This window comes from Schistocerca gregaria, chromosome 1 (assembly GCF_023897955.1).
Source record: "Schistocerca gregaria isolate iqSchGreg1 chromosome 1, iqSchGreg1.2, whole genome shotgun sequence".
Lineage (NCBI taxonomy): Eukaryota > Metazoa > Arthropoda > Insecta > Orthoptera > Acrididae > Schistocerca > Schistocerca gregaria.
In genome coordinates, this window is record NC_064920.1 from 987,801,441 (window position 1) to 988,021,727 (window position 220,287).

The 220,287-nt window shown below is 40.8% G+C and overlaps 1 protein-coding gene across 1 annotated transcript; it reads left to right on the forward strand.

The window, feature by feature from the left end:
• Window positions 1-64,128: 64,128 nt before the first annotated feature.
• LOC126277935 (UPF0602 protein C4orf47 homolog) lies at window positions 64,129-202,989 on the forward strand. Its single transcript, XM_049977520.1, has 8 exons — window positions 64,129-64,214; window positions 88,241-88,414; window positions 111,177-111,330; window positions 111,449-111,558; window positions 138,470-138,596; window positions 162,938-163,169; window positions 190,933-191,210; window positions 202,812-202,989. Exons 2-7 carry the CDS (start codon window positions 88,282-88,284, stop codon window positions 191,155-191,157), a joined length of 981 nt encoding a protein of 326 aa, XP_049833477.1. The 5' UTR covers window positions 64,129-64,214; window positions 88,241-88,281; the 3' UTR covers window positions 191,158-191,210; window positions 202,812-202,989.
• The last annotated feature ends 17,298 nt before the right edge of the window (window positions 202,990-220,287 follow it).

Sequence of the window (220,287 nt, forward strand, 5' to 3'; positions counted from 1 at the left end):
TCGGCAGTCTGCGTCCCTGCCGACTCAGGGCCCCTCTGTGTGAGCTGCTGGCGCACAGCTGCAGCTTCTTCTCGCCGGCATGGCTGAGATCGCGGCGTCCAAACCTGCGGGCCTCAGCTCAGGTTGCCTCTGGCGTGTGTTGGAAGCCAGGATGGCTGCCCGTGGTAGCGAGCCCTGGAGTGGCGCGCCCCTGGCTGGCTGCAGACCCTTTGTCGACCTCAGAGGGTCGAACCAATGACCACCATGGACTGGGATGCTGGCGCCCCATCTGTTGGTGCATGTAGTCCATTGATGTGACACGTCCCGCCGTCCAGTAGAGCTGCCACACTTGAATGAATCTCGTTAGAAAATGGCATCTATTTACACTCAGCTGTGCATTTCTGTTTTGCCAAATGTACCGCTTCGCGTCACGTACCCATAACACGCTAGGTTGGCCAGTGGCCCCCTTCTGCCTGTGGCTTGTGCTGTGAAAACTGCTGCGTGTGCCCCATCAGGCAGTTCTACATCCTTGTTTGCCTTTGCAACTGCTGGTATGCATAACCCAATGCAATTCAGCCTGCACCTGGCTTTAACTTGTGCTCAGAATATCGCACAAAATTAATTTTCTCTATTCTAAATGGTGGTGCTGCTACACTTCACTATGGTCCTAACGGTTACTTCTTCTTTCTCTGCTGTTTTCAGTACCTTACGCACATTGAGATACGCCTCTTTGCACATGGTGACATGGCGTGGCGACTGTTTGGAATCCCATGTAAGTGGTTTGGTACCTTCAGCAAGAAGTTGCTTGATGGACTTCGGCACCTTCACTGTAGAATAGGTCTGTAGTTTGTAACGTTCCCTCTTTCTGTTTATTTAGGTTTGATTTGTTTGATTGTTATTCTTTATTCGGAATCTTTTTTTTTTTATTAAATTGAGCCTGAAACTTACGTAATAAATACTTCGCGTGAAGTACGATTTGCAGCATAAACAAAAATTAATTGCGGAAATGTAATCCACTGAATATTAAAAGTAAAGCTTTTGAACAACGCGCGTGACTGACTAGATACATTCAGAGGGTACGTACATTCGCGTGCGAGTGGTTGCGGTCTGATGAGAAATTTTCATTGTGAAATAATTTCGTCGTAACACACTCGGAGATTGCGAACGTACATTCAGAGTAGAGGCACGTACGTTCTATCATTCCCCGTGGCCTGGGTAAAAGAATGGCAATTATTTAAATCTAAGAGTATTTCTTTTGCATCGGACTAGTATTTTTATAAGAAAAAGAAGATTGCAGGTTCTGAATGTCTCGGCAAAACGAATCGGAAGTAATTTTAGCGGCCACGAAAGGAAAGTAGAGAGCACAATCACGTACCTCTATTGTTGAGCAGCGCCGTTTTGAAGATCTTCGGTTCCATCTAAAACTCGCCTTCTCTGCTTAACATAAATACTCCATAGGCATGGGAATAAGGCTTGTTGTGCGATGAAAATAATAAAACACATCTTGCGTCTTTTAACTCATTCATTTACCACACACACACACACTAGTAATTAGACAGTACAACATCCCACCAGCCCATCAGAACAAAAAGTAGTCGTTCATACAAGAAATAAAAAACGAAGGGCGAAATTGTTCCTATGTCTCTCAAAGATAAAAAGTTTACCAGATATTTCTCTGGTGTGTCACTGGAACAATTTTTCAGCACCTCTACGATTAAATCACAATATTTACAGTTCCTTTACAAGTTGACACACCCGCACCATCTTCTTTTGCTGTTGCCAGCCATCTGCGTCAAGAGTCGTGCTGTTACAGTTCTTCCTCATCTTGCATTTTAATGACATCTTGGAATTGGTGATGTAAGCGACAATCTTTGCTTCAGGAGGGAAGCTGCTGCAATCGCGCTGATTCTGATGCTGATTGGCCCAGTAGTGGTGGCAGTGCTATTGCTGGAAGGTCCTGTAGATGCAGAGACAGTGGCAATATTTACCTCTGTAATGGGGGCATTATGTGTTGCTGGTAGGTTACCTGTCACGATTTCTGCCTCAGTAACAAGGATATTCAGGCTGGTGTAGAGGCCTTGCTAGTATCTCACTTCGTTTGGTGTCAGGGACGCCTCATTAGCTTCAGTAAGAGCGTTATGTATTTCTCTGATATGATGTATAATGCAATACAAGAGAAAGCAGTGTGACTTGATGAGACGTTGCTAAAGAGAGAGGCAAAGATATTCTTTATTACTGTGTGGCGGTTAGCGCTCAGATAATTATTCTTAGTGTAGGAAGTCTTTTTTGTTGTTGTTAAGAAGTAATTCGTAAGGAGCTTTCATTCTTGTGAAGCAGAAATCGACGCCATTGCACGATTTTGAAGGAAATTGTATTACATATCTGTGTATAAGCCAGTGAACAGATAATTCATGTTACAAGAAGAATTTCATTGTCACAAAAGTCAATAAACGATTGTTCATTTCAAGAAGGTAAGTGTTTATTCCACAATTGACATAAATGTCAATTATGATCTATTAATTAATACCAGCTTTAGAACATTTCCGATGGGAGCATTCAGTTCTAATTAAATAGTTTGATGCTTTCTTCAGAAGAGGAGTAGTTTCATGGATTAGTTATATCCACCAATGTTGAGCATTTCTAAGACCTGATAGCAAATCTGATTGCTATGCAACAGAGCCCAGACGAATATTTCTCCACAACATTGATTAACACTTTCAGCTTCAATACAGCGACTGCAGCAGCTGTAGCAGATCGCTACAACAATGGAAGCGTGTAGTGTGAAAGGCAGTTTCACACGTCGCCCTGGACTGATGACCTCAGATGTTAAGTCCCACAGAGTTCAGAGCCATTTGAACATCGCCCTGTGTCAAACCAACGGTGTAGGTATTCAACACAACAGAGCACACACAGTTACTCAAGACAAACACAAGGTGGTGTGGGAAACATATATAGAGAGAGACACTCGCTCAATGTAAGTGCTCATCAGAGAAACTTCATAAATGGCGACCATGACAAGACTCGATCCTGCTGTAACAACACTTTAAGAGCACTTTAATGGTGACAGACACGACACTAACACTCAAACATATTTGTGATTACGGATATCTGTAACATACTTTGTGACAGACATAGTTATAATTTTTATCTGAAATTCGTTATCTTAATAATTAAGTAATTAATGTTTCATTTTTGTGCATGTATGTATAGCCAGAAGGTACAACTACATTATCGTTCCTTGTATGTTTCGTGTTAACTGAACATGCGGGAGTATCTTGTAAGGAGAATGTGTATGCCGTTCTAGCAGCCAAGGTGAAACTTCAGAAAGGCCAGACATTTGAATTACTAGCTTTCTTGAGCATTTATGTATTGTAATGACCTTTTACTTACTGATTTTAATGCATAATTGAGTAGTTTCTGTATTACGTTTACTAGAATTTCATTATTTCAGTAGATATCTTAAGACAGTATTTTATGTGTTGTCTATGTACTGTGTTCTTGTTACATTGTAAACTGTGCATTAACAGCATTAGGACATTAACATTTTTTGCGTATGTAGAGATTAATATTAACTCTTGTGAGAAGTATTTAGTAGAGAAATTGTCTGTTGCTTATTTTCATGGTGATAATTAGGTCTGTGTTCAGAGCCAATAATCAAGCACACAACATCACGATGGCCCAAAATCATTGAGTAATGCAAATATATCGTCAACTAGTGCCACGGAATTTCATACAGGCATAGTCAGTGAAATGTAGAGCAACCAGCAGTAATTACTACGCTCACGCCATCGACACAAACTGTTGCAATTTCCGACGTTCATATGTCGAGTGAAATCCAAATAAATACGCAGCAACCAACAAATAACATGAATTGATCTCTGACACAGATGTACTCGCTAGGGGAGCATTGCCCGAAACTAAGCACAAGAACGAAATTGCTAGGCCGAAAAAAGTGTCGGTACAATCTTGCAAACGTCAATTGCTGAGAATACTGATCTGTTATCCCAGCTGATGTCAAATTTGACCGTGATATCACAAGAGATTGACGTAGCAACGAATAAGATTCAAGCGTTGGAGACTGCACAATCTAATTCTGCAACAGCACAATCCACTTTTGCAAATGATATCAATCATAAATTCCAAGCATTGGAAACCAAACAATCCAATTTTGCAATGGCACAATCCACTTTTGCTCAGGAGCAGTCTAATAAACTTAAAGCAATAAATGATAATATTACTGAAAAATTCCAAAGTTGGGCATCGAAACAGAGTCACTTGATTGCCAGTCAAGCACAACTCATCAGTATGCAACAACAGTAAAACAAAGAATTAACAACCAAATACAATGGTGTCTTATATTGTCAAGATAAGCTAAATAATCAAGTGCAAGGAGTTGTCCATGTACAGAACACCATTGCACAGGACGTGAATACAGTTAAGCATGACAACAAGCAAGCAATCTTTTGTGACAGCTCCCAAATCCAAGGTCGTCGGCGGTACTTTTGGGCCACCACAAATCGTATAAAGTGTGGGTAGTGACCAGGATGTAGCTATGTTTGATGGCCGAAAAATAATTAATGACAAGAATTGCGCCAGCTAGAATGAAGAGATGACTTATGTTTATTTCTGACCAAGTAATATCCAAGACTAATCCGTGTATTGAGCCTAGTCGAATATAATAGCAAATATCACACTGCAATGGCTCCGCTATAAACTCCACGTAAGGCTAGCAATAGACAATCGACAATAGACATTCCGTCTCGGGGCCAGCGCTCCTTCTCATATGCAAAAGGCAGAGGGCGCTGCGGACCTGAGCTCAGCCATGGCGCGACCTCTTCCGTCGGCGGTAACGCCCTGAGACGCCGATGGCCGCGACAGGAACTGTGGCCAGCGTTGTCACAGTCAGGGTGCGCGAGTTGGTTGGTTGGTTGGTTGGGTTCCTGGATACAACACAATCATTGATCCTACTCGAAGGACAGACAATCTTAGTCTCAAAGGTGAGAAACATATAGAGAAACTTCTCAACGAACGTAAGATCGCATTTTATAAGGACATAGAGGATTGGGGGAAAGAGCAAAACGAGACGGTGCGAAATTATGTTGACAAAACCTTGACAGAAACGGTTGCTAACGTGCAAGTTAACAATGACACTGCACAAGGACAACTTAAATTAGAAATTCTAGGGATTAAGGAGAATATAGGAAAAGAATTTCCTGCTTGGAAGGAAAAGATTGAAAATACACTCAAAGCATGCTTAAATATCGTCAATTTCAGATATTTAATCCCGAAAGGAAGCATGGTTTAGTTAACACTAGAGAGGCACCTGTTACCAGCAGTTTATCAAAAGCAGACGCTATTCTTGACGAAACCAGTGAAACCGAATCCATGCAACAATATCCATGTATTGGTGCGTATTCATGTAATCAACAGGAGCCACTTATCAGGAATATCATCCACCACGAAATAGTCACCAGAATACACCTGTGACTAAGATTGAAGAGAAAATGCTTAAATATCGTCAATTTCAGATATTTAATCCCGAAAGGAAGTCGATCAATCCCTTGTGTTTATCAAGCAATTTAGAGGTATACTGCTACAAAGGAGGACTGAGCAACAAAAAATTATATACGTTGCAGGATTTATACATGGGGATGGATCGGTGTGGGCGTGAGAAGCACCTGAATAGTGTCAAGAATATGAGCAACGTGAAAGCGCTTTCTTGCACAAATACTGGAATAACGGAGTGCAAGAAAGGCTACGCAAGAAAGTTTTTGACCCACAACTAATTTATTTCAAAAATGTATCTTTAAGGAAGTTTTTCGAGAAGTAAATAAATAAAAGCAAATACTGGAATGAACCAATCCCGACACAGCATATCATTCGAATGTTAAAGGCCAAACTTCCACCAGAAGCAAAGGAAAAACTTCTACATGTGCCTGAACAACATGTGGAAGATTTTTTACCCACATTGCATTCAATAGACATCCTGTTAGAAGGCTCATGTGTTCGCTATATCCAACCAAGTTACCAATCTAACAAATATAATAGCAACAGCAAACCGTATGATAAACAAACCAAAGAGAATAGAGGGTATGGAATCAAACCTTTTGCACACAATTGACCAAACCCACAGGTGAATTATTTCCAGAAAAACGTGAAATCTTGTAATGAAAATTCTGGACAGAGTAATATGACCAACAATGTGAACAAACATATAAGCGGAAATGGAGAAAAAATAATTTAGAAGAGGAAAGGATATTATCAAGAGGGGAATTATCAGACAAAACGCCGATATCAGCAACAAATCCAAGAGTATCACAACCAACCACAAACTTCAGATTGGGAGCCAAACGTCACTGCAAATGAATGGCGAAACCAACCACCAGTAATAACTGACGTAACAGAGCAAACATCTACCAATAATGTTGATGACAGTATATCGGAAATTGATGAATTTAGGGAGAGGAACTGGCATATCGATTTTTCTCTGGGCTGTGCCAGTCTTACAATAATGGATCAAAGACATCAGGAGGATCTTATCAGGGAACATAGTAGCCATGGAAAGTATTGTCATGGAAGAAAACTGCAAGTCCAGTGGATGCATTGCGAACCTGCATGGAAATACCAAATTAATTATTTTCGACCAGTCTTAAAAACTGAAGATGTGCTACATGAAAAAGTTCAAGAACGCAGCACCATCAAAGAACGCAGTTATACGATCTTTTACAGGAATATCATGGAGTCTTTGAAGAAAAGCCTGGTGTAACTAAGGGATACACATGTCATTTAGATGTGAGTCCACACCAAGTTTTCTGCCGTAATTTTTATCCAGTACCGTGGCGCCAACAAAAGGCAGTTGATGCCGAAATCCAACAGATGCTTGAATGAGAGCTGATCGAACCATCGATGAGTCCATACTGTAGTCTTCTTCATGTTGTCTGGAGAAAGGGAGCAAAAGTTCGTCTCGTGCTAGACACGTGGAAAATAAATAAGATTATCGTGCCCGTGCGAACTCATCCCGAAAATATCGATGAGTTAATTCAAAAGTTCGTACGGATAAAATACTTATCGAATATTGATCTCAGGAGATGATTCTGGCAGGTGGCGCTAGAAGAACAATCAAGAAGGTACACTGTGTTTGTACATGCAGGTAGAAGCTACCAATTTAAGGTTCTACCTTTTGGGCAAATGTGAACTTGGGAGTCTTTATAAATGCTCTAGGCTACGCATTGGGACCTGCACTTCGAAGCAGTTTACCTTTGTTTGTGGACGACATGCTCATCGCTACGATCACATGGAAGGATCACGTCGATTTAATGAGAACAGTGTTGGAACGCTTCAAGGAAGCAGACATAACTGCAAATCTTCAGAAGTCCCATTTTGCTTGGGATAAAATATAAAATTAAATTTCTGGATCATCATATAAATGAAAAAGTAATCTTGTCGGACTACGAGAAATTAAAGGCAATAAAAAACTTTGCAGTTCCAACAACTAAAAACATATTTTGCCTCTGTTTTCAGGCGTTTCATTTACGACAACTCTATTAATGCAGAACTGTTGTACAGCTTGTTGCGCAAAAATACTCCGTGGATGTGGATGCAACAATACCAGCATGCTTTTGAAGCAATAAAACGTGCCTTAATAAACACACAAATATTATATCATCCAGATATGAGCCAAGAATTCGGTTTAATGGCGGATGCTTCGGAAATTGGAATCGGTTCCTGATTCTTCCAAGTAAAAACGATAGCTGGAAAACCAGCTTTCTGTCCAAATGCTTTCGCTAGCTGACTCTTCATGCTTGTGAAAGAATGTATACGACCACTGAAAAATAAGCATTGGCCATAGTCTGGTCATTTAAAAAATTTCATTGTTGTTTATTCTGAGCAAACACAACACGATAGTGTGACTACAAAGCATTAAGTTTTTTGCAAACGTGTAAATTATGCAGACTAGTAAGATGGATGCTCTCACTCCAAGAGTTTCAATTTGAAATTAAATACAAAAGCAGACAGGATAATTTCATCGCCACTGCACTCTCAAGAATGCCAGACGGTGATTTGTCAATAATCAACATCATGGACAATCAGTCCAGATTCAAATTTCTGTTAATAACTGATAAAATATATAGGAAACATTTTCTTAAAATGTGTAAGAACATGGGAAATTATAAAATGAAGATCCTCATTCGCTTTCAATAAAGGAAGTTTTAGGAAAACGCGGAAGCAAAGATCTGAAGTGATTGTACAAAGTTGAGGACGACGTCTTATTCAGATAATCAGAAGGTGTGTATTCCCGAGAAGAATAAGGATGACTTAATTTTATACACGCACATCACTTGGGGACATTTTGGAGTATTAAAATGTGCTCAGAAGATTCAAGCATATTGCTGCTCCTCCAATATTCGCAGGAAAGTGCACTGACAGTTAAGGAAATGTAAACTTTGTCAGGTAGCCAAACCAGGGAATTTTTGTGTAATGGATTTCTTACATCCTATTATACCTACTAAACCGCTATCCATCATTTTGGTCGATGTCTGTGGTCCTCTACCGTCATCAAGAGGAGGACCCAAATGTATTGTAGACTTTCTCGATATATTCACCAAATATGTCAAACTTTATCTGTTAGAATCAGCTACTGGTACATTCATAGCCAAGAAACTGGTCAAAGATTATATAGTCAATGTAGGCAACCAGAGGTAATTCTTTCTGACAGTGGGTCAAATTTCACTGGATTTCGTTGGAGGCAAACACTAAGCAGCTGTGGTATAAAACAAGTTCTAACACCAGTGTACTACCCTTCTGCAAATCCTGTGGAATGAATCTTTTGTGAATTAAACCAGTTGTGAGAACATATTGCCACAAGCAGCAAACCAAATGGATCTATTATCATGACGGTTGTGAAGAAGTTATGAACAATATGACACACACACTACAACAGAGTGTACTCCGTATGAATTGATGTTTGGAAAACAGGAAAACAGGAACAGAATGACTGGATTCGGCCAATCCCTAAAGTAGCAATTGACAGAAGGTCTCTACAACATAAAGTACACCATGCCTTACTCAATATAATGGACAGGGCGGGAAATGAAAATTCTGTTTTGACAATTGACTGGGATGAATAAAAAGATATAAAGTGAAAGACCAAGTTTTAATAAAAACTCATTCTAAGGCTTCACTTATAAAGAGGAGGAACAAAAATGCCAATTATTGTATCAAAGACCATATGTGATTACAAAAATACCTCATCCAGGCACCTATGTTTTGAAGGATGTGAAGAATGAAAAGGTGAAAGGAATGTATCCTTATCACTTGTTGAATGAATTTCATGATGACTGAAAATTCTGAACACTGAAGATACCATTCATATAAAATAACATTGATTAGAAAGTTTTCCATTGAAACTATGAAACATACTTAGGATATTTTGTTTCTTTTTGCAATTTAGTAGTTAGTTTTTCTTTTCAGACGTAATGTTCGAGATGTATGCAGACATGATGTATTTATTTTTCTATATAGAGATAAGTCTTCTGTTCAGAATGCATAGAATTTAGCCATAGTATGACTGATCTCTTTTAATTTTTAATAAATTAATTAATAATAACTTCAATCAGGTCTCAAAATGCATAATGACCATGGGTTAGTGATTCAAATGAATCTGGTCTATGGCAAGATATTTTTTTCCTATGTCCAATTCGACAATGTCAGTTTATGTTTGTATCTTTTTTAACTCGCTGAGCTGAAGTCATGCTGTTTGGAAGGGGTAACCTGTTCTCAGCTAACAACCTGCATATACTTTGTTTCAATATTTTGTAACCAACATTTTCTTTGTAATTGTATTATTGTTGTAACATACCTGTGTATGTGAATTTTGTCATCTCAACTGTTACTCTCGTAGTTGCGAAGTAAGCAAATGCTGAGCAGTTACTAGCACATCAACAACTGTTAAGGTGCATCTGAATGATGATGAGCATAAGTTGAGATGGAATCACCAGTTGGATTAGTGTTAGTGCATCTTATGTTTGTTGATAAGAGTCAAGAACATCTTATAACTTCCGAATATTTAGAATTCAGGACAGAGAATTAGAAAGGACTTTAGAGTAGACTCTATTTGGGCTCAGCACAGATCAAATATCTTTTTCATGGAACTTACACTGACTCTTATTGCCATGTAAACTCTGTGCCAAAAAATTAATACCCATAAGAATATGGTAAAATGGGAATGGAATTCAAATCAGTTACCTGGAGACAACAAATAGAAGGGAATCGTGGATGGAGATAACCCAATACGTCGACTGTTCATCTCAAGACACAGAAGATTAAGAGTGTTGTGTTTCTTTTGTGAAAAGTGTTTAACTTCATTTCAAAAAATATTCATATTGTAAATATTCTATTATCCATTGTTATTCAGTTTTTTTCAAATGAGAATACGAGGATGGTGAATCTACCCTGAGTTTTCCTTGGTTTCCCTTTGTGGGGCTTGGCTGAATGGCTACACTGCAAGTTTGAGACATACCAAGGCACGTAAAAGAATCTTTGAGTGATGATGAAAAAAGATTCTGATCACGTCTCATACTTTCCTCGACAAACGAAATAAAGCAAGCTAACCGAGCTATGCGTATAACCTGCATTTCAGTAATTTTCAAGTAACACTGATTTGTCAGGACAATATTGTACTTCTTTATAGTATATGCACCCCAATGTATAATTTACATTCAATTTTACGTTGATAGTATATGGACTAACAAGAATGAACAATAATCAACATAGTGTTGTGTGAATGCTCATGTTTGTTTTTGCCCAAAAACGTTCGTCAGCAAGAGGGGCATATATGATGAATCACGCAATACGAGAGAAAGCAGCATGACTTGACAAGATTGTGCTAGAGAGAGAGGTAAAGATATTCTTTATTACGCTGTAGCAGTTAGTGCCCAGATAACTATTCTTGGTGTAGGAAATCTTATTTCTTATTAAGAAGTAATTCATTAGGAGTTTTCATTCTTATGAAGTAGAAATCGACGCCATTGCAAGATTTTAAAGGAAATTGTATTATATATCCATATATAAGCCAGTAACAACATAATTCATGTTACAAGAAGAATTTCATTGACACAAAAGTCAATAAAAGATTGTTCATTTCAAGAAGGTATGTGTTCATTCCACAACTGACTTATAATTCAATTATGATCTATTAATTAATACCAGCTTTAGAATATTTCCGATACGAGCATTCAGTTCTAATTAAATAGTTTGATGCTTTCTTCAGAAAAGGAGTAATTTCATGGATCAGTTAAATTCACCAATGTTGGACATTTCTAAGAACTGAAAGGAAATATAAAACACGAATATTTCTCTGCAACTTTGATTAACACTTTCAGCTTCAGTACAGCATCTGCAGCAGCTGGAGCAGATCGCTACGACAATGGAAGCATGTTGTGTGAAAGCAGTTTCACACACTGCCCTGCATCAAACCAAACAGTGTAGGCATTCAACACAACAGAGTCACTCATATATATAAAGACAAACACAAGGTGGTGTGGGAAACATATAGAGAGAGACACTCACTCAATATAAATGCTCATCAGAGAGACTTTATACAGATCGATGGCTCTGGTTCTGATGCTTCAGCATTCACTGCTATGGTGGACTAGAGGGGAGGAGGGGGCTACTTTCACAGCAGAGGAGAAAAGTGAAAGTGGGACAAAAAAGACAACACGAAAAAGATAAAAGCTATCGTGAACTCTGTGAGCGCTGGCTGGTCCAATGTGAATGTGACCCCGGCTCACAAATACCCTAGCTAACAAGGTCCCTAGGTCTTTTATTTATTCTTCCTGAACAATAAAAACACAGGAAAGAAATACCGAAACGTCGTAGCGATGCCCAACTCTGGAGAGTTTTGCCAAAAACAACAAGAAAATTGATCACTAGATATAGCAAGAGGCCACCAAGGTTCACTATATGAAGTTGTTCAACATATGACAATCCTGTTGTGTATTTTGCTTGCACAAAAATAGATCACCATACTCCCTCAATCTTCCGACGATCATACACAGGGCTGGTGTTTCGACAATCTTTCAGAGTTCTGAAGACCACAATGTCAGTGACCTACAGTAGCTATGGTAACTCCTTCAGTATCAGCAGAACTTACTTGCTCTCATAACTGCAGAAGTGCGGGGAGCATGTGACCTCTTGCTGCTGCTGCCCAGCTCAGAATGTGATTGTCTTTGCTTATGAAGAATAAGTGGAGCCCTTCCATGCCAGCACTACCGTGGAGACCAACACAATATATTGTACAATCACCTCTGCAAAATGTTTAGTACTCGAACAGCGGGGTCACAGGATATGGGTCTGTGATGTCTGTGCATCTGGGCGCCATTATGCTCTAACACAGTCTCATCAAGGAGATAGTAGGCAGATAAGCGATTGAATGATAGCAGTTATAAGAGCAACATCAGTGTAGCTGTAACATACCAAATCATCGCCTGAGAGGTCAAATTGATTATAAAATCAGCCGCTCACTGAGTGGGTCGTGAGGGGTTGGTGTGTGTCTTGTGTCTTTGACTTCCTTGTGTGTGTCCACTAGTTGGCTGCATGAATACAGGTGTAATGCAGGGTATCGCAGATATGTCATTGTTTTTGTAGTTAATGTAAACCTAACATACAAAGCTGACTTTCTCTATGAAAAGTGTTTTTGGGCGTTTATGCTTCCATGTGTGGTTTTGTTCTAGTTCCCCAGATTCAGGGTGAAGCGGTTTTTCGAGTGTCCTCAGATCTTGTATTGTCATTTGACTATTTTTTGAATACCTCCATTAGAGTATCGAGGTGGAATTCAATACGTATGTCCATGATGCTTGTGTTCTTGGAGGATTGTTTATGAGCCATAATACATTGTTCTGTATAACCCTTTAGTGACCAAATTATTTCCAGAAGTTGTAGACTTTTTATGAACACTTTATTGGGCTAAGAAACCATTCATAAAATCATCATTTAAATCTTGAAAGTGAGAGTTTAGCCTACGAGTACAAAAAAAATTGTGGGAACTATTGTCACTAAGATGATGTACTATGGAACTTAGAGAAGTATGGTGCTACACACAAAGGTACACAACAGTTGCTACACATTACTTTTGTTATCTTTTCTTTGTTCTTGGTGCTACATTGGCGGCATCTTCTGCTTGTTGTACCTTTTGTAGGCAAATGAGTTCCAACTTTCTCCTGACAAACTTCATCTGGTACTCCAGGCGCACCTCTTTTTGGTGTTTGAACATGAATGGGTCTTCCTCTTCGCCTATGATTTGAGAAGCCAGAGATAAGCTGCCTTGCCAAGTGCAATCTAAAGTTTAGCTGGTCTGCTTCTGTAGCTTCCACATAATGTAGGAATTGACAACTGTCAAATATACAAGAAAAAAAATAGTCTGTGCCGCCGCTTCCATGAACAATGGCCTACAGCATTTGACATTACACTGATGACAGGTCTAATTTTGCACAACTTGTCATAACTTGGTTTTCCTTTTTTGACACGCATGCTGTTGTCATTGCAATGCGGATTCTCAACAATTTTTTTGTATCAAAGCTTTGTCATGACTGGTGAGATAGTAGTTACTCCAAGAATAGGATCAGTGCTCCAATAATTTCCGAGTTGTGGAAGCTGATGAACACTCATCAAAATAAGCATTCCCAAAAAAAAGCTGTTAGCTCAGGAACAGTAGTGTTCGGCCTGTTGGAAGATACTTTAGTAGTTTTCTTCCCTGACTTCACAACACGTCTTTCCTGCCTTGCATATAAGTTTCTCTGATTGCAAACATGAAGCAACAGCTCTTCTGTAAATACAGACTCGAAATATTTTATTTCTTTACAAGGCTTTGAGAAATTTGCAATATTTTCTGCGCTTTCTTCTAAATTCAGTGGAAGATTTTGAGAATAAGAAATATTCTCATTCCACATTTTATCACTAGAAGAAAATGTTGCAGCAGCTATTTCTGGGTTTGAGTCAGGTACACTTGCCTAACAAGGAGACTTCACTAGCGTCCATTGTCAAATTGATACAGTTGTCTCTATTTCAAACAATAAAGTAATCACTATTTTCGTTCAAAATCAGGGAAGTATTAGGTTACTCAAAATCAACATCAGAGTCAGCATCGATATCTGAATCTTCTACATCTTCTGGTAACGTGTACAAAATTCTGAAAACCTCTTCTGGTGTCAGTCCAGGCATTTAAAACAAACAATAACTACGATGCCGATTGCGCAGACATATGCATTGCACTTCACATAAGTTCAGTGGGAAGAAGTTTCCACTAACTTACCTTGTAATTTTCACATAATTTTCAGTTAAATCCAGCAAATATACACGAATACTATCTCCCTCATAAATATAAAAGTAGATAAATACAACACAAGTCACTTCACACGCAAAAGTATACAAAAAAAAAAACGCTGTAGCGGTCGAAACAGTGGCCCGTTTTCACGCGGGAACTGCGCTTCTCCATTGACTGACTAACAAGGTGGAAATACAACCGCTTTCGCCCACCCGTTGACAATCTTCATGTAGTTAGCACACTCTAACAGAGACAGCAGCACAAATTAGAAGTGGGAACACAGATTACATAATTTTTAACATTTTTGTGCAGCGACAGCAATTGATATTGTTATACCCATCCCCAAACGCATAAAATGGTGTTTTTCTATTCTAGTATCCATCGGGCTATTTCTTTTCCGCTGTCAGATGTCAACCTCGAAAAAGAATTACAAATTCGCGAGTGTATTGCACAGAATAATTGCTGTGATCCAAAGATAGTGAGGCATTTATATCATAAGGAAACGCGAAAAAGGACAACGACTTTAGTAAACACAAATACTCAAACCCAAGATCATGGTTGTCGGTTCCATATATAGGTGATGTCTCCTACAAGATAGGGCGCCTGTTGAAAAATTCAGGTTTTAAAATTTCCTTCTCGGCGAGTAATACTTTAAAGCAAAATTTGGTTCATTCCCTTGAGAAAGACTGTGATAAGTCAGCGAAATCAAACGTATATAAGATTATGTGTGATGATTGCCCATGTTATTACATAGGTCAAACAGGCAGAGCTATAGCAGTAAGGTTTAAAGAACATCTTCCAATAAAGGGCGTGGGAACACGGGGGCCAGCCTTTGCGTAACATCTGGTGCAAATGGCTCATACACCTAAACCTTTACGTGACATTGAGCTACTACATCATGAAGTTAAGGGATGCAGACTCGACACGCTTTGAGGAACAACAAATTCATGCACACCTAGTTACAGATAGAGGCAATTTACTGAACGATCAACTGTATCTAAAAAATAGGACATACTTCGAAGGCTTCCAGCCAATATTAGGTTTACAATAATTCATAATGCACGTGACCATTATAGTTTCTGTCATAATAGAACCTTTCCTACAGACGTTCATACGAGATTTGTTGGTCAGTTTATAAGGCTCTGTAGTAGAATGTAAAACGTAGTCATGCTGGACACTGTAATTACTTTACAATAGTAAAGTATAAAATTATTTCATAGCAAAAATTTTATCTGACGCATGTGTAATAAGAGTTTGATTCTACAGGGTGTTACAAAAAGGTATGGCCAAACTTTCAGGAAACATTCCTCACACACAAATAAAGAAAAGATGTTATGTGGACATGTGTCCGGAAACGCTTAATTTTCATGTTTGAAATAATTTCAGTTTCGCCAGTATGTACTGTACTTCCTCGATTCACCGCCAGTTGACCCAATTGAAGGGAGGTAATGTTGACTTCGGTGCTTGTGTTGACATGCGACTCATTGCTCTACAGTACTATCATTAAGCACATCAGTACGTAGCATCAACAGGTTAGTGTTCACCACGAACGTGGTTTCGCAGTCAGTGCAATGTTTATAAATGCGGAGTTGGCAGATGCCCATTTGATGTATGGATTAGCACGCGGTAATAGCCGTGGCACGGTACGTCTGTATCGAAAGAGATTTACAGAACGAAGGTGCCCCGACAGGAAGACGTTCGAAGCAACTGATCGGCGTCTTAGGGACCACGGAACATTCCAGCCTATGACTCGCGACTGGGGAAGACCTAGAACGACGAGGACACCTGCAATGGACGAGGCAATTCTTCATGCAATTGAAGATAACCCTAATGTCAGCGTCAGAGAAATTGCTGCTGTAAAAGGTAACGTTGACCACGTCACTGTATGGAGAGTTCTACGGGAGAACGAGTTGTTTCCATACCATGTACAGCGTGTGCAGGCACTATCAGCAGCTGATTGGCCTCCACGGATACACTTCTGCGAATGGTTCATCCAACAATGTGTCAATCCTCATTTCAGTGCAAATGTTCTCTTTATGGATGAGGCTTCATTCTAACGTGATCAAATTGTAAATTTTCACAATCAACATGTGTGGGCTGACGAGAATCGGCACGCAATTGTGCAATCACGTCATCAACACAGATTTTCTGTGAACGTTTGGGCAGGCATTGTTGGTGATATCTTGATTGGGCCCCATGTTCTTCCACCACGCTCAATGGAGCAAGTTATCATGACTTCATACGGGATACTCTACCTGTGCTGCTAGAACATGTGCCTTTACAAGTACGACACAACATGTGGTTCATGCACGATGGAACTCCAGCACATTTCAGTCGAAGTGTTCGTACGCATCTCACCAACAGATTCAGTGACTGATGGATTGGTAGAGGCGGACCAAATCCATGGCCTCCACGCTTTCCTGACCTCTACCCTCTTGACTTTCATTTATGGGGACATTTGAAAGCTCTTGTCTACGCAACCCAGGCACCAAATGTAGAGACTCTTCGTGCTCGTATTGTGGATGGCTGTGATACAATATGCCATTCTCCAGGGCTGCATCAGTGCTTCAGGGATTCCATGCGATGGAGAGTGGATACATGTATCCACGCTAACGGAGGACAATTTGAACAGTTCCTGTAACAAAGTGTTTGAAGTCGTTCTGTTGCTGTGCGTTTCCATTCCATGATTAATGTGATTTGAAGAGAAGTAATAAAATGAGCTCTAACATGGCAGGTAAGTGTTTCTGGACACATGTCCACATAACATATTTTCTTTCTTTGTGTGTGAGGAACGTTTCCTGAAAGTTTGGCCGTACCTTTTTGTAACACCCTGTATACGTCTTGGGCATGCACGCTGCCCTCTGTGAGACAGACCGCGAAGCCCTCGCAGTCCGCAGTCTCTAGTCACATGACGAGGCCCATACAATGGGCTTAAAGTGAATGTGCTACAGCTTGTTTAATAGAATTGACAAAACCTTATGGTTATGCATTAAGTTTTATAAAGTTGACTTAGGACATGGCTTGTTTTAGGCAAACATTTAAATAATATTTGATGTAAGTACTACACGTTGCATCCTGTAGAATGACCATATCTAATATAATTTACTAGCGCACTGTAATATTAACTTTGTGCAGGTTCTGAAGAAGACGTTATTACTAACGTTGGAACCTAGGTAAACGATAAAGTTGTAGGCTGTATATTCTAATATAAACACAGATTACCACTGAACACACAGCGAAAACACTGGTCACTAAAGGGTGTAAATGTGTTGGAGCTGCATAAACCCTGTCTGGAGCAGCATAAACCCAGACTGGAGGTATGAATGCCATCAAAGGTCTGACATGTGGACATCGATACCTTCCTATTCAGTGTGATTTGCCTGTTAAGCATAGAGTACAGTTGTTTGAGCCTTGTGTGTGCTTTGTTGGTGATGTATGGGGTCTGACCCACGAGAATTTCTGATTCATCCAAATACCAACGTGTATGAGTTTTTCACAGAAAGTTTTGGGCGTGTGTGTAGAGTAATTTGTCTAAAGTGTTGGTATTTGCACAGAAGTTTCAGTCTGCATGTAAAAAGAAATGCCTTGCCCTTGTCGACATGCACCTTGACACATCTTTTGTCCAGTCTAGTATGTCTGTAGTCATAAGTTAATGTTTGATAGTTTCCAATCTTACGTTAGAATGGCAGTGTCATCTTCATAGCTGGCAATCACGGTGTTATGTGTGACTGGAATATTGTTAATGTAGAGGTTAACCAAGAGGGGCTCCAGCTTCAATACCATGTTGTGTTGAATGTTTGCTCTGAATGTCAGTGTTGAAACTTCTGTTTGTGAGATATGTGTGTATGAGACATACAAGTCCGTCAGGGAAACCAACATCGCTATGTATGCGGAGAAGGCTGTTGTGCCACAAAAGTTCGAAGGTTCTTTAGACGTCGAGAACACAGTCCACATTAAACCACCTGGCAGATTAAAACTGTGTGTCGGATCTAGACTCGAACTCGGGACCTTTGCCTTTCGCAGGCAAGTGCTCTACCAACTGAGCTACCCAAGCATGACTCATGCGAAGAGAGCTTAAGTTTGGGAAGAGCTACCGAAGCACGACTCATGCGAAGAGAGCTTAAGTTTGGAAGTTAGGAGACGAGATATTGGTAGAAGTAAAGCTGTGAGGACGGGGCATGAGTCGTGCTTGGGTAGCTCAGTTGGTAGAGCACTTGCCCACGAAAGGCAAAGGTCCCGAGTTCCAGTCTCGGTGGGGCACACAGTTTTAATCTGCCAGGAAGTTTCATATCAGCCCACACTCCACTGCAGAGTGAAAATCTCATTCTGGAAACATCCCCCAGCCTGTGGCTAAGCCATGTCTCTGCAGTATCGTTTCTTTCAGGAGTGCTAGTTCTGCAAGGTTCGGAGGAGGGCTTCTGTAAAGTTTGGAAGGTGGGAGACAAGATACTGGCAAAAGTAAAGCTGTGAGGACGAGGCATGTGTCATGCTTGGGTATTTCAGTTGGTAGAGCACTTGCCTGCGAAAGGCAAAGGTCCCGATTTCGAGTCTCGGTCCGGCACACAGTTTCAATCTGCCAGGAAGTTTCATATCAGCGCACACTCCACTGCAGAGTGAAAATCTCATTCTGGAAACAGTCCACATTACTTTGCTAGCGTTATAGCCCTGCGGTATGTGTTTCACTATGTGGTGGACTTGTTGTGTTGCAAAGTGTGATGGCCTTAGAGTACTTTTGTTGATACTGTGCCTAGTGAGTCGATTTAGAAACACCTTCTCAACAGTTTTAGTAAGCGAGCTTAGTGGGCAGATGGGTTGGTAACTATATGAGAAAGAATGGTATTTCTCTGGATTCCTGAACATCAGGACCTTGACATCTTCCAAAAGGCAGGGAAATTTTGATGGTACAGGATGGCATTTGTGGTTTGTGTAAAGTACTCGACTGAAATTTCTCATAGTTAGAGATTGGAAGTAACTATCTGTATTTTCTTTGAAGAAACTTTTGATAGCCAAGATCACATTTGATGCTGTTTGTTCCTGATGACTGGTTTCAACAGTTAAGATTGTCATCTTCCGATCTTCAAAAACCTTGTTGTTCTACACCCTGTTCCTTTACAACCTTTTTACACATGCCATTTTGACCTTATAGCATGTTGAAAACTTGTGCTTGTTTTTAACAAAACGTATTTTGAAGATCAGAAGATGACAGTCTTAACTGTTGAAACTGTTCACCAGGAATAAATAGTATTGAAGGCGATCTTCGCTATTAAAAGTTTCTTCAAATGTTTTTTTTTTCTGCGGGCTCCATAAGGTCACGTTTTTGACTGCCATTAGAACCAGGAACTTTCCTATCTGAGGTGTGCTTAATAGTTCACTTAATTGTGTGTGTTAACATGTCTAGTTTCGCCATGTGCAAGCGGAGCTACAAGAGGAAATTTGGTCCGAATGACATTGCTACTGTTCTGGCAATTAGTTCTGCCTTCTCCTCCAGAGAATAGGTAGATCTGTCTAATCCTTGCAGAGTGGGTGTATAATGTCGATTCCTACTAAAGTGATGATTTAGATTCCACACATATAATCGCGTAGTATCCATCTCAGCGAATTTCTGGTCCTACTGTGCCCTTTTAAGTCTTTTTTTCCCCATATAATATCCTGGAGCGTCAGCCACTGCATACTGGACTGCTGGGGTAGGGGCTTCTACAGCTTCATCAGTTTGTGCTGTATGAGTAATTTCATGTGTTTCTGGAATATAAAGCCGGCTTCACACACGCAACGAAAGTATCGCCACAAGTCAAGTCATTCTGGAGTGGCGCTGTGAGCTACCGTTCACACAGGACGCCACAAATTCTTCGTAATTGTGCAGTTTGCAAAATTGCGTCACTTGTCTCAGCTGATTAAACGGCTGTACATATTACTAAATAAGATGTTTTGGAAACATAATAAATGTAAAATATTACTTACCAAAGTGTTTCTCGTCTCTCTTGACTCGACTACATGTTTTAAGAACCGGTCTGCAGCCACAAACTAAGCAAGGCTGGGTTTATAACTACCGTCTGTAGACGCACCACTCTTAAGTGATTTCAGTACTTTTCTATGTTCATTCGTGTAAGCATTTCGACTGCTTCGAATTTTTAATTTTGTTGTAGTTACATCAATTCTAGGTACCTATTCACGCATACTGATTACTATTTCAATTAATGCAGCATCTCTCAAATTTCTGTCTTTGTATGATTCGCTTTTGTGGTTCCAAAGGCATTCTCGTTCTTGAGACACCTCCAAGAATCCCATAATTTTTGCTGTTGACAATTTTTTCGATATATTAATAGCAAACGCACAAACAAAAGCACTATCTGCGAACGAATACGCATTAGAAAGGTTTGAATCCAGCCACGAGGTAGCAATCGAATGACGTTATTCGATTGTGGAGAAGGCAAAATGGCGCAACAAAGTAGAATCAAGTTCAACTTTTTGTGGTGTGACAAAAGTTGTGCTTCTTAAATGGCGCCACCGAAAACTAGGAGTTCACACATGCAACTACAAAGCAACTGCAGTTCGCCATAAGCAGTGGCGATACTTTTGTTGCCTTTGTGAACCCGGCTTAACTATCGTTTTCTTGAAGAGGGCCCAATTTGCACGCCTGTAGTTTAATTCTGGTATAGTTCTGTGTCCTGCAGTGTCTCTTCCATGTATAGTATATATGGCATACGGTCGGAAGCCTTATCGTTTTCAGCTGCAATGTTGAGTGTTCTTGTAATGCCTTTGACGAGGGTTCTGTCTGTCACATCTGAACTCTGTCGCCTATGGATGGGCATGATCGAGGTTATGTAAAGCTCTAGTATGATGTAGCTTCGGCCTAATGAGCGTTTGTACAGTTTTTTCTTGTTGGAATTTCGTATTTGTGAGTTGCAGTCGAGGCGTTTTGCGTTAAGATCTCCAGCGGCGATGTGTTGTGGTGCTATGTTGAGTACAGTGCTGATATTGCTTATTATAATGTTATTAGGATGTTTGTACAGTGATATCAATGTGACGTAGGCACCATTGAACTTCATCCTGATGGCTGTGGCCTCTAACCTTTCAAGTTCAGGGACAGTGTTGTTTGCGTGTTCTGTGTCTTTGTGTACGGTGCTTGCTGTCCCGCCTCCTACTTAAGCGGCTGGTCGACCAGTGTGTGGTTTGAGCAGTATCTAAATGTCCTTCTGCTCCATGAACGCAACTATTTCAGTCACACTTCCAATGCAATGTTGGGCAATAGTGTTGCCACTAATCTACCAAACAGATAGTACATTCCTGGAAATTGAAATAAGAACACCGTGAATTCATTGTCCCAGAAAGGGGAAACTTTATTGACACATTCCTGGGGCCAGATACATCACATGATCACACTGACAGAACCACAGGCACATAGACACAGGCAACAGAGCATGCACAATGTCGGCACTAGTACAGTGTATATCCACCTTTCGCAGCAATGCATGCTGCTATTCTCCCATGGAGACGATCGTAGAGATGCTGGATGTAGTCCTGTGGAACGGCTTACCATGCCATTTCCACCTGGCGCTTCAGTTGAACCAGCGTTCGTGCTGGACGTGCAGACCGCGTGAGACGACGCTTCATCCAGTCCCAAACATGCTCCATGGGGGACAGATCCGGAGATCTTGCTGGCCAGGGTAGTTGACTTACACCTTCTAGAGCACGTTGGGTGGTACGGGATACATGCGGACTTGCATTGTCCTGTTGGAACAGCAAGTTCCCTTGCCGGTCTAGGAATGGTAGAACGATGGGTTCGATGACGGTTTGGATGTACCGTGCACTATTCAGTGTCCCCTCGACGATCACCAGAGGTGTACGGCCAGTGTAGGAGATCGCTCCCCACACCATGATGCCGGGTGTTGGGCCTGTGTGCCTCGGTCGTATGCAGTCCTGATTGTGGCGCTCACCTGCACGCATACGACCGTCATTGGCACCAAGGCAGAAGCGACTCTCATCGCTGAAGACGACACGTCTCCATTAGTCCCTCCATTCACGCCTGTCGCGACACCACTGGAGGAGGGCTGCACGATGTTGGGGCGTGAGCGGAAGACGGCCTAACGGTGTGCGGGACCGAGGCCCAGCTTCATGGAGACGGTTGCGAATGGTCCTCGCCGATACCCCAGGAGCAACAGTGTCCCTAATTTGCTGGGAAGTGGCGGTGCGGTCCCCTACGGCACTGCGTAGAATCATACGGTCTTGGCGTGCATCCGTGCGTCGCTGCGGTCCGGTCCCAGGTCGACGGGCACGTGCACCTTCCGCCGACCACTGGCGACAACATCGATGTACTGTGGAGACCTCACGCCCCACGTGTTGAGCAATTCGGCGGTACGTCCACCCGGCCTCCCGCATGCCCACTATACACCCTCGCTCAAAGTCCGTCAACTGCACATACAGTTCACGTCCACGCTGTCGCGGCATGCTACCAGTGTTAAAGACTGCGATGGAGCTCCGTATGCCACGGCAAACTGGCTGACACTGACGGCGGCGGTGCACAAATGCTGCGCAGCTAGCGCCATTCGACGGCCAACACCGCGGTTCCTGGTGTGTCCGCTGTGCCGTGCGTGTGATCATTGCTTGTACAGCCCTCTCGCAGTGTCCGGAGCAAGTATGGTGGGTCTGACACACCGGTGTCAATGTGTTCTTTTTTCCATTTCCAGGAGTGTATTTTGTTTGTGTCAGCCTGAGAATCGCTGGATGCTTGTTGTTTGGACATTGTTTCTTTTGCGAATGAAATGTGTGGCCAGGCTTGCATGTCTGGTGTCATGTGGTGAATCCCATGCAAGTTCCAGAACACGATCTGCATAAGTGTTGTACTGATAGCTTAGGGAAGCAGGTGTGTTGTGTTAACCATTGACAACTGGTATACATGTTCTGAAGAAACTCTTTGTGGTAGCCCACTTCTGTCTACGTTTGGCCTTCAGCAGATGTATGACGAAGATAGTTACCTTGAAAGGATGGACTTCCAATGTAAGGCTGGAGAACAGTGTTGTCTCTAACACCTCAAAAGATAGCGTTTTCCTTGTGTTGGCATGTATGTCAGTGGATGTGTGTCATTCGGTTGTAGTTTCTTCTGTGGGGGTGGCAGAGTGTGGCTGGCTTGCATTTTTTAGCATAAGAGTTGCATGTGTTAGCATCTGTGAGTTAGCTGTTGTGTGTGTGTGTATGTGTTGTAGGAGAAGTAATTTCGTTGTACAAATTGTGTGCCCGTGTCTTGTTATTATGTTCTTGGTTTAGTTGTAGTGGTGTGGGAGTGTTCCCCTCTTTACTCACTGCGTTTCTCCTCCTTCTCTGGGGCTTCTGCTGAGTGCCGCCTTTATATCCGCCACCCACAGCCACCAAACTGGCTATATGCATGATGGACCTGGTGTGATGGTGGAGAAGCACGATGTTGGTGCTCGATCCAATGTCCTCAGTTGCACTGTGGCCAGCACCAGATGCAGGTCTCTAGTGGCATGGTGACACTGCATCCTCTTCCTCCTCAACTGCCATGATGGGAGTGGCTCATAATTTGCCACTGTGCTTTGACCATGCTCAAGGCTAAGTCCCAGACCTTGATTATTTGAAAGCCACTGTCTTTATTTATTAGTTTGTCGTACAGTCAAATTACTACAGCCTTCTTAGTACACACTCACAGAAGGTGTTGGTCTGTTGCAACAACTTGGTGCCATCGTAATTCATTAAATGTCTGTGAGAGATGCAGTGATCTGCAATCTTTGTTGGCTATTCGTTGTCTGTGTAGCGTTTATGCTCAATGCATCTTTCTTGTACTGCCCAGATAATCTGCTCCCACACTGGCATGGTAACAGTAAGTAGCATAGCATGGTCCTTTGTGGCACATGCCTTAAATAAGATAAGAGGGTATCAGTTTATACATCCAGTGTCAAGTTACACACTTGGGTAACTTGTATTAAGGCCATCCCCCACTCCTTCCCTTGAGAACTGCTGGGAACTGACCGAGGTTACCCAGGGGAACACCACCTACAAGTCACAGGTAACTATGCGACAGTAGTCACATGATATAAAACTGGCAGAAACCCCTCTCAGCCAATGGGAGCACAATAAAATTCAATGGAGAAATAGGATTCGAGCTCTCCCTTCCCGCTTATTGTCCTTTATAACTAGTTCAACTGTGTGTAGACCTCTTCATTCAAGGTTTAAGCGCCTTGGCGGAGAGTTTTAGGTTTGGTGTAAAGGCTTAAGCGCCTTGGTGGAGAGTTTTAGGTTTGGTTTAAACGACAGCAAATTAAGTTATTAACAATAATTTTGGGTGATGGGTTTGTAAATAATAATGATATAAACAGTACATAACTTATGGTTTATTGGCAATTATTTTTTGTTAAATTTTTTTTTTCGAAACTATTTGTTTCTGATGACATATCTCACGTTTTTACAAGGCTCTTTTTCGTGTATAGTATAATTTGCAATTTTTGATTGAAGTGTTTACACAGCTATTTTTCTCATATATATATATATATATATATATATATATATATATATATATATATATATATATATATATATATATATATAATGATTTTATTTGCAAAATTATTTTTTCTGATGGCTTATTATTACCAGACACATTTGTTGTTGTGGTCTTCAGTCTAAAGACTGGTTTGATGCAGCTCTCCATGCTACTCTATCCTGTGCAAGCTTCCTCATCTTCCAGTACCTACTGCAGCCTACATCCTTCTGAATCTGCTTAGTGTATTCATCTTTTGGTCTCGACCTACGATTTTTACCCTCCACACTGCCCTCCAGTACTAAATTGGTGATCCCTTGATGTCTCAGAACATGTCCTACCAACCGATCCCTTCTTCTGGTCAAGTGATAACGACGTCCTCTTGAGTAGTCCCCGCCCGGAGATCGGAATGGAGGACTATTTTACCTCCGGAATATTTTACCCAAGAGGACACCATCATCATACAGTAAAGCTGCATGCCCTCAGGAAAAATTACTGCTGTAGTTTCTCCTTGCTTTCAGCCGATCGCAGTACCAGCACAGCAAGGCTGTTTTGGTTAGTGTTACAAGGCCAGGTCAGTCAATCATCCCGACTGTTGACCCAGCAACTACTGAAAAGGCTGCTGCCCCTCTTCAGGAACCACACGTTTGTCTGGCCTCTCAACAGATACCCCTCCGTTGTGGTTTATTTACACTAAAGCTAAAGGAGAGACTCTTAAATACTTGGTTTCCTATTTTACTTCTATATATACGATGGGCATTTGAAAAGTCCATGCAAAGTCCGAGAGGTGGCACCACCGGCCTGAATGTTTAGTTTTAGAAAGAGCGCACACCAAGCTTCAGCCATGGTCTATTTCTTTTTGTTTGGCATTTGTGTGAATCAACGAAGTCGACTGATTGTCAAAAAATGGACGAAAAAGAATTTCGTGTGGTGATTAAACATTACTTTATGAAAGGCAAAACGCCTCAGGAGACTAAAGAGAAGCTTGATAAACATTACGCTGACTCTGTACCTTCGAATAGAACGGTTTATATGTGGTTTCAAAATTTCCATAGTGGCCATATGGACACAACTGATGCTGAACTTTCTGGACGCCCTGTGCAGGTTACGACTCCAGAAATCATTGATAAAATCCAAGATATTTTGATGGATGACAGAAGAGTTAAGGCGAGTGAGAATACTAGTGCTGTGGGCATATCGATGAATCGGTACATAATAGTTTGCATAAAAATTTGTTTATGAGAAAGCTATCCGAGATTGCTCACGCTTGACCAAAAACGGAATTCTGTGTAGTGTTACAATGATGGTTTGTAGCTGTTCAGGAAGAATCTGCAGGTCATTAAGTGTCGTTCCGTCTCTGTGGATGATACATGGATACATTACTATACTCCTGAGACCAAACAACAATCTAAACAATGGGTTACCATGGGAGAATCTGCACCAAAATAGGCGAAGTCTATTCGTTCGGCCGGAAAGTTTATGGCGACTGTCTTTTGGGATTCGCAAAGGATAATCCTCATCGACTATCTGGAAAAGGGTAAAACTATTACAGATGAATACTATTTTTCGTTATTGGACCGTTTGAAAACCGAGATGCAAGAAAAACACCAGTGATTGGCCGGTAAAAAGTCCTTTTGCATCACAACAATGCACCAGCACACACCTCAGCAGTTTTGGTCGCAAAATTAATGGAAATTTGTTTCCAACTCGTTTCACATCCCCCATATTGCCCAGACGTTGCTCCCTCTGACTACTATTTGTTCCCCAATTTGAAGAAATGGCTAGCGGGACAAAGATTTTATCCAAACAAGCGGATGATTGCAGCAACTAATAGCTATTTTGCAGATTTGGACAATTCCTATTATTCAGAAGGGATCAACAAATTAGAACATCATTGGATGAAGTCTACAAGTCTAAAAGGAGACTATGTCGAAAAATAAAAAAGGTTTACTCCAAACACGTAATTAGTTCTTATTTTTGGACTTTTCAGATCCCCTCGTACTTATTATTCTTTTGTACAATTTTTATATTTCGTTTCAGTTTGGTTTCATCATCATTTAAGACACACAATATTTACATGTTTCCTTTCTGATTATACTATGTGCCCTTTTTTGTTTTCTTTCACTATATCAATGAATCTGTTCTATTTACAATATATACTTGGGGAACAGGGACTAGCAGCAGCAGGTGAAAAAATATACACACAAACATATATACAATATTTACAAGCGCCCATTGAGTGCACACATGTATTTGGCACATATAAAAAGAAAATGAAATGATCATATGGCATTGTTGGCCGGGAGCCCCTATTCGTGTGAGTTCGTCCGCCGTATTGCAAGTCCTTCTTAGTGGACACCACTTCGGCGACTTGCAGGTGAATGATGATGAAAATGATGATGAAGGACACACAACACCCAGGGAATCGAATCCGGGCCCCCTGTGTGTTATGCTGAAATGTTACCGCTACAATATGGAGGCGGACTGGCATATATAATATACAGTATATAGACACATAGTTTGTAATGGCACATTCTTACTCATGTGCACAGAACTGTGAAAAAACGGTTTATCAAACTATTCTGCACACGCTTGCACATGCATAAAACTATTTACAAATAAATACACAGCCACATCAGCCACATACTCAATCACTGCAATGAATAGTGTGAGTAAGGGAGAATCCCTGTCCCATTACCACAGATCAACCACGTGGTGTCATGATGGGACAGCCCTACTTTCAGCTGCAGTGTTGTATATGCCTCATGGGCTCTTGATCGATAGGTTACCTAGTGCACCATGCATAGAGGTTCATTAATGCCATCAAGGAGGCACCTCTCGTAATATTCAAACGTGAGGGCTTTTGAGGCCAGATGAAGCACACCCTTAGCCCACCTCTGGATGGCACTTGCATACCTACGGTATGTGTACATCTCAGTGGTAGTAGTAGTAGTAGTAGTAGTAGCAGCAGCTTTATTCATCTGTAGATCTCTTTTTACGAGGATATAGGACATGCCAAAGTATTTACAAGTTCAGACCAATTTAAAATAAGGTAATTCATATATACATACATTTACAGACTTCTAGTTAGGGACAATCATTAGATTTACTCCTGGTATAAAATACTTTTTTTTACAAATAACTTATTAAATAAGGTAATGTCACACTGTTCACTCATGTCTCACTATCAGTCACTGCACACACTACACACACAATGTTTCATAACAATTCACTCATTATACACACAAACGCACATACACACTGGTGATCTCTGGGCCATTTTGTGTACTGCAACTTCCCATTTGCTATCCTGAAAAACTGAGTCAGCATTCCTCTATAATGAGTGAGGTGTTGAGTTCAGAAAGAGGAAGAGGTGTTAGTATTGTGCTATGTGTAGCTCGGGGATAAGTTTTTCTAGAAAAGGAAAAAAGAAGGAAAAAGCATAGTGTGAAGGTGTTACGGGGAATGTTGGATGTTTTATAATCGTTATTATTATTATTTATTTGTATAATATATTTTTACCAAACTCCTACTCTGTTTTATCTAAGTAATCCTTCCATGTATAAAATGTATTGCATAACAGGTACTTTTTAGCTGCCTTTCTAAATAATTCATTGTTGCAATTTCTTTAATCTCTTTCGGTAATTTATTGTACATTTTATTCCTCAGTAGAAAATGCTGTTTTGTGTTTTATGTTTATTTTTTAGATTTCGATCTGAGCCCTACAAACTTCGCAATCTGCAAAAATTAATTCATCTTTCATCAGGGTGATAACCTTTTCGTTTTGAGGTATTATTCCAAAATGATTATTGGTTGCATATCCAGACATGTCGAATTTTTCGTGAGGTACCTGATTACTTGATGTGGATCACAGTCTTTCATCCAGTAGGTGAAACCATCTATATACACTCCAGGAAATGGAAAAAAGAACACATTGACACCGGTATGTCAGACCCACCATACTTGCTCCGGACACTGCGAGAGTGCTGTACAAGCAATGATCAGACGCACGGCACAGCGGACACACCAGGAACCGCGGTGTTGGCCGTCGAATGGCGCTAGCTGCGCAGCATTTGTGCACCGCCGCCGTCAGTGTCAGCCAGTTTGCCGTGGCATACGGAGCTCCATCGCAGTCTTTAACACTGGTAGCATGCCGCGACAGCGTGGACGTGAACCGTATGTGCAGTTGACGGACTTTGAGCAAGGGCGTATAGTGGGCATGCGGGAGGCCGGGTGGACGTACCGCCGAATTGCTCAACACGTGGGGCGTGAGGTCTCCACAGTACATCGATGTTGTCGCCAGTGGTCGGCGGAAGGTGCACGTGCCCGTCGACCTGGGACTGGACCGCAGCGACGAACGGATGCACGCCAAGACCGTAGGATCCTACGCAGTGCCGTAGGGGACGGCACCGCCACTTCCCAGCAAATTAGGGACACTGTTGCTCCTGGGGTATCGGCGAGGACCATTCGCAACCGTCCCCATGAAGCTGGGCTACGGTCCCGCACACCGTTAGGCCGTCTTCCCCTCACGCCCCAACATCGTGCAGCCCGCCTCCAGTGGTGTCGCGACAGGCGTGAATGGAGGGACTAATGGAGACGTGTCGTCTTCAGCGATGAGAGTCGCTTCTGCCTTGGTGCCAATGACGGTCGTATGCGTGTTTGGCGCCGTGCAGGTGAGCGCCACAATCAGGACTGCATACGACCAAGGCACACAGGGCCAACACCCGGCATCATGGTGTGGGGAGCGATCTCCTACCCTGGCCGTACACCTCTGGTGATCGTCGAGGGGACACTGAATAGTGCACGGTACATCCAAACCGTCATCGAACCCATCGTTCTACCATTCCTAGACCGGCAAGGGAACTTGCTGTTCCAACAGGACAATGCACGTCCGCATGTATACCGTGCCACCCAACGTGCTCTAGAAGGTGTAAGTCAACTACCCTGGCCAGCAAGATCTCCGGATCTGCCCCCCATGGAGCATGTTTGGGACTGGATGAAGCGTCGTCTCACGCGGTCTGCACGTCCAGCACGAACGCTGGTCCAACTGAGGCGCCAGGTGGAAATGGCATGGCAAGCCGTTCCACAGGACTACATCCAGCATCTCTACGATCGTCTCCATGGGAGAATAGCAGCCTGCATTGCTGCGAAAGGTGGATATACACTGTACTAGTGCCGACATTGTGCATGCTCTGTTGCCTGTGTCTGTGTGCCTGTGGTTCTGTCAGTGTGATCATGTGATGTATCTGGCCCCAGGAATGTGTCAATAAAGTTTCCCCTTCCTGGGACAATGAATTCACGGTGTTCTTATTTCAATTTCCAGGAGTGTATATATATATAAAGTAACTTCAGGATAGCTAAATTAGGCTTAGTAAAATTGTATTGAAAGCAGTACATGTAAAGTTTGGAGAGCCCCAGAACACATATGCCAATATAGAAAGTGGTCCGCAGCTCGTGGTCTCGCAGTCGCTTTCTCGCTTCTCGAGCATGGGGTCCTGGGTTCAATTTCCGGCAGGGTTAGGGATTTTCAGCTGCCTTGAGATGACTGGGTGTTCATGTTGTCCTCATCATTTCATCATCATTCATGAAAGTGGCGAGATTGGACTGAGATAAGTTTGCGCATTTGTACGGGCATTGATAACTGCGCAGTTGAGCGGCCCACAAACCAAACATCATCATCATAATCACAGTGACTAATCTTTCATAGAAGATAATGGCTCATTGGAAATTTGGCTGGTGATTGAATCTCTAGCGCCGTAACACCCATCCTATTGGTAAAATAAATGAATTTCACAGTATTCTTTAAAATTTATCATCGTTTCATCGAAAAATGTAGGCTTCTTTAACTTGCAAATGTCTTTTTCAAAGTCGCATGTCATGAGAGACTCTTCGCTCCTTAAATCAATATACTCCTTAAAACAGGCGTGTGGGTCAAAGGAGATTCCGCTGGTGATACTAACAAGTTCCATCCTCAACCTGAGACATTGCTGGAGGTTTCTGTAGTGGACAATATAACGTTTTTTTGTTCCCCAGTCTTGTCGACAGCTTTGGGATGGAACAATTTCACGGGACGAAGCACTCTGGACATAGCGGAAAGTCGCTGTGCTCATTATGCAAATGAGTGGGATAGTCCGGCTCTACCTCCAGGTCATATCCCTCACTGGTGTCCTCAGCCATATGTTTGATCTTCTCCTTCAAATGGGCGATTTTCCTGTCATACAGCCATTGGGACCCTCCAAATACTAGACTTTGTTGCATGGGTCAGCTGTATAGTTTGTTTACATGCAAGTAAAGGATGTAGCTTAAATCATCAAACAGTTTGTACTCCTTATTCTACATGGTGTACCAGTATCTGCACTGGCAAAGCCCCCATTAGTCCCACATTCTAAGAAGAGCACCATTCAACATCAGTCAACAGTTCAATGTTGACATGGTGTCTTATTTAACACTGCATCCCGCAAAAGACAAGGCAAGGTGAAATAGAATGCAAGATCGAGAATGTATGTGGCCAGGCAAATATTTAGGAACTTCAAGAAGATGTCCACAAGCATGTGTCCATCAGTGTTCATGAATAATCTGGCATACTTGCATAAATTACTGATACTGAACTCCTGTCAAATATTCACCATATGGTCATACACTACATACGTTATGGCAGTGCCTGTTACTTTAATGGAGAAAGTGGCTACGTCAGATAGTGTGGTTGTGTGGAGTCTATTCATCAAGTCCAGGTATTCGTATAGATAGACCCCCATCGTAGTCACAAATGGTTCAAATGGCTCTAAGTACTGTGGGACTTAACATTGAGGTCATCAGTCCCCTAGACTTACGACTACTTCAAATCTATCTAACCTAAGGATATCAGACACATCCATGCCTGAGGCAGGATTCGAACCTGTGACCATAGCAGCAGTGCAGTTCCTGACTGAAGTGCCTAAAACCGCTCGACCACATCGGCCGTCTCTTAGACACAACCTGAAACTTTGCACTGTTGGGATATGTGGCTCTTTTGATGTGCATGTCACTCTGATGCATTGTTTCACCAAGTTTCGGAAGAGTTGTGCCCTTGAAGTGAAATGAATCCAGGAAACGGAGAGTTATTATTGCCATGATTCTCTTTGAAAACGAGATGTACTTTTCAACGGTGTCTGGAAGACACTGACCTTATCACCCTTCGACGCAAAATCACCCACTGTTGAACTAGAAGGTGGGCATCAGACCCACTCAAATTGTGGAAAAAGATGGGCAGTGCCATGGCAGTTGGTACTTCAAGTTGCATGCATTGTGAGCTGCACCATAGCATTTCCCCATTATATAACAGTAGTCTTTATTAGGAGCCCACAAATATGACAATCAACCACCTGCTCGTATAATGCATCATTCTCCTTCAAGTTGCTCATGGAGACATTGTCAGTATAAACATGATCAGCTTGCTACGCAAGTTTTTCAAGCTCAGCGAAGAACCATCTCACAGGATTATCCCTGACATAAGATTCGAATTTGTTTTGCTTAGAGTGATACAGACAGACAACTTTATACGCAGCTGCATACAATACATGACATTTTGTGAAGGTAGGGTGCCTTCACAATGAGCCACAGGGGCAAGGAAGTACTCGAATTCAGTATAAACAATGAAGGAACATAGCTCCTGGTGATGGGCGTTCTTAAACTTTAAGAACTTTTGACGCTCAATAGGCATTTCCACACATACCGCTTGCTGACTTGAGGAGAGTGAGGTGCCTTTCAAGATACTCTCTCCAGGTAAAACAGTTGAAACATGTCTTTTACAGTATTTTATACTCAACTGGGTGGAAAGTAGGCGGGACAATTTGATCAACTCATAGTGTTCTAACACCCCACCTGTTTCTTGTCTAGATTTTCAGTGTGTTCGCCTCTGGCAAACAACTTACAGAGACATCAGGAGTGGAAATGTACGCAAGAATGGATAACGCTAGATTACATGTCTCCCTGTCACCCCTAATTAATCTGCAGTAGTGGAGTTGACGATGAATCACACCTATTTTTAATTCCAAACATGAAAAATAACGAATACTTAGGGGTTTCAATGATATCAGACAATTCCACAGAAACAAAATAAAGCAAAAGGGTGAATTCAGGATCAAATTACTGAAAGTAAAAGCTCTGCTGAATTACAACACATTTATCATCAACTTCAGACCAAAGCTGAACAAACAAAACAAATGAAACATTTACAAATTACCCTCCTAGCTGGGACTGACAGTGAACTGTGTCAAAATCGGTACAAAACGCTTTATCTTATAAATTGGCTGCCCGCCTGACTTCGACACAAAACGTAAAATAAGAAGAACCACTACACCCCAAAGCATCATGAAATCTCAATGAAAACAGCAATTGCACGTCCTCCAGCTATTTAACGCTACTCTTAACACAGGCCGAGCGGGAGCGATCTCACCATAATTGTGCTGCTGCGTGTGCGACCTCCGGCGGGCGACGGCGCGGCCATGGAGTCCGGGTGCGGCGCCTCGGAAATTACACTCCTACAACACTCGGACAACAGACTGCTGTCCGTAAACTTCTCAAATTGCGACCATCTTCGCATCAGCAAACAACTGACACGGCTAACGTCCTCTCATAACGAAAGCCCAAGACGGAAGACCACTACAGAGTGTCGAGCAAGCTCGCTCTTAGACTCTGTTTTCCCCACCAAAACTTTACTGAGCCAATAACATCTCTAGAAACTCTCAAAAGACCCAGTTACTCAGGGCCGACCAGTGTACGGCCTGGGAATCGAACTACACTACTGGCCATTAGAATTGCTACACCAAGAAGAAATGCAGATGATAAACGGGTATTCATTGGAGAAATATATTATACTAGAACTGAGACGTGATGACATTTTCACGCAATTTGGGTGCATAGATCCTGAGAAATCAGTACCCAGAACAACCACCTCTGGCCGTAATAACGGCCTTGATACGCCTGGGCATTGAGTCAAACAGAACTTGGATGGCGCGTACAGGTACAGCTGCTAATGCACCTTCAACACGATACCACTGTTCATCAAAAGTAGCGACTGGCGTATTGCTCGGCCATCATTCACCAGACGTTTTCAAGTGGTGACAAATCTGGAGAATGTGCTGGCCAGGGCAGCAGTCGAACATTTTCTGTATCCAGAAAGGCGTGTACAGGACCTGCAACATGCTGACGTGCATTGTCCTGCTGAAATGTAGGGTTTCGCAGGGATCGAATGAAGGGTAGACCCACGGGTCGTAACACATCTGAAATGTAACATCCACTGTTCAAAGTGCCGTCAATGCAAACAAGAGGTGACCGAGACGTGTAAAAAGTGGCACCCCATACCATCACGCCGGGTGATACCCCAGTATGGCGATGACGAATACACGCTTCCAATGTGCGTTCACCACGATGTCGCCAAACACGGATGCGACCATCATGATGCTGTAAACACAACCTGGATTCATTCCAAAAATGACGTTTTGCCTTCGTGCACCAAGGTTCGTCGTTGAGTACACCATCGCAGGTGCCCCTGTCTGTGATGCAGCGTCAAGGGTAACCGCAGCCACAGTCTCCGAGCTGATGGTCCATGCTGCTGCAAACGTCGTCGAACTGTTCGTGCAGATGGTTGTTGTCTTGCAAACGTCCCCATCTGTTGACACAGGGATCGAGACGTGGCTGCACGATCCGTTACAGCCATGCGGATAAGATTCCTGTTATCTCAACTGCTAGTGATACGAGGCCGTTGGGATCCAGCACGGCGTTCCGTATTACCCTCCTGAATCCACCGATTCCATATTCTGCTAACAGTCACTGGATCTAGACCAATGCGAGCAGCAATGTCGCGATACGATAAACCGCAATCGCAATAGGCTACAACCCGAACTTTATCAAAGTCGGAAACGTGATGGTACGCATTTTTCCTCCTTACACGAGGCTTCACAACAACGTTTCACCATTCAACGCCGGTCAACTGCTGTTTGTGTATGAGAAATATGAAGTGGGACAAGCATGTAATGGCAGTTGTGGGGAAGGCGGATGGTCGTCTTCGGTTCATTGGTAGAATTTTGGGAAGATGTGGTTCATATATAAAGGAGACCGCTTATAAAACACTAATACGACCTATTCTTGAGTACTGCTTGAGCGTTTGGGATCCCTACCAGGTCGGATTGAGGGAGGACATAGAAGCAATTCAAAGGCGGGCTGCTGGATTTGTTACTGGTAGGTTTGATCATCAGGCGAGTGTTACGAAAATGCTTCAGGAACTCGGGTGGGAATCCCTAGAGGAAAGGAGGCGTTCTTTTCGTGAATCGCTACTGATGAAATTTAGAGAACCAGCACTTGAGGCTGAACCTAATGCTTGACGTCTTTTTCTACACAGTGAGCTCATAGTCGTCTACATCTGCTGGTTCATCAACTTCCAGGGTGTAAACATAAATTGAATAATCGGCGTTCCGCCTCTAAAATTTTGGAATGTCCTGGAGTTTTACGGGGAATTTTATGTCTCGGAAATTATAATGCCTGCAGACATCAGATGTGTGCTATCGTTTCAGATCACAAGTATTTTTAGAGTAATTTCTATCGCTAGCCATAAGCAACCATGCAAAGCAAAACTTATCCATAAGATTCTGGATATTAATGTACGCATATTTTAAAAATATATCTTCCAAAAGAGGGATTAAACTGGACCCTCCCTTAAGTGGATCAAAGACATGAAAGTACAGATTAAGGTGGAGTACACGGCTGAACTCCTTTCCAGACCCCTTTCCTGCATCCCTGAAAAACTGCCTAGTATGACACTCTTGAGAAAAAAAAACTTAGAACTATCTAAACCTAACTAACCTAAGGACATCACACACATCCATGCCTGAAGCAGGATACGAACCTGAGACCGTAGCAGCAGCATGATTCAGGACTGAAGCGTATACAACGGCTGGGCCACAGCGGGTGGCAGTATGACATTCTTGGTGAAAGTTCACAACCAATCTGCAATCGGCTCACACCTCGATATCATGCCAATTCTCCCCCAAATTTGGATGATGCTCTTCTCCTCAAAAGAGCTGTCATTTTTGCTGGGTGTATTTAATGGCAGTATATTGCTTTCAAAATGAGATTTTCACTCTACAGCGGAGTGTGCGCTGATATGAAACTTCCTGGCAGATTAAAACTGTGTGCCGGACCAAGACTGGAACTCGGGACCTTTGCCTTTCGTGGGCAAGTGCTCTACCAACTGAGCCACCCAAGCACGACTCACGCTCCATCCTCACAGCTTCACTTCTGTCAGCATCTCGTCTCCCACCTTCAAAACTTTACAGAAGCCCTCCTGCAAACCCTGCAGAACTAGCACTCCTGAAAGAAAGGATATTGCGGAGACATGGCTCAGTTTCAGTATATTGCTTTGTTAATGTATTTGGGGATCTCTCTTTCCAGAACTGCTTCACAAGCGAGATGCTGTCCCCAAATGCGTTATTGATCACTGAATAGTCCAATGTGGCCACTGGACTTACTTGGTGACGTGTAATAGCGACAGTAGAGATGCTGCTGCTGCTAGACCCAACACGATGTCACAGTGATCTCCAGTGATGCTTGTGAGTAGGGCTAGGATGTGGAGAGAGGTGCCTAGACCTCTAAAAATGGGCCTGTGCTCTGGACCAACCTGGGATGTCACCAGTCTCGGCTGCACTGCAGATGTCAATAGGCCCGCTGCTGCTGGTGCTTTGAAGCTGGCTATGGATACATTGTGGGCAGCAGTAATCGAGAATGCTGTTGCGCAGCTGGCTGCATGTTCGTCATTGGCGGCAGTGGACTGGATGGCTGTTGCTGCTGCATGGCTGGCTTCAGGCACGTCACTGGTGGCAGCAGACTGGACTTCTGCTGCACAGTCAGATGTGGGTACATTCATGAACCAAGGTGCTGCTGCTTGGCTGGATGCGTGTACATCCATTTGTTTGGCTGCTGCTGCATGGCGAGCTGAGAGTACATGCACAGAGGTGGCTGCATTATCGTCATCATGGAATGCAGTGTGGGCTGCATCATCATGGGTGATGCTCATTGACTGGACTGTATCATCGTCATCCTCGACATCATGGGCAGTATCATCATCATGTTCAGCAGAGCGAGCTGCTGCTGCTGGACATCAGAGTCTACCACACAGTACCTTCTCCATATCACGTTAACAGACAGAAAGAGGGGCAATATTAAGTATTATGCATAATAAAAAAACAGAGGTATAAGTATGTGTCAATAGCTTTTCTAATAAAGTTAAAAATTAACCACTTCTGAATCAGTCAATGGAATATTATAGGCCGCTATACCCAGCGGTAGTCAGTGTGTGCTTGACATGAGCACTGAATGCATCTAGAAACACACAAGGACACATCACGTTATTAATTCTTGCATGTAAATGTGTGTGTTAGTTTTGTTCAAAGAAGTAGGAGAAGAACTACTATTATTGATATATTCTCTCCTTGATAACTGGAGTCATGTCCCATGTACTAATTTTGGAGGAAGGGGTCAGTGATTCTACAAGGAACCAATACCGGGTTCATCTCCCCCCTCCCCCCCCCCCCCCCCCAACCCTCCCGAGCCACCAAATTCACAATTTTTACTCGATCGTTTTATATCTGATTGAATGCTATATGAGTTTCGGATAAATTTCACGAAAAAAGATTACTTCTGCATGATAAATTCGTTGACTACCTTATGTAGACCGGTTGTTTATATTGATTACATTATCTGAATGTGATCTCAGACCGCATCACATTATTTGGATTATATGACATGCCGGTAACCCCGAGTCAAGCAAAAGGAGCCCAGGACAAGCTGAACATAATCTGTTTTCGACCCATTGCGGACAAATCAAAGGGTCATTCACTTTTGGGGAAAGTTCGTAGTTGTAGCAAGTGTAAGTCTTGGTTTTCAGCTCATTTGCATAAAATTATATGAATATTTGTGTTGGCATTACTTGCATGAGGTGACTGGAAGTAAACTATAATCTGTCAAACCAATATTAGTGGTTTTATCTTATAATTTGCGCAAGTGTAAATTAACTATGCATCAAAGTGTTCTACTGTGTGGGAACTGAAGATTTATTTGGACAATTAACGACTTCCGACACAGGAGCCGCAAACTGCAAAATGAAATTAGAAAGTTCGTATTAGCAATGGAGCAAACTACATAAATATTCTGGGACATGGTCGAAACTTAACAAGTGAAGAGAAACAAGACTTTTTTTTCCAAATCGTGACGTACTACCATAAATCATTGCTTTGAAGATCTTTACAATCGCAAATAGTAATCAGTTTTTGATCAGCTAGCTACTGAAAAGCCCCTGTCTCTCCCAAGGTACATGTAAGGAATCAGTCAGTTACTTGAGAAACAGAACTCCTGAGAAAGCACAGCAACCCTTAACTGATGAGTGTGAAATGAATATGAAAATCGCCAAATCAATAAGTTATCTATTAATGTACTTAAAAGATAAATATTAGTTACAAATGTATTTGAAAACAAAAGAAAAGAAATATCCATTACTAGTTTAACAAATGCTGAATATTTTGTGCACTTTTGACTTTTAACTTACTACAGAAAAAGCAGCAAAAATTTGTCCATGAAACTCACACTGAATAACTTTTCTGTTAAGTCATTAGTTTCTGTCACAACTGCATAAAGTATGACCCCTTTTAGAGGTGTGTGTATTTTGATTGAAAACATATTGCAAAAAGGTCTCTTGTATTTATCTTGTAGGTGTAAGACAATGAGAAGATTATATTGATGGTTTTTGAATCAACTGCTAATTGTTTTCTTGAAGAACAGTCTCAGGGAGTATCTTTCTATGCTCCAAAGCCGTTCATCATACAAGGTGGAGATCAAAAACCATTTTTCTATTGAAAAAAATATGTTTCTTGATGAAGCTTAGCTGTTACCACAAGTACAGACTCCAGTTTGTTCTGTTTGTATTTGCCTTAACGCTGGGTATATCAGTGTATGCCCCTATACTGCTTCAGAAGCCAAAGCTCCTTATATATGTTTCAGAAATCTTTGTGAACTTCATATGTATATATCAGTATGTCGATAGTGATATCCTGCAAAACATCATTTATGGTCCCTGGGCCATGTTGTGACACCTTAATCTTCTGAACCAGAACTTAAAACAGTCACTACACTGAATTGTGAAGCAGGACCAACAGACGAAGATACATAGGGGTTCAAGAAGATACATAGGGATTCAAGTATGCATCGATCAAATCCCAGAAATTATAAATAATGGGACTGAACTGATCGTTTCTTATAGAATAAAAGTTTATTTAAGCAAATGAATTTGAGTGAAAAGTTCTTTGAACAAATGCTTCACAGTAGCATATAAATGAAAATGTCAACGTTCTGCACCTTCTTACTAAACTAAACACTGTAAATTATCGGACTGAGACGTGTGTCAAGTTCATGTAATATTGTTACAAATAATCAAGAAAAAAGGGAAAACATACACATACTTCAGGCTGTGTCTGAATATTCTCATGTTTCCAGGACAAAAAAAAGACACTTCATTGAAGAATATATATTTGTAAAAGAAAATGTGACTTACTCATCATATTTGCCTCACACACTAAGTAAATAGTAGGTTTATAGTTTGTATTATTAAAGTTAATGCAGCAACATAGTATTAACAATGAAATTGAAGTAGTAAAGTTTCTCACTAGAAGAGCAAGGTCATCGGTCCCTAGACATACACACTACTTAAACTACACTCATGCTCATAAATTAAGGGTAATTGCAGAATGTGGTGCCACACAATGTGGCACTAGACAAAACTGGCACTAATAGCACAGACACATGGGGAACACACACGACACAGATCTGTAAGACCACCGTATTGGTGATAAGTTGAGAAAACAGTCCCGAAACACATGTGCTACAAAGCGCCACCGTTTCCTGCGCATGTATCCCGACATCAGTATGGGATATGATCACCATACACACCTACACAGGACGCACAACGAGTTGGGATACTCTGGATCAGGTGGTCGAGCAGCTGCTAGGGTCTAGCCTCCCATTCTTGCACCAGTGACTGCTGGAACTCCTGAAGTGTCATAGGGGTTTGAAGACATGCAGCGATATGTTGACTGAGAGCATCCCAGACGTGCTCAATGGGGTTTAGGTCTGGAGAACAGGCAGGTCACTCCATTCACCTGACATCTTGTGTTTCAAGGTACTCCTCCCCGATGGCATCTCAGTGGGACCATGCATTATCATCGATCAGAATGAAAGTGGGACCCATTGCACACCTGAAAAGGCAGAGATACTGGTGCAAAATGACATCCTGATACACCTGACCTGTTACAGTTCCTCTGTCAAAGACATGCAGGGGTGTACGTGCACCAGTCATAATCCCATCCCACACTATCAAACCACGGCCTCCAAGGACATTAAGGAGTTGGTATCTGGTTCCTGGTTCACGCCAGATGAAAACCCGGCGAAAATCACTGTTCAGACTATACCTGGACTTGTCCGTGAACATAGCCTGGGACCACTGTTCCAATGACCATGTACTGTGTTTTCGACACCAGGCTTTATAGGCTCTCCTGTGACCAGGGGTCAGTGGAATGCACCTTGCCCGTCTCTGGGTGAATAAACCATGTCTGTTCAGTCGTCTGTAGACTGTGTGTCTGGAGACAACTGTTCCAGTGGCTGTGATAAGTTCCCGAGCAAGGCTACTTGCAGTACTCCATGTCCGTCTGCGGGCACTGATGGTGAGATATTGGTCTTCTTGTACACTGTGGACTTCCTGTACTGTAGCGCCTGGACACTTTTACTGTCTGGAATAGTTGCCATAATCTTGAGATCACACTTTGTGGCACACAGAGGGCCTGTACTATGACCTGCTGTGTTTGACCAGCCTCCAGTCTCCCTCATATCCTACTCCTCATAACGTCATCAATATGTGCTTTTTGAGCCATTTTCAACACACAGTCACCATTAGCACTTCTGAAAACGCCTTCACACTTACTCGATGCATATGTGGACTGCTGCCAGCGCCACCGTAAGACGACTGCAGGTCAAATGCACAGCATGGTCTTACCCCGAGGTAATTTAAGCCCACAAACCACCCACCAGAGCGTTGTTTCACAATGTATCAGCATTATCCTTAATTTATGAGCATGAGTGTAACTTAAATTAATTTTTGCTAAGAACAACACACACACACACACACACACACACACACACACACACACACACACACACACACACACACACCGCACACACACACACACATGTCCGAGGGAGGACTCGAACCCCCGGCGGGAGGGGTCGAGCAATCAATGATAGGGCGCCTGAGGCCGCGTGGCCACTCTGCGCGGCTACTAAAAGAGAATTTATGATAATATTTTTTTTAGATAAAAATTAAATACGATTGTATACCACTCTCTAAATATTCAAATGGAGAGGCACACTTTCCCCTTTTGCTATGCAGCGGAAATAACGAACCACTCTTTTTTTGTGAAAAGAAACAAAACTAGGGGGTAGCTCAAGGAAACAGCCAAACGTTAACAGTAAGAGGCTCCCTAGGCATCATGTTCTATTTTTGGAAGAAATGCGAAAAACACCAGTTTTATGTGAACTTTCTTACACTACACTCAAAAAAGTGATTAAAAGTAATCTTAAAAATTAGTCGTTGAATCAAGCAGATTGAACCAAAAAATCTATTAATAAAAAACAAAACTTGCCTTGTGATAGCTGTGTGTTCTACAGCTGATAAATACAATAAGGAGAGAAGTAGATTTCTTTGCTTGCTACCTGAAAAAATGTATATGTTACATGTAACTTCTTTTTTATATAAATTACATAATTACAAACATGTTGAAATGCAGAGTGGACCGAGTGACTACCCGAAAATGTACGAGACAGAGTCGGCGAAAAGACACGCCGCTTCCGATCCTGGAAAAATGACCTACCATTCCTGGAACTAAGACCGACGGCGACTGTTCCCAGAACATGGACCCAATGTTTCAGAACAAGGACAAGTCGCGACCAATCCAGGAATGAGGACTGGCTGAAACCTCTCTCAGAGAGAGACCGGCTGAGATTAAAGTGAATGGCGAATATCCGTTCTTAGAAGGCCTTCCGGAGTCCTTCAGTTCATTTTAGTGAACGGCTTCTTTGAAACAGTTCATTTGCTGATGACCCACATTTAACAGGCACCCCAAATTTTTCTAGTAGAGTACTTTCATTCTCATTTACTCACATCAGAATTTTGAGTAAAGCAGCCTGTGTTCCAACTCTAAATGTTAAAACAGTTTAGCTACTAATATTTTTGGCTACTCATGAGATTGAACATCTTGTATTTGAAAAGAAATGAACACCTCACCCCCAGAAAAAAAATTCCCTGCTCCAGGGATAGGTTGTGATAATGGCATGACCCATACTGTTTAAGGAAGCGAAGGACGACAAATGTCCCAAACGCCAACGGATCGCCGTTGTAGCTTCATCATATTAAGCAGCCCTAGACAGTCAATAATGTTGTGGTAATAATACTGTGGTTTGGGATGGTTGGACGATAAAAACGCTGCTGCTATGATAATTGCTCTCTTCTGCTGCAAGCAGGACAAAAAAAGAAAAAGCTGGATGAAAAACTGGTTCAGGGAGCGTCATAAATCACTCACAAGAACTTGAGAGAACTGAAGTTGAATGGAACCAAAAAATAATTATACCTTTATGTGTGTTTGTGATGCAACATTTTATACATTACCGGAAATGGGTCTACCTACACACTGGCATTACCACACATAATCGCTTACCCCCATCCCCACCAATCATCACGGATAAAGTTTTGCAGATGCCCACAATACTACCATCAGAAAACAAAAAATGCAATGAGATGTACATTTTCACCAAGTCAGTGTTTATCAGTTACTGTACAATATCTTGCTATTTTAAATTCTTTCAAAGATGAAGAATACTCAGTACTGTAGAACACTAAGTATAATGTCGTTTATTGAAACTGAACTACACTTCTCGAACAATCACAAAATACACACAAAAATAAATAACTTGTAGACGACCATTCATGATGATCGTCGGTGAGCTCCGTCGGAGCTGGTCCTATCTCGGCGAGGAACTGGCTGTACTGCTGCTGCGCTGGCCTTATAAAGCCAGCGGAGGCAGGCGGAGTACTCCAACTATCCCTGTATCTGTGAGGCGACCTCTGCAAGGAAAGGTTCGCATTAGTCTCTAGCAAGTTCTGTTTTGTTGAAGAATTGTCTTCCTCTTGGTTGCGCCTGCGTGTGCTTGTGTATGTTATATGGTACACAGGGGTGTCTTGAGTGTAGTCTAACTGGCAGAGGCCGTCTGTGGCACATGCAACATACCTCCCTTCTGGGGTGAGCTGCGCGAAAGTTCGATAGTCGCTACATGGTGGAGATCTGCGGCTGCAGCTCCCTGGAGGAGGCTGTGGAGGCTGCCCCTTGGAGAATATGGTGCTGTACGTCCTGCGATGCGGGATGACCTGCTTACTGGTTGTGATGCCGGCATCAGTGGAACCAGTGGCATCGGTTTGTCTTCATCGTTGGCCGTCGGCTGTTGGGGACGCGCTGAAGACGGGCTGGGCAGCTGGTCCATCGGTTGCCGCTGCTGCGGTGGTGGTGCTGGTGGCGGCGACGGATGCCCTGAAACGTCACCCATGCAATGAGGAGGTGGCATTAGTGAAGGGGTCTGTGTAGGTGGTCCGGAATGGGTTGTAGGGGTGGCGGTGGTCCGTGTCGTAGAGTGTGGTGCAGGTGTCTCAGGGTAGCGAGGACGCAATTGCTTTCGATGGCGACGGACTATGTGGCCATCCAAGATGACATCAAAACGTTGGCGACCCTGGGAACGCTGGATGACGGCGGGCAGCCAACCTGCTGTAGCGCCAAAACCTCTGGACCAGACTAAGGAGCCAGGGAAGAACTGGGACTGTCCAGGAGGAATCTGAAGTCTTGGAGAGGGCAACAGAATATGTAGGAGGGTTCTGGGTTGGCGGCCGTGGAGTGCTTCTGCTGGGCTTTTGTCCCCTATCAGGGTGGAGGAACTGAGGAACTGAGAAATAGCGTCAGAGCAGCTGGAAGGGAGTGGTCTTTGCTATATTTGAGCATTTTGTGTCTTGAAAGTTCTGACCAGGCGTTCCACTTCCCCATTGGATTGGGGATGGAAGGGCGGGGTAAGAAGATGCGGGATGCCATTGTCAGTGCAAAATTGTGGTCCATTGTCCGTGACTATGGCTTTTGGTAATCCTTCCAAGCAAAATATTTTCACAAGGGCTGATAAGGTAATGTGTGTGGTGAGTGCTGAACACCAAATGATATACACTCCTGGAAATTGAAATAAGAACACCGTGAATTCATTGTCCCCGGAAGGGGAAACTTTATTGACACATTCCTGGGGTCAGATACATCACATGATCACACTGACAGAACCACAGGCACATAGACACAGGCAACAGAGCATGCACAATGTCGGCACTAGTACAGTGTATATCCACCTTTCGCAGCAATGCAGGCTGCTATTCTCTCATGGAGACGATCGTAGAGATGCTAGATGTAGTCCTGTGGAACGGCTTGCCATACCATTTCCACCTGGCGCCTCAGTTGGACCAGCGTTCGTGCTGGACGTGCAGACCGCGTGAGACGACGCTTCATCCAGTCCCAAACATGCTCCATGGGGGACAGATCCGGAGATCTTGCTGGCCAGGGTAGTTGACTTACACCTTCTAGAGCACGTTGGGTGGCACGGGATACATGCGGACGTGCATTGTCCTGTTGGAACAGCAAGTTCCCTTGCCGGTCTAGGAATGGTAGAACGATGGGTTCGATGACGGTTTGGATGTACCGTGCACTATTCAGTGTCCCCTCGACGATCACCAGAGGTGTACGGCCAGGGTAGGAGATCGCTCCCCACACCATGATGCCGGGTGTTGGCCCTGTGTGCCTTGGTCGTATGCAGTCCTGATTGTGGCACTCACCTGCACGGCGCCAAACACGCATACGACCATCATTGGCACCAAGGCAGAAGCGACTCTCATAGCTGAAGACGACACATCTCCATTCGTCCCTCCATTCACGCCTGTCGCGACACCATTGGAGGCGGGCTGCACGATGTTGGGGTGTGAGCGGAAGACGGCCTAACGGTGTGCGGGACCGTAGCCCAGCTTCATGGAGACGGTTGCGAATGGTCCTCGCCGATACCCCAGGAGCAACAGTGTCCCTAATTTGCTGGGAAGTGGCGGTGCGGTCCCCTACAGCACTGCGTAGACTCCTACGGTCTTGGCGTGCATCTGTGCGTCGTTGCGGTCCGGTCCCAGGTCGACGGGCACGTGCACCTTCCGCCCACCACTGGCGACAACATCGATGTACTGTGGAGACCTCACGCCCCACGTGTTGAGCAATTCGGCGGTACATCCACCCGGCCTCCCGCATGCCCACTATACGCCCTCGCTCAAAGTCCGTCAACTGCACATACGGTTCACGTCCACGCTGTCGCGGCATGCTACCAGTGTTAAAGACTGCGATGGAGCTCCGTATGCCACGGCAAACTGGCTGACACTGACGGCGACGGTGCACAAATGCTGCACAGCTAGCGCCATTCGACGGCCAACACCGGGTTCCTGGTGTGTCCGCTGTGCCGTGCGTGTGATCATTGCTTGTACAGCCCTCTCGCAGTGTCCAGAGCAAGTATGGTGGGTCTGACACAGCGGTGTCGATGTGTTCTTTTTTCCATTTCCAGGAGTGTATGTTAAATCGGAAAATGCATCCGTGGCTAGGAGCCACTGGTGGCACTGAAATGGTCCCACGAAGTCAAGGTGGATGCGTTCCCAGGGACCATTCGGCATAGGCCAGGGAAGGAATTTTTGCGGGGGACGGGGCAATCGTTAGGCACAGACAGTACAGCGCTACACCATCTCTGTGATGTCAGACGTGAGGCCGATCCATAAAACATGCCTTCTTGAGAGGGATTTGGTGCGAATGATCCCCCAATGTCCTTGGTGAAGAATGTGGAGGATCGTCGGCTGCAGGGATCTCGGAACGATGACGCTTTGTTCTGCTGAATCTAAGCAAAGGAGGACTCCATCCACCACCGAAAACTGGTGTCAGGTGGAATAGTGCGACCGGAGGTGGCGTTGATACTGAGGAGGTGACGAGGATGGCCAACCATGGAGAATGCGGTGTCAGACGACTCAGAGGAGGGAATCTTCTGCGGTGGCTGGAGCTACTTGACAGCTGTAATGGGAAATGCCTTCAGGGCCTCTTGGACGTCATCATCAATCTGAAAAACGAGGAGCTCCAACTGGTCAAAAGCAGGGTCTGGACCTTGTGGTAGACTTGACAAGGCGTCCGCGCTGGCGTGCCAGGAGGTGGTATGGAAATTCATCATGTAACAAAATTGGGATAGGAACAATGCCCAATGCTGGAGACGTCGGAATGTTTTGGTCGGTAAGTGCGGGGAAGGCGCAAATAAAGAGAGGAGCGGTTTGTGGTCAGTAATAATGTGAAAGGACTTGACATAGAGACAGAGATAGAACTTGGAGCATGCAAAAACCATGGCAAGTGCTTCTTTCTCAATTTGGAAGTATTTGACTTGTGCTGTGGAGAGAGCTTTTGATATGTATCCTATGGGGCACTCTGTGCCATCCAGCAATTTGTGAGACAGGACGGCTCCCACACCATACTCAGAGGTGGCCTTAGCAAGTATCAAAGGAAGATTTGGATCATAAGGCATGAGACTTGCAGCGGATTGGAGCTGCTGTTTGAGGGTATGGAAGGTGGTCTCGCAGACTGGGGTCCAACAGAATGGGATATTTTTGCAGCAGAGGTGGTACAGGGGTGCTGCCACTTGAGCTGCAGAAGGAACGAATTTCTTGTAATACGAAATTTTGCCCAAGAAGGATTTCAACTGATGAAGGTCCTGGGGACAGGGCAGGTTGTTAATGGCGTCGGTATAAGAGATATATAGAGAAATGCCACTCTGGGAAATGATGTGACCCAGATAGGAAACAAATTGTTGGAAAAATGAACAGTTAGAAATATTACATTTCAAACCTGCAGTTCGAAGGCGGAGGAAGAGGAGGCGGAGGTTGGCTATGTGCTCTTCCGAGGAGGACTCTGTGACGACTATGTCATCTAAGTAATTTGTACAGCCTGGGATATCAGCGAGAAGTTGTTCAAGGTGTCTTTGAAAGATTGCAGGAGCACTGGCTAAACCGAACATGTATTGTTGGGAGGAAAGATCGAGAGAAATTTGGAAATATGCTTCTGCTAGGTCGATTTTCGTTAAGTAGGAGCCCCCTGCCAATTTGTGAAAAAGATCTTCCAGTCGTGGAAAGAGACAGTCGTCAACTAGAAGCTGAGGGTTGACTGTAGACTTAAAGTCACCACAGAGGAGAAGACGGCAGCCTGGCTTCTGCCCAATGACTAAAGGTGTGGACCACAAGTTGAACCGCAAGGGCTGGAGAACCCCTTCATCTTGAAGACGTTGGAGTTCTTCTTTGAGCAGCTGTTGTAGTGCCACTGGTACTTGGCATGCCTGGAAGTAGCAGGGCCGGGCAACGGGACGGAGTTGCAGCGAGGCCTCAAAGTCCTTGGTGCAGCCTATGCCCGGTGAAAACAGGTCCTGGAATTCATTACAGAGTGCATCGACTTCAGGAAAAGGAACGTGCTCAGACAGTAGGTGAACATCGTCCACAATGGAAATTCAGAATAAGCGGAAGGCGTCCAGTCCGAATAAGTATGCTGTGAAGGAATTGTTGACAACCAGAAATGTGACTGGACGGTGAGCCGATTTGTACCTGCCTTCAGCCGTGAATTGTCCTAGGAGAGCTATCTCTTGCTTATTGTACGCCAGTAGGCGCTTAGGGGCTGGAGAGAGGGGTGGTGAACCAATGTTGGCATATGAAGTGTAATTAATCAAGGATACTGCTGCGCCTGTTTTCACTTGCAGACGCAGAGGCTTGTCATTGATAGTGAAGTCTATAAAAATTTTTGATGTCGAGGAGTTGTCTACCTCATTGACGTCAATTGGGGTGTTGTTCAAGCTGTCTGGATATGGCCTGGGTTGGCGGTTGCTGCAGGTGGTCGTTTTTGCGCAACAAACGGACGTTAAGTGGCCTTCCCTGCCGCAGTGTGTGCATTGCGTCCAGCGGTCTGGACAATCTTCTCTATCATGTATTGAATAGAAGGTGCGGCAGGAGGGCAGGCGGAGATGATCCTCACGACGACGTTGCCGGTTGTGTTGTTGCTGCAGTGGCTTCTTGCCTAGGCTGGGGTGGTGCGACTCGGTGTCTTGTTGCGGAGGCAGTCTCCGACCGAGGCGGTGGTAGGAATGCGGCGTTGAGCCCTGGATTGCTGCGACGTCTTCGGTATTGATTTCTTCCAAAAATGAGTTAAACTTCATTGAAGCAACAAATAGAATTAAGTCCTTCGATTAATCCAGTAATGTAATGCATACTTGATTGTCAGTATTATGTTTTTATTGCTTTTATTAATTTGTCTTTTGTCAACAGCATTTGCCATGTATGAAATTGTCATCCTGAAGGCGCGCATATCTATAGCGTACGTTACTGTGTCTGCAAATGAAATACATGTTGCAATGCCTTCTGATGCCACAAATGGCGAAATAGATTCATAACGCCCAGGGGGTCGTTTTAAGCCGCCTATGGTTGTTCTTTTTCTTTGAGGAGAGTGGTATAAGGCTGTACAGGTTGCAAGCAGCCATAAGTACGCAACATCCGCTCGCCAGCCGACCTATCTGGAATGCTGACAATTTGCTTGGTCACTACACGTGCGTCCGCCCGTAGGGCAACGTAGGGAGTAAGCCACTGGCCATCATCCGCAGCGCGCCATATTAACTAGTTTGGCCGCGGGCACGGATATGTCTCTTTTCTTAGCTCGCCATGGAGCTTTTCGATACGACCGTAATTAGGATGTCAGACACAGTGATGATGGGTGCACGTAGTGTGCGTGTTTTATAATAAGCCTTTGTTAATAAAACTGTTTAAACTTACTTCTCAGAGGTTGCGTGTTGCCCTACCTCAAGAACCCACCGCTTACAAATCCTGACAAATATTTCGTGTAATTATCATCTGGGGCAACAACACAAACAACCACCTTATACATTTTAAGATTTTAGGTGGGCAGGCTACCTCCTCAACCCAAATCATGTTGCACAAATCCAAAACATGCTATTCAAAGACGATAAAATGAATTTCAAGAGGATTTTGAAGACGAAATGGACACAGATGGTGATGACTTAGTAGAATTCCAGCTGTCGGACTATTCAGAAACAGAGGTAGACGACAGTGAAGATGTCAAGGAAGTACTTGAGGAAAACGGCCATTACTGTATTGGAAGGTACGAAGAGACAAAATGGAATAAAGTTCGCAGAGAGTACAATTCAGGGCTCTCAATATTATTCGGAAGTTACCTGGACCTACAAGTGTGGCAAAAGTAGCGAGAACGCATTTGGAATGCTGGAAATGCCTAATCGATGACGAAATTTTGTCTATTACAGTTGAGAGCGTCAAAGCTTCATTCCAGCGTGAGAGAGATGTAAAACAAATAGACGATAGACATTATTGAATTGAAAGCCATCATCGGTCTCGTATTTCAAGTTGGAGTAAACAAAAGCAGCAGACAAAGCTTAGACGATCTGTGGAAAACTGATGGAGATGGCATTGAGAAATTTTGCCTTGTAATGAAGATAAATCGTTTCAAATTCATTATGTGGTCTCTTAGATTTGCAATGGTGGAACTTGAGATGAAAGAAGTCAATTAGACAAGATAACATCGATTCGGGAAATATTTTCTATATTCGTTCAGAACTATACCCTAGGAGAAAACTTTACTGTAGTTGAGAAACTGGAAGGATTCTGTGGAAGGTGCAGTTTTGACCAGTATATACGTAGCAAACAAAACAAATATGGGATTAAGATATACGCTCTTGTGGATTCCCAAACATTTTACCTGATAATTTGGAAATATACACTGGGAGGCAGCTAGAAGGATTATGTCATGTAAGCAATAAACCTTCCGCTGTTGTTCTGCAACAGTGTGAACCTATTTATCAATCAGGTCGAAATGTGATCACAGACAACTAGTTTACTGGCATTGGCTTGATAGAGGAGTTATAAAGGAAAAATCTTTCTTTTGTTGGAACTATGAAGAACAACAAGCGTGAGATTCCTCCAGAGTTTGCTACCAGTAAAGGAAGGGCTGGAAACAGTTCATTTTTTGGCTTCAAGAAAGGATGTACTCTTGTTTCCTATGTTCAAAGAAAGGGGAAGTGTTTGATCATAGCATCAAGTTTGCATGACGATAATTTAGTAAATACTGACACTGGAGATAAACAGAGGCATCGATTGTAACATTTTATAATAGCACCAAAGGTGGAGTCGACACAATGGATAACTTGACCTCTTCGTACAATGTTGCGGCGTTGGCCCATGGTTACATTTTTTGCAATGATCAATATGAGTGGAATCAATGCACAGGTAATCTATTGTGGCAACAATGAGAATTGTACCAGAAGAAAATGATCCCTGAAACAATTATCTCATGCATTAGTTCTGCCTCACTTGGTTTGAAGAAATTTGGACATAACAGCAGTTCACAGGGATCTTCAATTGAGGCTACAGCATTATAGGCCAACATGTGAAGATGAAGCAGAAGACGAAAGCAGAAAAGGAGAAAAAACAACTGCAATCAATAGGAAAAATTGCAATACCTGCAAAGTAAAGAAAAGATTGACAAAATAATGTTGCAAAACGTGTCAAAAGCCAATCTCTTTTATGCACATTTAACCAGTTTGTTCTGACTGTGGTAAAATTCCTCATGTGTTACTGCAGTCCAAAAGTAATTATGATACAACTGAATAAGTAATGTTACCATTGTTATTGTGCTATAATGTCATCTTGCCTTTCTGTAATGATATTTGTCATTTATAATGAGTTTAATAAGTGAAATGTAATAAAGAAGCAAGTGAAAAAAGGCAATATTATCATTTGTTACCACAATTCAACACTCACGAAAATAAATCTGAATGAAAAATATTTCTATTGCTTTTGTGCTCTTATTTCTTCTTTGTCTTTCTTTAAAGATATTATTAATTTATTGTGTGTTTTGTTAATGAAATTTAATAAATAATCATGTGAATAAGCGATAAGATCAATTTGATAAAGTATGCATAGTAGACTAATTTACTGATATGTTTATCAAAAACATTTTCAGTAACCATAATAGCATAATTAGCTGAAACTAAACGTTTCATCAGATAATCAATGTGTTTCTTCCAGTTCAATTTCTCATCAATGCACATACCCAGGTATTTTGAATATTTTGCTTAGCAACAGACTTCTATTCAACATTTATATACTGTACAGAATTGTATATACTGTGCTTGCTCAAAACTTAGTGCGAGTCCCTTTAGGACATAATTCTTGATATCTCCCCATAACACAATACTTAAGCTTATCTAGAAGAATTTCGTGATTCGCACAGTCAAAAGCTTTTGAGAGATCACAAAAAACCCAATGGAGGATGTTCAGTTATACAGAGCATTTGATACTTAATCAGTGAAAGCATATAAAGCATTTATTGCTGAAAAGCCTTACTGAAAACCAAACTGATATTTTGTTGGTACTTCATTTTTACAAATATGTGACACTACTCTTGAATACATTACTGGAGAAAGCTGTCAGAAGTGAGATTGGGTGGTGGTTGTTAGCATCAAACTTGTCTGCTTTTTTATGCAATGGTTTAACAACAGTATATTTCAGTCTATCGAGAAAGATGCCCCGATTCAGTGAGCTACTACATATATGGCTGAGAATCCTACTTAACTGTTGGTAAGAAGCTTTTAGTACTCTGTTGGAAGTGTCACTATTTCCATGTTAGCTTTTACATTTGAGCGAATTTATTGTTTTCATAATGCTAGTATTAAAGGTGGGCTGAATTTCAATTTTATCAAATTGCATAGTTATTGCCTCTTCCGCGTACAGTCTTGCATTTTCTAATGACCAGCTGGATTCTCTTTTCTATACAACACTTAAAAACGATTATTAAAATTTTTCTGTTTCCCATTTTTTTGTCAGCAAACTTTTCATTGAGTTTGATAGAAATACAACCTTCCTGTGTTCTCAATGGCCTGTTCACCTTTCAACAATATTCCAAATCGTTTTAATTTTATTATCAGATGTGCTAATCTCGGACATAATGCACATACTCCTGGAGTTTTTGATAACTTTTCTTAATACATTGTAGTAGTTTTTAGAATGTGCTGCTATTTCTGGATCGTTACTCCTTCTAGCTTTAAGATATAATTCCCTTTTCTTTTTATAAGATATTTTTATCCATTTAGTAAGCTAAGGCTTTTTAGACGGTGTCTTACAATTATGTTTCACTGTTTTCTTAAGGGAACTGTTCTCAAATATACTCACAAAGGTATCATGAAATAAGTTAAATTTTAAATTAGTATCAGGTTCCCTGTATGTCTCCTCCCAGTCTAACTGTTGCAAGCTTTCACTATAATTTGCAATTGTTAAATCATTTATTGAACATACTATAGTTCATATCGACCACGAAACTTAATATCTGCGAACTCTAAGTGCTCTTTCGAGACTCCATCTTAACTTTACTTTAGTCAGTTCTTTGTTATACTTCATTCTGTACCAACGCAGTGTCAAGTGTAAATATATACAAGCTATGACGTATATGGGAGTTAAGTTTTCTATATCCTGATTACCGATCCCATTCACATAGTGTTGTACCCGCAATTCGTCTTCCGCGCCAAAGCTTATGCAACAGGTTATATGCACTACGCAATGACCATGTCAAACAATGCCTTGTTCGAAGGTGTGGAAGCACAACTCCGCTCACCGAGTTTCGTCTGTTCGCCAACGGTGTATTCATCATTTATGCACAGTGAGTCGTGTTCTCCACCAACACCGTGTGCTAACCTCGTTAGTTTTCAACAGTCGACAACTATGCCATTAGTGCGAACAATGGACTCAGGCTTCACGTCACTTGATTATACCCATCTGACAGTGAAATGTGAACTGAACAATATTTCGAATTGTATCTCTTCAAATTGAGTGTTTCAAGAACAAAGTGATCTCCATTTGAACACGTGTTTAGCCACCCACCAGCATGCTACATCAGTCACTGTTGGGCCGTGTGCAACGCCGCCATTACTACGAACGACGCCGGATCCATTCTGCTAATATGATGTTCCAGTTGTGTCCAATTTACATGCACAGTTCAGTGTTTCGCGTAACATGGACACCGTACCTCGCCTCAGTGCCCCGCCACAGGCGCTACAGGCATGTTATGCATCAGATAGTTTTCATGCAGGTGGCATTCCCAACCCACCATGACCCCCCCTCGCTTGTGGGGTTACCTGTTTCCGGTCGATCAACAGCCTGCCACTCCAACAGTGGCCTGTGGCCTGTGTCTTCCACGGCAGTCTCTCGCCCTGTTCCGGAAGTGGGTCGTTTTCATCCAGCACTCGTCACTCACGGTCCAATTTCTGCCCCCCCCCCCCTCATGTGCCATCCATCCCAATCCATCCGCCCATTTCCACGGTACCATCCGTACCATGTTTTCGTGACACAGAGTCAACCTTGCCAGCTGCCTCTACTAGGGATTAGCTCGCCTGGTTTAAATCCGGGTCTACTGCACTGGCCTCTGACTTAACCTCAGTTCAGCCACTACCCCAGGAGACAATGAAGCTGCCTTCATCGCCCCCTGGTGGCCACCTGCCAAAGCTACCGCCCTTATACGAGGACAACCCAGCAGCATGGTTCGTGCTCGTCGAGCATCTGTTCGAGTTACAACATGTGTCTGATGACAACTCAAAGTTTCTCTGCCTCATCACATACCTCCACAACAACTCGGATTTGATTTGTGACCTGCTCCTTTCGCCGCCGTCTGCACCAAAATACGAGTTTTCTCTCCATAAGAGTTGATAATCAAGATTCTCTACAAGGAGCAGCTGGGGAAACACACCCCCTTACAACTCTGGCGCCACCTTCGACTGTTCGTGAACGAGCATACCATGCCTGACGCCACGCTATGGGCTGTATGGTCTGCCAAACTACCTACTGATCTACAGATCAATCTGTTACCACACTCGTTCGAGTCCATCGACTCCAGCCTACGCATCACTGACCAGTTGTATTCGCTGCTGCGGCAACATTAGCCAGTTCATTCCACACTGTTCGTCGGCACAGCTGCCCCCGCATAACGACCTTCAGCTAGCAGAGGCAGGGCTCTCCCCGCCGTCATCTCGTCTGCTTTCCTGGCAGTGTCGGCTCACTCTCTCCACTGTCTGAGCACTCCAAGGTCGCCCACACACCTTATGTACTAGTCTATTTACTGGAACAAATCGAGGAGGATAAGCCGTTCCCCCTGTTGCAGTCTCCACCTCCTTCTCACCCTTTCTGCTAGTATCACAAAGTGTTCGGCGACGATGGCAAGAAGTGCAGGTTGCCATGCCAACACCCAAATGGCGACCACAGGAACTAAGAGATGCCGAGTCCTGCGGGGAACCTAACAGGTGTCCTCTTACATTACACTCTGTTCACTTGTTTGCCCGGCCAAGTGATCATCTCTATGTGACTGACATTGCATCAGGTCTAGCTTTTCTGGTCGACACTGGTGTTGATGTGTCGATCATACCTACTTTGATGGCTCCGCCCGCTTCTTCACAGATGAAGTCACTTCTAAGTGCTGTCAATGCAACGACTTTACCTTCCTCAGGCTCAGTAAAGGTTACCGTGACCCCATCTCCTTCTCTACGTTTTCCATGGACGTTCTACACCAATCCTCGGTATGGATTTTTTGTCTCATTACTAACTATCTCTGAAGGTCGAACAGCGTTCAGTGCTCCACCATCCTACGAACACTCACATACTCTGCACCCGCACCTATGTCCAATGCTCTGTTTCCACCGCAACGGTGCTCTGCCCTCACGGACGACACTGTGAACAGCGTTTCTGACCTACTGTCAGAATATGACTCAGCGACACAACTCCGCCAGGACAATGCATAGCATCCACTTACAGTGAGCTCGTCGCAGCTCGTACCTTGCTCCCGTAACTGCAGTCCATGGCACTGCCACCTAAACAAGATTGCTCGGCTGACTCTAGCTCCAACTCTCACCAGGTTAGTCCACAAACTTTACTTGTGTGTGACGTTCCAATCCCCTATCGCACTCGCCTCATCCAGTGCTGTGGGTTTCAAACAGTGGTGCTAATGACAGTCGCACGCGCGTTATGACCACACCCATTTCTCGGACAGCTACCACACGTGTTGATAAACATTCCCCCTCTCTCATCCACTGGCCACATGACCCGCGGCCATTGTGGCCCGACGTGTGACGCCAGCGCTGCTCTCGTCAGCGCCAGTTGTACAGTGCAAGGTTAACAGCGGACAGTCGCCGCCCAGTCCCCTTCGCTCGGCGCTGTGCGCCCACCCACCCCCTCCACACAAGAGCACGCCGCCCTCCCGTAAGAGACATGTGATTTTCGTGCAACCTTTCCCCACTCACGCTAACGGCTACGCCTTGTCGCGCCCTAGTTGTCCAAAAACTCGGCGCCAGGACGTTAAACAATCTTGTGTGCAGTTCTCAGTTTCTTCCGTCACTGATGGAACGACACACATGATAGTTACCACTGCCGGCCCTCCTATTAGGCATAAGGTCCGACACCTTAACCCTATCAAGTTGCGTGCGGCCCGGCAGCAGATTAATGAACTTTTGGCGACAGGTGTTCTGCAACCTGCAGATAGCAACTGATTTTCACTAATCCACCTCGTCCCCAAACACGACAGATCTTTCAGAATCTGTGGCGATTACAGATGCTTAAACGCTCGTACCATCATGGACAATTACCCAGTGCCGAACATCAATGACTTCACTCATATGTTATCGGGCGCCGCAATTTTCAGTATTATTGACTGTAAGCGCGGGTACCACCAGATTCCCGTGGCTCTGGAAGACATTCCTAATATGGCTATTATCACACCGCTCAGTTTATTCCAATACCACTTCATGCCATTCGGCCTAAAGAACGCGGCGCAAATGTGGCAACGTTTTATTGACCCATCTTGCAACAGTTCGAGTTTTGCTTTGCTTTTTTCAGCGGCTCAGTGGAGGAACATGAAAATCATCTGTCTACGGTCCTCCAGACCTTGAACACCGACATTGTCGAGGTCAACAAAGACAAGTTTCAGTTACGCCAGGCGTCAGTCTCCTTTCTAGGTTACACCATCTCCGCTGACAGAATACAGCTTCCCAAATCTCGTGTGTAGGCTATCACGTCTCTGCCGTCCCTAGCTACTTACAAAGAGCTACGCTGTTTCCTGGGCATCATCAATTACTATTGTCGCCATCTGCCTTCTGCCATCACTATTCAGGCACCCCTGACGGACGTGCTATCAAGCAAACAAACTTCTGGTATCAAACCCATCTTTTGGACTGCTCTGATGCTAGAGGCCTTCAAGGCTCTGAAGACTTCCTTAGTTCACGCTGTGACACTCACCCCGACCACTTGGCTGATTTATTCATCACTACGGATGCCAGCGACATTGCGGTGGGGGCAGTGTTGCAACAACGCAAGGGTGATACAGTTTCTCTGCTTCATATCTTCTCCAAGAAACTATCTACGGCTCAGAGAAAATATTCTGCATTTGATAGAGAGCTCTTTGCTGTTTACGAGGCAATCAAACATTTCCGCCCTGACGTCGATGGACGTTCGTTTTTCGCCCTCACCGATCACAAACCACAGGCCGAAGCATTCTGCAACCCACCTGAGGGCCCACCCCCTCAACGTTATCAATTCACAGTGGACGTTTGTTTCATCATGCGTGCAGATAACATTGCTGCGGATTTCTTATCACTGATCGGTGCTGTTTCACGCATCATTGATCTTTCTGATCTGGCCTCCCTCCAAGCTGCTGACAAATATTCTCAGGCTCTCCTACGAGACCCACAAACATCACTTGTTTTCACAAACGCTAAATTTCCTTGCGTTTTCGACGAGGTGTGGTATTATTCTTCGACCGGCACCCTACGCCCTTTGTTCACACCTGGGCTGCGCCAACAGGTTTTCGATGCCCTGCATAACCTAGTCCACCCGGGTGTCCACGCCACCACACGTCTCATGTCAGAACGTTTTGTTTGGAGTAATATCAAACAGGACTGTCAAACCTGGGCATGCAGCTGCATCGTTTACCAGCGCAACAAGATCAGCCGCCACACCTCCCCGCCTCTGGGTAAGTTCGAAATTCCCACAGGACAATTCCGTCACGTACATATTGATCTGATCAGGCCTCTTCCTCCTTGGAGGGCCATAGATATACCTTATCAACTAATCGACTGTTTCTCTCGCTGGGTCGAGGCTGCCCTCTCCCTAACATTACTGCCAAAATGGTAGCCAAGGCTTTCATTGGCTCGTGGATCACTCGTTTTGGGTGCCCGACCACTACAACCACCAATCAGGGTCGACAGTTCGAATCCTCCCTTTTCATCATCCTCTGCAATATCTGTGGTATTAAGAAAATACACACTACCGCTTATCACCCACAAAGCAATGGATTGGTGGAGAGATGGCACCACACCCTCAAGATGGCCCTTCAATGCCATGATTGTCTCTGGTCAGAAGCTCTCCCATGGGTGCTACTTGGCCTACCCTCGACCTATAAACCTGACCTACAGGTTGTTTTCGGTGGGAATCTGGTCCTACTGGGGGAACTTATTCTTCACCAGGTTAGCGAGGTTCTTCTCCCCTCTCCAGATTTCATTAGCCGGATGTGCTTGCAGTTTCAACAAATACGTTTGCACCTGCCCATCAGTCACTCACCACCCGAGACTTATGTTCCCACCACACTCTTTGACTGCTCCCACATCAGGCTGCATGATGACGCTGTTAGACAGCCTCTTCAACCTCCTTATCTTGGCCCCTAGAAGGTCCTGGTGCGGGGGGGACACGACTTTTTATATCATGATTAAAGACCGCACACAGTTTCTCTGCATCACCTGAAACTGGCTTTCATCGACCCTGATTGTCTCACACTCCTGCAGTCGGACTCTGCAGACGATCCATCTTTGATCGAGAACAAAGACATGCTCCCATCAACCTCACCACACACCTCTTCAGCTGAAGACTGTTCATCACTGTTCACTGGTTTCCAGACCTCAACACCTGTTTCACCCTGTGCAGGTTTTGTGCCCTCACCACCAACGTTGGGGACACACACCTACTATCAGTTTGTCCTGCAGGGTGCCGCCACACCATTCAATGACAAAGTTTTTGACAGATACCGAGGTCCCGCCATCAGACGGTCCCTTACACGTCAACATTGTACACAACTTCACACTCCCACATGAGTGTGACCAAGCATCTCTACATGATTTCATTTCTATGGGCGACTCGATCCATTAATAACTGATATCAAACTGAAAGACTCAAGTAATACTTCAAGGTCATGCTTTCTATCAGACTCTTACAGAAAATCTACATTGAAATCCTCACAAACAATAATTTGCATCCTTCTGTCTGACAGATAGCACATCAAAGCATCCAAGTTTTTGAGAAATAGCAGTGGGTATCTGTACACAGTGGCAATTGTTAAAGTACCATTGTTTAAATTCATGGACTCTAGACAAATTTTTTTCGTTTCTAAATTTTTCACACTTTGATAAATTTTAAAACATATGGCCACTCCTCCTCTCCCCATAGCGTCTCTACCTACATCTGCTGAAAGCTTATATTGACCTACATTTAGCTTTTCCATATCTGTGACTATTTGATGTTGAGAAAGCCATTGTAAATCTATTCCACCCTCAGTCTCTAAATCTTCTGAACAAACAAGAAGCTCATTTACTTTGTTTCTTGATCTCCTGATATTCCGATGCAGTATAATAACATCATTTTTCACTGACTTATATGAGAATATTGTGATATAGTAACATTATTTTTTACCGTACTTTTATGAGTATCTTGTATTTTTTTACATCTCTACCACCTGCCTGTCAGGGCTTCTCATAAAGCTTAATTTCATTCACTGTTGAATCATTGGACACTGACCTAAAAAAGAGGGACTCCCATGAGTGTCAAGCCCTCCCCACACACACACACCTTTAAGATTTTGCTGTCATCCCAGCGAATTTACCCTTCCCTTTCCTACTGAGATGCAGGCTGTGCATTGTGAAGTCCCACATACCAATAGCATCAATAGGAACCAAACCTATGCCTGACAAAGTAGCCACGAAAAGCTGGTGATCTAACTTGATACTGACTCTCCTGACAGCGTTGTGCAATTAGTGCTGACCATACCATATGAAAGCAGGAACCAGGCCAACATTTGTATGATTCATTGCAGATGCTATTTTTACCAGGTCACACTCAATATTGTAGCCCTGATCCTTATCAGTACTGTTTCCTGCTACACCCACTATCAAAACATGATCCTGCTTTGTAAAACCATTGCACAAAGATCCTACGTCCACTATCGCTTGGCTAAGACATGCACTAATTTTTCCTAGAAGATCTGGTCCATACATCTTCCATAGCTACTACCTAACAACAGGACATTACTCCTACTTTCTACTTTTTTTAAAACACATAGTTTTTTATGAAAGTCTGTTGAGTATTAACTACACTTACATCTACATGACCATATTTCTTAGTTAAATGAGGTACCAACGCAAATCTATTGTTGATCCCAATGATGAACCTGTCAGACACTGCTCTTTCTTGAAACTGTTCCTTGCTATCACTTCCCACCTGTCTTCGCCCTTCTCCCCTTAATCTAATCAGTTCCTCCCTAGCACTATCCAGTTCAGCCTTAAGAGCCCAATATTTCCTTTCTGTTCAGCTATGCCTATGCCTTGAACATACTTTTAATACCATGTAAGAGACCCATTTACTTCTCTGAATCCCTATATCAACCCCCCCCCCCCCCCCACTCCCCTGGCCCAATGTAACCATCTGTCACAACAGCTGCATACTTGTAGAACCCCAGAACTAACTTTACTACAGCAGTTCAAACACTTCATGGTTGTTTACAATCTCTTTACAAAATTAATCTCCACAATAACAATAACATTCTATTAACTAAAGATCATAAGAGTCACTAAAGTTAAGTGGGGCACTGATATGTGTATACTGTTAATTGTGTATACTGTTAATATAATAACGTAATGCACCCAAACTAACGTTAAAACTCAAAACTTGTATACGGTACCCAAAAAATTAGGCCTAATATTGATTATGTGTGATATGGACTTCACGCATTTTGAGAAGAAATAAAAGATAGAACTTAAAACCTTCAATTCCCCTAGTACATCCGAGACTAGTAAATATGGGAGGGGGGCACCCAAAAATAATGTGAATAGGGCTGTTGTGGAGAGGGAGTGGGGGAACCCATTGTTCAACCAGTTGTCCGTTACTGTTACGCCACCTGAGTCAGTGTACGATGTTGTGTTGTTGTGAGTGTGTGAGAGTCTTTTTAGTAGAACAACTTTTTCTATTTCAGCGAAAATGAAATGGCAGATTGTCGAGAGCAATGTGTGGCTAAGAAATTTTGTTTCCTGTTAGAGAAATCGGCTGCGGAAACTAGTGTAATGCTTAAGACTGCTTATGGGAACGCTGTCTTGAGTAAAACCAGAGTCTACAAATAGTTTTCACGTTTTAAAAAAACAAAAAATGTCTACTGAAGACCAACCCCGTTCAGGATGCTCATCAAAGTCAAGAAGAGATGAAAAAGTCGACAAAATCAGTTCCCTCATTCGTAAAGACCGTTGCCGAACCATTGATCACCTCTGTGAGATGTCTGGAATGTCATGGAGTTCAAGTCAAAGGAGTTTATCAGAAGATATTGCACATGAGAAGAGTTACAGCCGAACTTGTCCCTCACCTTCTCACAGATAAGCAAAGGGTGCATCAACTTTAGGCTAATTCTGAGATTCAAAATCAGCTCAAAGAGAACCCTGAATTTTTTTCCAAGGTGATTCCTAGTAATGAATCATGGAGCTATGGATAAGACCTCGAAACAAAGCTGCAATCAAGTCAATGGAAGATAAGTGGCTCTCCTCATCCCAAAAAAACTCGCCAAGTGAAGTCAAACATCAAGACAATGCTCACTTTTTTCTTCAGTTTCAGAGGTGTTGTGCACAGCGGTCAAACTATCAACCGGGTGTTCTACTTGGAGGTTTTGAAAAGATTCAGGGAGAGTATCTGGAAGAAAAGGGCACATCTTCGGGGCACAAGTGACTGGTTCTTCCATCATGGGTATGCGCCAGCCCACACGGCCCTCTCCGTAAAGCAGTTTTTGTCCTAAAAGCAGCATGACACCGATTGTCCACCCCCCTCTCCCCTACTCACCGGATCTAGCCCCTTGTGATTTCTTTTTGTTCCCCAGACTTGAAAGATACATGAAAGGCAAGCATTTTTCCACTGTGGAAGAAGTAAAACAAAAATTGCTGGAAAGCATAAAGAACTTCCCGATAAGTGAATTTAAGAACTGCTTTGAACAATGGAAGGATCGTTTGAAGAAGTCTGTTGTGGTCAGTGGAGAATAGTTTGAAGGTGATTAAAATTTGGTGTAAAAAATTAGGAAATAAAGACGTTATGACGAATTTCCCTTTTTTATGGGGCCCCTCGCATGTGTAACGAAAACAACCTAAATTCTTCACTGAATAATTACGCAAACATTTTAAACTTTTAAGTGATACTACGTCTGAATCAAGCAGAAACAGGCCCTTAGGATATATCTTCTTTTCCGTTTGAAACAAGTTACATGCAAGATGTAATATTAACTAAACTATTAATTATTACAGAATTAACTACTTATCTATACGAGCTCAAAAGTGTGAGGAGTCTGTGCCAAGGCTGCTAACATGATACTGTCAATGCTACCCACGAATGGCACAATATTTCCAGGCACCGCAGTACCTTTCCAAACCCGGTGCTGTTTCTCCTTGTTACTGTTCTCTGTCGCATTACATTACTTGGTATCTGTCCCTTTCTTTCTGTACTTTCGTAAGTTTCCTTGTCACCTGGTGAAACACATGCACTTTCCACCTGCTTACCAAGCATCTTGCGAATCTCTGATGTCTGAGCCACCCTGTATCAAAGGTCTTTTCCGTTCACAACTCATGGCTACATGTGCAAGAAAACCGACGGTGCAGCACCTGATGTCCCAGCAAATACAACTATTCCTAGACCTTCAAATTGATCCTACCACTTCCCCTCATCCACTCATATTTTGGCATGTGTACTTTATCCTGCTCGAACCTTCATACATTCTTGCAGCTCTTACCTAACAGCCCTCTCGCCACTTCTTCCCATCAAGCACACACCTTACTGAGTTCACGCAATCCAATTACACCTGCTCTCCTCTCTTCCCAAGATATCCATCCATCGACCGGTATCCCACTCCATTATCGTCCTTTTACTTATATTTTTACTGTGGGCTCATCCAGTTGTCAATTCAATTTTGTTTCGTTTTTCACTATAATTACTCAGGTTTCATATTTTTTTTTATTATACTCCACCTGTTTCGCCTTGTTTTTGTTATCTACTATCAAGGGCATACCCAGGATCTGAACTAGGAGGGAGGGGGGGGGGGGGCAGGTCATACTAGTCTCAGAAAGCAAGGACTCGAGATAACATACAGCACTTCTTATTAAATAAAACAGTAAACCAGTGCAAAACTGCTTTTAATAAACATTTTAAATACAAGAATCCACTTGTACAATCCGAGAAAACATGCAGCATTTCTTATTAAATAAAACAGTAAACTAGTGAAAAACTGCAAATATCTTCTAGGGGGCAGCTGCCACTAACATGATTTGCTTGACTTCAAAGACTGCTTCACAGTATGTACCATCTGGATTCTTCACATGAGCACCAGCATTTCTCAACTGAGCAGATGGAAGTCTCCCTATGACATATCCTTAGTTGTTGTAAGTGCCCTGATATCAGCTTTCACTTATCCCTGTCCTCCTAGGCTGTCATCTTTCTTGCTCCTACTCCAATTCTATGGGCACTGTCTATACCACCAATGCACTTACATAGTCCTTTATCTTCTCTACTTCTCATCTCTGTCATACACCTTCCATCCCCCTCCCCCTTTCCCATGCCATCTCTCTCTTAGGACAGCCTCTCAATGATGAACCTAGCAGTCCACTACCCGGTCCTCACCATTTCCTTGCATGTTCCTACATGTAGCACTAGCATCTTCTTCCACCCATATCCTGTTATCCTCCCCCCTCCCCACAACACACCTCTTCTACACCAACCTTATGGCACAGTCGCATTGTGTGTATGAGTTATGCATATGTGTGTGTGTGTGTGTGTGTGTGTGAATGTTTTGTTTTGTTTTGTATATGTCTCATGAAGGACTTAGTCATTGCTAATAAATATCAGGCAATCCCTTTTCAGGTTGCACATCTGCCAGTCATTGCATCCTCAATGTGCTGAATAGCGATCCATCGTTTTCCTGTTGTTGTTATTCAATCCTGGAAATTTTGTTTCATGAAAAACAAATAAATTTGTATTTTTATCATAGTTATCCTACCACTATAGCCAACAGGTAAATGCTCTCAGAGGTGCTCCCTCATTTACTGATTCTTCTCCATAACAAAATGAAATCTTTGTATTTCTGCACATTAATGTCCTAAAGTGGATGTACCAGCCAAAGTACCAGCCAAAGTTGAACATAGTGGGTGGTCACATTAATGTGACTAGACAGTTTAGAATGTACATCAGTATATTAGATTTGCAAAGCTTGTGCTGCTGCTACAGTTGCAGGGTCGAGTCATTAATGTGACTAGACAGTTTAGAATGTACATCAGTATATTAGATTTGCAAAGCTTGTGCTGCTGCTACAGTCGCAGGGTCAAGTCCTGCTTTGGGCATGGATGTGTGTGATGTCCTTTGGCTCAGGTTGGTTAGGTTTAAGTTGTTCTAAGTCTAGTGGATTGATGACCTCAGATGTTAAGTTCCATATTGCTCAGAGCCATTTGAACCATTCGCAAAGCTTCCTTACAGCATTCAGTTGTTAATAAAATTTATGAAGGCTATATTTTACGTAATTATTATTGATGCTCTAATAGAACATACAAAATGTCGGGGTTAGTATAATTATTCAGGAATACACATATTTTGAAACATAAGTCCTAATACATTTAAAAAATAAAAACCCTGTTTGAATTATCACAATACTATATTTGGTCTAGCTGGATCTTATTATGTTTACAAAAAAGCTGTTGTCATATTCAGATGAAATATAATAAATATGGAGTTTCATTGTTGTGCAGCTTTTGTAGATCCATGGAAACAACATTATTAGTAGCTTATTCCAAATTGAATGTTCACTTTCTGGTGTTAAAGAGCAAAATCAACAACATAAGGTAACAAAATTTATGTTTATTTTTTAATTATGAAAGTATGGTACTGAAATTTTTACTATTATTTATAAATATAAAATTATTACTCCATGTACTATGCAAACATGAGAGGTCACCACATGTCACATGGTGCTGTTCCTGCTGCTGATTAAGAAGGAAGACAAGGAGAATGTGTTGGAGGAGAGGGAGGAAAGAAATGCTAAAATATGTGTGTATAAATTTCAATCAGTAGGGTATACTGTAGATAAGTAAATCTGACTTCTTTATCATTTATTTCATTATGTAGTTCCACTTGACAGTTTGCTGTCTAAAGAAACTTTCCATATATCTCCCTTTCCCTAATTCATTTTTTAGCATATTAGCATGTACCAACAACAGGAGTTGTAATTAAAACAAAAATGAATAGAGATGACCACCCACATTCAAATATTGATGGATCCCTCATAGAGAGCAGCATATCAGAAAATCACACTAGCTCTCTCACACACACACACACACTTACGCCCAAAACTGAATACCTCCACAGTCACTGAAACATGAAACACACTCTGAATCAGTCTCATTATGGTGCCCATTTCTGTGTGTGTGTGGAGGGGGGGGGGGGGGTGGATGAAGGGGCTAGGGTTTAGAGGGGCAATAAGGGTTATTAGACTAAAAAAAGCAAGAAGGCTATGAAGTTTGTGTTTTTCTGTGGTGTTACATGAATACATACACTACGCATCAATACACTACTGGTGTGTGTTTGCCTTTCCTCATTTACAGTGACACAGGTCTCACATGAAGTGTACTGCCTGTTGGACCAGAGGAAGCAAACCGCAGGTTTATTTTTAGATCTGACAAAGGCATTTCACACAATAAACCAAAGCTTCCTTCAAAAACAAACTGAAGTCAATTTATATATGGAGTCAATCCATGCATCTTTTAGCAACATACCTGTTGAATTATAAGCAATGTGCTAAACTTACATATAAATTAGACAAAGAATTGTAAATTTTCAATCCACCACTGAAACAATAACTATTGTACAATGTGTACCTCAGGGCTCAATCCTTGTTGCCTTTCTCTTCCTCATATACATTTACGATACTGCACAACCTGTCAACTACCATATCATAAGCGATGCAGTTGACACCTCCACCTTATTCTGTGGTGGAGAATATAAGGTATTAGAATCATTTGCTACCAGTGACATAAAAGAATTAACAAAATATTTAAATGGTTAGGGCCTCTAGGCAAATGTTGCTAAATCTCAATTATTGGCATATAAAACTGTCAGCTCTGAACATGCCAATCTAAGCAACATACGAAACATCTTGGCAGCAGAAACAGGCAACTGTAAATCTGTGGACAAATTGCATTAATTTTCTATGTGGAAAAGTCATTGGTGACTTATGTATCCTTAGCTACCTCACCAAGATAGTTCCTAGCCATACATTAAAAATAGTTTACTATGAAACAGTTTACCACTTTCTTAACTATGAGATTGAGTTATGGAGCTGCACAGCTGATGTTCATTTAAAAACAATAATATTATTACAGAAACAAGCAATAAGACTAATACATAGCATAGGCCATAGATAATTATGTTGTGAAGTATTTGTGCTGCACAAATACATAACAATATATTCTTTACACATATTTTAATTACTTAGAAGTTTATGAGCCAACTGACTGAAGTTATTAAGTGCAATGATATACATGAGTACAAAACCAAAACAAAATATATCTACTTTTGGAAAAGAACAAAATTAAAAATGACAGGTAGGAGCCTACACATTAGTTGTTTGATCTGGTATAACAAACTACCAAACTGGTTAAGAAGATATAGGTGATTGATTTTAACAATAAACTAAAATCTTTTCTAATAGAATTTTTTATAATATTCATTCAATGAATTCAAAGACACTGCTTGTGACATGAACAGGTACCATATCAGGCATAAAGTAATAAATATGTAAAACACATGTAAGAAACAGCTACTGCTGGATATAATGTTTTGTAAATATAATTTTTGTGATATTATTGTCTGACATTTGCAAAAGTCATAACTGGATTGGCTCCATATGAAGATAATGTAAATAAATAAATTTCTGTTTGTTCCAGTCATCTTGGAATTGTGAGTACCATAATAAGGAGGTGGTTATCATTCATCTTGTATTTCAGATCTAATTATGTAGAAAGTCAAAGTAAATGTTCACCACAGAGCCGCCATAAATCTATTCTGTGGGTCAGTTAGCGTGCTGGAAAATTCAGAGCTCATTTATAATTACTATTAAGTAATTAGGTTGTCAGAAGTAACATAGATACTTGAATGTAGATGTTCAGATTATTTGTAGTGAGAATGGGAAATACCAATTTTATGTCTTCCAGAATTTAGTCAAAGAACCTGAGCAACAGAACACAACACGCCCGAGTCTCAAACAAGAGAACAATTTATTCTAACATTAATTATCTATGTTCTGTAAATTCCATCATGAAGGAAATTCTTCAGAGGTGCAGAACAAGTCAAGTTCGGCTTAGTTTATTTCTGTCCATAGTTCATATTTTACAATGATGGTAGATACAATATTGATGCATGTGCTGGCCGCTGTGACTGAGCATTTCTAGGTGCTTCAGTCCGGAACCCTGCTGCTGCTACAGTCACAGGTTCAAATCCTGCCGCGGGTATGGATGTGTGTGATGTCCTTAGGTTAGTTAGGTTTAAGTAGCTCTAAGTCTAGGGGACTTATGACCTCAGATGTTAAGTCTCATAGTGCTTAGAGCCATTTGAACCATTTGATGTATGCGCACAATTTCAGAGATCGTGCATCCTTACTGTACACAGGCCTGCTTATAGAGGACACCTGGGTTGGTCTTCTAGTGCTCTCTGGTGGCCCACAAAGGAACCAGTATTATTTCAGCAATTGCAAACGAGTGCTTGGCCTTTTCTATTACCTGTATTACTGTTGTCCATTCACTGTGTTCAGTGCTACTCACAACCTGCACATCATTGTACCTTATTTTGGCTGTATAGAGTACTATGTTCCACAAATCCTGTTCGTTTCTGCTGTAACAAATATGTTATGGGTTTTATAGATAACAAATAAAATTGTTTACAGTATTACAGAAAGGACATATTGCTACTTTCATATAATGACAATGTTGAGTTGCAGATAAACACAACAAAAAGTCGGTCAAACAAGTAAGGCAAGTTAGGCATTTATCTGTGTCAGACAACATTCACACACACATACTCATGCAAAAGCAACTCACATACAATGAGCAGTTTCTGCTTGCTGAGGCCAGACTCAGTATAGTTGTCATGGATAACAAATTCTTATACTATTAATAATGACAATAAATTATAAATAGCCATCAGATAATGTAGATACAGAAAAAACATGGAGAAAACAAAATGTTTCAGTAGTTCATCATAATGATAAACGTAAATAATCTGCATTAATTTGCACAGAAATCAGGCAGCAACAGCCGACCAAGACAGAACCACCAACAGGGACATAACCGATTTTGTGCCTTTAACTATCTCCTAACCAAGAATGTATTATGAAATTCCACCTGTGTGCTTTGATAATTTAATGTCTTGTTTTCTGCACGTTAATTTAATATCTAATTGACACAGTTCTCGCGTTTTCGTTTGCATTGGAAAGTAAACCTATTTTGTGACATATTACAAGTTCCAAATCACTTGAGTGCTTCAGTAATTCGGTTTTTGAAACTCCATGTATTAATCTAATTTATTAGACACAGTTCTTGGGCCTTTGTCAGGGTATACAGGAGAGTTCCCCAGCACATGTCAATATTTCTGAGATGTGAAGTTTTCCTAGGTCTTTAGTATGGATAGACACTGTGATTGTTGTGCGCAGATGCAATTAGAGGTGGTGACACTTCGCTCTCAGCTCCAGGCTGTGATGGCTTCAGTTACACAGCTTAAAGCTGCAGTGGATGGGCATCACTGTTGTGAGCCAGTCGTGGGGATCCAACGGACATCCAGTATGTGCGAGTCCTCTGATTGGTACTCACCAGTGGCCAACCCAGTTACTGCTCACACTGAGGTTGACCCCTTGCCTGTCATCGAGTGGGAGATCGCCTCAGGGTGCGGCAGGGGGTGAAAGACTTCCAAGGTGCCGCACATAAGACCTCCCTGGTTAGTCTGACAAACAGGTTCCAGGCACGGTCTGTGACTGACCCTGTCACTCAGCTAGATGTAGTCACCTGTCCTGTTTCAGAGGAAATCTCTCAGCCTGCAAGATCTGGGCGATCACAGAAGGTGGGATTACTGATAGTTGGGAGCTCCAATGTTAGGCATATTATGGGGCCCCTTAGGGACATAGCTGCCATGAAGAGGGAGGAAGAAAATGTTCACTCTGTGTGCATACCAGGTGGAGTCATTCCAGACTGGAACAGGTAATTCTGGATGCCATAAAGAACACAGTGTGCAGCCAACTGCAGATGGTGGCTCATGTTGGCACCAATGATATGTCACTTCGGATCGGAAGAGATTCTCTCTGGTTTCAAGTGGATAACATAAGTGGTAAAGGCTGCCAGTCTTGCTTGCGATATGAGCTCACCACATGCAACATAGTCGACAGGATTGATTAAGAACCTTTGGTACAGAGTTGAGTGGAGAGTCTGAAACAGAGGTTCTGACAGTTCTGTGGCCATGTGGGCTGCAGATTCCTCGACTTGCACCATAGAGTAGTGGGGTTTCGAACTTCACTGAATAGGTCAGGAGTCCACTACACGTTGGAGGTGGCTACATGGGTAGCAGGGGCTGTGTGGCATGGACTGGGTGTTTTTAGTTAGAGGATTTTGGGGAAACACAGAAAGGGCGTCAGTCTCATAGAGTGAAGGTCGAACATAGGAGAATGTAGATACCGGAACTATTGGTTTAACAGTTGCAATTGGTTGTAGCTGTGTTGAGAAAATACCAGAGCTCCAAGCACTGATAGAAAGCACTGATGCTGAAATAGTTGTAGGCACTGAAAGCTGGCTAAAGCTGAAGAAAAGTTCAACTGAAATTTTTGCTAAAAATCAGAACAGTGTTCCTAGAGGCTAGGCTATTGACAGTTGGCAGTGACGTGTTTGTTGCTGTCAGAAGTAGTTTATCTTGTCGGGAAATTGGAGTAGATAGTTCCTGTGAGTTAGAAGGGCAGAAGTCATTCCTGGCAACGAGAATAAAATAATAATTGGATCCTTTTACCGATCTCCCAACTCAGATGATACATTTTCTGAAAGGTCCAAAGAAAACTTTAGTTTAATTTCAAACATGAACTGATTTTAATCTACCCTTGATATGTTGGCAGAAATAAATGTTTCAATGTGGAGGTACACATAAAACATCATCCAAAATTGTGCTAAATGCATTCTCTGAAAATTATTTCGAGCAGTTTTCACGGTTATGAAGGCACACTTTACATCTTAGCAACAAATAATCCTGAGCTAATAAAAAGTATCAAAATGGATACAGGGATTAGTGAACACAAGGTTGTCACAGTGAAACTGAATACTGTAACCCACACATCCTCCAAAAATAATCGAAAAATATACATATTCAAAAAAGCAGATAAAAATTCACTTGACGCCTTTCTGACAGAGAATCTCCACTCCTCCCACATTAACAATGTAAGTGCTGACTAGATGTGACTTGAATGCAAAGAAATAGTATCGGCAGCAATTGAAGAGATTTATACCAAATAAATTAACAAACAATGGAGCTGATCCTCCTTTGTACACAAAACGGGTCAGAGCACTGTTGCAGAAACAACGAAAAAAATCATGCAAAATTTAAACAGACGCAAAATCTGTGAGCTTGGCGATCTTTTACAGAAGCTTGAAATGTAGCACAGACTTCAATGCGAGATGCTATTAACAGTTTCCGCAATCAAACTTTGTTTCGAAACCTGGCAGAAAATCCATAGAGTCTCTGGTCTTATGCAAAGTATGCTAGCAGCAAGACACAATCAGTGCCTTACCTGTGTGACAGCAATTGAAATACTATCGATGGTCTTGCTGACAAAGCAGAGTTACTAAACACTGCCTACGAAATTCCTTCAGCAACGAAGACGAAGTAGATACTCCAGAATTCGAATCAAGAACAGCTGCCAACTATAGTAACGTAAAAGAAGATATTCTTGAAGTGGTGAAGCAACATAAATCAGCTAACAAAAGCAAGTCTTCTGGTCCAGAGTATGCTTAACAATCATAGTCAACCCTTCGCTCAATGGAAGATTCATATCTAAAGACTGGAAAGTTGCACATGTCATATCAATATTCAAGAAGAGTAGTAGGAGTAATCCACTAACTTACAGGGCCACATCATTAACGTCGATATGCAGCAGGATTTTGGAAAATATACTGTGTTCGATCATTATGAAATACCTCAAAGAGAAAGGTCTATTGACATGCAGTCAATGCAAATTTAGAAAACATCGTTCTTGTGAAACACAACTAGCTCTTTACTCACATGAAGTTTTGCGTGCTATTGACAACGGATTTCAAATTTATTCCATATTTCTAGATTTCCAGAAGGCTCTTAATTAAAAAGAAATAAATGCAATAATTTCAGTAGCTCTGTGACTGGTTACAAAGTCTTGTAACCAGTTGGCCCTGACTAGTATTAGCACACAATCTGACTGCATAAAATAAAAATAAAGAATGACAAGGAATTTCCATTAACACAACTGATTAATTAAGTCCCGTGCAACTATAAAAACTATGAAACAACAAAGCACTGTTCTGTGTGTGGTAGTGTGACTCAACGTACATGTATCTGGCTCGGTTCTTCCTCAATACGACAAGATATTTTAAACACCATTTACAATGAACTAATTGAAAAACCAGAAATACTATAATTGCACACAGAAACCAGAATTACAAGTCTAATACATGAACACAAGCCAGATGCTTTGTTGACTGAACCTGTGACCAAGAGGCATTGTCATTAAAGAAATCTGTAATACTTTTTTTTTACCTCAACATATATTGACGAAAAATACACTGTGATAATTGCAACATCTTCCATCTATACATTACACCAACTTAACAGCAACTACTCTCTCGCCCAACAGAACAACAACTGCACTCGACATCCTCTGAACTACTACTGCCCTCGACATCCTCTGAACTACTACTGCCCCAGTGGAGGTGGCGGAATAATAATCTTTGGTGCAATCTCTGGTGCTGTGACTCAGTTTAGCCAGCTTTCATATGCCCCTCCTCCATGGGCTAGAATTTGGTGGTATTTTTGGCAGCATTGGTGGTGAAAATACCACCAAATTCGTCCACAAAACACAGACAAAAATAAAAGATGATATTAATAAGTAAATATTACATAACTAAATAAATTTTGGCTTTGAACTAACCCTGCAATAACCTAATATATAAAAATACAGTAAGGAATACAAATGCTTGCGTAGATGTGATTTTACATAATAATTTATGCAAGTTTCATTTCTCAGAGTAGTTAAACAGTTCAATCAATGGCAACAGCAATGATGAATAGGTGCAGATAAGAGTCTCATAACATTTCATAAACAGTATAGACACAATAAATCAGTTTACACAAATATTCACATAAAATCTTTCCAATAGTTCAATAAACAAGTAGCACTCCTCAGAGTAGTTGACAGTTCCAACAGTGGCACCCAGCAATGATCAACAGGTGCAAATAGCAGTTCCATCACATTTCATCAGCAGTATTTGAACAGCTCCAACAGTGGCACCCCGCGATCACTTGCAGGAGCAGACAGCAACAAGTGACATCTAATCAGTGGTTGAGCATTTCCAACAGTGGCACCCAGCAATGTTGAACAGGTCCAGACAGCAACAAGTGACATCATTTCAGTAGCAGCAGTTCCAATAGTGGCACCCAGTAATGTTGAACAGGTCCAGACAGCAACAAGTGGCACTATTTCAGTGGCAGCAGTTCCAACACCCATCTATGGCGAGCAGGAGCAGACAACAACAAGTGACATTATTTCAGAAGCAGCAGTTCCAACAGTGGCACCCATCAATGGCGAGCAGGTGCAGACAGCAACAAGTGACATGATTTCAGTAGCAGCAGTTCCAACAGTGGCACTCAGCAATGTTGAACAAATGCAGGTAGCAGTCCATAATATTCACCAGCAATAATGAAACAGTTCATCAGAGTCCATCAGCAGAAATTAAACATTTCCAAGTGGCACCCACCAATGTCGAACAAGTACAGGTAACAGTCCATAATATTCATCAGCAATAATTAAACAGTTCATCAGAGTTCATCAGCACAAATTAAACATTTCCAAGTGACACCCATCAATGATAATAGATGTAAGCACGAACAACAGTTTGAATGCACGGCTTTTGAACCCTACCATATAAGTGGCTTGTAGTGAAATTGTGCACTGGAATACCGTCTCAAATATGTGATTGGATTCATGATTTCCTGAGGGAGATGTCACAGTTCATAGTAATTGACGGAAAGTCATCAATAAAACAGATGTGATTTCTAGCGTTCCCAAGATAGTGTTATGGGCGCTTTGCTGTTCCTTTGTTATATATACAGGATTTAGGAGCCAATCTTAGCAGCTGTATTAGGTTGTTTGCAGATGATGCTCATGTTTATCAACAATTAAAGTCATCAGAAGAACAAAACAAATTGCAAAAAGGTTTAGAAAAATATCTGTATGGTGCAAAAATTGGCAATTAACCCTAAATAACTAAAAGTGAGAGGTCATCCACATGAGTGCTAAAAGAAATCCATTAAACTTCGGTTACATGATAAAACAATCAAATCTAAAGGCTGTAAATTCAACTAAATACCTAGGAATTACAGTTACAAACAATTTAAATTGGAAGGAACACACAGAAAATGTTGTGGGGAAGGCTAATCAATAATTGCATTTTATTGGCAGGACACTTTACAAATGTAACGGATCTACGAAAGAGACTGCCTACATTACACTTGCTTGTCCTCTTTTTGGAATACTGATGCACCGTGTGGGATCCTTATCACATAGGATTGACTGAGTACATCAAGAAAGTTCAAAGAAGGGCATCATGTTTTGCATCATCACGAAATAGAGAGAATGTCATAGAAATCATGCAGGGTTTCGGGTTGACATCATTAAAACAAAACGTTTTCCACTGCAGAAGAATCTTCTCATGAAGTTTCAATCACCAGTTTTCTCCACTCAATGTGAAAATATTTTGTTGAGGTCAATTTACATAGGGAGAAATGCTCATCATAATAAAAACGGAAATCAGAGCTCGCCGGAAAGATATAGGTGTTCTTTTTTTGTGCTGTATGAGATTGGAATAATAGAGAATTTTTGTGAAGGTGGTTCAATGAACCCTCTGCCAGGCCCTTTAATGTGATTTGCAGAGTATCGATGTAGATGTGGGAGAATCTTGCACACAGAAGGAAAGTAAACAAAGTTATATATGCTTGTCATGCCACAGAAAAGTATTAAGCCATTTATACTAAGAAAAAAAAAATAACTTGTAAATACTGCACATTTCATATAATATTTTCTGAATTGTATTTGTACTAATGCATAGGTTCAAAAACATAGTTTTCGACTTATGCCATGTATTCTCTTCTTTTGTATTTTCAACACTATGTTTGGTCTTTCCCTTTCCCTCTTCAGGAAGTTGGTTTTCACATGAAGCAAAAGTATTTTACCCCGTTCCTATTTTTAAATTTACCATTATTCTATGAATTGGCCTAGAAGTATTGCTTTACCTTACACCAAACATCCAGAGATGAGATGTTCCTTCAAACTATTGAATGTGCTCAGTTCCTTTAGGCAAAGTGGCACTCTATAATAGGCTTCCTGCAGTTATAGGGTCCCTATCTGTCATTTTCAATTTTTTGTTGTTGCTGTTATGATACTTTTTCTCTGGTTCTTACATTGTGGTCTTGAAAATTGTTGTTTAGAGCTTATAACAAGCATCTGTTGTATTTTCAAATTTACCAAGATAAGCAAATTTGTCCTTGACATAACTAATTAGCAGTATTTTAAGAATAACTATCAGTATAGTCAATATAAGTCTATGATTTACTTGAAATTGTCTGTGGGTAGCAACTCATTGTTCATAGGTTGGTGCAGATGTAACTTTTGTAGCTGAGAATGTTTTCCATGTGAGACTAGTGTTTTAACTGCAAAATCACGTGTGCAAAATATTCAGTCTGATTTTAAATATATTTGTGGCAGTTTGGGTCTTTATCATTATAAATAACAACCCGCTGACCCACTGTTAAAACAATGAGCACATTTATTATCACACTTCAGATATACATCATTACACATCGAAAGTATCACATAGACAGAACATAATGGCCACCTTGGCCCCAAAGAGTTTATGTGTGCCAGAAATGTAATGGCACGTCAGTGTTGCCACAGTGCTCATATCATCTGTCGTATGTTCTCGGTTAGCACGGGGTATTCGATGGTATCTTGGAGCGGTGAAGGCTCAACAAACTTGGCTGGTAGGGTCAACAGCTTGCCATAGAGCAGTTCAGCCACCGAGCACTGCAGGTCATCTTTATATACAGAACAGAGGCCTAGCACTACCCACGGGAGGGCGTGTAACCACCCTTCCTCGTGGCACATTAGCGCTGTCTTTAATGCGCGGTGCCATCGTTCCACTAAGCCGTTTGATTGGGGGTGGTAGTCTGTCATGCAAATGAGGCTGACGCTGAAGAGCTCACACATTTTTGTGAAGAGGACAGCCTCGAATTGACGGCCTTGGTCTGTAGTTATGGTTTCAGGGCAGCCAAAACATGCGACCCATGTGAAGAGGACAGTGTTGGCGACTCTTTCAGCTGAAATATCAGCTAGAGGGGTTGCCTTGACCCATCTAGTTGTTCTGTTGATAAAAGTAAGTAAGTATCGGTAATCATCCACCTGGAGAAGGGGGCCGACAAAGTCAATGTGGATGTAGTGGAGTCTGCCAGAAGGAGAGTAGAAGACGCCTGAGAGGGGCATGCAGTGGCATCTGACTTTCTGACTGATGGCATGAAATACATGTGCGACATCAGTCGTGACAGTCTTTGTGATGCAAAGGCAATACGAAATGCTCAGCGATGATGCACGTCTTGCATGCCAGGTGCAGAGAGTGATTATTGTCAGATAAAAGGCTCACCAAGGAGTCATCATTTGTTTGCGCTCGAGCAGAGCGTGGAAGTCAATTGAGGAATATATGCACGAGATACGGGAGAAATAATCAGTGGCTATGTTGTCGGATCCTCGAACATGTTGTACATTAGTTGTGTATTGTGAAATGAGGCCAAAATAACGGAACCTCCTAGGAGGTGGGTCGGCTGGAGGGTTTGTGAGTGCTTGGGTGAGAGGTTTGTGGTCTGTAAAAATCATGAGGGGGCATCCCTCGATGTCTTCGTGGAAATATCTAACAGCTTTGTAGACAGCTAAGAGCTCTCTATTGAAAGCGGACCATTTACAATGAGACGGAGAAAGTTTTTGGAAAAGAATTTAAGAGGTTGCACCAACTCTCCTCTTTGTTGTTGAAGTACTGCAGCAATAGATATTTCGCTAGTGTCCATGGTGAGCAAAAGTGTTACATGCAGGTATGGATGGGCAGCATGATGGCTTCCGCGAGTGCGGTTTTGAGTTTGTTGAAAAATTCGAACCCTGGCCCTGCCCCGCCCAGTTCCCTCTCCAGACGAAGACAGCGCAACACCTGTTCATGTTGGGGTCACCAGTGTGGGAGTTTGGGTCCTTATCATTATAAATAACAACCCGTTGATCCACATGTTAAGACAATGAGCACATTTATTGTCACACTTCAGATATACGTCATAACACATCCAAAACAAAGATTCCAAGACTTACCAAGCGGCAAAGCACAATAAATAAAACACACAAACACACACACAGAATTTCTAGCTTTCGCAACCGGCGATTGCTTCTTCAGGAAAGAGGAAAGGAGAGGGAAAGACGAAAGGATAAGGGTTTTAAGGGAGAGGGTAAGGAGTCATTCCAATCCCAGGAGCAGAAAGACTTCCCTTAGGGGGAAAAAAGGACAGGTGTACACTCGCACACACACACATATCCATCCGCACATACACAGACACAAGCAGACTTTTGGAGTAATCATCCCCTGTTCAAGTGGTGTCCATCTGAAACACTCTTGAAGGAATCTGTTTTTGGAAATCACATATTTTCAAAATGAAATCTCAAGAAATATTCTCATTTGTATGTATCATTAATAAAAACCACTATCTTTTCAAAACCGGTATTGCATATCATGCTAAAAATATGAGATCAAAACAGGACTTGCATAGTAACCAGACAACATTCACCCTTGTCCAGAAGTAAGTAAATTACTGAGACATTCTTCAGTAAATTCCTATTTTTCAGAAATGCTTTTCTTTCTCTTGTCATTACATATTTTATCTCCTCTCTGTGTTGGCAGTTATCAGTAATTTTGCTACCCATATTACAAAATTCACCTACTATCTATAGTGTCTTATTTCCTATCTAATTCCATCAGCATCATCTGATTATCTTTGTTTTCTTTTGTTGATGTTCACATTATAATCCCTTTTCAAAATAATATCCATTTCATTCAGTTGCGCTATCAGATCCTTTATCATTTTCGACAGAATTACAGTAGCCTCTAGACCATTGCTTTCTTTCATATCCTTCAACTCTTATAACTGCAATATGGTTTCAGTACATATTGTAAATAACCTTTTACTCACTGTATTTTATCCCTGCTATTTTCATAATTTCATTCTGCAACTTAATTCATTACTAACAAGTGGACCATTGTATTGTTACTTCTAAAGCCAGCAAGTACCTTTCTTTCATTAACATCCAGTGCCTTCCTATGTGGTTGGTGATTATTTTGGTGAATATCTTGTGCATTGTGGAGAGTAGGCTGATTATTTTCTTGAATATCTTGTGCATTGTGGAGAGGCAGCTGACAGTTCTATAACCTTTTGTATGTGCTTTGCAGAGCATTGTGTTTTGCTCCAACGCATAGACTGTTGTCGATTAGTTTGACCACAATTTCATCTTGATGAAAGCCTTGTATGTCAATCATGATTATTTCTCGGTTGGGCCGGATATGACTTACAGACATATGGGATGCCTAGGCCACTATAGTTCTATAGTGTATTCATATCACATTTGACGATAAGTGTTCATATTGGCTTCAGTCTGTTGATTGAGACCTTTGTGGCATTTCCTTTGATATCAGTGTCAAAGATATAGGTTCCCCATTTGACCACTCAAAACAAGCTGTTGTATGGAGATTGTAATGCCATTTGTACAGTATCATCATGGAGCAGGATGTGTGTTTGATTTATGAGTCTCTTATGTATGAATGGTTTGGGTGAGGTATGTGACGTGGGAGGATGTACAAATGACTAATGTACACGATTCTTGATGCGTTGTACCATTTCTGGAAGATTGGAGGGGTCGGGCATGGATGCAGGTAATACAGATTCAGCTGGCAGTGTTAGGGTCTCACCATAGAGACTTGTAGATCTTCTTTACGTGCCATGAGTGTACCAATAGGTACCCATGCGAGTCCACACACCTCTGTAGCACATGAGAGCTGTCTTCATTGTGCAGTGCCATCTCACTACTAAGCCATTGTTTTGAGGGTGGTATACTGTTATACCATGGCAAGTGATGCCGCAGAGGGTACAAAGAGATTAGTGTCAAGTTCTTGAATGTAGAGGCATCTGTCATGCAAACTCACTGTCGATAAAAGGAGGAGACTTGTCAGTGTAATGCAGGATGGAGCACCTATTTCATCCTGTGGTTGCTGTTTGGGTATTTGTTAGGCTGATGACTGTTGTGTGCTGCTGCATTTATTGCATTTGATACCAACAGTGTTACAGATGACAAGACACATGGTCAGCTGGTATGGCAGACTTGGACACTGCTGTAGTGCTGTGTGCATGCAGCCACTTGGTGCTTGTATGGGAGCTCATGACAGCAGTATCGCATGAGATTGAGTGGTGTTTCAATTGATTGGAGTGTGTACTGGCTGGCTGAGCAGAAGAGGCAGGGATCGCCCAACTGATGTTTTGCTGTGTTGAACAACTGAATATAGTCTGTCTGCTAGGGCCAAATTCCTATCCTGCAGTTATGCCTTGTGCACCTTAATTGTGAGCTGTAGCTGAGATGGGAGTTTCACAGTCCATAATGTCCAAAGGGTTGTGGCAGGCATTAGAGAAGGACTATGAGCAAACATAGACAGCACCATAACAGTGAGGGAGTTTCCTCAGTGAACTTTTCACTGTAAATGACTTTCTGCACCTGTTGTTCAAGGATGTGAGAAATCCATTTTAGTAGGGCTGTTTTCATTGTGTCGTATTTGTTGAGCAGCAGAGGAGAAAGAATGACATCACTTATCAGTTCTGTGTGTTCTGCAAAGTGACAGATTAGCATTACAAACTTCAAATTCTCATTAACAATGCCTAATGCATGAAAAACACACTCAGCCATTGTGAACCACAAAGACACTCATTCAGGTCACAATGATGGGTACTTCACTTGGTGCAGGGAACACTGTCCTGTTAACCCCGATATCTGATGTACTGCTGGAACCAAGTGGAATGGCACAACCAATGCTGGGTCAGTCCATCACGGTATGGTTGAGAAAATGAACATGGTGTCAGCTTTGCACAAAGATTGTGTGCGTGAGACAGTTGCATCAAGCATCTGTGATCACAGCACGGCAGATGTGGAGAACACAATTTGCCCCATGTACATTGTTAGAAAAACTGAATGTGAATTCTCCTGTAAGCAGGCTGACATATAAGTTTGCCCATAAGTCTGTTAATAAAGGCTCTGATGGTTGCCATTGTTGATAGACAATCACTGTATTTTGTGAGGTGGCATTTGTACATGTTTTTGCTCCATATCCCACATATTTTGTGGCCTGGGCACACTGTACAGCATTCATTGTGGATGGATTTATAGACATAGAGCTAGCCATATCATAGAACAACAGACATGTTAAACTTCCTGTCCACTGTTAATGCACAGTAGCATGGCACACGATAGTATTTTGCAAGTAACACAGTACCCACTGCTGTCGGGATTACTAATGTGGAAGGGCACCTCCTTATGGCAATAGCTGATGAGATAATAATATGCAAACACTGTTATATGCAGATAAACATTTATTTGACACACAAGAGTACAAGAGGCAACTACCACCTATGATTGTTCAGTCCAAACTGGTGTCTTGGCCACAGAGATTCCACATCCCCAATCTGCATTGCTGGCCAGTGATTCTCTTCATATCAATGTTCTGATGTCCTCACATGTGAATGGAACAAGAAAAAGCCCTAATAACTTTTACAGTGGGATGTAACATCTGCCATGCCCTTCACTATGGTTCGCAGAGAATAGATGTGGATGTAGATGTAAACTTGGAAGAAAATGGGGCTGAAAATGTGCAATATCACTACTCTTTTCTTTAGATCAACACAGTGACAGATTGACTATGGTTCGCAGAGAATAGATGTGGATGTAGATGTAAACTTGGAAGAAAATGGGGCTGAAAATGTCAACATCACTACTCTTTTCTTTATATCAACACAGTGACAGATTCACGAAGAACATAATACTCTGAACTGAGCTGTGTGCTGACTCTCTTTTATCTTGTTATCTAACTGGACTTGGAAGAATTTTAGATAGTGTGTTTCGTTTTGTGTCTGACAATTAATATCTACTACTGGCGCTGTTGGTTCATTATTTCTGGTTTGAAACTGAGAGAGTAAGACTTAAACTCTTAGCTATGAACCACTTGTAGGCCTCTTCAGCTGTCATATGAGCTGTGTTTTGCTAAAGTTCAGTTTGGACCCTTGATTGGTATGCACGTGTCATCAGCAAGCAAAAAAAAGTATTCAAAGTACTTTTAAAAGTAATTGGATAATTTATTTATTGCAGATAGGTATTACTGTAGGATATTTAAATATGCCAGAAAAGATGCCTAGAACCATTGCCTGACTACAAAGATGGCTTAAATTTAATCTTATCAAGTCAGCACAAGATTTTAATGTTGCACTTGAAAGACAACCATACCCAGGAGAATTAATATTTTTTAACAATCTGGCAAGTTTTGTGATCTCCTCAGGTGTTATATTTTTGAAACTAATGTCTGTTGGTGGTGCGTGCTATGTCTGCATAAGTAAATCTAATGCTTCTGTATTTGGCTGTTTATTAATGGGTGAAACGTTTACTGTGACTGTGATGAAATAGTGAATTTGGTGGACAAAGATTTGAAAGTGTCACCATTTCCACCAGTGCTATTTCACTGTTTCATTTGGGTCTGTAATAACTAAATTCACCACCAACACTGTCTGCTTTGTAAATTTCTCTCCAGTATTCTTTCCTTAGGTGCCCTTTTTTAGTACCATCTGACAGAAAATCAACATTAAAGTCTTCAAAACAATGATTCTCCTCTTAAGCTTGTAACCTTATTAAAACTGTTTCTAACTGCTTTGAGGGAGCTTAAAATACTTTTTGCCTACAAACTTGTCACCACTGCAATCTTGTGTGTTCCCTGATCCACTCTCATGGCCCAGTAATCAAAAAGCTGTTAGAGACAACATTCTGTAACCCGAAGTACCTGAGACTTCAATCTTTTTTTGTTGATTCTGCAGTAGTATGAAATTAGCTTGCATCCATCAACATTAATCTATTCAGTTTCAGTGATTTACATATTATTTTCTGATATGCTTATCAAGTTTACTGAAATTTTATCTGCCCTTCATTTCCCTGTATTGATATGGTGGGCAGAAGGCATTATATAACATTTTTTAAATATCTTTGGCTTAGTTCACATTGCAGTATTTTGCAGTGCTTTACATGTGTCATTTTCCAACTTTGTTGGGAAAAATGATACTGTACTTTACCATAGTGATCAAACACATCATACCGTACCTGCTTCATAGAACCCTACTGTAATGGAACTACACATGGGCACATCAGTAATATTAACAGCCATACTGTAAGTTCAACCACAATGGAGAGGTGTATGGGGAGAGGTCAAATTAACCTATGGTTTCTGAAGAGAGGCAGCAGTCTTTTCAATAGTTGCTTGGTCAATAGTCTGGATGATTTAGTGATTTATGCTCATCACGATAGTACAAGTCTATATGCTAAATAACTCTTCAGATGCTGAAGAGATTGAAAGAATGAATGATGAGATAAAGTAATATTCAGATAGTTGAAGGAGATAGAAATTTAATTGTGATGGGTGACTGCAATTTTGTAGTACAGGAGAAGTAGTAGGAGAACATGGACTGGGTAAAAGGAATGAAAGTAGAAGCCACATGGAAGAATTTTGCATAGAGGATAACATTTGGTTTAAGAATCATTAAAGCAAGGTTTTATGTGGGACCCGAAGACTTTATAAGGTTTTAGACCAATTTTGTAATGGAAAAACAAACATTTAGAAGCCAGATTTTAAACTGTAAGATATTTGCAAGGGCAGGCATGGACTCTTAGCATAGTTTACTGATTATGAACTGCAGACTAAAACTGGAGAAATAGCAAAGTTAAGGAGATGGTGCCTGGATAAATTGGAGGAGTTATGACCTTTTTTAGGGGTTCAGAAGGAGCATTAGCCATTGTTGAACTGAAACAGGTGAAAGGAATACAATAGGAAATGAATGGATACCTTTGAGAGATGAAATACAGTAGGTAACAGAGAATCACTTATGTGGAAAAAAATGGCCCAGCAGAAACTTATGGATAACTCACAAGACATTAAATATAATTAATGAAAGGAGGAAGAATAAAAATGCAGTAAATGAAGCAGGCAAAAGAGAATACAGATATATAAAAAAATGAGATTGACAGAGTGTGAAAAATGGCTAAGCAGGAATGGGTAAAATAAATATGCAAGGCTGTAAAGTATGTGTAACTAGGGGAAAGATAGATGTGGCCTGTTTGAAAATTAAAGAGATCTTTGGAGAAAACAGAAGCAACTGTATGAACATGAAGAGATCAGATGGCTAACCAGTGCTGAGCAAAGAAGGGAAAGCCAAATGGTAGATGGAATGTGTAGAGGATCTATGCAAGGGTATCAAAATTTAGGGCAATGTTATAGAAAGAGAAGAAGTAGTACAAGAAATGTATTCAAAATTGTGAATATGATCGACTCCAACTACACAAGATTTCCACGTTACACCTCCAGTCACCTTAATGACCCCAGCCATCTGAGCACACCTCCCGAACTGAGTCATATGGCCATATGACACTAAGAGTCTATATCCTATACTTGCACAATTCTGTGATTCTCACACAGGGATAGACTTATAATTACTGCCATGGCTGAGTCTTGGCATGATATACTATATTGCAGTGCCTTTGTTTTTACAATGTACTCTGCAATGTCCTTCAGCCATGCGTTTATGTCTGAAGGAACAGGTGCTGCTGCCTTCAACAGCTATATAAAATACAAGAAATGTATTCACAAATTGTGAATATGATCAGACACCAGCTACACACTATATTGGTGAAAATGAAAATTTGTGCTTGACTGGGACCTGAAACCAGATTTCTGCTTTATGCATCAATTTGCCTTAACCGCCTCTGCCATACAAGTTGCAGAGTACATCATAAAGCACATGCACTGCAATATGGTATTTCATGCCAAAACAAGGGAGCAACAATAATTACAAGTCTCTCACCATGTGGGAATAACAGGAATTGTGTGAGTACAAGACATGGACGTATGGTGCATATGGAAATTTGGGTTGGTCCTGGAGGTGTGCTCGGATGGCAGAGGAGGTTAAGGTGACCTGTCCCATAAAGCCGAAAATCCAGCTTTGAGTCCCAGTCCACCACAAATTTTCATTGTCACCAGTACAATGCGCAGCTGGAGTCTGATCAATTTTGAATTGCAAACAAATTTCTTGTATTTAATGTAGCTGTTGATCGCAGCATTGCCTGTTCCTTCAAACATTTGTGTATGTCTGAAGGGCTTTGCAGAGTACATCACAAACACAAAGGCACTGCAATATAGAATTTCATGCCAAGACAAGACCACAACAATATTCATAAGTCCCTTTCTGTATGTGAATCACAGCACTAGTGTGAATACAGAATGTAGACACAAGGTGACATAGGGAAGTTTGGGTCGACCCTGGAGCCATGCTCAGATGGACGAGGCAGTTAAGGCAACAGCCACATAAAGCAGGAAATCTGAAGGACATTGCAGAGTACATTGTAAAAACACAGGCATTGCAATATGGTAAGAAGAAGAAGAAGTAGGTGAATGTGACATGGGAAATATGGTAATGTGAGAAAGTCTGGCAAGTGCTGAAAAAAGTGAGTGGAGACAAGGCCCCTGGAGTGGATGCCATTTCCTCTTAATTACTGAAATTCTCGGGAGAGCAGACCATGACAAAATTATTCCACCTGGTGTGAAAGATTATGAAACAAGTGAAGTACCCTTAGACTTCAATAATAATGCAATGATTTTAGTGCTAAAAAGAGTGTTTAGTTACAGTTGTGATAACTACCAAACCATATGTTTAATAAGTCATTGATGCAAAATGTTGACATGGATTATTTAAATAAGAAAGGAAAAACTGCTAGAAGTCAATCTTGTGGAGGACCATATTAGCTTCTCGAGAAATGTAGAACATGTAAAGCAATATTTATCTTACAACTTATATTAGAAGATAGTGAAGAAAAGCAAATCAATGTTTATAGCATTTTAATGGTTAGAGAAAGATTCTACAATGTGGATTGGATTACACTCTGAAATTTTGAAGGTAAGAAGATAAAATACAGAAAGCAAAAGGTTATTTAGAACTTGTACAGAAACCAAACTGCAGTTGTTAGTAGTAGTAGTTTATTCATCCAGAGACAAAGTACATTGCATGGATTTCGTCAAAATATATATATATATATATATATATATATATATATATATATATATATATAGGGCGAACAATACTATTCAAAATACAGATGTGCATAGTAGACTACATAACATCAGACCACATTGAAATAGCACGTACAACTTTGATTTTTTACATTGATGTATGAGAAAGACTTTTTACATAGAATACACAGTTGATATTTAGATATAACACATATAATTAAAGCACTTTTATACATATTATTTATTTAGATCATAGCAACAGTTAGATAAAAATTATTATTGGCATAGCGTACATAAATATAATTGTTTAGTATGAAGCTATTCCAGGTATTCTTTTAAACTATAATAGCAGTTGGTCATTAAAAATTTGAATACTGCTTCTTTAAATGAAGACAATTTTTTTATTTCTTTTATCTTTACCGGTAGTTTGTTATACAATATGCTTCCTTGTATGTTTGTTTGTTTCTGCGCCAAAGCCTTGTTAACTCTTTTTATATGAATGTCATTGCACTTTCTTGTGTTGTAAGTATGTAGATCCGAATTGGATTGGAAATTGTTAATATTTCTTCTTATATTAATTATACTTTTCTGTATATAGAGGCACGGTAGGGGTAGAATATTCAGCTGTTTAAATAATTGCTTTGAAGGAGTTAGCCTTGAACTGTTGGTAATTATTCTAACAGCTCGTTTTTGTAGAGTGAAGATGGTTTTGAGATTTTTCTTACTATGACCCCAGAAGGTGAGGCCATAGGTAATAGCAGAATGTATATAAGCAAAGTAAACAGTTCTGCTACATTCCCTACTACATACAAAACTAATAACACGTAAAGCAAAGCAAGCAGAGCTTAACTTATGCAACAGATTCAGGATATGGGATTTCCTGTCTAAATTTTCGCCTATATGTACACCTAAGAATTTTGTGGTAGCAACTCTCACAATTTCTTTATTTTGTATTCTGAGATCTAGATCAGAGTGTGACTTTGCTTTCCTGTAATGGATATAATTAGTTTTAGAGATATTTATGGTTAATTTGTTCACTTCAAACCAATTTTGCAAATATTCTATAACTCTGGTTGCAGATGTTGGCAATACCTGGTTTATGTCAGTTACTACAATGTTTGTGTCATCCACAAACAGGGTTATATGAGTATCATTTAGTGGAATCTTGATATGATTTATGTAAAGAAGAAATAGGAGAGGTCCTAGAACACTCCTCTGCGGTACCCCAACTGGCACAGTCTGAATATCCGATCTGTAAACAATACTTTGGTTTTTACTGTTTGTTGTTGCAATTTCTACTACCTGTTTCCTATTATGGAGATATGACTGAAACCTCTTTTTAGCTACTCCTCGTATACCGACATATTCTAATTTGTCTAGCAGGATATCATGTTGGACAGTATCAAATGCCTTTGAGAGGTCCAAATTAATTCCTATTGTACTGTTGTTCTTATCTAGCCCCGTTACAATATTTTCAATGAATTGGGTGATGGCTGACTCTGTACTCATTCCTTTGCGAAAGCCGTGTTGGTTTACAGACAATAGATTGAATTTCTCGAGGTAATTTGTAATTCTGTTTTTCATGACTGTCTCTATTACTTTTGAAAATACCGATAATAAAGCTATTGGTCTATAGTTTCCAACTTCATGTATATTGCCCTTTTTATACAATGGTTTTACTTTTGCAATTTTTAATCGTTGTGGAAAGACTCCTTCTGAAAATGATATGTTTATGATGTGTGTGAGTGGGTCTGATATGACACTAGCACATCTCATCATGACTGAGCAAGGTACCTCATCAATCCCTGAGGACATTTTATTCTTCATTGTTTTTATTATTCGATTAACTTCCAATTTGTTCGTGGGAGGTAGCAATAATGAATTAACACTTTGTTCTTCTGGGATTGATGTTCTACTAATCTTAGAACAATTTTTAATGAGATTGATTGGACTATTTATGAAGTAGTCATTAATGTAATTTGCTAAAGTAAGATTTCTGACTAGCACACCTTGATCATCTTTTAAAACAAAGTCATCTGGATTTCTAACATTTTGCTTGAGCCTATTTCTTTTTTTACTACATTCCATATAGCTTTCGATTTGTTTGCTGACCCAGCAATTACACTGTCATTATGCATTGTCTTGGCTTTTCTGATCACCTTCCTGTAAATTTTCTTGTATGTCTTAACATAATCTGTGAAGTGTTCATCTTTGTTATCTTTTTTGAGTTGACTGATATGTTTTAGTGTTTGACTAGATGCTCTAATAGCAGGTGTTATCCACTGGCTTGTGTTCCTAGGCATGACATTGATCTTTGTGAGCTTTTTTGGGAAACACATCTCAAATACGGACATGAATGTACTAGAAAAAGCATTGAAAGATTCCTCGGTTGTAGTTTGTGCAAAGACATCTCCCCAGGTTTCATTAGCTAACAACTGGATGAAAGTATTCACTTTTTCTGTATAGAAGTGCCTTTTGAATCCCCACTTATATTTACTGCCTTGGGGATAGAGTAATTTATGTATGTTAATGGTGTATTGTGATCCGAAAGATCTAAGTTTACGTTTAGTGGCTCAGTGATACCATTCTCCATATTTGTGAAAATATTGTCTAAAAGAGAAGATGACAGTTCTGTTATTCTGGTGGCATCTGTAAAGAGTGGTTTCATGTGGAAGCTGCTGAGTATACTCAAAAGCTGTCTTTTTTCATCACTTTCAATTAACAGGTTAATATTAAAATCTCCACATAAAAATAATTTCACTTCATTACTATAAAAAGTGTTTAATGCTGCTTCTATTTTTTTGAAGAATATGTTTTTGTCACCCAGTGGAGATCGATATATTGTAATGACAACTAGTTTTTCACTCTTCCCCTCAGTTTTTAACTCTATGGCACATGATTCAAAAGTTAGAGTCAAATTATGTGAAAAGAAAGCAGTTATTGTGAAAAGAATGAGATGGGGTTGTAGTCTATCAATGATGCTATTGACTCTGTGTACGCTGAACAAGCAGTACAGGAAAAAGGAGAAATTTGGAAAGGGAATTATAATTCAGAGAGAAAAAATAAAAAAACCTTGAGGTTTGTTGATAACATTGTAATTCTGTCAAAAACTGCTAAGGACTAGAGAGAGCAGCTGAAAGAAATGGACAGTGTCTTAAAAAAAGATTGTAGGATGAACATCAATAGAAGTAAAACAAAGCTAATGGAATATAGTCAAGATAAATCAAAGAGTAGCCGATGAGTTTTGTTATTTGGGGAGCAAAAACTGATGACATATGAAGTAAGGAATGGCAAGACAAGCACCTCTAAAAATAGAATTTGTTAACATCAAATGTAAATTAAAGTGTTAGGAAGTTTAACATGAAGGTATTTTTTGTAGTGTAGCCTCATATACAAGTCAAATGTGGATGACTGGCTATTCAGACAAAAGCACATAAAAGCTTTTGAAATGTGACACTATACAAGAAAGCTGACAATTAGGTGCATATATTGAATAACAAATTGATTGAATTGAGGAAGAAAGAAAGTTAAGCCACAACCTGATTAAAGGAAAGGAGAAGTTCATAGGACTCATCTTAAGGTGTCAAGGAATTGTCAGTTTGGTAATGGAAGGAAGTACAGGGGGTGAAAAGTGCGTAGGAAAACCAGTGCTTGAATACAGTATGCAGATTGAAATGGGTGTAGATTACCATAGTTATTCTGAGCTAAAGAGGCTTGCACAAAATACACTAACATGGAGAGCCACATCAAATCAGTCTTTGGACTGCAGACTACAACAACAATGCATGAGGATGGTGGTAAACTATGATTTTGTGCTCAGACATGAGGAAAATATAGTTTTATGAATTTGCAGATTACTTTTTAATCACTCAGTGTATTGCAGAGAGAGCAATTAATTTTATTAGTGTTCTATGTAAAATAGGATTTTGTATATTTTCCTGAACTTGGAATAGTTTCTGGTGAGTGCACATACAGTTATTAGAAGTGTGATCCATAACTTACTTTCCCAGATTTCTTACTTCTGTAACAATATATAATGTGCCATTTTGTTTGGTTACGTTAAATGTCAATTATTGTAACTTTATTTTAAACTGATTGGAAGAGTGTTTTTATGTGAGAATTTACTTTTGTGATAAGAAATAACTGTCTAATTTTTTTTACAGGTCATTTTACTTAATTTTCCACCATTACATAAGAAAACAAGATGCCGAAACAAAAGCAGAAACAAAAAACTGCAGACATTGGCTTTCACTATGGAAGGACCGATCTGGAACGTATTGGTTTATTTGCAGAAATGAGTTATCTCCATGGAATGGGCTATACACGGCCTTATGTCAGTAAGGAAAAAAGGCAAAAGTAGATCTAGCTTTTTGTTATAGTGTGTTAGAGTAATATCAACTACCACCAATGAAGAAATAAATTTAAAATGCAAAGAAAAGTCAGAATATAATTATAAAACATCATTTAATTTTTCAGTAATAAAAAGATTGTTTTGAAATAGAATGAACAACTTTGCAAACGATTTTTCCATAGTGAAAATGGATGATTTATTTTTATTTTTTTTATTTTTTTTTTTATCAGTCTACTGACTGGTTTGATTGTGGCCTGCCACGAATTCCTTTCCTGTGCTAACCTCTTCATCTCAGAGTAGCACTTGCAACCTATGTCCTCAATTATTTGCTTGACGTATTCTAATCTCTGTCTTCCTCTACAGTTTTTGCCCTCTACAGCTCCCTCTAGTACCATGGAAGTCATTCCCTCATGTCTTAGCAGATGTCCTATCATCCTGTCCCTTCTCCTTATCAGTGTTTTCCACATATTCCTTTCCTCTCCGATTCTGTGTAGAACCTCCTCATTCCTTACCTTATCAGTCCACCTAATTTTCAACATTCGTCTATAGCACCACATCTCAAATGCTTCGATTCTCTTCTGTTCCGGTTTTCCCACAGTCCATGTTTCACTACCATACAATGCTGTACTCCAGACGTACATCCTCAGAAATTTATTCCTCAAATTAAGGCCGGTATTTGATATTAGTAGACTTCTCTTGGCCAGAAATGCCTTTTTTGCCATAGCGAGTCTGCTTTTGATGTCCTCCTTGCTCCATCCGTCATTGGTTATTTTACTGCCTAGGTAGCAGAATTCCTTAACTTCATTGACTTCGTGACTATCAATCCTGATGTTAAGTTTCTCGCTGTTCTCATTTCTACTACTTCTCATTACCTTCGTCTTTCTCCGATTTACTCTCAAACCATACTGTGTACTCATTAGACTGTTCATTCCGCTCAGCAGTTCATTTAATTCTTCTTCACTTTCACTCAGGATAGCAATGTCATCAGCGAATCATATCATTGATATCCTTTCACCTTGTATTTTAATTCCACTCCTGAACCTTTCTTTTATTTCCATCATTGCTTCCTCGATGTACAGATTGAAGAGTAGGGGCGAAAGGCTACAGCCTTGTCTTACTACCTTCTTAATACGAACACTTCGTTCTTGATCATCCACTCTTATTATTCCCTCTTGGTTGTTGTACATATTGTATATGACCCGTCTCTCCCTATAGCTTACCCCTACTTTTTTCAGAATCTTGAACAGCTTGCACCATTTTATATTTTCGAACGCTTTTTCCAGGTCGACAAATCCTATGAACGTGTCTTGATTTTTCTTTAGCCTTGCTTCCATTATTAACCGTAATGTCAGAATTGCCTCTCTCGTGCCTTTACTTCTCCTAAAGCCAAACTGATAGTCACCTAGCGCATTCTCAATTTTCTTTTCTATTCTTCTGTATATTATTCTTGTAAGCAGCTTCGTTGCATGAGCTGTTAAGCTGATTGTGCGATAATTCTCGCACTTGTCAGCTCTTGCCGTCTTCGGAATTGTGTGGATGATGCTTTTCCGAAAGTCAGATGGTATGTCGCCAGACTCATATATTCTACACACCAACGTGAATAGTCATTTTGTTGCCACTTCCCCTAATGATTTTAGAAATTCTAATGGAATGTTATCTATCCCTTCTGCCTTATTTGACCGTAAGTCCTCCAAAGCTCTTTTAAATTCCGATTCTAATACTGGATCCCCTATCTCTTCTAAATCGACTCCTGTTTCTTCTTCTATCACATCAGACAAATCTTCATCCTCATAGGGGCTTTCAATGTATTCTTTCCACCTATCTGCTCTCTCCTCTGCATTTAACAGTGGAATTCCCGTTGCACTCTTAATGTTACCACCATTGCTTTTAATATCACTGAAGGTTGTTTTGACTTTCCTGTATGCTGAGTCTGCCCTTCCGACAATCATATCTTTTTCGATGTCTTCACATTTTTCCTGCAGGATGATGAATACAAATGCCATTTTTAAAAAGTTCCTTTATTAGAACTTCTGCAAAATGACAATATACTCCGGACATTTTGGAAACTGTGATTCAATTTGTTGTTGTCTTTTTAGATGGAGGAGGATGTCTTGAGCAATTTGAACTTGTCTGTCTGCTGGATACAAGTGCTGTATGGCTCAGAGTCCACTAATGAAATTGGCTTGACGAAGAATTTCATCTTCTCCAGTAGTCTCAAGATTACACTTATCTCTGTCACAGATAGTGAATTTGTGTATAAAATTGGTATTTAAGATATGATTTAGGAAACCACAGAAGAGTCAAAGTTGCCCCTCTGCAACCCTTATCAGTATTGTCTGGCATGGAGCATTGGTATTGATGTAGTATGTTAGTGGTCATGTGTGTGTGAATCTGTGTTTGCTTCTCATCTGATGAAGGATTTTCTCTGAAAGGTGATATTTTCTAACAGTCTAATTTTAAATGTGGCTGTTTGCTGCTCCAATACCTTCTCTGTATGGTGAACAGCTATCTTATCTTAATTCGTATTTTGCATTGTTTAAAATATTATTTCATAAATATAAATCAGAGAACACTCTCTCCTGTACTCCACTACACAAAAAATAACTCTGAGAATCTTGAGCACTGAAGTGGCAGTCATTTCAACCCTAAGGATTGATATCTCCTCCACCCCAAATATCACCAAATTTTGCTTCCCATCAGCATAATATGTCCCCTTAACTAAGACATCTTACACATCAACACACTTTTGTATCTCAGTTTAGTGTGTTATCATGATCCATAACTTTTATGAACAGTTTCTTCAGAAAAAATCTCAATCTAAACATGGATGTGTGATATCATTTACTTACAACTGATACCAACAACAAATTACTAATTGGATATGTTCAAAAGTATAGGGGCCATGTACAGAGGAGACAGGGACCAGAGAGAACTCAGGACGCTACATTCATCACTCAAACAACAAGTCTGTGGGGTTATATTCCAGTGAAACTTAAACAGAAATTGAGTGGATGAGGCACATTTGACCCATAGGGAAGTATGCTAAGTACTGTGTCAGGGGGAATTGAACACATAAGGTAAGTGCCTATTACTCATCGGCAGTTAAAATGTTCAGTGAATAATATTATCCCTTAGGGAAACAGCAACAAGGTTGGGCAGCATCACCTTGTGCACTAGATGCGTGCCTTGAGGCCTCATCCAACATGTTGAAAAAGTCATACTATCAGCCCTGGAGGAACAAGGTGCAACCAGCTACAGACTGAGGCTCACATTGGAATAAATAGTGCCTGTCTTCTGGCATCAGGAGTTGTATTTGGATTATTTCAACAACGAGTAAAGAGAATTGAGAATATCAATTATGCTCACAGAATTTCGATGAAGACCTGCCCCTTTGGTTTGGATTATTTCAACAACGAGTAGAGAGAATTGAGAATATCAGTTATGCTCACAGAATTTCGATGAAGACCTGCCCTTTTGGTTTTGAGGAGGGCAGAAGGTTGGAAATAGTAACTTCTAAGGCCCTCTGATATGATAGGCTGTGATTTACTGGACTTGTGCCATAGGGCTGAGAATTATATAGTCCCCTTAAATAGTTCAGAGATGTACACTGCACATCAGAGACTGCTACCTAGGTGACAAGATTGTGTATGGAGTGCATACATTTCTTTTTTAGCTTAGGAAACTGTCCATTAAATCCAGATACTGATAGCCATAGGAGATCCTAAAGTGTTAGCATAAATCCACAAGATATGGCTCCATACACATGAAGTGATTAACAATAAATTTTTAGAGTTTGAATCAGAAAACAGTCATTCATAAAAGCAGTGTTCTGAGATAACTTCAGTCTCAGAATGTAAAGTTTTACTGCAGCTAAGAACAAAAGAATCATGATAATTCAATAGGATGCCAGTTTGACATATACTCTTAGAGGAGAACAAAATTAAGGAGACATCAAAAAGAGGTATGAAGGTGCAGAGTTGGGGATTTCTTCACATAAATATATTCTTTTGTTGTTGTTGTGATCATCAGTCCAATGCCTAGTTTGATGCAGATGTCCACATTAGTCTATGCTGAGCAAGCCTCTTCATCTCTAAATAACTACTGCAATCTACATCATTTGAACCTGCTTACTGTGCTCATGTCTAGAACTTCCACTATAATTTCCCCTCTCCCACACACACACACATACCTTTCTCGGTACAAAACTGACTAGTCTTTGGTGTCTTAAGCACGTGTCCTGCAAACTGTTATCTCCCTTTAATCAAATTGTGTCAAAAAATTCTTTTTTCCCTAAATCATTCAGTCCCTTCTCATTAGTTATGTGATCTACACATCTGATCTCCAGAGCTCTCCTGTAGCACCACATTTGAAAGGCTTTTATTTTCTTCTTTTCTGAACTGTTGTCATCTATGTCCTACTTCTGTACAAGGCTACATTCCAGAGAAAAACCTTTAGAAAAGATTTCTTGATATTTAAATTTATGTTAGATGTTAATAACTTTCTCTTTTTCAAGAATGCTTTTCATACTATTGGCAGTCCACTTTACTCATTATTAGTTACTTTGCTGCCAAAATAGCAAAAATAACCTACTACTTTTAATGTCTCATTTCCTACTCTAATTTCCTAATTTAATTACATTCCATGACCCTTTTGTGCCCCTGGAAATGTTGTACAGTTTAATTTTTAGCAATAAAATCTCTGTCTTACATTTACATAATCAATCCAGAACCTTCCAGTGTCTCCAGGTCTCTTCCAATACACTGCCATCTCTCAAGATTTTTAAATCAATGTTAGAAATGATTAAATTATGCTTTCCTTCAGCCTATGTCCTCTTGCCGTTTTCCCTTCTCTTCCCTTTCTTGTGATTAAATTAAAATTGTCCATCTCAATTAAATTTTCACTCTCCTTACTCACTGAATAGTTTCTTTAGTTTCATCACATATTCTTTCAATCTCTTCATCAGTTGCAGAGCTAGTTGACACATCAACTAAAAGGTGACAACAAAGTCCCACTGCTCTCTATAATAATCAACAGAAACCTCTAAATTTACATAAATAATGTGCCAAATAGTTCTTTAAAGGAGTTTTAATGAGATGTGAACCATTACTTGTCCAAAGGGTGAGTTGTGCACTATCATTCACATGCAAAGGATAACACACTACCAGGTTTTATGGGACATGTTATGGGGCACTGCTGGTGTAACTCAGGTGAAAGCTTGTTGCACAGCATCTTTCAGGCCATCAGTTTTACTGTAACAGTTTTATGAAGTGACAACCTTTATTATCCCCTGTAGCAAACATAACATGTTTTGACGTCAGGGCTTCATGGTAACTTGCCCCCACACCACATGCAATATTTGCTATGGGAGTTCATAAAGGGAATCAGTTCATAAAACCATTATGACACCACATACATACTGAAAGACGCTTTCCAACAAACTTTCACCCAAATTACACAAACAGTTCTCTGAATAATGTCACACAGAACCTGATGGTGAATTACCTTGTGCCATATGAATGACCATGTACAACTAATCCTTTAGACAAGTAATGGTTCATATCTTATGAAAAAATGTTATTTATTGAAATTTAGAGGTTCATGTTTGTTATTAAAGGGGATAATGGTTCTTTGAGACCACCCTGTACTGTGGTGGTTGTTGGCTTCCTTTCTTTCTTGGATATGATAAAGCATTCACTATGTTGTTCATAGAAGCTTACCTATATTCCTATTTTCTTATTCATTATTAGGCCTACTCCTGCATTACTCATATTTGATTTTGTATTTATAACCTTGTAATCACCTGACTGTAAGTGGTGATCAGCCCCCACTGCACTTCAGCAGTGCCTACTTCACCCTGTCCATGTTTTGTTGTTGTTGTTGAGGTCTTCAGTCCTGAGACTGGTTTGATGCAGCTCTTCATGCTACTCTCTCCTGTGCAAGCTTCTTCATCTCCCAGCACCTACTGCAACCTACATCCTTCTGAATATGCTTAGTGTAATCATCTATTGGTCTCCCTCCATGCTGCCCTCCAATACTAAATTGGTGATCCCTTGATGCCTCAGAACATATCCTACCAATTGATCCTTTCTTCTGGTCAAGTTGTGTCACAAACTTCTCTTCTCCCCAATCCTATTCAATACTTCCTCATTAGTTATGTGATCTTCCCACCTAATCTTCAGCATTCTTCTGTAGCACCACATTTCGAAAGCTTCTATTCTCTTCTTATCCAAACTATTTATCGTACATGTTTCACTTCCATACATGGCTACACTCCATACAGATACTTTCAGAAAAGACTTCCTGACACTTAAATCTATATTCGATGTTAACAAATTTCTCTTCTTCAGAAACACTTTCCTTGCCATTGCCAGTCTACATTTTATATTTTCTCTACTTCAACCATCATCAGTTATTTTGTTCCTCAAATAACAAAACTCCTTTACTTCTTTAAGTGTCTCATTTTCTAATCTAATTCTCTCAGCATCACCCGACTTAATTCGACTACATTCCATTATCCTCGTTTAGCTTTTGTTGATGTTCATTTTATATCCTCCTTTCAAGACACTGTCCATTCCGTTCAACTGCTCTTCCAAGTCCTTTGATGTCTCTGATAGAATTACAATGTCATTGGCGAACCTCAAAGTTTTTATTTCTTCTCCATGGATTTTAATACCTACTCCAAATTTTTCTTTTGTTTCCTTTACTGTTTGCTCAATATACATATTGAATAACATTGGAGAGAGGCTACAACCCTGTCTCACTCCCTTCCCAACCACTACTTCAATTTCATGCCCCTCGACTCTTATAACTGCCATCTGATTTCTGTACAAATTGTAAATAGCCTTTCACTCCATGTATTTTACCACTGCCACCTTTAGAATTTGAAAGAGAGTATTCCAGTCAACATTGTCAAATGCTTTCTCTAAGTCTACAAATGCTAGAAATGTAGGTTTGCCTTTCCTTAATCTTTCTTCTAAGATAAGTCGTAATGTCAATATTGCCTCACGTGTTCCACTGTTTCTACGGAATCCAAACTGATCTTCCCCAAAGTCAGCTTCTACCAGTTTTTCCATTCATCTGTAAGGAATTCGTGTTAATATTTTGCAGCTGTGGCTTATTAAACTGATTGTTTGGTAATTTTCACATCTGTCAACACCTGCTTTCTTTGGGATTGGAATTATTATATTCTTCTGGAAGTCTGAGGGTATTTTGCCTGTTTCATACATCTTGCTCACTAGATGGTAGAGTTTTGTCAGGACTGGCTCTCCCAAGGCCATCAGTAGTTCCACTGGAATGTTGTCTACTCCGGAAGCCTTGCTTCGACTCAGGTCTTTCAGTGCTCTGTCAAACTCTTGACGCAGTATCGTATCTCCCATTTCATCTTCATCTACATCCTCTTCCATTTCCATAATATTGTCCCCAAGTACATCGCCCTTGTATAGACTCTCTATATACTCCTTCCACCTTTCTGCTTTCCCTTCTTTGCTTAGAACTGGGTTTCCATCTGGGCTCTTGATATTCATACAAGTGGTTCTCTTATCTCCAAAGGTCTCTTTAATTTTCCTGTAGGCAGTATCTATCTTACCCCTAGTGAGATAAACCTATACATCCTTACATTTGTCCTCTAGCCATCCATGCTTAGCCATTTTGCACTTCCTGTCGATCTCATTTTTGAGACGTTTGTATTCCTTTTTGACTGCTTCATTTACTGCATTTTTATATTTTCTACTTTCATCATTTAAATTTAATATTTCTTCTGTTACCCAAGGATTTCTACTAGCCCTCGTCTTTTTACCTACTTGATCCTCTGCTGCCTTCACTACTTCATCCCTCAAAGCTACCCATTCTTCTTCTACTGTATTTCTTTCCCCCATTCCTGTCAATTGTTCCCTTATGCTCTCCCTGAAACTCTGTACAACCTCTGGTTCTTTAAGTTTATCCAGGTCCCATCTCCTTAAATTCCCACCTTTTTGCAGTTTCTTCAGTTTTAATCTACAGGTCATAACCAATAGAGTGTGGTCAGAGTCCACATTTGCCCCTGGAAATGTCTTACAATTTACAACCTGGTTCCTAAATCTGTGTCTTACCATTATATAATCTAGCTGATACCTTTTAGCATCTCCAGGGTTCTTCCACATATGCAACCTTCTTTCATGATTCTTAAGCCAAGTGTTAGCTATGATTAAGTTGTGCTCCGTGCAAAATTCTACCAGACAGTTTCCTCTTTCATTTCTTAGCCCCAGTCCATATTCACCTACTACGTTTCCTTCTCTCCGTTTTCCTACACTCAAATGCCAGTCACCCATGACTATTAAATTTTCGTCTCCCTTCACTACCTGAATAATTTCTTGTATTTCATCATACATTTCTTCAATTACTTCATCATGTGCAGAGCTAGTTTTCATGTAAACTTGTACTACTGTAGTAGGTGTGGGCTTCGTATCTATCTTGGCCACAATAATGCGTTCACTATGCTGTTTGTAGTAGCTTACCCACATTCCTATTTTCCTATTGATTATTAAACCTACTCGTGCATTACCCCTATTTGATTTTGTGTTTATAACCCTGTAGTCACCTGACCACAAGTCTTGTTCCTCCTGCCACCAAACTTCACTAATTCCCACTATATCTAACTTTAACCTATCCATTTTCTTTTTTAAATTTTCTAACCTACCTGCCCGATTAAGAGATCTGACGTTCCATGCTCCGATCCGTAGAACACCAGTTTTCTTTCTCCTGATAACGACGTCCTCTTGAGTAGTCCCCGCCTGGAGATCCAAATGGGGGACTATTTTACCTCCAAAATATTTTACCCAAGAGGACGCCATCATGATTTAATCATACAGTAAAGCTGCATGCCTTCGGGAAAAATTATAGCTGTAGTTTCCCCTTGCTTTCAGCCGTTCGCAGTACCAGCACAGCAAGGCTGTTTTGGTTATTGTTACTAGGCCAGATCAGTCACACATCCAGACTGTTGCCCTTGCACCTACTGAAAAGGCTGCTGCCCCTCTTCAGGAACCACACGTTTGTCTGGCCTCTAAACAGATACCCCTCCGTTGTGGTTGTACCTACGGTACGTCTATCTGTATCGCTGAGGCACCCAAGCCTCCCCACCAACGGCAAGGTCCATGGTTCATGGGGGGGATCTGTCCATATCCCTCTTTAAATCATGTAGCCTAGATAACTGATTCACGGATCTAACATTTCACGTTCTGAGCTGTAGAATGTCAGCTTTATTTTTCTTGATGATGAAATCCTCCTCATTAGCCTCACTTGGAGATCGAAACAGGGAACTATATTCCCTTTACCGTACGAATATTTTACTCAAGAGGATGCTGTCCACATTAAGATATAGAGCAGAATTGCATGCCCTCAAGAAAACCCCCATTGTTTCCCTGTACAGAATCAGATTTTAGGTCATAAGTATTATGACACTGGCATGTTGAATACACAATTAGTACTTAAGCTTGAATGGTAATTTGTGGTATGTTGGTCTGGTCTGTTGAAAATATCATTTTTCTTATTTGGTATTAAAAAAAAAAGAAATTGTTGTGTGGAGGAAATCCTACCCTGCTAATATTAAATGTATAAGGGGCATTCAAATAGAAACAAGATGTAGTCTGCAATGTGCAAACCGGTGACAGGAGGGTAATATTGTGGCATGTGAACAAGGTGTGGGTCTGACCAGACCATGGATGTTCACAGCCCGTTGCTAGAGGGCATGCATGCACATTATGTGACTATACAGAGCTAGCAGCAGCATGTGTCAATCATCCAATGCTGCCAGTCGCTTTGCAAACAGTGATATGGAGGCATCAACAGAAGAGCAAAGAAGTATTGTTTGTTTTCTGACAGTGGAAGGAGTAGGAGGAACGGACACTCATCGATGAATGTCACAAGTGTATGGTGAACACCGCATGCTCCTTGCAAGGGTCACGGCATGGCAAAAACACTTCAGGGAAGGACGGGAGTCATTAACCAAAGACGCACAGTCTGTAACAACACAGTGCATTACCGATGACATCGTCCAGCTGGTGGGTTCACTCATTACCCAGGACCACTGAGTGACAGTGAAAGCCATAGCCACCGTGGTTGGATTGAGCGCCAGAAGTGTTTACACCATCATCAAGGAATGACTGCACATGCACAAAGTATGTGTCCAGTGGGTGCCCCATGTCTTAAACCATGCCAGGAAACATGTCAAATGGCCCACTGTCTTGCTCATCTGTAGTGCTATGTCATCACTTTGAACCAGAATCAAAACGACAGAGTCTCGAGTGGAAGCATCCAGGACCATCACCACCAAAAAAAGCCAAGGCCATCCACATGAGTGCAGGAAAGGTTGTGCTGATGTTCTTCTTTGACCAAGATAGCTCACTTCTGATTCACTTCCTGCAGTACGGGACAATAGTGAATGCCCACTGTTACAAACCTTGAACATTTCGCCAAGTGATCAAATCAAAACAACCAGGCAATCTCACTTGTAGGGTAACTCTGCCCCACAACAATGCAAAGCCCTGTACACCCAACACAGCCACAGCACTCCTGCAGAAATTAAAATGAGAAGTTCTGGGCCGCCCTTCATACAGTCCGGAGTCCGGGGCTCTCTCTCCCTGTGATTACGCCAGTTTTGGTCCCCCTAAAAAGGTTCTGAGGGGCAAACAATTCACTTCAGATGATGATGTCCAGCTGTATGTGTGGAACTGGTTAACATTGCAGCCCCGGGAATTTTATGAGACAGCCATTCAACACCTTGTGTCACAGTGGGACTAGTTTCTCAACAGCCAGGGTCAATACTTATAACATACAGGTACTGGTTTCTGTAATTATGCCTCCGGCTGATTTCTTTTTGAATGCCCTTTATAGTTACACAATTAATGGAAGATTGAAAGGTAATGTCCTTTTCATGAGGAGGTCGCTAAAGACCAAACATAAATTTAAACAGGACAAGGATGTGAAAGAAATTGGCCATGTCCTTTCCAAAAGAACCATACCAGCATTTGCCTTAAGTGAGTCAGGCACAGTGAAAACCTAAACTTAGATGGACAGACAGACAGAGGAAGCATGCTGCTCTTGAATGCAAGTCCAGTGCCTTAACCACTGTTCCAGTGCGCTCAATTATGTAATTACAGGCTCAATCATAAAACAGTCTGATAATGATGTAGATACACAGGGCATGGGGGCTGGTTATGACCAAAAGTCACACGGTCCTTGTGAAGTGCAGAACAACATTTTCTTACTGATAAGAGCATACAAACATAAGAGTATGAATACAATCAAGACACCAGATTGACTACTGGTCAACGAGTCTGTTGCACCAGAGCTCAGTTGACTGACAGCAATGATATCTCATGAAGCAGTGTTCCAACAGAATCCACTCCCCCCCCCCCCCCTCCCCCCTCCACACCCCACCCTACCCCCTTCCTCCTCACCAGTGTGAAGCACTGTGAAGGAAGAGAAGGAAGGGGTTGCAAATTGCTGAAGTGGTGGGTACCGAAGTGTATGATTGGTCGTGCCGTTGCTGTCACTTTCGTGAGACATGACTGGGCTACTTCTGAAAGTGATGCTGCACAAATGCATGTGACCAGAGCCATGGCTGTCATTTCCATGAGACATGACTGGACCATTACTTGAAGCTGTGGCACGTGTGGTAGGAGTGCTGAACACTTGGTATAGCTACACCTGCCATGGTGAGCATTCGGTTTGTCCACACTGGACATCGGTGGTACAGTCAAAGACACAGGGGTCGGGTGTCAGTGGCGAGGATGTCACCATGTGGCAGCCACACATGTGATAAAGACTTTGATCTGATCAATGCAACAGCCTATGTTGAGGTGAAGTTTGTTTGATGTGAGCCAGTAATTTATTTGCTAGAACAAACTTCGATAGGCACGATCTGTGTGAAGGCTATCCATGGTGAACAAGGGGCAATGGGGAGGCAGGAATACTGGATACTCAGTTGTTTCAGGTCACTGTGGCAGTCAATGTGGATGGAGATATTCAGAAAGAGGTGCCAAAGTTGTCAGGAACAGTTGAAGGCATATTGTGCATATGACGATGGTCAAAATGACATCATGTAGTGTTCAATTTCTTTGGTGTGTCCAGAATGTGACATTGTAGAGCGTCTCTCACTTGTGGTAAGTCTGTGATAGTTGAAAGTGAAACCATATGATCATAGACGAAAGGGTCGGTATTGTCATGAGAGATTGGTAGCAGGTGGCAGTCAAGCTGTGTGTCAGTGAGTCATGTGAAGGAGGCATATCAGTGCTTGAGTAAATGGCACCATAATTGTGATGGTGTTTTATCACTGAGCACTTTGTTATGGGTGACAAGGCAGATTTGTTCCTCTAGGGAGTGGTTGAGGAGACAAAGTAGGGCAGCTTTCATGGTTTTGTATTTATTGTCTGTTGGTGGTATTAGAATGATATCATTTATTGCATCTGTGTTGTTTTCTTATAAGTGGCTTAGGAGTAGAACAAACTTGGTGGTGTCATTGATTGCATTGTTCAAAGCAAAGATATTGTCCACAATGATGAACCACAACACTGGTTGATCTAGCCTGGTAGTTTGAGGTGTGTCCAATAGTTGACAGATTGCAATGATGATCTTCATGGGGGGAATACAGATGAGCTCAAATTGCCTGGAAATGGCATAATGTGATGCATGGTGGCCATCACAGTTGGTTATGCAGCTGGTTGCATGAACTGTGGTGCAATCATATTTAAATGTGGTAAAAATGGAAATGAACATGTGGCATTGTAGGACGGGAGGCCCCATTAGGGGAAGTCCGGCCGCCAATGGGGAAGTTCAGCCACCGAGTGCAAGTCTTATTTCAGTCATAGCCACATTGTGCAACTCATGTGCCGGTGATGAGGATGAAATGATGATGAGGACAACACAACACCTAGTCCATGAGTAGAGAAAATCTCCAACCCGGCCAGGAATCGAACCCTGGCCTGCTGCATGAGAGGCAAGCACGTAACCACTCAGCTAAGCAGATGAACTTTAAATGTGGTAAGATTGACTGATTGAATGTGATTAAACATGTGTCAAATCTGTTGGATTGACTTTCCTCGGGCATGGGTTGGTCGCTGGAAGGAATGGAGTTTCAAGTGGAATCAAAAAGCACGTTGTCTGTTAGCTTGTGTTTTCATCATTTTTGTACACTGGCATAGCAAGAGAGTATCACTTTCAGTCTTCACCACTCAGGTTACACCCACAGTGTCATCCATGATGACAGGTGTCATGGACAAGGAGATATTGTCTGTCAGTGGAATTTGCACAGCAGAATGGGAGTACATCAATGGCATTGTTGATGCATAATTGTCAGAAGTGATGAATCACAATCATTGGGAGACACCAGTGTAGATACATTGGAAATAGGGTGTGATTATGGTGAATAACTACATGATCTTCCACAATGAAGAATGATATTTATCACTGATAAGAGCATGCATACGTAACCGTGCAGACACAATGAAGTCACCAAACTGAATCCTGGTCATAGAGTCTATTGCACCAGAGTTAAGTCGACGGCCAGTGACGCATAAAGAAGTGAATTCTAAGACAACTGTAACTTTTTTGTGATTTGTTAGAAATGATAGACTAGTTCATTGCAATTCAAATATGAATAACTCTTTAAATATCCCTGACTGTATTCTACAAATAGTTTTTTGAAAGTGTTGTTGTGGTCTTGAGTCCAAAGACTGGTTTGATGCAGCTCTACAAGTTTCTCTATCCTGTGCAAGCCTCTTCATCTCTGAATAATTACTACAGCCTTCATCCTCCTGAATGTGCTTACTGTATTCATCTCTTGATCACCCTCCATGGTTTTTAACCAACTCCCCCCCCCACACGTCCCCACACAGCCCTTCAGAACTAAACTAACTGGTGATCCATTGATGTTTCAGAATGTGTCCCGTCAATTGATCCCTTCTTTTAGTCAAGCTGTCCTACAAATTTCTTTTCACCCCAATTTTATTCAGTATGTCTTCATTAGTTATGTGTTCTTCCATCTAATCTTCAGTATTCTTCTGTAACACCACATTTCAAAAACTTGTATTCTCTTCTTGTCTAAACTCTTTATTGTCCATGTTTCACTTCCATACAGGGCTATACTTGATACAAATCTTCAGAAAAGGCTTCCTGGCACTTAAACCTATACTTCTTTTTTTCAAAAACGCTCTTCTGATGATTGCCAGCCTACATTTTATATCCACTCTAATTCAGCCATCATCCACTACTTCAAGTGTCTTGTTTCCTAATATAGTTCTCTCAGAATCATCTGATTTAATCAACTACATTCAATTATCCTGGTTTTGCTTTTGTTGATGCTCCTCCTTCCAAGATCCTGTCCATTCCATTTAACTGCTCTTCCAGGTCCTTTGCTGTCTCTGATAGAATTACAATATTATCAACAAATATCGAAGTTTTTATTTTTCTCCCTGGACTTTATTTCCTACTTGAATAATTTTTTTTTTTTATTTTTTTTTTTTTACAACTTCCTTAGTGTACAGATGGAGTAACATCAGGGGTAGGCTACACACCTGACTTGCTCCCTTCTAAACCACAGCTTTCCTTTCACACCCCTCGACTCTATTAGCTGATATCTAGATTCTGTACAAATTGTAAATAACCTTTCGCACCCTGTATTTTACCCCTGTAACCTTTAAAATTTGACAGAGAGTATTCCAGTCAAAAAGAATTTGTGTAAGTATTTTGCAACTGTGATTTACTTAACTGATAGTTTGGTAATATTCACACTTGCCAGCACCTGATTTCTTTGGAATTGGAATTCTTTTTGAAGTCTGAGGATATTTAGCCTGTCCCTACATCTTGCACACCAGATGGAAGAGTTCTGTCATGGCTGGCCCTCCCAAGGCTATCAGTAGTTCTGACGGAATGTTGTCTACTCTTGTGGCCCTGTTTCGCCTTAGGTCTTTCAGCGCTCTGCCAAATTCTTCTTGTAGTACTTTCAGTGTTCTGTCAAATCCTTCTTGCAGTACCATATCTCCTATCTCAGCTTCATCTGCATCCTCTTACATTTCTACACACACAAAAAAAGGTTTGTATCACCTCAGTTCTGAGAGTTTAAGAACCTGTACAGAAAATTGGAATAGAGATCAACATAAACATCATTTCCGCCCTTTTTATTGCTCATGGAAACCACACATTGCATGTTGTACCATCATAAAGCAAGTCCTTCAGAGGTGGTGGTCCAGATTGCTGTACACTCCAGTACCTCTACTGCCAAGTAGCACATCCCCTTGCATTGATGCATTCCTGTATTCCTTGTGGTATACTATCCACAAGTTCATCAAGGCACTGTTGGTCTAGATTGTTCCACTCCTCAATGCGGATTCGGAGTAGATTCCTCAGAGTTGTTGGTGGATCACATTGTCCATAAACAACCCTTTTCAATCTATCTCAGGAATGTTCGATAGGGTTCATGTCTGGAGAACATGCTAGCCACTCTAGTCAAACGATGTAGTTACCCTGAAGGAAGTCATTCACAAGATGTGCATGATAGAGACATGAATTACCATCTATGAAGACTAATGCCTCACCAATATGCTGCCGATATGGTTGCATTATCGGTCGGAGGATGGCATTCACATATCGTACAGCCATTACGGCGTCTTCCATGACCACCAGCAGCGTACATCGGGCCTGCATAATGCCACCCCAGAATAGCAGGAAACCTACAGCTTGCTGCACTCACTGGACAATGTGTCTAAGGCGTTCAGCCTGACTGGGTTGCCTCCAAACACATCTCCGATGATTGTCTGGTTGAAAGCATATGCGACACTCATCGGTGGAGAGACTATGATGCCAATATTGAGCGGTCCATTCGATATGTTGTTGGGCCCCTCTGTACCGCACTGCATGGCATCATGGTTGCAAAGATGGACCTCGCCATGGACGTTGGGAGTGAAGTTGTGCATCATGCAGCCTATTGTGCACAGTTTGAGTCATAACATGATGTCCAGTGGCTGCACAAAAAGCATTATTCAACATGGTGGTGTTGCTGTCAGGGTTTCTCCAAGTCATAATCCATAGGTAGCAGTCATCCACTACAGTAGTACCCTTGGGCGGCCTGAGCAAGGAATGTCATCAACAGTTCCTGTCTCTCTGTATATCCTCCATGTCTGAACAACATCACTTTGGTTCACTCCGAGACACCTGGACACTCCCCTTATTGAGAGCCCTTCCTGGCACAAAGTAACAATGCAGATGCGATTGAACCATGGTAATGGCTGACTAGGAATTGTTGGACTACAGACAACATGAGCCATGTACCTCCTTCCTGGTGGAATGACTGGAACTGATTGGCTGTCGGACCACCTCCGTCTAATAGGTGCTGCTCATGCATGGTTGTTTACATCTCTGGGCGGGTTTAGTGACATCTCTGAACAGTCAAAGGGACTGTGTCTGTGATACAAGATCCACAGTCAACGTTTATCTTCAGGAGTTCTGGGAACTGGGGTGATGCAACACTTTTTTTGATGTGTGTATTGTATACTACTGCTCTAAAATACACTCCCTTGTATAGACCCTCTACATACTCTTTCAATGTTTCAGCTTTCCCTTCTTTGCTTAGGACTGGTTTTCCATCTGAGCTCTTGATATTCATAAAGCTGTTTCTCTTTTCTTCAAAGGTCTCTCTAATTTTCATGCAGGTGGTATCTATCTTTCCCCTAGTGAAATATGCTTCTAAATCCTTACATTTGTCCTCTAGCCATCCTGCTTAGCCATTTTGCACTTCCAGTCAATCTCATTTTTTAGACATTTGTACTCCCTTTTATCTACTTCATTTACTGTATTCCTATATTTTCTCCTTTCATTAATTAAATTAAGTATCTACTGTGTTATCTAAGGATTTCAACAAGGCCTCATCTTTTTATCTATTTTACTGCCTTCACTATTTCATTTGTCAAAGCTACCCATTTATTCTCTATGTATTCTTTCCCCCTATTCCTGTCAATCGTTATCTAATACTACCTGTGAAACTCTCCAACAACCTCTGGTTCTTTCAACTTATTCAGGTCCCATCTCCTTAATTTCCCATCATTTTGTAATTCATTCAGTTTTAATCTACAGTTCATAACCAATATGTTGTGATCAGAGTCCACATCTGCCCATGAAAATGTCTGCCAACTTAAAATCTGTTTCCAAAATCCCTGTTGTACCATTACATAATCATTCTGGAACTCCCCAGCATCTCCAGGTATCTTCCACGTATGCAGCCTTCTCTCATGATTCTTGAACCAACTGTTAGTGTTGATTAAATTATGCTCCGTGCAAAATTCTATCATGTAGCTTCCTCTTCCATTCCTTTCCACCAATCCATATTGACCAACTATTCTTCCTTATCTTTCTTTTTCTGCTACTGAATTCCACTCCCCCCATCACTATTAAGTTTTCATCTCCCTTAACTATCTGCATAATTTCTTCTATCTCATCATAGATTTCTTCAATCTCTTCTTCATCTATGGAGCATATAAACTTATACTTCTGTGTTGGGTGTGGGCTTTGTGTCTGTCTTGGTTACAATAATGAGCCTACTATGCTGTTCATATTAGCTTATCCACATTCCTATTTTCTTATTCATTATTAAACCTACTCCTGCATTACCCTTACTTGATTTTTTATTTATAATCATGGACCTTGGCATCAGTCAAGTAGCTTGCGTGCCTCAACGATATTGATAGCGTGGTTCCTGAAGAAGAGTAGCAGTCTTTTCAGTAGTTGCAGGCCCAACAGTCTGGATGACTGACTGATCTTCCCTTTCAAAATCAATCATGTGCTGGTCCTGTGAATGGCTGAAAGCAAGGGGAAACTACAACCATAGTTTTTCCTGAGGACATGCAACTCTGCTGTGTGGTTAAATGATACTGGCTTCCTCTTGGGTAATTCTGGAGGTAAAATAGTCCCCCAGTTGGATCTCTGAGCAGGCACTACTAGGAGGATGTCATCATCAGGAGAAACAGAACTGAGCGACATGTAATCCATGAAAGCAAAGAGAAACTACAGCCGCAATTTTTCCCGTGGGCATGCAGCTTTACTGTATGGTTAAATGATGATGGCATCCTCTTGGGTAAAGTATTCCGGAGGTAAAATAGTCCCCCATTCAGATCTCTGGGCGGGGACTACTCAAGAGGACGTCATTATCAGAAGAAAGAAACCTGGCATTCTACAGATCGGAGCGTGGAATGTCAGATCCCTTGATCGGGCAGGTAGGTTAGAAAATTTAAAAAGGGAAATGGATCGGTCAAAGTTAGATATAGTGGGAATTAGTGAAGTTCGGTGGCAGGAGGAACACGATGTCTGGTCAGGTGAACCCAGGGTTACAAACACAATGTCAAGCAGGGGTATTGCAGGAGTGGGCTTAATAATAAATAAGAAAATAGGATCAAGGGAAAGCTACTATGAGCAGCATAGTAAATGCATTATCATAGCCAAAGATAGACGTGAAGCCCATGCCTACCACAGAAGTATAAGTTTACATGCCAACTAGCTCTGCAGATTTTGAAGAGATTGAAGAAATGTATGATGAGGTAAAAGAAATTATTCAGACAGATAAAAAAAGATAAAAATTTAATTGTTATGAGGCACTGGAATTCAACAGTAGGAAAAGGAAGAGAAGGAAAAATAGTAGGTGAATATATACTGGAGGAAAGGAATTAAAGAAAAGCCATCTTGTAGAGTTTTGCACAGAGCATAATTCATCACTGATAACACTTGCTCTAAGAATCATAACAGAAGGTTGTTTACATGAAAGAGAGCTGAAGACACTGGAAGGTCTCAGATTGATTATATAATGGTTAGACAGAGATTTAGGAACCAGTTTTTAAATTGTAAGACATATTTAGAGGCAGATGTGGACTCTGACCAGAATTTATTGGTTACGAACTGTAGAGTAAAACTGAAGAAATTGGAAAAAGGTAGGAACTTAAAGAGATGGGATCTGGATAAATTGAAAGAACCAGAGATTGTTGTAAGCTTAGCTTTAAGAGATGAAATGGTGAAGGCAGAAGAGGATCAAATGAGCAAAAAGGCAAACCTAGTAGCAGTCCATGAATAACACGTGTGATATTGAATTTAATTGATGAAAGGAAGAATTTAAAAATGCAGCAAATGATCCAGGTAAAATGGAATACAAATGTCTAAAAAATGAGAGTGACAGGAAGTGCACAAATGGCTAAACAGGTCTGGCTGGAGGAGAAATGTAAGGATTTAGTTGCAAATTTCACTAGGGGCATAATAGATGCTGCCCACAGGGCATTTAAAGAGGCCTTTGGGGAAAAGAGAAGTAGCTGAATGAACACCAAGAACTCAGATGGTGAAGCAGTCCTAAGCAAAGAAGGGAAAGCTGAAAGGCGGAAGGAGTATATAGAGGATCTATTCAAGGGAGATAAACTTGAAAGAAACATTATAGAAAGCAAAGTGGACACAGGTGTAAGATAGGCTGGGAGATACGAGACTGTGAGAAGAATTTGACTAAGCTCTCAAAGATCTAAGTTGAAACAAGGCCCAAGGAGTAGATGACATTTTCTGTCAGAACTATGTCAGTCTTAGAAGAGCCAGTAATGACAAAACTCTTCCTTCTGGTGTGCAAGATGTATACCTCAGAATTCAAGAAGAATGTGCTAATTCCAATTCCAAAGAAAGCAGTTGCTGACAGATGTGAAAATTGCCAAACTCTCAGTTTAATAAGTCATGCTTGCAAGATGATAACACAAATTCTTTACAGAAGAATGGAAAACTGGTAGGAGCTGACATTAGAGAAGATCAGTTTGGATACCAGAGAAATGTAGGAACAAGTGAAGCTATACTGATCCTATGACCTATCTTAGAAGGTAGGTTAAGGAAAGGCAAACCCTCATTTATAGCATTTGTAGATTTAGAGAAAGTTTTTGACAATGTTGACTGGAATACTTTCTTTAAAAAGAGAGGGGTAAAATACAGCAAGTGAAAGGCTATTTAAAATTTGTACAGAAACCACACATCAGTATACGAGTCAAGGGGCATGGAACAAAGAAAAATTTGGAGTAGGAATTAAAATTCAGGGAGAAGAAATAAAAACTTTGATATTTGCCGATGACATTATAATTCTGTCAGAGACAGCAAAGGACTTGGAAAAGAAGTTGAATGGGAAGGACAGTGTTTTGTATAGAGAATACAAGATGGACACCAACAAAAGCAAAACAAGGATAATGGAATGTAGTCAGATTAAATCAGGTGACACTAAGGGAATCAGATTAGGAAATAAGATACTTAAAGTAGTAGATGAGTTTTGCTTTTGGGCAGCAAAATAACTGATGATGGTCGAAGAAGGGAGGATATAAAATGTAGTCTGGCAAAGGCAAGGAAAGCGTATCCGAAGAAGAGAAATCTGTTAACATCAGATATAGATTTAAGTGTTAGGAAGTCTTTTCTGTAATTTGTGTGAAGTGTAGCCATGTATAGAAGTGAAATGCAGATGATAAACAGTTTAGATAAAATGAGAATAGTAGCTTTTGAAATGTGGTGCTACAGAAGAAAGCTGAAGATTAGATGGGTTGATCATGTAACTAATGAGAAAGCACTGAAAAGAATTTGTGAGACAAGAGATTTGTGGCACAGCTTGACCAAAAGAGGGGATCAATTGATAGGACACATTCTGAGACATCAATGAATCACCAATTTAGTATTTGAGGGAAGTGTGTGTGTGTGTGTGTGTGTGTGTGTGTGTGTGTGTGTGTGTGTGTGTGTGTGTGTGTGTGTGTGTGTGGAGAGGGGGGGGGGGGGTTAAAAACCGTGGAGAAAGATTCAGAAAGGTGTACGTTGTAGTAGCTATTCAGAGATGAAGAGGCTTGCACAGGATAGAGTGGCATGGGGAACTGCATCAAACCAGTCTTCAGACTCAAAACAAGAACAATGACAACAATAACAACAACAACAACAACACCTTGTATTCATCTGCTCAGAAGTCCTGCTCCTCCTGCAACAGAACTTCACTAATTCCTATTATATCCAACTTTAACCAAACCATTTCTGTTTCTAAATTTTCTAATCTATCTGCCTGAATACAGGATCTAACATTCCATGCTCCAATCTATAGAATGCCAGTTCTGTTTCTCCTGATGATGAAATACTCCTGAGCAGTCCCCACCCAGAGATCCAAATGGGAGACTGTTTTACTTACAGAATATTTTACCCAATAGGATGCCATCATCATTTTATGGTAGAGATGCATGCCCTTGGGAAAGATTAGAGTTGTAGTTTCTCCTTGATTTCAGCCGTTCGTAGTATCAGCACAATAAGGCATTTTGGTGGATGTTAGAAGACCAGATTAGTAAATCATCCAGGCTGTTGCTCTTACAACTACTGAAAAGCCTGCTGCCCCTCTTCATGGAACCACACATTCGTCTGACCTCTCAACAGATACCCCTCCATTGTGATTGCACCTACGATATGGCTATCTGTATGGTAGAGGCAGGGAAGCCTCCCCACCTGTGGCAAGCATATTTCATACGCATTGGATAAAACAAATTATTTTATGTTCAATAAACTATTTGCAGGCTTTTGTAACATTATTAATATAATTGGGTTAAAACCCCAAACAAATGCTATCATTCTACAATTAAAGAATTTAGGTCAAGTTCATGATACAAAATACAGGGTGACAATTACTGAACTCTATGAAATAAAATTGTCATAACTTCTGTATGGTTTGCATTAGGACATAGAGACTGAACAGCTGGCCATGGGGCACGATGGAAATTAGTAAGCGCATGTATGATTTGGTTTAGTGATGAAGCCCACTTTCATTTAGATGGGTTCAGCAATAAGCAGTTGGTGGATTTGCGGTACTGATAATCTGCATTTCATGACCAAGAAGTCTCTTCACCTTCAATGGATGACTGTGTGGTGTGCAATATCCAGTCCCGGTATAATCTGTGCAATATTCGTTAATGTCACAGTGATTATCAAACAGTATGTGAAGGTTTTGGAAGATGATATCATCCCCACTGTTCAAATTAACACTGATTTCAACAAGACGTGGTTCATGCAAGATGGAGCTCGAACACATCAAAGCAGGAGAGTGTCTGATGTCCTGGAGGAGCACTTTGAGGACTGCATTCTGGCTCTGGAATATCCAGAGCCCACTGGCATGGGCTGTGATTGGCCACCATATTCTCTGGATCTGAACACATGCAACTCTTTTTTTTGTGGGGCTGTATTAATGACAAGATTTGCAGCAATAACCCCAAAACCATTGCTGAGCTGAAAAGAGCCATTCAGATCATTGACGGCATACAGAATTTCACTATTTGTCTACGCTACAAGATCACCACTGTTGGCAGGCATATCACACATGTTGTAACCTAAATCTCAATATCTGTAGTTTACATGTTGAATAAAGCTGTGCATGCCATAGTTTGTAACTAATTTACTTTTTTTTTCATATCGTTCAATAACTGTCACCCTCTATGTCGCATCAGTAGTGTAGTTAATTTGTTATTCCCTGTTACAAAAATGAATAGTAGTCCTTACAATTTGAGCAGGACAACAGAATTCAAATAACTTTAATTACAAGTAAAGGAATACTTTTCAAGAAGCCTTTATTAAAATTTTTGTTGCTGGTGCTCTTTAGAAATAGTTTCCAATGATTTTATTCTTAATTAAATTCACCTTTCTGTGAATACAACAATTTAAAAACTTTATTATGTTACATAGTATGAGTCCTTTCCTATTTTGCACAGATGTTTTCAATGAAGAAAGTATCAAAGGGCGTCAGATGATTCCTGGTTTTCCACAATCAAAATGTGCAAGAGATGATGGTTACTTCATTCCTTTCAGACGAATCTTTCAGAAAGAAGCCTATTTCAATAGGAGTAGAGCAGCATATCTGGAACGGTATGTGTGTGACACACAAACTGATATTTCAATTTCGGTATCTATTAATTATTCATAAAATAATTGCATTACTTGGAGTTTCATCACACAGTCCTTTAATTTTGAAATTATGCTTTAGACTTGCAGCAACTGCAAAGAACATCGCACCAAGAACATTTGTACAGCCATCTCCAACAAAAAGACAAACTGGATCTGGAGATTATTATGGTTGTTTTGAGAAAATTGCAGGTAAGCAGTGTACTATGTGTTTTGAAATGTAGTAAATTTCAAATTTTCCACATAGAAGTTTGTTAGCAATTATTAATTCCATCCTTATAACAAAAATGTAAGTTTGAAATTGGAAATCTGTGCTTTGTCATGATTATCAATCACAGAAGTGGCCAAAACTTGGCATTTTGAATTTTTTTGGTCTGTAAAGCTTTCAGGTTTTGTGAGTTTCATTTATTTTTAACAGAGAATTATATAAATTACAGACCTGTAGCTCTGCTCATTGCTTATATTCCTCACCATATATCTAGAGACATGGCTGTGGTTATTTTGATTGCTTAACATTTCTTAATGGCACCTCTTAGTACTGCAGTGCTCAGTTGCATTGCACATGGCTGTAACATCATGCTGAAGTATGCTGCCTGAAAGAAATTTGAAACATCCAGAAAGGGAGAAGGAAATAAAATGGAAAATCACAGGTTGAGAGGGTATGTGATGTTATTTCAGTGACTGCAACATTGACTTGAATTTACAGAGAACTTGGCAGTATGAGCCCACTTAACAGTATGATGTTGAATTGCCTCTGGCACGGATGCATGCACTGATTTGGCTGGGAATGGTGTCATAAAACCATTGTATCTTCTCCTGCAGAAAGCTGTCACATAACTTTTGTAACTTGTCCTCGACATCTTGGATACTGGCACTGGAGAAGAATTGCCCTTTGAGCTAGCTGCTACCATGTTCTATTGGGGACAGACCTGAGAATTTTGATAACCATGGAGTACCTCAACATTATGCATACAGTTTATATAGACATGAGCCATGTGTGGACAAGCATTGTTTTACTGAAAAATTGCACCACAGTACTGTCGAATGAGTGGTAACACATGAGGGAGCTAGCTGTCCATGATGTACTATTGTGCTGTCAGAGTTCTCTCAATCACTTTCAAATGTGAGCTGAATTCATGGGCAGTGGCTCCTCATACGATGATGTCAGGAGTAACACTGTTGTGCCTGCCAAATTGGTGGAAGGATGGGACCTCTCTCCTAGATGCTGTCATATTCAATGACAATGATCACCCAGGGTAGTGTAGAACCATAACTCATTGCTGAAGACAATGCAGCACTGTTCTTCAGCGGTTCATGCTTTCCAGTCATGTCACCAGTCCAATACACAACTGTTTGTGTTATATTGTAATGGCAGACTATGCATGGGATCATAATTCCCTAGTTCAGCTGCTGATGGTCTCCAACCTGTGGTGTGGGATGACACAGAATCTTGCAGGGTTTCCCTTACCTGTACTCAGACAGCAGGTGCAGATTGTGCTTGGTGCACAATACAGTTATCCTCCCTTGTGGTGGTTGGACATGGTAGGCAGGAACATTAACAACAAGTATGCCTACACTGATGTTCCCATGCAATCCAGCATGAGACCACTGCCAAATCTGAATGCCCCACAAAGTGGGATGTTGCATGATTTGACCAGATGGCCAAATGGAGACATACAATGAGGCCCTGTTCAAACTCTGTCAGGTGCTGATAACACTTGTCTCACATGAGTATGCAGCATCTCTGCGTCCTCCACAGTGATCAGTCAAGATCTGACACAGTTCACACCCCTTATGTACCCTCGCAGATCTGTTAATAGCACTAAATACAAACAACACTAAAGTACTCTGGTGGCCATTTTAGCTGTCACGTAGATTTTCAACTCTAATCACTTACAAACCCACCAACGGTGCATTCATATATAAATTTACACTGACCCCCAGTCATGTATTCTGAGAGATTTATTTTCTCGGTCACACAGTGATCAGCTTCAGAGCTGATTATTACATATAGCTGTTTCTAAGTGCTTGGTTGTGTACAAGTTGTGAAGCAAATACTGGAAGTGGTTCATAAGCTTGGAAGCAATAGTAGTAGTAATAGTAGTGCAGTTTTATTTATCTTTGAATCACTTTTACAAAGATATTGCACATGTAATGACACTACAGTGGAAATAATCATTTATACAGACATTTAAATACGAGGGCTATCCACAAAGTACATTACGTTTTGGAATTAAAAATAAATAAAGTATTGGAATTTTTTTTTATTATATACTGATGAAAGCCACACTTAAATACTACTTTTCTACATAGTTGTCATTTAAATTAAGGCACTTATTGTAGTGATGGACGAGCTTGGAAATTCCTTCGTCGTAAAATTCGGCCGCCTGAGCCTTCAACCACGTGGTTACCTCTTCTTGAAGCTGTGCATCATTATCAAAACGCTGCATAGCCAACCACTTCTTCATTGCTGGGAATAAGTGGAAGTCGCTCGGTGTCAGGTCGGGACTGTACGGCGGATGAGGAAACAACTCCGACTTAAAAGATTCGAGAACTTTACGAGTGGCATTTGCCATGTGGGCCTGGGCGTTGTCCTGAATCAGCAAAATCTTTGAGCCCAACTTTCCCCTGAGCTTGTTTTGTATTGCTCTTCTGAGGTTGTGCAGAGTTTGGCAATACTTTTGAGAGTTTATTGTAGTGCCTCTTTCCAGGAAATCCACAAAAATCGTATTTCTACCGGGTTACTGATTAACCACGTGGTTGAAGGCTCAGGCGGCTGAATTTTACGACAAAGGAATTTCCAAGCTCGTCCATCGCTACAATAAGTGCCTTAATTTAAATCGCAACTATATAGAAAAGTAGTATTTAAGTGTGGCTTTCATCTGTATATAATAAAAAAATCCAATACTTTATTTATTTTTAATTACAAAACGTAATGTACTTTGTGGATAGCCCTTGTACTTACAGTCTTAGCTTAATGAGGATGTGACTTGTAGCTTGAGGGATATTTTGAATATCTGCATTGAGTTTTGCAGCAAGAGTCTGAAGGTAGTGAAATTAAAACACAGATATTTAACTAATAGGAATGATTATTTTTGAGACAGTGCTGAAATAAATGAAACATTTGCACTGGTAATAATTACACCAATTGCCTTTGCAGTGCAAAGACAAACACCCCCAATGAAACCAAAATATAATTCAGGAAGGGATGTCATTTGATATTTGATATTCACCATTTTTTTAGTTTTTTTTTTTTTTTTTTTTGCCCACTTGGATTTTGGAAAATCCAGGAGAGAATGGGTGGCTTTGCTGATATCATGAACGCATCTGGACAATTACAAAAGCAAAATGTTTTAAATCAGACTTCAGGAAAAGCATCACTTGAGAAGATAGAAACATTAAAATTATAGCACTGCTAGTTCTTGTACCTTTTTATAGGTGACCCAACATACATAGCTCTTTAATATAAAGTAAATGCTCACCAAACAATGGCAGGGAAAACACACAAAAAAGACTTTAACTCCTCAAGCTTTTGGAGCCAGTGGCTTCTTCTTCTGGCAGAGGGGGAAGGAAGGGGAAGGGAGAGGGTTGCAGGAAAAGGACTAGAGAGGTTTAGGGAAATGCTTAAAGTTTAGAAAAGTCACCCAGAATCCTGGGTCAGGGGAGACTTTCCGACAGGATGAGAAGGAAGGATTGTTTGTTGGGGACAGCATTGGTCAAGATTTCAAAAACTTGAGAGCTTAAAGGTGGAAGACAACACAATATGCAAGACAGAGATTACTGCTAAAACATCATGCCTGAATTAATAAGAGTGAAAAGCTAAGTGTATTGTATTTAACAAAGTTGGGAGGGGGGGGGGGGGGCAGCAAAAATAGACAAGTCAGAAAATGAAAGGTGTAGAAAACTAAAATGGGGTGAAGAAAGGATTAGTTACTGTGAAGAAATGCTGAGATGGAAAGAATTAATGTAAATTAAGGCCATGTGGGTGGCAACAACGAAGGACATCTTGTAGTGCTAGTTCCCACCCTTGGAGTTCTGAGAAACTGACGTCTGGGGGAAGAACCAGATGGTATGTGTGGTGAAACAGGCACTGTAGTCATGACTGTCTTGTTGTACAGCATGCTCTGCAACATGATATGGTGTGTTGCCAGTATACACCCTGTGCCTATGCCCATTAATCCTGACTAATAACTGGGTGATAGTCACACTGATGTAAAAGGCCAAACAGTGTTTATATAAAAACTGGTATATGATGTGTCATTTCAAAGGTGGCTCTCCCTCTAATAGTACCGTATTTACTCAAATCTTAGCTGCACTCAAATCTAAGCCGCACCTGAAAAATGAGACTCGAAATTAAGGGAAAAAAATTGTTTCGAATCTAAGCTACACCTGAAATTTGAGACTCGAAATTCAAGGGGAGAGAAAAGTTTTAGGCTGCACCTCCAAATCGAAACAAAGTTGGTCCATTGTAATATGAGACACAATTAGGTCGAATGAATGACGATACAGCTACAGTAGTTTAGTTGAATCGTAAGCTTAGCAGTTGCACTTTACCAGGCACTCCGTCCGTATTTCCATGGGTATCCTTCCTTTTTCACGTGCTTCGTCTGGTTTGAATCAACTGCTTATTTTTCTTTGATCTGACAAATGCCATTCTCTTTGTTATAGGTGTTTATGTCACTCTAAATGTAGTACTGTACTGTGCCATGCATTGTTTGTAGCATTCTGATAATGAGTGTTTACGAACCTGTCGCCGTGCGTGGCGTGGCTTGCTTTTGTGCACGCTATTGCCGTTTTTTAAAAAGAGAGAGAGAGGAATCGTCTCATTAGTGAAACAATGGCAAGAGACTGCTATTTTTTATTACTTACACCTGCTTTCTTTGATAATGATCAACAAGAACCAAATAATAGACTGCATATGATAGAAGATGTTCTGAACGAGAGTTTAGCGAAAATTTTTCTCCGTTTGAAAATCTTTGCAGACGCCTCTATAATACATTACATTCTGCACAGAAATTAGAGTCATCTTAGATTTAAAAATCTAGTCAATTGCTGCGCTTCATTTCTGACTATATCACTATTAGGCATAAGAATAAACATGGCATGATGTGTATATTCTTGCATGTTTGCTGTTGTATCACTCTAGTTTCGTAGTTGATTAGGCAGACAGGATTTAAATGAGATAGCAGCAAACACGAAAGAATACATGGCAAAATGTTTATATTCATATTATTCTTATGGTGAAGAGAATACTGCATGTGGTTCACAATTCATAAACGTTCCTATTAGCAACCATCTCTTCTCATAGGTAGGGATGAATTCAGAACGTAGAGTTGGCCATATTGAAAAACATCCCAAACAGTCTTGCCAGTCGGATTTTCATAGTATATTGAAACGCTGCTACATTCGAAGATGAACAATGTGGAATTTGTATTTACTTTGTTGGATAATGTATGAAAATGCAGTGGTCGAAACTTGGAACTGAGAAAAAAGCTCGTCTGCCACCTTTTTTAAAAATTTATTTGCTGATGCAGAGGTTTTGGCGCCAGTATTTATCTTTGTGCCTGCAAAGCATGCCTGTGTAGTGCTACATATATTCGACAGCAGAAGATACTTGTGGCGGCACCTACCAACATTTTTCAGAACTTCCGCTTACTTTGCACTCGATTCTAAGCCGCAAGCAGATTTTTTGATCAGAAAAACCGGAAAAAAAGTGTGGCTTAGATTCGAGTAAATACGGTATATGTTACAGGGTTGCGATAGGTGGTTGCAGGAGGGTGCATAGGGTAAGTTTGGCAGGGGGGATGGTTAGAGGGGTAGGAGCTATAGGGTAGGGAGTTGGGTGCAGAAGGAGCATAGATATTGTCATGTAGAAGGTGTAATTAAATTAATGATGAACACTAACTTCACTTAACAAACATTTATTCAGCACTTGCACTTACAAGAGTGCTGAGTGAACTGCCTCTGGCCAGAACACACACATTATATATACAGCTACAGAAAATTCCAGTACAATGATTCTTAATATTTGTGGATACTTCTAGAATGTACTTGAACTGAATATAGAAATTAAAACTGTGCAGTGAGATTTGAGCTCACACCCCTCCATGCAACCAGTTAAGTATCATAACCACTACACCACAGTGCTACTCAGCTTCTTCTGCAACAATATTGTGAAGATTCAGAGGATGACGAAAAGCAATTCTAGTGTGGTGGGCAAAATCTCAGACAAGATGGATCTCATTTCAAGGCATGATTTTAGGAAGTAGCTGATTAATACATCCAAGACCAGGATAATACTGGATGACAAGTAGTGTGCTCTGAAGTTGTTTTTTGGAGGGATCAGCAGCACCAGGGTTGGATGTGATGGCCCAGGAAATCTGCTTTTGAACTAGGCTGTTGGGATAATTACATGCAGTGAAGGCTGAAGTGAGAGTGGTGGTGTATTGCTGTAAAGAATCTGCATCCAAACAAATATGTTTGCCATGAATGCCAAGTCTGTATGGGAGGGAATGTTTGATATGGAAAGGATGACAACTGTCAAAATTTGAGTACTGTTGTTTTTTAGTAGGTTTGGTGTATAGCTGGCCTTCAGTGAGGATGAGATCAACATCAAGGATGGTGGCATGGGATTCGGAATTGGACCATATGAAACCTAATTGCAAGAAGGTATTTAGAGATTTCAGGAATTTTAACATGTCAGCCTCACCATAAGTCCATATGGCAAAGATGTCATCAATGAATCTAAACCAAACCAGGAGCTGAAGGCTTATGGATTCCAGGAAAGCCCCCTCCAAGCAACCCATGAAAAGGTTGGCACAGGAAGGAGCCATCCTGATTCCCATGGCTGTACCCCCCATCTGTTTGTATGTCGGCCCAGTAAAGATGAAGTAGTTGTTGGTAAGTATAAAGTTGATTAAGGTGAGCAAGAAGGATGTTCTAGTTTCGGGATCAGGTAGGTGTTGATTGAAGAAATGTTCAGCAGCAGACAGACCACGTACAAGGGGGTTGTTGGTACAGAAAGAGATGGAATCAGTGGTGACAAGCAAGGTGTGTGGTGGGAGTGTGACAGGCACAGATTTCAATCAATCTAGGAAATGGTTGGTATCTTTAATAAGGGAAGGAAGTCTTAGTACTATGGGTTTCAGGTGTTAATGTACTAAGGCAGATATACGTTTGCTGAGTGCTTTGATGTCAGTAACTGGAGGATGGCCAGGATGATTGGGTTTGTGGATCTTAGGAGGAAGGTACAAGGTGGAGGTGTGTGGTTTGTGTTGTGTAAGAAGTTCTACGGATTGAGGTGTGAGTCCTTGTGAAAGGCCTTAGGTTTCAAGGCAGGACTACAGGCCCATTTGAATTAGAGGGATGGGATCTTGATGGCAGATACTGTATGTAGAGGTGTCAGACAGCTATAGTAGACCTTCACAACACACTCCTGTTGGTCAAGTACCACAATGGTAAATCCTTTGTCTTCTGGGAGGATAATGACGGAGTTCTCAGCTTTTAGGGAAAGCAGAGCCTGGAGTTCTGCAGAGGACAGGTTAGGGTCATGTTGTAGGGATCGGTGGAAAGGTTGTGAAGAAATGTTGGATATGAGGAATTGTAAGGCTTGTAAGGGACGTTCATAGATAGTGGTGCATTTGTTTTTCGCCAAACCGCTTTGATCAACTTTTACTGCCATCTCCTACATTACTTTATTTGCCATGCAAAGTAGTTTACATTATTTCCTGTGACTTTCATTTTCTGTTTGGTCAGTTTTTTAAAATTGCATGTCCTTTCATGACATTTCCATTTTTTTCTTTTTTTTCAGATCAATTTTTTGGATCATATAGACCACTCCTGTGGCGAGAAGTTTTTGCCCCCTCATTGCCTCTTGTTAACCATTGTCTGTTCTACAATTCTCTTTTGAATTCTTCTGATTCTTTCAATTTTTTCCCTGCTTTTCTTCCATTTTTCTATCTTTTCCACACTCTGCCTAACGTTTTTGCTACTCCCATCACTTCTAACAATCCAAACTGTCCTCTTTTGCCTTGTCGAATCCCATCACATATTACAGTCCTTCTTTTTAAAAACACGCTTTGGCACTATCAAAATTAAGGTCCCATATTCTGTTTCTTGAAATCTGCTTGTCCCTTGGAGTTACCCAGCTAACTTGTGATCTATATGCCTCATCTACTAGTTGCCACTCCAACAGATTTCTCTCCTTCTACAAAATCTTACAGTTATCTGCCCCTCATGTATCCTTGGATGGTATCATCCACCAAGCCAACTTTAGACTGCAACAACATGCCAGACTTCACCTCACAAAGTTATCCCAACTTCTCCTAAGCAACAGTGGTGTTTCCCTCCCTGTCCCTCTGCAGCTCCCCAAACAGCCACACCATCAACAACCACTCTTCTCCTACAAACTGAGCTTGACCACTTTCTTGACATCTGACAGCCTTAACCGCTGCCTCCCAGACCAGTAATAACTCATAATCACATGAACCAGTCACAACAGTACAGTGTTCTCAACCTCTTATCCAAAGCACTCTCCCTCCTGAATTATCATTATTATTCACGGATCTCACTTTTAACCTTAAACCTGCATTTAACCATGCTGCTTTGGTGAAGGACCTATTTTCCTTTACATGTAAAGTCACCTGGAAGTATCACTTTGCAAGCCAATCTCAAAACCTTTCTAGCAGGAAACCTGACATTGAACCCAGCCTTGAAAAGTTCTGACCATGATACCAACTTGATCCACAAGGCAGTTTAGAAAGTACATGGAGGGCAGGTATGGTGTTTTGTTGTGATTGTCCATGAAACACATAAAGCGAATGAATGTGGAAGAGTCATAGAGCTGTGAGTTAACGGTACTTCATCACAAAAGAGAAAAACACAGCACATCTACTCGATACAAAGCTCTGAACTGAACTGTCTTTGACTCTCACACCAGGACCAAGGCTCCTTGGTCTGTGTATCAATGCTGCTGTGGTCCCCACACCTTACTCCAATCCTGTCACCAGCTTATCCTATCCCATTAGAGGTAGGGCCACCCATGAAGTGGCTTTCATGTACCAACTCTGCTGCAATTTCTGTACTGTATTTTATGTGGGCGTGACCACTAACCAGCTGTCCAACAGAATGTATGGCAACCATCGAACTGTGGCCAAGAGCAGAATTCGCCACTCAGTGCCTGAACGTACTGGGACGGATACAGGAACTTCTATTGTTTGCTTTTTTGTTATTCAGATTATTCTCTTATGCTTCCTGAATGTTGTAATGGCTGGAGGAGAATTTCCCAAAAAGATAACACCGTATATTAATAGTGAGTGTATCTGAGGAAAGTACATAGTTTTTACAGTTTCAAGAGTTGCATTGCCGGATAGTACTCTGATTACATATGTTAGATAGTTGGGGGTTTGAGGACAGTATGTGAGAGTTCCATTTCAGATTTTCTAGGTGCTCCCTCTCTCCAACCTGTCCCTACATGCTCCCCAGCAATGCTTCACAGTCCTCCACCCCTACCCTCCTCACCCCAGCCTCCTTCTTACCCCCACCAAATTACCTCTCCCATCATTACATAGTTTGAATGGCACAACTTTGCACCCATAGAGGCTGTCAGGAGCTATGAAGGTAGCATTTTCTCACAGAGCTTCATACCCGATATGTCAGTAGCCTGTTGGTATGTCTGAAGTTGAGAAATACTTTGCTTCTTTCAAGCAGTCCAGGGTGCCATCAGTACTTGACAGGGGATAAATTCTTTTTTAGTGGTTTTGTTATGTTGTCAGTAGTCACCAAAGCTTACATTGTACCATCCTTCTTCTTCACAAGGACCACACAACAGGACCAAGAACTCTCTGAAGCTTCAATGATGTCATCTTACAATATTTCCTCCCAGATTATCTGCTGTTCATACTGCAACACCCTATATTAGCTCCAGCTTATAATGTTGATACTCCATTATACCATGGAATACTTGGTCTCTCTTGACTCCACTCCATATTTGAAACTGTTCAAAAATTGGTGTGAAATGGCTGACACTTGCCTATGTTTTTCCTTAGTTGGGCCAGATTCTATATCTATAATGTCTGATACTTGCAACAAATCCAATCTAATAATAAAATAATGAGTACTTTATGTTAAAATGACAAAATGACAAATTGGAAGTGCTGTATTGTGTTATTTTTAGTCTTGCAAGTCATGTTCCAGTTGGCTTGGAACAGCATCCATGTACATAGGAAAGAAGTGCTGTCTTTCAACAGTACTCAGCCACTGGAAGACCTGAAGATGATCCTAGCAGTCATTTTCACTGCAAACAATTTGTGGTTTTATTCAGTAGTAAATTTCAAGCAGTTTAACAAGAACCAGGTGAATGTGTGTATCTAATGGTTAGAGGCAGTAAAAATTGTCCATATTATTTTGTCCTTACTCTTCCCCCATGGTTGTATCTAAATAGTTACTTTTAAAGTGCGTATTGTTGTTGAGTGACAATAATGCATGTTTTCTTTTTAATTGAAGAAATTCTTTTGTACTGCTGGTGAGGACTTGATGAGACGAATCTTTGAGTTGCTCTATTAGTGTATTTGTGTAATGCAATGGATTACATGTGTTGTTGTTGTTGTTGTTGTGGTCTTCAGTCTAGAGACTGGTTTGATGCAGCTCTCCATGCTACTCTATCCTGTGCAAGCTTCTTCATCTCCCAGTACCTACTGCAATCTACATCCTTCTGAATCTGCTTGGTGTATTCATCTCTTGGTCTCCCACTACAATTTTTATCCTCCACACTGCCCTCCAATACTAACTTGGTGATCCCTTGATGCCTCAGAACATTTCCTACCAACTGATCCCTTCTTCTAGTCAAGTTGTGCCACAAACTTCTCTTCTCCCCAATCCTATTCAAAACTTCCTCATTAGTTATATGATCTACCCATCTACTCTTCAGCATTCTTCTGTAACACCACATTTTGAAAGCTTCTATTCTCTTCTTGTTCAAACTAGTTATCGTCGATGTGGCCTACAAACCTGTACTACTGTGGTAGGGGCGGGCTTCGTATCTATCTTGGCCACAATAATGCGATCACTATGCTGTTTTTAGTAGCTTACCCGCAATCCTATTTTCCTATTCATTATTAAACTACTCCTGCATTACCCCTATTTGATTTTGTGTTTATAACCCTGTAGTCACCTGACCAGAAGTCTTGTTCCTCCTGCCACCGAACTTCACTAATTCCCACTATATCTAACTTTGACCGATCCATTTGCCTTTTTAAATTTTCTAACCTACCTGCCCAATCAAGGGGTCTGACATTCCACGCTCCGATCCGTAGAATGGCAGATTTCTTTCTTCTGATAATGATGTCCTCTTGAGTAGTCCCCGCCCAGAGATCTGAATGGGGGACTATTTTACCTCCAGAATATTTTACCCAAGAGGATGCCATCATCATTTAACCATACAGTAAAACTGCATGCCCTTTCTTTCTCTTTGCTTTCATGGATTACATGTCGCTCATGAAAGATTATGATATGAGTTCCAGTCCAACACACAGTTTTAATTTGCCACTTATAATCAACAAAGGGTAAATTTTCATAGCAGTCTGATCCATATTTGAGTATAATAGTTGTGGGATGTTTTCAAATGCCAACTATGTGCCTGTTGTTGTTGTAACTCTCACTTATGGGCCAACAACATTTATTAAACAGGTACAAATATTCTGTAGCAAAAGATTAACAAGCTGCAACATGGTCACAAATCGAATAGTGATCCAGAAATTGTAGAAGAAATTTCTTTATTTCTGTCTGTTGTTGCGGTCTTCAGTCCTGAGACTGGTTTGATGCAGCTCTCCTTGCTACTCTATCCTGTGCAAGCTTCTTCATCTCCCAGTACTTACTGCAACCTACATCGTTCTGGATCTGCTTAGTATATTCATCTCTTGGTCTCCCTCTACGATTTTTACCCTCCACGCTGCCCTCCCGTACCAATTGGTGATCCCTTGATGCCTCAGAACATGTCCTACCAACTGATCCCTTCTTCTAGTCAAGCTGTGACACAAACTTCTCGTCTCCCCAATCCCATTCAGTACTTCCTCATCAGTTATTTTGCTCCCCAAATAGCAAAACTCCTTAACTACTTTAAGTGTCTCATTTCCTAATCTAATTCCCTCAGCATCACCTGACTTAATTCGACTACATTCCATTATCCTCATTTGCTTTTGTTGATGTTTATCTTATACCCTCCTTTTAAGACACTGCCCATTCCGTTCAGCTGCTCTTCCAAGTCCTTTGCTGTCTCTGACAGAATTACAATGTCATTGGTGAACCTCAAAGTTTTTATTTCTTCTCCATGGATTTTAATACCTACTCAGAATTTTTCTTTTGATTCCTTCACTGCTTGTTCAATATAGAGATTGAATAACATCGGGGAGAGGCTACAACCCTGTCTCACTCCCTTCCCAACCACTGCTTCCCTTTGATGCCCCTCGACTCTTATAACTGCCATCTGGTTACTGTACAAATTGTAAATAGCTTTTCGCTCCCTGTATTTTACCCCTGCCACCTTCAGAATTTGGAAGAGAGTCTTCCAGTCAACATTGTCAAAAGCTTTCTCTAAGTCTACAAATGCTAGAAACGTAGGTTTGCCTTTCCTTAATCTAGCTTCTAAGATAAGTCGTAGGGTAAGTATTGCCTCACGTGTTCTGATATTTCTACGGAATCCAAACTGATCTTCCCCGAGGTCGGCTTTTACCAGTTTTTCCATTTGTCTGTAAATGATTCGCGTTAGTATTTTGCAGCCGTGACTTACTAAACTGAGAGTTTGGTAATTTTCACATCTGTCAACACATGCTTTCTTTGGGATTGGAATTATTATATTCTTCTTGAAGTCTGAGGGTATTTCGCCTATCTCATACATCTTGCTCACCGGATGGTAGAGTTTTGTCAGGACTGGCTCTCCCAAGGCTGTCAGTAGTTCTAATGGAATGTTGTCTATTCCCGGGGCCTTGTTTCGACTCAGGTCTTTCAGTGCTCTGTCAAACTCTTCACGCAGTATCGTATCTCCCATTTCGTCTTCATCTACATCCTCTTCCATTTCCATGATATTGTCCCCAAGTACATCGCCCTTGTATAGACCCTCTATATACTCCTTCCACCTTTCTGCTTTCCCTTCTTTGCTTAGAACTGGGTTTCCATCTGAGCTCTTGATATTCATACAAGTGGTTCTCTTTTCTCCAAAGGTCTCTTTAATTTTCCTGTAGGCAGTATCTATCTTACCCCTAGTGAGATAAGCCTCAACATCCTTACATTTGTCCTCTAGCCATCCCTGCTTAGCCATTTTGCACTTCCTGTCGATCTCATTTTTGAGACGTCTGTATTCCTTTTTCCCTGCTTCATTTACTGCATTTCTATATTTTCTCCTTTCTGAGGGTATTTTGCCTGTCTCATACATCTTGCTCACCAGATGGTAGAGTTTTGTCAATTAAATTCAATATTTCCTGCGTTACCCAAGGATTTCTACTAGCCCTCGTCTTTTTACCTACTTGATCCTCTGCTGCCTTCACTACTTCATCCCTCAAAGCTACCCATTCTTCTTCTACTGTTTTTCTTTCTCCCATTCTTGTCAATTGTTCGCTTATGCTTTCCCTGAAACTCTGTACAACCTCTGGTTTAGTCAGTTTATCCAGGTCCCATTTCCTTAAATTACCACCTTTTTGTAGTTTCTTCAGTTTTAATCTACAGTTCATAACCAACAGAATGTGGTCAGAGTCCACATATGCCCCTGGAAATGTTTTACAGTTTAAAACTTGGTTCCTAAATCTCTGTCTTACCATTATATAATCTATCTGAAACCTTCCAGTATGTCCAGGCTTTTTCCATGTATAAAACCTTCTTTCATGGTTCTTGAACCAAGTGTTAGCTGTGATTAAGTTATGCTCTGTGCAAAATTCTACCAGGTGGCTTCCTCTTTCATTTCTTAGCCCCAATCCATATTCTCCCACTACGTTTCCTTCTTTCCCTTTTCCTACTGTGAATTCCAGTCACCCATGACTATTAAATTTTCGTCTCCCTTCACTATCTGAATAATTTCTTTTATTTCATCATACATTTCTTCAATTTCTTTATCATCTGCAGAGCTAGTCGGCATATAAACTTGTACTAGTGTCATAGGCGTGGGCTTTGTATCTATCTTGGCCACAATAATGCGATCACTATGCTGTTTGTAGTAGCTTACCTTCATTCCTATTTTCCTATTCATTATTAAACCTACTCCTGCATTACCCCTATTTGATTTTGTGTATATAACCCTGTAGTCACCTGACCAGAAGTCTTGTTCCTCCTGCTACCGAACTTCACAATTTCCCACTATATCTAACTTTGACCGATCCATTTCCATTTTTAAATTTTCTAACCTACCTGGCCGATTAAGGGATCTGACATTCCATGCTCCGATCCGTAGAACGCCAGTTTTCTTTCTCCTGATAATGACATACTCTTGAGTAGTCCCCGCCCGGAGATCTGAATGGGGGACTATTTTACCTCCGGAATATTTTACCCAAGAGGATGCCATCATCATTTAACCATGCAGTAAAGCTGCATGCCCTCGGGATAAATTATGGCTGTAGTTTTCCCTTGCTTTCAGCCCTTCACAGTACCAGCACAACAAGGCCGTTTTGGTTAGTGTTACAAGGCCAGATCAGTCAATCATCCAGACTGTTGCCCTTGCAACTACTGAAAAGGCTGCTGCCCCTCTTCAGGAACCACACATTTGTCTGACCTCTCAACAGATACCCCTCCGATCTGGTTGAACCTATGGTACAGCTATTTGCATCGATGAGACACGCAAGCTTCCACACCAACAGCAAGGTCCATGGTTCATGGGGAGGGGGGGGGGGGGAAGGGGGTATTTCTGTCTATGATCACAAAATCTTAGGTCCTCGGACTACTGGTTTCAGTCAGCAATGACCATCTTCAGATCTCGGTACTGATTTGCTGCTTCAGTTTACAGAGGCTTTTGACTCTGTCATACAGAAATCATGTCACTAGTTTCACAAGTTGTGACATGGTTGTGAATTGAACAGTGATCCAGAAAGTGTAGAATAAATTTCCTTATTTCTGTCTTTGATCAGAAAATGTTCTCAGACTGAGTCTGAGTCACACTTTCTGATCACGGATGGAAATAAAGAAATGTATGCTACAACCAGTTACAGTTGTCTATAAGTCTTGAAACCAAATAATACCCTATCTAATTCAAAAGCAGGGTCATCAACAAAGTACAATGCTTAGCATTGAAAGCACATTTTTTAAAACCATCAACATACAGACAGAACAGAACTGCCTCTTGGATGGAGAGAGATGCTGTTCATACAGACATAAAATATCCCAGAATATCCAAACATTACAAACATTGAATTTGAACTGACAACCCACTGAAGACCAGCCAGTGATGCTAACTGCTGAACTACATTGCTGCACTGCTCACGACATTGCTCAATCTCACAGAGAAACAGTTTCTTGAGCCATATTCTGCTCCTCATTTTCCACTAAATCACTCATCATGTATCCCTTGTTCTTCTTAGAACTCCTAATAAAACATTGTTTAATTGCTACTACTAAGGCCCCTCTTATAGATAAGAGAACTTTGAATTACTTTCTGTGAGTTTTTGTGCTTCTCTGGATGATGCAGCTGGTTGAGGAATGTGTGGGTGTCACACCCATGTATTGAACTCTTGACCCCTATGTGTGCGCCTCAAGTGCGCACCTTCACTGCTCCTGCAGTGACTTGAACTGTTTCCTACTCACTCCCAGGGTGCAGCACTTTCTGCCCAGATACATGGCTGGCCTCACCACAACCACTGGTGCTACCTTTGGCCTTTTTTCCTTGCCTTGCACTGTTGATGACTATTCATAATATTTAACTTGAAAAATGTTCATAATCCTGGGATATGAAATTAATTTTTCCATGACAAAATCTTATTATGTTCCATTACATGCACTTTTCACACTCCACACTGTGCACAATTATAATTCTGTGTTGCTACTTGCAACCCACCTCTATTTCAGTGTTCACTTTCTACACAATTGCAACATTCCAGTAAATTGTTACACTGTTGGTTTTTCATATCTCCAGCACAGGTATCCTAAAAATGCCTCCATTATCTTCAACACAAGTTATTCCAAAAAATTCTCTCTTCCACCTTCATCGCTGTCCTAAACATGGGTTTTTCAACAGATTATTTCCCACAAGGGATGCCAATTGCAAGAGCCTCCATGGTACTAAACCTCCATAGATATTTCTCAATCTAGCATGAATCCATAGAACAGAATAAAATAGAATGAAAGTTTATTGTTTCATAATGTACAATTCCAAACCATTGACTTAATGTACAGGAGACTCATCAAAACACAAAAACTGGTTTACAATTTTTCTTGTAATATCATTAATATAATGTACTGTACAGGGTAATTAAGTAATTAAGCAATCAATGATTTTTATTAGGAAGTTCCAAACTTTTAAAAATTAACAGTCCTAGCTATTTTCTCTCTCATGCTCAAATTTTCAGGTTGTCATTCATGAATTCTTCTACCGAATAGTAACATTTCTGCACTAGCTGCCCAAAAAAAGTTTTTTTTCCCCTAAACTTATACTGAGCAATTCTCTTCCTTTCAGTTTGTAATAAATTTTCATACCCATATTTTGTGAAGTTGAGTATAAAGTTTTAAATGGTGGGTTGGCAGTATAAAATTATTTTCATTTCTGGTGTTGCAGTCATGTTGAAAAATGTGCTACAAAAATAATCAGGGTTACTATGTACAAAGATAATCAGCTCATAGATGTATAGTGAGGGAACACTTCATATACTTTGGCTTAAGAGTGGGCGATGGTTTTTTTTTTTTTTTTCTGCATTGGGCATATTTGTAATGATGGTTTTCTAAAAATTTAATATTCAACACATGGTTTGAGTTACCCAAAATACAATTCCGCAATTCTGTACCTTATTACTGACTTGAAACAACTGTGATATACTACTTTTCTTATGTCCATACTCGTAGCATTGAACAATATCCTCAATGCAAATGCCAGGATATTTAATTTATTTGCAAGGCACTGTGTATTTAAGCCCCATGAAAGATTTTTACCCAATTCCATTCCTAGGAATTTCACACATTCCTAGGAAGTTCTTGCAAATCTTGGGTTTTTTGCCTGATCTGAATATCATTCAACTTTGTTTTGTTTTTAAGCTGCCTTAACTGAGTCTTTTCCATGTTTACTTTTAACCTGTTCAAATAGGACCAGGTATCTAATTTTTCTAAAGTATTTAATAAAATTTGGGGAATCTGGCCACTACTGTTACTTTCAATAATTACAGATGTGCCATCTGTAAAAAAATCTGAGTGACACTCAATATTAAGTGGTAGATCACTTATGTAAAACAGACTGTAACCTAATATATTAAAAACAAAGATTCCAAGACTTACCAAGCGGGAAAGCGCCGGCAGACAGGCACATGAACAAAACACACACACAGAATTACTAGCTTTCGCAACTGATGGTTGCTTCTTCAGGAAGGAGAGGGAAAGACGAAAGGATGTGGGTTTTAAGGGAGAGGGTAAGGAGTCATTCCAATCCCGGGAGCGGAAAGACTTCCCTTAGGGGAAAAAAAGGACAGGTGTACACTCGCACACACACACACACACACACACACACATAACCATCTGCACATACACAGGCACAAGCAGACATATTTAAAGGCAAAGAGTTCGGGCAGAGATGTCAGTCGAGGCGGAAGTACAGAGGCAAAGAAGTTGTTAAAAGACAGGTGAGGTATGAACGGCGGCAACTTGAAATTAGCGGAGATTGAGGCCTGGCGCGTATCGAGAAGAGAGGATATACTGAAGGGCGAGTTCCCATCTCCGGAGTTCGGATAGGTTGGTGTTGGTGGGAAGTATCCAGATAACTCGGACGGTGTAACACTGTGCCAAGATGTGCTGGCCGTGCATCAAGGCATGTTTAGCCACAGGGTGATCCTCATTACCAACAAACACTGTCTGCCTGTGTCCATTCATGCGAATGGACAGTTTGTTGCTGGTCATTCCCACATAGAAAGCGTCACAGTGCAGGCAGGTCAGTTGGTAAATCACGTGGGTGCTTTCACACGTGGCTCTCCCTTTGATCGTGTACACCTTCCGGGTTACAGGACTGGAGTAGGTGGTGGTGGGAGGGTGCATAGGACAGGTTTTACACCGGGGGCGGTTGCAAGGGTAGGAGCCAGAGGGTAGGGAAGGTGGTTTGGGGATTTCATAGGGATGAACCAAGAGGTTACGAAGGTTAGGTGGACGGCAGAAAGACACTCTTGGTGGAGTGGGGAGGATTACATGAAGGATGGATCTCATTTCGGGGCAGGATTTTAGGAAGTCATATCCCTGCTGGAGAGCCACATTCAAGGTCTGATCCAGTCCCGGGAAGTATTCTGTCACAAGTGGGGCACTTTTGGGGTTCTTCTGTGAGAGGTTCTAGGTTTGAGGGGATGAGGAAGTGGCTCTGGTTATCTGCTTCTGTACCAGGTTGGGAGGGTAGTTGCGGGATGCGAAAGCTGTTTTCAGGTTGTTGGTGTAATGGTTGAGGGATTCAGGACTGGAGCAGATTCGTTTGCCACGATGCCTAGGCTGTAGGGAAGGGACCGTTTGATATGGAATGGGTGGCAGCTGTCATAATGGAGGTACTGTTGCTTGTTGGTGGGTTTGATGTGGACGGATGTGTGCAGCTGGCCATTGGACAGTGGAGGTCAACGTCTAGGAAAGTGGCATGGGATTTGGAGTAGGACCAGGTGAATCTGATGGAACCAAAGGAGTTGAGGTTGGAGAGGAAATTCTGGAGTTGTTCTTCACTGTGAGTCCAGATCATGAAGATGTCATCAATAAATCTGTACCAAACTTTGGGTTGGCAGGCTTGGGTAACCAAGAAGGCTTCCTCTAAGCGACCCATAAATAGGTTGGCATACGAGGGGGCCATCCTGGTACCCATGGCTGTTCCCTTTAATTGTTGGTATGTCTGGCCTTCAAAAGTGAAGAAGTTGTGGGTCAGGATGAAGCTGGCTAAGGTGACGAGGAAAGAGGTTTTAGGTAGGGTGGCAGGTGATCGGCGTGAAAGGAAGTGCTCCATCGCAGCGAGGCCCTGGACGTGCGGGATATTCGTGTATAGGGAAGTGGCATCAATGGTTACAAGGATGGTTTCCGGGGATAACAGACTGGGTACGGATTCCAGGCGTTTGAGAAAGTGGTTGGTGTCTTTGATGAAGGATGGGAGACTGCATGTAATGGGTTGAAGGTGTTGATCTACGTAGGCAGAGATACGTTCTGTGGGGGCTTGGTAACCAGCTACAATGGGGCGGCCAGGATGTTTGGGTTTGTGAATTTTAGGAAGTAGGTAGAAGGTAGGAGTGCGAGGTGTCGGTGGGGTGAGGAGTTTGATGGAGTCAGGTGAAAGGTTTTGTAGGGGGCCTAAGGTTCTGAGGATTCCTTGAAGCTCCGCCTGGACATCAGGAATGGGATTACCTTGGCAAACATTGTATGTAGAGTTGTCTGAAAGCTGACGCAGTCCCTCAGCCACATACTCCCGACGATCAAGTACCACTGTCGTGGAACCCTTGTCAGCTGGGAGAATGATGATGGATCAGTCAGCTTTCAGATCACGGATAGCCTGGGCTTCGGCTGTGGTGATGTTGGGAGTAGGATTAAGGTTTTTCAAGAATGATTGAGAGGCAAGGCTGGAAGTGAGAAATTCCTGGAAGGTTTGGAGAGGGTGAATTTGAGGAAGAGGAGGTGGGTCCCGCTGTGATGGAGGACGGAACTGTTGCAGGCAGGGTTCAATTTGGATAGTGTCTTGGGGAGTTGGATCATTAGGAGTGGGATCAGGATTGTTTTTCTTCGTGGCAAAGTGATATTTCCACCAGAGACTACGAGTGTAGGACAGTAAATCTTTGACAAGGGCAGTTTGGTTGAACCTGGGAGTGGGGCTGAAGGTGAGGCCTTTGGATAGGACAGAGGTTTCGGATTGGGAGAGGGGTTTGGAGGAAAGGTTAACTACTGAATTGGGGTGTTGTGGTTCCAGATTGTGTTGACTAGAATTTTGAGGTGTTGGGGGGAGTGGAGCTGGAAGTGGGAGATTGAGTAGATGGGAGAGACTGGGTCTGTGTGCAATGAGAGGAGGTTGAGGTTTGTTGGAAAGGTTGCGGAGGGTGAGTGAGTTGCCTTTCCGGAGGTGGGAAACCAGGAGATTGGATAGTTTTTTGAGGTGGAGGGTGGCATGTTGTTCTAATTTGCGGTTGGCCTGTAGGAGGATGCTATGTACAGCCGGTGTGGATGTGGGAGAGGAAAGATTGAGGACTTTGATTTGGGATAGGAGTTGACGGGTGTGTTCATTGGCCGAGTCAACAAGCAGACATGTCTGCTTGTGTCTGTGTATGTGCGGATGGATATGTGCATGTGTGTGTGTGTGCGCGAGTGTACACCTGTCCTTTTTTTCCCCCTAAGGGAAGTCTTCCACTCCCGGGATTGGAATGACTCCTTACCCTCTCCCTTAAAACCCACATCCTTGCGGGAAAGCACCGGTAGGTAGGCACAATGAATAAAACACACAAACACACACACAGAATTTCGAGCGGCTGCTTCGTCAGGAAATATATTTTTCCCATGTGGAAGTTTCTTTCTATTTTATTTATATATATAAAATAAATATGGTTCTAATGGCTCTGGGACTTAACATCTTAGGCCATCAGTCCCCTAGAACTTAGAACTACTTAAACCTAACTAACCTAAGGACATCACACACATCCATGCCCGAGGCAGGATTCGAACCTGCGACCGTAGTGGTTGTGTGGTTCCAGACTGAAGCACCTAGAACCGCTCGGCCACTTTGGCTGGCGACTGTTAAAAGCCTGAACTACATTCAAATCATTACCACTAGCACTTATCACTTGTATTATTTGGTTGTACAGTTTGTCTGTTCCACTTAAACTAACACTGAACAAAAACATTGGCTGAAATAAATAGATATTCTTGTGCAATACAGTAAAATGGGCGTTAGAGATACTTTGCTTTCTGCATATAAGGTGCATTGGGGTATGTGGTTTATGTGAAAAAAGTTGCTTTAACGGTTCACAGGTTTCTGCATCTAACAGAAGACCAGTTCCTTGCATCTGTTTGCTGAAGGGAGAGATAGATTTGTTGCACATGAAAGTTAGGTCAATTATTGAGTTGAAAGAATACATGATACCATCTGTGAACCATCGTAGGAAGGGTGCATTTCATGTCCCCAGTTTCTTGGGACAGTAGTTTCAAGGTTGAACATTCATGAAGAGGTCTCTCTCACAGCTGTATAGAAAGCTCTTGTAAAATACTATATTCAATTGTGATACAAGTTTTTTGTAAGTTCACATTCACTAAAATATTTTGTGACAAAGCTAAGAGATATCTTCAGTCCTGGCTTCTCAAAAAATATGCCTGTAGATGGAACCAAATAGAGATATTAAATGGCACCAAAAATACTGGATAAGTGTGCACCCAATAGACTTGAGAGCGATATTTGGGCCCACCTAATTAGGAGTCAATGCATTTTTCTTCATGAGGGCATTGTCATTACTCTATTGTTTGTAGGAACAGAAATTTTGCATATTTACAGGTAAAATCATTGTCAAGGGGGGTAGTTAGTTTCCTTTTCACAGCTAAAAACAATGACAAATAATCTTTAGGATGTAACAAAACATTATTTAAGATATTAACTTCACTAGTTTCAATAGCATAAATCAAATTAGAAGCATCCATTAATACAGTGGACAGACTGTAGGTAATTTTAAACAACAGAGTATTTATAATACATGTGCATTCAAGATGTTGACTTCTTTTTAGAAATTTCTTCTAGATAATTGTAGTCCAGTGTCAATATCACTGAAACCAGCAATGAACTGCTTAACAACCTTCCCAAAGGCAATGGGATTATTGGTAACTGCCTGTTGTGTGTTGTGTAATATTACCAAATATTCATACAATATTATAGTGCACTTATTTCCTAACTACAAGTTGTTTTGGGGTAAAAGATCTAAAATACAATCAATTTCCCTTTTGTAGGTCATAAATGTTACCTTAACTTGCATTTTAGCTGTAACCAAACTATGGTACCATGAGATTTCTGGGTCCTATACCATATGGTTAATGGAAGATGACTCAAAAAGATTCATGAGTTCATTGATATTTTGGAATTTCTCTTCTGCCTCACTTAGCTTACAACTCAAAATAAATTTAAAATTGGCACCAGCTACTGCCATATTTGTTTATGGCTCAAAAAGAATGCCAGATTGCTGTGGAAGGCTCCTAACAGATAGATAAAACACAAAATAAGAACTGGTGATATATAAAAAATAAAATATTTATACTTAAGCATAACATAATGATGTCAGGAAAGTTGGCTAGTTCTCTGCAAGATAAGACAATATTTACATTTGACTCAGTTGTCAGCTTGTTGCTTACAAGGATGAACACACCTTTCACTTCTACACATGCATACTTACACACATGTGCACTATCTGTAAGTGATGCGTGCCACACTTAGGCCAGTATTACACTGTCATATTTCTTTGACAAAGAAATATGATCAACTGTTCATCAAATTTCTTTGACAAAGATCTTTGACGTGGCACTAAAAAGCGGTATCACACTGTCGTCATGATTTTCATCCAATTTCAAGATGGTTGACAACTTGTTATTATGCACTGCAGTTGTTGTTGCCACAGTTGCACTGTATGTGCATTTGGAAGAAAAGCAGTGGAAAAAAAGAAACACACTTGGATGAAGCTGTAGGTATTACATCAAGGTAGTAAAAGCATTCAGCAAAATTTGTTACGAGAGCTGCTGGTGGAGGATGTCAAGCCTTACATATAAATTAATTATGAATGGATGAGAGCATATTTCAGTATTTTCTCAGTAAAGTGGCCTCTCATATTACAAAACAGAATACTCTCTCAAGAAATTCTATTTGTGCAGCAGACAGGTAAACTGTGACACTGGGGTTTCTTGATACAGGAGAGAGCTACTCTAGTTTACAACACAGCACAGGAATATCACGTTGCACATTAACCGAAATAATTACAGAAATATATGACGTGATTTATAAAGCACTGAAGGGAGAATGTTTGAAGGTAAATAAATATTTAGTACACTATATTGGCAATAAGAACTATTTTTATTTTTGAATAATTTAATTAATGGAATAAGTGTCCTAACGACTACAAAATTAATAAAAAGTTTGAAACAGATCAAGTGCTTTTTAACTTGTGGTATCCAGAGTTCAAAAATAAACAAAGTAGAATGGAAGGCTATGAAAGATTTGTTTTAGAGTGTGACCACATTCTCTATTCTGGATTTCTGAAAAGCCGCCTGGATGTTTCCAGATGTAGAGGTGGATGGCTGTAGCTGTGATTGTGGACATGAAGTCACCTGCAGCATATGCCACCTGCCCATCAACATACAATTAATAGCATGTAGTGTGCCCCATGCTCCCCCCCTCCCCCCTCTCCCCCCCCCCCCTCCCAGCCGATGCAAGTTTTTTTTAAAAAACGTTGAAGGAACACACCAGCTCTGAAGCCATGTCTACAAATTCACTACAGAGACGTCAAATAGCTGTAGCAATGCCAGCGCTCCCAGCGGTTACATTTCACACTGCAGCGGACTGAAGATGAATGACTTTTATATTTATAAGATGACAGGCGAGATTTGACAAAGTTCCCTATTACACCATCACATTTCTTTGACATAAATATTTGACATATCAACTATGACAAAGAAATATGATAGTGTAATACTGGCATTAGCACGTGCTTAGTGCTGTCTTGGACATGGTAGATAGCAAGTTGAAGGGCTGCTCATTCCCACACACTGGCTCATCCAACAGTGTCCTGGCTGGTCTGCATTGAACTGCAGATCTTGCTATCAGTCATTGGCTGATCACCATCTGGAGCATCCTGTGAGTGTCTCAGCTGCTTCTGGGGTTTGTCTCAGGATTGTCCTTCCAATTCATCAGGTGTTTCAGTTGCTGGCCAGCTCAAATATGGCTTTATGTCATTCATCAGTATTATCTTAGAGCAAAGTGGCAATTGGACCTGTAATGTAATGAGTAAGATAATTTTAGTGAATTTATATGGTCCTTTCAAATACAATTTAAACTTTCATAAGTGGCATTTTTTCAGTATGAGATTGCTCAAATAAACACAGTACCCAACATTATATTTAGATATAACTGCTCCACAGTCAAGTTGAGCACCTTCTGGAGAAATGATTGTTGGTTTCAACCTTTTACATGCTCCCATACTTCATGTAGCTTGCCAGCTAAATCCCTGATGTCTTCATTGCTGTGGCCCCTTGTTGATGTTGCAAAGTCAAACAGTGAGGTCATTTGTCTCCCATAGATGATTTTGTAACGGCTGCATAGCATGCTGATGTGAAATTCCATATTGTAAGTGCTGAGTGTGTATGGTATGTAGGTGTCAAACGAATTGTGCTTACTGCCAACATAGTGACTCATCATTTTCATGAGGGTTTGATGAAGTCTTTCCACTCTATCATTCCCCTCTGGGTGAGATGGCATTTTCATATGCTTGTCAATCTTCAGTAACCTTCGAACTTGCTGTAGCAAGTCAGAAGTAAAATTGGAACCTTGGTCACTGATTATAGTAGAAGATGAACCACATTTCAAACTACAGTCTTTAACAAATAGACACACCACAGTCTCAGCACTTTGATTTAGGGTTTGTGTCATTAACGGATTTCTCGTGAAATGATTCAGAACAGCCGAAATATAACAATTTACATCATTCATTTTTTGGTAGGGGCCTACAATATCAAGACCTACCCATGCAAAAGATGTGCTTGTTTCTGGGAGTTCTAGAAAAGTGCTTTGGTTTTGCCCACATCACTCTGCTTGTTGTGGGTGTCACAATGTGGAACATAACTGAGCACTGGCTTCCTGGCTCGGCCACCGATAGATTTGTGCTATTTGTGGGTTAGTTGCTCTTTTTCACTGAGTCTAGCCAAAGAACTATCATGACATTCTTTTAACACTTTTTTGCATAGGGCTTGAGGTATGGTGATATGGTTTCCTTTAGCAATGCTCTTTTACAGTATCCCACCAACAACTTCAAATTTTTGATCTTGTTTCCAGGATTGACACTGTGATTTATTAGTTACTCTTCCCTGCCAGTTGTGAAACACATTCTGACTTTCCTACTCAATCCATTCACATTGCTTGTAGTTTCCCAGACTGGTGAAGTACCTTGAATTGGCACTCACATGGACTCCCATTCTTGGAAATTATCAGAAGAGCTAAGTAGAACTGGTGAAATTATTTCCAGGTTCTCCAATGATAAATGATTTAATTAAGTAAGCAGCTTTTGTTTGATTCTTTCAAGTGCTTCATCATTTGATTTCTTCATGCTATCATTAGGTTAACAATAATTTACTGTTGCGCATCGTGTTCCTTGGTAGGTACTTCTATCATGTCTTGTGGGTCTATGTCTGACACTGTTGCCACAATAATTTCTCATGGTAGCTCTGCTTCTGCATTACTGTATTAGCAATGGTTACTGGAACATGCAATTTCACACTTGGCTCTTCTTTAATGACACTGACAATTATTGCCACATAGCAGTGCCTCTGGTCTAGCAAGTTACTGTGTACTGATGGCGCTGCCAACAACAAATTACTTCCCTTGCACTTTGACATCTTTGTGTCAATATACATATTTTTTTCTGTTCCCAGGGGTGTGTGCTCAAATTCACTCAAATTTATGTCAACTTGGAATGGCGTAATTTCTTTGCTACTCAGTTTTGCGCATTACCTCAGCAGCACTAACCATTCCTTTGGGTCTGGCCTTCAGAGTTTCCATTGAAACCACAATCTTTATGTTCAAATCGGATTTCTCTTTCTGCTACACTGACGTAAACATTGTTAGCTGCCAGGAAATCTAATGCAAATATACCATTCTAGTATTTCTCTCTGCTCCTTATCACTTGCCACATACTCTTTTTGGCCTATCACAGAGTTAATCACAACTTTTCTGTAACTGTGCACCTGGTGGCCATTTAACATTTGATTTTACAGCTTGGCTGCCACCAGCTATCTTCCTTAATTCTATGGCATTATATTGAAGAAATCTGAGCTGTGTATCAAATAGCAAACAGACATTTTGTCCACAGTAAATTGAATTAATGATCAGACCATTAGAACTGTCATCAGTGGTGGAGATTGCAGCAACTACTGCTTCTTGGAGATGAAAAAAGTGATACCCCTTCTGTCCCCTCTGTTGTGTAACATACTCCTTCCAAAGCTATCCACCTTCAACCTCACAATCCCCTTCTTACAGTTTCATGTTCTGTGAGTTCTTTGAGTTTTCGCTCCAGAGGTGAATGTCCTCATGATAGCTGGTTCCTGACCAAGCTTTGAACGCATGATGATCTGGTTTGCGATCACTCTGAGGTGTCTATAACTCTTCAACAAACTGCTCTACCACTGCTCTTTTACATAACTTTATTCATAACATGATACAGACATATACTCCAGCCTACCAATGCAATGTGATGTGGATGAGCTGCAGCTGGTAACAACACAACACCCAGCTGGCAGAAAGGTTCCATTTTTATTCTGTATAGGCAGCTGTATTTGCAGCTGACAACTGGCATGTGCAGATTCAGCAGATGCGGGAATGTGCATACAGTGCTAGAGGGTGAATGTTTGCATGATCAATTTCTGCACTCTTACAGGACACTTACAAAGCTGCTTTAAGGAATAATGACCAAAAGTTTCACAGAAGCCTTTCTGCACACCTTGACATGACTAGCACTGCTGGAGGAAAGGATGCAGGAGGGCTGTGAAGTTTGGAAGATAGAACAGAGGCAATGACTGAGCTGAGGCTAAGAAGGCAGGTCATGAGTCATGCCTGTATCGCTCAGCAAGTAAGACCTTTGCCCACAATAGCAATGTTCCAGGTTTGTGTCCAAGCATGGCACTCAAATTGCTAGGAAAGTTGTGTGCTGAAATTGATTTTTTCCACTTTACTTTCATGTGATGCTTATTGTTGCAGCTTTCAGCCCATTAAAACGAGCACAGCCTCCAAGAGTAAGGGAGCCAAAGAATATGCTTTCAAAGCCTCCGAAGAAGGGTGGACCAGGTTATCCCGATATTACATTTTCGCCATATCCAGAATACATGTGAGTAAAATAATCAACTAGCAGCAGCTACTGTGGCAAAGATAGCTGGTGGTTCTTTTATTAATAGTGTACCTAGTAGTCATTACTTTCATATTGCTTTGCAATATCTGATCATTCTGTTGCGAAATGTGCTTCGTAATAATTATTAAAAATTATGTTTTATGTTGAAACAAGTTTGCAATGATGTGGGTACACTTCCATTAATCAAAAAACACAGTATCCTGCATTTTATCAAACTAGAAGAAACTTTTGTCACACGCAAATAAATTAATGAAATCATGTAGATTGAAATGCCACCACAGTATTTTTCTGTTGTTCATAAGTAAAACTGCACAGTACCTTTTGATGTTTTCTTCTGCAAAGCTGCTTGCAACTTGTAGTAATATTTATGGCAGCAGAGCTGGTAAAAATTATTGGGCAACACTGCAATGTTTTACTCAGTAATGCCAGTAACTTGTTATATTTAAGATCAGCTCAAATAACTTCAGAAAAAAGAGAAAGAAGGTCATGACTTTTACGACAAATCGTCCCATTATGAAAACTAATACACTGATACACTGAACTAAAACAATAAAACATATACTTTAGTCTTTTCACAGGTGGTGAGCACTGCTTGCAGCATCTAAGGAGAATCGCTACAGTACAATGAGTTTGCTGCTTTTAATTGTGGCTTAGATGTAGTACTTTCTATCATCATACTTGGTCAACACAGTAGATCTTGAGCAATGTAATGCATGCTATAAGCCAGCATATGACCCTTCAAACTTGTCCACAAAAATATACAGGGTGGAGAAAAACTGTGTCATTAAATTTTAACCCTGGATAGCTGGTGACAGGAGGAAACAAAATTACTAGTGTTGTGTAGGTCGACAATGCATCATATTTAAACTAAGGAAGCTTGGCGCTACGGGCTCTGATTGGCTGTGGCATTTCCTTGTTGCCATTTGTTGGTTGACAGGCAGTGGTATGGTTCTCTGTTCATATACAAATGTACCTCGCCCCGTCACTGCTCCAAATTGATATGCACATGTGTCGAATAGGTCTTGCTGTTTGTCTACACCTCAAATCAGAGGCAGGCTATTGACACATAAGCCTCACTTTGGAGCACACACACATCACCTTTGATTGAGTCTTACAGTAAGCATGGCAACACAGTATTCGTTTGAAAAACAATGAGATGTGGTTTTTGTTTATGGACTAGCCAATGGTAATGCGCATGAAGCTTGTCGGTTGTATGAGGAACGGTATCCAGCAAGACACCACCCACACCCACAAACATTTACAGCAATTCACTGGTGACTTGACAAAATAGACTCAATTGCAGGATATCATGGTGATGCTGGAAGACCTCGAACATAACGGGATTTTGCATTTGAAGAGACTGTTCTCAAGCGCTTCGAGGAAGCACCTATGGCAAGTACTCAAGCAGTTGGACACAACAAGGGGGTCACTTATCACTTACTCTGGGAGGTTTTGAGGGATGATGGCCAGCACCCATTTAGTTTCCACCCTGTCCTAGACCTAAATCCTGTGGGAGACTATGAACATAGGCTAGGGTTTTGCCGGTGGTTTCTGTGACGTGTTGCACAAGAACCCAACTTCCCGCCTCTGTGTTGTTTACCAACAAGTGCATCTTCCATTGGGATGGTCTTTATAACACTTGAAATATTCATTACTGTGCAAGGGGAAATCCTCATGTCACGGATGTCCATGGACACCAGGAATGATTTTCACTTAAAATTTGGGCAGGCATTGCGGGTGGCCATCTGATTGGGTTGGTCCATCTACCTCCTTGACTTACTGGGGCAAATTACCTTCACTTTTTGCAAGAAACACTACCCAGTGTGCTGGAAGATGTTCCCCTGGACATACTGTTATGCAAGCGGTTGCACCATGATAGGTTGTCCACACATAACAGTCATGTTGTGCGCAGATATTTACATGAACTCTTTGACAGCCGGGTAATTGGCAGAGGTGCTTGTAGGACATGGCCCCGGCGATCACCAGACCCTATGCCACCAAACTTTTTCCTGTCAGGATTCTTCAAAGTTCTAGTTCACCCACCTGGATGCAAACCATCTAGAAATGAAGAGGAATTAATGGATTGCATTCAACATGTCACCAGTCACTTCAGGGCAATGCCAGGAATCTTTGAAAGAGTTTGGCGAAGCACCATTCAATGATACCAAGCTTGTGTCATGTCAGAGAGTCACCAATTCAAGCACCTACTTTAAGTAAGCAATGTCCTAGCTACAAAAAAGGCCGTTTTCAGTGCCAACACAATTTGTAAAAGACTTGAACTATCCCATGACCAAATGGCGTGCGTAGTGCCAAGTTTCCGTAGTTTAAAGATTGTGAATGTCGACCTACAAAACGTTAGCAATTTTGGCTCCTACTGGCACAAGCTATCCAGGGCTAAACTTTTGTAAACCTCGTTGGCACTGCCCATAATTACAATGTGATCATCCTTTTTCAGATTGTTTATTTTTATTATTAGGTTTTCGACTACAACACTTAATGTTACTCCAGGTTTAACTTTTGCAGAAACAGAATACTCTTAACATAGACTCTATGTAGAGCATAATGAAGGGGAGCTGATAGGTTTTTCTCATGGCTGTCTGCATATAGTAAGAACTTTTTCCTGTCCCCATCCGTTAGTAACTTTTTGTTTTGACTGTTATTGTTAGATTCATTGCATTTACTTTTGCCAAGACAGTTCGTTGAATTGAGTACTACATATTTACTCAGTGGTCTCTGTACACATACTGGTGTCTTTGATTACTGCCACAGGTCCATGTAAGCACAGGAGAATGTCTTCCATAGCACACTACTGCTCCTAGCAGCCTGTATCTGTGGCGTGCTGCATGTTTTGAGCCACCATTCACCCTGATGATGGCATTTGTGGAGATGACCGTTGAGCTACTGTAGCAAAAATGTGAATCATTGAGCCAACATGTTTCCAATTAAAGACAATCAAATCTTGATAGTCCCGTGCCCACTGCAATCATAATTGACAATGTCATTGGGTCAACATTTGAACACGTGGGGTTGGTCTACTGTGGAGATTAATGTTCAACAATGTATGTTGAACAGTGTGCTCCAAAATACTTGCACGTGCACCATCATTGTGCCTTTTTGGCATTGATGCCTCAGAACACCATCTATCCTACTTTGCAGACAAGCCTCTGAGCCCCACATTCTGTGAATAGTAATGAATGTCCTACCTTTCAGCACCTACTGGTAGTTTCAATGTCCTTCTGCTTCTTTCCATAGATGCTCACGTCAGTAGGTACATGAATTTTCGACCAGCTTCACTGTTTTTTAGACAGTCGTTCACAGGCGCTGGGTAATAATAATCTGCCCTTTGTCTAAGTCGTTTATCTCAATAGATTTCCCCATTTCAGCCCATATGTTTGCTAAGGTGATCCCCCATCTGTGTCTGCTCCGCTTAAATACTTAGGTTACCATGTCACATGCCCGTGGTGCCACTAGACAGCATACGATGTTCCAGTGGACAGTGGTCATAACGTTTTGGCTGATCAGTGTAAACAGCCATCTTCTTTTGATCATCTGAACCCAAATAGAATATTATCCTACTCACTATTCGGATTTCTAAAGGTTACTGTAATGTGAAAGCTGTCTACACAGTCTACACAAACAGTGAGAATATACTTAATTCATTAGACAATAAATTACAGGCTATTAGTATATATTGTGATCCATCAAGGGTATATGACTGTGTAAATCAAAATATCCTTTTAAGTATATTACATTATTATGGTGTAACAGGAAATGCTGCAAAATGGTTCAAATCCTATATCCCAGACAGTAAACAAAGAGTGTCAATAGAAAAATAGGCATGTATTAAGCAATCAGGGTTCATCCAGCTCAGAAAGAACAGCTGGGAAAGAATAACATTTGGCGTCCCCAATATATATATACCGGGTGATCAAAAAGTCAGTATAAATTTAAAAACTGAATAAATCACGGAATAATGTAGATAGAGAGGTACAAATTGACACACATGTTTGGGATGACATGGAGTTTTATTAGAACAAAAAAATACAAAAGTTCAAAAAATGCCTGACAGATGGCGCTTCATCTGATCAGAATAGCAATAATTAGCATAACAAAGTAACACAAGGCAAAGATGATATTCTTTAAACAATAGCTGTAGTCGAGGAATAATGTTGTGAACAGCACTGTAAAGCACGTCAGGAGTCATGGTGAGGCACTGGCATCAGATGTTGTCTTTCAGCATCCCTAGAGATGTCGGTCAATCACGATACATTTGCGACTTCAGGTAACCCCAAAGCCAATACTCGCATGGACTGAGGTCTGGGGACCTGGGAGGCCAAGCATGACGAAAGTGGTAGCTGAGCAAACAATCATCACCAAAAGACGCGCACAAGAGGTCTTTCACGTGGCCATATGTTGGACATTTTGTGAACTTTATTTTTTTTCCCCTAATAAAACCCCATGCCATTCGAAGCATGTGTGTCAATTTTTACCTCTCTATCTACATTATTCCGTGGTTTATGTATGTATATACATACAATATATATTTACATATATATACATACAATATATATTTCCCCCTAAGGTAAGTCTTTCTGCTCCCGGGATTGGAATGACTCCTTACCCTCTTCCTTAAAACCCACATCCTTTTGTCTTTCCCTCTCGTTCCCTCTTTCCTGATGAAGCCACCGTGGTTTGCGAAAGCTTGAAATTTGTGTGTGTGTTTGTGTTTGTTAGTGTCTCTATCAACATACCAACGCTTTCGTTTGGTAAGTTACAGCATCTTGATATATTGTAACCGTTTTTGAGACACTGTATATATATTGTGTCTCAAAAAACGGTTGATGTCCTCCGCTGTCTTACCAAACTTGTTGGCAACAATTAAATTGAAGGTTTTAGTTGCACGTCCATTGTTTCAGTTTAACATTCTATTTACTAGTACACAGTTGAACGTGTTTACAACGTGTACTTTCTAACAGAATTATCTTTTGGGCCACAGTGCAGAAGCAGTGAGGATGCTTAAACTAAAAAAAAAAAAAAAAAAAAAAATGTGGTTAGAATAATATTATTCAAACAGCAGAAAGAATCCTGTAGACCACTGTTCCAGAATCTGAATGTATTACCCCTCCCATGTCAGTACATACTGGACGCACTATGTTTCACCAAGAAAAATACTAGCAACTTAGATATAAACTCAAACTGGCACCAACATGATACAAGGTCAAAGAACTCTCTACGAGTAATTCCTCATTCAACAAAACTATACAGTAAAGGCGTCAATTATATGGGAATAAAACTCTACAATCATCTCCCAATAGCATTGAAGAAAATTACACAAGTGAAGGATTTTAAAGAAAAACAACGGTCACTCCTAATTAAACGCTGCCTCTACAGCATACAAGAATTCCTCGAAAACATCCTGCTATAAGGAACTGCTCTACAAAAACATCAGACAATGGATCCCAAACTATTGACCTTATGTTACATAACTGAATTTAAGTTTTATTGGTATAAATGCTAAATTCTGGTACAGAATAAAAATAAGACTTAAGTACATTACAGATGTGACATATATATGTAATCATTTTATAGATTCATAGACATGTACCTCTTCTTATAAATGCCTAATATGTATCAAATGACCTGTCCTAGATCATGATGTGCATTTCTGTACAATTTATGATTAAGAGGATCAAAATAAATAAATAAAACATGATGTGCGCCATGCCGCCAGACAAAAGAAATGTCGATCCTTGAACACTTACATAAGACAGAATTGTTTTATATTGTCGAGTTTGCGAGAAAAACGTTTCGTGCAATAAAAAGTTTCAAATAGACAAGCATGTCAAGACAAGTCTTCATATCGCAGCAATACAGAAGAAATGACCACACAGCAACAGCCTCTGACAACAGCGATTTGCAGTATCAGTGATTTGTCCAAAGGTAACAAAAAAACTCGGTTTAACATGGATCTATGTGAAACATTCATTGCAAGAAATAATCCTCCTCAGAAACTTACAAATCCTGTCGTCAAAAGCTTCTTGCGCAGATGTTGCTTAAATCAAAACATACCAGATGAATCAACATTGCATAAAAATTACATACCGACAATTCACGTAAATGTTCTGGAAGAAATACGCAATGAACTCAACGACAGCATTATCTGATTTCAGTTGACGAAACTGTACACACTTGTAGCAGTTACATTGCAAATTTACTTGTTGGTACCCTGAAAGAAGAGCCTTCATTCTATGTAACGGCCTACAAAGAACTCGACAAAGTAAATCATTCTACGATCGCCAGATTTGTGAATGAGGGTATAAGAAAAATATTTCCAGAATCTTTCGCAAATGAAAGTGTGTTTGTGTTTATTTCAGACGCTGTCCCCATATGATAAAAAGGGGAAAAGTGCCTCGAATATTTTATCCCAATTTGATCCATGTGACGTCCTTTGCTCATGGATTACTGCACGTGCATACAAAGTTGACACTCGTGGTGGCTGATGGGAGAGGCCGTAAAGGCATTTCCAATTTGCAACAATACATCGACTTCCATTCACACGTTCCATGTTTGTGAATGTAAATAAACTTATTTCATCCACAAAGAAAGTGTTTCTGAAGGCTTCTGCTCGCATCAAGACCTACAAAGAAAAACTAAAAAAGGTGCCTTTATCTCCTGAACCAGTGGCAACTCATTGGAGTACATGGGTCGAAGCTGTGTTGTTTTAAAGTGAACATTAGAGGAGTAGCATACGACTTCGATAGTGAAAAGGGCTTGGCAGTTTGCCAGCGCAAGGAAGAGTTTAATGATTCCGGTGTTAAAAAAGACATTGCTGTGATTAGCACTCATTTCTCCTTTATACCTATAAGTATTAAAAAGCTTGACCCAACGTTTGGCGTTGAATGAACCTATTCAGCTAATGAATACAATTATTCGAGTGAAAATGAAAAGTTTGATAACATTTTAAACAATAACCCAGGCCTTCAACCCTTGTTCCAAGTTGATATTTTTATCAATGGGACAGTTGAACTTTTACCAGAAACAAGTGCCAACTGACCTCAGATGGTGTAGAACGGACGATTAATTAAAAGTTAATGCTGTTCAAGAAATTCATGTCTGTATGTGTATTTTTGTATGTTGTTTTTTAAATAAAGTATAACGGAGCTTTTCAGCATGCCCCTCTGTGTGTGATATATCTCGAGACTCGAAGTTTGTCGTGTGCATATCGATTGCTTCGCTGCGACTCACTTGTATCGCATCCGCCTGTTACCGACAATAATAGCAAGAAGGAACAATTCTTGAAACACGGTGTGCGTCCCAATTTTGCAAATTTTTGGAAAATACTGTCAGAAAGGCCCCTTCCTAACTTCAACCAAAAAGTATTAAGAAAAAGATATGAGCGTTCTAAATGTTCCAAGCAATTGATATGCACAGGTTCGACTTTTAGATATAATGCACACAGTAACTACCATGTTTTTTATTATTATATCTTGCATATTTCAAAACTTTTCGTGCATTTTTAAGCATTTTTCAAAAATGGTTCAAATGGCTTTGAGCACTATGGGGCTTAACATCTATGGTCATCAGTCCCCTAGAACTTAGAACTACTTAAACCTAACTAACCTAAGGACATCACACAACACCCAGTGTTCATGAGGCAGAGAAAAAGCATTTTTCATTCATATTTGCATATATGTTTTAAGCTTTTTATGATGCATATAATTCGGTCTCTAGTGATATACAAATAAAAAGTTAGTGTACTACCGGTACTCTTACTCTCATTCCATAATGTCATATGTGATTATTTTCAATTCATCGAGTCATGCTTAAGTTTTCCAAGCACACAAACAAGCAATATGAATTATGTGTAGTGTTAACTCAAGGACGTCCTGCAGAGGGCTATCTAAGGAACTGGGAATACTAACTGCTGTTTCCCAACATATCTGTTCCTTAATGAAATTTGTCATTAAAAATATACCTTTTTTCTTCAAATTTGGATCTCAGTTAATGGAATCAGCACCAGAAATAAGAATATTTTTCACAAAGTTTTAAAGTCACTTACTTTGTTTCAAAAAAGTGCTCACTGTTCAACAATACTCATTTTCAGTAACATGTCAGCAGCCATAAAATTAACTAATAATAGAGTTCAGTTTGAGAGGAGTCTAAAGGGTTTATTGGTGCTCAACTCCTACTCCATAGATGAACTTCGCAGCACAAACGATTGATGCATGTATGTTATTAATAGTATCATATAATGTGGATATTGTTATCTGCTATTCCTGTTAGTCGTTTGTTTCCACTCCAGATTTCGCTAGTAATTATAACAATTTTTATCATTCACACACCCAGTCAAATACACAAACAAATAGCGATTGGTCACCCGTTCTGGTTTACTTGGCTCAGGTCTTACAGCCCTGTCCTCTTCTGTCTGTGGGGAAGTTTTCTATTTCTCGATGAGTTGGGAAATCCTCTGGCAAAGAACTTATGTGCACTGTGCGTGTATTCAAAAATCAACTTACGATTCGCTCATAAATCACCTTAGAATGTATTCAAAAATGTTTAAAAAACAACAGTGATGCATTTCAAAATCACGCTAATGATTGATAGACCAGCATGTCCTAGGCTCTTTGCGCAATAAGCTTTTTTTTCTTCAAGAGTATGAATTTTCCACCCCCTGAAATTGCCAACCAGGACAGATACTCTGGTTTGCCCCTGCCATAGACCCGGGCCTGTTAAACACCATTTTTTCTCTGGCCCAGCGAGAAACATGAGGTTTAGAATTGAATTGATCCAAACTTCCTGCAGTAAAGACAATATCAGGCTGAGTACATGTGGAGATATAGACATCTACATCCACATGGATACTCTGCAAATCACATTTAAGTGCCTGGCAGAGGGTCATCGAACCACCTTCACAATTCTTTATTTTTCCAATCTCGTATAGCGAGCGGAAAGAATGAACAGCTATATCTTTCTGTACGAACTATGATTTCCCTTATTTTATCGTGGCGATCGTTCCTCCCTATGTAGGTCGGTGTCAACAAAATAGTTTCGCTTTCAGAGGAGAAAGTTGGTGATTGGAATTTCATGGGAAGGTTACTCTGCAACGAAAAATGCATTTCTTTCAATGATGTCCAGCCCAAATCCTGTATCATTTCTGTGACACTCTCTCCCATATTTCGCTAGAACACAAAATGTGCTACCTTTCTTTGAACTTTTTCGATGTACTCTGGCAGTCCTATCTGGTAAGTTTCCCGCACCACACAGCAGTATTCCAAAAAAGGACGGACAAGTGTAGTGTAGGCAGTCTCCTTAGTAGGTATGTTACATTTTCTAAGTATCCTGTCAATAAAACGCAGTCTTTCGTTAGCCTTCCCTACAACATTTTCGATGTGTTTCTTCCAATTTAAGTTGTTTGTAATTATAATACCTAGGTATTTAGTTGAATTTACAGCTTTTATATTAGGCTTATATATCATGTTACTGAAGTTTAACGAGTTCCTTTTAGCACTCATGTGGATGACCTCACACTTTTCGTTATTTAGGGTTAACTGCCTCTTATCGCACCATACATATATCTTTTCTAAATCGTTTTGTAGTTTGTGTTGATCTTCTGATGACTTTATTAGCCGATAAACGACAGCGTCATCTGAAAACAACGCAAGACGGCTGCTCAGATTGTCTCCCAAATCGTTTATAACGATAAGGAACAGCAGAGGGCCTACAACACTACATTGGGGAACGCCAGAAATCACTTCTGTCTTACTCTATGACTTTCAGACCTTTACTACATACTGTGACCTCTCTGATAGGAAATCACAAATCCAGTCACATAACTGAGATGGTATTCCATAAGCACGCAATTTCACTACAAGGCGCTTGTGTATTAAAGTGTCAAAAGCCTTCCGGAAGTCCAGAAATAAGGAATTGATCTTAAATCCCTTGTCAATAGCACCACACACTTCATGTGAATAAAGAGCTAGTTGTGTTTCACAGGAACGATGTTTTCTAAACCCATGTTGACTGCGTATCAATACACCGTTTTCTTCGAGATAATTCATAATGTTCAAACATAATGTATGTTCCAAAATCCTGCTGCATATCGACGTTAACGATATGGGCCCGCAATTTAGTGGATTACTCCTACTATCTTTCTTGAATATTTGTGTGAACTGTGCAACTTTCCAGTCTTTGGGTATCGTTCTTTCGTTGAGCGAACGGTTGTATATTATTGTTAAGTATGGAGCTAATGCATCAGCGTACTCCGAAATTAACCTAATTGACATACAGTCTGGACCAGGAGACTTGCTTTTTATCAAGTGATTTAAGTTGTTTCACTTCTCTGGGGATATTTACGTCTACGTTACTCATTTTGGCGATTCGAATTCTGAAATATTTACTTCGTCTTCTTTTGTGAAAGCATTTCGAAAGGCTGTGTTTAGTAACTCTGTGTTGGCAGCACTGTCTTCGATAGTATCTCCATTGCTATCGCACAGGGAAGGCATTACTGTTTCTTGCCGCGAACATACTTCACATAGGATCAGAATCTCTGTGGATTTTTTGCAAGGTTTCGATACAAAGTTTCGTTGTGGAAGTTGCTATAAGCATCTCGCATTGAAGTCTGCGCTAAATTTCGAGATTCTGTAAAAGATCGCCGTATTGGACATTTTGGGTCTGTTTAAATTTGGCACGTTTGTTTTGTTATTTCTGCAACAGTGATCTAATCCGTTTTGTGAACTGAGGAGGATCAGCTCCATCATTTGTTAACTTATTTGATATAAATCTCTCAGTTGCTGCCGATTCTATTTCTTGGAACTTAAGCCACATCTGGTCTACACTTATTAATTTGGAATGAGTGGAGATTGTCTCTCAAGAAGGCGTCAAGTTAATTTTTATCTGTTTTTTTGAATAGGTATGTTTTTCCCTTATTCTGCGAGGATTTCTGGATTACAATATTTAGTCTCGGTATGACAAACCGGTGTTCACTAATCCCTGAATCAGTTTTGATGCTCATTCTTAACTCAGGATTACTTGTTGCTAAGAGGTCAAGTTTACTATTCGCGTGGACTCATGAACTAACTGCTCGAAATAATTTTCAGAGAATGTGTTAAGCACAATTTCGGATTATATTTTATGCGTACCTCCAGAATTAAACATGTATTTTCGCCAACATATCGAGTGTAAATTAAAGTCACCACCAACTATTATCGTATGAGTCGGGTACGTGTTTGAAATCAAACTCAAGTTTTCTTTCACTCTTTCAGCAACTGTATCTTCTGAATTGGGAAGTCGGTAAAAGAATCCAATTATTATTTTATTCCGGTTACCAACAGTGAGCTCTGCCCATACTAACTCATAGCAAGTATCTACTTCAATTTCGCGACAAGTTAGACCACTTCTGACAGCAACAAACACTCCACCGCCAACCGTGTTTAACCTATCCTTTCGGAACACCGTTAGGCTCAAAAATGGTTCAAATGGCTCTGAGCACTATGGGACTTAACATCTATGGTCATCAGTCCCCTAGAGCTTAGAACTACTTAAACCTAGCTAACCTAAGGACATCACACAACACCTAGTCATCTCGAACCGTTAGGTTCTTTGCAAAAATTTTGGCTGAGCTTGTATCCGGCTTTAGCCAGCTTTCAGTGCCAATAACGACTTGAGCATCAGTGTTTTCTATTAGCGGTTGGAGCTCTGATACTTTTCCAACACAGTTACGAGAATTTACAATTGTTATACAAATGGTTCCTGTATCTACATTCTTCTTGTGTTCAGCCTGCACCCTTTGTGACTGAAACCCTTCTTGTGTTTTCCTGAGACCATTTAACCTAAAAAACAGCCCAGTCCATGCTACACAGCCCCTGTTACCCGTGTAGCCACCTCTTGTGTATAGTGGATACCTGACCTATTCAGCGGAACCCGAAACCCAACCACCCTTTGGCGCAAGTTGAGGAATCTGCAGCTTACACGGTCGCAGAACAGTCTGTGCCTCTGATTCAGACCCTTCATTCTGGCTCTGTACCAGAGGTCCGCAGTTGGTCCTGTTGACTATGCTGCAAATGGTCTGCTGTGCTTTCATCTTGCAGGCAAGAGTGGCAGCCTTTACCACTTCTGTTAGCTGCTCGAAACCATAGAGAATCTCTTTCGATCTAAAGTGACACACATCACTGGTACCAACATGAGCAACCACCTGCAGTTGGCTGCACGCTGTGCTCTTCATGGCATCTGGAAGACCCTTTCCTCATCTGTAATGACTCCACAAAGCATGCACATGAAGTACCCATTGGTTTTCTTACCCTTCTTGTGAGCCAAAACCCTAAGGGGCCCATAACGCACCTTACGTTGGATCTCCTAACTACCAATAATCCCACCCTCTGTGATTGCCCAGATCTTGCAAGCATTATGTGCGGCCGCCTCGGAAGTCTTTCACTGCCTGCTTCACCCTGGGGCGACCTTCTACTCGACCACAGGCGAGGGGTCAGCCTCAGTGCGAGCAGTAACTGGGTTGGCCAGTGGTGAGGACCGATCAGAGGACTCTGACATGCTGAATGTCCCTTGGGTCCCCACGACTGGCCCACAAGAGTGGTGCCCATCCATTGCAGCCTCAAGGTGTGTAATTGAAGCCATCACAGTCTGAAGCTAAGAGCAAAGTGTCACCATCTCGGCTCACATCCTCACACAACGATCGCAGTCCCTGTCTATACTAAAGACCGTGGAAAACTAAACTATGCAGATAAACGGACTGTCGGCACGTGCTGCACAAGTTTACTGTAGACCCTGACAAAAACGCACGAACTTTGTCTAGTAATACACAGATATTCAAAAACCTAACTACCGAAGCACCCAGGTGAAACTAATTAATTTTCCCCTGATTGGGAACTTGTAATATGTCACAAAATCGGTTTACTTTCCAACGCAAATGAAAACACGAGAACTGTGACTATTAGATATTATATTTACACACAGAAACTCAAGGAACTAAACTTTTAAAGCACACAGATGATACAATAAAATTCGCTCCCGGTTAGGAACTCGTAAATGTCACAAAAGTGGTTACTTCCCTGTTGTTGTGTCTGTCTCGGTCGGCTACTACTGCCAAACAGCCCACTGTGTTTTGGTGCAATTTTTGGTCAAATGGTTTGTCATTCTATTCTTCTCAAAACAGTTGTCATTACATAGGGTAACTATGCCTTTGTAGTCACACATTTTAAATTATCTTAGCAGCTGCTGTATGTAGCTAGTGTGGTTTAATTTCACCTGTCCTTTAGTCTGTTCAGTCTCAAGTCCTAGAATAAACAACATGTTATCAACATCTTTAATGTTAATTGGGATTTCAAAACATTCTTGAATGTTACGATCCTCTCTTCTTCATCTGTTATAGCAACATCATCAGCATGAACCCCAATGATCAAATTATTAGAAAAAAGTACACAGTGACCCATTTGCAAGCTAACTGTACCATCACAGAGCAGAAAAAAATCATTCCAATCCTTACCATCCTAGTGAAGATCATCCTCACTCTTATTCAATAAACACACTTTATTCCCCACATCAAACAATTTTGGTTGCTTCATGAAAACAATGCCACTTCCGGGGGTATTCAGATAAGCAACTTCTACATCAATGTATCTGATTTTCCTTCCCTTAGTACAGCAATAGCTATCCGAATCCTCAAGCTATTTCATCTCATCATTGGACTGTAGCTATCCTTGTTATGTAGTCCAAATATCTGGCTATGCCCTAGAGTTAGTAACCATGCTTTAAATATAGTGATATCACTTTCTCTGTTTCATTTTGTTGTGCATACTCCCTTACTTTCAAAAACATGATCAGCTTGTGATGGGCCATGTGTTGCAGTGTTTTAGGCTACTCCAACTCCATGGCTGTATACCATTCATCCCTGTGATCTGAGGTTAAAGCCTCTTCTACTGAGATTGGATCAGACAGATTCAGCTGACACATGGTAGCTAAAAATCATACAAATAGATGCAAACCACACTTTCTGGCTTTCACCAGATGTGAAGACCATTGTAACCCCATTTTGCTATTTGCACAGAAAATTCCACTTTCCGGTACTGATTGAGCTCCTCTCGCGAATCACTATCTTAGCTGTTGGTAACTAAACCACCTTCTGTATCGTGTCTATATTCTTCTCTGACTCAGGATTGGTCTGTATCTCTGCAAACATCTCTTGACTCAAATACGTCATGTGTTACTGGTTCTGAATTCCTCAGTAGTGTGTTGTCACCATCTGTTGACAGATCTGGGAAGCTCAATCACACCATATTGGTGTCTGCTGTCACCTCATTGTTTTGTGGAGGAGCTGTTGTCATTTGCTTTGTGTTTACTTCCCCTGGAAGACACAGTTCTTTGTTTATTGTTGCCTTCAGAGGGAATATTTTCTCATCAAAGGAGGCACCTCTTCACTAAAAGATTTTTCTCTTTCCAGGGCTCCACATGTGATATCCTTTTGACCTCACTTCCACTTCAAGATAAACACATTCTTCTGCTCATTCACAGCATTTGTCAATTGTCAGTGTGCTTGTCAAGGCTCTGCAGCCAAACATTTTGAGCATTTTCAAGTTCTTTTTGACAAGTTCTTTCTGCTTCCAGACTTGTATGGATTTTTGCACCAAGAGATCTTGTTGGGCATCTTTTTCAGATGTAGCGGTCCAATATCAGAGCTTCCCCCCCCCCCCCCCCCAAAGTAGTTGAGCAAACCACCTTGGTGTAGTAGCCACCTCACATGTATGTAAGTGCTTGATTCAGGTGCTCAGTTTTTTCCATTTAATGAAGGATAGTAAATTGTGCTTTTCCATTGTAATATGCCATCTTCCATGAATAACTCTTCCAATTTGCTGTTGATGTACTCGATTCTACTGTCTGAATGGAAACTTTGCAGGTTCCTTCCTGTCACACTCTGCATGCACCTTAAAGACTACAAAAGCCTCAAACATGTCACTTCAGTGATCGTTCAGGTAATTAGCATAGTAATGTGCTCCACACAATGAGGTCTGTCTAATATACTCTACATCACAATGTACGAGTACTAGAACATTTTTAGTAATAGTCTGACTTGGTTTGAAAGGTTGGCTTCTTATTTTTCCTTGCACACACACTTCACATTTTTCTTTGTACTTAGTAATGCTTGTCTGTGTCCAAGCTCTTGCTGCCACTAAACTTCTGCCCATCTGGCTGTTTCTTCATTTTTCACTTGTTGATGTGTTTTGTCACTGTGGAGCATGAGTGTACTTTTATTCACTTTGTGATATGCACATTGCATTAAACAGACATCATTGCTTAATGATATTCCTCTCAACACTCCTTTCTCACCAATACACATGCTAATGTCACTATTTTTGAATTTAATGCACATTCCTTTATCGTCCATTTCTTTAACAGGCGACAAGTTCCCATCCAGTACTTCCACCAAAATGCACTCCTATTAATTGCATTGAATTACCACCACATGAGTTTACTGCTCCCCTTATAATACTTTCCTTACTAGTCACTTTAGTAACTTTCCAATCAGCCTATTTCACTTCTCCAAGTTACCTTGTCTTGTAGTACCTTTTGCTGACTTGTCATATGATGTGATGCTCCTGAATCCAGAATTCACACACCTTCCATCAGCACCTCCTCCAGCTTTGGTCTGTCATAACCACTATTTCATCATCTTCTTTCCCATTTGCACTTGATGAGTATCATTTGTAAATCTGCAAGTTTCTTGGGAATATTCTGCCTGCTCAGTATAGGTCTTGCTTGTTTTCCATGGAAATGTGGGCTCTGCCTCGTGATGTGATCTGCTTCACCACAGTAGAAACACAGTCCATTTCTGCTGGATGTGTTCTTTCCATCTTCATGGTTTTTAATGATGTTTGTAATGGCTCCAGACAGATTTGTGTTGTCTCTGACCTTCACCCTGTGCAACATATGCATTAGCTGCTTCTCAGCTGTCGGGAGACTCGGAATCTGGTTCCAGGCACCTCTATTCTTATTCTAATCTGTTGATGAGAACAATGATGGTATTAAAATCCATTTCATCATCCAACAATGGTGCCTGCTGCAGCATGTGATGGGTAGGCAGCGGTGAGTAAGGGTGGAAGGGATGAGGAGGCATCTCTGCGTGCTACTCCCTACTTGTAAGAGGCCACAGAGCAGGATCGGGGATGTCATCTCCATAATGTCATTCTCATTGAGGTCAGTGGTTGGCGCAGGAGGCTTCAACAGGCACAGCTGCAGTGTCAGGTGTAGTGGGGCCTGCACTGACGAAGGCAGATGAGGAGTGTAGGTGGAAGCAGGAAATACCAGACAGTGATCTGCCATGTGGTGACCCCCTCTGTATTGTGAACTGGACCATCTAGAACACAGGGAACAAGCCCTGCCATTCGCAGCCATAGAAGGTCGAAGTGACAGACCATCCACCAGTCAGGAGTGTGGTTTATCCACAGGAGCCAACCCTGGCAATACTCAATGGTTTCAGGAACCCAGTTTGGCTGGCAGTCAGAACCTCAAGTCCAAACAGGTGCACCCAGCTGGAACTCTGATAGAACCGGCAATGCCCACAGACATGATGTCGGATGTAGCAGGTGAGGGAGTGACTTGCCAGGTACATACTTCCAAATATGAGCTTTAAGCATCAGAACCATGTGTTTGGCCTCACCATTAGAATGAAGATGAAATGGGGGAGCTGTGAGATGCTGAATATTACTTACCTGACAAAAGGATGCAAATTCTAGAGAAACAAATTGGGTTCATTATCAATAACCACAGTGTATGGAAGTCCCTCAATTACAGAAAACTTGGACAGGGCCAAAATAGTGGCCACCAAGGATGTGGATAGACAACAGTCCACATAGGGAAACTTGGGATATTAATCCACTACAATGATCCAATACTGATTTAGAAGGGCCCAGCAAAATCGACATGTAGATGCTCCCACTGCACTGTAATGTTTGGGAGGAGGAAAAAGATGACTGTGGGGATGCCAGTTTCTGAACACAGTGAGTGCAAGCAGTGAAAGCCATGTAATGTCCTCATCTATGCACAGCCTATATGTGTACTGGCAGGCCAAAGCTCTGGTGCAAGAGGTCCTCCTATGAACAATATGCAAAAGCCTCAGTACATTATGGTGTAAGGACATGGAAATCACAAACCATGGAGCACAGTTAATGGGAGAAACCCATCAAACACTGAAAGGCAGTGCTGGAGGGAGAAGTAACTACACAAGGGAAACAAAGCATGGCTCAGGACTTTTTCTGTCAAACTGTGCTGCAGGACCCAACTGAGTACAGTAACAGCCGTTGCCATCATGACAATAGTGGTGGGCAGACCATCGACTGCATTCTGGCTCTCAGTATCTGAACTGAAACAAAGCAACTCATCTTGATCAAACACTGGGTCCAGCTCGAATGGAAGATGAGAATTCATTGGCATGGGGATGTTGCACCATCAGCCAGTAATGGATCTGATAATGATAACAGGAGAGGAAGAGAGACCACTGCTGCAAACAATGCACTGCCTTGTCCAGCATGGAAGCCAAAATGTTGAAAAGTGCAACCAATGGCTTGAGAGCCATGATTAAATGGAACTTAGAACCATACACAAAGTGTGAAATTTCTTGAGGGTTGACACTGTCGCTAAAGCCTACTTTTCAAACTGAGAATACCATTGCTTAGGGGGAATTAAGGTCTTAGAAGCATAAGCAATGGGTTGTTCAGATCAATCCAAGTGCTGTGCGCCACAATTGTGCTGAGACTGTGTTGAAACACACCTGTAGCCAACACAAGATGTTGACCTGCCTGAAAAGTGGTCAGGCAAGAGGCAGACTGAAGCTTAGATTTAAGCATACTGAACACTCAGTCACAAGTTGGGGATGAGAAAAAAAGTCACATTTTTATGCAAAAGCATGTGTAGTGGGTGAGTAACAGGGATGCATCCAGTAAAAATGTATGGTAACAAGTAACTTTACCTAGAAATGCATGTAGTTCATTAACAGAGGTCATTCGTCGCAAAACCACAGTTGCATCAACATGGTGAAACAATGACTTGACCCTTGTGCAAGAAACCTCAAAAACTAGATACTCAGTTGACACCTGAAAAAAACCCAGATTTGGTGAGACTGCATGTGAGACTTGCACATTGCAAAACAGAAGACAATGATTGAAGATTGCTAAGGTGGTCTTTGATGGGGGAACCTGAAACAATGATATCATCAAGGTAATTTATATAGCCAGGTACAGAGGCTGTCAGCTCTTCTAGAAAACTCTGAAAAATTGAGTGTGCTAGCAGTGCCAAATGGCAAGCATTGAAATTGGTATGGGCCGCAATGTGCCTTGACAATGAGAAGTTACTTAGTGGGCTCATTCAAGGGAGTTGGAGGTATACTTCAACAAATCAATCGTGGAGAAATGGTGGCTGCCTGATAGTTTTGTGAGCAACTCATCAGGGTAGGCAGATAGTATGTATCTGTCGAGGACTGTGTGTTAACCATGACACTGAAGCTGCCACAGAGGCAAAGCTTACCCGTTGGCTTCTTAATGATGACCAGTGGTGTAGCTCATTTAACCGGAAGAAATAGGCTGAGTGACACTGAGCAATGTCAAATAGCCTAATTCGGCCTTGACAGAGTTGCACAATGCAACAGACACCTGCCACACCTGAAAAAAAATGAGGGCGGACAGACTCATTCATGGTAACATGGGCCAGAAAACCAGTAGAACAACCGAGCCCAGGAGAAAACAGTGACAAAAACTCAGAGCAGAGGGACTTCAGTTGCTGATATGAAACTTGATCTGACACTAAATTTACCTGATTGGCAATGGAAAAAACCGAAAGCATTAAATGCATTCAACCCGAACAGGTCTGCGGTGTGGAAATGACCCACAGCAAGGAAGGTGAGAGAACAAACAACAGCTTTGTAGGATACAGGTGTGGAGAACTGATGTAGGATTAGAATCTGCTGTTTATTGTAACTAATCAACTTCTGTGAGTTGAAGGAAGCCCAAGTCCTCTACATTTGTGCTTTTATTGAAGTCACTGCAGCTCCTGTGCCCACTTGCATTTTTAGCAGTTTATTAAACATGCACAAGTCAATAAACAGTGTATGAGGGAGACAGTCATTGTAGAGATACAGTTTATGTCCATGGGTACTACAGCATCTGTCCCATCTGAAGAGGAGTTACACACTTATGCAGTGTTGCCTTTCTTTCAATACTTATAAAATGCCCAAAATTTAGAGCATGCACACTGCCAGTTGTTGCTGTGGCCATTATTGATGTGACACTAAGTTGAAGATTGTACTTCTGCAACAGCTCCCCAATCATCCTGAGCACTTGCAGCATGCCTAACAGGGGTTGACTGAGCAACTTCCAACACCTCCACCCATGCAGCACTCTGATCACCTGTGGCATGTGACACTTCCAAAGACAGTGCTATATTGAGCACATCTGTAAGTGTCAGATTCTCACACTGAAGTGCTTTTTTGCAGACTTTCTTATCTGAGGCCTGACAAATAATATCACCACACACCATGTGATCAGTGTAGGATTCATGATGGGTACTAGTTACAAATTTACATTGATTGCTCAACCCATGTAATTCTGCAGTCTAGGCTATGTAAGATTGGTTTGGGTATTTCTGGCAGTAGTAAAATTCCATGCTCATCACAGTGATAGGCATCCTGTCACTGTATCAGGTTGAGAGAAGCTTGCACATTTCATCAAATGATAAGCTGGCTGGTTCTAGCCAAGGCACAAGTTGGCATAACAACTGATACATGCACCGTGAAAGCCATGAGAGAAAGAAAGCCCTACACAGGTTTGCATCACCCACACAAAAATCTGGTAATGTTGGCATAACTATGTCTCATAGGAGCCCAGTCTTCAGCTGGTTCATCGTATGATGGAAAAGGCGATGGTTGCACTAACAGGAGAGTAACCAGCCACGAACATGTAGACCTCACTTGATTGCAATGTAGTGAAAGCCTGCTGCTGTTCTGCAAAAGCTTGCTACTGGGTGATGAGACTTTGGAGTATTTCTTCCACCAAGACATTTGTTGGCTGACTTAGCACTGACACTAGCACGTGGAGAAAATATAACTCTCACTTGTCGCAAAGTTTATTATAACAAGAACAAACGCAATGTATAGACCATAGTACTTTATAGAGCAACACATAAGATGTAGTTGGGGGTAACACTGAACAAATTAACTGGACATCAGTAACAAGGCATAAAGAATAGGCTGAGCACTGGTTTGCAATCACTTAAATAATGCTGTCCCTTTGGGACCTCACCAGAGGGCACCAGTGGCTGACCCAGGTGGTCTCTATAAGCACGCCTATGAACAGTATCAATGCATGCTCTCTGAAACTGCACACGTCATGAGTGAAGGCATATCAATACCTTAAGAAATAATAGAATGAAAGTGAACAAGTATTACTTTTTTACCATTGATAGTTCAATTCTAATAGTGAAAACAGCATTCAGTTTCTATGTCTGATAACTGAATGTGATTTTTAGAGAAACCCTCACTTGAAGTGCAAGAATTTAAATTGCTTAACTGATTACCTGATCATTTTGCAATAATAAGCATTTTCTCCAATGCAGCTTCTGTGTCTGAAAGTGTGTTCACTGTGTTTTGTTGCAGTTTAGCAACACCCTGATCTGTGTTAGTAAAGAGTTGATGTTATTGATTTTTTATTTGTTTATTTAATCGATGTTATGTGATGGTACACATTTGTTACAGATGTTGATGAAATTTGTTAACATTATTAACATATATTGTGGGTAGGTCATGATATTATAATACACTGCAACAGATTGACTATGCTTCACTGAATAGTTTATGTTTTGCACCTAAAGATAACCAGCAAGATTATATTTCTGGGGACTCTTTTATGGAGTAAAAATAATGACACAGCAAAGAGGACTTTATGGCTTTATTAAATTGAATATTATCTTCAGTAGACTTTATACATTTGGGAAACTTGTTGAACAGCTGGAACCTCATGAGGAATGCTCCCTTTGACAATGTTGAGCATTTGCAAGTAACACATACACATTTGAATTTATTCTGATGTGTATTTCACTATTTTTCTTGAGGGTGGATTCACTTGACATTGGGTGCTTTTTAAAAATTTGACAGTCTGAAGAATGTATTTGTGCGGATAAAAGGCACTGTCAGGATCTCCAGCTTCCTGAAGTTGGGTTTGCAGGTTTGCTTCCATGAATTGTCCTCAGGGTTCTCTTCTGGATTCTGAAAGTGCTGAGAGCAGTTGTAGAATTTCCCCAGAATACCACACCATATTTTAACAATGTTATTAAAAGTTTAGTAGCTACTCACCATATAGTGGAGATGATGAGTTGCAGATAGGCACAACAAAGAGACTGTCAGAAAATGAGTGTTTGGCGAACAATGCCTTCATCAGCGATAGAACACAGAACATACAGTCACACACTCATGCAAATGCAACTCACACACACATATGACCACAGTCTAGGAGGCCACCAGAGACTGTGATCGTGTGTGTGTGTGTGTGTGTGTGTGTGTGTGTGTGTGTGTGTGTGTGTGTGTGTGTGTGTGTGTGTGTTGGTTGTTCCATCTCCAATGAAGGCCTTTTTGGCCAGAATCTCGTTTTCTGATAGTCTTTTTGTTGTACCTACCTAAGGCATCTCTGCTATATGCTGAGTAACAACTATCCTTTTCATAATACTGTGACACCAAATTTTAGATGGTCATGTATGTATACATAGTAAGCCATTGTTACTGTTTTCTGGCTAGTATATGGTTTCATCACATTTAGTTCATGGCAGTCAGTACAGTACTTATTCTGGCATTTACATTTCAGTATGTTTATTCCATTTCGCGTTATCTTGTACCCACAGACCCAGGAATTTTAATACAGTGTTAGTAACTATTGGTTGGTTATTTATTATTACTGGTGGCTGAGAGGGGTTTGCATTTTGTGTGGTGTGAAATTTCATGGAAACTGCCTTTTTAGTGTTGACAGTTAATCTGTTGATTGTAGTTCAGTTACTGAGTTGTTCAGTAGCCAAATTCACAGTTTTCTGAACTGCCTCCCAGTTCTTCCCCGTGAGGAGCACAGTTGTGTCATCTGCAAATATTATGGTTTTGTGTGATGTACATTCAGGCTGAAATCGCTAATATAAAGGAGGATTATTAGAGACTTCAATTCTGAGCCCTGTGCCATGGCACATCTTGTTTAACTATTAAATAGGATTTCAGTTATTCAACTGAGTTGTTTGGTATTGTATTTCATGCTGACTTTCTACATGGAACTGATTAGAAATGATGCAATTCAATAATTTGTGAGTCTTCTGATATCATTGTGTTCAATTTTTTCCTGTAACATTTTGTGGTCTACTGTGTCAAAGGCCTTTGATAGATTTAGAAATATGTCCATGGTGGGTTGTTTTTTTTATCTGACAGATATAGTATCTTAGTAATGCAGTCATGTACTGCCATTTTTGTTTATTTATTGTTTATAAACCCATGTTGGAATAAACTCAGTATATCTTTTTATCTGTGAAGCCCAACAGTTTTTTGTGCATAATTTTTTCAAGTAATTTAGAGAAACATGATGTAATTGTGGTAGTGAGAAACATGATGTAATTGTGGTAGTCAGAAACAGGATGTCATTGTGGTAGTCCTATAGTTATTTATGTCTTTACTGTCACCTTCTTTGTATAAATTGGACGTACTTTAGATAGTTTCAGTGCTTCTGGAAAAGTACATGCCTGGAAAGAATAGTCACAGAGGTGAGTAAGTGGTTCATCAATAGTCTGCACACAATTTTTGATGGAAGTTGTTAAGTGTTTTACACAACATTCTTCTCCTTTCAGAGTGAAAATTGAACCATTTGCAAACAGAAAGAAAATTGAATAGTGCAATCATCATCATTGATACATACGAAGAAGAGAAGAAAATTGGTCCATAGACATGCACAGTCAGAGTTCTACATGGAAAGACATAGATATCATTTCTTTCCAACCAAAGATCTGCTATCTCTTGCACAGCCATGGCCTCATCTGCAGTAATTCTTTTTATAGATATTCAGTGGATGATAAAGGATATTTTTTCACAAAATCAAAACGTTTTGCAACCTAAGCTAGGACTCAGTCATCACAAGAATGAACTTCCTTTGCTCTGCAGTCCAGATTACAGTAGCTGTGACCACTGCAGATGTTCCAGTCTGTGACTACTAGTGAGCACTAGACACATTCTGGCCACCTTGCATACATACTATTTTCATGGAGCCTTCAATTCACATTACTGCTAGAGGGGCAGACCATAATTGAGGCTGAATCACAGCTATACTGCTTGTAGCACATAACAACAAATATTAATCTCTGAAGTATGTCATAGCTCTTGGCTGTCCTTGCTTCACTGTTTCTTATTGGCTTCTTTTCAGTTAGAAATTTGTTTTAGAGTCTATAAACAATAGAAGAACCAATATTTAACTGCTTGAGTAGCTTTATATAAGTCTGATCTTATTCAGTTAAACCTCCGTAGCAATTCATTTGGTGAATGATGCCTTCATGCAAACTGAGCAAATCAGCTTTTCAATGAGTTTTCTATCTTACGAAGTTTGTTGTGAAGAATCATCACAACCTGACAATATTTATAGCATTCGGAAGTATAGTACTAGGAACAGAAATAATGTACACTGTCTACAACTAAATCTTACTCCAGTATCTTAGGAGAAAAATATGCAGGCATAAAAAAAATATGTGACGACCTCACTTGTGCTTGCAGGTGTTTAAAAAATAAGTAAATAAAAGAAACATAAAAAAATTAAAAAACTGAAATCGTTTCTGCTCTACTGCTTCTTGTACCCAACAGATGATGTCTGCCTGTGGGTGGGTTCCTTTCATTTAATTTGATTGTACATAAAGATTAATGTAAAAATACAACTATGTGAATAATTAAATGTAGGCATGTTTGTGAAGAGGAACTTACTGACATATTCCACCTTCTAGTGAATTGTCACAGATTCAATCCAGATCTACGCAAACAACTAGGTAACTAACTGACTCTAACAAATCTACCAACACTAACTGCCACCCTACTCAATTGTGTGGAGCTGTCTCTTATGTGCAGACAGTGGAAGTAGATTGTGACCTAAGTAGAATGTAGATAACACTTCTGGTCGGTATTACTAGGGTAAAAACATACTCAGCTTTCAAGCCAATTTCTTTTCTTTTTTTCTAAACTGACTGACATCTTTGTGATTGTTCTTTGTTTAGGAATCTAATATGTATGTACATACCATAACTGTATACAACTTTTTGTACTACAGAGAGAGCCTTTATCGTGGAGAACTTCAGGACTACAGGAATAAGTACATACAACATATGTTAGTCAATAAAAGACCTGCTTTCCTGTCAGCAATTCATCGAACTCAATATTTTGATCCAAACCCATATTTTGTTCCTGAAGAGGATGTTGGTCCTACATATGCTGAACCAGTAGGAAAAATAGTCAAAGGTTTTGGAAGCGGTGTTTTTATTCCCTCTTCACCTGGCAAAAAGGTAAGAGAGAGAGAGGTTTGTGACACAATAGTGTATGTTCATTAACTGCAACTAGTTGTACTTAATTTGTCAACTGTTAGCTTTAATCTTTATAATACAACCCATAATCTGAGTGTGTAAAGCACAGAATTTAAGTTGAACAATACATTTTGGTCTGAGCTATTGATTGGAAGCTTTAAGTTGCTCCTGGTGTATACTCTGTTTGCTTAGTGCCTTAAATACGATGTGGAAGATTTTTTGTAACTGCATTCCCATGAACTGTTCAAACTTAGCTGTTTGTTTCTGTTATTTTAATAATACATACAAAAAATAAAAGCAATGATTTCTGACATTAAATCCATTTTGACTTTATCCACAATTTGGGAATGCACACTGAGACTGCAGCCTTCCATACAGGAGCCGTTCTTTGCAAATTTTGTTGTACCTTTCAGTACTTGGTAGGTGCTTGAATCATTGATCTTGATATGCAAGTTCAAACTGAAACTAACAACTTCATTATATTGAGGGATGCAAAATTATCCTTAACTGTCTATGCTGCATTAGCTGGAACATTTTCATCATTTCAAGTGTTTAATCAAAAGAAGAGTCAAAATAGTTTCTCTGGTTTAATGAAGAGGGAACAAAGGCCTGTCTAAATCTCATTCAGAGAACATTATTACAAATGGAGAAAGAAAAAGTCATTAGATGAGAATTCTTTCCATATGGAAGGATGCACTGTCTTTCATACCATTAAACACAATTTGAGGTTGCATATCTTCTGGAGAATCATTTAAGCTTCCTTCTGTGCATTTTCATGATTTAACTGTTCAACTATTGTTTTACTGAGGTAGGGATGGAGAACCACCTGGACATTTATGCAGGTAATTGACAAAAACTGGCTAAATGCCACTATCAGATTTGTCAGCGTCCCCCCAAAAAACAATTTATCAAGCTAGTGTCTGTTGTGAAAACTTTCTTGCTACGCGTTAAGCTATGCAACTCCATTTCAGAAAAGAAGTATTGTTGTAGCACAAACCTTTTCAACATATTTATCAGATGAATGGACCGAGTGTAGTGGCCTATGACTCTCAGTAACTAGTGTAATGACCAGGACGTTCAGTGCAAGCATGCATTGTGTCGTAGAGGTGCCAGATGTCAGTTTGTGGGATGGAGTTCAATGTCTGTTGCACTTGGTAGGTGAATATGGAGACAGTTAGTGCTGCTTCTGGCTGTCACTGGAGTTGTCGTCCGATGATGTCCGATATGTGCTCAGTTGGGGACAGATGTAGGGATCAAGCAGGCCAAGGCAAAAATGTTGATACTCTGTAGAGCATGTTGGGTTACAACTGTGGTTTGTGGATGAGTGTTATCTTGTTGGAAAACACCCACTGGAATATTGTTCATGAATGGAAGCACAAATTTATATACAGTTTTGCAGTCAGGGTGGGTGAGATAACCATGAGAGTGCTTCTGCTGTCTTACAAAATCTCAACCCAGAACTCCAGATGTAGGCCCATTGTGATTAGCATGTTGACAGGCTGGGTGCACGTTCTCAACCGGTCTCCTTCTAACCAACACAGAGCCATCATTGGCACTGATGCAGTACCAGTTTTCGTCAGAAAACACTACAAACCTTTACTCTGCCCTCCAATGACCTCACTTGACACCACTGAAGTCCCAAATGATTGTTGTTTGGGCTCAGTTGTAAACACACTACAGGGTGTCTGGCTTGGAGCTATCCTTAAAGTTAACAATTTGTAACAGTTCATTGTGTCGCTGTGGTGCCAACTGCTGCTCAGATTGCTGCTGTAGGTACAGTACAATGTGACAGAGCCATACACTGAACACGCTGGTCTTCCCTCTTGATAATGCCACTTGGCCACCTGTCTTCTTGTGACCATATATTCTCATGGCCACCACTGCCAGTAATCATGTACAGTGGCTACATTCCTGCCGAGTTCTTCTGCAATAATGTTTAAAGAACATCCATCTTCCTGTAGCGTTATTACACAACTTCTTTCAAACTCGGTGAAGTTTTGATAATGGTGTCTTTGTTGTCTTGAAGGCATTCTTGACTAACATCAACTCACCACGTGCAATCTCAAAAGCAACTAACACTCACAGTTGTTACAGCCTGTATTTAAATCAAACCTGATTTGCATCATCTTAGTAGTGCTACTAGCACCACTCTTGTGCAATTGGTGCGAAATTTGAATAGATACCATTTTTCAGATTTAGAAACTCTGTCTTGATTTTGTGATCTTTTCTCTGTCAGTGTATGTAACTTTCTTCTACTTAGAAGCAAATAATGCAGTGAACAGATGAACTACTCTGGTGCTGTTTCTCAAATGGAGGCTGGCACCTAACACCATTCTACCACAATCATAGGCTGTTCAAACCAAAATAAATCAGGTGCTATAATTTAAAAAGATAATTCTTGTTAATACTGATTTTTTTTATTTATTTAAAGGTTCACCCAGTTACCTACAGGCAACTTTGTGTATTTCATTGTATCTTACAAGAAATTTTTGTTATGTCCAATCTCTTATATTTTCATTAACCATCTTGTTGCAAATTATGGCTTAGTTATTCTGAGTACAGTGTGATGTTAGATTAGAAGAGTTTTTAGAGACAAGTTTTGGCAACAAGGCCATATGGAACCCAATGACAGCTCACCTACTGACATGACAATCCATTACTGACTGAAGATCAATGGTAAATTAAACTTCATTGAGACTAGGCAACAAGAGAAGCAAAAATTCATCAATGCCTATTGATAAAAAAACCTGAAAGAGCTGTAATAGTGCCTGGATAATTTTTCCATTGTTTCAGAATAATTTTGTGTCCAATTATTAAAATTTTATGTACTGAAAAAAGGAATATTCTGCTCAAGATGATTTATAGAAAATATAAAAATGTATAAAATGGTGACAGAATAGTAGTTGTTGTTGTTGCTGCTGTGGTAGTCATCAGTCCAGAGACAGGTTTGATGACTTTCTCCATGCTAGTCTATACTAAGGACATCACTTCATATCCTCCTAAGTACTGCAGCCTACTGTATTTTGAACCCTTTTATGATATTCAAACCGTGTTCTACTCCCCACCCCCACCACTTGCACATATACACACACTTACCTCCCTTACAAAATTAATTCTTGGTGGATTAGTGTCTTAAGATGTCCTCTGTCAATCGATCCCACCTTTTAGTTAAGGTGCGCCATAAGGCTTTATTTTCACAACTCGGTTCAGTACTGGTAACTAGCTTCGCACTCTACTGGTATAATCTTCAGCATCACATTTCAAAAACTGTGCTCTTTTTGTCTGAACTGTTTATCATCCTTGTTTCATTTACATATAAGACTGCACTCCAAACAAATACTTTGAAAAAAGATGTTAACACTTAAATTGATAATCAGTGTTACCAGATTTCTCTTTTTCAGGAAAGCTTTCTTATTATTACCAGTCTACATTTATATCCAGTTCACTTCCGCTGTCGATGCTCCTGAAAGAAAATTCACTTCCACTGTCATCAGATACTTTGTTGCCCAAATAGCAAAACCTATCTACTACTTTCAGCATTTAATTTTATAAACTAACTCCCTCAGCACCACTTGGCTTACTTTAAGCACATTCCATTCCCTGTGTTTTACTTTTACTTAAGTTTTTCTTTAACCTCTTTTCAAGGCAGTGTCCATTTTATTCAACAGATTTTCTGAGTCCTTTGGGATCTCTCACAGAATAACAATATCATCAGCAAACTCTATACATAGCCTACATACTCTACAGGTTGATTTCTTATCAACACAACCACTCTTTTCTGTTGTGGCAGTTTGTTTCAGTTCCATGTAACTGTCACATCCTATTCTTTTCTCAGTGTCTTCCAAATACTTTCTAGGCCACCCTCCTCCTTTCTTCCCTAGCACTTTCCTTTCAAAGATATTAATAATGAAAGTGATGTGTCTGATGACATGCCCAATAAATTTTATTTTTCTCTTTTCCATTTCATTTGCCAATCTTTTCTATTCATTGACTTCCATTAAGATTTGCAGGTTGGCTTTTCTCTCAATTCAGATTAGCCTTGTAATTTTTCACCACATCTACATTTCAGCAGCTTCAACTCAGTTCCTTTCTAATTTATGCAGAGTCCAAATTTTACTTCCATATAACAGTGTACTCCATACAAATGATTTTGAAAGGGATTTCCTGACACCTATATTCATACATTTGTTGGTTAAAATGTTTTGTTACTCATAAATGCTTGCTTTGCCAGATCAAATCTTCTATTTTCTTCTCCTTAGTTTTTATACCCTTTTCACATTTAACTTTAGTTTGTTTTACTGGTTGCTCACTGTACCAAGTGGAAAACAATTCTGTCTTACTCACCTCTTAATTACTACTTCCCTTTCATGTACTTTTACTGTTATAACTGTGTCTACTTAGTTATTTTGAGTTTTTAAATTAATATAGAAATAGTTTTTATCTGGAATAGGTTTTAATTAACATTTGACAGTGATGACAATGAAACAAAAGTATTAGATCTACATTCATATTCTGCAAACTTGTGTGAAGTACATTGTACAAAATACATCCCATTGCATCAGTTATTTTGACTTCCTCTTGTTCTAATCATATATGGAGTGGAGTAAGAGTGATCACTTGAGCACCACTGTGCACACTGCTTTTAATCTAATATTGTCCTTATAACCCCTATGGGCGCAGTATGTAGGAGGTTTATAGTAAATTCCCAGATTCAGCACGTAAAGCTGGTTCTTGGAATGCTGTAAGTAGTCTTTTTCAGGATTTTCATTAATTCAGTTTTACTTGTGATGCTGTCATAGTTCTTAAGAGATCTTGAGATGTATTAGTTCCAAGTCTATTCATCATAAAACACATGGGCAACTAAAAACAGACAAACCATAAACAATCACGGTCAGAAGAGGCAATTAGACTACATTGAAAAAATTGTGAAAGCAAATGAAAATTATCTTTGGAGCCAACACTTACATGAAGGGGGGTAGGACGTCAAACGGGCTGACTTGGAGCAGGAGAGGAACCGGAGGACATTTTAATTTCCACTGTCTATACTTTTACAAGTAAATTCATAAAACTTTGTCAGCATGACCAGGAAGGCCTCAGGATTCACACTTGTAGCAGTGGAAGTTCAAAAACATAACAAAATAATTTTTTTTACGTGTGAAATCTCATCATTTTTTGACTTACTATTGGCTGCATTTGTTGCTATAGGTACACTTTTCTTAATAAGTAAGAGAGACTGTTTGATGAATTTTGCACAGCATACAAACAATACTTACAGGTGTCTGAAGCTCTAGAATCTATTACTTTATGAAAAAATGAATGAGCTGTTACGTTTTAAACATTATGTTTAGAAAAAAAATCAAATTTTGTAGTTAATTATCTCAAATTTTACCACAGTTTTTAATAGATTTGGAAAATTCTAGAGTTTCATACACCTGTAAGTATGGTTTCTATGCTGTGCAAAATTCATCAAAGAATCTCTCTTACTTGTGAAGAAAAATGGACCTATAGCAACAAATGCAGCCAACAGTAAGTGAAAAAATGATGAAATTTCATATATAAAAAAATATTTTGTTATATTTTTGCCCTTCCACTGCTATGAGTGTGAATCGTGAATCCTTCCTGGTCATGCTGACAAAGCTTTATGAATTTATTTGTAAAAGTATAGACAGTAGAAAATAAAATGTCCTGTGGTGCCTCTCCTGCTCCAAGTCGGCCCGTTTTACGTCCTACCCCCCTTAAATAGCAACAAGTATAAGATACAAAGATTCCTTTAAAGTTCATGCTAAGATAATTGTGAACAATATGTTACCACCAATACAAGCAGTTCCTCCATAATCAAGTTTTGCTCACAGGTAATGTACCATGAATCACTAGGTGTTTTTCTTAATTTCTTATCATAGTACTTGTTCATATGTAGCTTCTGCATTTGACATTACCTATAATGATCAGTCTCAATTCATCAGTGTCTTTCTCACATTCTTTTTGGACTCTTCATGTCCTTAAAGAACAAAACTATATTGTATATTGCAAGTTACATGAAACAAATTGTGTGCAAATCAAGGAACTTATACAACAGGGACTTATCACATGAGGCAGTAAAGCTGTTAAGATGTTGACCTAATATTCAGGAGGAAGGGATTGCTCTGTCCAGCTATTCTGATTTGAGTTTACCATGATTTTTCTGGATCACACAGCAAATGCTGGGTGGTCCATTAACCCAGGTCATGGCCAACCTCCTGTTCTGTCTCCATAGGCTACATGTTCTATCCTTTAAAGCACTTTACGTATGTTGTGTGTTGTATATTTTGGCCTATTGATTTGCATTTTATTACACTGACAAATCCTATATCATTGTGGGATCATCCTTGGAGAATAAAGTAAATAAATAATATGTGTAACATCCATACTTTCATACTAATATTATAAATGCCAAACTCTGCCTGTTATGCCTTCATGATTAAACCACTGAACTAATTTCAATAAAATCTGGTCTGGAAATAGCTTAAATGCAGAGGACAAATACAGGCTACTTTAAAAATTGTGTAGTTCAAGATATTTATTGTTCTTAAGACTAAAACATGAAATTGGAACAAAAGTTACTCTTTGAAAAAGTTATTTGCTTGTTGGAATGTGGGAGTAGCCAGTGATGCATGCTTTGTTTACTCCACACAAGTGCAGTGAACATTAGATTTAAGTCTTTTATCTTTCACTGTTAGTTTTCTTTTCCAAGTCAGATAAATAACTTATTTTGTGCGAAGCTGTATGTGGGTTTAATTTGTTGCCTACATAATTGGTGACCCCGGGAAAAATAAGAAAAGTTCTCGCTACTTAATGTTGTGCAGCAGTTTTGCCAAAGGTGGAAGAAGCTAACAAAATTTTGCAAGCAACAAACAGTGAGATACGACAGACAGCTTACAATACCGAAGAATGATAGCAAAAGAGACTCCATGAATTTGCTAACTCCAGTAGTAGCAGCCACACCACAAGCATACTCAAATGCCAAAAATTTTTCATGCAAGAAGGTACCATTATCAGCTGCTCCACGGCTGCAGTGCCTCCATTCATGCCTATGCAACCAAATGTATGGTTTGCAATAATACAGAATATCTTCAAGCAACAACGCATAACCAGAGACCGCGAAAAATTCACTCTCGCAATTAGCAACCTGGATCAGAGGGCAACAGCGATAGCCTCGATCATACATCCGCCAATCCAACAATCATACACCACACTTAAAATGGCGTTGATTGCTCACTGCATGAAATTACCTGAACAGGGCCTTTCAAGGTGATGTTTCAGGAGAAATACGGGGACAGAAGTTCATCTGAATTTTGGGGACATTTACGCACTATAGTCAACAAATATGAACTGTTACTGCATGTCTGGTGACAGCATCTTCCTCATCAAGTTCAACTGATGTTGACTGTATATGAAGGACAGTCTCTTGACAAGCAACTGCAAATAGCTGACAGAGCTTTTGCTACTCTTCGGTTGACGCTCGTAATGTCTGTAGCAACATCACCTGCCACCCCTGCAACGGAAGCCACTGATGACTCATCAGAATGGTTAGAAGAACCGAAGTTCATCTGTGCAGCCACAGGTTACAGACAAAAACCAGACATCATTGAGGGGATCAGGAAACTGCAAGATGCGATGGAAAATATGACTACTCGGCTACATAACTTGGAACTGCAGACATCCACCAGGTTCACCAGTAACAAGAAGAGGTCACACACCAAACAGGATCAAGCTCACACCAACAATTTTTGCTGGTATGACAGATGACTTGGGCCACAAGCTACACATGCACAAAATCTTGTGGATACCCAAATGGAGAGGGCAGCCCGCTCTAAGTGCCAAGGTCTGTGGAGCTCACGAACAGTGCCGTATACGAATGAGGAACCAGGTCACAGCAGGCAGCAACACGTACAATCAAGATAAGGCACTTGAAGGCTTTCTGTATGCTGCAGCTTTATGCCACTCTCCATCACCTTGGGAGTGTAAGCTAACATTGCACAGATTACAAGTGGTGAATAGACTCTCAGGCCTCAACTTCCTGGTAGACACTGGCTCAGAAGTGAGTACCTTGCCAGCCCTGACCTTTGTGAAGAAGGACAAGTGGGAGCCTTTGAAACTGATAGCAGTTAACAATTTAAGTATAAACATGTACGGTTAAAAAGAGCTTGTAATAGACATTCGTTTATTTAGCTGTTATAAGTGGAATTTTGTAGTAGCAGATATTTTACAACCGATCTTAGGCACAGATTTTGGTCTCATTTTTCACCCACTATGGACTTGACAAATAACTCTTGTGCTACCATATCAAATAGGGGCATGATAAAAGGTTTTCGGTGCAGTGTGGCAGAGGCTGCTTTAGGAGGAGTCAGTAGCGCAACTATATAGTCTCCCTCACAAGAAGCCATAAAGACTCCAGTAGTTAACCATAATATAGTGCATTATATAGCACCACCCCAGATCTGCCAGTATCAAGACATGTCCACCCACAGATTGTCCCCAGAGTGATTAGTGGAGACAAAAGCAATACTTGATGAAATGGTCCAGGCTGGAATAATTAGAAAGTCTGCATTTCTTGAGTGTCCCCTCTCCACCTGGTACACAATAAAGACAGCTCATGGCATCCCTGTGGTGTCTATGACTGATTGAACACGGGAACAATGCCGGAAAAGTACCCCATACAAAACATTCAAGAGTTTACCTATGCTCTAGCAGATGTGAAAGTATTCTCAGTACTGGATTGTTGTAAGGCATACAATCAGATTCCTGTGGCTTCGGCTGACATGCCAAAGATGGCAGCAATCACATCCTTTGGGCTATTCGAATTTCTGTTTATGCCATTTTGATTCAAAATTGTGGCCCAATCCTGGCAAAGATTCATTGATGATGTGCTCCAGGGATTGCCTTTCTGTTATGCTAATCTGGATGATATTTTGGTAGTCTCAGAGGATATGCAATCACATGATAGACATATTCAGGAGGTACAACAGAGGCTTGACAAATATGGAGTAGTGTTAAATGAGTGCAAATGAATCATCGGCAAGAGTCAATTAACTTTTCTTGGCTATATAGTCTCCCCCGATGGCATACAGCCATTACCGGAGAAGATCAACATGTTGTGCAGCCTACCCAAACCTGCAGACTACAAACAGCTTAGGCATTATCTCAGTATGGTAAATTTTACCGGTGTTATTTACCAATTAGTGCTGAAACACAGGCCCTGCTTATGAATGCCCTGGCTGGCAAGAATACCACAGGAAAGAAAAAGCTGCAATGGACACCAGAAATGACCAAAGCGTTTGTCGACTTACAAAGAAGCTTAGAGGAGGCAGTGTTGCTCGCAATCCTCATACCTGGAGCACCATTGAGTATTGTTGTAGACGTCAACCAGGTCACAGTTGGTGCAGTCTTGTAACAACAAGTCGATGGACATTGGCTACCTCTTAGTTTCTTTTCAAAGTAGTTGCAACTCTGACAGACAAAATGGAGTGCATATGACAAAGAATTTATAGCAATGTATGAAAGTGTCAAACATTTCCGCCCTTATATTGAAGCCAGGCCAGTAACAGTTTCCACTGATCATAAACCTATAGTGTCAGCTTTCAGTAACATGAACGACAAGTGCTCACTGTGGCAGTTCCGGCACATAGAGTTTGTCGGTCAATTCACCACGGATATAAGGCACATCAGAGGTGCAGAGAATCTGGTTGCAGATTACTTCTCTCATGTTTGCAGTGTGACCCGCACAATAAACTATGAAGAACTTATGACATTGCAGGAAGCGGATCTGGATCCACAGAAGCTATTGTTGGATCACACGAAAGGGTTCCACTTACAGCCGATACTCATGCCAGGAAGAAGGCTTATATTATGGTGCGATATATCAAGAAAGAAGTCATGCCCATACAACAATTTCGTAAGGTGGCATTTGACAGTGTTCATGGCCTGGCACACCCAGGGGCAAGTGCCGTGATCAAGGTACTGACAGCATGTTTCGTCTGGCCATCAATAAAAAATGATGCCAGGGAATGGGCTCAGACATGCCTACAGTGTCAGCACTGCAAAGTAGGACAGCATGTTCATGAGGAAATTGGGAATTTCACAGTATTGACAGCAAGATTTGCCCATGTCCATCTCGACTTAGTGGGTCCACTCCCAGTTTTGGATGGCTATAAATACTTGTTAACAATGGTAGACAAATGCATGAGATGGGTGGAGGCCATTCCAATCACTGACATAGCAGCAGAAATGGTGGCAAAGGCATTTGTCTGTCAATGGCTAGATCACTTTGGGTGCCCCCTTCATATCACAACAGCTCATGGTCGCTATTTCAAGTCTAGTCTGTTCAACGAGACAGCTAATTTATGTTGGTTCCAGCACTACCATACAACAAGCTACCATCCAGCAAGCAATAATATGGTGGTGAGGTGGCACTGGGCATTGAAGGCATCTCTCATGTGTCACCAGAGAAGCTGGACAGAAGCATTGCCATTGGTTCTCCTTGGATTACGGACCGCATACAAGATGGACATCAGTTCCTCAGTGGTGGAATTGGTGTATGGGGAATCATTGAGAATCCCTGCAGATTATGTATCTGCCACCACTTGACCAATGCCAACAAACCTGTCATCACTGATACGTGAAATCCATCAGCATGTTGAAAAAACAAGAAGCCCTATAGTATCTAGACATGGTGAGTGATAAGTTTTCGTGCATAATGCATGGGCAGACTGTACACATGTCATGCTCCTGACAGATTCAGTCAGAGCACCACAACAGTCTCCATATACTGGACCTTATCAAATAGTATGAAGCAACACACATACTATGGACATCTCACAGAACAACAAAACTATTAGAGTGCCTACAGAAAAGGTAAAACCAGCATGGGTATTACCAGAACTGGAGTATGATGACACTGAATAGAATGGTAACGGCCAAAGTTTGGAACTCACTATGCATGATATGACAGAAGAACCCATGCCAAGAGGACAGGGAACCACAGTGCAACAGCCCATGCTGGCTCCCTCATCCTCGCAACAGCAAGTTGTCAATACGAGAGCGGGGAAACAAGTCAAGTTTAAGTACCCATTTATCCTGGATGCTCTGCACTTTAAGGGGAAGGGGGGGGGGGCTGTGTGGAAATGTGGGAGTTGCCATTGATGCATACTTTGTTTACTCCATGCATGTTAATGCAGAACAGGGAATCAGCTATCATAAAGCGGTTCCTGCATCGACGATTTCAGCCGTAAATAGAAATATTAAAGAAGGTAGGAAGACTTTTTCTGTTCAGCAAAAGTGACAAATAGAAGATTACAGAGTACCTGATGGCTCAACACAAAAGTTTTGTCTCAAGTACAGATAGTGTTGAGGATCATTGGACAAAGTTCAAAACCATCGTACAATATGCGTTAGATGAATATGTGCCAAGCAAGATCGTAAGAGATGGAAAAGAGCCACCATGGTACAACAACCGAGTTACAAAACTGCTGTGGAAGCAAAGGGAACTTCACAGCAAACATAAACATAGCCAAAGCCTTGCAGACAAACAAAACCTATGCGAAGCGAAATGTAGTGGGAGGAGGGCTAGGCGAGAGGCATTCAATGAATTCGAAAGTAAAGTTCTATGTACTGACTTGGCAGAAAATCCTAAGAAATTTTGTTCTTATGTCAAAGCGGTAGGTGGATCAAAACAAAATCTCCAGACACTCTGTGACCAAAATGGTATTGAAACAGAGGATGACAGACTAAAGGCCGAAATACTAAATGTCTTTTTCCAGAGCTGTTTCACAGAGGAAGACTGCACTGTAGTTCCTTCTCTAGATTGTCGCACAGATTACAAAATGGTAGATATCAAAATAGACGACAGAGGGATAGAGAAACAATTAAAATCTCTCTAAAGAGGAAAGGCCAATGGACCTGATGGGATACCAGTTCGATTTTACACAGAGTACGCGAAGGAACTTGCCCCCCTTCTTGCAGTGGTGTACCGTAGGTCTCTAGAAGAGCGTAGCGTTCCAAAGGATTGGATAAGGGCACAGGTCACCCCGTTTTGCAGAAGGCACGTCAAATAGATGTGCAGAACTATAGACCTATCTCTCTAACGTCGATCAGTTGTAGAATTTTGGAACACGTATTATGTTAGAGTATAATGACTTTTCTGGAGACTAGAAATCTACTGTAGGAATCAGCATGGGTTTTGAAAAAGACGGTCGTGTGAAACCCAGTTTGTGCTATTCGTCCACGAGACTCAGAGGGCCATAGACACGGGCTCACAGGTAGATGCCGTGTTTCTTGACTTCCGCAAGGCATTCGATACAGTTCCCCACAGTCATTTAATGAACAAAGTAACAGCATATGGACTATCAGACCAATTGTGTGATTGGATTGAGGAGTTACTAGATAACAGAACACAGTGTGTCATTCTGAATGGAGAGAAGTCTTCCAAAGTAAGAGTGATTTCAGGTGTGCCGCAGGGGATTGTCAGAGGACCATTGCTATTCACAATATACATAAATGACCTGGTAGATGACATCGGAAGTTCACTGAGGCTTTTTGCAGATGATGCTGTGGTGTATCGAGAGGTTGTTACAACAATGGAAAATTGTACTGAAATGCAGGAGGATCTGCAGCGAATTGACGCATTGTGCAGGGAATGGCAATTGAATCTCAATGTAGACAAGTGTAATGTGCTGCGAATACATAGAAAGATAGATCCCTTATCATTTAGCTACAAAATAGCAGGTTAGCAACTGGAAGCAGTTAATTCCATAAATTATCTGGGTGTGCACATTAGGAGTGATTTAAAATGGAATGATCATATAAAGTTGATCGTCGGTAAAGCAGATGCCAGACTGAGATTCATTGGAAGAATCCTAAGGAAAAGCAATCCGAAAACAAAGGAAGTAGGTTACAGTACGCTTGTCCGCCCACTGCTTGAATACTGCTCAGCAGTGTGGGATCTGTACCAGATAGGGTTGATAGAAGAGATAGAGAAGCTCCAACGGAGAGCAGTGCACTTTGTTACAGGATCATTTAGTAATCGCGAAAGCATTACGGAGATGATAGATAAACTCCAGTGGAAAACTCTGCAGGAGAGACACTCAGTAGCTCGGTACGGGCTTTTGTTAAGTTTCGAGAACATTCCTTCACCAAAGAGTCAAGCAGTATATTGCTCCCTCCTACGTATACCTTGCGAAGAGACCATGAGGATAAAATCAGAGAGATTAGAGCCCACACAGAAGCATACCGACAATCCTTCTTTCCACAAACAATACAAGACTGGAATAGAAGGGAGAACCGATAGAGGTACTCAGGGTACCCTCAGCCACACACCATCAGGTGGCTTGTGGAGTATGGATGTAGATGTAGATGTAGAAGTGCAGCAAATGTTAGATTTAAGCCTTTACTCTTTGATTCTTAGTTCAGTTAGTTTTCTTTTCCTAGTCGGAAAAATAAAGTATTTTGTTCAAAGCTGTATGTGGGTTTAATTTGTTGCTTACATGCTCTTTGGTTTTTGAACTTCATCACTTTTATAAAAAAAAAAAAAAACTTTATTTGTTTGATATATTCTATGTAATATAATGCAACATAATGAGTACAATCATGCCTCTTCATGTAGAACATGGGAGGCTTTTAATGAGGCTGCATTTGATTGTGGTATGCAAGGGCAGCTGCAGATCACAGGCAGACATTTGAGGGTAGCTAACATTACTGCACTTACAGTTATTATAAAATTTGTGCCACACTGAACTGTAAATTATGTAATGTCAGTTTAACACTATTTTATAATTTCAGAAATCCACATTTTATTTTAGTAGTCACCACCACTCATCATAACAAACCTAATGACATGTGTCTGTAGCTATGTTCTTGTTGTTAGTGCAGCTGTCCCTTGATCACTGGGTTCTGAGCTCAATTCCCAGCTAGGTTGAATTTTGTCCATTTGAGCCTGGATGGGTGCGTTGTCCATATCATCGTTTTATTATCATCATGAATGTGCAAATCACCAAAGTGGCATCAAATAAAAAGACTTGCACAAGTTGGCCAAACATCCTGAACTGGGTCTTCAAGCCAGTAAAACCAAACACACATTTCTTTTCATTTTACTCAAATGCAAGCACAACTATGAGTAACAGCTACAATGCAACACTTATACAATCCTCAAAATGTTTAATCCTTTCTTCCATACTAATACAGTAGAACACCAGTATTGCAAACTAATTGGGGGTGTTATCTGTTTGAATTTGGAAATGCACTGAATATATACAAATACAGTTACTATATAGGATTACCAGCCACAAGGAAATGTAGCCTAGTGATGTGAGATAGTGGCAATGTAGTGGTAGCAACATGAGGAAGTGGCAAAGTTGTTTATACCATGCACACTACTCTACAACAAGAGAATTACATAGCTAACTGCATGTAGTTGTGTTGCTACCTAGTTCAGGGTAATTGTTGAGGGTCCTTGAATATTGAGAAGATGATAAACTTGTCCATTATATAATTTATTGTAATGGTTCACATTGGTACATCTTGTTACATGTTAGCTTACACCCACAAGTAAATGAACTGGGAATGACTGGGAACAGCATGTAGGGACAAAGATGTAAAACACAGTCAACGATACATATACAGGGTGGCACACGAAATGTGTTACCCTTTTTTTTTTAAATATAAACTTTATTGTCAATAAAATCTGACAGGAACATATACTGCAATGAAGAGCCATCCATGGAGATTTGTTCTAACTCAGCACATGCTCAATATGTCCACCAAAGAAAAAAGTCACATGGATTGTGGTCTGGACTACTGGGGGGCCAATTTTGTCCATCATTGAAGAGACCTGGAAACCTGAGTGAAATGATCCGCATGTCGAATTGCTCATGTAAAAACACCAACACAGTGTTTGCAGTATAAGAATTATTGAACTGGGTTAAGTAGCTCACACTGAAAGAGATGTCAGGTCTTGTAAGTACTGATAAATACATTAAGCTACCAATTAGGGCTTGATAAGGTACATCACTAGTTTTAGTTTCTTTTTCATTTAGAAAATCAAGCTTTGTTTCAACAGAAGTCTTTACATTTTTACAATTTATCATGTTGAACTTTTTCAATAACTGATCAATATAGTTCTCTTGACTTAAAGCTAATACTCCAATAGCTTTATCATATTTGATTTCCATCCCCCAAACAATTTTTAGCCAGTCCTAAATCCTTTACTTTGAACTCTGAACTTAACTTACGTTTCAAAAATTCAGTCTCACTTGAGTCATTTGAAAAAATATAGAAGCTATCCACATATAAAGCTACCATAGTAACTAAGCAATAATGTTTTGTAAACAAGTAAGGTTCTAAATCAGATCTTTTGTAACCTAGACACCTTAAGACATCATTTACTCTCTCATTCCATACTCTGGATAATTGTTTTAAACCATACATAGCCATTTTTAACTTCAAAACCTTTCTTTTATCATTATATAGATTTAATCCTTCAGATTGTTGTAAGAAAATATCCTCTTTGTGAATACCATTTAAAAAAGCAGTTTTAACATCAAGATGTGCAATGTTCAAATCTAGTTCAATGGATAAAGCCATTAGAAGTCTAAGTGTTGAATGCCTTACCACAGGAGAAAAGGACTCGTCATAATCAACTCCAGTTTTCTGGGCGAATCCTTTTGCCACTAGTCTAGCATGATGCTGTACTTCACCATCACTGTTGATTTTTTTCTTAAACACCCGCTTACACTGCACAACACTTGCACTTTGTGGTACGTTTACTACTTCCCAGGCATTTCTTTTCTTCAAATGCCTGTATCTCTTCATTTATTGCACATTTCCATTCTTATGCATCAGGTCTGCTAAGGGCATCCTGCATGGTTGTTGGATCCTCGAGCTGATCTAAAGTTCCAGCAGAAAAATAAACCTTGTAATCATCAAATCTTCTATTTGGTTTGGGCTGCCTTTGTGATTTTCTGACATTTTTCACTATATCTTCTTGCATAACACATTTTTTATCATCAGTTGCCAACTTTTGGCCCTAAAAGCACTACTAGTCGTGGTGACCTCTTCTTCCATGCCAAGAAGCTTACTTTTGATCGTGTCCATTGTGATTGGAATTCCTGAGTGCTCAATTGCCATTATCATGGGAGCATATTTTTCTGGCAATCCTGCTAGCAGTACTGAACCAATCCATTCATCATTAATAGAAAAACCTATTCCACATAATTTCTGACCATTATCTACTATCTGGTCCACATAGCTCATTATTGAATCACATTTCTCTAGACTTGTTGATATCTGTGTTCTCAATAAATTTCTTCTTCTTGCAAAACCAGAGTCATCAAACACTGACTTAAGTTTCTTCCACAAGTCCACTTTCATATTTGCTTCTCTTGTGTGCACATTTATAGATGGATCAATCATAAGAATTATCTTCGCTTTGGCCTTCGAATCTTCTTATGAAACTACTTCTGAGACACACTTCACTAATCCATTGAGAATAATCACATTTTTAATAGCAAACACCCAATCTCTGTAGTTCTCACGTCCTTTTAGATTCGGCACATTAATTAGATAATTCATCGCCATATTTTCCACTTTGAATGATTCTTCTTTGTGAACAACAGCACACTGGATTTTGAATCACAACACGTGAGTTTTAATCAGCGATTCCTGATACTTTTAACAATCGGTTATCTGTGTATCTGGGCCCTTAACCTGTTGAGGTTCCATGGATATTGAGAACATGATAAACTTGTGCACATTATGTAACTTATTGTAATGGTTCTCACTGGTATACTTCACTACATATTAGCTTACACACACAAGTGAATGAACTCAGAACGACTGGTAACAGCATGTAGGGACAAAGATGTAAAACAACATATACATAGTTAACCACATATCAATATCATTTAAATAGGTTTGACCAGCTTAACAGTAGTTAAAGTACAGTTTGTCTGGCTACTGTTAATCGATTGTTAATGGATATTCTATAGACAGTATACAGAACACATTTGGAAGGCATATACAGTGCTGTGGTCATGCTTTTTGTTCGTAAATTAATACTCTATACACAAAATATATACATAGTTCCTACATGGTACATTAAAAGAAAAAGTGGAAGTGCTTAAGCAGTTTGACACTGGTGAAAGTGTTACCAAATTGGCTACTGTATTTGATGTTGGGAGAGCCACTATCAGTGACTGGGGAAAAAAGGGGTGGTTGTACTCTTAGGGTGGTACACTAATTCAAATAAAGGCTTTGCAACTGAACAAACTTATGAATGGTGATCCAGCAATTATTGTCAGCAATGGTCGGTTAGTGGGATGGAAGAAGAGACACGGGATATTTGTGGGAGTAGAGGTGACAAAGGTGTGACACGTATGCTTAACTCCAGGAGGCCCAGAGCAGTTGCAATTGAACCTGATCCAAATATCACTTGTTATCTGGTAAAACATGCTGTGAGCTAAGATACCACAGCACTTATAGGGATGGAGTGGTATCAGGGGAGGAAAGGGATGACATGTTATCGTAACTCTGGAATGCAGAGAGAAATTTCAACCAAACATGGTCTAGGAACAAAAATGCTGTTGAGGTAAGACACCACTAGCACCTTGTTTGGGGGTTGGGGGGAGGGGGAAGTGGTGACATGTAAGCAGTTCTGAAATGCCTGGAGAAAAAAGTTTTATGAATATGGCTTAAAATCGGGAAAAAACCCTTGGGAATTGGGAAAGGGTAGACAAGACACCTTTACCACCACTTGGAATGAGAATGTGGTTGACGAGGTGTTGACATGTTAAAACAATTGGAAATAATTTATGTTAATGTCAAATCTATAATTTTTGTTGTTACTAGCTCACATTTGCTGTCTTTTCATCTCCAGAAGTTTTGATGGAATATGATGTGTGGAGGAACTGGTTGACATATAACTGGTTAAATTTGATGAATATTGGTATCATACTCATGGTATTTTGGTTTCCTGGGTAATTACTGGTATCAAATAAGTTACATCTGTGAAGTCTCCTGTACAATTTCAGTCATAACAATTAATTTAAGTAACATGCAGTCAATGAAGGAAGTAGAGAAGAAACAATGCCAATAGCCCATCATCTTTCTCACATCAAGATGATAGTGATGGAGCACTACTATTGTTAGGAGAGGGGTGGGGCCATGGTCTTGTTGTAGGAGCAATTTGCCTGAAGTGTTGTAGGTAAATCATGGAAAACACCTGTCCTGAGGTTGCAGACAATCCTCCCACCACCTCTTAGAACCAACTACAAAGCAACACCCCTTCATTGCCCAGTATCATCCTGGACTGGAACAACTGAACTATATCCTTTGTCAGAGCTTTGATTGTATCTCATCATGCGTTGAAATGAGGGATATCCTACCCAAGATCCTTCCAGACCTTGCCAAAGTGATGTTACATTGCCCACATCATCTACACAACATCCTAGTCCATCCTTACGCCACTCTTGCCCCCAACCCCTTTCCTCAGGGAATCACATTCCTGTGGAAGACTAAGGTACAAGACCTGCCCAGTCCATCCACCCAGCACTTACTACTCTAGTCCTGTTGCTGACTTATTGTATCCCATCAGAGGCAGAGATACCTCTGAAATCATTCATATCACATACCATCTCTGCTGCAGACACTGCACAGCTTTTTACATCACTATGATTACCAACCAGCTGTCCACCAAGAAGGATGGCCGCCATCAAACTGTTGCCGAGAACAAAGTCAACTACACAGCTGCACAATGTGCGGCTGAATACAACAGGCTCAGTTTCAATGGCTGCTTCAAAAACTGTGTGATCTGAATCCTTCACTCCACCACCAACTTCTCTGAACTATGCAGGTGGTAGTTATCCTTGCAACACATCCTTAACTCCTTCGACTGTCCTGGCCTCAATCTCCAGTAACCCACTAGTGCCACACCCTTTACCCAACAATTTCACCTTCCTCTGCCCTCTCGCACCCTGCCAATTCACATCCCCAAGTCACCCACAGCATGTGCCACTCTACAACAGCCCTGACAACTGTATTCTGCATGCCTAACACATGCACCTGCCATCTCTGCCTAGCTGGCAAACCAGCTGCCTCCCTCTGAGCCACTAACCACCCCCCTTCCCCCCACTCCTCACACTGTCTCTTGCCTTTCTTTCCCCCTATCCATCTCTCCTGACACAACCCCTGCACCAACCTAATCCACCTGTCGAAATGGAGCAGTGTAACACTGCTCGTCCTGCCAGTGCCATGTAGAAGCATAGGTGTGTGTGTGTGTGTGTGTGTGTGTGTGTGTGTGTGTGTGTGTGTGTGTGTTTGTGAGCTCAAATTGTTCCTGTTGATGACCCAATGCTTCTGTTTTTTGTTGAGTGGTCTCTTTTATTCCAGAGTATTTGTATTCTACCAGAATATACCTACAAAATCAAATTACTTTATTTTTATTTTCTGTATTATATATTATTCCATTATTGATTGATACTTTTGCAGCAAGCATTACCCTTCTGTAAATGCTTTTGTGTCTAGAAACTGTGAGTTAAAGTAGTATTATTGTAATGAACTGGGAGGTTAAAGTGTCTTGGAGAATATTCTGACATCCACAGTTATTCATCTGTTTTCATAGCTGCTGTTATTGAAGGGGTTACTTATCATATTTTTTTTCAATTTAAATACCGTATTTTCTCGAATCTAAGCTGCACTTTTTTTCTGGTTTTTGTAATCCAAAAAACCGCCTGCGGCTTAGAAGCGAGTGCAAAGCAAGCGGAAATTATGAAAAAAATTTGGTGGGTACCGCCACAACTTACTTCTACCGTCGAATATATGTAACGCTACACAGGCATGCTTTGTAGGCACAAAAATAAATACTGCTGCCAAAACCTCTGTGTCAGTAAATAAATTTTTTTAAAAAGGTGGAAGATGAGCTATTTTATCCGCCCCGACTTTCGACCATTGCATTTTCACACATTATCCAACGAAGTAAATACAAATTCCGTATTGTTCATCTTTGAATGTATCAGCATTTCAATGTACTACGAAAATCCGACTGGCAAGACTGTTTGGGATGTTTGCCAATATGGCCAACTCTATGTTCTGAATTTTTTCTTATCTGTGAGAAGAGATGGTTGCTAATAGGAACTTTTATAAATTGTGAATCACATGCAGTATTCTCGTCACCAAAAGAATAATATGCATATAAACATTTTGCCATGAATTTTTTCATGTTTGCTGCTATCTCATTTAAATCCTGTCTGTCTAATAAACTATGAAACTAGAGTGAGACAACAGCAAACGCGGAAGAATATACACTCCTGGAAATTGAAATAAGAACACCGTGAATTCATTGTCCCAGGAAGGGGAAACTTTATTGACACATTCCTGGGGTCAGATACATCACATGATCACACTGACAGAACCACAGGCACATAGACACAGGCAACAGAGCATGCACAACGTTGTCACTAGTACAGTGTATATCCACCTTTAACAGTAATGCAGGCTGCTATTCTCCCATGGAGACGATCGTAGAGATGCTGGATGTAGTCCTGTGGAACGGCTTGTCATGCCATTTCCACCTGGCGCCTCAGTTGGACCAGCGTTCGTGCTGGACGTGCAGACTGCGTGAGACGACGCTTCATCCAGTCCCAAACATGCTCAATGGGGGAGAGATCCGGAGATCTTGCTGGCCAGGGTAGTTGACTTACTCCTTCTAGAGCACGTTGGGTGGCACGGGATATATGCGGACGTGCATTGTCCTGTTGGAACAGCAAGTTCCCTTGCCAGTCTAGGAATGGTAGAACGATGGGTTTGGATGTACCATGCACTATTCAGTGTCCCCTCGACGATCACCAGAGGTGTACGGCCAGTGTAGAAGATCGCTCTCCACACCATGATGCCGGTGTTGGCCCTGTGTGCCTCGGTCGTATGCAGTCCTGATTGTGGCGCTCACCTGCACGGCGCCAAACACGCATACAACCATCATTGGCACCAAGGCAGAAGCGACTCTCATCGCTGAAGACCACACGTCTCCATTCGTCCCTCCATTCACGCCTGTTGCGATACCACTGGAGGCGGGCTGCACGATGTTGTGACGTGAGCGGAAGACGGCCTAACGGTGTGTGGGACCGTAGCCCAGCTTCATGGAGATGGTTACGAATGGTCCTCGCCGATACCCCAGGAGCAACAGTGTCCCTAATTTGCTGGGAAGTGGTGGTGCGGTCCCCTACGGCACTGCGTAGGATCCTACTGTCTTGGCGTGCATCCGTGCGTCGCTGCGGTCCGGTTCCAGGTCGACGGGCACGTGCACCTTCCGCCGACCACTGGCGACAACATCGATGTACTGTGGAGACCCCACGCCCCACGTGTTGAGCAATTCGGCGGTACGTCCACCCGGCCTCCCGCATGCCCACTATACGCCCTCGCTCAAAGTCCGTCAACTGCACATACCGTTCACGTCCACGCTGTCGCGGCATGCTACCAGTGTTAAAGACTGTGATGGAGCTCCGTACGCCATGGCAAACTGGCTGACACTGACGGCGGCGGTGCACAAATGCTGCGCAGCTAGCGCCATTCGACGACCAACACCGCGGTTCCTGGTGTGTCCGCTGTGCCGTGTGTGTGATCATTGCTTGTACAGCCCTCTCGCAGTGTCTGGAGCAAGTATGGTGGGTCTGACACACCGGTGTCAATGTGTTCTTTTTTCCATGTCCAGGAGTGTACATATCATGTCATGTTTGTATTCGTATTATTCTTATGCTTAATAGTGATACAGTCAGAAAGGAAGCACGGCAATTGACTAGATTTTTAAATCTAAGATGATTCTACTTTCTGTGTAGAATGTAATGTACTGAAGAGGCGGCTGCAAAGTTTTTCAAACGGAGAAAATTTTTCTCTAAACTCTCGTTCAGAACATCTATCATACGCAGTCTATTATTTGGTTCTTGTTCATCATTATCACAGACAGCAGCAGTCTAAGTAACAATAAGTAGCAGTTTATTGCCATTGTTTCGCTAATGAAACGATCTCTCTCTCTCTCCCCTCACTTTTAAAAAAAAAAAAAACAAAGTGGCGGTAGCGCGCACAAAAGCAAGCCATGCAGCGAGTGGCGATAGGCCGTAAACACACTCTATCAGAAAGCGTCAATGCATGACACAGTACAGTAATGCATTTTCAGCGTAGAGTGACGTAAACACATATAACAAAGAAAAGTGCACTTATCAGATCAAAGAAAAATAAGCATTCAATGCAAACCAGACGAAGCACGTGGAAAAGGAAGGGTACCCGTATAAATACAGACGGAGCGCCTGACGCATAGCAGTGGCTACCTGCTAAAGCTTTACTGCTAACTTTACGACTCGAACCAAACTACTGTAACTGTGTCATCATTCATTCGACCTAAATTGTGTCTCATATTGCAATGGACCAACTTTGTTTCGATTTGGAGATGGGGCCTATAATTTTTCTCTCCCCTTGAATTTCGAGTCTCAAATTTCAGGTGCGGCTTAGATTTGGGATTTTTTTCCCCTTAGATTTCGGGTCTCATTTTTCAGGTGCGGCTTAGATTCGAGTGCGGCCTAGATTCGAGTAAATACGGTAATTTGTAGAAGTTAGAGAACTTATCTCTGTTTTTTTATATACTTCATCCAAAGTTTGATTTGCCAATGCCCTAGGGGAAAAAAAAAAAAAAAAAAACATTAGCTTTACTATGTGACAGTTGTAATCAGAGAGACCAAGACCTTATATAAATATTTTACATTTTCCCCTATCAAAATCTGTGTAAGCCCATGGTCTCAGACTGATGCTGATCTTTCATGTATCAGTGTTTAATCAGTTTTTACCATTTGTGCCACACAGTAAGTGTTCAAAAACATTTAGGAAGTTGTTAAACGTTTTGCCCTCAATATCTGTGCTAATATTCGTGTCTCCACATATTATTATGATAGTTTTCGGGGTTCACACACTTTCCAGGACTTAAGTTAATTTGTAGTAGAAGAAAGTGTGCAAATTACCATTAAGTTGATGGATCACAAACAGAATGATTAACTTCTTATGAATGTCTAGCTTTGTTAGTTCAGAATCTGCCAATTCAAAATTTTTATCTACACTAATTGTGATCACTAGCTTTAAAATGTGCAGCACATCTGATATATGTGGAAGCAAGTGTTCAAAATATGCAACAATCAGAATGGAAGGGTCTTTGTCTGCTAGTGGTGACATTTATAAGGAATTAGTTCATTCAGGACAGTTGACACATCAGTAAACAGCAAAGTACCTTCATTTTGGAAAGATAGGGTACATCATGTTAATATTGTGATGCTAATTGAAAAGTTTGTTCTTGCTTTTGTTCCTTGCATGTTCATCCATGAAATAACATGCTACCAGCTTGAAATTGGTCAGTTGCTTGTGTTTCATTGCAAGACAGAAGGTGACGGCATGGCATGCCACAGAAAGGAAGAAATTCTACAGTTTTCTTCTCTATTCTCCACATGTAACATGATCACCGGAGAACTCCTAGGCATCTTTTTTTTGCACAACATTCCTATATAAATTTCTTGTATCTACATTTTGAAATAAGTGTTCAACACACATGATCTTTTAATTTTCTTCATTTATTCATAAAAAGCTGTGACTATACTGTCAGACTGCCTCAGAACAACTCACTATTAATAATGTATTCAAATTACTGCTTTGGCCTGACTCTGCCCCTCCTATACTTCTGACACTACAGGTACAGGAATAAATCAGAAGTTGTAGCACAACTGAATGGGATAATGAAAAAGCTTCCTGTACCCAGTTCACACAGATCTGCAGCTTGAAGTAATTGGTCTGGAATGGCCCAAGGAATGTAAAACAGTCTCTATTTCACCAAGAATTTCCATCAGGATTAATTTCCTCTGTTATATAATTCTCCACACATATCCCCACTCTATTCCCTGTGATGGTGGAGAGAGTACAGTACTCATTTTTCACTGGTCTGCACGCAATGATTGTTGCATCTGTTCCTACCTGATTTGATTGAGAGTTGTGGACTGCACTGCTAATATGATGTTACTCTTGTGGCTTGCACTAGCGCAAATGCAGATTTGTACAGCAGTACGGTAGGAAGATGTCAATGCGCATGAAACAAGTAAATAAACAATGATTAATAGTTTTTTGGTATCCCGTACCTGTAATAGATCACAATTTCAATTATTAAAGTGAAGAAATGTGCATTGGTGTCCCCACGTTGGGCGCCAGTGTGGCGTTCGCAGAGTTATTCAGCGGCTTGGTATTTAACTAATTCATTCACCACACCTGTGGAGCACGTTTGCTGTAAACTCCTGTAATAGATGAACCAAATATACAGGGTGGTCCATTGATCGTGACCAGGCCAAATATCTCACAAAATAAGCATCAAATGAAAAAACTACAAAGAATGAAACTTGTCTAGCTTGAAGGAGGAAACCAACGGTACTATGGTTGGCCCACTAAATGGCGCTGCCATAGGTCAAACGGATGTTGTTGTTGTTGTTGTTGTTGTTGTTGTGGTTGTTGTGGTCTTCAGTCCTGAGACTGGTTTGATGCAGCTCTCCATGCTACTCTATCCTGTGCAAGCTCCTTCATCTCCCAGTACCTACTGCAACCTACATCCTTCTGAATCTGCTGGGTGTATTCATATCTTGGTCTCCCTCTACGATTTTTACCCTCCACGCTGCCCTCCAATGCTAAATTGGCGATCCCTTGTGCCTCAGAACATGTCCTACCAATCGATCCTTTCTTCTAGTCAAGTTGTGCCACAAACTTCTCTTCTCCCCAGTCCTATTCAATACCTCCTCATTAGTTATGTGATCTACCCATCTAATCTTCAGCATTCTTCTATAGCACCACATTTCAAAAGCTTCTATTCTCTTCTTGTCCAAACTATTTATTGTCCATGTTTCACTTCCATACATGGCTACACTCCATACAAATACTTTCAGAAAAGACTTCCTGACACTTAAATCTATACTCGATGTTAACAAATTTCTCTTCTTCAGAAACGCTTTCCTTGCCATTGCCAGTCTACATTTTATATCCTCTCTACTTCTACCATCATCAGTTATTTTGCTGCCTAGATAGCAAAACTCCTTTACTACTTTAAGTGTCTCATTTCCTAATCTAATTCCCACAGCATCACCCGACCAATTCGACTACATTCTATTATCCTTGTTTTGCTTTTGTTGATGTTCATTTTATATCCTCCTTTCAAGACGCTATCCATTCCATTCAACTGCTCTTCCAAGTCCTTTGCTGTCGCTGACAGAATTACAATGTCATCGGCGAACCTCAAAGTATTTAATTCTTCTCCATGGATTTTAATACCTACTTCAAATTTTTCTTTTGTTTCCTTCACTGCTTGCTCAATATACATATTGAATAGCATCGGGGAGAGGCTACAACCCTGTCTCACTCCCTTCCCAACCACTGCTTCCCTTTCATGCCCCTCAACTCTTATAACTGCCATTTGGCTTCTGTACAAATTGTAAATAGCCTTTCGTTCCCTGTATTTTACCACTGCCACCTTTAGAATTTGAAAGAGAGTATTCCAGTCAACATTGTCACAAGCTTTCTCTAAGTCTACAAATGCTAGAAACGTAGGTTTGCCTTTCCTTAGTCTAGCTTCCAAGATAAGTCGTAGGGTCAGTATTGCCTCACGTGTTCCAATATTTCTACGGAATCCAAACTGATCTTCCTCGAGGTTGGCTGCTACTAGTTTCTCCATTCGTCTGTAAAGAATTTGTGTTAGTATAAGCCGTGACGTATTAAACTGATAGTTCGGTAATTTTCACATCTGTCAACACCTGCTTTCTTTGGGATTGGAATTATTATATTCTTCTTGAAGTCTGAGGGTATTTCGCCTGTCTCATACATCTTGCTCACCAGATGGTAGAGTTTTGTCAGGACTGGGTCTCCCAAGGCCATCAGTAGTTCTGATGGAATGTTGTCTACACCCGGGGCCTTGTTTCGACTCAGGTCTTTCAGTGCTCTGTCAAACTCTTCACATAGTATCGTATCTCCCATTTCATCTTCATCTACATCCTCTTCCATTTCCATAATATTGTCCTCAAATATTGTATAGACCCTCTATATACTCCTTCCACCTTTCTGCTTTCCCTTCTTTGCTTAGAACTGGGTTTCCATCTGAGCTCTTGATATTCATACAAGTGGTTCTCATTTCTCCAAAGGTCTCTTTAATTTTCCTGTAGGTAGTATCTATCTTACCCGTCGTGAGATAAGCCTCTACATCCTTACATTTGTCCTCTAGCCAGCCCTGCTTAGCCATTTTGCACTTCCTGTCGATCTCATTTTTGAGACTTTTGTATTCCTTTTTGCCTGCTTCATTTACTTCATTTTTATATTTTCTCCTTTCATCAATTAAATTCAATATTTCTTCTGTTACCCAAGGATTCCTACTAGCCCTCGTCTTTTTACCAACTTGATCCTCTGCTGCCTTCACTACTTCATCCCTCAAAGCTACCCATTCTTCTTCTACTGTATTTCTTTTCCCCATTCCTGTCAATTGGTTCCTTATGCTCTCCCTGAAACTCTGTACGACCTCTGGTTGTTTCAGTTTATCCAGGTCCCATCTCCTTAAATTCCCACCTTTTTGCAGTTTCTTCAGTTTTAATCTACAGGTCATAACCAATAGATTGTGGTCAGAGTCCACATCTGCACCTGGAAATGTCTTACAATTTAAAACCTGGTTCCTAAATCTCTGTCTTACCATTATATAATCTATCTGAAACCTGTCAGTATCTCCAGGCTTCTTCCATGTATACAACCTTCTTTTATGATTCTTGAACCAAGTGTTAGCTATGATTAAGTTGTGCTCTGTGCAAAATTCTACCAGGTGGCTTCCTCTTTCATTTCTTAGCCCCAATCCATATTCACCTACTACGTTTCCTTCTCTACCTTTTCCTACTACCAAATTCCAGTCACCCATCACTATTAAATTTTCATCTCCCTTCACTATCTGAATAATTTCTTTTATTTCATCATACATTTCTTCAATTTCTTCGTCATCTGCAGAGCTAGTTGGCATATAAACTTGTACTGCTGCAATAGGCGTGGGCTTCGTGTCTATCTTGGCCACAATAATGCGTTCACTATGCTGTTTGTAGTAGCTTACCCCTATTTTTTTTATTCATTATTAAACCTACTCCTGCATTACCCCTATTTGACTTTGTATTTATAATCCTGTATATTAATCTCTGTTTAGAAACAGACGAGAGTCTGCTACTAATGAAAGCTGTATATTGTCTAAACTAACCTTACAATTGCTGATTAATTTTCTGTGCTTACAATATTTCTGTGGATATTGATAGATGCTTCCAGCCTACAAAAAGTAAGACATTGTGTGTTGCTTCTCCTGTGATTGGTCGTTTATTACTTTCACCAACATCTTTCTGTTGATGTAGTAAGATACTGTTTCTAAAACTGTGCACCCTTACTTTCCCTGTCAGTTGCATTGTGCACATTAAGACACCCCATCTATTTTTGTCAATAAATTAAAAAAAAATACATGTAATACAGGAAAAGCTACAGGATTAATCCTACAGAACCTGCACAACACTGTGCTTTTCATTTAATGTTACACTGTTCTACCAATAAGTGTTGGAAGCATGAGCTAACTTAAACTTATATCTATTTCTTTTTTGTGCATAATATTTTTTTTATTTTGTGGACTGATACATTTTGTGTTTCCCAGGATGGTGGTTGCAAAGCTGGCACCTTTGGCAAATATCCTGCTCATTCAGAGGATAAGTATTTCCCACCAATAGAGTCTGTACCAAGAACGATGTCTTCAAACGTATTTTATCCACAAATGAACATCAGGAGCATGCAGACGAGATCTATTGTCAATTATAATGTAGACTTTGGTGTAAATGCTGAGAACTGGAGGAAGTGTGGCCTTATTGTGTACACACAATAAACTGTAATTTGATTATAAATTAAAAGAGCTGATCATTATTGCTCTTATTGCAGGTAAGCACTTCTATACAGGGTGTTACAGAACGACATTTAAAAATTTGGGAGGTTGTAGAGGAAGACAGTTGGAGTCTTTCGTACAAGGAACCTGTGGCCAGAAATGAGAAATTTAGTTTGGACAGCAATCAAATGGTCAAATGGCTCTGAGCACTATGGGACTTAACAGCTGTGGTCATCAGTCCCCTAGAACTTAGAACTACTTAAACCTAACTAACCTAAGGACATCGCACACATCCATGCCCGAGGCAGGATTCGAACCTGCGACCGTAGCAGTCGCGCGGTTCCGGACTGCGCGCCTAGAACCGCTAGACCACTGCGGGACAGCAATCACTGGGGTGTTGAAAATGCATGCAATACATGTATCAGAAGTTGACAGACATGTTTATCAGTGAATATTTGGGCTGCAATTTTTGGGGATCATCTTACTGGACCACATACCTTACTTACCAGATCATTTGTTATTTGAACTTTCTGGACAATCCCATGCCTGAACTTCTTGAGGATGTTCCTTTGCAACTGTGCAGTAGCTTGTGGTTTCAGAATGTTGGTGCTGCAGCACAGTCAGGCTAGGTCTCATCTTGCAGACAACTTTAGACAGAGAGTAATAGGAAGGGAGGCTCAAGCCCTTGGCCTGTGTGCTCCCCTGACTTCAAACCTTTTGACTTATTCACCTATAGTTATGAGTATATTGAGTACATCTTTTCAGCATTTGATGCCATCAGAGGGGACTGCAGAATCTTATAGAGAATCAGACTAAAATGGTTCATTGTTGTACATTAAGTAATGAAGCTGATGATTGTCACGCTGAACATTTACTCTACAGCAGAGAAGCCACATTTCAGTTAACAGTATTTGTTTTTACTCTTCTAATCAATAGAAGTTTTCCAAAATACATTGGTTCATTTATACTACAAGAAGCATAGTACTATAGAAACTTTATTTCACATTTCCCACTATTGGTCCCTTATAAATTGTGTAACACCCTATATACTGAATGCAGTCAGTATGAAATTATTTTCAGTCTAGTGAAATTAATGACAAGAATAAAAATAAACTCATTAGTGTAAGCTTAAATAAATTTGGTTGAGACAGTAAATATAATCCCAAGCTAATAGTTGTAGGATCTAGCCCTTCAGAAGAACATTGTAACCCTAATGCAATATGGTGAATGCCATGAAGCCAGCTACAGCTGCTGCTGTTTTCTCAGGCACAATATTATGTGACCACTGGTAGCCACATATCCCATGTTCTTTGGATGGTGAGTTTGTAAAGTGAGTGTAGGTCACAAGGAACTTGTTAACATGTCAAGACAAATTGCAATAACTAACCATTTTTGAACACAATATAAATAATTTTATTTTGTTGACTCCTAACAGAAAACATAGCTCAATATTAACAAAAAAGAGAAGTACCAGTGGAAATCTCACGGCTGAAGTTGACACCATTAAGGTTGCCTACTTTGGCTACTTCCACTCATTGATGTCATATGCTATCATATTCTGGGGGAACCAACCACTTGCAAAAACAGTTTTCACCGTCCAAAAAAAAGCAATCAGAATAATGTGTGGAGTCCATCAAAGACACTCTTGCAGGCACTCTTTTTGAAAGATAGGTATCATAACAACTGCCTCACAGTATATTTTTCCTTTGGTGCCTTTGTGTGCAAAAATTATTCTGCTGAGCAAGACAACAGTAAATTCCATGGCTATAACACCAGAAACAAAAACAATCTACATTTCAAAATGAAACATCTCACTCTGCTACAAAAAGGAGTTTACTGCTCCAGCATTAAGCTGTTCAATGCTCTCCCACTACAAATCAAATGTGTCCATACAGAACTGCCAAAATTTTAAAAAGTTCTCAAAGATTACCTGACAGAGAAATCTTTTTATGCTGTGGATGAATATTTGAAAGAAAATGTATTTATTTATTTATTTATTTCTTACACCATGGATCCAACTGTGACAATTTCACATGGATGTAGTGTGTGTCAATTTTTACATTGTCAATGACAAGTACTTGTACACTATGTTTACAGGTAAAGAATATAAAGTTACTTAACCACTACAATGATCCATAACACAATATAATGGAATGAGAATCCTTAGACCTACAGATTACAGGTATAAAACAAAGTAAATTAAACCTGAAAAGGTCATATAACCCAGACTGTTAAATATAAGCAGTTAACACTAAAAGGGTTACATATGTGACAAGAATGTTCAGCTTAATGTTCAATTTATATGATAATACATCTTATTTTAAGGCCGTTTCTCACTGTGTTTCATAAACTCTTCCAAACTGTAAAATGACATGGCTAAAAGAAATTGCCTCAGAAGCTCTTTAAATGTAGATTTGTTGGCAATTTCACATTTGATTTCTGGAGGAAGAGCATTAAATATCTTTATACCAGAGGACTGTACACCCTTCTGCACAATCTTCAAATTTTTACCTTCAGTGTGGAAATCATGTTTCCTCCTTGTGTTATACTGATGGTCTTCACTGTTACATTTGTATAAATCAGTGTTTTTACTTATGAAACACATAAGTGAGTAAATATATTGAGAAGTAGTTGTAAGAATTCCCAGATTCCGGAATAGGCTTCTGCAGCTGCATCTAGGATCTACACCAGACATCACTCTTACAACACGCTTCTGAGCAATGAATATTTTCTTTGCAAGAGGTTGATTTCCCCAGAAAATAATTCCATATGCCATCGAAGAATGGAAGTAACCATCGTATGCAGCTTTTTTAATGCTTAAGTTTGCACTGTCAGAGATGATTCGCATTGCAAAAACTGAAGAGTTGAGTCTCTTGTAAAGATCTAAAATGTGATGGGACCAGTTTACTCTACAGTCAATCTTCACGCCTAGAAACTTTGTTACTTCCACTCTTTCTATGACCTGTGTGGCATATTTAACAGTCATTTCTTCCTCAGTTTTGGCAGTTGGGGTGAACTGAATATAATTAGTCTTACTAAGGTTAAGTGAAAGACCATTTGCAGTAAACCATTTCATTAAATGTATAAGAATAGTATTAACAGACTCTTGAACATTTTCACATTTAAGACCATTAACCATTATGTTAGTATCATCTGCAAAGATGGTAAAATTGCACTGAATCATTGAAGAATAAGGTAAATCATTTATAAATAACAGGAACAGTAAAGGACCAAGAATAGAGCCCTGTGGAACTCCACAATTTATGTCTCTCCATTCCGATGAAATCATTCCACCACACAAATTGTCTGACTTATCTAAGACTACTTTCTGTTTCCTCTCTGTCAGGTATGACTGAAGCCAGTTATTTGCTACACCACTTATTCCTAGATGGTCTGCCTTCAGTAACAGTATTTGGTGGTTCACAGTGTCAAAGGCTTTACATAAATCACAAAATAACCCTGTTGTCACCATTTTCTCATTTAGAGATTCCAAAACCTTATCTATAAAAGCATATATTGCTTGTTCAGTTGACAGACCTTTCCGGAAACCAAACTGATGTTTGCTGAGAATATTGAATTTATGTAGGTGTTCTAAAATTCTAGAATACATGAGATTTTCTAGTACCTTTGAAAACACAGTCAGGAGAGATATTGGTCTGAAATTTTTAACATCAGTTTTCTCCCCTTTCTTGAAGAGAGGCTTCACGATAGCATACTTTAGTCTATCAGGAACAATTCCTTGCTGCAAAGAGGCATTGAAAATATGACACAGTATATTGCTTACAGAAGTACAACACTGCTTTAACAATTTGCTAGAAATATTGTCTACTTCACAGGAGTTCTTGGTTTTCATGGAGGCAATTGTTCTTTCAATTTCTGATACTGTAACAGGTCTAATATGCATTTGGATGATTTTGTTAGGGAAAGCATTTCGCAAAAAGGTCAGGGCATCATTCACAGAACCCTTGCAGCCTATTTGCTCAGACACTGACAGGAAGTGTTTATTAAAGATTTCAGCTATGATCTCAGGATTTTGCACAAGATTCCCTTCATGTTTGATTATGAAGTTTTCTACAGCTCTTTTTTTATTGTTCCCTGTCTCCTTGTTAACTATTTGCCAGACAGTCTTCATTTTATTATTGGAGTTATCAATTTCTTTTACATAATACAGTGCTTTTGATGTCTGAATAACTTTCTTTAGGATTTTACAATACATGTTATAATGGCTGATTAATTCTCTGTCCCTTGACCCTCTGGTTGCAACATAAAGTTCTCTCTTATATTTACATGACACTCGAATACCCTTTGTGATCCATGGCTTCTTTAAGGACGAGGAAATATTGTTCCTAACAAACTTTTTAGGAAAAGCTTCTTCAAAGTGGGATAGGAATTCATTTATGAATATGTTGAACTTTGTATCAACATCATCTACTCTGCGAACTGAATTCCAATCTTCATGCTGCAGCTTATGGTTAAAAAATTCCAGGGTCTCTTTGTTCATAAGTCTGATTGCCTTCCAGGATGGGACTGCTTTCTTGACAGGTCTGTAGTCATGTAGAGTGAGGAGCTGTCCATCATGGTCTGATATGCCATTTACTATTGCAGTGACAGTGAAGTTCTGGTATAAATTTACATCTAAAAATATATTGTCTATCAGAGATTGACAGTCAGGTGTGATCCTAGTCGGAAAGTCAACCACTGATGTAAGATTGTAGGAACTCAGCAAGTTCTGGAGCTCTACTTTGTTGTTGCATTCCATTGCGAAGTTGACATTAAAGTCCCCAAGTAAGATAATGTCATTATTTTTAGAAAATAAGGTTGATAGTAACAATTCTAACTGAACCATAAAGACTGTGAAATTGGTTCCTGGTGCCCTGTACACTGTAACTACTATTAATTTGGAACTGTTTAATGTCACTTCTATTGCACACACTTCAAACTGTTGGTCACTGCAATATTTCCTTACATCTACAGATCTAAAAGTTAAATTATTCTTAATGAAAATTACTACTCCACCTTTTCTCATGCTATCTCTACAGTAGTAGGTGGCAAGGCTATAACTGTCTATATGTAACATTTCAATTCCTTCTGTAATATGGTGTTCCGAGAAACATAAGATCTGAGCATTGTTCATAAAGTTTTTGTTATTTATGTTAACTTCTAATTGATCTAGTTTGCTTCTTATTCCCCTTATGTTTTGATGGAAAATGGAGAAGTTGTTTGGATTATTACCTATTTTGGTGGTTTCTTCTTTCTCGTGCCTGTGGTTAAAAAATCCTTCAGATGAGGAGGAGACACAACTTTACGTTTACCTCCTGTTCTCTGTGATGATGTCGATTTTTCTTCAGTAGATGCTTCCTTCTTTACTGAAGATGATGAAACTGTTGACTTGCTTGTTGATTTACCTTGAGCTGATGCTGTCAATTCCCTTGAAGATGATGAAGCTATTGACTTGCTTGCAGGTGGGGATAAGATTGCTGTTGCTGTAGGCTCCAGGGGTTGTACTGCTGTTGCAGCTGGTGTTTCTGCTGGCAGTGATATTTTGACGCACTGCATGTAGGCAGGTGCACAAGTGGTGTTGCTGTAGGTTCACAGAGTGGAAATGCTGCCTTTTCTTCTTCTGCAGTACATGTAACCATTGGGTTATCTCTGTTTGGTTAAGAAACAGAATCATCTGAGCATCTAGGTACTGAAACTTCTGATCCATTCATTTTCTTCGTTTTTGTTATTAAGCATACTGGCAGAGGGATTACAGCACGACCTTCCACTGTGTTGCAGTTAATAGTATTTAACAATTGTTTGCACATAGCTTCCTTTCCCTGTGTGTTCCTGTGCATACCATGCTTTGTAAAGTGAGCTCTCTCCATGCTGTTTGCGTCAATAAAGGTAGCCTGTTGACCATCACTAAACTTATTGTGTCTAGAACTAGTTCAGTTGACTTTATTGATCATTTGAGCATTATACTTTTTGTAACAACAGATAGGCTGTACCTGTATTTACTCTTGTAGGCCTAATATCTGATTTAACTTTATGCTCTTATTTTTAACCTTTATTTGAAACTCCTTTTTCTGTTAAATAGTTGTTATGTTATCTAGCTGACATTGTATCTAGTACTGTATTTATAGTATGTCTTACTTAAACTATATACAATTTGCCATTGAATTGCCCTTGTATTTATTGTAAGTTTAAATTTAAACCTGTACAATTTGACATGTTCCACATCCTTGTGATTGACTCACTAACTGGATCTACAGAACATGAAATAAATAAATAAATAACAGAGCATTGTTACATTTAATAATGCAGAAATGCTTGCTTGTTACCTGGGTCCTCCTATAAAATAGGCTTTAGTCACTTAATTAAAGCTGACATGGTAAATGAGAAGCGTTTCAGCAATAGAGACATATGGGTACAGATAGACGGATGGACAGTTTGGTACTCTGCTCAGAAGTAAGAAATGAAATTGAAGATTTCGAGTACTGAAGCTTAAGAAGGAAAGATAACAGACCCCAAAGAGTGGAACCCCCTCCCCCCTCCCCCTCCCTCCCCAGGACCCCTACTGTTCCAGTACTTCACTGTGGCGCTGGAGGGAGAAGTGTGTTTGGCATTCCCTACAGAATGGATATGCCACAACTTTACCTTCCCAGTACCCGAAAATTAACTCCAACACTCCCTATTAACTGATCAACGAAGCGTAAACAAGTAGCATTCTGCAAGACAGAGTAATTGACATATTTAACACTATGTTGGTTAATTCAAGTAACAAATGCTAGGTACAACCAGCTGACTTACAAGAAGGCCCTCTAATATATGTAAAGTGTGAAAATGAAAATATATATATATATTAAAAACAAAGATTCCAAGACTTACCAAGCGGGAAAGCGCCGGCAGACAGACACATGAACAAAACACACAAACACACACACAGAATTACGAGCTTTCGCAACTGGCAGTTGCTTCGTCAGGAAAGAGGGAAGGAGAGGGAAAAATGAAAGGAAGTGGGTTTTAAGGGAGAGGGTAAGGAGTCATTCCAATCCCGGGAGCGGAAAGACTTCCCTTAGGGGAAAAAAAGGACAGGTGTACACTCGCGCGCACACACACACACACACACACATATCCATCCGCACATACACAGACACAAGCAGACATATTTAAAGGCAAAGAGTTAAGGGCAGAGATGTCAGTCGAGGCGGAAGTACAGAGGCAAAGAAGTTGTTGAAAGACAGGTGAGGTATGAGCGGCGGCAACTTGAAATTAGCGGAGGTTGAGGCCTGGCGGATATCGAGAAGAGAGGATATACTGAAGGGCGAGTTCCCATCTCCGGAGTTCGGATAGGTTGGTGTTGGTGGGAAGTATCCAGATAACTCGGACGGTGTAACACTGTGCCAAGATGTGCTGGCCGTGCATCAAGGCATGTTTAGCCACAGGGTGATCCTCATTACCAACAAACACTGTCTGCCTGTGTCCATTCATGCGAATGGACAGTTTGTTGCTGGTCATTCCCACATAGAAAGCATCACAGTGCAGGCAGGTCAGTTGGTAAATCACGTGGGTGCTTTCACATGTGGCTCTCACTTTGATCGTGTACACCTTCCGGGTTACAGGACTGGAGTAGGTGGTGGTGGGAGGGTGCATAGGACAGGTTTTACACCGGGGGCGGTTGCAAGGGTAGGAGCCAGAGGGTAGGGGAGGTGGTTTGGGGATTTCATAGGGATGAACCAAGAGGTTACGAAGGTTAGGTGGACGGCGGAAAGACACTCTTGGTGGAGTGGGGAGGATTTCATGAAGGATGGATCTCATTTCGGGGCAGGATTTTAGGAAGTCGTATCCCTGCTGGAGAGCCACATTCAAGGTCTGATCCAGTCCCGGGAAGTATTCTGTTACAAGTGGGGCACTTTTGGGGTTCTTCTGTGAGAGGTTCTGGGTTTGAGGGGATGAGGAAGTGGCTCTGGTTATCTGCTTCTGTACCAGGTTGGGAGGGTAGTTGCGGGATGCGAAAGCTGTTTTCAGGTTGTTGGTGTAATGGTCGAGGGATTCAGGACTGGAGCAGATTCGTTTGCCACGAAGGCCTAGGCTGTAGGGAAGGGACCGTTTGATATGGAATGGGTGGCAGCTGTCATAATGGAGGTACTGTTGCTTGTTGGTGGGTTTGATGTGGACGGATGTGTGCAGCTGGCCATTGGACAGATGGAGGTCAACATCTAGGAAAGTGGCATGGGATTTGGAGTAGGACCAGGTGAATCTGATGGAACCAAAGGAGTTGAGGTTGGAGAGGAAATTCTGGAGTTGTTCTTCACTGTGAGTCCAGATCATGAAGATGTCATCAATAAATCTGTACCAAACTTTGGGTTGGCAGGCTTGGGTAACCAAAAAGGCTTCCTCTAAGCGACCCATAAATAGGTTGGCATACGAGGGGGCCATCCTGGTACCCATGGCTGTTCCCTTTAATTGTTGGTATGTCTGGCCTTCAAAAGTGAAGAAGTTGTGGGTCAGGATGAAGCTGGCTAAGGTGACGAGGAAAGAGGTTTTAGGTAGGGTGGCAGGTGATCGGCGTGAAAGGAAGTGCTCCATTGCAGCGAGGCCCTGGACGTGCGGGATATTTGTGTATAGGGAAGTGGCATCAATGGTTACCAGGATGGTTTCTGGGGGTAACAGACTGGGTACGGATTCCAGGCGTTCGAGAAAGTGGTTGGTGTCTTTGATGAAGGATGGGAGACTGCATGTAATGGGTTGAAGGTGTTGATCTACGTAGGCAGAGATACGTTCTGTGGGGGCTTGGTAACCAGCTACAATGGGGCGGCCAGGATGTTTGGGTTTGTGAATTTTAGGAAGTAGGTAGAAGGTAGGAGTGCGAGGTGACGGTGGGGTGAGGAGTTTGATGGAGTCAGGTGAAAGGTTTTGTAGGGGGCCTAAGGTTCTGAGGATTCCTTGAAGCTCCGCCTGGACATCAGGAATGGGATTACTTCGGCAAACTTTGTATGTAGAGTTGTCTGAAAGCTGACGCAGTCCCTCAGCCACATACTCCCGACGATCAAGTACCACAGTCGTGGAACCCTTGTCAGCCGGAAGAATGATGATGGATCGGTCAGCTTTCAGATCACGGATAGCCTGGGATTCGGCTGTGGTGATGTTGGGAGTAGGATTAAGGTTTTTCAAGAAAGATTGAGAGGCAAGGCTGGAAGTGAGAAATTCCTGGAAGGTTTGGAGAGGGTGATTTTGAGGAAGAGGAGGTGGGTCCCGCTGTGATGGAGGACGGAACTGTTGCAGGCAGGGTTCAATTTGGATAGTGTCTTGGGGAGTTGGATCATTAGGAGTGGGATCAGGATTGTTTTTTATATATATATATATATATATATATATATATATATATATATATATATATATATATATATATGCCACATTTTTAAAGTTAAGTATGATGCAGGTCTGAGATGTACAAGTTTAATTCTTATATAAACAAACGGAAGTAAGTTTGAGAATATCTTGAGAATGAATGATTACAGAGAACCAGGTTGCATGTAACAGTATAACGTGGTATAATACATGTTAATACACTGCTAGTTCTAACTTTGTTCCCATAAGTTATAAATCTAATTAAAGTAATTATATTTCTTTTGAAAGAAAAAGAGCATTGATAATGAGTTGTTACGGAGAACCATGTTGCATGTGACAGTATATCACTGTACAAAAATTTTTGTAGGAGTAGTTGCCAATCAACTTACACAATATGTTCCTTAGTCAAAGGAAGCAAATTTTAGCAGAAAACAGTGTTCCAATGTCGTGTCCTAATTTACCTAATTGTTTGTTACAATATGAGAGAAGGAAATTTGCCACTCACCATATAGTGGAGATGATGAGTCGCGATAGGCACAATAAAAAGATTCACACAATCATATCTTTCGGCCATCAAGGCCTTTGTCAGCAGTAGACACACATAAACACACGCCTGAGTGTGCTTGTGTGCATGTGTATGTGTGTCTACTGCTGACAAAGCCCTTAACGGCCAAAAGCTATGATTGTGTGAATCTTTTTATTCTGCCTGTCGCGACTCAGCATCTCTGCTATATGGTGTGTGGCAGCTTTCCTTCTCTCGTATTGTAACTGTCTGTTACATTCATTTATTCATTTAAAAAAATTAACAGATGAGACAGCAAAGATAGTAGGGCACCGGTAAATGTAAGTTCCAACATAGGTTAAAACAAAGGCTGGACTAGCACAGGTTACATTTGAACAGATCAAAAGTTGGGACAAAATAGTTAGTTCAGTTATTCCAAAGGTATGATTTATTCTTTTCCTTGTCGGGTAGTGAATAATGAATAATCCAGAGTCCATTTGAGAGCAGATGTCTGCAAGAATAACAGCTATACTTGTGAATATCAATTCTCATGAGCTTCGGACAAGCATCAAATCTTTACTCATTACATGGTATATGTTTGTGACCATTAGCATACAAGTGACGTAACATAAAATTAAATCAGTTATCGTTAAGTATTTCACATCAGAGTATAGGCCAACATTTGCCTAGAGAAATCTTAGATTACAATATTTAGAATCCAGATGGATTTGCTTATAAAGACATCAATAGAAAAATTATATGCTTGCTGCAATCTGCAGCATCACCGAGCAAACATTTTGTATTACTCGAGATATAATAGCTAAGCAGTTTCCAGATTTGTGTAGATATAACATTAAAAGTAATTTGCATAACACGATAAACTTATATCAAACAGATAGTATAGTTTACACTGATACCAGACAAGTAGCAAACATCATCTCTATCTCATTGAATTAAAGGTGAGAAAATTATTTAAAAAACTATTCAAATGACTGCCCATAATGTCCATTTAGGCATTAGGAGTAACATTAAAAGAAAAATTGTATGGATTTCAGAACCTGGGATTCAAACACTTCTGCCTCAGTCCTTTTGCCAAGAATACAGCAATTTCACTGAGTAAGAGGGACAAGATCATAATGTAGAGTATTTTCATATTTAACAGTGAATCAATATTGTTACATTTTCTAGGCAGCCATAGCCCAAAAAGAATTTGGAGATGACCAATACTTTTTTTTCTTTCTTTTCTTATTTTCTCGACCTTTTACAAAGTTATCAGCATAATGAGAGTATTAAGTTACCAGCACAATGAGATTTTTTATATACTAACTAAGCAGTGACTTATCAATTTCTTTGATGGCATGGATAGTGAAAGATAATCAGTTTGTACAGAAAAGTAAGAGAAAATGTGACATGAAACAAAAAATAGCCACACCAGCTCGGAGCCTTGGGTTCACCAACCCAAATTCCAAAAAGAGCTTGCAATGTCCTGAGGAAAAACAATTCTTGTGATGTTATATGAGTGATCGAGGTTGTCTGTATAATTTCAGCTGTGTAACATTCCTGGGCCCAAATAATCTTTTGGACTCAGGATATACAAGTTTATATGCATTTAGATGTGGGTTTTCAACAATTTCAAATGATCCTATAGAAATATCAAAAAAATTCTTTATTTCTCTGTTTAGTGCTTTAGATTTGGTGTAACTTTTTGTCAAAACTAGATCTGCAACTTTGAATTCTGTGTTTTTTATTTGTTTATCATGCAATTTCTTTCTTTTTTCATAATAATCTTCCATAGTTCTTCTAACTACCTCCTCTCTTTCAGCTGCTGTTATGCTTTTACAAGATGGAATCTCTACAAGTTCTTTAATTAAGTAAGGTGGCCTTTTCTCAAACATTATCTCGTAAGGAGGCCACTGTGGCCGAGCGGTTCTAGGTGCTTCAGTCCAGAACCATGCTGCTGCTACGATCGCAGGTTCGAATCCTGCCTCGGGCATGGATGTGTGTTATGTCCTTAGGTTAGTTAGGTTTAAGTAGTGCTAAGTCTAGGGGACTGTTGACCTCAGATGTTAAGTCCCATAGTACTTAGAGCCATTTGAACCATTTTAAATGAATAAACTACGTTTAATTCATGAGTAACACTGAGTAGATTACCTTTCTTATGTGTCTGAACCACATCATATTCAGTAATAATTATGACACTTTTTGTGTGTCTTACAACTTCCAAACTTCGATGAACACAGCAAAGAACTTCAAGAAAGTTACCTGCTAAGTAGTCTTTCCAGCACCATTTATTCAAGTAGGTAAATATTGTAGATAAATATTGTATGCACTCAAGTCAGAGTAACAGTATACAAAAGGGCTTCTGTTAGTCACTGCGTTACAGTCAACATGTGAGTCTCATATGGACCACACCTCCTGTCTCATTCAACTGAAATGTAGTACAAATTAATGGAGTGGCTTTAAAAAGTTAATATCTGATAGTAATAACGATACAATACTCTGAGTTATCATAAGACATAAGGCAGTTGATTTATCATGGGAAGGACTTTAATGGTGAAAGGTAAGAGCCAAAACTGACATCTTCCTGCTGGAAATAGCATACTGTCACGAGCTGTGATGCATGTAGTGTGGCTTAATCATTTGTGTCACTGCACAGCATGCTTAGGATCAGTAGTTCAAACCCAGTCACCAGCAATTGTAGGTTATTTAATATTTATCACTTCTGGAAAATTCTTGAAATACCTTTGTAATGATTGTATAAATACCAGAACTCTAAGGTGTTTGTGTAAATAGCTGCACTCTCCATTCACCTGGTCAGTTCTATGTGTTTACAATAAATGTGTTGCATTTCACTGGTATGTTACATTAACTGGCACTCGTGTAGAATGATTCTGGCTGAACAATGGATAATCTGTCAGGATGTGAAAAAGATGTAGCAAGATGACATCATTGAAACTTCAGAGAGACCATGGACCTCTCATGTGGTCCCTATGAAGAAGAAGGGTGTCATATGGCATTTCAGTGTCAACATCAGACTACAGGAAAAAAAAGTCACAAAAATGTCTTTTTGTTGCCACCGACTGATAACACACTAGGCTGCTTAGAGAGAGCAAAATATTTCTCAGCTATGGATATACAGACAGGCTACTGACAAGTCAGGGAAAAACTGCCTCCATAACTTCTGATGGCCTCTGCGAGTTTAAAGTTTTGCCATTTGAATTGTGTAATGCTCCAGCCACCTTCAAACTTATGATGGACAGCCCATATGGTAGGTAGAGTCAAAATTGATGTCTTGCTGCTGAAAATAGTATATGAGGTAGAGAAAGCACCAATGATGGTTGCAGAAATGCAGACAACTCTGGAACTTATAGACAGGGTGATTATAACTAAAGTTAAACTTTCAGAATGCTGTAGAAATAACACCACTGGTCAGAATGATGTCAAATTGCAATGGAATATTATCAGAGAAGGAGGAAAAAGTATGGCAGAAGAAAAAAATATATTGTCAAAATTCATCAATAGATGACGCTGTATGTGTCAGAATACATGAATGAAAACACCTGTCATGTGCACAACATACTGAATATAAACACGCCGGTTACACAGCTTTTCCTCCTCCTGCATCTGCAACCTTTGCCATGACTGTCTCAATGCAGGATCGCGCTCTGCTTGTAAAGCTGTATTACAAGAATTATGACTGCGCACACATCACTCTGCAGGTGGTGGCTCATGTTGGCACTAATGACGTGTGTCGCTATAGATTGGAAGAGATTCTCTCTGGTTTCCAGTGGCTATCTAAGTTGGTGAAGACTGCCAGTCTTGCTAGCAAGATCAAAGCAGAGCTCACCATCTGCAGCATCATTGACAAGACTGATTGCGGACCTTCGATACAGAGATAAGTGAAGGGTCTGAATAAGAGGCTGAAACCATTCTGTGAATGTGTAGGCTGCAGATTCCTTGACTTGCGCCAGAGGGTGGTGGGGTTTCAGGTTCCGCTACATAGGTCAGGTGCTCACTACACACAGGAGGTGGCTACATGGGTAGCAGGGGCTGTGTGGCATGGACTGAGCAGTTTTTTAGGTTAGACAATCTCGAGAAAGATCAAAAAGGGCCTCAGTCTCAAAGGGTACAGGACAAAGACACGATAAGAATCGACCAAGCAACAGTCGGTATTGTAGTTGTAAATCGTCGTAGCTGTGTTGGAAAAGTACCGGAGCTTCAAGCACTGATGGAAAGCAGTGAAGCTGAAATTGTTATAGGAACAGAAAGCTGGCTAAATCTGGAGATAAATCCTGCCAAAATTTTTACAGAGGCGTAAACCGTGTTCAGAAATGGTAGATTAAATAAAGCAGGCAGTGGTCTGTTGGTAGTAGTGAAGCTGAAATAGATAGTTCCTGTGAATTACTATGGGTAGAGGCTATACCCAACAGCTGTACCAAAACAATAATTGGCTCCTTCTACCGACCCCTGTCTCAGATGATATAATAGATGAATGGTTCAAAGAAAACTTGAATCTCATTAAAAACAAGTACCCAGCTCATACAGTTATAACTGGTGGAGACTTCAATCTACCATCAATTTGTTGGCGAAAATACATGTTCAAAACCGGTGGAAGACAGAAAACATCTTCTGAAATTGTACTAATTACTTTCTCTGAGAATTACTTTGAACAGTTAGTTCATGAGCCCACACAAATTGTAAATTGTTGTGAAAACACACTTGACCTCGTAGCCACAAATAATTCTGATCTAATAGAGAGCACCATGATGGATACAGGGATTAGTAAACAAAAGTTCACTGTAGTGAGGCTCAAAACCATATCAACCAAAACCACTAAAAAAACGCAAAATATATCTATTTAAAACAGCAGATAAAAATTCGCTTGATGCCTTTCTAAGAGAGAGTCTCCATTCCTTCCAAGCTAAGTGTAGACCAAATATGGCTCAAATTCAAAGATACAAAATTGACAGCAATAGATAGATTCATACCGCATAAGTTAATAAGAGACAGGACTGATCCACCATGGCACACAAAACATGTCAGAACACTGTTGCAGAGGCAACCAAAAAAAGCATGCCAAATTCGGAAGAATGCAAAATCCCCAAGACTGTCTTAAGTTTCGCAAAAGCTTGAAATTTAGTGCTGACATCAATGTGAGATGCTTTTAATAGTTTCCACAGTGAAACATTGTCTCAAAATATGGTAGAAAACCCAAAGAGATTCTGGTTGCATGTAAAGTATACCAGTGGCAAAAAACGGTCAATACTGTAACTGCACGATAGTGATGGAAATGTTACTGATGATGGTGCCACTAAATACAGTTTTCTGTAATTCCTTCATGAAAGAAGATGAAGTAAATATTCCAGAATTTGAAATCAGAATAGCTGTTAGCATGAATGACATAAAAGTGGATATCTCAAGTGTTGCGAAACAACTCAAGTCACTTAAGAAAAGCAAATTTTCCGGTCCAGATGGTTTACCAATCAGGTTCCTTTCAGAGTGTGCAGACACAATAGCGCCTTTCTTAGCAATCACATACAACCGCTCTCTTGATGAAAGGTCTGTTCCTAAAGACTGGAAAGTAGCACAGGTCACACCAATGTTCAAGAAAGGAAATAGGAGTAACCCATTGAATTACAGACCCATATCACTGACATCAATTTGAAGCAGGATTTTGGAGCATATACTATTCTCAAACATTAACAATCACCTTGAAGAAAATGACTTATTGATACATAACCAACACGGATTCAGAAAATATCGTTCTTGTGCAATACAGCTAGCTCTTTAAACCCATGAAGTAATGAGTGTTGTCAACAAGGGATCTCAGATCGATTCCATATTCCTAGATTTCCAGAAGGTTTTTGATATTGTTCCTCACACGTGACTATTAATAAAATTGCATGCATATGGAGTAGAGTGTCAGTTGTGTGACTGGATTTGTGATTTCCTCTCAGAGAGGTCACAGTATGTAGCAATAGACGGTAAATCATCGAGTAGAACAGAAGTGGCAATTGCCAATAAACAAACAAAAGTGTGAGGTCATCCACATGGGTACTAAAAGAAATCTGATAAATTTTGGGTATATGATAAATTTCACAAATCTAAGGGCTGTCAGTTTGACTAAATACCTACGATTTAACAATTACAAGCAACTTAAATTGGAGAGACCACATAGATAATATTCTGGGGTAGGCGAAACAAAGACTGTGCTTTGTTGGCAGATAACTTAGAAGATGTGACAAACCCACTAAAGAGACAGTCTACATTACACTTGTCCATCCTCTACTGGAATATTACTGTGTGGTGTGGGATCCGTACCAGGTAGGATTGACAGAGGACATAGAAAAAGTGCAAAGAATGGTAGCCCATTTCGTTTTATCATGCAATAGGGGTGAGGGTGTCACTGATATGATACACGAGTTGAGATGGCAGTCACTAAAACAAAGGCGGTTTTCTTTGCGGCGAGATCTATTTAAGAAATTTCAGTCACCAAGTTTCTCTTTCAAATGCATAAATATTTTGTAGACTTGCACCTACGTAGGGAGAAATGAACATCATAATAAAATAGGAGAAATCAGAGCTTGAACGGAAAGATTTAGGTGTTCCTTTTTCCCACTTGCCATTTGAGAGTGGAATGGCAGAGAAGTAGTATGAAAATGGTTCGATGAACCCTCTGCCAGGCACTTAAGTGTGAATTGTAGAGTAACCATGTAGATGTAGATGTAGAAGTTCTGGACACTGAAGGGTTTGAAAAAAGGCATTGGTATCATGACTACCATGGGTCTGGGGAAAATGCTTAAGAAATTCAAAAAGATGGGTTCTTTTGGTAGAGGGAGGAAATGAATTGATTCAATGTCAGTGGAAGCAGTTGCCACATCAATGCAGGAGGAGACAAGTGGTGGTGTCCAAACAAGTAGTGCACAGAGAATTCCCTGAACATTTGACATACCTGAGAGCACGGTGCGTAGAATCCTATTAAACATCCTACTTTGCTATCCATTCAAAATTACCCAAGTACATGAGTTGCTTCCTATTGACCCTGCCAGCAAGAGAGGCCTTTACTATAGAATTTCTTAACTCACATGGAATTGAACAAGAAGATTTTGTGGACAGACGAAGGTCACATCCATTTGACAGGATATGTCAATACACAGAATTTGTCAAATATGGACAATTAAAAAATCTACATGCAAATCAACCAGTACCACATCATCCTGAAAAGGTCACAGTGTGCTGCAGGTTTATGGCATCATTTACCGTAGGGCCATATTTTTTCGAAGAGCCAGGTGCTTCCAGTACTGTTACCTGTCCTGTTGCTGGTAAGAGCTATGAGTGTTGTTTGCGCGACCACATCATTCCAGCTCTCCAACAGCATCGATGTGTGGATGGGACCATTTTTGTGTAAGATGGTGCACCTCTGCACATTGCAGGTCCAGCTAAGCTGCTGCTGAAGTGCCACTTCGGAAATGCTAGTGTCATTTTGGAAATGCTAGCATTATCAGCTACCATTTACCTACAGTCTGGCTGTCCCAGTCACCTGATCTTAATTCATGTGACTTCTGGCTGTGGGGTATCTGAAAGATGCTTTCAGTGTTCTGATTGCAAACTTAGCTGCATTGAAGGCACATATTGTGCAACACATTCTGAATGTGACCTCAGAAATACTTTGATCAGTTGTGGAATATGCTGTTTCGCGATTTCAACTTGTTGCAGAAAACGGTGAACACCATACTGAAAGTGTATTGTGCCAGTCACACAGAAATTAATAATCAGATTTGATTTTGATTGATGCTTTTTAAGTGGTTTTTGGCTTCAGGACAATTGAAAACTGATGTGATTGATGCTTTTTACACAGTTTTTGGCCTCAGGAAAATTAAAAACCGATATGGTTGATGCTTTTTATGCAGTTTTTGGCCTCAGGAAAATTAAAAACCAATGCAAGGATGCTTTTTATGCAGTTTCTGGCCTCAGGACAATTAAAAACCGATTTTCCCATCCAATGTGATATGACCTTGCCGTAGTAGATAGGCTTACATAACTAACATTATCACACCTGCACACCCATGCATACTGAGTAGTACAGTTTGTTTAACGTCAGATGTACACCTTAGGCATTGTTGTTGGATTCATTTGTCATTTGTAGTGACCACTATTAAAGTATGATGCTTACAGCAACATCTATTGCTACATTTTGTAACTATTTATTTTTCTTCTTCCATATGTTTTCCCCCTTCTCCGATAATATTCCATTGCAATTTGACATCATTCTGACCAGTGGTGTTATTTCTACAGTGGTTTGAAAGCTTAACTTTAATTATAATCACCCTGCATGTTCACATGCTTCCATGGCCAGTGTAATTTTGAATAAAATAATTTTGAAAATTAGGTCACATCATTATAACCTCCCTAAAGATGACCACTGCAAGATCAGTCGAAATACTGACAGTTTCGTTGCTTATAGGGATGCAGTCTGATTCCAAAAATTATCTTGAATAGCCCTGACCCAAGAGGTAAAGGAGGTAGCTGTCAGAGTAAGATTATTTACATAGAAATGGGATCATTATGACTTGCCTTTTGTGCCCTTGGTTTGCTTCTGGGCATTAGCTGAAAATCAGTTTGCTCATTCTCCTGAATTGTGAGCTACTGCAGTTGCTCAAATAAAAAAGGTCACCTAGTCTTCAAAGCAAGTTGCCTCAGAACCATTTATTCACCCTTTAAATGTTTGACAAATATATAATTTACATTTCAAACTGATCCAGTGTACAGAGTGATCCGTGTATTTTTGGGAAAACTGCCAGATGTCAGCAGTTTCATGGTACAATATTTTGGCAAAGCATCCTCTGGCCACTTTCAGAAGTGTGCTAATTAATGTATACCATAGTCCCCTTTTAATAACCTACTAGCACAACAAGCAACAGTTAATTGTGTTTGGACCTCCTATTCTAAACTAAGTAGGTACAAAGTTCATTTCAAATTAATGTGTATTAATTTCATTAAGTGAGCCTAACACACTCATTTAAGAAGGAAGGTGAACATGGCTGGCACTGCAGATGGAGTCAGCTCTGTCTTGTTATGAACCAACACTGAAGATCTTGAGTTTCCTTTCCATATGATTAATATAATTGCAATGGAGGATCAAGTGACAGTAAGATATGGGACCCAGAAAACCTGACAGGTGGATAGAGACAGGAATTAACAGACATACTTCAGCAATATTCCACTGTGTTTGAGGAAAAGCCAGGTATTACCCATTGTTATACATGTCATTTATATATATTTCCCAGCCAAACATATTGCCACAGATTTTAACCTGTACCTTGGTCCCAAAGAAGAGCAATAGATGAAGAAATCAACCGGATGACTGAATGGCATCTAATAGACACATCCAATAGTCCCTACTACAGTCTGCTTCTCATGATCTAAAGCCAGGAAGAAAAGTTAGGTTTTAAAAGATACTGTACATGAATAACAGATTGTCTTTATCCAACAATATATGTATATGTAAGTATGTAGACTGTGAATTCTGTAGAGTGTAATATGAATGCAAAGAAGAAAGATGGACTTGATCTAATGATCATTCAGTTTATAATGTTTTAATTCTGTTAATTATCCAATACTTGTGAGAACCTGTGGACCTGGTCACAGTGATCATTACTTTGTTTTTAAGCTGTGAAGCATAAAATAAGTGATGTCTGATGTTAGTGGAAAGTTTTATCCACAGAAAATTTCTAAGATTTCATTTCCATGTGTGATTAAGTATATGTGTAGAACACGTTCAGGTGTTAATGTTGATTTCTAACAGACTACCCTTAGTGAGGAAGAAATGTATTTCTATACTATGTATGAATTATCATAATTTTTGCCAGGGTCATATAAAATCATTTTAAAACGTTTCTAATGATTTTATTACCATTAGGAAGTGTTACTCAGTAAATATAATTGTTTCATTTGATTGGTTACCCATTTGAATACTTTTGAGCATACTAGTTCAGATTACTAGATATTGAGCTCATTTCCCTGATAAGTCAAATTTTGAAGTTTGAGTTAGTTCACTGCAGTAGGAGTGGTTTTATTTTGGGATAGGTAATTTAGAGTCTTCCCTGGCAGTTGTGTACCATAAGCCAACACAGGAAAGAAGGATAACAGTCTTTCGCTGCTTCTATTGAATAACTGATGAATGTCTTGGTGAAGCTGCACTTCACTGAATTACCTTGTCCAAATAAATCACACTCACAACAGCTGTGCAATGATTTACTCAGATAATTGGTTTGTACTAACTCCTTTTATTTCAGCTTTGTTCCAATGAGTTTATCTGAAAATTTACATTTTCACACTATCCCCTTGGGCATCTGCTGTACAAGCCCCTTTTACCTTTCATCCCAATGACTATCCTTGTTCTAGTTATCCCATTCCTTGGCCAAGGTCCTATGGTCGACCATGGCTAACCCCTCAAGATTCATCACCAGCTACCCTCTGGCATCTAGCATACGAGGTCTGTTCAAAAATCTCCAAAACATTCATAATTTCCCATCAATGGTGTGTTGGAGCAAAATACAGTTGGTATCACTGCATATGCCTGTGTATAATGTGTAATTGCCATAAGTTTCATTCTTGTATGTCTGTTAGTTATTGTTCAATGCTGTAGTGAGTAGAACGTTGTGTAGGGAAGCAGCCTACTCACGCCGTACAAAATTCACATCAGTCTTTCCATTGTGTGCCAGCCTAGTCCGCTGTAACTAGCCCTGACGTCATAAATGTTGCACAATAATTTAAAAATCAAGTAAATAACCTGAAATGTTTCTAGCATGTCAGGAGCAATACTAAATCAATATGTGTTGAATATCAGTTCAATAACTTTAGCCATTTTCGAAATTTGGACATTTTTCTGTAAAAATCATTGGCGCAACAGAAAAGAGCTAGAAACTTAAAAATTTATATTTAGATTCCTTTTTCATAATAATTTAGTAGAAACAGTATTCTAGATCTCACAAATTAAATTTTAGTTGAAATTCATGATTTTCTGGTTGTCGTCTTAAAAATTAAAGAAGCAAGATAGAGTAAGTAGGCGAATAAATAAAGCTAGGCTGTTTAAATTTAAATAGAAGGGAGATCCGATATAATCATAAAGATGTGAGAAGTTTCAACTGAATAACTATAAAACTATAGCGGTAGCGTATCTCCAAAGGGCAAGTTCAGAGCTTGTCTACTGCGTGTAGTGTAATTAAATTAATTCTCTTGCCCAAAATATTTAACTGAGCCACATCAGACTTTTATTATGATTACTTACCTGTGTGATGATTGCACATTTAAATTGAGAGCTTCATCAGCAATCGGCAAAGGAAGCAATAATTTATTCAATAACTTAAAGTGGTGCATTACTAGCCCAGCGGCTAGTTGGGAGAGCGGATTTGATAAGGCGCTCCCTTAGCCGTCCACACCGTGGCTTTATATATAAGAACGCTGCGTGAGAGAGAAAGGACCCAGTTCTCTCCAGACGCTGATTAGCGCACCACCTATGCCGGGAGTCGCGTCGCGTCGGTATCGTTGCTATAAACAGCCTCGGATGCCGTAGTAAGTTACTCGGGATACGTGTAATCATGAAATCGTTTTTGAGTGAAGTGTTAATTCTAGGATGACTTTAATGATCTATCTTCAGTTTGCGTATGTCGTATTTTCACGTGCCGCCATGGGACAGACATTCTACCATTATTTTGCGTGGCGTTTGATGAACATTATCATCAAATTATGACGAGCATTCACTTAAACTTTTAGTTTGAACAGTTATAGTTGCATCAGCACATTAGACTCTGAACTGCTCTGGTAGTTGGATTGTGTGGATTCTTTTTGGTCTGTGACTTTCAGAATATAGTGAACATTTTAGAGAAAATTGTTTTTGATTATGAATCCCAGACAATCTCCTAATTCCTCAGAGCTATAAGCTGTAGCTATAAATGTATTTCTCAGAGGAAGTGGGCACTAGGAATTCTAATTACAAGCTTCACGATTTGCTAATCACATTCTGGTTGCCAATATTGCAGTTAGAGAGCCAGTGTTGAGAACAGCAAACAACAGCATAAATAAATGCAAAACATTTATATATAACAATTACATTTCCACCCGCCGCCCCACATATGGTGCATGGGCCAGGAAATGCATCTTTTCTACATTACATTCTACAATATAACAACTATTTCCACCCACCGCCCCACAGCTGTGTTGCACAGTTTGCAAATTTTGAGATGGCAGAGTTAGAGGAGCAAAATGTCTGCATTAAATTTTGCATGAAACTTAAGAAAACCTTTACAGAGACACCAAATAATGCAGGAGACCCATAGTGATGTATGCTTAAGCCACACACAGTGTTTGTTGTGATAGTGCCATGACATTTAACAGTGCCGCCACGACAGTACGCACAAACGGCGATAGAGGCGCTCCGCAAATCGGATGAGCGCGGGAGCGCCACCTAGCTACGAACGGCACCGGCCGCATGTCACGGCACAGCAGTCGAATACGAGAGACTGAGTTGTAATCATGTGATCAGCTATTGTTTCTAAGAGTGAGTGTGAAAATCCACGCAATTATTGTGATTAAAGGTTATAACACTTTTTGGCAACGAGGTCGGGATATTTTCACCGCGTTGTGGATTTGCGTGTTCGTGACGGGGCAGACATGGAACAGCTTATGCAAGCGCTCATTGAACAACAAACACAGCTGACGGCAGCGATTCAGGCGTTGTCGACGTCACTTACTCATCGTCTGTCTTCCTCTTCTCCGCCTCCATTCCCTCCTTACGACGAGGCCGCTGAAGACTGGGAGGATTATGAGAAGCGTTTGCGGCAACACTTCTTGGCTTTCGGCGTTCCTATGTGTAAGTCGTTATTTCTATCTTGGATTTCCCCTCGAGTCTATCAGCTGCTATCTCAGTTAGCCCCTCTGCGGGAACCAGCCTCCCTGTCCTTCCAAGAAATGTGTGACTTATTGTCTGCCTATTATCGGAAAAACACCCACGTCGTTGCCGCCCGCGTGGCGTTCTACCGGTGTCGTAAACAACCCCATCAATCTTACCGGGCTTGGGCGGCGGAACTACACGGCCTGAGTAGGAAATGTCAGTTTGTCACGGACACTCATCACGAGTCTTATGCTGATTCAATGGTTAGGGATGCTATTCTACGGCTTGCTCCTGATAAAGGAGTTCGGCAACGTGCCCTACAACTGCCAAACCCGTCGTTGTCGGAAGTTCTAAGCATCGCTCAATCCTTTGAAGTGTCTCACGCTGCTGGCGTGCAAATAGACGCGTGGTGTGATGTAGGGGCTGTACAGTCAACTCTCGACAAGGACAATTTGCCTGTTGCACAGGAGAACGAAGATGTGGCGGCGGTTCACTCGCGTAGACAACATCGCGTTGGGCCGCAACGCTCGCAGCGAAACCAGCAACCATAGAAGCCGGTTCGTTCCGCGCTTCCTTCTTGCCCCCGTTGTTTTGTACAGCACGACAGGGCAGCGTGTCCAAAACGTTGGGCCACGTGTAATTCATGTAGGAAAAAAGGCCACATTGCTTCTTGTGTCAGTCCCATAAAGTTCCTGTCAACGAGGACGAGGCGTCGGACATGGATGTTCACTGTGTGCTTTCTCAAACAAATAAGTTGTTTGTTACTGTTCGTGTTCTGAATAAAGACATCCGCATGCAAGTGGACACTGGCTCTGCAGTAACTCTCATTAATTCTCGCACGTATTTGGCGTTGGGCTCCCCTCCTTTGTCTCCAGTTACGCGCAATCTGAGGACTTATAATCAGCAAAAAATTCCTATCATGGGCCAGTTTGATGCTTCCACTGCCTACAAGTCTGTTGTTCGGCCCCTCACGTTTTATGTGGTGGATCATGCGGGCACTGAAAACCTGTTCGGTTATGATGCTTTCCAGTTGTTCGGGTTCTCCATTGATGATGATGTGCACCTCATATCTGAGGACATTCCGTATCAACAGCTGGATGGATTGTGTTGTGAATTTTCGTCCGTGTTCTCTGCTGGTCTGGGTTGTGCCAAGGATTTTGCAGCCCACATTACTCTTAAACCTACGGCTCGCCCTAAGTTTTTTCGGGCACGCCCTATTCTGGTGGCGTTGCGTGCACCTGTCAAGGCTGATCTAGACAGGTTAACAGCTTCAGGGATTCTCCTTCCGGTTACCTCCAGCGAATGGGCATCGCCGATCGTGGTGGTTTCTAAACCAAACGGGAGTCTGCGATTGTGTGGTGACTTTAAAGCCACTGTCAACGCTCAGAGCCTCATTGACACTTATCCTCTTCCTCGTCCTGTGGAGTTGTTTACCAAGCTCGCTGGGGGCCAGTTCTTTTCCAAACTTGACTTATCGGAGGCATACCATCAGTTGCCGTTGGACGCTCCTTCCAAGGAATTTCTCGTTATCCTTGTGGGTTGTATCAGTACCAGCAATTAGCATTTGGCGTCGCTAGCGCCCCGGCCATTTTTCAGCGGTTTTTGGAACAGCTCACGGCTTCCGTTCCCGGCTGCATAAACTATCTGGATGACATTGTTGTCACGGGAGCCTCCACTGCGGAGCACCTTCGTAATTTACGTTCACTGTTTCGGGTTTTGCATTCGGCTGGGTTGAGGTGCAATCTGGACAAGTCACAGTTCTTCCAACCCTCCATTGAGTATCTTGGTTTCCACTTGTCCCGTGAGGGCATACGCCCTCTCCGTGAGCACGTTGCGGCCATTAACGCTCTACCTCGGCCGTCTACGGTCAAAGAACTTCAGGCGTTTCTAGGCAAGATTGCTTATTATCACAAATTCATTCCATCCACAGCAGCGGTAGCCTATCCTCTGCATCAGCTGTTACGCAAAAACGTCCCCTTCTGTTGGTCCGACGGGTGTGAGCAGGCTTTTGTCCGCCTGAAGGCTCATTTGCAGTCTGCGCCTTGTCTTGCCACATTCCGTCCGGGCCAGCACTTGGTTCTGGCGACTGACGTGTCACAATATGGCCTAGGGGCTGTTCTCGCCCATCGGTATGAGGATGGGTCGGAACGACCCATTGCCTATGCTTCCAAGACCCTCAACGAGGCGCAACGGCGTTACTCTCAAATCGAAAAGGAGGCGCTCGCTATCATTTATGCTCTAAAAAAGTTCAGCGTTTTTTTGTATGGTTCTAAGTTTCACCTCATCACCGACCACAAACCGCTGGTCTCTCTGTTCAGCCCCTCAGCGTCACTTCCGGATAAGGCAGCTCACCGCCTGCAACGTTGGGCCTTATACTTGTCTCGTTTTCATTATGAGATTCACTATCGCCCCACGGCCCAGCACGCCAACGCTGATGCATTGTCGCGATTGCCGATGGGCCCCGACCCTGTTTTCGATCGTGATGAACTCCTCTGTTTCCACATTGATGAGGAAGAACGTCGTGCAGTCGAGGGCTTTCCACTTACAGGTTCGCAGGTCGCGTCAGCTACTGCGCGGGACCCGGTCCTGCGTCGGGTGATCGGTTTTGTTCAACGAGGTTGGCCGGACAGGACCAGGGGCCGGGCATCGGATCCCCTTCGCAACTACCATGCCTTGCGCCTTCGTCTGTCTGTTCGTGATGGTGTTGTTCTTCTGGCCACGGATGGCGCATCTCCAAGGGTCGTGGTGCCAGCCTCTCTTCGCAAAGATGTTCTCAAACTATTGCACGGAGGCCATTGGGGTATTTCTCGGACTAAGTCCCTGGCCCGCAGGCACGTTTATTGGCCCGGCATTGATTCGGACATCGCCCATATGGTTGCTGCATGTGTCCAGTGTGCTCAACAACTGGCGGCACCTCGTACGATGCCCTCTCCGTGGCCTGATCCAGCTCAGCCATGGGAACGGGTGCACGCCGATTTTGCTGGCCCCTTCCTCGGTACTTATTGACTACTGTTGATTGACGCCTTTTCGAAGTTTCCATTTGTTGTTAGATGTCCGTCGCCCACCACTGCGGCGACGACGCTGGCTTTGTCCAAAATCTTTGCGCTAGAAGGTCTTCCATCCACGATCGTCACGGACAATGGCCCTCAGTTCTCTTCGCAGGCCTTCCGTGATTTTTGTACTGGACAAGGGATTCATCATGTTACCGCACCTCCCTTCCATCCGCAATCGAATGGGGAGGTCGAGCGCCTTGTCCGCACTTTCAAGTGCCAGATGAAAAAATTCCTTAGTGATTTTTCCACAGATGACGCCCTGCTGCAATTTCTGAGTTCTTATCGCTTCACGCCTCTGGGTGATCGCAGCCCTGCTGAACTCTTGCATGGCCGCCAACCGCACACTCTACTGCACCTGCTTCACCCTGTCAGGCCTTGTACTGTGTCCCCTAGTGCGGGAAAATACTCGGTGGGCGCCGACGTGTGGGCACGAGGGTATGGATCTCGCCCTAAATGGATTCCAGGGGTGGTCAAGGCTCTTCGCGGCCGCCGGCTTTGTGAAATCCGTACGGGCGATGGCACGGTTGTTCGCCATTACGACCAGATGCGCCCACGAGTGGTGGCCACGCCTGTGCCACTGCCCCATCCTTCGCCTCCACCAGCCCGAGACGCCAGTCCTGTCGCTGCTGCCAATCTACCGTCCGTGTTGATGCAGCCGCCGTCGTTGATGCTTCCAAGTACTCCGGAACCGGCCCCAGTCGCGACGCCGCCTTCTCCGGGACCCATCTCGCTGGAGCACACTCCCAGGTCAATGACACTTATGGATGCTGCTCCGGAGTTTTCACCCATCATCTCATCCAGGAGGCACGTTCCATGCACGAGCTTCCGTCCTCGACATTTTCGACCATACTCTCGTCTCTCTGCGCGGGATCTCCTCGGGGCCTCACAAGAGGCCATGGACGTCTCTGCGCTGTCCATGTCTCCAAGGAAGTGAGTGTTTATTTTTTTCAAGGGGGGAAAAGTGTTGTGATAGTGCCACGACATTTAACAGTGCCGCCACGACAGTACGCACAAACGGCGATAGAGGCGCTCCGCAAATCGGATGAGCGCGGGAGCGCCACCTAGCTACGAACGGCACCGGCCGCATGTCACGGCACAGCAGTCGAATACGAGAGACTGAGTTGTAATCATGTGATCAGCTATTGTTTCTAAGAGTGAGTGTGAAAATCCACGCAATTATTGTGATTAAAGGTTATAACAGTGTTATAAATGGTTCACGTTGTTTAAGAATAGCCAGACAGAAGTTAAAGATGACCCTCATTCAGGATGCCCTTTGACATCTACCGATTGATGCCAGTGTCTGGAACACCAATGAAATTGACCATGCCAATAGAAGTTTGACTGTCTGAGAGATTGCATAAGAATGTTGTAGTTCAGTTGGATCAAGTCATAAAATCCTGACACAACATCTTGGAATGCATTGTGTTGCTGGCAATTGCATCCCACAGCTCATGAGTGAAGACAAGGAAGACCTTTAACTCGCAATCTGTGAAGAGCCTCAGACTGCACAAACGAGAACAAGATGTTGCTTAAGAATTGGTGATGAGATGTGGGTCTACAGTTATGATGTTGAGAACAAGGCTCAATCTTCACTATGGGTAGGGAAATGTCCTCCAAGAACCAAATCAGTTTAGGTCAAATGTCAAAGCCATGCTAATAGTTTTCATTGACTTTGAAGGGTTAGTTCATCATGAATTTGTGCCAAAGAGACAAACTGTTAATTGACTGTACTATCAAGATGTGTTGTGATGCCTGCAAGAAAATGTGAGAAGGAAATGGCCTGAAATCTGCTGAGACAATTCATGGTTCTTGCATCACGACTATATACCCACACATTCATCCCTGTTGGTGCATGACCATTGCACAAAAAACAAAATCACACTGCTGCCTCATCCTCTGTACACTCCATATCTGGCCCCTGCAGACTTTTTCTTCTCAGCTGCAGCAACACTTAACACTGAACAAATTGTGCTCGACTTAGGAAAAGGACTGAATGTTTCACTGTAATCTACACCATGTTGTTGTTGTTGTGGTCTTCAGTCCTGAGACTGGTTTGATGCAGCTCTCCATGCTACTGTATCCTGTGCAAGCTTCTTCATCTCCCAGTACTTACTGCGACCTATTTCCTTCTGAATCTGCTTAGTGTATTCATCTCTTGGTCTCCCTCTACGATTTTTACCCTCCACACTGCCCTCCAATGCTAAATTTGTGATCCCTTGATGCCTCAGAACGTGTCCTACCAACCGGTCCCTCCTTCTTGTCAAGTTGTGCCACAAACACCTCTTCTCCCCAATTCTATTCAATACCTCCTCATTAGATATGTGATCTACCCACCTAATCTTCAGCATTCTTTTGTAGCACCACATTTCGAAAGCTTCTATTCTCTTCTCGTCCAAACTATTTATCGTCCATGTTTCACTTCTATACATGGCTACACTCCATACAAATACTTTGAGAAACGACTTCCTGACACTTAATCTATACTCGATGTTAACAAATTTCTCTTCTTCAGAAACGCTTTCCTTGCCATTGCCAGTCTAAATTTTATGTCCTCTCTACTTCGGCCATCATTGGCCATATCATTGATTAAAACCTTTGACAACAAGCATTGTTTTAGATTTCCCAATACTTCCATCAGGATTAGTCTTTACACAAAAAACCCACTTACATGGTATAGCTCTTGCACCTTCTGCTAGAGCATTCGGTTCCCATGCTTCATTATCTTGTAATGACTTCATTTAATTTCTCATAACTTCCTTCCAGTGTACACTTTGTGTAATTTTTACAGCTTCTTCTTATGATGCTGGCTCTTCATTTATTTGATTTACCATCTCTTCAGTGAACATCACAAAGTCTTTCAGTCATGAGGGTTTCACTAATGTTGACTAGTTTCGCAGCTGATGATGAGTCTAAGCAAGGAGTTCCTCTTCTCTGGTATCAGCAATTCTCTTCAGTCTCCGATTCTGCAGACTCTTCTTTGCTGGGGCTCGCTTCATCTTCTTCTTGGGCTGCATACTTTCTCTGATTGTTTTGCTCAATTTCCTGCAATGGTAACTTGACTTGCACTTCACAACTTTCAGGCCTTTCGTTGAAGATTACATCTTCGCTGAGAATGACTTTGTTTTCTTGTTTTACCCAAATTCTATAACACTCATCTCTGTCATAGCCCACAAGATAACCCTCGATAGCTTTCTTATCCATCTTTTGTCTTTTTTGAACTGGGATGTGTGATAGCATTCAGTGCCTATTGTATGTAAATGTTTTTTCTTGGCTTCTTACCAAAACACAACTCAAAAGGACTAATTTCTTCCACAGATGATTTTCCAGTTCCATTTAAAATGTACACTGATGGT

Excerpts from the sequence above, each read along its gene's own strand:
- LOC126277935 (XM_049977520.1), top strand. The coding sequence starts at position 88,282 with ATGCCGAAACAAAAGCAGAAACAAAAAACTGCAGACATTGGCTTTCAC. Across the intron at positions 111,559-138,469 it reads TTGTTTTGAGAAAATTGCAG|CTTTCAGCCCATTAAAACGA; the intron begins GTAAGCAGTGTA and ends TTATTGTTGCAG. Across the intron at positions 138,597-162,937 it reads TCGCCATATCCAGAATACAT|AGAGAGCCTTTATCGTGGAG; the intron begins GTGAGTAAAATA and ends TTTGTACTACAG.